Source organism: Heptranchias perlo, chromosome 24, assembly GCF_035084215.1.
Source record: "Heptranchias perlo isolate sHepPer1 chromosome 24, sHepPer1.hap1, whole genome shotgun sequence".
Taxonomy (NCBI): domain Eukaryota; kingdom Metazoa; phylum Chordata; class Chondrichthyes; order Hexanchiformes; family Hexanchidae; genus Heptranchias; species Heptranchias perlo.
The window spans coordinates 949,120-1,177,634 of NC_090348.1; the positions used below are offsets into that span (position 1 = coordinate 949,120).

General features: G+C 47.1%; 3 protein-coding genes across 3 annotated transcripts; 2 read left to right on the top strand and 1 right to left on the bottom strand.

Annotated features, from left to right (window-relative positions):
• The first annotated feature begins 13,225 nt into the window (after positions 1-13,225).
• On the top strand, positions 13,226-45,396 carry LOC137341486 (dihydrolipoyl dehydrogenase, mitochondrial-like). Its single transcript, XM_068004593.1, has 14 exons — positions 13,226-13,323; positions 14,102-14,174; positions 18,063-18,142; positions 20,327-20,395; positions 20,540-20,609; positions 21,314-21,414; positions 22,264-22,407; positions 24,945-25,046; positions 31,755-31,945; positions 32,098-32,268; positions 33,824-34,013; positions 36,639-36,776; positions 36,869-36,958; positions 45,150-45,396. The coding sequence occupies exons 1-14, from the start codon at positions 13,285-13,287 to the stop codon at positions 45,213-45,215; spliced, it is 1,524 nt and encodes a 507-aa protein (XP_067860694.1). The 5' UTR covers positions 13,226-13,284; the 3' UTR covers positions 45,216-45,396.
• Positions 45,397-49,450: 4,054 nt separating this feature from the next.
• LOC137341488 (NOP protein chaperone 1-like) lies at positions 49,451-54,924 on the top strand. The gene is made up of 4 exons (XM_068004595.1): positions 49,451-49,707; positions 51,340-51,423; positions 52,636-52,769; positions 53,788-54,924. Exons 1-4 carry the CDS (start codon positions 49,620-49,622, stop codon positions 53,974-53,976), a joined length of 495 nt encoding a protein of 164 aa, XP_067860696.1. The 5' UTR covers positions 49,451-49,619; the 3' UTR covers positions 53,977-54,924.
• A 3,272-nt stretch (positions 54,925-58,196) lies between these two features.
• Positions 58,197-203,855, bottom strand: LOC137341487 (mitochondrial 10-formyltetrahydrofolate dehydrogenase-like). Its single transcript, XM_068004594.1, has 23 exons — positions 203,715-203,855; positions 202,338-202,482; positions 185,672-185,906; positions 165,276-165,441; positions 162,881-162,982; positions 155,038-155,127; positions 142,741-142,875; positions 141,854-141,979; positions 132,302-132,393; positions 131,052-131,199; positions 130,575-130,694; positions 130,231-130,358; positions 127,349-127,499; positions 126,762-126,832; positions 125,061-125,166; positions 118,677-118,764; positions 117,857-117,950; positions 116,848-116,947; positions 116,610-116,708; positions 116,325-116,490; positions 115,454-115,559; positions 72,175-72,374; positions 58,197-60,296 (listed from the first exon to the last, which is right to left on the bottom strand). The coding sequence occupies exons 1-23, from the start codon at positions 203,760-203,762 to the stop codon at positions 60,241-60,243; spliced, it is 2,772 nt and encodes a 923-aa protein (XP_067860695.1). The 5' UTR covers positions 203,763-203,855; the 3' UTR covers positions 58,197-60,240.
• Positions 203,856-228,515: the final 24,660 nt, after the last annotated feature.

Consider the following 228,515-nt stretch of genomic DNA (forward strand, 5'->3'; position numbering starts at 1 on the left):
ATGTGAGGTTATTCACTTTGGTAGGAAGAATAAAAAGCAGAATATTTTTTAAATGGTGAGAAACTGTTAAATGTTGATGTTCAGAGGGATTTGGGTGCCCTTGTACATGAAACACAGAGAGTAAACATACAGGAACAGCAGGCAATTAGAAAGGCAAATGGCATATTAGCCATTTTTGCAAGGGGGTTGGAGTACAAGACTAAGGAAGTCTTACTACAGTTGTACAGGGCTTTGGTGAGACCTCACCTGGAGTACTGTGTACAGTTTTGGTCTCCTTATCTAAGGAAGGATATACTTGCCTTAGAGGTGGTGCAACCAGATTGATTCCTGGGATGAGAGGGTTGTCCTATGAGGAGAGATTGAGTAGAATGGGCCGATACTCTCTGGAGTTTAGAAGAATGAGAGGTGATCTCATTGAAACATATAAGATTCTGAGGGGACTTGACAGGGTAGATGCTGAGAGGCTGTTTCCCCGGCTGGAGAGTCTAGAACTAGAGGACATAGTCTCAGGATAAGGGGTCGGCCATTTAGGAACGAGATGAGGAGGAATTTCTTCACTCAGAAGGTTGTGAATCTTTGGAATTCTTTACCCCAGAGGGCTGTGGATGTTCAGTCAGTGAATATATTCAAGACTGAGATCGATAGATTTTTGGACTCTAAAGGAATCAGGGATATGGGGATCGGGCGGGAAAGTGGAGTTGAGGTCGAAGATCAGCCATGATTTTATTGAATGGAGGAGCAGGCTCAAGGGGCCTACTCTTGCTCCTATTTCTTATGTTCTTATGGTGTGGTCGACCATCTCAAACACTTGGCAGAAATGGAGAAGGACGATGAGGAATAAGGCCACGGAGGATGTTATTTATATAAAACAAAATACTCCAAATGTTAGAAATCTGAAACATGCATGGAAAAATACAAGAGGTCAGTCAGCACCTGTGAGGAGAAGAGATGGTCAGTGTGTCAGGGCTTTATCCTTCATCAGAGGTGAAAAATAAAAGATGGACAGACATAATAATAGAATCATAAGAAGGGGAGGGGAGAGGATGAGAGTGGAGGGGAGGGGAGGGAAGGGGAGGAGATGGGAATTATAAACACAGAGGAGGTATGAGTGGGATGATGTAGCGGGGCCTCCCATTACCCCCACTATTCACAGGTCGTGTTTCTTTAATGTCTTTTATTTCTTTAAAGCTTCTGGACGCTAAATTGGGCCGTGGACCCCCCTTGTTTTGGCGCTACACGGCCCCTCCGACATCCAAGATGGCGTCTTGCACGCGCACGCACATTTCCTGCGTGACGTGCGCCAGACGCCATCTTGGTATAGGAGTTTGCTCAGGCGCAGATAACGAACGCTGGAATCATGTAAAGTAGGAAGAAAATGGCTTCAATCAGTGAGCAACACTGATTTAAAGTGATAGACACCATTTTGGGACTTAACGCTCAACTCAACACACAGTCTTAAGCCCGACCATCTGAACGTGACTCAGAGTGCCTGGAGGACCCCCCACCGGTGCTATTTAAAGGGACCACGCACCGAACACCCGCAAAGGCTGGCTCCTCGGGGACAAGGGATACCCCCTGCACACGTGGCTCATGACACCTCAGAGGAACCCCACACCGAGCAACAGCATCAATACAACGACAGCCACATCGCCACCAGGTCTACAATTGAGCAGGCTATAGGGCTGCTCAAGATGCGCTTCAGGTGCCTTGATCGTTCTGGGGGAGCTCTTCAATACGCGCCACACAGAGTGGGACGCATTATAGTCATCTGCTGTGCCCTGCACAACGTGGCACAACAGAGAGGGGTGCCGCTGGAGGAGGCCCCATCCACATCTGCCACCCATATTGAGGAGGAGGAGGAAGAGGACGAGGAGGCAGAGGAGGAGCAGCCCATGGGCAGAACAGCGGCTCACCTGGCTGCTCGTGAGGCTAGGGAATCACTGATATGTGAACGGTTCTCCTAACATCAGGCAGTGTGAAGAGTCCAGTCCTCAGCACCTGGACAGAGGAGCGCCCACACCAGCCCCCTCCCCCGCCCACCCACTGTAGAGTGACTCAATGGGTGGCATCAAGTGTGCGTGTTCATGGTGAACCTCATGAAAGGGACTTATTGCACAAGCCAGTCAAGAATGGCCAAGACGTGGCAGTAGTGGTGACAATAATAATATTTAATGTGCCATTAACAAAAATCAAATATAAATAAAAAACATGACAAACCGTCAAACACCCTTGTGCATCCCCTTTGTGCTCACAAAACCTTCGCCTTATGATTACGACTACTCCTACATGGTGCTTCCCCTGTGGCTGCAACAGAGGTAGTGGCAGGTTGTTCATGCCCTGACCGATTAGATACTTTGGGCCTACGCCCCCTACGCCCGTGAGGGCCCCTCCAAAGACTGTTCCACCTGCTCCTGTGCAGGGGCAGACTCAGCCACCTGGAGAGGAGGCAGCATTGCAGGTACTGGTTGAGAGGGGGGCAACGAGTGAGACGTGGGAGACTCTTTGAGTGGTGTCCCCACTTCCATGTCCCCTTTCACCATCATCCCTCTCCTGGGCCAGGCCCACATCACTCCTACCACCCTCTGGATGACAGTTTGGAGGACATGTGTGAAGCCTGGTAAGACCAGTGCCTGTTTAAGGTGGCAGAAAGTTGCACACCCTGAGTCCAAAGGGCCATTGTTAGGGCCTCAATGGACTCATTGTTGAGCCATGCTTGAAGCTCGATGGAGGCTAGCCTGCAGACATTCCCGCACTTACCCGCGACACTATCTCAGAGATGCCCTCACGTCCCTGTGACAGTATCTCGGAGATCCCCTCCTTTACCTGTGCCACCATTCCACTCATGCAGGAGTTGGACTCCTCCATCCTCTGCGTGATTGTAGAGAGTGCGCCTGGCACCTGTTCCAGCATCTCGCAAATGTGCTGCTGCCCCTCGATCATTCTCCTTTTAAAGGATGGCCCCCAGGGTTCAGGATCTGTGTCCAGCTGAGCAGAGCCTGGAGAAGAGTGCTCCCACCGACACGGACTCTCCACAGCTGCCCCTGCCACCAGTGTCTGCTCGTGCTCACGTGTGTGTGGTGACTCACCATGTGCAACTAACTGGGGACGGGGACCCACCGAGGTGTGTGTATCTGCGCTGGTGAATGGCTCGCTCAGATGTGACGGTGCCCCCTCAGAAGCCGGCAGGCCCTCCGAGGAATCGCCCTCCGCTGAAGGCCCTGTAACAGAACAAAAGGCAATATTAAGCATGATGACAGATATTGAGGTGCTGAAGATTTGCTAAGGTGAGTGCTGAATGTTAACGATCTGTCGGGTGTTTCCGATCGTGTGAGGGTCATCCAGCCTTGCTGGTCACAACCAAACTCACTTATTTACGGTCGAAGGTTTGAGCTTATCCTCAGGAATCACACTGAAGGATGATGGGTAATGCAATCGAGACAGGTTTCAGATTTTGAACAGTAAAAGTATGTTTAATATTTACAGCAAATCTCAATATGGTCAAACCGATGCTAACGTTTCGAGAGGACGAGGAACAAACAGATTACTTCCCATTGGACTTGTTAAACTAAGCCCCTCGTGTTCCCTCACTCATGGCTGTTAACTCCCAACACCACACTGCTGAGGTTTGGTCGGGACATGCAGAGGGAACTCTCCACACAGCTGTGAGTTGAGTATTCTACAGGCTGCGGTTGATATTCTCATCCTGCTGACTTTGGCTGCCGGGTCGTGTCTTTTACGATCGAAGTCCTTGGGGCCGTACCCGTTCCTTGGGGCATGTGACTTCCTGCGGTCCTGGTTGCAGAGAGAGCGGCCTGCTCTGATCTTCTGATACTGTAGAGGTGTGTGGCTGGTGTCCCTTTGACATCCGCTGTTCGACCCCCTCCTTCCTGAGCCTGCAACAGTTATATTGTTTTCTGGCTGATCTAGTCAGACGGTGCAAAATGCTACGATTGGTCCCTGGAGAGAAAGCTTTGTTTGAATGTGTATTATTTTCCCGCCTCTCATCTAGCTGGTTTTGGGGGACGATGGGAACTGCTGACCTTGCGCACTACATGAGGTGTGAACTGTTTCCAGATAGTTTCTGTTGTCCCGACCGATAGAATTGAGTCAATCAACTGGTGGATTTCATTGTCTCCTTAGCCAACTTGGAGCCGGTGATGATGTACGGCAATGTCTCTGTTGGATGGGGTGGGTTTAGCTTGTCCTTTCTGGTCTGGGAATTGTGTTTTAAACAGGGTCCTTTTCACAGCCATTTTCCCAAAACTGGGGTTTTCCCCGGCGAATAAAATCTTGGATTAAAAATGATAATCCTTCATTCTGTCACCAGCCGTTTGTCGGGTGGCAGTCTCGACGTCCCCGATGGACAGGCACTCGAGGATTTGACTCACTTCAAGAGCCTCCTGCTCCGCGTCTGTGAGGACGACCTGATGTTGCGGCCCCCTCCGGTCTGCACCCTCTCCCGTGCATTCTGGGCTCTCTTCTCCTATAAGGGGAGAAAGTAGAGAGGCGTGAGTGAGGGATGGTGACATAAGAACATAAGAACATAAGAACATAAGAAATTGGAGCAGGAGTAGGCCAATCGGCCCCTCGAGCCTGCTCCGCCATTCAATAAGATCATGGCTGATCTGATCCCAACCACAAATCTAAAGAACACAAGAAGTCGGAGCAGGACCCGGCCACATAGCCCCTGGGCCCTCTCCGCCACCCACAGGGCATTGACCGATCCGAACTCAGCTTCATGTCCAATTTCCTGCCCGCTCCCCATAACCCCTAATTCCCTTTACTTCTAGGAAACTGTCTATTTCTGTTTTAAATTTATCTAATGATGTAGCTTCCACAGCTTCCTGGGGCAGCAAATTCCACAGACCTACCACCCTCTGAGTGAAGAAGTTTCTCCTCATCTCAGTTTTGAAAGAGCAGCCCCTTATTCTAAGATTATGCCCCCTAGTTCTAGTTTCACCCATCTTTGGGAACATCCTTACTGCATCCACCCGATCAAGACCCTTCACAATCTTATATGTTTCAATAAGATCGCCTCTCATTCTTCTGAACTCCAATGAGTAGAGTCCCAATCTACTCAACCTCTCCTCATATGTCCGCCCCCTCATCCCCGGGATTAACCGAGTGAACCTTCTTTGTACTGCCTCGAGAGCAAGTATGTCTTTTCTTAAGTATGGAGACCAAAACTGTATGCAGTATTCCAGGTGCGGTCTCACCAATACCTTATATAACTGCAGCAATACCTCCTTGTTTTTATATTCTATCCCCCTAGCAATAAAAGCCAACATTCCGTTGGCTTTCTTGATCACCTGCTGCACCTGCATACCAACTTTTTGATTTTCTTGCACTAGGACCCCCAGATCCCTTTGTACTGCAGTACTTTCCAGTCTCTCGCCATTAAGAAAATAACTTGCTCTCTGATTTTTCCTGCCAAAGTGCATAACCTCACATTTTCCAATATTATATTGCATCTGCCAAATCTCCGCCCACTCACCCAGCCTGTCTATATCCCCTTGCAGGTTTTTTATGTCCTCCTCACTCTCTACTTTCCCTCCCATCTTTGTATCATCTGCAAATTTTGATATGTTGCACTCGGTCCCCTCCTCCAAATCGTTAATATAGATTGTAAAGAGTTGGGGACCCAGCACCGACCCCTGTGGAACACCACTGGTTACTGGTTGCCAGTCCGAAAATGAACCATTTATCCCAACTCTCTGCTTCCTGTTCGATAACCAATCCTCCACCCATGCCAGAATATTACCCCCAATCCCGTGATTTTTTATCTTAAGTAATAATCTTTTATGTGGCACCTTGTCGAATGCCTTCTGGAAGTCTAAATACACTACGTCCACTGGTTCCCCTTTATCCACCCTATACGTTATATCCTCGAAGAACTCAAGCAAATTTGTCAGACATGACTTCCCCTTCATAAAGCCATGCTGACTTTGTCCTATTAAATTATGCTTATCTAAATGTTCCGTTACTGTCTCCTTAATAATAGACTCCAAAATTTTACCCACCACAGATGTTAAGCTAACTGGCCTATAATTTCCAGCCTTCTGCCTACTACCCTTTTTAAATAACGGTGTTACATTAGCAGTTTTCCAATCTGCCGGGACCTCTCCTGAGTCCAGGGAATTTTGGAAAACTATCACCAAAGCATCCACAATCCCTACTGCCACTTCCCTCAAGACCCTAGGATGGAAGCCATCAGGTCCAGGGGATTTATCCGCCTTGAGTCCCATTATTTTACTGAGTACCATCTCCTGAGTGATTTTAATCGTATTTAGCTCCTCCCCCCCGAGAGTCCCCTGTTTGTCCAGTGTTGGGATATTCTTAGTGTCCTCTACTGTAAAGACTGAAACAAAATATTTGTTCAGCATTTTTGCCATCTCCATGTTTCCCACCATTAATTTCCCGGTCTCATCCTCTAAGGGACCTATGTTTGCCTTAGCCACCCTTTTTCTTTTTATATAACTATAGAAACTCTTGCTATCTGTTTTTATATTTTTTGCTAATTTCTTTTCATAATCTAACTTCCCTTTCTTAATCAATCCTTTAGTTACTTTTTGCTGTCTTTTGAAGAATTCCCAATCTTCTATCCTCCCACTAAGTTTGGCTACCTTATATGTCCTTGTTTTTAGTCGGATACTATCCTTGATTTCTTTACTTAGCCACGGATGGCTGTCATTTCTTTTACACCTTTTTTTCCTCAGTGGAATATATTTATTTTGAAAGTTGTAAAATAACTCCCTAAATGAACACCACTGCTCATGTACCGTCTTACCCTTTAATCTATTTTCCCAGTCCACTTTAATCAATTCCGCTCTCATACCATCATAGTCTCCTTTATTCAAGCTCAGTACGCTTGTTTGAGAATCAACCTTCTCACCCTCTAATTGGATATGGAATTCAACCATGTTGTGGTCGCTCGTTCCAAGGGGATCCTTAACTAGGACATTATTAATTAATCCTGACTCATTACACAGGACCAGGTCCAAGGTTGCCTGCCCCCTTGTAGGGGGCAGCCACTGAATGCATTGGTTTGGGTGAGGCTGACCGTCAAAGAGATGCATCAGAGGGTGAGTATGAGACAGAGCCATGACATTGTATGAGGATTGGGTTGAGTGGTAGTGGTGGGATGAGTACTGGGGTGGTGAGGAAGTGCAGGTAAGTTGAGGATGAGGTTTGAGTGGGTGTGAGGAGTGATGTGATAGAGTAGTGTTGGCAGTGCAGAAGGAGTTGTGGGGTGGGGGCGGTGATGTGGAAGATGGAATGTAGGAGAATGAGTAAGTGTACTCACTTTGACTGACCTGGTTAGGTCACTGAAGTGCTTCCTGCACTGGATCCATGTACGGGAGATGTTGCTGCTGCTGGTGACCTCCTCTCCCACCTATAGCCAGGCCTTCTTGTTGGCAGAAACAGGCCACTTCCTCCCTGCCGCCGAGTAGAAAATCTCCCTCCTCCTCCTCACCCCATCCAGTCGGACCTGGAGTGAGGCATCAGTAAATCTGGGGGCAGCCTTTCCCCTGGTCTGCTCCATGCTGTAATTTTGGTTGTTTGCTGCAGGAGCAACATTGGAGGACTGCCCCTTTAAATAGGGCACCTCCAGCTGACAGCCTGTGATGGGGGTGTGCAGTCCGCCCGCTGCGCAGGTTGACGCCGGGAAACCCGGAAGCCACGGTGAGTGGTTTCAATTTACCCGCGATCGCGTGGGGAACGGACGGATTTCACTGGACAGGTTACCCACACACCCAGTCACCCACGCACCCAGTCGCCCCCCCCCACCCCGCTGCCATCCCGCCTCCCTGGTAATATCGGGGCCAACGTATAATTTACCGTTTGATTTACCGTTTGATTTTACTGTTAGATTTTCCTGTGTGATTTTCCTGATTGATTTTCCTGTATGATTTTCCTGATTGATTTTCCTGATTGATTTTCCTGATTGATTTTCCTGATTGATTTTCCTGTTTGATTTTCCTGATTGATTTTCCTGATTGATTTTCCTGATTGATTTTCCTGTATGATTTTCCTGTTTGATTTTCCTGTATGATTTTCCTGATTGATTTTCCTGTATGATTTTCCTGTTTGATTTTCCTGATTGATTTTCCTGTTTGATTTTCCTGTATGATTTTCCTGATTGATTTTCCTGTATGATTTTCCTGTTTGATTTTCCTGTATGATTTTCCTGTTTGATTTTCCTGTTTGATTTTCCTGTATGATTTTCCTGATTGATTTTCCTGTTTGATTTTCCTGTATGATTTTCCTGATTGATTTTCCTGTATGATTTTCCTGTTTGATTTTCCTGTTTGATTTTCCTGTATGATTTTCCTGATTGATTTTCCTGTTTGATTTTCCTGCATGATTTTCCTGTTTGATTTTCCTGTATGATTTTCCTGTTTGATTTTCCTGATTGATTTTCCTGTATGATTTTCCTGTTTGATTTTCCTGTATGATTTTCCTGTTTGATTTTCCTGTTTGATTTTCCTGTATGATTTTCCTGATTGATTTTCCTGTTTGATTTTCCTGCATGATTTTCCTGATTGATTTTCCTGTTTGATTTTCCTGTATGATTTTCCTGATTGATTTTCCTGTATGATTTTCCTGTATGATTTTCCTGTTTGATTTTCCTGATTGATTTTCCTGATTGATTTTCCTGTATGATTTTCCTGTATGATTTTCCTGATTGATTTTCCTGTTTGATTTTCCTGTATGATTTTCCTGATTGATTTTCCTGTATGATTTTCCTGTTTGATTTTCCTGATTGATTTTCCTGATTGATTTTCCTGTTTGATTTTCCTGTATGATTTTCCTGTTTGATTTTCCTGTATGATTTTCCTGTTTGATTTTCCTGTTCAATTATTTGTTTGATTTTGCTGTTTGATTTACTGTTTGATTTACCGTTGGATTTTGCTGTTTAGTTTTCCTCTTTGATTTTCCTGTTTGATTCGCTGCTTAATTTTGCTGTTTGATTTTGCTGATGAATTTGCTGTCAAATGAGAGACAGTGGAGGGGTCGAGGGAGGCGGTGGTGAGGTAGAGCTGGACGTCGTCAGTGTACATGTGGAGCCTGATGTTGTGTTTTCAGATGATGTCACCAAGGGGGAGCATGTAGATGAGAAATAGGAGGGGCCAAGGATAGATCCTTGGGGGACTCCAGAGGTAACTGTGCATTAGCAGGAAGAGAAGCCATTGTAGGTGTTTCTCTGGATAGTATCGGTGTGAGTATCAGTGTGACCATCAGTGTGAGGATCAGTGAGTAATAGTGTGAGGATCAGTATTATTACAAAGATCAGTGATGCATTAGTGTGAGGATCATGAGTATTAGTGTGAGAATTAGTGAGTAATAGTGTGAGTATTAGTGTATCAGTGAGTATCAGTATGAGTATCATGAGTATTAGTGTGCGTGAGTATAAGTGTGTGTATTAGTGTGAGTGTTAATGTGTATTGGTGTGAGTATCAGTGAGTATCAGTGTATAAGTGTGGGTATTAGTGTGAGTATTAATATGTATTAGTGTGAGTATCGTTTTGAGCATTAGTATATAAGTGTGAGTATCAGTTTGAGTATTAATGTGTATTAGTGTGAGTATCAGTTTGAGTAATCTGTATTAGTTTGAGTATTAATGTGTATGAGTGTGAGCATCAGTTTGAATATTAATGAGTATTAGTGTATCATTTTGAGTATTAATGAGTATTAGTGTGAGTTTCAGTTTGAGTATTAATGAGTATTAGTGTATCATTTTGAGAATTAATGAGTATTAGTGTGAGTATCAGTTTGAGTATTAAGGTATATTAGTGTATCAATTTGAGTATTAATGAGTGTTAGTGTGAGTGTCGGTTTGAGTATTAATGAGTGTTAGTGTGAGTGTCGGTTTGAGTATTAATGAGTATTAGTGTATCAATTTCAGTATTAATGAGTATTAGTGTATCAGTTTCAGTATTAATGAGTATTAGTGTATCAGTTTCAGTATTAATGAGTATTAGTGTATCAGTTTCAGTATTAATGAGTATCAGTTTGAGTATTAATGAGTATTAGTGTGAGTATCAGTTTGAGTATTAATGAGTATTAGTGTGAGTGTCGGTTTGAGTATTAATGAGTATTAGTGTATCAGTTTGAGTATTAATGAGTATCAGTTTCAGTATTAATGAGTATTAGTGTGAGTATCAGTTTGAGTATTAATGAGTATCAGTTTGAGTATTAATGAGTATTAGTGTGAGTATCAGTTTGAGTATTTATGAGTATTAGTGTGAGTATCAGTTTGAGTATTTATGAGTATTAGTGTGAGTATCAGTTTGAGTATTAATGAGTATTAGTGTATCAGTTTGAGTATTAATGAGTATTAGTGTGAGTATCAGTTTGAGTATTAATGGGTATTAGTGTGAGTATTGGTTTGAGTATTAATGACTATTAGTGTGAGTATCGGTTTGAGTATTAATGAGTGTTAGTGTATCAGTTTGAGTATTAATGTGTATTAATGAGTATCAGTTTGAGTATTTATGAGTATTAGTGTGAGTATCAGTTTGAGTATTAATGGGTATTAGTGTGAATATCAGTTTGAGTATTAATGAGTATTTATGTGAGTATCGGTTTGAGTATTAATGATTATTAGTGTGATTATCGGTTTGAGTATTAATGAGTATCAGTTTGAGTATTAATGAGTATTAGTGTATCAGTTTCAGTATTAATGAGTATTAGTGTGAGTATCAGTTTGAGTATTAATGAGTATTAGTGTGAGTATCAGTTTGAGTATTAATGAGTATCAGTTTGAGTATTAATGAGTATTAGTGAATCAGTTTCAGTATTAATGAGTATTAGTGTATCAGTTTCAGTATTAATGAGTATTAGTGTATCAGTTTCAGTATTAATGAGTATCAATTTGAGTATTAATGAGTATTAGTGTATCAGTTTGAGTATTAATGAGTATCAGTTTGAGTATTAATGAGTATTAGTGTATCAGTTTCAGTATTAATGAGTATTAGTGTGAGTATCAGTTTGAGTATTAATGAGTATTAGTGTGAGTATCAGTTTGAGTATTATTGAGTATCAGTTTGAGTATTAATGAGTATTAGTGTATCAGTTTCAGTATTAATGAGTATTAGTGTATCAGTTTCAGTATTAATGAGTACCAGTTTCAGTATTAATGAGTATTAGTGTATCAGTTTGAGTATTAATGAGTATCAGTTTGAGTATTAATGAGTATTAGTGTATCATTTTCAGTATTAATGAGTATTAGTGTATCAGTTTGAGTATTAATGAGTATCAGTTTGAGTATTAATGAGTATTAGTGTATCAGTTTGAGTATTAATGAGTATCAGTTTGAGTATTAATGAGTATTAGTGTATCAGTTTGAGTATTAATGAGTATTAGTGTATCAGTTTGAGTATTAATGAGTATCAGTTTGAGTATTAATGATTATTAGTGTATCAGTTTGAGTATTAATGAGTATTAGTGTATCAGTTTCAGTATTAATGAGTACCAGTTTCAGTATTAATGAGTATTAGTGTATCAGTTTGAGTATTAATGAGTATCAGTTTGAGTATTAATGAGTATTAGTGTATCATTTTCAGTATTAATGAGTATTAGTGTATCAGTTTGAGTATTAATGAGTATCAGTTTGAGTATTAATGAGTATTAGTGTATCAGTTTGAGTATTAATGAGTATCAGTTTGAGTATTAATGAGTATTAGTGTATCAGTTTGAGTATTAATGAGTATTAGTGTATCAGTTTGAGTATTAATGAGTATCAGTTTGAGTATTAATGATTATTAGTGTATCAGTTTGAGTATTAATGAGTATTAGTGTATCAGTTTGAGTATTAATGAGTATCAGTTTGAGTATTAATGAGTATCAGTTTCAGTATTAATGAGTATTAGTGTATCAGTTTCAGTATTAATGAGTATTAGTGTATCAGTTTCAGTATTAATGAGTATTAGTGTATCCATTTGAGTATTAATGAGTATTAGTGTATCAGTTTGAGTATTAATGAGTATCAGTTTCAGTATTAATGAGTATCAGTTTGAGTATTAATGAGTATCAGTTTGAGTATTAATGAGTATTAGTGTATCAGTTTGAGTATTAATGAGTATCAGTTTCAGTATTAATGAGTATCAGTTTGAGTATTAATGAGTATTAGTGTATCAGTTTGAGTATTAATGAGTATTAGTGTATCAGTTTGAGTATTAATGAGTATTAGTGTATCAGTTTGAGTATTAATGAGTATTAGTGTGAGTATCAGTTTGAGTATTAATGAGTATTAGTGTATCAGTTTGAGTATTAATGAGTATTAGTGTATCAGTTTGAGTATTAATGAGTATTAGTGTATCAGTTTGAGTATTAATGAGTATCAGTTTGAGTATTAATGAGTATCAGTTTGAGTATTAATGAGTATTAGTGTATCAGTTTGAGTATTAATGAGTATTAGTGTATCAGTTTGAGTATTAATGAGTATCAGTTTCAGTATTAATGAGTATTAGTGTGAGTATCAGTTTGAGTATTAATGAGTATTAGTGTATCAGTTTGAGTATTAATGAGTATTAGTGTATCAGTTTGAGTATTAATGAGTATCAGTTTGAGTATTAATGAGTATTAGTGTATCAGTTTGAGTATTAATGAGTATTAGTGTATCAGTTTGAGTATTAATGAGTATTAGTGTATCAGTTTGAGTATTAATGAGTATTAGTGTATCCGTTTGAGTATTAATGAGTATTAGTGTATCAGTTTGAGTATTAATGAGTATTAGTGTATCAGTTTGAGTATTAATGAGTATCAGTTTGAGTATTAATGAGTATCAGTTTGAGTATTAATGAGTATTAGTGTATCAGTTTGAGTATTAATGAGTATTAGTGTATCAGTTTGAGTGTTAATGAGTATTAGTGTATCAGTTTGAGTGTTAATGAGTATTAGTGTATCAGTTTGAGTGTTAATGAGTATTAGTGTATCAGTTTGAGTGTTAATGAGTATTAGTGTATCAGTTTGAGTGTTAATGAGTATTAGTGTATCAGTTTGAGTGTTAATGAGTATTAGTGTATCAGTTTGAGTGTTAATGAGTATTAGTGTATCAGTTTGAGTGTTAATGAGTATTAGTGTATCAGTTTGAGTGTTAATGAGTATTAGTGTATCAGTTTGAGTATTAATGAGTATTAGTGTATCAGTTTGAGTATTAACGTTGACTCCATACACCTATCATTACGTCACTGGACCTGGCCCAATCGCAGTCGCTGTGGGTAGAGGTCACGGCGCAGGCGCGGTGCCGAGTGTTTGCGGTGCGGTGAGGGAGCGGGAACGATGCGGAGCTGGAGCTCGGTGTACCGGCAGCTGGTGAAGGTCAGGCGGGCCGGGGGGGCCGGGAGCAGCGGCCCGCGGGAGGGGCGGCCCTCACTCCGGGCCCTGTAACCTTGGGAAGGCCGCGGCTCCGCCTGGGCCCGACCGCTGTGGACGCCGAGCCGCCGGGCCGAGGTTGCAGGAGGCGGCGGGGTGCGGCTCAGCGCCCAGTCCCCCCGGGGGTCGGGCCTGTGTCCCACTGACTCTCACTGTTGGTGGTGCAGTGATTTACCGCTTTACTCGCTCACTGTCGGGCAGTTGTAAAAGTTTGAAAACACTAAGGATTATTATATTTCATGATTTCGTTAGCTGAATAATTTTTGAATTTATAAAGTTAAATATTTGAAAAAAATGTGTATAATAAAACAAACAGTGCTCAAATAAAATGTCAAATATTTTAATGAATATCCTAAAATCTTCAGGTCACAGACCCAGTGTGAATTTGCAGAAATATGTACAGTTTTAAATTATACAATTGGTTTTGTTGATTTTTTGTAGTTATATATAAACATACAGATTTAATCAATCCCACCTCTGACAGGTGCAGCATCTGAACTCAGAGATTGGACAGTGGGAATAACTGGGACACGAGCCAGAGTCTGCTCTGATCCTGCCTGGTGCAGTTGTTGACCGAGGTTATCTTGGTGGATTTTATATAAGAGGGAGTCTAGAACCTAGAAGATGGTGTATGGGATGATGGCAGAACTCTGAACATATACTGACTTATTCACCTTGTTTCTAATTTTACTGATATGGTGAGAAATTGTTTTTCCTAATGCAGAATGGACACGCTCGTCACAGGCTCCGAGGGCTTTCAGCAGTCACGCTGCGGACCTATGGTGATGTTACACCAGGTATGGTATGTGCTGTTAAACCCTGTTGGGTGCAAATTTCTCGCCCTCCATGTATTCAGAGGTGCTGACTCTCCTGTCATTTTTCAACCTTTGTAACTTCAAGCTGTGATAGTTCACCAAATGACTTTTACTAGGGACCTCGTGACCCTGATTGGAAAATGATTAGGTTTGCAAAGGAGACAGAAAAATAATGTGGACATGTAAAGAGTGTGTGTGTTGGGGGGGTTGTGTACTGGGAATTAAGTGTTGACTGGTAGAAGTAAAGATGTAAGCACAGTTCCATTAGTGCTATTCTTTTTTTAAAAAAACAAAATAGTTTGCAAGAACATTTCTCAGTTTTTTTTTATTCGTTCATGGGATGTGGGCGTCGCTGGCGAGGCCGGCATTTATTGCCCATCCCTAATTGCCCTTGAGAAGGTGGTGGTGAGCCGCCTTCTTGAACCGCTGCAGTCCGTGTGGTGACGGTTCTCCCACAGTGCTGTTAGGAAGGGAGTGCCAGGATTTTGACCCAGCGACAATGAAGGAACGGCGATATATTTCCAAGTCGGGATGGTGTGTGACTTGGAGGGGAACGTGCAGGTGGTGTTGTTCCCATGCGCCTGCTGCCCTTGTCCTTCTAGGTGGTAGAGGTCGCGGGTTTGGGAGGTGCTGTCGAAGAAGCCTTGGCGAGTTGCTGCAGTGCATCCTGTGGATGGTGCACACTGCAGCCACAGTGCGCCGGTGGTGAAGGGAGTGAATGTTTAGGGTGGTGGATGGGGTGCCAATCAAGCGGGCTGCTTTATCTTGGATGGTGTCGAGCTTCTTGAGTGTTGTTGGAGCTGCACTCATCCAGGCAAGTGGAGAGTATTCCATCACACTTCTGACTTGTGCCTTGTAGATGGTGGAAAGGCTTTGGGGAGTCAGGAGGTGAGTCACTCGCCGCAGAATACCCAGCCTCTGACCTGCTCTCGTAGCCACAGTATTTATATGGCTGGTCCAGTTAAGTTTCTGGTCAATGGTGACCCCCAGGATGTTGATGGTGGGGGATTCGGCGATGGTAATGCCATTGAATGTCAAGGGGAGGTGGTTAGACTCTCTCTTGTTGGAGATGGCCATTGCCTGGCACTTGTCTGGCGCGAATGTTACTTGCCACTTATGAGCCCAAGCCTGGATGTTGTCCAGGTCTTGCTGCATGCAGGCTCGGACTGCTTCATTATCTGAGGGGTTGCGAATGGAACTGAACACTGTGCAGTCATCAGCGAACATCCCCATTTCTGACCTTATGATGGAGGGAAGGTCATTGATGAAGCAGCTGAAGATGGTTGGGCCAAGGACACTGCCCTGAGGAACTCCTGCAGCAATGCCCTGGGGCTGAGATGATTGGCCTCCAACAACCACTACCTTTGTGCTAGGTATGACTCCAGCCACTGGAGAGTTTTCCCCCTGATTCCCATTGACTTCAATTTTACTAGGGCTCCTTGGTGCCACACTCGGTCAAATGCTGCCTTGATGTCAAGGGCAGTCACTCTCACCTCACCTCTGGAATTCAGCTCTTTTGTCCATGTTTGGACCAAGGCTGTAATGAGGTCTGGAGCCGAGTGGTCCTGGCGGAACCCAAACTGAGCATCGGTGAGCAGGTTATTGGTGAGTAAGTGCCGCTTGATAGCACTGTCGACGACACCTTCCATCACTTTGCTGATGATTGAGAGTAGACTGATGGGGCATTAATTGGCCGGATTGGATTTGTCCTGCTTTTTGTGGACAGGACATACCTGGGCAATTTTCCACATTGTCGGGTGGATGCCAGTGTTGTAGCTGTACTGGAACAGCTTGGCTAGAGGCGCAGCTAGTTCTGGAGCACAAGTCTTCAGCACTACAGCTGGGATGTTGTCGGGGCCCATAGCCTTTGCTGTATCCAGTGCACTCAGCCGTTTCTTGATATCACGTGGAGTGAATCGAATTGGCCGAAGACTGGCTTCCGTGATGGTGGGGATATCGGGAGGAGGCTGAGATGGATTATCCACTCGGCACTTCTGGCTGAAGATGGTTGCAGGCTAGAAAGCAGAGAGCAGTTTAGGAAGGATGTGAAGGCCTTAGAGAGGGTGCAGAAAAGATTTACTAGAATGATTCCAGGGACGAGGGACTTCAGTTACATGGATAGACTGGAGAAGCTGGGTGGTTGTTCTTAGAGCAGAGAAGGTTGAGAGGAGATTTGATTGAAGTGTTTAAAATCATGAAGGGTTTAGATAAAGTAAATAAAGAGAAACTGTTCCCATTGACGGAAGAGTCGCGAACCAGAGGACACAGATTTAAGGTGATTGGTGAAAGAGCCAAAGGTGACATGAGGAAGAGCTTTTTTATGCAGCGAGAGGTTCTGATCTGGAATGCTCTGCCTGACAGGGTGGTGGAAATAGATTTAATCGTGGCTTTCAAAAAGGAATTTGATAAATACTTGAAGGGAAAAAATTTTCAGGGCTACGGGGAAAGAGCGGGGAAGCGGGGCTAACTGGACTGCTCTTACAAAGAGCTGGCACGGGCTTAATGGGCCGAATGGCCTTTTGTGTTGTAACCAATCTATGATTCTATCCTGTGAATCTGCTGCCAGCTTACTTTGCAATCCCTGTAAGAGAATAAATTGCTTGGAATCAGGCAACATTTGAAGTCCGAGGTAAAGTGTCAGGCCCCAAGTTATCCAACAAAGTTATTTATTTGAACCGAGTTTAATTTATTGGCTGACTACACTTGTTCCTCCTGTATCAGAGGGTCTTTAGTTGTGAGAATCCGTTAGGGCTCCAGTGGTTAATATGACCCTTCTACCCTCCCTCATTCTCCGATCTAGGGGTAAACCTAGAGTGTGGAATTGATGCTAATCCAGGTGTGACTTCGGGGATACCCAGTGATGGGGGGGGGGGGGGGTCATGGGGTCACTGGCTGGGGAGGTCACAGGTTACAGTTTTGGGGGGTGAGTCACGGGGAGGGGGGGGTCGAGATATGCAGGGCCCCTTTTATTATTGGCACAGTACCGGCACATTCCCTGATTGCTCCACCCAGTAATATTTCGAGAGCATAGGGCTAACAAACACCCTTGTCATTATCCTAAAGTGTGGTTTATACATTGAGGTGATGGCTCAGTTCTGCCCCATTTGTGTAAACGTACTTGTCTAGCATGAAATACTTGTTATCTTCCTAGTTAACTGTAGTGGTGACACCTGAGCACGCACTGACTGCAGCATTGACCTATTCCCCTGAGCTGCTTCATGCTTAGCAACAGAGGGCATTTCAAAATTATAAAATATGTGAAACTGCAGGCACTGATTTAGACAAGTTACTTCCATCAAAAATTTTATCACTTAGCAGGTACTTCAAAGTAAGTTATTCCTCAGAAGGAATCTTCAAAGAAGCATAATAACAATAAGTAAATAATTTTAATTATTCAGCGATAACTTGATATGCGTATGTCAGGAGTCATAAATGTGATTTGTTTTGGAGAATGGGGAAACATGATTTCTATCTTACTGAATTTCAGTTTACATTTTACAGCAGAGGAGGTTTAAGATCGGTTGACCCTGATTACCTCTAGATTTAGTTTACCTATAGATTATTACACAGATCCTTATTGTACTTAACTCTAACCCACAGAAGTGTGTGCTGTTAAATAGCGTTCTGTTCATTTTGCCGTGCTTTAAAGTTCTTGTCCTGTTCCTGCTTCCTGTGGACTAGATCCCACCCTCCCTCATGATGCACTCCACGGCCGTGCTTTTGATGCTGCCATTATGTCCAAGATTGTGTCTGATGCACAAAGCTTTGTGTGCTCTGTCGAAGAGTGTTTGAGTAATGTTGGTTTGTTGTATCTGTTTAAAACGGCAGTGATGAAAGCTTCTGTTGAAAGGATTGTGTTTTTCATTCCAGTTGATGCAGATGTCACGGTTGTCGGCTCGGGCCCAGGAGGATATGTTGCTGCCATTAAGGCTGCACAGTTGGGCTTTAAGGTAAGTAAACGAATGGCTAGCTGAATATGAATTGGCATCATCTTTAATAGGAATTAAATGTGCAGTGTCTTGGAAAAACAACCAAATATGTATTTACGTTAATATCTAATATCTGACCTCTTCCAACTGCACTGTGGTACATTAAAGTCCTGTGAATATATAACCAGGAAGTTCCTCCTGGCTAGTTTAGCACCTGGAGTGCAGACTAAACATGATGGTGCTGTGGTGAATAGGGAGCCTTGGTCACATTTATAATAGTCTGTATGTTTTAAAATCTTGGTACAGGAGACCTGCAGCTCCTTGAAATGTTAGTTTTGAGGACACTAGTCGTGCCCTCGGGCTGCAGAGAATGCATGTTACAGTCTCCAAGTGAAAGGCCATTTCAGAGAGACATACACGAATCTTTACTGCTACCATCATTCCAAGATAACAGAACATGTTTCATTCAAAGTGTTTCTGGATCAGAAAAGGCAGAAGTACTACTGATATGGCCTTCAATGCTAGACAATTTCAAGAATAGAGTCGAGAACAAAACTTGGACCTTTCCCCTGTCTCTGGTGTTCCTCCTGGCTCGATTTGCACCTGGAGTGGAGATTAAACGTGAGTGGAAAATTGTACATTCTCTGCAGTCCAAACCTCAGACTTCTGGCGACCTTGATTGGGATCTCTTGTTTGCTGATGACTGTTCCCTTATTGCCCACAAAGGAGAGGACCATCAGGTTATCATGGACCATTTCTTGGATGCCTGTAAGAAATTTGGCCTCAATAGTAGCCTGAAGAAGACGGATGTTATATATCAGCCTGCTGCTGGAAAAACTTGTATCCCATTCATTATTACTGTGGAAGGCCACAGGCTGCCTGCAGTGGATGCCTACCTAGGATGGACCATGTCATGTGATGAGGTGACCCACAGATTGATTAAAGCCAGTGGTGCTTTTGGAAGGCTCTGTGTGAGGTTATGAGATAACGGGAGCATTAAACTGGCAACAAAACTTAATGTCTACGAGGCAATAGTTCTAACATCCTTACTGTATGTGTGCAGTAGCTGGACCACTTAGTGTCTACATCAGAAAACTCAATCACTTCCACAGGCTGCCTCAAAGATCATGAAAATTCGATGGTAGCACAAGGTTCAGGACACAGGTCCCCAGAAGAGTAAATGATAATAAAGGGGCAGCTAAGGTGAAAGAAAGAAAGACCTGCATTTCTATAGCACTTTTCACCACCTCAGGACATCCCAAAGCGCTTTACAGCCACTGAAGTATTTTTTGAAGTGTAGTCACGCTTGTAATATAGGACGGTGAGGTGGTCACTTAGTACGAATGCCTGATACAAGACGACTTGAGAAGGTGTTCTCCGGTGGGCTGAAGCTTGGGAAATGCTCTCATGGTGGTCAGTTCAAAAGATATACGGATTGCCTAAAGACTATTCTAATAAAATGAGGCGTCTCAACTGACACATGAGAGCATGATGCTTGTGGGAGGAAAAAGTGTCAAAAGATCATTCACGATGGCACAACAAAGATTGAAGCAAGTCGTATCCAGCTGGCCTACCATCGCTGGATGGAGCGTTCAGCCATCTTTGCCCCACCCTCAAACACTCTCCCAACACCCCCCCCCTTACAATATCTTTCCTCACCTTCAAAAGCCTCTTTAAAACCTGTGACTTTGGCCAGCTCCCTCTAATTTCCCACCTACTCCAGCTCTGACCCCAACAGTGAGGCACTTTGGGATGTGTCCCTACATTAAAGGCCCTGTATAAATAGAAATTATTGTCCCCCTGAATGTTTCAGTTACATTCATAGTGGTAATTGAAATATTTTAATGATGTGAAGGAGATGTTGGTCAAATCTGGCAGGGTCATAGAGACTTGATGCAATAGCTGAAGGTCACTACTTCCCAAGCAGGCCGAGGGAATGAGAGCAAATTAATCTGTCTACATTTTTAAATTATAAAATATTTTGGAAAATTGAATAAAACAGTCTTAAAAGACTATTCACTTCCACAGGTACTGGTATCATGCTCATAATTACAACCAGATCCTAAAAGTGATTGACAGAAACAGCTTAACAAAGGGGAATGGTTGTCATAACATTGTGTAGTTACAGGCTAAGGGCTGATGTTACTCCAACTCACATTTTTAAAATACTTTCAATATGTTAACATTTATTTTTAAACCTTTTAGACTGTCTGCGTGGAGAAGAACGATACATTGGGTGGAACGTGTTTGAATGTGGGGTGTATCCCCTCCAAAGTAAGTCCTCGCTCAATGTGTGACATACTGCGCATTTTTAATTAATGCTGTATTGACGGGCCGCCGTGCGGGGCCGTGCGTTGGTACTTTATATATTGCCTGTAAGTTTAGCTGCTTAATGAAAGTTGTGGTTATTGTTCTAAGGCTTTATTGAATAACTCCCATCTCTATCACTTGGCCCATGGGAAAGACTTCGCCAGCAGAGGAATTGAAAGTAAGTAGATTTCTCATTCATTGCCCTCTGTCTTCCCTTCCCCTACCTTCTCCTGGAAAGTTAATAACTATTAGTTTTAGTACAATATTGAGATAGTAATTGAAAGTGAGTAGATGGAGTAAGTTGGGCTCAGTCCCAGCTCATCCTGTCCCTCACCCACTAATGGTTCCTCTTTATCATTGCTCTGTTTTATGTCAAATTTGGAGAACAACTTATTTTTTTCTTTAAGTGTTTCTTGCTATGTTACCCTGTCTCCCTGATTCTAAAACATAAATGAAAAGATTGAAGCCAGACATCTCATGGGTTACTTCATCACCATTGTTGTTAACTGGGAATGAGTGATGTGAGGGAGCTGATTTTGAACAGTGGAGGATGTCGAGGCAGGGACTGAGTTTTATTCGCATCCAGTTTGTTCAATTGAGGCAGATGTAGTTTGACAATATTGCTGACATCATGCAAGTATTTGCCATGGGAAATGCACCCCCAAACATCCCCTCCCTTGCAAGTTATGGTCTGGAAGTGTCAGTGGGAGGGGGATATTTTCAAACGTAACAGTTAAGCAGTGCAGAGTAGTTATTTATTTCATTCCTTACAATCTGTTTCATATTCACGTGCATTTGATAAAATATAGCTTAATGCACAATATTGAAGGTGTGTGAGAAGTGTTATTTTGATCTTTTAAATTACTTCATTTTGTTCTAAAGTCACCGGAATGAATCTTAATCTGGAGAAGATGATGGAACAAAAGAGCAGTGCGGTGAAGTCATTGACTGGTGGTATTGCTCATTTATTTAAACAAAATAAGGTTAGTTTCTGATAGCTGGCCTATAGATTCTCCAACTGTGGATTTTGTTTGTATAATTAGGCCCTCTACAGACAGTGTTTGGGGCGAGTCCCTGATCGGCCTGCTCCCCCGCCCCGTATTTCACCAACGAGTCGTGTAATAGAGAAGGCCACCCACTGTCGACCAGGGAGTTGTGACACAACATGTCTGAGTTTGATTAACTGCAACTTTTATATTTTCAATACCTCTGGTCTTTGTGTCCCTTGAGCACAGAACAAAATTATGCCTTTTAAAGATCAGAATTCAAGTTTTGTTTTTTACATTTTGGAATATATTTTAAAAATTCTTATTTCTAATTGGAGGAAATTCTGGCTGTTAAATTTTGCAATATTTGCAAATTTTAAATTTACCATAAAAGTTTTGGGCATGAGTGCAGAGAAACTCAGGTTTGTACATTTATTTGTACTAATATTCCCAGATCTGTACTGTATGATGCTTCATTGCAGTGGGGCAGTCTGAAATCTCGAGCATGCTGTCTGCCTTATTTTCATTCACTGCACCTCATCCACACACAGACCATTCTTGCTGCAATTTTAGTGAGTATGATTGGCCAACTAGGAGAAGGAAAAGCACATCCGAATGATTGCTTCCAATGCTTCACTGTCCCAGACCAAACACAAACCTTTTAACTTGGATTATCAAATATGCTTTCTTTCTTTGTCACTAGGCAGCCATTAATAAATTGATCCTCCCACTCCCTACAAGGGGATGACGTTTTAAGCTTTGCTTATTTGAAAAGTTTTGACTCGCGTTTGGATAGAAGAATGAAGTGTCTTGATATTTGTCTGCGTCTTTCCATTTCTCCACAAGGTGACACATGTACAAGGGCACGGTAAGATTACCGGGAAAAACCAGGTCACAGCTCACTGCAACGATGGCAGCACACAAATCATCAACTCCAAGAATATCCTCATCGCCACGGGCTCGGAGGTTACACCATTCCCTGGGATCCAGGTACGTCTATCAGCTCTTCAACTAAAGGGAAAGAAAAACCTTTTCTTGAGTTGGTTTGAAAAGTTATAGAATCATAGAAGGTTACAGCACGGAATGAGGCCATTCGGCCCATCGAGTCCGCGCCGGCTCTATGCAAGAGCAATCCAGCTAGTCCCACTGCCCCACCCTATTCCCATAGCCCTGCACGTTTTTTTGTTTCAAGTACTTATCCAGTTCCATTTTGAAGGCCATGATTGAATCTGCCTCCACCACCCCCTCGGGCAGTGCATCCAGATCATAAACACTCACTGTGTGTAAAAAAAAACAGTTTTTCCTCATATCACCTTTGGTTCTTTTGCCAATCACCTTAAATCTATGTCCTCTGGTTCTTGATCCTTCCACCAATGGGAACAGTTTCTCTCTATCTACTCTGTCTGGACCCTTCATGATTTTGAACACCTCGATCAAATCTCCTCTCAACCTTCTCTGTTCCAAGGAGAACAACCCCAGCTTCTCCAGTCTATCCACGTAACTGAAGTCCCTCATCCCTGGAATCATTCTAGTAAATCTCCTCTGCACCCTCTCTAAGGCCTTCACATCCTTCCTAAAGTGCGGTGCCCAGAATTGGACACAATACTCCAGCTGTGGTCGAACCAGTGTTTTATAAAGCTTCATCATGACTTCCTTGCTTTTGTACTCTATGCCTCTGTTTATAAAGCCCAGGATTCTGTATGCTTTTTTAACCACTTTTTCAACCTGCCCTGCCACCTTCAACAATTTATACACATATACCCCCAGATCTCTCTGTTCCTCCACCCCTTTTAGAGTTGTGCCCTCTAGTTTATATTGCCTCTCCTCATTTTTCCTACCGCAATGCATCACCTTGCATTTTTCTGTGTTAAATTTCATCTGCCACGTGTCCGCCCATGTCACCAGCCTGTCTATATCCTCTTGAAGTCTATCACTATCCTCCTCACTGTTCACTACCCTTCCAAGTTTTGTGTCATCCACAAATTTTGAAATTGTGCCCTGTACACCCAAGTCCAAGTCATTAATATATATCAAGAAAAGCAGTGGTCACCGACCCCTGGGGCACACCACTGTACACCTCCCTCCAGTCTGAAAAACAACTGCTCACCACTACTCTGTTTCCTGTCACTTAGCCAATTTTGTATCCATGTTGCTATTGCCCCGTTTATTCCATGGGCCGCAATCTTGATGATAAGCCTACCGTGCGGCACTTTATCAAACGCTTTTTGGAAGTCCATATATACCACATCAACTGCATTACCCTCATCGACCCTCTCTGTTACCTCATCAAAAAACTCCATTAAGTTGGTTAAACACGATTTGCCTTTAACAAATCCGTGCTGACTTTCCCCAATCAATCCACACTTGTCCAAGTGACTTAATTCTGTCCCGGATTATCGTTTCCAAAAGTATCCCCACCACCGAGGTTAAACTGACTGGCCTATAGTTGCTGGGTTTATCCTTACACCCTTTTTTGAACAAGGGTGTAACATTTGCAATTCTCCAGTCCTCTGGCACCACCCCCATATCTAAGGATGTTTGGAAGATTTATGGCCAATACCTCCGCAATTTCCCTCCTTACTTCCCTCAGCAACCTAGGATGCATCCCATCCAGACTGGGTGACTTATCTACTTTAAGTACAGCCAGCCTTTCTAGTACCTCCTCTTTCTCGATTTTTAGCCCATCCAGTATCTTAACTATATCTTCCTTTACTGAGACTCTGGCAGCATCATCTTCCTTGGTAAAGACAGATGCAAAGTACTCATTTAGTACCTCGGCCATCCCCTCTGCCTCCATGAGTAGATCTCCTTTATGGTCCCTAATCGGCCCCACCCCTCCTCTTACTACCCGTTTACTGTTAACATGTCTGTAGAAGACTTTTGGATTCCCTTTTATGTTGGCCGCCACTTTATTCTCATACTGTCTTTGCCCCTCTTACTTTCTTTTTCACTTCCCCTCTGAACTTTCTATATTCAGCCTGGTTCTCAATTGTGTTATCAACCTGACATCTGTCATATACCCCCTTTTTTCTGCTTCATCTTACTCTCTGTTTCCTTTGTCATCCAGGGAGCTCTGGCTTTAGTTGCCCTACCTTTCTCCCCCATTGGAATGAACCTTGTCTGTACCCGAATCATCTCCTTAAAGGCCGCCCACTGTTCACTTACAGTTTTGCCTGCCAATCTTTGATTCCAATTTACCCGGGCCAGATCTGTTCTCAAACCACTGAAATTGACCCTCCTCCAATTGAGTATTTTTACAAGTTTTTCTTGTTTTGACAGTTGATACTAAGTGCAGCATGCTGATCTGATAAAAAGCCCAGAAGGTGGCCATTCAGCCCATTGTGCTGGTACTGGCTGGAGTTGGCACTATCTACACTAACCCCGTTTCTCTGCCCATTCCCCAAGTTTAAGCCATCCTGTCCACTTTGAAGACTTGTGCTTGTATGTGTGGAGCCTGTTCATGTTCTTTACCTGAAAGTAAATTTCTTAAGAGTCTAAATTAACGATATAATATGTCGTACCCACAGATTGATGAAGAAACTATTGTGTCTTCGACGGGAGCCTTATCGTTGAAGCAGGTTCCTGAGAAGATGGTGGTTATTGGCGCTGGTGTTATTGGTGTGGAGTTGGTAAGAAACTGAAAACGGAATAGATGAAATGTATTCTTTAAATGATGTCAGTGCACATGGAAACTGCAGAAATGAGGGCCCTCTGTTTAAGAATGTTTAACCATAGAATCATACAGCACAGGTGGAGGCCATTCGGCCTATCGTGCCTATGCTGGCTCTTCGAAAGAGCTGTCCAATTAGTCCCAATCCTAGCCCTGAGCTTTCCAATTATTCCCACTCCCATAGCTCTGCAATTTTTTCCCCTTCAACTATTTATCCAATTCCCTTTTGAAAGTTATTATTGAATCTGATTTCACCGTCCTTTCAGGCAACACATTCCAGATCATCATAACTCGCTGCGTAAAAAAATTTCTTCCAATCTCCCCTCTGGTTCTTTTGCCAATTACTTTAAACCTGTGTCGTCTGGTTACCGAGCCTCCTGCCAGTGGAAAAAGTTTCTCCCTATTTATTCTATCAAATCCCCTAATAATTTTGAACACTTCTATTAAACTGCCCATTAACCACCTTTCCTCTAAGGAGAACAACCCCAGCTTCTCCAGTCTCTCCACATAACTGAAGTCCCTCATCCCTGGAATCATTCCAGTAAATCTCTCTGCACCCTCTCCAAGGCCTCGACATCCTTCCTAAAGTGTGGTGTCCAGAATTGGTCACAATACTCCAGCTGAGGCCTAACCAGTGATTTATAAAGGTTTAGCATAACTCCCTTGCTTTTGTACTCTATGCCATTTATTAATGGAAGTAGAGTGTGGCAAAACGGTGTTTTGACCAAGACACTAATGTTAAAAATGCTGGTTGTCTGTCAGTAACCCCCTTTAATAATGGTTCATGTCAGCATAGTGTGATTCCCAGCCCCTGTGGGACAATGTTAATCTGCAAATCAAAACCACTCCTGGTCTCATGGATACTGGTATTCTGAAAATCCCAGTCTGGAATCTTTGAAACAGATATCCAGGCAAACAGTCATTGGTGTCATGGGTTTTGTCGGCAAGCTCCCACATTTAATAAAGGTGTGAATAATACGGAAAGTAAATCAGTAAATTGATGAAAACCTATTTAATGATTTAAAATAATGTATCAGGAGATCAATTTTTTAAAAAAAAATCTGTGCCCCTAAACACCAGGAGACAACATGTAAACTTTCACTTGTAAATTGAATGCTTTTAGAATCATCGAAAGGTTACAGCACGGAAGGAGGCCATTTGGCCCATCAAGTCCGTACCGGCTCTGTGCGAGAGCAATCCAGCCACTCCCCCGCCCCATCCCCGTAGCCCTGCAAATTTTTTCTTTCAAGTACTTATCCAGTTCCCTTTCGAAAGCCATGATTGAATCTGCCTCCACCACCCCCTCGGGCAGTGCATTCCAGATCACAACCACTCGCTGTGTAAATAAGTTTTTCCTCGTGTCACCTTTGGTTCTTTTGCCAATCACCTTAAATCTACGTCCTCTGGTTCTTGACCCTTCCACCAATGGGAACAGTTTCTCTCTATCTACCCTGTCTAAGACCCTTCATGATTTTGAATACCTCTATCAAATCTCCTCGCAACCTTCTCTGTTCCACGGAGAACAACCCCAGCTTCTCCAGTCTATACAGGTAACTAAAGTCCCTCATCCCTGGAATCATTTTAGTAAATCTCTTTTGCACCCTCTCTAAGGCCTTCACATCTTTCCTAAAGTGCGGTGCCCAGAACTGGACACAATACTCCAGTTGTGGCCGAACTAGTATTTTGTAAAGGTTCATCATGACTTCCTTGCTTTTGTACTCTATGCCTCAATTTATAAAGCCCGGAATCCCGTATGCTTTTTTAACCGCTTTCTCAACCTGCCCTGCCACCTTCAACGATTTGTGTCCATATACCCCCAGATCTCTCTGTTCCTGTACCCCTTTTAGAGTTGTGCCCTCTAGTTTATATTGCCTCTCCTTGTTCTTCCTACCGAAATGTATCACCTCACATTTCTCTGTGTTAAATTTCATCTGCCATGTGTCCGCCCATTCCACCAGCCTGTCTATATCCTCTTGAAGTCTATCACTATCCTCCTCACTGTTCACTACACTTTCAAGTTTTGTGTCATCTGCAAATTTTGAAATTGTGCCCTGTACACCCAAGTCCAAGTCATTAATATATATCAAGAAAAGCAGTGGTCCCAGCACCGACCCCTGGGGAACACCACTGTACACCTCCCTCCAGTCCGAAAAACAACTTCACCACTTCTCTCTGTTTCCTGTCCCTTAGCCAATTCTGTATCCATGCTGCCACTGCCCCCTTTATTTCACGGGCTTCAGTCTTGATGACAAGCCTATTATGCGGCACTTCAGCAAACGCCTTTTGAAAGTCCATATTCACCACATCAACTGCATTGCCCTCATCGATCCTCTCTGTTACCTCATCAAAAAACTCAATCAGGTTAGTTAAACACGATTTGCCTTTAACAAAACCGTGCTGACTTTCCCCATTCAATCCACACTTGTCCAAGTGACTGTTAATTCTGTCCCGGATTATCATTTGTAAAAGATTCCCCACCACTGAGGTTAAACTGACTGGCCTGTAGTTGCTGGGTTTATCCTTACACCCTTTTTTGAACAAGGGTGTAACATTTGCAATTCTCCAGTCCTCTGGCACCACCCCCGTATCTAAGGATGTTTGGAAGATTATGGCCAGTACCTCCGCAATTTCCATCCTTACCTCCCTCAGCAACCTAGGATGCATCCCAACCGGACCGGGTGACTTATCTACTTTAAGTACAGCTAGCCTTTCAAGTACCTCTTCTTCATCAATTTTTAGCCCATCCAGTATCTCAACTATGTCTTCCTTTACTGAGACTCTGGCAGCATCTTCTTCCTTGGTGAAGACAGATGCAAAGTACTCATTTAGTACCTCGGCAGTCCCCTCTGCCTCCATGTGTAGGTCTCCTTTATATTCCCGAATCGGCCCAACCCCTCCTCTTACTACCCGTTTACTGTTTACATGCCCATAGAAGACTTTTGGATTCCCTTTTATGTTGGCCGCCAGTCTATTCTCATACTCTCCCTTTGCCCCTCTTATTTCCTTTTTCACTGAACTTTCTATATTCAGCCTTGTTCTCACTTGTGTTATCAATTTGACATCTGTCATACACCCCTTTTTCTGCTTCATCTTACCCACTATCTCTTTTGTCATCCAGGGAGCTCTGGCTTTAGTTGTTCTACCTTTCTGCCTCATGGGAATGTACCTGGACTGTACCTGAACCATCTCCTCTTTAAAGGCCGCCCACTGTTCAATTACAGTTTTGCCTGCCAATTTTTGATTCCAATTTACCCGGGCCAGATCCATTCTCATCCCATTGAAATTGGTCCTCCTCCAATTGAGTTTTTACTTTAGAGTGGTCTGCGTCCTTTTCCATAGCTATTCTAAACCTTATGATACTATGATCGCTGCTCCCTAAATGTTCCCCCACTGACACTTGCTCCACTTGGCCCATCTCATTCCCTAAAACCAAGTCCAGCAATGCCTCCTTCATCACTGGGCCGGAAACGTACTGGTCGAGAAAGTTATCCTGAACACAGTTCAAAAATTCCTCTCCCTCTGTGCCCCTTATTATTACTATTGCAGTCTGTGTTAGGATAATTGAAATCCCCCGTTATCACTACCCTGACTTCTGCACCTCTTTGTAATTTCCCTGCAAATTTGCTCCTCGATATCCTTCCCACTAGTTAGTGGCCTATAGAATACACCCAGTAGTGTAATGGCACCTCTATTGTTTCTTAACTCTAACCAAATAGATTCTGTCCTTGACCCCTCCAGGACATCCTCTCTCTCCGGCACTGCAATATTTTCCTTAATCGATACTGCCACTCCCCCTCCTTTCTTTCCTTCCCTTTCTTTCCTGAACACCTTGTATCCAGGAATATTTAGTACCCAATCCTGCCCTTTTTTGAGCCAGGTCTCCGTTATCACCATGACATCATATTCCTATGTAATTTTTTGCGCCTGCAGCTCACTATCCTTGTTCACGTTTTGTGCGTTTACACACATGCACCGCAAACCTAGACTTTCTTGTACTCTCTTAATCTGATCCCACCTAATACTGTACTATTTTTTACTCTAGTGCTATCTGTCTCTCCTGATCCTTTGTGCCCCTTGTTTCTCCTTTCCAGAGCTACATCCTGGTGCCCATCCCCTGCTAAATTAGTTTAACCCCCCCCCCCCACAGCACCAGCGAACCTCCCCACGAGGCTTCGTTGTGATGCAACCCGTCCGGCCTGTACAGGTCCCACCTCCCCCAGAACCTGTCCCAATGCCCCAGGAATCTAAAGCCCTCCCTCCTGTACCATCTCTCCAGCCACGCATTCATCTGCTCTATCCTCCTACTTCTATACTCACTAGCATGTGGCACCAGGAGTAATCCGGAGAGGTCCTGCTTATTAATCTCTTTCCTAACTCCTTAAGATCTTCCTGCAGGATCTCATCCCTCTATCTATGTCATTGGTACCGATATGGACCATGACCTCTGGCTGTTCACCCTCCCCCCTCCAGAATGTTCTGCAGTCGTTTGGTAACATCCTTGACCCTGGCACCAGGGAGGCAACATACCATCCTGGAATCACGTCTGCGGCTGCAGAAAAGCCTGTCTAATCCCCTAACTATAGAATCCCCTATCAGAATCGCTCTCCTGACCTTTCACCTTTCTCCTCTCTCCCCCCCCCCCCCCCCCCCCCCCCACCAACGTACAGCTGAGCCACCCATGGTGCTGTGGTCTTGGCTGTGGCTGCACTCCCCAGAGGAACCCTCTCCCTCACCAATATTCAGAGCTAATTACCAGTTAGAGGGTGAGATACCCTCGGGGGACTCCTGCACTACCTGCCTGGTCCTACTTGTCTGTCTGGGGTCACCTAGTCCCTCTCTGCCTGCACTCTCTTAAACTGCGGGGTGACCACCTCCTGAAACATGCTTTCCACGAAACTCTCAGCCTCGCAGATGTACTGCAGTGACGCCAGCTACTGCTCAAGCTCCGAGACCCGGAGCTCGAGCTCCTCCAGCTGACGACACTTCCTGCACCTGTGGTTGTCCAGGACACGGGGAGCGTCCTGGAGTTCCCACATGGCACAGGCCATGTATTCGACGGGTCTGAGGTGCCCTGCCATGCCTCGATTTATTAGATTATTAACTAAACTTAACAAAAATAAACTAAAGACTTAAAAAAAAAAATCACTCACCAGAATAAAAACCACTCAGCTCCTTCCCTTGTGCTGATGTCACTTTAGGTGTTTTTTCACCTCTCTCTCTCTCTCTCATTGCCGATCCTGTGCTCGCTCTCGCTCTCGCTCGCTCTCTCTCTCTCTCTCTCCTCCTTTAATCGCCGCTCCCGTGCTCCGCTCTCTCTCTCTCTCGCTCCTCTTTATTCTCTTCAATGATTGTCTGTGTATCGCTTTGTGTTTTTTCACTTGCTCATTCCAAATTGTACCACAAATCACCTTTGCTGAGCAAAATATCACGTGTCCTCAACAAAAACATGTTCAGAAACTCGGTGCATGTCAAAAAGTGGCAAATGCTCAGATCAGCTGTTGAATGAAGAGTCTAACAGGCCAAGCCTGGTGATGCAGGTTAATGCTCGCAAATTTATAAATAATATTCCAACTGATGGATGTGCGACTGACATCACTTACCCTGCAGGTACTCCTGTAAAGATTTCAGGTTTGCAAACAAAATGATTCCTGGACCTAGGAACTTAGGAACAGGAGTAGGCCATTCAGCCCCTCGTGCTGCTCCGCCATTTGATAAGATCATGGCTGTTCTGTGATCCAGCTCCGTATACCTGCTGTAGTAATTTATAGGCAGGTTTACTCGCAGTAGTTTTCCAACACACTAGTTAAACCTTCTGAAAAAAACACACTCCATACTGTGTTTGAAAGTTGTTTTCTGAAAGCTCGACCATTTGAGCAAGAGAAAATCTGCTGTATTTAAATTTCCCACCTGCCCACAGACCTCGAGACACACTTGTAAAGATTGTATTCTCCCCACCTGTTCCGGCACTGACCTGTGCCTGCTTCAGTCCGATGGGGCTAGCAGCCCTCTGGTACATTGCCCTCTGGCCCAAACAGTGAGTGTCAGCAGACTGTCAGAGCCAGCCCTGGTCTGGTCCCCAATAAACAAGCACACTGATGCCCTTTCCAGCAGGGCTGACTGCATGTCTATCAGGAGCAGGAACCTGGCTGTTGTTCTTTCTCCCACACAGCTGCCCAGCTGAGACCAGCTAACTCAGTGCAGACTGGAACTCACAGGGTGCCTTCTAACCCGTGTGGTTTAACTGTTGGCCGTGTTGAGGTGCTGGAACATTTGAAGAAATATCCGGATCTCGGAGTGATCCCAAGCATTGCTCCTAAAGTTGGCCCAACACTTGACTGGTCTCTCAGCTTCCAGACACTTGGGCCTAGGATTCTTTAGACCCCTCTTGTTTGCACTGACTGTTCTGACAGAATGGTGTCCCTGTCCTGTGAGGCAGCCCCACAAAAGAGTCAAACATTCTGCAGCATCTGCCTCCCACCCTCGCAATAAGATTCCACCAGTGTACAAAATGTCAGCTACCATCCATCACTGGCAGGGCGCCTTCACCGGAAAGGGGGAATGAAGCCTTGCTCTTGCTGCAGTGTCTGTTACAGTATTGAATGCGAGTCTGTGTGTATCTGGCAGTAGTGGGTGTTTGGTGGAAGCTGTAATGTTTCACTGTCTTCAGGGTTCTGTGTGGCAGCGCCTTGGTTCTGAGGTGACAGCTGTTGAATTCCTGGGACATGTCGGAGGGATAGGGATTGACATGGAGATCGCAAAGAATTTTCAGCGCATTCTTCAGAAACAGGGTCTGAAGTTCAAACTGAACACGAAAGTTACTGCGGCAACTAAGAGGCCCGATGGAAAGATTGATGTATCGTGAGTATGAAATGAGAATGTGTCTGGATTGGATTGATTTGGAATGTGTTGGAAGGAGGAGTCACTGTAAAACCTGTTTATATTTCTATGTACAGAAAAGTGCATTGAGCTCACGTCAGACACACTTTGAAGTGTTTCATCTATTTCTCCAGTATTGAGGCTGCGGCTGGTGGGAAGTCGGATCTGATCACTTGTGACGTGCTCCTGGTGAGTATCGGGCGCCGTCCCTTCACTGGCAATCTGGGACTGCAGGAGATGGGAATTGAACTGGATAAGAAAGGTCGGATACCAGTCAACAATCGGTTCCAGACAAAAATTCCAACGTAAGTGGTCCTTGTGAATAGCTGTGGAAGTGTTACTGAATTCTCTGCACTACAGCAAACTTATCCCAGTAATTGTATCATCGTTGTGCACAGTTCAGTGTGTGTGAGAGTGTGTTACCGAGCTGTGCACAGTTCAGTGTGTGTGAGAGTGTGTTACCGAGCTGTGCACAGTTCAGTGTGTGTGTGTTACCGAGCTGTGCACAGTTCAGTGTGTGTGTGTTACCGAGCTGTGCACAGTTCAGTGTGAGTGTGTTACCGAGCTGTGCACAGTTCAGTGTGTGTGTGTTACCGAGCTGTGCACAGTTCAGTGTGAGTGTGTTACCGAGCTGTGCACAGTTCACTGAGTGTGTTACCGAGCTGTGCACAGTTCACTGAGTGTGTTACCGAGCTGCTTTTGAATTGAAGTCTCTGCATTAACTTCACATTCATGCCACTACACCATTTTCATAATTAAAGTAAGGTTCTGATTTATCCAGAGAACAAGGGCTGTTTTTTCTTATGTCACGTGGTCGGCCCTTCGTCCTTTGCCCATCTGATCTTTGCTTGTGGCCTTATTCGCTGCTCACAGAGTGTCGGAAGCCTGAGACAACTGAGAAATGGGGCTTGTGGCTTCAGGATCCAGTAGACGTTTGGCGGGAGCAGATTAGAGCAAGGGAGAAGGGGGCAATAGTTCTGTGCATTGGGGGCGTGGAGATTAAATATTTTCCCCAAATTAATTATTTTTGCCTTACTTTTATTCTGTTCTCTTTGGGACATGCACACCTGCAGATGAGTGAGCTGCTCTTGAACTGGCTGATAGAAGAGCAGTCCATTCCCTACGTTCTCTCCCTCACTGCCGCCCCTGATCCTAGCTGGGCTGTCTCTGGGGGACAGGTCATGATAAAGAGAATGAGTGCACGTGTCTGCCTTATTGTCGTAAATCTGTTGAGGGGTTTTATAGAATGGATTTTTAGTATGATTGACAAATAGTTCTAAAGGGCGCATTACAAGGGATCTGTGCTTAACAATTCCCATTAAACCATCCAACTTTACAGTCAAATTAATTTTAATATATGCTCTTTTTGAAAGACTTGTGTTTCATACGTTCACTTGTATGAAAGTTTTAAACTGATCTTTCTCTATGGTTAACATCACCCGAGTATTCCCACTCTGAGATTGGTACAGTTTACAATGTTGCTAAGCTTGTACTAATTTAGAGTAAATATCCATGCACCATGTTAATAGACTGAAGAGACTGTGAAAGGTGATGGAACTGTTTTTCCGTTCCCAGGATGTATTAGACCACTGTTGTACAGAGCAAAGATACGGCTGATCCCTCGGAGGGAGGCGACAAGGAATTTAAATCTAAATGGGGTCGGAACATTTATAAAATAGAGGGGTACCTGAAATAACAACTTTATTATAGTTAGAAGTTTTACAAAATATATTATCGGATACTTTTAATAGCATATATTAATATACAATATAGTATATATGTAGCATATGAATTGTGCTTCAGTACATGAAACCTCACTCTTGGACAATCACATCGAAAGTTGTCTCTTCCTTTCCACAGAATCTTTGCCATTGGGGATGTTATCGCCGGCCCCATGCTGGCCCACAAGGCTGAAGATGAGGGGATAATCTGTGTGGAAGGAATGGCTGGAGGAGCTGTTCACATCGACTATAACTGCGTCCCATCTGTTGTATACACTCACCCTGAGGTTGCTTGGGTTGGCAAATCTGAAGAGCAGTTGAAAGAGGAGGTAGATTCCCACTAGTTCTAAATCTTTGCACTATTGGCTCGCATCAGTGCATTCGACCCCAGCTCAGCTCCTGTCACCAAAAATGGATGTATTAAATCTGTACATTTATTCATTTCCCTAAAAACACTAAAGTGGTTGCTGATTAGTTTTTAAGCAAATTCAAGTAAATCCTGAACCCACCAGAATCATGAAGGAAGATTTGATCGTGGTGTTTGTCGAGTTGGGTAATCTCAGCGAGGGGGAGCAGACCACGGTCTGGGTCATCGAGGGGGGGCTGACTGAGGGGCGACTGACGGTGGTCCGGATCGTCGAGGGGGACTGACGGTGGTCCGGATCGTCGAGGGGGGACTGACGGTGGTCCGGATCGTCGAGGGGGGACTGACGGTGGTCCGGATCGTCGAGGGGCGACTGACGGTGGTCCGGATCGTCGAGGGGAGACTGACGGTGGTCCGGATCGTCGAGGGGGGACTGACGGTGGTCCGGATCGTCGAGGGGGGACTGACGGTGGTCCGGATCGTCGAGGGGGGACTGACGGTGGTCCGGATCGTCGAGGGGCGACTGACGGTGGTCCGGATCGTCGAGGGGGGACTGACGGTGGTCCGGATCGTCGAGGGGGGACTGACGGTGGTCCGGATCGTCGAGGGGGGACTGACGGTGGTCCGGATCGTCGAGGGGGGACTGACGGTGGTCCGGATCGTCGAGGGGGGACTGACGGTGGTCCGGATCGTCGAGGGGCGACTGACTGTGGTCCGGATCGTCGAGGGGGGACTGACGGTGGTCCGGATCGTCGAGGGGGACTGACGGTGGTCCGGATCGTCGAGGGGGGACTGACGGTGGTCCGGATCGTCGAGGGGGGACTGACGGTGGTCCGGATCGTCGAGGGGGGACTGACGGTGGTCCGGATCGTCGAGGGGGGACTGACGGTGGTCCGGATCGTCGAGGGGGGACTGACGGTGGTCCGGATCGTCGAGGGGGGACTGACGGTGGTCCGGATCGTCGAGGGGGGACTGACGGTGGTCCGGATCGTCGAGGGGGGACTGACGGTGGTCCGGATCGTCGAGGGGGGACTGACCACGGGTTCCATGCTTGACTGCTGTCTAGCTGGAAGTTTACATGTGAGGACATTGGGTGAGAACAGCACTGGGCTGAGTTGTGATTTTCCTCCATCCCCCTTGGAAGAACCACCAGCCAGTGCTGGCAAATCAAGGCTCACCCTTGAGCAATGACTGGTGCCTGTGGGACTCTGCCCTCATATAAGGAGAGAAATGGCCACGGAGGGGGTGGGGCGTGCACGGAGGGGGTGGGGCGTGCACGGAGGGGGTGGGGCGTGCACGGAGGGGGAGGGAGGGTGGACTGCAGATCTGGAAGGATGTAGCCTACACATCGGGAAGGCTGTAGGGTGCGGACTGTGGATCGGGAGGGCTGTGGGGTGCAGGGACTGTGGATCGGGAGGGCTGTGGGGTGCAGGGACTGTGGATCGGGAGGGCTGTGGGGTGCAGGGACTGTGGATCGGGAGGGCTGTGGGGTGCAGGGACTGTGGATCGGGAGGGCTGTGGGGTGCAGGGACTGTGGATCGGGAGGGCTGTGGGGTGCAGGGACTGTGGATCGGGAGGGCTGTGGGGTGCAGGGACTGTGGATCGGGAGGGCTGTGGGGTGCAGGGACTGTGGATCGGGAGGGCTGTGGGGTGCAGGGACTGTGGATCGGGAGGGCTGTGGGGTGCAGGGACTGTGGATCGGGAGGGCTGTGGGGTGCAGGGACTGTGGATCAGGAGGGCTGTGGGGTGTGGTTTGGAGAGACTCCTCCTTAAACAGCTCCTGTGTGTGAACCAGGAAGCCTCTGCATGTGGTTTGTGTCCACTCCACTGATATCGGAATAAATGGAGGAATCAGTAATGGAAATGCCGGAAACGAACAGTGGGTCAGTCAGCCTCTGCCCCTTTCTTCGTTAAATGATGAAAGGGTCCGTACCGCTGGGTCCGTTTGTCTCTGCCGAGACTGACTGGATGTTTCCAATATTTTGGGTCTTTATTTCACTGCTATATAAAACTGGTGATTGAACATTGAAAATGTAAGTTTAAATAATTAAGATGTGTTGTTTTGTGTTTGGCATTTAAAGTAAAGATAAACAAGGCCTGTGACTTAGAACCAGATATTATTGGCTTGAGGTTTCATTTCTGTTTCAGGTCAAAAGCTGAATTTGGTCCCTCTGGTTATAACTGACTGTCGTTTAGCCCCAGGTTCGGGAACTTTGTCTATTTATTTTCCCCATGGTGTAGGTCACTTGGTACTGGGGGCAGGTTAGGGCCCCAGACATCTCCCCAGCTGGGAGTTACCTGTGAAGCTGGGAGAGCCTCTCCCTGAAGCTGGTCTCCCCTCTCGGTCTTAGTCGCCTTGGCCAATACCAACAGATTGTAGCCAGCTGATGCCCACCAATCAGTGATTGCTTACTGTACAGAGTAACCCAAGAACTGCCACATTCAGAGCCAAGTGCACAAATGCTTGTGATACATTTATCAGGCTGCTGTATTGTTCAGTTCCTTCAATCATATGTCTGCCTTACATGTGAAGGGTTAATCCGAAGTGTGTTGCACTGTGTAGTTCACTTTATTCACTTCCCCCTCATAGGGGATTCCCTACAAGATCGGCAAATTTCCATTTGCTGCCAACAGCAGAGCGAAGACCAACAATGATACTGACGGTCTAGTGAAGATCCTTAGTCATAAAGAAACAGACAGAATGCTGGGAGCGCACATTCTTGGCTCAGTAAGTAGCGAAACCTGCTGTGTATCGAAGAATATATCCTGTGGATGCTGATTTTATCCTGTAGTTATACATGTGGCTTTCTTTATTTCAAGGGCGCTGGTGAAATGATCAATGAAGCAACCCTCGCTATGGAGTATGGAGCATCATGTGAAGATGTTGCCCGAGTGTGTCACGCCCATCCAGTAAGTGACACTGGGAAAGTAGGGAGTGGCAGGCGGGTATCGCGGGGCGACAGGGGCGGGCGGGTATCGCGGGGCGACAGGGGCGGGCGGGTATCGCGGGGCGACACGGGCGGGCATCGCGGGGCGACACGGGCGGGCGGGTATCGCGGGGCGACACGGGCGGGCGGGTATCGCGGGGCAGGCGGGTATCGCGGGGCGACACGGGCGGGCGGGTATCGTGGGGCGGGCGGGTATCGCGGGGCGACAGGGGCGGGCGGGTATCGCGGGGCGACAGGGGCGGGCGTTAGAAAGTGATCTTGCCCAGGTGGATTGGAATCAAGAATTGGTGGGCAAAACAGTAAATGAACAATGGGAGGCCTTCAAGGAGGAGATGGTTCGGGTACAGAGTAGATACAGTCCCACGAGGGGGAAAGGAAGTACATGCAAAGCTAGAGCTCCCTGGATGACTAAAGGTATAGAGATTAAAATGAAACAGAAAAAGGAGGCTTATGATAAATGTAAAGTTCATAATAAAGTAGAGAACCAGGCTGAATATAGAAAGTACAGAGGAGATCTAAAAAAGGGAATAAGAGGGGCAAAGAGACAGTATGAGAATAGATTAGCCAGTAACACAAAAGGGAAAGTCTTTTATAAACATATAAGTAATAAAAGGATTGTCAAAGGAAGGGTGGGACCGATAGGGACAAAAAAATCTTCTTGTGGAGGCATAGGGAATGGCTGAGACACTAAATGAATACCTCACATCGGTCTTCACTAGGGAAGAGGATGCTGCCACTGTAACAGTAAAGGAGGGGGTAATAGTGATATTGGAGAGGATAAAAATAGATAAAGAGGGGGTATTTAAAAGATTGGCAGTACTCAAAGTCGAAAAGTCACCTGGTCCAGATGAGATGCATCTTCGGTTACTGAGGGAAGTGAGGGTGGAAATTGCGGAGTCTCTGGCCACAATCTTCCAAACCTCCTTAGATATGGGGACGGTGCCGGAGGACTGAAGGATTACAAATATTACACCCCTGTTCAAAAAAGGGGAGAGGGATAAACCCAGCAATTACAGGCCAGTCAGTCTAATGTCAGTGGTGGGGAAACTTTTAGAGACAATAATCCGAGACAAAATTAATTGGCACTTGGAAAAGTCTGGGCTAATAAATGAAAGTCAGCATGGATTTGTTAAAGGAAAATCGTGTTTGCCTAACTTGATTGAGTTCTTTGATGAAGTAATGGAGAGGGCTGATGAGGGTAGTGCAGTAGATGTTGTGTATATGGACTTTCAAAATGCATTTGATAAAGTATCACATAATAGACGTGTTAGCAAAATTAAAGCCCACAGGATTAAAGGGACAGTGGCAGCGTGGATACAAAATTAGCTAGGGGACAGAAAACAGACTGTAGTGGTAAATGGTTGTTTTTCAGACTGGAGGGAAGTATACAGTTTTGTTCCCCAGGGGTCAGTATTAGGACCACTGCTCTTTTTGATATATATATATTAATGACCTGGACTTGGGTATAGAGGGTATAATTTCAAAGTTTGCAGATGATACAAAACTCGGAAATGTAGTAAACAATGTGGAGGATAGTAACAGACTTCAGGAGGACACGGACTGATGAAATGGGCAGACACATGGCAGATGAAATTTAACACAGAGAAGTGTGTAGTGATATTTTTTGATAGGAAGAATGAGGAGAGGCAATCTAAATGAAATGGTACAATTCTGAAAGGGGGTGCAGAGAGATCTGGGGATGTACGTACACAAATCTTTGAAGGTGGCAGACAAGTTGAAAAGGCTGTTAAAGCATACGGGATCCTGGGCTTTATTAATAGAGGCATAGAGTACAAAAGCAAGGAAGTTATGCTGAACCTTTATAAAACACTGGTTAGGCCTCAGCTGGAGTATTGTGTTCAATTCTGGGCACCGCACTTTAGGAAGGATGTGAAGGCCTTAGAGAGGGTGCAGAGGAGATTTACTAGAATGGTTCCAGGGATGAGGGACTTCAGTTCTGTGGAGAGACTGGGAAGCTGGGGTTGCTCTCCATAGAGTAGAGAAGGTTAAGGTGAGATTTATTGAATCATAGAAAGGTTACAGCACGGAAGGAGACCATTCAGCCCATCGAGTCCATGCCGGCTCTATGCAAGAGCAATCCAGCTAGTGCCACTCCCCCGCCCTATCCCCGTAGCCCTGCAAATTATTTCCTTGTATGTATCCCAGGATGTTAAAAGAAGCAAGGGAGGAAATAGCGGAGACTTTGACCATCATTTTCCAGTCCTCCCTGGATACAGTGTGGTGCCAGAGGATTGGAGGACTGTTAACGTTGTACCGTTGTTTAAAAAGAGAGCGAGGGGTAGACAGAGTAATTACAGGCCAGTCAGTCTAACCTCGGTAGTGGGAAAATTATTGGAATCAATTCTGTGGCACAGGATAAACCGTCACTTGGAAAGGCACGGAGTAATCAAGGACAGTCAGTATGGATTGAATTTTTTGAAGAGGTAACAAGAAGTGTTGATGAAGATAGTGCATTTGATGTAGTGTAGATGGACTTTAGCAAGGCTTTTGACAAGATCCCACATGGCAGACTGGTCGAAAAAGTAAAAGCCCATGGGATCCAAGGGAATGTGGCAAATTGGATACAAAATTGACTCCGTGGCAGGAAGCAAAGGGTAATGGTTGATGGGTGTTTTTGTGACTGGAAGGCTGTTTCCAGTGGGGTCCCGCAGGGCTCAGTACTAGGTCCTTTGCTTTTTTGATATATATTAATGATTTGGTCTTAAGTGTAGAGGGCACGATTAAGAAGTTTGCAGATGATACAAAAATTGGCCATGTGATTGATAGTGAGGAGGAAAGCTGTAGACTGCAGGAAGATATCAATGGACTGGTCAGGTGGGCAGAAAAGTGGCAAATGGAATTCAATCCGGAGAAGTGTGAGGTAATGCATTTGGGGAGAGCAAACAAGGCAAGGGAATACACAATAAATGGGAGGATACTGAGAGGAGTAGAGGAAGTGAGGGACCTTGGAGTGCATGTCCACAGATCCCTGAAGGTAGCAGGACAGGTCGATAAGGTGGTTAAAAAGGCACATGGGATACTTTCGTTTATTAGCCGAGGCACAGAATATAAGAGCAGGGAGGTTATGCCCGAACTGTATAAAACACTGGTTAGGCCACAGCTTGAGTACTGCGTACAGTTCTGGTCACCACATTACAGGAAGGATATAATTGCACTAGAGAGGGTGCAGAGGAGATTTCCGAGGATGTTGCCAGGACTGGAGAATTTTAGCTGAGGAAAGATTGGATAGGCTGGGGTTGTTCCCTTTGGAACAGAGGAGGCTGAGGGGAGATTTAATTGTGGCATATAAAATTATGATGGGACTAGATGGAGTGGATAGGGAGGACCTATTTCCCTTCGCAGACAGGTCAATAACTAGGGGGCATAGATTTAAAGTGATTGGTAGAAGGATTAGAGGGGAGCTGAGGAGAATTTTTTTCACCCAGAGGGTGGTGGGGGTCTGGAACTCACTGTCTGAAAGGGTGGGAGAGGCAGAAACCCTCAACTCATTTAAAAAGTAGCTGGATGTGCATCTGAAGTGCTGTAACCTACAGGGCTACGGACCAAGTGTTGGAAAGTGGGATTAGGCTGGGTGGCTCATTTTCGGCCAGCAAGGACACGGTGGGCCGAATGGCCTCCCATTATTCTATATCACAGGGCGATAGTGATGGGCGGGTGTCACGGAGCGGTGGCGGTGGGCGGGTGTCACGGGGCGACGTTCGCAGGTTTTGTGGAACGGGGCGGTGGGCGGGTGTCACGGGGCGGTGGGCGGGTGTCACGGGGCGGTGGGCGGGTGTCACGGGGCGGTGGGCGGGTGTCACGGGGCGGTGGGCGGGTGTCACGGGGCGGTGGGCGGGTGTCACGGGGCGGTGGGCGGGTGTCACGGGGCGGTGGGCGGGTGTCACGGGGCGGTGGGCGGGTGTCACGGGGCGGTGGGCGGGTGTCACGGGGCGGTGGGCGGGTGTCACGGGGCGGTGGGCGGGTGTCACGGGGCGGTGGGCGGGTGTCACGGGGCGGTGGGCGGGTGTCACGGGGCGGTGGGCGGGTGTCACGGGGCGGTGGGCGGGTGTCACGGGGCGGTGGGCGGGTGTCACGGGGCGGTGGGCGGGTGTCACGGGGCGGTGGGCGGGTGTCACGGGGCGGTGGGCGGGTGTCACGGGGCGGTGGGCGGGTGTCACGGGGCGACATTCGCAGGTTTTGTGTCACGGGGCGGTGGGCGGGTGTCACGGGGCGGTGGGCGGGTATCACGGGGCGACGGCGGTGGGCGGGTGTCACGGGGCGGTGGGCGGGTATCACGGGGCGACGGCGGTGGGCGGGTGTCACAGAGTGGTGTTCGCAGGTTGTGTGGAACGGGGCCCAGTTGTGTTCATGTTTAATTGCTAACTTACCTGTCCATTGAAGCCCTGCTGTTAGAGGTGGGAAGTCCAAGTCATTGTGACTGGTTATAAACTGCTGCAGTGATTCACGGGCAATTGCTTGTAACCTTCATGTTCCAGGTAAATGACTGGCATTCTCTTTGGTTAATGGTAGAGACAAGGCATCTGGTAGAGACAAGGCATTTTTAATCTATTCTCCTGTGGCAGTGCTGACAGTAAGTCAGGTGATGTGCCCGTTTTATAAGGGCCATGTTAAACTGTGCAGTGTATTATTCTGCTGCTGCTGATGTCTAATTGCTTTTACACAAACACAGGGTGAGGTGTGAGTTATTTGCTGCTGTCATGACCCTAGCTTCCTTTATTTAACATATTCGGTCAGATCAGTCCGAGGTTACAGGAATTCTGGTTCCTGTCACATGACTGCCTTTGTTTCTTTAAAGTGTGACACATTGGAGTGCAATACTTGGTGTGTGACGTACTGTGTACCAGACATACCATTTTTAACAGGTTTCCACAGACAGGGCAGATCATATTACCTTCGGGCGGGGCGGTGACCGTGCGGGGCCGTCCGGGGGCGGTGACCGTGCGGGGCCGTCCGGGGGCGGTGACCGTGCGGGGCCGTCCGGGGGCGGTGACCGTGCGGGGCCGTCCGGGGGCGGTGACCGTGCGGGGCCGTCCGGGGGCGGTGACCGTGCGGGGCCGTCCGGGGGCGGTGACCGTGCGGGGCCGTCCGGGGGCGGTGACCGTGCGGGGCCGTCCGGGGGCGGTGACCGTGCGGGGCCGTCCGGGGGCGGTGACCGTGCGGGGCCGTCCGGGGGCGGTGACCGTGCGGGGCCGTCCGGGGGCGGTGACCGTGCGGGGCCGTCCGGGGGCGGTGACCGTGCGGGGCCGTCCGGGGGCGGTGACCGTGCGGGGCCGTCCGGGGGCGGTGACCGTGCGGGGCCGTCCGGGGGCGGTGACCGTGCGGGGCCGTCCGGGGGCGGTGACCGTGCGGGGCCGTCCGGGGGCGGTGACCGTGCGGGGCCGTCCGGGGGCGGTGACCGTGCGGGGCCGTCCGGGGGCGGTGACCGTGCGGGGCCGTCCGGGGGCGGTGACCGTGCGGGGCCGTCCGGGGGCGGTGACCGTGCGGGGCCGTCCGGGGGCGGTGACCGTGCGGGGCCGTCCGGGGGCGGTGACCGTGCGGGGCCGTCCGGGGGCGGTGACCGTGCGGGGCCGTCCGGGGGCGGTGACCGTGCGGGGCCGTCCGGGGGCGGTGACCGTGCGGGGCCGTCCGGGGGCGGTGACCGTGCGGGGCCGTCCGGGGGCGGTGACCGTGCGGGGCCGTCCGGGGGCGGTGACCGTGCGGGGCCGTCCGGGGGCGGTGACCGTGCGGGGCCGTCCGGGGGCGGTGACCGTGCGGGGCCGTCCGGGGGCGGTGACCGTGCGGGGCCGTCCGGGGGCGGTGACCGTGCGGGGCCGTCCGGGGGCGGTGACCGTGCGGGGCCGTCCGGGGGCGGTGACCGTGCGGGGCTGTGCGGGGCCGTCCACTGATGGGAGCTGCAGGGATGACGGTCCCAGGCCGTGCAGCACACAGAGCATGTTTAACATCATCTAGACGTATGTTGGCAGATCTCGCGTGGTGCTGCTCATGGTCGCCTGGAGAATAGACTATTTGCCCAGGACTGGAGTATGATATTATACATCATACTGTTAGGTCAGGAGGTGTGATGCTGTGATCAATTGGAGCCTGATTGCTCTGATCAGATACTTGGCCAATTGGAGGTCAGACTGGCTATTTTTAAGCAGCTTTTTTAAACGTCCCGGAAGTATAATGTGGGGAAATGTGAGGTTATTCACTTTGGTAGGAAGAATAGAAAAACAGAATATTTTTTAAATGGTGAGAAAATATTCAATGTTGGTGTTCAGAGATTTGGGTGTCCTCGTACACGAAACACAGAAAGTTAGTATGAAGGTACAGTAAGCAATTAGGAAGGCAAATGGCATGTTGGCCTTTATTGCAAGGGGGTTGGAGTACAAGACTAAGGAAGTCTTGCTACAGTTGTACAGGGCATAGTGAGACCTCACCTGGAGTACTGAGTACAGTTTTGGTCTCCTTATCTAAGGAGGGATATACTCGCCTTAGACGGGGTGCAACGAAGGTTCACTGGATTGATTCCTGGGATGAGAGGGTTGTCCTATGAGGAGAGAGTGAGTAGAATGGGCCGATACTCTCTGGAGTTTAGAAGAATGAGAGGTGATCTCATTGTAACATATCAGATTCTGAGGGGGCTTGAACAGGGTAGATGCTGAGAGGTTGTTTCCCCGGCTGGAGAGCCTAGGACTGGGGGCACAGTCTCAGGATAAGGGGTCGGACATTTAGGACTGAGATGAGGAGAAATTTCTTCACTGAGGGTTGTGAATCTTTGGAATTCCCTACCCCAGAGGGCTGTGGATGCTGAGTCGTTGAATATATTCAAGGCTGAGAGCAATAGATTTTTGGACTCTAGGGGAATCAAGGGATACGGGGATTGGGCAGGAAAGTGGAGTTGAGGTTGAAGATCAGCCATGATCTTACTGAATGGCGGAGCAGGCTCGAGGGACCGTATGGCCTACTCCTGCTCCTATTTCTTATGTTCTTAAATCAGAGCTGAACATGTAGGGAATTTTTAATTAGCAATTAGTAACTAGGATTGAAAACCAATGATCGTGCAGTTTAAAAAAGCCACAAATCAAAAATGGGCAATCGACAAAAAATTGCTCAAAATTCTTTGAAAATCCTTTCAGCTGACATCTTGGATTCTCACCAAGCTGTTTGGATAGTTTTGCTGTTTTAGGAATATGATATTTGAACCAAACAGGTATTTTAATCCACAATTTTATTACCCTACGTGAATTGGTGGCACTGCTTCCTACATTTCAGAAGTATTTCATTGGCTGTTAAGTGCTTTGTGGTGTCCTGAGCTTGTGAAAGTCTTTGTGTTTAAAAAAAAAATGTCCCTGACATCCCTTCTCACTCCTAACTTTCAAATTCTGCCTCCTGTTATTTATATCCTTTGCTGTAATGATCAATTTGTCCCAATCAGTGTCTCTCTCTTTAAAAACAAGTCCAAATTACTTAACCTTTCCTCATCACTGAATATTCCTGATCCGAGGAACCACCTTGATTACAAGACTAACGTTTCAAAGGCCGTAATAACCTTTCAATGATTAGATCACAAGGGCAACAGTAAACTGCCCACAGCGTTCAGTGGAGGTGCTTGTGAGCTCTACTCTCCCCATTTATAGGGCATCCCTTCACTAATGCTGACCATTACCTTATTTGCCATTTTTATTGCTGTTTGAAGTGTTTCCAATTTCACAGACTAATCCTCAAAAACCCTGGATTGTTCTTGCTGTGGCACTGTTCCATTTAATACACACTCCCTTTTGGTTCTTTACTTTCATTTTGCATTTTATATACATCTGAATCTTCCCTTCTGCCCAGATTCCCCGCCCTCCCTCCCTCCCTCCCGCCCGCCCTCCCATTTCGACACTTGCAATGACTGTTCCCTCAGTCACTGAGCCATGTTGATGAAAACAATCTTTTTAAACAGTCTCATGTCTGCATTATTTCCACGATATTCCTCCGTTCCTTTTCTGGGCTTTCCTTTCTTTGCTAGTTTGTTTAGTCTGGGAAAGGATGACAAACGATATACTGATGTCATTGTAAATCCAGCTCCAGGTGTTCACCAAGTCTGTGCTCTAACTGTCGGAGAGACCTGATCAAGTCCGATTCATTGTTTTTCTTTTCTCTTGCAGACGGTCTCGGAAGCTTTCAGGGAGGCAAACTTGGCAGCTTCATTTGGCAAAGCCATTAACTTCTAACGAGATTCAGGATTTGTACATAGATTGTAACTGGGCATTTGGACTGTTGGAACTTGACATTGTGACAAAGAATGATGTTAACTGTTGTCTTTAAGCGGAAGTGTATAAACAGTTTGTTTGTGTAATGATGGCACATCACTTGTATTTTAACAGTAATAAAACTGAGGGAATGATGCACAGATTTCAGTTTTAATAATTGCCAATTTTTGATCCAAAAGCGACAGTACCCCATTGCCCAGGTGTTCAAACTGATTAGCTCCGTGCACTGAGCGTATTGTGGATTTAATTTAACCTTTGCCAAACTTACTGAGTGGGGCCCTCAGCAGATGGAGCTCTGAGCTGGAGGCAGGGCTCCAAGCTAATTTTTAGAACTGCAATTTGTACAGAAGAATCTCCTTGGTCCCCTGGGGACTTTAAGATGCAAACCCTCAGCTCTGGCCAACTTGATGTACAGTCTGTCACCCTTTTCGAGAGAGGCAGACTTCCTTTCAAACAAGGATGACTTACTGCAAGATTCTGATGTAACCCTCGAGATGGACTGGAGTTAACAGGAGAAGGGCGGGGATGCAGATTATAAGTGGAACCTTGTATATACAGTGTGGATTGGGAGATTGTGCTGGGAATGGTTATTTCCAGCGAGCAGGTCCCTCAGATTGGATAACGGCTTTTTTATTGGTACAAGGAGAATAACTGAGGGAAGGTAAAACAAATGGGAAATCAGGTCAGCTTATTGCTATGTTCATAGAATCATCGAATAATTACTGCACAGAAGAGGCCATTTGGCCCATCATACCTGTGCCGGCTCTTTGAAAGAGCTATCCAATTAGTCTCATTTCCCCCGCTCTTTCCCCATAGCTCTGCAGATTTTTCCACTTCAAGTATTTATCCAATTCCCTTTTGAAAGCTACTATTGAATCTGCTTCCACCTCCACCAGGCAGTGCATGGGACTCAGTACTCTTATTACCCATTCTGATCAATTTTCACATTGTACCAGGGTTTCCTGGCCCTGTAAAATCTGTTAATAATTATAACGCTGCCTCATTAAATACATGCCACTCTAAAATCTCAATACATTTTGATACCATTGGTGGGACTAACTTTCAGGCACTGATCTGTTGGTTGTTTCAGTGATATTATCTTCATCGAGTCTACACTGGATTGATGAAGTGCATCAACTCAGCTTTCTGGTAGAAATAAGCATCCTTGAAAGTTCTCTCATTGACATCTCGCTATCACTGAGGAAAGACTGATTTGTGTTGCTGAGTAAAAAGCTCTTAACGTCTGCAGGTGGAGCTGTTTGCTTTGAGCATCCTGTCCCTCTCGTAATTTCAGGCCAGTATTTTTCTCTCCTGATGTAACGAGGTCAGACTGGAGATGTTTGGCAGCGAGTGTTGCCCCTTTGTTCTCGTACATGGCTCACTCTGTTCTGGCCATTCCCACACATTCCTACTCTGGTTTAGGATGGCAGTGGGTGTGTATGAACCGCATACAGTGCAACCAGCCCATAGTAGGCAGATTCTCGGTGATCAGGGGATCGATAGCCCTTATCACTACTTCCTGTTGTAGCAGAGTCCTTGGGTCCAGTTCAAGGCTGTCTGTAACACTTGGGCCTCGGACTCCCAGATCAGTGAGTTTGGTTTGTGCACCTCACAGATTGGGAACCTGTGCTGAACGAGACATTCCACTTCTGAATTGAGCATCCAACAGAAATAGTCATATCTATCAAACAAGTAGGAACGTTGTTTACACATTTATTATTATATAACGGGAAAAATGCTCATTGTGTTGCACATAGACTAAGGTCTCTATTTTCTGTTTCTGGTGTCTTCCTGTTTTACTCTTTACTCTCCCCAGATTGTAATAATACACCCCACCCCAAGGAGTTGCTGTCCGCCCTCTGACCCCACCCTGGTCCAATTTGACCCCGCCCTTTGACCCCGTTTCACCTGAAGACGACATTTGGTTGTGACACCAATTGAAACTCAGCTACAGAAATATTCACCCACTGGATTAACATTCTCTAAATATGCCTGAACTGGTGCACCTTGAACACAGCAACTGAACAGAGAGCTTACGATTTGCACGTCAGACGGTATCTCAGTATCTATAGAGAGAAGAGATAAGTTAATGATTCGGGCCCTAAGGACTGAAAAAAGTGAAAGATGAACATTACTCTCTCACCCTGGTTATTCCCCCTGGTACCCGCCCCCATCTCTGCTCCCTTAAAACCAAGGAACCCGGATTTAAATGTTTATGGCGGACAACTGGTTTAGCTATTCATTGTCAGATCTGGCTGGACCACATAAAACACTATCGGGTCCTGCTCTCCTCTGCCAAAACTGCTCACTATTCCAGGATCATCCTGAAATGCAAAAATAACCCCCGGCTTCTCCACTACAAACCATCTTCTTACCCCTCTCCCCGCCTCACCTCCAACAAGTGCGAGGAGCTCATGGACTTTTTTTGTCACTAAGATTGAGACCATCCATTCAGCTGCCTCTGCCACACCCCTCCCTTCACTTAAGGTTCCCCTCTGCCCTAGCCCTGAACTTGCATCTTTCTCTAGTTTCTCTCCTATCTCCCCTCACGCCCTCTCCAAGCTCATCTTGACCATGAGACTCATCTTGACCATGAGACCCATCTCCTGCTCCCTTGACCCTATTCCCATCACACTACTGACCACCCAATTTCCCTTCCATGTGAGCTGATAGTTAACTGTTCCTTCTCCTCAGGTACTGTCCCCCTCCCCTTCAAATCTGCCTTCATCAACCACGCTCAAAAATCCCACCCTTGACCCCCTCTCTCCTTGCAAACTACCACCCTGTCTCCAACCTCCCTTTCCTCTCCAGCCTCCCTTTCCTCTCCAGCCCTACAACCCTCCGAGATCTCTGCACTCCTCCTATTCTGGCCTCTTTCGCATCCCTGATTTTCGCTTCACCATTGGCGGCCGTGCCTTCAGCTGCTTAGGCCCTAAGCTCTGGCATTCCCTCCCTAAACCTCTCCGCCTCTCTCTCCTCCTTTAAGACGCTCCTTAAAACCTACCTCTTTGACCATGCTTTTGGTCACCTGTCCTAATATCTCCATATGCAGCTTGGTGTCAAATTTTGTTTGATAATCGCTCCTGTGAAGCACCTTGGGCCGTTTTACTAGTTAAAGGTGCTTTATAAATGCAAGTTGCTGTTGCTGAACAAGCATTTAAGTACACATGGAACAAAGTGGAGGGAAACAACACATGGGCATCGCTGGCAAGGCCACATTTATTGCCCATTCATAGTTTCCCGGAGAAGTTGGTGATGGGCCGTCTTCTTGAACCACAGCAGTCCATGTGGAGATGATGCTCCCACAGTAGGAATTCCAGGATACCGAACCAGTGATGATGAAGTAACTGTAATTATGTCCATGTCAGGATGAATGGTGACGCAGAGGTGACAGTGTTCCTGTGAAATTGCTGCTCTCAATGCTAGAGGTCGTTGGTGAGGGAGGTGCTGTCCAGGTAATACTGTAGATTGCACATACTGCAGCCACAGTGAACTGATAAAGAATGGGGTGGGTATTGGGTCCAATGGCTTAAATGAAGTGAATGGCTCTGTCCTGGATGGCATTGATTTTCTTGCAGCTGCAATCATCCCGATGAGTGGTGAGAATTCCATCAATGGTGGAGTGGAGGGTCAGGTGATGAGCTACTTGTCACAGAGTAACCCGCCTCTGCCCTGCTCCTGTATCCACAAGTGTTGATGTGGCTCGTCCAGCTCAGCTTCTGCTCAATGGGCAAGGAGATGGTGGTCGGGCTTTTTCTTGTTGGAGATGTGGTGGGAACGTTACCGGTCACTGCCGGCCCGGCCGGGGTGGGGTCCGGCCCCGGTGTCCGGCCCGGCCGGGTGGGGTGGGGGTGGGGTCCGGCCCCGGTGTCCGGCCCGGCCGGGGTGGGGTGGGGTCCGGCCCCGGTGTCCGGCCCGGCCGGGGTGGGGTGGGGTCCGGCCCCGGTGTGAGCTGCTTCATTACCGTCAGATTGTGAATGGAGCTGAACCCTGGGGAATTGTCAATGAGCTGAGGATGGAGGAAGGTCATTGATGGGCGGGTGGAGGAGACCGGGGAAAGGAGTCCTCTGACCAGAATCCACCCCCCCCCCATCGAGACCCCCTGACCCTGTGACCCCCCTGACCCTGTGACCCCCCCTGACCCTGTGACCCCCTGACCCTGACCCTGAGACCCCCCCCCTGACCCTGTGACCCCCTGACCCCTCCCCCTGACCCTGGCCGGGTTTCCAGGGGTCTCCGGGTTGGGCTCCCGGCGGGGGGAGAGTCCCGGGGCCCGGGCCCGGTGTGGCGGCTCCTCCGGCCGGGAGGGGGCGGCCTGTCGCTCACACACCGCGGGTGGGAGGCCTCGGCCTCGGCCTCACACGGATGGCGGCCAGCGGCAGCGGCGCGGCTCCGGCCGGGAGACGGGAGGCGAGGCGGTCGGCGGAGCTGCTGAGGGCGGGAAGCGGGCCCGGTGAGTGCGGGGAGGCCTCGGGCTCGGGCCCGGTGAGTGCGGGGAGGCCTCGGGCTCGGGCCCGGTGAGTGCGGGGAGGCCTCGGGCTCGGGCCCGGTGAGTGCGGGGAGGCCTCGGGCTCGGGCCCGGTGAGTGCGGGGAGGCCTCGGGCTCTCCCTGACGGCCGCCGGATTCCGCTACCCGGCGCCGCTCTCCCGTCCTCGGGTTTGCTGCTGAGGAGCCGCCTCGTGGGTCCGTGTCTGAGGGAAACTCGGCGGCTCCTCCCGCCCGCGGCCCGGCCCCCGGCCCCCCCCCTCACCGGGGCCCCCCCCCCTCACCGGGGCCCCCCCCCATGTTGATGTCCCCCCCCCCCATGTTGATGTCCCCCCCCCCCCATGTTGATGTCCCCCCCCCCCCCATGTTGATGTCCCCCCCCCATGTTGATGTCCCCCCCCCCCCCCATGTTGATGTCCCCCCCCCCCCCATGTTGATGTCCCCCCCCCCCCCCATGTTGATGTCCCCCCCCCCCCCATGTTGATGTCCCCCCCCCCCATGTTGATGTCCCCCCCCCCCCCATGTTGATGTCCCCCCCCCATGTTGATGTCCCCCCCCCCCCCATGTTGATGTCCCCCCCCCCCCCCATGTTGATGTCCCCCCCCCCCCCCCATGTTGATGTCCCCCCCCCCCCCCCATGTTGATGTCCCCCCCCCCCCCCATGTTGATGTCCCCCCCCCCCCATGTTGATGTCCCCCCCCCCCCATGTTGATGTCCCCCCCCCCCATGTTGATGTCCCCCCCCCCCCATGTTGATGGTCCCCCCCCCCTCATGTTGATGTCCCCCCCCCCCCCATGTTGATGGTCCCCCCCCCCATGTTGATGGTCCCCCCCCCATGTTGATGGTCCCCCCCCCCATGTTGATGTCCCCCCCCATGTTGATGTCCCCCCCCATGTTGATGTCCCCCCCCCATGTTGATGTCCCCCCCCCATGTTGATGTCCCCCCCCCATGTTGATGTCCCCCCCCCCATGTTGATGTCCCCCCCCCCCCCCATGTTGATGTCCCCCCCCCATGTTGATGTCCCCCCCCCCATGTTGATGTCCCCCCCCCCCATGTTGATGTCCCCCCCCCATCTTGATGTCCCCCCCCCCCATGTTGATGTCCCCCCCCCCATGTTGATGTCGTCCCCCCCCCCCCCATGTTGATGTCCCCCCCCCCCCCCATGTTGATGTCCCCCCCCCCCCCATGTTGATGTCCCCCCCCCCATGTTGATGTCCCCCCCCCATGTTGATGTCCCCCCCCCCCATGTTGATGTCCCCCCCCCCCCCCCCCATGTTGATGTCCCCCCCCCCCATGTTGATGTCCCCCCCCCCATGTTGATGTCCCCCCCCCCCATGTTGATGTCCCCCCCCCCCCATGTTGATGTCCCCCCCCCCATGTTGATGTCCCCCCCCCATGTTGATGTCCCCCCCCCCCATGTTGATGTCCCCCCCCCATGTTGATGTCCCCCCCCCCCCCATGTTGATGGTCCCCCCCCCATGTTGATGTCCCCCCCCCATGTTGATGTCCCCGATGCCCTTTGTCCTGATGGACAGACCGTGTACTTTGTGTCCTTCGGTGAGATGTCACATTTAAACTCTGCTCTTTTCTGTCCCCAGGTTTTAACCAGAAGCTTCTGATCAATGCAGGAAGTCCCAGCACCTCTGCCCCTCCCCGGATGGTGAGGGTGCCCCGGAGTGGGGGTGAGTCTATCAGCTGCAGCTCCTGCCTCTATACTGGGACTGAGTCAAACTCCACAGCACGAGGAGTGACTGACGTTAAAGTTCTTGCTACAATCACATACTTTCCTGACACATCCTGTGTTTTATTAACAGATTATTTCACCTTAAACTGTATTGGTAGAGTTAGTGTTCGAGTGGGTTTAGACATGAACAAAATGATCACTGTGGGAATTACTGAACTGAATTATTAACTCTTCAGTCACTGAGAAGCTGGAACTTGGGGACTGAGGGATATAAACCAGAAGGTGGGGAGACCACAGGCCCTACAGTATCGAGGGGTTCAGGAACCGGACCAGCAGCCCAGAGGCTGAGAGTGTGAATCCCACCGTGTCAAAGTGTGAGCTTGGTGGGACTGGCACCAGGAAATCACAACTGGCCCCCGCCCCCAGGTCTGACCCCCGCCCCCAAGTCTCGCCCCCGCCCCCAGGTCTGGCCCCCGCCCCCAGGTCTGGCCCCCGCCCCCGCCCCCAGGTCTGGCCCCCGCCCCCGCCCCCAGGTCTGGTCCCCGCCCCCGCCCCCAGGTCTGGTCCCCGCCCCCGCCCCCAGGTCTGGTCCCCGCCCCCAGGTCTGACCCCCGCCCCCGCCCCCAGGTCTGGTCCCCGCCCCCGCCCCCAGGTCTGGTCCTGCTCCCGCCCCCAGGTCTGGCCCCCGCCCCCGCCCCCAGGTCTGGCCCCCGCCCCCGCCCCCAGGTCTGGCCCCCGCCCCCGCCCCCAGGTCTGGTCCCCGCCCCCGCCCCCAGGTCTGGCCCCCGCCCCCAGGTCTGGTCCTGCTCCTGCCCCCAGGTCTGGCCCCCGCCCCCACCCCCAGGTCTGGTCCCCGCCCCCCGCCTCCGCCCCCAGGTCTGGTCCCCGCCCCCAGGTCTGGTCCCCGCCCCCAGGTCTGACCCCCGCCCCCAGGTCTGGTCCCCGCCCCCGCCCCCGCCCCCGCCCCCGCCCCCAGGTCTGGTCCTGCTCCCGCCCCCAGGTCTGGCCCCCGCCCCCAGGTCTGGTCCTGCTCCACACCATGTGCTCAGCTGCTCAGTTCAGGTGACCCACCAACAAGCAATGGGAAATAACTGCAGCTTTACCACTGTCTGCCACAAATAAAAACAAATCCACAAGTTAAATCATTCCGCGATCTCTGGACAGACTCCGTGTGTTAAAATCTCGTGTGGCTGTGCTGCTTTGCTTCTAGTGTTGGACAAACTGCAGAGTTTCCTGCCACAGATGGCCAAAGCCAACGAGGAGCTCAGGAAACAAATGGAGACAACAGATGCTCGTCAGTTTGATATTGAGAACATCGAGAACTGTCCAAAGATCATTGAAATGGTGAGTGAGGAGCTCGGTCAGATCACACAGCGAGGTGCTGCTCATACTCCCTCATGGATTCCCTGTGAATTGCTGGTAGTCATAGTCCCACTGCCCCCCCACCCCGCTCGCTCGCCCCCCCGTCCCTCTCGCCCTCGCCCACCCCCCCCGGCCCTCTCTTCCCCCCCCCCCAGGCCCTCTCTCCCCCCCCCCCCCCCCAGGCCCTCTCTCCCCCCCCCCCCCCCCAGGCCCTCTCTCCCCCCCCCCCCCCCCCCCAGGCCCTCTCTCCCCCCCCCCCCCCCCCAGGCCCTCTCTCCCCCCCCCCCCCAGGCCCTCTCTCCCCCCCCCCCCCCCCCCAGGCCCTCTCTCCCCTCCCCAGGCCCTCTCTTCTCCCCCCCCCCCCCCCAGGCCCTCTCTTCCCCCCCCCCAGGCCCTCTCTCCCCCCCCCCCCCCCCAGGCCCTCTCTCCCCCCCCCCCCCCCCAGGCCCTCTCTCCCCCCCCCCCCCCCCCCCCAGGCCCTCTCTCCCCCCCCCCCCCCCCAGGCCCTCTCTCCCCCCCCCCCCCCCCAGGCCCTCTCTCCCCCCCCCCCCCCCCAGGCCCTCTCTCCCCCCCCCCCCCCCCCCCAGGCCCTCTCTCCCCCCCCCCCCCCCCCCCCCCAGGCCCTCTCTTCCCCCCCCCCCCCCCCCCAGGCCCTCTCTCCCCCCCCCCCCCCCCCCCCAGGCCCTCTCTTCCCCCCCCCCCCCCCCCCAGGCCCTCTCTCCCCCCCCCCCCCCCCCCAGGCCCTCTCTCCCCCCCCCCCCCCCCCAGGCCCTCTCTCCCCCCCCCCCCCCCCCCCCCAGGCCCTCTCTCCCCCCCCCCCCCCCCCCAGGCCCTCTCTCCCCCCCCCCCCCAGGCCCTCTCTCCCCCCCCCCCCCAGGCCCTCCCCTCATGACTTCCTCTCTCTCCATTCTCCCATTAACCCCCCCAAAGATCTATCGAATGGCAAGTTGTTGCTGTAGAAGTTCTCTCTGACCCTTTCCATATCCATTGCCCCTTTCAGAACGTGTCTCTATTTGAAATGAGCGGCTCTGATGAAGGTGGAGCGGACGAGGTGATGTCTGAGTGTGAGAGTGTTCACTCCGACAGTGAGCAGTTTGGGGAAGTGACAGAAGTGAATCTCAAACTACCCAGAACCCAGGGACAGCGGAGAAGTAAAATCGAAGTTGTGTCAGGCGATGACACTGAGTAACTGCCTGAGGGGCAGGACTTGGGACATTTATTTACTGCTGTATAAAGGGGGTGGGAGGACACGGATGTGATATCAGCTGAATTATGTCCGAGAATAGAATTGTATTGTTCAGTCCACAGTTTCACAGGTAAGGATCACATTGGATTCAGCAGCAAACAAATACCATCCCTGAATGGATCAATGCTGATCACTAACACCAGCAGGGCAATCCCAGGAGATGAAGGTACTGGTTTCTAACCAATCATCTTGCAAAAGGATGGAAATTAATAAGCAGCTGTCGGGCAAAGCAGCTCATCCCAGATGTTATTTTATGTCTTATATCAGCCTCTGCACTTTCAACAACTGAGCAGAGCAGATTGCCACTGGAAGCGGAGCGGGGCGTTCCCGGGCGGAGCGGGGCGTTCCCGGGCGGAGCAGGGCGTTCCCGCTTTTCTCTCTTTTGCTAATCATATTCGAATTGGATCGGCGACAGGGCCTCCCTTTAATCCGATGAAGCTTGGATTCAGAGTTAAACTCAGCAATGACCAGGAAATAGGTGGGTTCCACTTCAGTAATTGCTGCCCATTTAAGGGAGTCTGATGGTTCTTTCTGGCTGGAATTAGAAAGTGTTGTAAACAGATCGACAATAAGTGTCCTTATTAGATGAAAACTGAATCAATGAAAAGAGTTGAAACTTTAGAAAAAAGTGACATTAAAGTGATAACCAACAGCACATCACAGCTCACACTGCTGGAGGGAGTGTTGCAGCAAATGAACCCACTGTTCTTCAGAGACAATGATCTGTGAAATCTCACCTTGCTAAGCAGTCTGAGGCATCCCGTAATGTTACGAGCTGGTAGATAATTTAATTCATTCCTACAGGTCGTGGATGCAAATTCCTGTAAGTTCTCAAAAAATGTACTAGCTGTATTTAATACATTGTGCAAACTGATTTAACATTCACAATAATGTGTCCTGTAATTATTCCAAACCATCGTACTGCTCAGTGTGGCCTGAAGTGTGGGACCAAAGGCCAATTACCCGGCACTCTGGATAGTGCAGCGTTATTGCAGCGTACACAGCCAGTGAGTAAACGGGATTCCAGCACAGGCAATCCTACCCCATTTCATTTCTTAACTTCCAAGGATTAAGTGGCCTTATTCCACCTACCACACTCGCCGTATTGAATTTCATTTGCCATTTATCTGCCCACTCTATAAGCCTGTTTGTGTTTTCCTGTATTTTTGTGCATTCTCCACATTATTTGATATTTCCCCAATTTAGTATCATCAGCAAATTACTACACCATACCTTCAATTCCTGAGTCCAAATCATTTATGTATATGGCGCACAGCAGTGGTCCTATCCCAGGACTCGAAGACTCTGAGATACCTGTTTAATGGTGGTCTTTGTGTCACGTGTCCTGGAGCTGGATAACAAGGTGGGGACAGGATTTACTTCTCCCCTGTACCCTCCACATCGTCACCTCCTCCTCCTCCTCCTGCTGCTGTGTTGAAGGTTCTTTTGGCCCTTTGAACAGCTGTCACAGGTTTCAGGTTTTGTGCTGGATGTTCTCTCGTGTTCTGTAGGCAGACCTCAAGTTCTCTGTGATCCAGAGTGTGCCTTTTACTGCCTACCATCTGTTTACATGATAGCATAACCCAGGAATTGTAAAATACATGAAGGGGGTGAATTTCCTCAGGGCGTCTCTGATTCCTTATCCAGAACTTTTCTCATGGTTTAATTAACCCAGAATAGCCACCTATCAACAATGAATGAATCGAAACATTCTTTGTTGCTAGCAACGGATCTTTAAAATCAGTTTTTACCAGACTGTCAGGCCGTGCATTCCAGATCATAGAATGATTACAGCAGGAGGCCATTCGGCCCATTGAGCCTTTGTAAGAGCTATCTAGTTAGCATAGCTCTGCAATATTTTTCCCTTCAAGTATTTATCTAATTCCGTTTTGAAAGCCATGATTGAATCTGCCTCCACCACCCCCTCAGGCAGTGCATTCCAGATCCTAACCACTCGCTGTGTAAGAAAGCTTTTCTTCACATCACCTTTGGTTCTTTCTGCCAATCACCTTAAATCTGTGTCCTCTGGTTCTTGACCCTTCCGCCGATGGGAATAGTTTCTTTTTATTTACTTAATCTAAACCAGTCATGATTTTGAACACTTCTATCAAATCTCCTCTCAACCTTCTCTGTTCAAAGGAGAACAAACCCAGCTTCTTCAGTCTATCCACGTAACTGAAGTCCCTCATCTCTGGAATCATTCTAGTAAATCTCTTCTGCACCCTCTCTTAGGCCTTCACATCCTTCCTAAAGTGCGGTGCCCAGAATTGGACACAATACTGCAGTTGTGGCAGAACCAATGTTTTATAAAGGTTCATCATAACGTCCTTGCTTTTGTACTCTATGCCTTTATTTATAAAGCCCGGGATAACGTATGATTTTTTTCACCACTTTCTTAACCTGCCCTGTCACTTTCAATGATTTGTGTACATATACCCCCAGATCTCTCTGTTCCTGTACCCCTTTTAAAATTGTACCATTTAGTTTATATTGCCTCTCCTCGTTCTTCCTGCCAAAATGTATCACTTTGCACTTCTCTGCATTAAATTTCATCTGCCACGTGTCCGCCCATTCCACCAGCCTGTCTATATCCTCTTGAAGTCTATCACTATCCTCCTCACTGTTCACTGTCCTTCCAAGTTTTGTGTCATCTGCAAATTTTGAAATTGTGCCCTGTACACCCAAGTCCAAGTCATTAATATATATCAAAAAAAGCAGTGGTCCCAGCACTGACCCCTGGGGAACATCACTGTACACCTCCCTCCAGTCCAAAAAACAACCGGTCACCACTACTCTCTGTTTCCTGTCACTTAGCCAATGTCTTGCTGTGTGTAAAAAAAATTCTCATTTCTTTTGCCAATTATCTTTAATCTGTGTCCTCTGGTGACTGACCTTTTTGCCAGGAAACAGTTTCTCTTTATTTATTCTATTAAACCCCCTCCTAACCTTCTCTGCTCGAAGGAGAACAATCTTTGCTTCTCTACTCCCGCCACATAACTGAAGGCCCTCATCCATCAGTTTCCATGATGGCTGTTTGAAAGTTTTTTTCTTTGTTCTGAGGTTGTGGGTGTCGCTGGCAATGCCCCATTTATTGCCCATCCCTCAATGCTCAGGTGGTGGTGTTTGGTGGGGAAGGGCAGAGTGAAGCTGTCTGCTCCTACGCGTCAGGAGTTTGATACCGTTTCCCCGGTGTGCGATGACAAGTCACTGAGCTTGTACTCTGCAGGTGAATTTCAACACCTCTGGGAACGTGAACTTGGAAAACTATTCCTGATAAAGCAACCGCCGGTTCTGTTTAAAACTGATATGAGCAGGAGGCAGAGTCACTCATTGTAACGTTAGGAAAGGCAAAGCTGAGAAAGCATTACTGGGAGATTTATTTATTGAGTCAAAATAAGCTGACAGGACAGTGACCCTTCTCAGTGCCGGCAGTGTGACTGGGAGTTTGGTGCTCCCTGAATTTACACTATAGTCTCAGCATTCCGTAACCAACAATCCTGATACAAGAGCTGAGATATATACTGGTATTTCACTATATTCCCTGCTTCCTTTGTGGAATTATAAATAAATTAAAATGTGCAAACAAGCCATTTGGCCCAATCAGTGCGAGCTGGTGTTTATTCTTCACACGAGCAGTATCCTAATCCCCGGGCCGAGAATACATCAGCTGGGAGGGGAGCCGAGCACAGTCCTTCCAGTGCCCCAGTGCCTCCTCTCCTCACCCTCTCTCCGCAGCACTGAGATGCCAAGCGGCGGTGAGCCTGCCCACCCAGAATCGAGACGCGGAGAACGGGGCTCTCCAAATGACAACCCGCCTCACACAGGCAGTGGAAACCTTTTATTAAACTATAGAGCCGCAATGTAACCGTTTACTTTCCCAATCACTTACCGGCCCCGATGGAGTCAATGATCCACAATTCACTTTAAACTGAAAAGGAAATTACAAACTTCATAGTTTGTAAGGGAAAAATTCGTGCAAAGAATTTAAGTATTATTCAGCTTTAAAATGAATGGGAGGAGAACCACGGTCTGTCCGTCTCCCACAATCACCCCTTATAACTAGTGGGCTTACTCGTGTGGTCAAACAGCCAATGCCGACTGGTGCAAACCATAAGCAGCAACTACCCTGCATTAAAAGCAGTGGAAAGGTGACAGAAAACAGGTTTGACCTCAGTCAGAATGCACAACAAAGCTTTACTCTCACTCAATAAAATCACACAATGCATGTTCAGACTGGGACTGGGAATTTTTACATACATGATGAATAAATTCTTACAAGAGAAATGTGAATACATACATTAAAGGATCTTTAAACTGTGTAAGAGTAGAACAGACTGGATGTTGGGCGGTTCTTCTTTTCCCAGAGAATAGTGAGCCTCTGGAATACACTGCCGGCTGGTGTGGGTGCTGACTCTGCCTTCAAAAGGGAGTTTACACGGCAGTGAGAGGGAGGGAAGACGTTAAAGGATCTGGTCACAATGCTCCGGCCATCTTGAGTGTGGGGCAGGCTTGATGGACCAGCTGGTTTCTCCTGCCCGTCAATTTTGTATGTCCGTTTGTATCTTTTTTATTCATTCATGGGATGTGGGCGTCGCTGGTGAGGCCGGCATTTATTGCCCATCCCTAATTGCCCTTGAGAAGGTGGTGGTGAGCCGCCTTCTTGAACCGCTGCAGTCCGTGTGGTGAAGGTTCTCCCACAGTGCTGTTAGGAAGGGAGTTCCAGGATTTTGACCCAGCGACGATGAAGGAACGGCGATATATTTCCAAGTCGGGATGGTGTGTGACTTGGAGGGGAACGTGCAGGTGGTGTTGTTCCCATGTACCTGCTGCTCTTGTCCTTCTAGGTGGTAGAGGTCATGGGTTTGGGAGGTGCTGTTGAAGAAGCCTTGGCGACAATACCAATAGATTTTACCTTCTCGGGGTTTCCAATCCAAAAACAATTTATTGTCGCACTATAAATCCAAGAACCCCCATCCCAATTTCAAACATTCTGTATTTAGGTTAGTTTTTCTCAATTAATAAAAGTCTGCGATTTTTCGACAGGAAACATAAAAGAGCATTTCGAGATCCTTTCGATGGATCCTTCAGACTGACAGGAAATGGTTATGAGCAAAGCAAATCTATTGCTGGTTTAGGATTTCATGCAAAAGCAAACCTAGTTCATGCATAAAAGAACCAAGTGTTCTTGAATAGACCGTTTGAACAGTATATGTAACATACTTTAGAAACACATGGGAATACTGGATTAACCAAATTGCAGAGCACAATCTTCATACATATGCCTCACTGAGTGGACATACAGCATTCCCCGAGAGCAGGTGTTCGAATTTAGAGGTACAAAATGTTGAAATTATTCTGATTTAAAGCTTATGTGCATAGTTCAAATGCTATGATGGTGACTTCTATCCTCACTGTAAAAAGATCCAAATTAAGGGCACTTCATTGTTATCATCTACAAATAAATCTACAGTGAAACTTGGCGCAGCATTTGGACAAAATAAAGCAACATATGAAAATGTATTTTTGTTACAATTAATGAAATAAAATGCTTATGATTTGATGTCACCACTTCTCAGAGCTATTTAATCCATACCAGATTTTGGTGAACATTGAGAAATTATGTTTTAACTTCATTAAATTTACATAATTATTAAAAATCTTATACTTTTGACAACTTTTAACACTAAGAAGTGATATTTGAGATCCATTTGATAAGACATCGAGGCACATGGAGATGTTAAAGCATCAGCAATGTAACTGTGGACATGTTTTTTGTTTCTCTTTGGGGTGCCATGACTAAGAGGCAGATAAGTTACAGTTGCACTCTAGTGCTGAATCTACGGTTCAGCTGTACCCTAGTGTCCAATCTGTAAGGTTCAGTTGTACCCTAGTGCTGAATCTGTAAGGTTCAGTTGTACCCTAGTGCTGAATCTGTAAGGTTCTGTTGTACCCTAGTGCTGAATCTGTAAGGTTCTGTTGTACCCTAGTGCTGAATCTGTAAGGTTCAGTTGTACCCTAGTGCTGAATCTGTAAGGTTCTGTTGTACCCTAGTGCTGAATCTGTAAGGTTCTGTTGTACCCTAGTGCTGAATCTGTAAGGTTCTGTTGTACCCTAGTGCTGAATCTGTAAGGTTCTGTTGTACCCTAGTGCTGAATACTGGATGAAGCATGGTTGGTGAGAAAGGGATATCATTCTTGTAATGAGGATCTAATACTCCACAGTCACAGCTTTTGTTCGGAGATATTCATGAAGAGCTTCCTCGCCTAAAAACAGAAGAATAGGAAACTTACAAAAATTATTCAGATAAAGGGAATGCAGGTAAACTGGAGGGATGCAGAGTGAATTCACAAACTGCCTATACTTCCCTGGACTAGTTCATTGTACAATTATGGAAAATCTGTAGTTAAAAACAACACCATATCAATATCTCATAGCTACCAGTGCCTCTCCCCTTCCACGAAGCTCATGTCACATTCTTGTTGCACTTTTGTGTGAACTTTTTCCCATTATCAATTCCTATGTTCAGATTTATAATGGGAACTGCCTATGTAAACTTGCACTCTCCTGCCAGTGCTGGCATTGCAGTTTTGCATCTTCCAGCTCCTCAGCCTGTATTGCAGAGAAACTCCTTCCCTCCAACCAACTCTACTCCCCTGCTTCCCAAATTGCCATAACTTTTGCTATTTAACTATAAGCAATAATACAAAGACAAGACAGTATATAAAAATACGGTTAGAACAACCTTGAAGTGTGGACTGGTCCAATTATTTCCCATCATCTTATCCTACTTCACCTGAAGACAATGCTCAGTCCCCCAGGGTCAGTGAGACAATGCTCAGTCCCCCAGGGTCAGTGAGACAATGCTCAGTCCCCCAGGGTCAGTGAGACAATGCTCAGTCCCCCAGGGTCAGTCGGACAATGCTCAGTCCCCCAGGGTCAGTCGGACAATGCTCAGTCCCCCAGGGTCAGTCGGACAATGCTCAGTCCCCCAGGGTCAGTCGGACAATGCTCAGTCCCCCAGGGTCAGTCGGACAATGCTCAGTCCCCCAGGGTCAGTCAGACAATGCTCAGTCCCCCAGGGTCAGTCAGACAATGCTCAGTCCCCCAGGGTCAGTGAGACAATGCTCAGTCCCCCAGGGTCAGTGAGACAATGCTCAGTCCCCCAGGGTCAGTGAGACAATGCTCAGTCCCCCAGGGTCAGTGAGACAATGCTCAGTCCCCCAGGGTCAGTGAGACAATGCTCAGTCCCCCAGGGTCAGTCAGACAATGCTCAGTCCCCCAGGGTCAGTCAGACAATGCTCAGTCCCCCAGGGTCAGTCGGACAATGCTCAGTCCCCCAGGGTCAGTCGGACAATGCTCAGTCCCCCAGGGTCAGTGAGACAATGCTCAGTCCCCCAGGGTCAGTGAGACAATGCTCAGTCCCCCAGGGTCAGTCGGACAATGCTCAGTCCCCCAGGGTCAGTGAGACAATGCTCAGTCCCCCAGGGTCAGTCAGACAATGCTCAGTCCCCCAGGGTCAGTCAGACAATGCTCAGTCCCCCAGGGTCAGTGAGACAATGCTCAGTCCCCCAGGGTCAGTGAGACAATGCTCAGTCCCCCAGGGTCAGTGAGACAATGCTCAGTCCCCCAGGGTCAGTGAGACAATGCTCAGTCCCCCAGGGTCAGTGAGACAATGCTCAGTCCCCCGGGTCAGTCAGACAATGCTCAGTCCCCCAGGGTCAGTCAGACAATGCTCAGTCCCCCAGGGTCAGTCAGACAATGCTCAGTCCCCCAGGGTCAGTCAGACAATGCTCAGTCCCCCAGGGTCAGTGAGACAATGCTCAGTCCCCCAGGGTCAGTGAGACAATGCTCAGTCCCCCAGGGTCAGTGAGACAATGCTCAGTCCCCCAGGGTCAGTGAGACAATGCTCAGTCCCCCAGGGTCAGTGAGACAATGCTCAGTCCCCCAGGGTCAGTGAGACAATGCTCAGTCCCCCAGGGTCAGTGAGACAATGCTCAGTCCCCCAGGGTCAGTCGGACAATACTCAGTCCCCCAGGGTCAGTCAGACAATACTCAGTCCCCCAGGGTCAGTCAGACAATGCTCAGTCTCCCAGGGTCAGTCAGACAATGCTCAGTCTCCCAGGGTCAGTCAGACAATGCTCAGTCTCCCAGGGTCAGTCAGACAATGCTCAGTCTCCCAGGGTCAGTGAGACAATGCTCAGTCCCCCAGGGTCAGTGAGACAATGCTCAGTCCCCCAGGGTCAGTGAGACAATGCTCAGTCCCCCAGGGTCAGTGAGACAATGCTCAGTCCCCCAGGGTCAGTCAGACAATGCTCAGTCCCCCAGGGTCAGTCAGACAATGCTCAGTCCCCCAGGGTCAGTCAGACAATGCTAAGTCCCCCAGGGTCAGTCAGACAATGCTCAGTCCCCCAGGGTCAGTGAGACAATGCTCAGTCCCCCAGGGTCAGTCAGACAATGCTCAGTCCCCCAGGGTCAGTGAGACAATGCTCAGTCCCCCAGGGTCAGTGAGACAATGCTCAGTCCCCCAGGGTCAGTCAGACAATGCTCAGTCCCCCAGGGTCAGTGAGACAATGCTCAGTCCCCCAGGGTCAGTCAGACAATGCTCAGTCCCCCAGGGTCAGTCAGACAATGCTCAGTCCCCCAGGGTCAGTCAGACAATGCTCAGTCCCCCAGGGTCAGTCAGACAATGCTCAGTCCCCCAGGGTCAGTCAGACAATGCTCAGTCCCCCAGGGTCAGTCAGACAATGCTCAGTCCCCCAGGGTCAGTGAGACAATGCTCAGTCCCCCAGGGTCAGTGAGACAATGCTCAGTCCCCCAGGGTCAGTCAGACAATGCTCAGTCCCCCAGGGTCAGTCAGACAATGCTCAGTCCCCCAGGGTCAGTCAGACAATGCTCAGTCCCCCAGGGTCAGTCAGACAATGCTCAGTCCCCCAGGGTCAGTCAGACAATGCTCAGTCCCCCAGGGTCAGTGAGACAATGCTCAGTCCCCCAGGGTCAGTGAGACAATGCTCAGTCCCCCAGGGTCAGTCAGACAATGCTCAGTCCCCCAGGGTCAGTGAGACAATGCTCAGTCCCCCAGGGTCAGTGAGACAATGCTCAGTCCCCCAGGGTCAGTGAGACAATGCTCAGTCCCCCAGGGTCAGTCAGACAATGCTCAGTCCCCCAGGGTCAGTGAGACAATGCTCAGTCCCCCAGGGTCAGTGAGACAATGCTCAGTCCCCCAGGGTCAGTCAGACAATGCTCAGTCCCCCAGGGTCAGTGAGACAATGCTCAGTCCCCCAGGGTCAGTCGGACAATGCTCAGTCCCCCAGGGTCAGTCGGACAATGCTCAGTCCCCCAGGGTCAGTCAGACAATGCTCAGTCCCCCAGGGTCAGTCAGACAATGCTCAGTCCCCCAGGGTCAGTCAGACAATGCTCAGTCCCCCAGGGTCAGTCAGACAATGCTCAGTCCCCCAGGGTCAGTGAGACAATGCTCAGTCCCCCAGGGTCAGTGAGACAATGCTCAGTCCCCCAGGGTCAGTGAGACAATGCTCAGTCCCCCAGGGTCAGTCGGACAATGCTCAGTCCCCCAGGGTCAGTGAGACAATGCTCAGTCCCCCAGGGTCAGTGAGACAATGCTCAGTCCCCCAGGGTCAGTCAGACAATGCTCAGTCCCCCAGGGTCAGTGAGACAATGCTCAGTCCCCCAGGGTCAGTGAGACAATGCTCAGTCCCCCAGGGTCAGTGAGACAATGTTCAGTCCCCCAGGGTCAGTGAGACAATGCTCAGTCCCCCAGGGTCAGTCAGACAATGCTCAGTCCCCCAGGGTCAGTGAGACAATGCTCAGTCCCCCAGGGTCAGTGAGACAATGCTCAGTCCCCCGGGTCAGTCAGACAATGCTCAGTCCCCCAGGGTCAGTCAGACAATGCTCAGTCCCCCAGGGTCAGTCAGACAATGCTCAGTCCCCCAGGGTCAGTCAGACAATGCTCAGTCCCCCAGGGTCAGTGAGACAATGCTCAGTCCCCCAGGGTCAGTGAGACAATGCTCAGTCCCCCAGGGTCAGTGAGACAATGCTCAGTCCCCCAGGGTCAGTCAGACAATGCTCAGTCCCCCAGGGTCAGTGAGACAATGCTCAGTCCCCCAGGGTCAGTGAGACAATGCTCAGTCCCCCAGGGTCAGTGAGTACTCAGTCCCCCAGGGTCAGTCAGACAATACTCAGTCCCCCAGGGTCAGTCAGACAATGCTCAGTCTCCCAGGGTCAGTCAGACAATGCTCAGTCTCCCAGGGTCAGTCAGACAATGCTCAGTCTCCCAGGGTCAGTCAGACAATGCTCAGTGAGACAATGCTCAGTCCCCCAGGGTCAGTGAGACAATGCTCAGTCCCCCAGGGTCAGTGAGACAATGCTCAGTCCCCCAGGGTCAGTCAGACAATGCTCAGTCCCCCAGGGTCAGTCAGACAATGCTCAGTCCCCCAGGGTCAGTCAGACAATGCTCAGTCCCCCAGGGTCAGTCAGACAATGCTCAGTCCCCCAGGGTCAGTGAGACAATGCTCAGTCCCCCAGGGTCAGTGAGACAATGCTCAGTCCCCCAGGGTCAGTGAGACAATGCTCAGTCCCCCAGGGTCAGTGAGACAATGCTCAGTCCCCCAGGGTCAGTGAGACAATGCTCAGTCCCCCAGGGTCAGTGAGACAATGCTCAGTCCCCCAGGGTCAGTGAGACAATGCTCAGTCCCCCAGGGTCAGTGAGACAATGCTCAGTCCCCCAGGGTCAGTGAGACAATGCTCAGTCCCCCAGGGTCAGTCAGACAATGCTCAGTCCCCCAGGGTCAGTCAGACAATGCTCAGTCCCCCAGGGTCAGTCAGACAATGCTCAGTCCCCCAGGGTCAGTGAGACAATGCTCAGTCCCCCAGGGTCAGTGAGACAATGCTCAGTCCCCCAGGGTCAGTGAGACAATGCTCAGTCCCCCAGGGTCAGTCAGACAATGCTCAGTCCCCCAGGGTCAGTGAGACAATGCTCAGTCCCCCAGGGTCAGTGAGACAATGCTCAGTCCCCCAGGGTCAGTGAGACAATGCTCAGTCCCCCAGGGTCAGTCGGACAATACTCAGTCCCCCAGGGTCAGTCAGACAATACTCAGTCCCCCAGGGTCAGTCAGACAATGCTCAGTCTCCCAGGGTCAGTCAGACAATGCTCAGTCTCCCAGGGTCAGTCAGACAATGCTCAGTCTCCCAGGGTCAGTCAGACAATGCTCAGTCTCCCAGGGTCAGTGAGACAATGCTCAGTCCCCCAGGGTCAGTGAGACAATGCTCAGTCCCCCAGGGTCAGTGAGACAATGCTCAGTCCCCCAGGGTCAGTGAGACAATGCTCAGTCCCCCAGGGTCAGTCAGACAATGCTCAGTCCCCCAGGGTCAGTCAGACAATGCTCAGTCCCCCAGGGTCAGTCAGACAATGCTCAGTCCCCCAGGGTCAGTGAGACAATGCTCAGTCCCCCAGGGTCAGTCAGACAATGCTCAGTCCCCCAGGGTCAGTGAGACAATGCTCAGTCCCCCAGGGTCAGTGAGACAATGCTCAGTCCCCCAGGGTCAGTCAGACAATGCTCAGTCCCCCAGGGTCAGTGAGACAATGCTCAATCCCCCAGGGTCAGTCAGACAATGCTCAGTCCCCCAGGGTCAGTCAGACAATGCTCAGTCCCCCAGGGTCAGTCAGACAATGCTCAGTCCCCCAGGGTCAGTGAGACAATGCTCAGTCCCCCAGGGTCAGTGAGACAATGCTCAGTCCCCCAGGGTCAGTGAGACAATGCTCAGTCCCCCAGGGTCAGTGAGACAATGCTCAGTCCCCCAGGGTCAGTGAGACAATGCTCAGTCCCCCAGGGTCAGTCAGACAATGCTCAGTCCCCCAGGGTCAGTCAGACAATGCTCAGTCCCCCAGGGTCAGTGAGACAATGCTCAGTCCCCCAGGATCAGTGAGACAATGCTCAGTCCCCCAGGGTCAGTGAGACAATGCTCAGTCCCCCAGGGTCAGTCAGACAATGCTCAGTCCCCCAGGGTCAGTCAGACAATGCTCAGTCCCCCAGGGTCAGTGAGACAATGCTCAGTCCCCCAGGGTCAGTGAGACAATGCTCAGTCCCCCAGGGTCAGTCGGACAATGCTCAGTCCCCCAGGGTCAGTCGGACAATGCTCAGTCCCCCAGGGTCAGTCGGACAATGCTCAGTCCCCCAGGGTCAGTCGGACAATGCTCAGTCCCCCAGGGTCAGTCAGACAATGCTCAGTCCCCCAGGGTCAGTGAGACAATGCTCAGTCCCCCAGGGTCAGTGAGACAATGCTCAGTCCCCCAGGGTCAGTGAGACAATGCTCAGTCCCCCAGGGTCAGTGAGACAATGCTCAGTCCCCCAGGGTCAGTGAGACAATGCTCAGTCCCCCAGGGTCAGTGAGACAATGCTCAGTCCCCCAGGGTCAGTCGGACAATGCTCAGTCCCCCAGGGTCAGTGAGACAATGCTCAGTCCCCCAGGGTCAGTCAGACAATGCTCAGTCCCCCAGGGTCAGTCAGACAATGCTCAGTCCCCCAGGGTCAGTGAGACAATGCTCAGTCCCCCAGGGTCAGTGAGACAATGCTCAGTCCCCCAGGGTCAGTGAGACAATGTTCAGTCCCCCAGGGTCAGTGAGACAATGCTCAGTCCCCCAGGGTCAGTCAGACAATGCTCAGTCCCCCAGGGTCAGTGAGACAATGCTCAGTCCCCCAGGGTCAGTGAGACAATGCTCAGTCCCCCGGGTCAGTCAGACAATGCTCAGTCCCCCAGGGTCAGTCAGACAATGCTCAGTCCCCCAGGGTCAGTCAGACAATGCTCAGTCCCCCAGGGTCAGTCAGACAATGCTCAGTCCCCCAGGGTCAGTGAGACAATGCTCAGTCCCCCAGGGTCAGTGAGACAATGCTCAGTCCCCCAGGGTCAGTGAGACAATGCTCAGTCCCCCAGGGTCAGTCAGACAATGCTCAGTCCCCCAGGGTCAGTGAGACAATGCTCAGTCCCCCAGGGTCAGTGAGACAATGCTCAGTCCCCCAGGGTCAGTGAGACAATGCTCAGTCCCCCAGGGTCAGTCGGACAATACTCAGTCCCCCAGGGTCAGTCAGACAATACTCAGTCCCCCAGGGTCAGTCAGACAATGCTCAGTCTCCCAGGGTCAGTCAGACAATGCTCAGTCTCCCAGGGTCAGTCAGACAATGCTCAGTCTCCCAGGGTCAGTCAGACAGTGCTCAGTCTCCCAGGGTCAGTGAGACAATGCTCAGTCCCCCAGGGTCAGTGAGACAATGCTCAGTCCCCCAGGGTCAGTGAGACAATGCTCAGTCCCCCAGGGTCAGTGAGACAATGCTCAGTCCCCCAGGGTCAGTCAGACAATGCTCAGTCCCCCAGGGTCAGTCAGACAATGCTCAGTCCCCCAGGGTCAGTCAGACAATGCTCAGTCCCCCAGGGTCAGTCAGACAATGCTCAGTCCCCCAGGGTCAGTCGGACAATGCTCAGTCCCCCAGGGTCAGTGAGACAATGCTCAGTCCCCCAGGGTCAGTGAGACAATGCTCAGTCCCCCAGGGTCAGTCGGACAATGCTCAGTCCCCCAGGGTCAGTGAGACAATGCTCAGTCCCCCAGGGTCAGTCAGACAATGCTCAGTCCCCCAGGGTCAGTCAGACAATGCTCAGTCCCCCAGGGTCAGTGAGACAATGCTCAGTCCCCCAGGGTCAGTGAGACAATGCTCAGTCCCCCAGGGTCAGTGAGACAATGCTCAGTCCCCCAGGGTCAGTGAGACAATGCTCAGTCCCCCAGGGTCAGTGAGACAATGCTCAGTCCCCCAGGGTCAGTGAGACAATGCTCAGTCCCCCAGGGTCAGTGAGACAATGCTCAGTCCCCCAGGGTCAGTCAGACAATGCTCAGTCCCCCAGGGTCAGTCAGACAATGCTCAGTCCCCCAGGGTCAGTGAGACAATGCTCAGTCCCCCAGGGTCAGTGAGACAATGCTCAGTCCCCCAGGGTCAGTGAGACAATGCTCAGTCCCCCAGGGTCAGTGAGACAATGCTCAGTCCCCCAGGGTCAGTCAGACAATGCTCAGTCCCCCAGGGTCAGTGAGACAATGCTCAGTCCCCCAGGGTCAGTGAGACAATGCTCAGTCCCCCAGGGTCAGTGAGACAATGCTCAGTCCCCCAGGGTCAGTCGGACAATACTCAGTCCCCCAGGGTCAGTCAGACAATACTCAGTCCCCCAGGGTCAGTCAGACAATGCTCAGTCTCCCAGGGTCAGTCAGACAATGCTCAGTCTCCCAGGGTCAGTCAGACAATGCTCAGTCTCCCAGGGTCAGTCAGACAATGCTCAGTCTCCCAGGGTCAGTGAGACAATGCTCAGTCCCCCAGGGTCAGTGAGACAATGCTCAGTCCCCCAGGGTCAGTGAGACAATGCTCAGTCCCCCAGGGTCAGTGAGACAATGCTCAGTCCCCCAGGGTCAGTGAGACAATGCTCAGTCCCCCAGGGTCAGTCAGACAATGCTCAGTCCCCCAGGGTCAGTCAGACAATGCTCAGTCCCCCAGGGTCAGTGAGACAATGCTCAGTCCCCCAGGGTCAGTCAGACAATGCTCAGTCCCCCAGGGTCAGTGAGACAATGCTCAGTCCCCCAGGGTCAGTGAGACAATGCTCAGTCCCCCAGGGTCAGTCAGACAATGCTCAATCCCCCAGGGTCAGTGAGACAATGCTCAATCCCCCAGGGTCAGTCAGACAATGCTCAGTCCCCCAGGGTCAGTCAGACAATGCTCAGTCCCCCAGGGTCAGTCAGACAATGCTCAGTCCCCCAGGGTCAGTGAGACAATGCTCAGTCCCCCAGGGTCAGTGAGACAATGCTCAGTCCCCCAGGGTCAGTGAGACAATGCTCAGTCCCCCAGGGTCAGTGAGACAATGCTCAGTCCCCCAGGGTCAGTGAGACAATGCTCAGTCCCCCAGGGTCAGTGAGACAATGCTCAGTCCCCCAGGGTCAGTGAGACAATGCTCAGTCCCCCAGGGTCAGTCAGACAATGCTCAGTCCCCCAGGGTCAGTCGGACAATGCTCAGTCCCCCAGGGTCAGTCGGACAATGCTCAGTCCCCCAGGGTCAGTCGGACAATGCTCAGTCCCCCAGGGTCAGTCGGACAATGCTCAGTCCCCCAGGGTCAGTCGGACAATGCTCAGTCCCCCAGGGTCAGTCAGACAATGCTCAGTCCCCCAGGGTCAGTCAGACAATGCTCAGTCCCCCAGGGTCAGTGAGACAATGCTCAGTCCCCCAGGGTCAGTGAGACAATGCTCAGTCCCCCAGGGTCAGTGAGACAATGCTCAGTCCCCCAGGGTCAGTGAGACAATGCTCAGTCCCCCAGGGTCAGTGAGACAATGCTCAGTCCCCCAGGGTCAGTCAGACAATGCTCAGTCCCCCAGGGTCAGTCAGACAATGCTCAGTCCCCCAGGGTCAGTCAGACAATGCTCAGTCCCCCAGGGTCAGTCAGACAATGCTCAGTCCCCCAGGGTCAGTCAGACAATGCTCAGTCCCCCAGGGTCAGTCAGACAATGCTCAGTCCCCCAGGGTCAGTCAGACAATGCTCAGTCCCCCAGGGTCAGTCGGACAATGCTCAGTCCCCCAGGGTCAGTGAGACAATGCTCAGTCCCCCAGGGTCAGTGAGACAATGCTCAGTCCCCCAGGGTCAGTGAGACAATGCTCAGTCCCCCAGGGTCAGTCGGACAATGCTCAGTCCCCCAGGGTCAGTGAGACAATGCTCAGTCCCCCAGGGTCAGTCAGACAATGCTCAGTCCCCCAGGGTCAGTCAGACAATGCTCAGTCCCCCAGGGTCAGTGAGACAATGCTCAGTCCCCCAGGGTCAGTGAGACAATGCTCAGTCCCCCAGGGTCAGTGAGACAATGCTCAGTCCCCCAGGGTCAGTGAGACAATGCTCAGTCCCCCAGGGTCAGTGAGACAATGCTCAGTCCCCCAGGGTCAGTGAGACAATGCTCAGTCCCCCAGGGTCAGTGAGACAATGCTCAGTCCCCCGGGTCAGTCAGACAATGCTCAGTCCCCCAGGGTCAGTCAGACAATGCTCAGTCCCCCAGGGTCAGTCAGACAATGCTCAGTCCCCCAGGGTCAGTCAGACAATGCTCAGTCCCCCAGGGTCAGTGAGACAATGCTCAGTCCCCCAGGGTCAGTGAGACAATGCTCAGTCCCCCAGGGTCAGTGAGACAATGCTCAGTCCCCCAGGGTCAGTCAGACAATGCTCAGTCCCCCAGGGTCAGTGAGACAATGCTCAGTCCCCCAGGGTCAGTGAGACAATGCTCAGTCCCCCAGGGTCAGTGAGACAATGCTCAGTCCCCCAGGGTCAGTGAGACAATGCTCAGTCCCCCAGGGTCAGTCAGACAATACTCAGTCCCCCAGGGTCAGTCAGACAATGCTCAGTCTCCCAGGGTCAGTCAGACAATGCTCAGTCTCCCAGGGTCAGTCAGACAATGCTCAGTCTCCCAGGGTCAGTCAGACAATGCTCAGTCTCCCAGGGTCAGTGAGACAATGCTCAGTCCCCCAGGGTCAGTGAGACAATGCTCAGTCCCCCAGGGTCAGTGAGACAATGCTCAGTCCCCCAGGGTCAGTCAGACAATGCTCAGTCCCCCAGGGTCAGTCAGACAATGCTCAGTCCCCCAGGGTCAGTCAGACAATGCTCAGTCCCCCAGGGTCAGTCAGACAATGCTCAGTCCCCCAGGGTCAGTGAGACAATGCTCAGTCCCCCAGGGTCAGTCAGACAATGCTCAGTCCCCCAGGGTCAGTGAGACAATGCTCAGTCCCCCAGGGTCAGTCAGACAATGCTCAGTCCCCCAGGGTCAGTCAGACAATGCTCAGTCCCCCAGGGTCAGTCAGACAATGCTCAGTCCCCCAGGGTCAGTCAGACAATGCTCAGTCCCCCAGGGTCAGTCAGACAATGCTCAGTCCCCCAGGGTCAGTCAGACAATGCTCAGTCCCCCAGGGTCAGTCAGACAATGCTCAGTCCCCCAGGGTCAGTGAGACAATGCTCAGTCCCCCGGGGTCAGTGAGACAATGCTCAGTCCCCCAGGGTCAGTGAGACAATGCTCAGTCCCCCAGGGTCAGTCAGACAATGCTCAGTCCCCCAGGGTCAGTCAGACAATGCTCAGTCCCCCAGGGTCAGTGAGACAATGCTCAGTCCCCCAGGGTCAGTCAGACAATGCTCAGTCCCCCAGGGTCAGTGAGACAATGCTCAGTCCCCCAGGGTCAGTCAGACAATGCTCAGTCCCCCAGGGTCAGTGAGACAATGCTCAGTCCCCCAGGGTCAGTGAGACAATGCTCAGTCCCCCAGGGTCAGTCAGACAATGCTCAGTCCCCCAGGGTCAGTCAGACAATGCTCAGTCCCCCAGGGTCAGTGAGACCGTACCCAGTCCCCAGGGTCAGTGAGACCGTACCCAGTCCCCAGGGTCAGTGAGACAATGCTCAGTCCCCCAGGGTCAGTGAGACCGTACCCAGTCCCCAGGGTCAGTGAGACCGTACCCAGTCCCCAGGGTCAGTGAGACCGTACCCAGTCCCCAGGGTCAGTGAGACCGTACCCAGTCCCCAGGGTCAGTGAGACCGTACCCAGTCCCCAGGGTCAGTGAGACCGTACCCAGTCCCCAGGGTCAGTGAGACCGTACCCAGTCCCCAGGGTCAGTGAGACCGTACCCAGTCCCCAGGGTCAGTGAGACCGTACCCAGTCCCCAGGGTCAGTGAGACCGTACCCAGTCCCCAGGGTCAGTGAGACCGTACCCAGTCCCCAGGGTCAGTGAGACCGTACCCAGTCCCCAGGGTCAGTGAGACCGTACCCAGTCCCCAGGGTCAGTGAGACCGTACCCAGTCCCCAGGGTCAGTGAGACCGTACCCAGTCCCCAGGGTCAGTGAGACCGTACCCAGTCCCCAGGGTCAGTGAGACCGTACCCAGTCCCCAGGGTGAGCTATCTCATGCTGAACCCTGCCTGTCGATCAGAGGCAGAGTGAATCTCTAATCTGAAGGCACCAGTGATGTCCAACAAAAAGGGTGAAATCCACCCCATAACCCAGCAACTCCCGCCTGCCAATAAAGGTCTCACACTCGGCACGAGCTGGGATTCTGGATAATGAGGGTACAGGTATGAAGTGTAAACTTACCCAGATCTTTCCCGAATCCGGACTGTTTGAAGCCCCCAAAGGGAGCTGCCACATCGGTTTTATTGTAGGTGTTGATAAACACGGTTCCAGCAGCAAGTCCATCGCTCATATACATTGCTTTCCCAATGTCTCTTGTGAAAACTCCGGACGCTAAACCAAACTCTGTATCGTTTGCCCGATGAAGCACTCCATCAACATCTCTGCAACCAAGTGAACATAAGATTAAAACCAGCACTTCACGCTGGAATATACCTTTCATCCCATATTTACTGAAATATGTTCTTAGCAAACAGATTACAGTACTCTTAAAATTCTACTCTCATTTTATTTGATATGATATGACAAGGGAGATTCTCAGAGAACTACCCAGAGAAATCTTAGACAAAGTTTCCCCATAGACAGAGAAATCTTAAACAAAGTGGGGATTAAATTGGCACGTAACATTCGTGCTGCCTGCTGATTTAAATTTGAGGCAGTAACAAGGAGAGTCGATGAGGGTAGTGCCTTTGATGTAGTCTACATGGATTTTAGCAAGGCTTTTGACAAGGTCTCACATGGCAGACTGATCAAAAGAGTACAAGCCCATGGGATCCAAGGGAGAGTGGCAAGTTAGATACAAAATTGGCTCAGTGGCAGGAAGCAAAGGGTAATGGTTGACGAGTGTTTTTGCGACTGGAAGGCTGTTTCCAGTGGGGTTCCGCAGGGCTCAGTACTCGGTCCCTTGCTTTTTGTGGTATTAATGATTTGGACTTGAATGTGGGCAGCTTGATCAAGAAGTTTGCAGATGATACAAAAATTGGCCGTGTGGTTGATAGTGAGGAGGAAAGCTGTAGACTGCAGGAAGATATCAATGGACTGGTCAGGTGGGCAGAAAAGTGGCAAATGGAGTTCAATCCAGAGAAGTGTGAGGTAATGCATTTGAGGAGGGAAAACAAGGCAAAGGAATACACAATAAATGGGAGGATACTGAGAGGAGTAGAGGAAGTGAGGGACCTTGGAGTGCATGTCCACAGATCCCTGAAGGTAGCAGGACAGGAAGATAAGGTGGTTAAAAAGACATGCGGGATACTTACCTTTAATAGCTGAGGCATAGAATATAAGAGCCGGGAGGTTATGCTGGAACTGTATAAAACACTGGTTAGGCCACAGCTTGAGTACTGTGTACAGTTCTGGTCACCACATTACAGGAAGGATGTAATTGCACTAGAGAGGGTACAGAGGAGATTTATGAGGATGTTGCCAGGGCTGGAGAATTTTAGCTATGAGGAAAGATTGGATAGGCTGGGGTTGTTCTCTTTGGAACAGAGGAGGCTGAGGGGAGATTTAATTGTGGCATATAAAATTATGATGGGACTAGATAGAGTGGATAGGGAGGACCTATTTCCCTTAGCAGAGGGGTCAGTGACCAGGGGGCATAGATTTAAAGTGATTGGTAGAAGGATTAGAGGGGAGCTGAGCAGAATTTTTTTTCACTCAGAGGGTGGTGGGGGTCTGGAACTCACTGCCTGAGAGGGTGGTTCAACTCATTTAAAAAGTACCTGGATGTGCACTTGAAGTGCCGTAACCCACAGGGCTACGGACCAAGTGCTGGAAAGTGGGATTAAGCTGGATAGCTCTTTTTCAGCAGGCGCGGACACGATGGGCCGAATGATCTCCTCCTGTGCCGTAACTCTCTGTGATTCTATGCTAGCTGAGTGCAGCCAGTGCTACCTGCGCTGTTGATTGGCTGCACACACCAGCAGGGGGCCCCAATATCGCGAGTGGTTCACTCTACTTAAAGGCTGCTTGCACCTCTTAAAGGGGAGGTTCACTGTGGCTGCAGGTTGTGGTGGGAGTCATGTGACAAGTGACTGCTTGGACGAATGGCTGCGCCTGCGAGAGAGGGTGCACCAAGTTTGTCTGATGATACAGAGGCCTTGGTGCAAGAGGTGGACAGAAGGAGGGGCATCCTGTATCCGCAGGGGAGCAAGAGGCCGTCCACACATATACTTCCGAGGCAGTGGGAGGAAGTAGTGGACGAGGTCAATGCCAGGAGCATAGCGCCAAGAACATGGATGCAGTACAGGAAGAAGTTCAATGATTTGACAAGAGTGGTTCAAGTGAATAAGATCAAGTTTCAAGTGGTGTCTCCAACCAACTGCACCACTGGCCGCATCCACTGCTCCACACACTACAACCCCCATCACCCACATACCAACAAACTCTTTACATCAGTACTTAATTCTTCAAATCAGATGCTTCATCTCACTCTCACACATTACCACTGTTGCAAGCCGCCCACCCACAACTCACAGACCACGCACAATGGCAGCTACTCAACCATGAGAGCCATATCACTCAAACATTTTACAGGGTACTCACTGACACACTTTCCTCTTTCTTGCAGGAGGAAGTGGCACATACCACACAGCAGCAATAAAGAACTGGAGGAGGACAGACATATCTACAAATTTTAACCCCCATGGAGGAGACAGTGCTGGCCATCATTGGATGGGCTGAGGCCGTGGCCACTGGTGGTGCTGCAGGGATCGATGATGAGGGTCTCTGCATACCTAATCCTCCTTCTCTCTTCCCACTTCTCCCTTATCCCACAATCTTTCCTGACTCGCGTGCTGCAGATGCTGTAAGCACTTCTTACTTTCTCCTCTCCCCTCACCACAACTCAACCCGTATCCTTTTGTCATTTCAGATACCCAAGGACTGGAATCTGCCCAGTCAGAGGAGGCAGAGGAAGATGACAATGATGATGCAGACATACCGTCACTCGATCTGACACTCGCAGCTACCAGCTCAGAGACTGACACTGCGCATCCTTTAAAGGCTAGGTTAGAGGAGGGATCTGCACATGGTGAGACACTGAGCACGACTGCGCAGGAGCCGGGGCGGGGGGAAAGGATACCGCAGGTGCCAGCTTGCTAGAAGGCGAGGTTGCACACTAGTTCTGCTGCAGAGGAGTCAGATGATGACTTCAATGGGCCAGGCTACAGATGGTGGCTGATGGGCGTACACCAACAAATGCTTGGGGCACTGGAAAGCCTGCGCACAATGTCAAGGAGCATGGAGGAGTCCAGCTCCAACATGGCACAGGGCTTTGCGCAGAGCTTGGAGCCCATCCTTTGCCACATGGAACGGGTGGTCACCTCCATCAGCGCACCTGTGGAACCCACCATGATGCAGCGTCTGATGACTGACATCACAGCGTCCATTGCAGCACAAACAGCTGCCACCCAAGGTCTGACTGCTGCATTGGGAGCTCAGGATAGCACGTTTCAGGATGTGGTCACCCAACAGCTTAGGAAAGTGCAAGCAGACAGGGACTGGGTGACTGCCAGACAGACAAGGAGAACCAGGCAGGTAGTGCAGGAGTCCTCTGAGGGCATCTCGCCTTCTAACCGGTATTCAGTTCTGAATACTGGTGAGGGAGAGGGTTCCTCTGGGGAGTGTAGCCAGAGCCAAGACCACAGCACCATGAATAGATCAGCTGTACTGCGGGGGGGGGGGGGGGGGGGGGGGGAAGAGGAGAAATGTTAGGAGAGCAATAGTGATAGGGGATTCTATAGTTAGGGGAACAGACAGGCTTTTCTGTGGCTGCAGACGTGATTCCAGGATGGTATGTTGCCTCCCTGGTGCCAAGGTCAAGGATGTCACTGAACGGCTGTAGAACATTCTGGATGGGGGAGGGTGAACAGCCAGAGGTCGTGGTCCATATCGGTACCAATGACATAGATAGAGGGATGAGATCCTGCAGGAAGATTTTAAGGAGTTAGGAAAGAGATTAATAAGCAGGACCTCAAAGGTAGTAATCTCCGGATTGTTCCCGGTGCCACGCACTAGTGAGAATAGAAATAGGAGGATAGAGCAGATGAATGCGTGGCTGGAGAGATGGTGCAGGAGGGAGGGCTTTAGATTCCTGGGGCATTGGGACCAGTTCTGGGGGAGGTGGGACCTGCACAGGCCGGTTGGGTTGCACCTCAACAGAGGTGGGACCAATGTCCTCGCGGGGAGGTCCGCTAGTGCAGTGTGGAGGGGTTTTAAACTAATTTGGTGGGGATGGGCACCAGGATGTAGCTCTGGAAAGGAGAAACAAGGTGCACAAAGGATTGGGAGAGACAGATAGCACGAGAGTAAAAAATAGTACAGTATTAGGTGGGGTCAGACTGAGAGAGTACAAGCCTAGGACTGGTTTGCGGTGCATGTGTGTAAATACACAAAGTGTGGTAAACAAGGTTGGTGAGCTGCAGGCGCAAATAGCCACATGGGAATATGATAACGGAGACCTGGCTCAAAAAAGGGCAGGATATTCCTGGATACAAGGTGTTCCGGAAAGGTAGGGAAGGAAAGGAAGGAGGGGGGGGGGGGGGTGGGGGGGTGGCAGTATTGATTAAGGAGAATATTGCAGTGCTGGAGAGAGAGGATGTCCTGGTGGGGTCAAAGACAGAATCTCTTTGGTTAGAGTTAGGGAACAATAGAGGTGCCATTACACTACTGGGTGTATTCTATAGGCCACCAACTAGTGGGAAGGATATCGAGGAGTGAATTTGCAAGGAAATTACAGAGAGGTGCAAAAGCCATAGAGTAGTGATAACTGGGGGATTTTAACTATCCTAATATAGACGGGGATAACAATAATAATATAAGGGGCACAGAGGAAGAGGAATTTTTGAAATATTTTCAGGAGAACTTTCTCGACCAGTACGTTTCCGGCCCAGTGATGAAGGAGGCATTGCTGGATCTTGGTTTTGGGGAATGAGATGGGCCAAGTAGAGCAAGTGTCAGTGGGGGAGCATTTAGGGAGCAGCGATCATAGTATCATAAGGTTTAGAATAGCTACCGAAAAGGACACGGACCACTCTAAAGTAAAAATACTCAATTGGAGGAGGGTCAATTTCAGTGGGATGAGAACAGATCTGGCCCGGGTAAATTGGAATCAAAGATTGGCAGGTAAAACTGTAATTGAACAGTGGGTGGCATTTAAAGAGGAGATGGTTCAGGTACAGTCTAGGTACATTCCCACCAAGGGGAAAGGTAGGGCAACTAAAGTCAGAGCTCCCTGGATGACAAAAACACGAATAAGATGAAACGGAAAAAAGGGGCGTATGACAGATGTCAGGTTGATAACAGAAGTGAGAACAAGGCTGAATATAGAAAGTACAGAGGGGAAGTGAAAAAGGAAATAAGAGGGGCAAAGAGAGAGTATGAGAATAGACTGGCGACCAACATAAAAGAGAATCCAAAAGGCTTCTATAGGCATGTAAACATTAAACGGGTAGTAAGAGGAGGGGTGGGACTGATTAGGGACCAAATAGGAGATCTACTCATGGAGGCAGAGGGCATGGTCGAAGTACTAAATGAGTACTTTGCATCTGTCTTTACCAAGGAAGAAGATGCTGCCAGAGTCTCAGTAAAGGAAGATATAGTTGAGATACTGGATGGGCTAAAAGTTGACAATTGTAAACAATTTTACAACACCAAGTTATAGTCCAACAATTTTATTTGAAATTCACAAGCTTTCGGAGGCTTCCTCCTTCCTCAGGTGAATGTTGTGGAAATGAAATCCTCGAACCCTTCGCATTTATAAATCACAGAACAATGCCTGGTGCTTACAGATAGCTATAATTACAGATAGAACACCTCGCTATGGCCATCCCCACACCTCCACTACTCGCCTTTAAACAGCCCCCCAACCTCAAACAGACCATCGTTCGCAGCAAATTACCCAGCTTTCAGGAGAACAGCGTCCACGACACCACACAACCCTGCCACGGTAACCTCTGCAAGACATGCCAGAACATCGACACAGATACCACCATCACACGAGAGGACACCACCCACCAGGTGCATGGTTCATACTCCTGTGACTCGGCCAACGTTGTCCACCTCATACGTTGCAGGAAAGGATGCCCCAGAGCATGGTACATTGGCGAGACCATGCAGACGCTGCGACAACGGATGAACGGACACCGCGCAACAATCGCCAGACAGGAGGGTTCCCTCCCAGTCGGGGAACACTTCAGCAGTCAAGGACATTCAGCCACCGACCTTCGGGTAAGCGTACTCCAAGGCGGCCTTCGAGACACACGACAACGCAAAATCGTCGAGCAGAAATTGATAGCCAAGTTCCGCACCCATGAGGACGGCCTCAACCGGGATCTTGGGTTCATGTCATGCTACACGTAACCCCACCAGCGAACATATGTTATCTGTTTTTAATATAACGGGTCATTTGCTGTCTTTTCTATGTTTCTGCCTCTCTCTCTCTGTTTTTTTTTTGGTGGTTTGTATATTCGGTGGCCTTTTAGGTAACACCTCTCTGTCTGCACACTGTGATTGCCGTGGCAGCGGGCAGTTGGAAAGACTATCTGTAATCACCAGGCATTGTTCTGTGATTTATAAATGCGAAGGGTTCGAGGATTTCATTTCCACAACATTCACCTGAGGAAGGAGGAAGCCTCCGAAAGCTTGTGAATTTCAAATAAAATTGTTGGACTATAACTTGTGTTGTAAAATTGTTTACAATTGTCAACCCCAGTCCATCACCGGCATCTCCACATCAGGGCTAAAAGTTGATAGAGGAGGTACTGGAAAGGCTGGCTGTACTTAAAGTAGATAAATCACCCGGTCCGGATGGGATGCATCCTAGGTTGCTGAGGGAAGGGTGGAAATTGCTAGGTACTGGCCATAATCTTCCAAACATCCTTAGATACGGGGGTGGTGCCAGAGGACTGAAGAACTGCAAATGTTACACCCTTGTTCAAAAAAGGGTGTAAGGATAAACCAGAAACTACAGGCCAGTCAGTTCAACCTCGGTGGTGGGGAAACTTTTAGAAACAATAATCCGGGACAGAATTAACAGTCACTTGGACAAGTGTGGATTGATTAGGGAAAGCCAGCACAGATTTGTTAAAGGCAAATCGTGTTTAACCAACTTGATTGAGTTTTTTGATGAGGTGACAGAGAGGGTCGATGAGGGCAACGTGGTTGATGTGGTGTATATGGACTTTCAAAAGGCATTTGATAAAGTGCTGCATAATAGGCTTGTCAGCAAGATTGAAGCCCATGGAATAAAGGGGGCAGTGGCAGCATGGATACAGAATTGGCTAAGTGACAGAAAACAGAGAGTAGTGGTGAACGGTTGTTTTTCAGACTGGAGGGAGGTGTACAGTGGTGTTCCCCAGGGGTCAGTGCTGGGACCACTGCTTTTCTTGATATATATTAATGACTTGGACTTGGGTGTACAGGGCACAATTTCCAAATGACACACAACTTGGAAGTGTAGTGAGCAGAGAGGAGGATAGTGATAGACTTCAAGAGGATAGAGACAGGCTGGTAGAATGGGGCAGATGAAATTTAATGCAGAAAAATACGAGGTGATACATTTCGGTGGGAAGAACGAGGAGAGGCAATATAATCTAAAGGGCACAATTGTAAAAGGGGTACAGGAACAGGGAGATCTGGGGGTATATGTGCACAAATCGTTGAGGGTGGCAGGGCAGGTTGAGAAAGCAGTTAAAAAAGCATACGGGATCCTGGGCTTTATAAATAGAGGCATAGAGTACAAAAGCAAGGAAGTTATGATGAACCTTTATAAAACACTTGTTCGGCCACAACTGCAGTATTGTGTCCAATTCTGAGCACCGCACTTTAGGAAAGATATGAAGGCCTTAGAGAGGGTGCAGAAGAGATTTACTAAAATGATTCCAGGGATGAGGGACTTTAGTTACGTGGATAGACTGGAGAAGCTGGGGTTGTTCTCCTTGGAACAGAGAAGGTTGAGAGGAGATTTGATCGAGGTGTTCAAAATCATGAAGGGTCTCGACAGAGTAGATAGAGAGAAACTGTTCCCATTGGTGGAAGGGTCAAGAACCAGAGGACATAGATTTAAGGTGATTGGCAAAAGAACCAAAGGTGACATGAGGAAAAACTTTTTTTTTACACACAGTGAGCGGTTAGGATCTGGAATGCACTGCCCGAGGGGGTGGTGGAGGCAGATTCAATCATGGCCTTCAAAAGGGAACTGGATAAGTAATTGAAAGGAAAAAATTTGCAGGGTTATGGGGATAAGGCGGGGGAGTGGGACGAGCTGGATTGCTCTTACATAGAGCTGGTGCGGATTCGATGGGCTGAATGGCCTCCTCCCGTGCTGTAACTTTTCTATGATTCTATAATTCTATGACTGCTGCTATCGTGACTCTGGGAAGGGGCTTCCAGGGCGTCACAGCAGTGCAGCAATCCGTTCTCCAACAGATCTCCAGGATTGCTGAGGCGCTGCCCCGGGAGAGTTGCAGTGGTGCCATGGAACAGGAACCTGCTGTCCTCTCTCTGGACGACAGCATTCCTGCTCCCACCCCTGCCACTCCGCCAGTGCGCTCGCTGTTGCCTGTCAGCCAGCCAGGCCGAGATGGTGCAGTCTGAAGCCGGGCCCTCCCGGCCCAGAGCTGCTCGAGGTCCTCCTCCAAGGCCATCTGCACACTCCTCCATTGAAAGCCAGCAGCCTCCCACCACCCATGCTCCAGCCACTGGGAATGCACCTCGTGGGAGCACTTGGAAAGGTAAAGGCACACGAACAAAAGGCACTGAGGGGATGTACAAGGGTGAATAGTCTCATTCTGTTTGAATTATTACATGAGTTAATTTATAAATGTGTCTTTGAATTTGTATTTGGTGGTGGTTTTTATTTCTATGATGAGCTGAGGGAGGAAGCAATGTGTAATCATAAGGAGGATGTGTTCATGTGGGAGCAGAAAGGTAAGGACTGATGGTGAATGGGGAGGTGTCGTTGAGGTTACTGGTATCGCTCATTAATCATCTGATCACGCAGAGCCTGTCTACGTTGCAGCCTCCCTGCCTCTTCCTCCACTTTCTGCAGCATTTCCTCCTCCACCTCTTCCACTTCCGCCTCTGGCTCTGGCTCAGGTTCTCGCCTGACAGGCGGTGGCAAGGGCTGTTCCCTCACAATGGCGAGGTTGTGCAGCATGCAGTGGAAAATGACAAATCTCGATACCCGCTCAGCTGAGTACTGCAGGGCTCCTTCAGAGAGGTGCAGGCAGCGGAAGTGTTGCTTGAGGATGCCTGGGATGTGCTTGATAATATTCCTTATGGCAGCATGGCTCTCGTTGTAGGCCTGCTATGCATGTGTGTGTGGGTTCCTGACCGGAGTCATGAGCCATTTCATGAGGGGTTAACTCTTGTCGCCCAGTAGCCAGCCTTTGACTTGCTGTGTTGGTTTAAATATAAGTGAAACAGAGGACTGCCTCAGGATGAAGGAATCATGACTGCTGCAAGGATAGCGGGCACTGACCTGCATGATGCACTGCGTGTGGTCGCACACCAGCTGCACATTGAGGGAGTGGAATTCCTTTATTGATTAATATGGCAGAGTTCAGATATGGATCACGCATGGCAATATGTGTGCAGTCAACGACACCCTGCACCATGGGGAAGCCTGCAATGCGAGCTAACCCTCGTGCTCACTCATGCAGCTTGTTTCTAGCAAGTGGGAATGAGATGAACCTGTTTGAGTGTGTACAGAGCCTCAGTGACCTCCCTTATATCGCAGTGCACTGCAAACTGCGATATGTTGCTTATATCTCCAGCAGCAGCCTGAAAGAAGCCAGAGCCGTAAAAATTAAGAGCCACAGTTACCTTGACAGCCACAGGCAATGCTGTTCTTGCCCCGCTTTGAGGCTGCAGTTGTGGCTGCAGCAGTTGACAAATCTCAATCACGACCTCTGCTGCACTGGTTGTCGCTGAAGTTGAGGTAGGAGAATTGGTCCCTGAAGACCCTCCTTGGATATGGCCTCCTGCTGAGTGGCTGCTCCTCCTCCTCCTCCTCCTGCCCCCTCTTCTAGCAATTTGCCCTGCTGTGCATGGCCGCTCTTCATTCTCCCAGTCATGTTCAATTCCCAGAGGAAGCCCTGCCAGGCCACCCATGTCTGGAAGCAACTTTTTTGAGCACAATATTTTAAATGCCACTAAATTACTGCAAGACCAGCCAGACCACTCTCTGTTGAAAATTCACCTGACGAAGGAGGAAGCCTCCGAAAGCTTGTGATTTTCAAATAAAATTGTTGGACTATAACCTGGTGTTGTAAGATTCTTTACATTTGTTGAAAATTTGGCCAAGTAGAGGAAACTTTCAAAAACACCTACAATTGCACCAGCAGCCAGAATAAATAATCTAGCAACTAATCTGTAAGTACTTCATGATCCCTTTAAATAGCACTGGTGGGGGTTCCTCGATGCTGTTTAGGTCCTGTTCAGCTGTGTGAGGTAAAGGCAGTACCATTGGCAGGAGCGGGGAGTTCCAAAATTTCACTGGCTGCTTCCAGTCAGTGTTGTACACTGATTCGTGTCATAATCTCTCTACTCTACAAGCTGTTGGCGGTTGTTAGGCGCACACGCACAAATCCCTTTACCAAAATAGCGTCCTGTGCCAGAAATGTGCATGCACATCTCGGGACTTAGGTGCCCACGAGGCACCTGCAAAATGGGTGCGAAACGGCCCAATTTTGTCCCCAGTATCTCTACAGACAGGGAAATCTTAAATAAAGTCTCTCCACAGACAGGGAAATCTTAAATAAAGTCTCTCCACAGACAGGGAAATCTTAAATAAAGTCTCTCCAGAGACAGGGAAATCTTAAATAAAGTCTCTCCATAGACAGGGAAATCTTAAATAAAGTCTCTCCATAGACAGGGAAATCTTAAATAAAGTCTCTCTTTCTATTGACAATTTCCCTATCCAGAGAGAGAGACTTTATTTACAATTTCCCTGTCTAGAGAGAGACTTTATTTACAATTTCCCTGTAGAGGGAGAGACTTTATTTACAATTTCCCTGTAGAGAGAGAGAATTTATTTACAATTTCCCTGTCCAGAGAGAGAGACTTGAATTACAATTTCCCTGTCGAGAGAGAGAGACTTTATTTACAATTTCCCTGTCCAGAGAGAGAGACTTTATTTACAATTTCCCTGTCCAGAGAGAGAGACTTTATTTACAATTTCCCTGTCCAAAGTCTCTCTCTCCAGACAGGGAAATTGTAAATAAAGTCTCTCTCTCTAGACAGGGAAATTGTAAATAAAGTCTCTCTCGAGACAGGGAAATTGTAAATAAAGTCTCTCTCCAGACAGGGAAATTGTAAATAAAGTCTCTCTCTCTAGACAGGGAAATTGTAAATAAAGTCTCTCTCTAGACAGGGAAATTGTAAATAAAGTCAAGACAGGGAAATTGTAAATAAAGTCTCTCTCTAGACAGGGAAATTGTAAATAAAGTCTCTCTCTCTAGACAGGGAAATTGTAAATAAAGTCTCTCTCCAGAAAGGGAAATTGTAAATCAAGTCTCTCTCTCCAGACAGGGAAATTGTAAATAAAGTCTCTCTCTCTAGACAGGGAAATTGTAAATAAAGTCTCTCTCTCGAGACAGGGAAATTGTAAATAAAGTCTCTCTCCAGACAGGGAAATTGTAAATAAAGTCTCTCTCTCCAGACAGGGAAATTGGAAATAAAGTCTCTCTCTGTAGACAGGGAAATTGTAAATAAAGTCTCTCTCTCTAGACAGGGAAATTGTAAATCAAGTCTCTCTCCAGACAGGGAAATTGTAAATAAAGTCTAGACAGGGAAATTGTAAATAAAGTCTCTCTCTCTAGACAGGGAAATTGTAAATAAAGTCTCTCTCTCTGGACAGGGAAATTGTAAATAAAGTCTCTCTCTGGACAGGGAAATTGTAAATAAAGTCTCTCTCTAGACAGGGAAATTGTAAATAAAGTCTCTCTCTCGACAGGGAAATTGTAAATAAAGTCTCTCTCTCTAGACAGGGAAATTGTAAATAAAGTCTCTCTCTCTAGACAGGGAAATTGTAAATAAAGTCTCTCTCTGGACAGGGAAATTGTAAATAAAGTCTCTCTCTGGACAGGGAAATTGTAAATAAAGTATCTCTCTGGACAGGGAAATTGTAAATAAAGTCTAGACAGGGAAATTGTAAATAAAGTCTCTCTCTCTAGACAGGGAAATTGTAAATAAAGTCTCTCTCTAGACAGGGAAATTGTAAATAAAGTCTCGACAGGGAAATTGTAAATAAAGTCTCTCTCTCTAGACAGGGAAATTGTAAATAAAGTCTCTCTCTCTCGACAGGGAAATTGTAAATAAAGTCTCTCTCTAGACAGGGAAATTGTAAATAAAGTCTCTCTCTCTCGACAGGGAAATTGTAAATAAAGTCTCTCTCTCTAGACAGGGAAATTGTAAATAAAGTCTCTCTCTAGACAGGGAAATTGTAAATAAAGTCTCTCTCTCGACAGGGAAATTGTAAATAAAGTCTCTCTCCAGAAAGGGAAATTGTAAATAAAGTCTCTCTCTCCAGACAGGGAAATTGTAAATAAAGTCTCTCTCCAGACAGGGAAATTGTAAATAAAGTCTCTCTCCAGAAAGGGAAATTGTAAATAAAGTCTCTCTCTCCAGACAGGGAAATTGTAAATAAAGTCTCTCTCCAGAAAGGGAAATTGTAAATAAAGTCTCTCTCTCCAGACAGGGAAATTGTAAATAAAGTCTCTCTCCAGACAGGGAAATTGTAAATAAAGTCTCTCTCTAGACAGGGAAATTGTAAATAAAGTCTCTCTCTCTAGACAGGGAAATTGTAAATAAAGTCTCTCTCTCTCGACAGGGAAATTGTAAATAAAGTCGAGACAGGGAAATTGTAAATAAAGTCTCTCTCTCTAGACAGGGAAATTGTAAATAAAGTCTCTCTCTCCAGACAGGGAAATTGTAAATAAAGTCTCTCTCTCCAGACAGGGAAATTGTAAATAAAGTCTCTCTCTCTAGACAGGGAAATTGTAAATAAAGTCTCTCTCTCTAGACAGGGAAATTGTAAATAAAGTCTCTCTCTCTGGACAGGGAAATTGTAAATAAAGTCTCTCTCTCTCGACAGGGAAATTGTAAATAAAGTCTAGACAGGGAAATTGTAAATCAAGTCTCTCTCTCCAGACAGGGAAATTGTAAATAAAGTCTGGACAGGGAAATTGTAAATAAAGTCTCTCTCTCTTGACAGGGAAATTGTAAATAAAGTCTCTCTCTCTAGACAGGGAAATTGTAAATAAAGTCTCTCTCTAGACAGGGAAATTGTAAATAAAGTCTCTCTCTCTCCACAGGGAAATTGTAAATAAAGTCTCTCTCTCCAGACAGGGAAATTGTAAATAAAGTCTCTCTCTGGACAGGGAAATTGTAAATAAAGTCTAGACAGGGAAATTGTAAATAAAGTCTCTCTCCATTGACAGGGAAATTGTAAATAAAGTCTCTCTCTAGACAGGGAAATTGTAAATAAAGTCGAGACAGGGAAATTGTAAATAAAGACTCTCTCTCTCGACAGGGAAATTGTAAATAAAGTCTCTCTCTCCAGACAGGGAAATTGTAAATAAAGTCTCTCTCTCCAGACAGGGAAATTGTAAATAAAGTCTCTCTCTCTAGACAGGGAAATTGTAAATAAAGTCTCTCTCTCTAGACAGGGAAATTGTAAATAAAGTCTCTCTCTCCAGACAGGGAAATTGTAAATAAAGTCTCTCTCTCTGGACAGGGAAATTGTAAATAAAGTCTCTCTCTCCAGACAGGGAAATTGTAAATAAAGTCTCTCTCCAGACAGGTAAATTGTAAATAAAGTCTCTCTCTCTAGACAGGGAAATTGTAAATAAAGTCTCTCTCGAGACAGGGAAATTGTAAATAAAGTCTCTCTCCAGACAGGGAAATTGTAAATAAAGTCTCTCTCTCTAGACAGGGAAATTGTAAATCAAGTCAAGACAGGGAAATTGTAAATAAAGTCTCTCTCTAGACAGGGAAATTGTAAATAAAGTCTCTCTCTACACAGGGAAATTGTAAATAAAGTCTCTCTCCAGACAGGGAAATTGTAAATAAAGTCTCTCTCTCTAGACAGGGAAATTGTAAATAAAGTCTCTCTCTAGACAGGGAAATTGTGAATAAAGTCTCTCTCTCTAGACAGGGAAATTGTAAATAAAGTCTCTCTCTCCAGACAGGGAAATTGTAAATAAAGACCAGACAGGGAAATTGTAAATAAAGTGTCTCTCTCTCGACAGGGAAATTGTAAATAAAGTCTCTCTCTCTCGACAGGGAAATTGTAAATAAAGTCAAGACAGGGAAATTGTAAATAAAGTCTCTCTCTCCAGACAGGGAAATTGTAAATAAAGTCTCTCTCTCGAGACAGGGAAATTGTAAATAAAGTCTCTCTCCAGACAGGGAAATTGTAAATAAAGTCTCTCTCTCCAGACAGGGAAATTGTAAATAAAGTCTCTCTCTGTAGACAGGGAAATTGTAAATAAAGTCTCTCTCTGGACAGGGAAATTGCAAATAAAGTCCAGACAGGGAAATTGTAAATAAAGTCTCTCTCTCTCGACAGGGAAATTGTAAATAAAGTCTAGACAGGGAAATTGTAAATAAAGTCTCTCTCTCTAGACAGGGAAATTGTAAATAAAGTCTCTCTCTCGAGACAGGGAAATTGTAAATAAAGTCTCTCTCCAGACAGGGAAATTGTAAATAAAGTCTCTCTCTCCAGACAGGGAAATTGTAAATAAAGTCTCTCTCTAGACAGGGAAATTGTAAATAAAGTCTCTCTCTCTGGACAGGGAAATTGTAAATAAAGTCAAGACAGGGAAATTGTAAATAAAGTCTCTCTCTAGACAGGGAAATTGTAAATAAAGTCTCTCTCTCTAGACAGGGAAATTGTAAATAAAGTCTCTCTCCAGACAGGGAAATTGTAAATAAAGTCTCTCTCTCCAGACAGGGAAATTGTAAATAAAGTCTCTCTCTCTAGACAGGGAAATTGTAAATCAAGTCTCTCTCTCCAGACAGGGAAATTGTAAATAAAGTCCAGACAGGCAAATTGTAAATAAAGTCTCTCTCTCTCGACAGGGAAATTGTAAATAAAGTCTAGACAGGGAAATTGTAAATAAAGTCTCTCTCTCTAGACAGGGAAATTGTAAATAAAGTCTCTCTCTCGAGACAGGGAAATTGTAAATAAAGTCTCTCTCCAGACAGGGAAATTGTAAATAAAGTCTCTCTCTCCAGACAGGGAAATTGTAAATAAAGTCTCTCTCTGCAGACAGGGAAATTGTAAATAAAGTCTCTCTCTCCAGACAGGGAAATTGTAAATCAAGTCTCTCTCCAGACAGGGAAATTGTAAATAAAGTCTAGACAGGGAAATTGTAAATAAAGTCTCTCTCTCGACAGGGAAATTGTAAATAAAGTCTCTCTCTCTAGACAGGGAAATTGTAAATAAAGTCTCTCTCTCTAGACAGGGAAATTGTAAATAAAGTCTCTCTCTGGACAGGGAAATTGTAAATAAAGTCTCTCTCTGGACAGGGAAATTGTAAATAAAGTCTCTCTCTGGACAGGGAAATTGTAAATAAAGTCTAGACAGGGAAATTGTAAATAAAGTCTCTCTCTCTAGACAGGGAAATTGTAAATAAAGTCTCTCTCTGGACAGGGAAATTGTAAATAAAGTCTCTCTCTCTCGACAGGGAAATTGTAAATAAAGTCTCTCTCTCTAGACAGGGAAATTGTAAATAAAGTCTCTCTCTAGACAGGGAAATTGTAAATAAAGTCTCTCTCTCGACAGGGAAATTGTAAATAAAGTCTCTCTCCAGAAAGGGAAATTGTAAATAAAGTCTCTCTCTCCAGACAGGGAAATTGTAAATAAAGTCTCTCTCCAGACAGGGAAATTGTAAATAAAGTCTCTCTCTGGACAGGGAAATTGTAAATAAAGTCTCTCTCTCTAGACAGGGAAATTGTAAATAAAGTCTCTCTCTAGACAGGGAAATTGTAAATAAAGTCTCTCTCTCTCGACAGGGAAATTGTAAATAAAGTCTCTCTCTAGACAGGGAAATTGTAAATAAAGTCTAGACAGGGAAATTGTAAATAAAGTCTCTCTCCATTGACAGGGAAATTGTAAATAAAGTCTCTCTCTCTAGACAGGGAAATTGTAAATAAAGTCTCTCTCTGGACAGGGAAATTGTAAATAAAGTCTAGACAGGGAGATTGTAAATAAAGTCTCTCTCCATTGACAGGGAAATTGTAAATAAAGTCTCTCTCTAGACAGGGAAATTGTAAATAAAGTCTCTCTCTCTAGACAGGGAAATTGTAAATAAAGTCTCTCTCCAGAAAGGGAAATTGTAAATAAAGTCTCTCTCTCCAGACAGGGAAATTGTAAATAAAGTCTCTCTCTCTAGACAGGGAAATTGTAAATAAAGTCTCTCTCTCGAGACAGGGAAATTGTAAATAAAGTCTCTCTCCAGACAGGGAAATTGTAAATAAAGTCTCTCTCTCCAGACAGGGAAATTGGAAATAAAGTCTCTCTCTGTAGACAGGGAAATTGTAAATAAAGTCTCTCTCTCTAGACAGGGAAATTGTAAATAAAGTCTCTCTCTCTCGACAGGGAAATTGTAAATAAAGTCTCTCTCTCTCGACAGGGAAATTGTAAATAAAGTCTCTCTCTCTCGACAGGGAAATTGTAAATAAAGTCTCTCTCTAGACAGGGAAATTGTAAATAAAGTCTCTCTCTCTCGACAGGGAAATTGTAAATAAAGTCTCTCTCTCTAGACAGGGAAATTGTAAATAAAGTCTCTCTCCAGAAAGGGAAATTGTAAATAAAGTCTCTCTCTCCAGACAGGGAAATTGTAAATAAAGTCTCTCTCCAGAAAGGGAAATTGTAAATAAAGTCTCTCTCTCTCCAGACAGGGAAATTGTAAATAAAGTCTCTCTCCAGACAGGGAAATTGTAAATAAAGTCTCTCTCTAGACAGGGAAATTGTAAATAAAGTCTCTCTCTCTAGACAGGGAAATTGTAAATAAAGTCTCTCTCTCTCGACAGGGAAATTGTAAATAAAGTCGAGACAGGGAAATTGTAAATAAAGTCTCTCTCTCTAGACAGGGAAATTGTAAATAAAGTCTCTCTCTCCAGACAGGGAAATTGTAAATAAAGTCTCTCTCTCCAGACAGGGAAATTGTAAATAAAGTCTCTCTCTCTAGACAGGGAAATTGTAAATAAAGTCTCTCTCTCTAGACAGGGAAATTGTAAATAAAGTCTCTCTCTCTGGACAGGGAAATTGTAAATAAAGTCTCTCTCTCTCGACAGGGAAATTGTAAATAAAGTCTAGACAGGGAAATTGTAAATCAAGTCTCTCTCTCCAGACAGGGAAATTGTAAATAAAGTCTGGACAGGGAAATTGTAAATAAAGTCTCTCTCTCTTGACAGGGAAATTGTAAATAAAGTCTCTCTCTCTAGACAGGGAAATTGTAAATAAAGTCTCTCTCTAGACAGGGAAATTGTAAATAAAGTCTCTCTCTCTCGACAGGGAAATTGTAAATAAAGTCTCTCTCTCTAGACAGGGAAATTGTAAATAAAGTCTCTCTCTGGACAGGGAAATTGTAAATAAAGTCTAGACAGGGAAATTGTAAATAAAGTCTCTCTCCATTGACAGGGAAATTGTAAATAAAGTCTCTCTCTCTCGACAGGGAAATTGTAAATAAAGTCTCTCTCTAGACAGGGAAATTGTAAATAAAGTCGAGACAGGGAAATTGTAAATAAAGTCTCTCTCTCTAGACAGGGAAATTGTAAATAAAGTCTCTCTCTCCAGACAGGGAAATTGTAAATAAAGTCTCTCTCTCCAGACAGGGAAATTGTAAATAAAGTCTCTCTCTCTAGACAGGGAAATTGTAAATAAAGTCTCTCTCTCTAGACAGGGAAATTGTAAATAAAGTCTCTCTCTCCAGACAGGGAAATTGTAAATAAAGTCTCTCTCTCTGGACAGGGAAATTGTAAATAAAGTCTCTCTCTCTCGACAGGGAAATTTTAAATAAAGTCTAGACAGGGAAATTGTAAATAAAGTCACTCTCTCTTGACAGGGAAATTGTAAATAAAGTCTCTCTCTCCAGACAGGGAAATTGTAAATAAAGTCTCTCTCCAGACAGGTAAATTGTAAATAAAGTCTCTCTCTCTAGACAGGGAAATTGTAAATAAAGTCTCTCTCGAGACAGGGAAATTGTAAATAAAGTCTCTCTCCAGACAGGGAAATTGTAAATAAAGTCTCTCTCTCTAGACAGGGAAATTGTAAATAAAGTCTCTCTCTAGACAGGGAAATTGCAAATAAAGTCTCTCTCTCTAGACAGGGAAATTGTAAATAAAGTCTCTCTCGAGACAGGGAAATTGTAAATAAAGTCTCTCTCTCTAGACAGGGAAATTGTAAATAAAGTCTCTGTCTCTAGACAGGGAAATTGTAAATAAAGTCTCTCTCTAGACAGGGAAATTGTAAATCAAGTCAAGACAGGGAAATTGTAAATAAAGTCTCTCTCTAGACAGGGAAATTGTAAATAAAGTCTCTCTCCACACAGGGAAATTGTAAATAAAGTCTCTCTCCAGACAGGGAAATTGTAAATAAAGTCTCTCTCTCTAGACAGGGAAATTGTAAATAAAGTCTCTCTCTAGACAGGGAAATTGTGAATAAAGTCTCTCTCTCTAGACAGGGAAATTGTAAATAAAGTCTCTCTCTCTAGACAGGGAAATTGTAAATCAAGTCTCTCTCTCCAGACAGGGAAATTGTAAATAAAGTCCAGACAGGGAAATTGTAAATAAAGTCTCTCTCTCTCGACAGGGAAATTGTAAATAAAGTCTCTCTCTCTCGACAGGGAAATTGTAAATAAAGTCAAGACAGGGAAATTGTAAATAAAGTCTCTCTCTCTAGACAGGGAAATTGTAAATAAAGTCTCTCTCTCGAGACAGGGAAATTGTAAATAAAGTCTCTCTCCAGACAGGGAAATTGTAAATAAAGTCTCTCTCTCCAGACAGGGAAATTGTAAATAAAGTCTCTCTCTGTAGACAGGGAAATTGTAAATAAAGTCTCTCTCTCTGGACAGGGAAATTGCAAATAAAGTCCAGACAGGGAAATTGTAAATAAAGTCTCTCTCTCTCGACAGGGAAATTGTAAATAAAGTCTAGACAGGGAAATTGTAAATAAAGTCTCTCTCTCTAGACAGGGAAATTGTAAATAAAGTCTCTCTCTCCAGACAGGGAAATTGTAAATAAAGTCTCTCTCTCCAGACAGGGAAATTGTAAATAAAGTCTCTCTCTCTAGACAGGGAAATTGTAAATAAAGTCTCTCTCTAGACAGGGAAATTGTAAATAAAGTCTCTCTCTCCAGACAGGGAAATTGTAAATAAAGTCTCTCTCTAGACAGGGAAATTGTAAATAAAGTCTCTCTCTCTAGACAGGGAAATTGTAAATAAAGTCTCTCTCTGGACAGGGAAATTGTAAATAAAGTCTAGACAGGGAGATTGTAAATAAAGTCTCTCTCCATTGACAGGGAAATTGTAAATAAAGTCTCTCTCTCTAGACAGGGAAATTGTAAATAAAGTCTCTCTCTAGACAGGGAAATTGTAAATAAAGTCGAGACAGGGAAATTGTAAATAAAGTCTCTCTCTCTAGACAGGGAAATTGTAAATAAAGTCTCTCTCTCCAGACAGGGAAATTGTAAATAAAGTCTCTCTCTCTGGACAGGGAAATTGTAAATAAAGTCTCTCTCTCTCGACAGGGAAATTGTAAATAAAGTCTCGACAGGGAAATTGTAAATCAAGTCTCTCTCTCCAGACAGGGAAATTGTAAATAAAGTCTCTCTCTCTTGACAGGGAAATTGTAAATAAAGTCTCTCTCTCTAGACAGGGAAATTGTAAATAAAGTCTCTCTCTCCAGACAGGGAAATTGTAAATAAATTCTCTCTCTCTAGACAGGGAAATTGTAAATAAAGTCTCTCTCTCTAGACAGGGAAATTGTAAATAAAGTCTCTCTCCAGACAGGGAAATTGTAAATAAAGTCTCTCTCTCGACAGGGAAATTGTAAATAAAGTCTCTCTCTAGACAGGGAAATTGTAAATAAAGTCTCTCTCTCCGGACAGGGAAATTGTAAATAAAGTCTCTCTCTCTAGACAGGGAAATTGTAAATAAAGTCTCTCTCTAGACAGGGAAATTGTAAATAACGTCTCTCTCTAGACAGGGAAATTGTAAGTAAAGTCTCTCTCTCGAGACAGGGAAATTGTAAATCAAGTCTAGACAGGGAAATTGTAAATAAAGTCTCTCTCTCTTGACAGGGAAATTGTAAATAAAGTCTCTCTCTCTGGACAGGGAAATTGTAAATAAAGTCTCTCTCTCCAGACAGGGAAATTGTAAATAAAGTCTCTCTCCAGACATGGAAATTGTAAATAAAGTCTCTCTCTCTCGACAGGGAAATTGTAAATAAAGTCTCTCTCTCTCGACAGGGAAATTGTAAATAAAGTCTCTCTCTCGAGACAGGGAAATTGTAAATAAAGTCTCTCTCCAGACAGGGAAATTGTAAATAAAGTCTAGACAGGGAAATTGTAAATAAAGTCTCTCTCTCAAGACAGGGAAATTGTAAATAAAGTCTCTCTCCAGACAGGGAAATTGTAAATAAAGTCTAGACAGGGAAATTGTAAATAAAGTCTCTCTCTCAAGACAGGGAAATTGTAAATAAAGTCTCTCTCCAGACAGGGAAATTGTAAATAAAGTCTCTCTCTCTGGACAGGGAAATTGTAAATAAAGTCGAGACAGGGAAATTGTAAATAAAGTCTCTCTCTCGAGACAGGGAAATTGTAAATAAAGTCTCTCTCTGGACAGGGAAATTGTAAATAAAGTCTCTCTCGAGACAGGGAAATTGTAAATAAAGTCCAGACAGGGAAATTGTAAATAAAGTCTAGACAGGGAAATTGTAAATAAAGTCTCTCTCTCTCGACAGGGAAATTGTAAATAAAGTCTCTCTCCAGACAGGGAAATTGTAAATAAAGTCTTGACAGGAAAATTGTAAATCAAGTCTCTCTCTCCAGACAGGGAAATTGTAAATAAAGTCTAGACAGGGAAATTGTAAATAAAGTCTCTCTCTAGACAGGGAAATTGTAAATAAAGTCTCTCTCTCCAGACAGGGAAATTGTAAATCAAGTCTCTCTCTCTGGACAGGGAAATTGTAAATAAAGTCTAGACAGGGAAATTGTAAATAACGTCTCGACAGGGAAATTGTAAATAAAGTCTCTCTCTCCAGACAGGGAAATTGTAAATAAAGTCTCGACAGGGAAATTGTAAATAAAGTCTCTCTCTCTTGACAGGGAAATTGTAAATAAAGTCTCTCTCTCCAGACAGGGAAATTGTAAATAAAGTCTCTCTCCAGACAGGGAAATTGTAAATAAAGTCTCTCTCTCTCCAGACAGGGAAATTGTAAATAAAGTCTCTCTCCAGACAGGGAAATTGTAAATAAAGTCTCTCTCTCTCGACAGGGAAATTGTAAATAAAGTCTCTCTCTCTGGACAGGGAAATTGTAAATAAAGTCTCTCTCTCTAGACAGGGAAATTGTAAATAAAGTCTCTCTCTCCAGGGAAATTGTAAATAAAGTCTCTCTCTAGACAGGGAAATTGTAAATAAAGTCTCTCTCTTGACAGGGAAATTGGAAATAAAGTCTAGACAGGGAAATTGTAAATAAAGTCTCTCTCTCCAGACAGGGAAATTGTAAATAAAGTCTCTCTCTCTCGACAGGGAAATTGTAAATAAAGTCTCTCTCTGGACAGGGAAATTGTAAATAAAGTCTCTCTCTCGACAGGGAAATTGTAAATAAAGTCTCTCTCTAGAAAGGGAAATTGTAAATAAAGTCTCTCTCTAGAAAGGGAAATTGTAAATAAAGTCTCTCTCTGGACAGGGAAATTGTAAATAAAGTCTCTCTCTGGACAGGGAAATTGTAAATAAAGTCTCTCTCTCCAGACAGGGAAATTGTAAATAAAGTCTCTCTCTCCAGACAGGGAAATTGTAAATAAAGTCTCTTTCTCTAGACAGGGAAATTGTAAATAAAGTCTCTCTCTCTAGACAGGGAAATTGTAAATAAAGTCTCTCTCTAGACAGGGAAATTGTAAATAAAGTCTAGACAGGGAAATTGTAAATAAAGTCTCTCTCCATTGACAGGGAAATTGTAAATAAAGTCTCTCTCTCTCGAGACAGGGAAATTGTAAATAAAGTCTCTCTCTAGACAGGGAAATTGTAAATAAAGTCTCTCTCTCTGGACAGGGAAATTGTAAATAAAGTCTCTCTCTCGAGACAGGGAAATTGTAAATAAAGTCTCTCTCTCCAGACAGGGAAATTGTAAATAAAGTCTCTCTCTCCAGACAGGGAAATTGTAAATAAAGTCTCTTTCTCTAGACAGGGAAATTGTAAATAAAGTCTCTCTCTCTAGACAGGGAAATTGTAAATAAAGTCTCTCTCTCGACAGGGAAATTGTAAATAAAGTCTAGACAGGGAAATTGTAAATAAAGTCTCTCTCCATTGACAGGGAAATTGTAAATAAAGTCTCTCTCTCTCGAGACAGGGAAATTGTAAATAAAGTCTCTCTCTCTAGACAGGGAAATTGTAAATAAAGTCTCTCTCTAGACAGGGAAATTGTAAATAAAGTCTCTCTCTCTAGACAGGGAAATTGTAAATAAAGTCTCTCTCTCTAGACAGGGAAATTGTAAATAAAGTCTCTCTCTCTAGACAGGGAAATTGTAAATAAAGTCTCTCTCTCTAGACAGGGAAATTGTAAATAAAGTCTCTCTCTCTAGACAGGGAAATTGTAAATAAAGTCTCTCTCCAGACAGGGAAATTGTAAGTAAAGTCTCTCTCTCTAGACAGGGAAATTGTAAATAAAGTCTCTCTCTCTTGACAGGGAAATTGTAAATAAAGTCTAGACAGGGAAATTGTAAATAAAGTCTCTCTCTCTTGACAGGGAAATTGTAAATAAAGTCTCTCTCCAGACAGGGAAATTGGAAATAAAGTCTCTCTCTCGACAGGGAAATTGTAAATAAAGTCTCTCTCTCGACAGGGAAATTGTAAATAAAGTCTCGACAGGGAAATTGTAAATAAAGTCTCTCTCTAGACAGGGAAATTGTAAATACAGTCTCTCTCTCTAGACAGGGAAATTGTAAATAAAGTCTCTCTCTCTAGACAGGGAAATTGTAAATAAAGTCTCTCTCTCCAGACAGGGAAATTGTAAATAACGTCTCTCTCTAGACAGGGAAATTGTAAATAAAGTCTCTCTCTAGACAGGGAAATTGTAAATAAAGTCTAGACAGGGAAATTGTAAATAAAGTCTAGACAGGGAAATTGTAAATAAAGTCTCTCTCTCGAGACAGGGAAATTGTAAATAAAGTCTAGACAGGGAAATTGTAAATAAAGTATCTCTCTCTGGACAGGGAAATTGTAAATAAAGTCTCTCTCTCCAGACAGGGAAATTGTAAATAAAGTCTCTCTCTCTAGACAGGGAAATTGTAAATAAAGTCTCTCTCTAGACAGGGAAATTGTAAATAAAGTCTCTCTCTCCAGACAGGGAAATTGTAAATAAAGTCTCTCTCTCCAGGGAAATTGTAAATAAAGTCTCTCTCCAGACAGGGAAATTGTAAATAAAGTCTCTCTCTCTAGACAGGGAAATTGTAAATAAAGTCTCTCTCTAGACAGGGAAATTGTAAATAAAGTCTCTCTCTCGAGACAGGGAAATTGTAAATAAAGTCTCGACAGGGAAATTGTAAATAAAGTCTCTCTCTCTCGACAGGGAAATTGTAAATAAAGTCTCTCTCTGGACAGGGAAATTGTAAATAAAGTCTCTCTCTCGAGACAGGGAAATTGTAAATAAAGTCTCTCTCTCTGGACAGGGAAATTGTAAATAAAGTCTCTCTCGAGACAGGGAAATTGTAAATAAAGTCTCTCTCGAGACAGGGAAATTGTAAATAAAGTCTCTCTCTCGACAGGGAAATTGTAAATAAAGTCTCTCTCTCGAAAGGGAAATTGGAAATAAAGTCTCTCTCTCTAGACAGGGAAATTGTAAATAAAGTCTCTCTCCAGACAGGGAAATTGTAAATAAAGTCTCTCTCTAGACAGGGAAATTGCAAATAAAGTCTCTCTCCATTGACAGGGAAATTGTAAATAAAGTCTCTCTCTCGACAGGGAAATTGTAAATAAAGTCTCTCTCTCTGGACAGGGAAATTGTAAATAAAGTCTCTCTCTCTAGACAAGGAAATTGTAAATAAAGTCGAGACAGGGAAATTGTAAATAAAGTCGAGACAGGGAAATTGTAAATAAAGTCTCTCTCTCTAGACAGGGAAATTGTAAATAAAGTCTCTCTCTCTGGACAGGGAAATTGTAAATAAAGTCTCTCTCTCTAGACAGGGAAATTGTAAATAAAGTCTCTCTCTAGACAGGGAAATTGTAAATAAAGTCTGTCTCTAGACAGGGAAATTGTAAGTAAAGTCTCTCTCTCTCGACAGGGAAATTGTAAATAAAGTCTAGACAGGGAAATTGTAAATAAAGTCTCTCTCTCTTGACAGGGAAATTGTAAATAAAGTCTCTCTCTCTAGACAGGGAAATTGCAAATCAAGTCTAGACAGGGAAATTGTAAATAAAGTCTCTCTCCAGACAGGGAAATTGTAAATAAAGTCTCTCTCTAGACAGGGAAATTGTAAATAAAGTCTCTCTCTCTAGACAGGGAAATTGTAAATAGAGTCTAGACAGGGAAATTGTAAATAAAGTCTCTCTCTCTCGACAGGGAAATTGTAAATAAAGTCTCTCTCTCTGGACAGGGAAATTGTCAATAAAGTCTCTCTCTCTAGACAGGGAAATTGTAAATAAAGTCTCTCTCTCTAGACTGGGAAATTGTAAATAAAGTCTAGACAGGGAAATTGTAAATAAAGTCTCTCTCTCTAGACAGGGAAATGGTAAATAAAGTCTCTCTCTAGACGGGAAATTGTAAATAAAGTCTCTCTCCAGACAGGGAAATTGTAAATAAAGTCTCTCTCTCCAGACAGGGAAATTGTAAATAAAGTCTCTCTCTCTAGACAGGGAAATTGTAAATCAAGTCTAGACAGGGAAATTGTAAATAAAGTCTCTCTCTCTAGACAGGGAAATTGTAAATAAAGTCTCTCTCTCCAGGGAAATTGTAAATAAAGTCTCTCTCCAGACAGGGAAATTTTAAATAAAGTCTCTCTCTCTCGACAGGGAAATTGTAAATAAAGTCCAGACAGGGAAATTGTAAATAAAGTCTCTCTCTCCAGACAGGGAAACTGTAAATAAAGTCTCTCTCTCTAGACAGGGAAATTGTAAATAAAGTCTCTCTCCAGACAGGGAAATTGTAAATAAAGTCTAGACAGGGAAATTGTAAATAAAGTCTCTCTCTAGACAGGGAAATTGTAAATCAAGTCTCTCTCTCTGGACAGGGAAATTGTAAATAAAGTCTAGACAGGGAAATTGTAAATAAAGTCTCTCTCTCCAGACAGGGAAATTGTAAATAAAGTCTAGACAGGGAAATTGTAAATAAAGTCTCTCTCTCTAGACAGGGAAATTGTAAATAAAGTCTCTCTCTAGACAGGGAAATTGTAAATAAAGTCTCGACAGGGAAATTGTAAATAAAGTCTCTCTCTCTCGACAGGTAATTGTAAATAAAGTCTCTCTCTAGACAGGGAAATTGTAAATAAAGTCTCTCTCTCTAGACAGGGAAATTGTAAATAAAGTCTCTCTCTGGACAGGGAAATTGTAAATAAAGTCTCTCTCTGGACAGGGAAATTGTAAATAAAGTCTCTCTCCAGAAAGGGAAATTGTAAATAAAGTCTCTCGCTCTAGACAGGGAAATTGTAAATAAAGGCTCTCTCTCTAGACAGGGAAATTGTAAATAAAGGCTCTCTCTCTCGACAGGGAAATTGTAAATAAAGTCTCTCTCCAGAGAGGTAAATTGTCAATAAAGTCTCTCTCTCTAGACAGGGAAATTGTAAATAAAGTCTCTCTCTCTCGACAGGGAAATTGTAAATAAAGTGTCTCTCTCTAGACAGGGAAATTGTAAATAAAGTCTCTCTCTCTCGACAGGGAAATTGTAAATAAAGTGTCTCTCTCTAGACAGGGAAATTGTAAATAAAGTCTCTCTCTAGACAGGGAAATTGTAAATAAAGTCTCTCTCTAGACAGGGAAATTGTAAGTAAAGTCTCTCTCTCTCGACAGGGAAATTGTAAATAAAGTCTAGACAGGGAAATTGTAAATAAAGTCTCTCTCTCTTGACAGGGAAATTGTAAATAAAGTCTCTCTCTCTAGACAGGGAAATTGCAAATAAAGTCCAGACAGGGAAATTGTAAATAAAGTCTCTCTCTCCAGACAGGGAAATTGTAAATAAAGTCTCTCTCTAGACAGGGAAATTGTAAATAAAGTCTCTCTCTAGACAGGGAAATTGTAAATAAAGTCTCTCTCTCTAGACAGGGAAATTGTAAATAAAGTCCAGACAGGGAAATTGTAAATAAAGTCTCTCTCTAGACGGGGAAATTGTAAATAAAGTCTCTCTCTCGAGACAGGGAAATTGTAAATAAAGTCTCTCTCCAGACAGGGAAATTGTAAATAAAGTCTGGACAGGGAAATTGTAAATAAAGTCTAGACAGGGAAATTGTAAATAAAGTCTCTCTCTCTTGACAGGGAAATTGTAAATAAAGTCTCTCTCTCCAGACAGGGAAATTGTAAATAAAGTCTCTCTCTCTAGACAGGGTAATTGTAAATAAAGTCTGGACAGGGTCGACTGGGCTTGGTGTTTTGCCGTTGTCGTGTCCGGTGCCTAGTGGTCCGATGCCGGGTGATCCGTCCGGTTTTATTCTTATTATGACTTTTCGTAGCGAGATTTTACAACTGAGTGGCTTGCTAGGCCATTTCAGAGGGCAATTAAGAATCAACCACATTGCTGTGGGTCTGGAGTCACATATCGGCCAGACCGGGTAAGGGCGGCAGGTTTCCTTCCCTAAAGGACATTAGTGAACCAGATGGGTTTTTACGACAATCCGGTAGTTTCATGGCCATCATTACTGATACTAGTATTTTAATTCCAGATTTTTATTTAATTAATTGAATTTAATTAATTGAATTTAAATTCGCCAGCTGCCGTGGCGGGATTTGAACTCATGACTCTGGATTTTAGTCCAGGCCTCTGGATTACTAGCCCAGTAACATAACCACTATGCTACCTTCCCCCTCTACACCTAATTGCCATTCTCAACAAATTCTCAAGTTCCCACTCAGTTCACGAACCACTCTCGTTGCCATCTGCTTTGTGATTTCGCCCTCTTAATCATAAACAAAGTCTCTCTCTACCCAGAGAAACCTTAATCAAAGTCTCTCAATAAACAGAGAAATCTTAAACACAGTCTCTCTACAGATAGGGAAATCTTAAACACAGTCTCTCTACAGATAGGGAAATCTTAAACACAGTCTCTCTACAGATAGGGAAATCTTAAACACAGTCTCTCTACAGATAGAGAAATCTTAAACACAGTCTCTCTACAGATAGAGAAATCTTAAACACAGTCTCTCTACAGATAGGGACATCTTAAACACAGTCTCTCAATAAACAGAAATTTTAAACGAAGTCACTTTACATAGGATCATAGAAACAGGAGGCCATTCAGCCCCTCGAGCCTGTTCTGCCATTCGATGAGATCATGGCTGATCTGTGACCTAAGTCTGAGTTCCATATCCATTAATACCTTTGGTTAATAAAAATCTATCAATATCAGATTTAAAATTAACAATTGAGCTAGCATCAACGACCGTTTGCAGAAGAGAATTCCAAACTTCTACCACCCTTTGTGTGTAGAAGTGTTTCCGAACTTCACTCCTGGCTCGAATATTTAGACTATGTCCCCTCGTCCTAGATTCAACAACCAGCAGAAATAGTTTCTCTCTATCTACCCTATCAGTTCCTCTTAATATCTTGAAAACTTCAATCAAATCATCCCTTAACCTTCTAAATTCCAGGGAATACAACCCTAGTTTGTGTAATCTCACCGAGTAATTTAACCCTTGGAGTCCAGGTATCATTCTAGTAAACCTGCACTGCACTCCCTCCAAGGCCAATATGTCCTTCCAAAGGTGCGGTGCCCAGAACTGAACCCAGTACTCCAGGTGTGGTCTAACCAGAGCTTTGTAAAGCTGCAGCATAACTTCTACCCCCTTGTATTCTACTCCTCTAGATATAAAGGCCAGCGTTCCATAAGCCTTTTTTTTTCTGTACCTGTCCATGACATTTTAATGATCTATATACATGGACCCCTAAGTCTCTTTGGACCTCCACTGTTTTGAGCTTTTCACCATTTAGAAAGTACTCTGGTCTATCCTTTTTAGATTATCTCACATTTGCCTACATTGAAATCCATTTGCCACAGTTTTGCCCATTCACTTAATCTATTAATATCTCTCTGTAATTTTATGCTTCCATCTACACTGCTTACAATGCTGCCTATCATTATGTCATCAGCAAACTTGGATATGTGGCTCTCTATCCTGTCATCTAAGTAATTAATAAATACAGTGAATAGTTGAGGCCCCAACACAGATCCCTGTGGACACCACTAGTCACATCCTGCCAATTTGAGTACCTGCCCATTATCCCTACTCACTAGGCTTCGTTTTAGCACCAGCTATCAGGTGCGTTCCTGGCGGGGGGCAGGGGGGGGGGGCTCCGAAAATCGGGGAACCCCGGATCGGGTCCAGAGCCCGGCTCCAACCCGCCCACTTCCGGGTTCCCCACAGACGCGCCGACGTGCATGCGCAGCCCACACATGTGGGACTCCCGCAGGTAATTAAAGCCAGCGGGATGCCACTTAACAGTATTTACTGAGCTATTTCAGGTCATTGACTGACCTGATTAAGGGAATATGTGAGGAGGAGTGGGATTTTAGAGACTACTGGGACTGTTTCCCATACTGGGGGAAACACTCCCAGTTGAAATGGACGTAGCTGTGGTAGCTGCAAAGGTCCATTTGATAGGTGGGGGGGGGGTGGGGGAGAGACCCTCACTCATTGCAGGAGGCCACTCTGTCACTTGGGACAAAGTTTGGCCTCCACCACCCTCCTCCTGACAACAAAAGTCACCAACTTGCACACTTACCCCGGGGTCCAGAGACATGTACCTACCTTGCGGACTCCCTCAGATGTACATCTTCCAGATGGGGGCCACCGTAGCTGCAGTCATGACCTCCTCGGAGGGCGAACAGCCTCACCAGCCTCGCCATCCACGCCTTCCACCTCTGACACGTGGAGCTCCACAACACAGTGCTGTGACACATCCATCCGTACAGCAGGAGGGAGGGCAACCGCAGAGAGAGATGCGTCGCAGAGGGCACTACCCTCGCCACAGGGTCCACAGACCGAGGCTCAGCTTCCTGGACCTCTCTGAGCAGCAGTGCACACGGAGGCTCAGAGTCACTCAACATGTAGTCGTGGACATCAGCAGCCTCTTTCATGCCGAGCTGCTCCCGGCTGGCCCGAGCACCATCTTCTTAGCTGTCACTGTCAAAGTCACCACTGCCCTCAACAACTTCTCCTCCGCATCCTTCCAGGGTGCCACCGGGGACATCGCCGACGTCTCTCAGTGGTCTGCACAAAAGAGCCTTGCAAATACACCTACACCCACTCTGCAGTGACACAATGGGTGGCATCAGTGGTGAGTCTTCATTGTGATCCTCAGGAAAAGGCATTATTGCACAAACCAGACAAGATTCGCAAAGACGTGGCAGTAGTGGTGCCAATATAATATGTGATGTGAGTTGGTCAGAAATTCAATATAAGTAAAAACCATGACAAACCCTCAAACACCCTTGTGCATCCCCTTCAAGCTCATGACACGTTTGCCTTACGCTGCCTACTGCACATATGTGATGCATGCCCTGTGGCTGCTGCACAGGTAGTGGCAGGTTAAGTGAGGCTGGCCGTGAGAGAGATGCACAAGAGGGTGAGTATGAGATAGAGCCATGAGATTGTATGAGGATTGGGTTGAGTGGTAGTGGTGGGATGAGTACTGGCGAGGTGAGTAGGTGCAGGTAAGATGAGGATGAGCTTTGAGTGGGTATGAGGGGTGATGTGACAGAGTAGTGTTGGCGGTGCAGAAGGAGATGTGGGGTGGGGACGGTGGTGTGGCAGAAGGAGTGTAGGGGAAAGACTACGTGTACTCACTGTGGCTGACCTATTGAGGTCATAGGACCGCCTCCTGCACTGTGTGCAGGTGGGCGATATGTTGGTGGTGCAGGTGACCTCCTCTGCCACCTCGAGCCAGGCCTTCTTGGTGGCAGAGGTAGGCCGCTTCCTCCCGCCCGCCGGGGAGGGGGGGGGGGGGGGGGGGGAGATCTCTGTCCTCCCCCTCCTCCTCACCCCATCTAATGATACCTGGGGTGAGGCATCATTAAACTGGGAGCAGCCTTCCCCCTGGGCTGCTCCATACTGTAATTTTTGTTATTTGTTGCAGCATCTGTCAGTGGAGGACTGCCCCTTTAAATAGAGCTCGTCCAGCTGACAGATCTTACTGCGCATGCGCAGCCCGCCCGACGCGCAGATCAGCAGTGGGGAACCCGGAAGACCAGGTAAGTGGATCCAATTAGGCTGCGATCGCGCGGGGGGCAGACTGATTTCGCCGGGCGCGTTACCCATGCGCCACAATAGCGCCCCCCGCCGCGAACCCGCAGCCCTGGTAACATCGAGCCCACTGTCTCCTGCCACTCAGCCAATTTCCTAACCAGGTCAATAATTTGCCCTCAATTCCATGAGCTTCAACTTTAGCTAACAGACTCTTAAGAGGGACTTTCTTGAATGCCTTCTGGAAGTCCATATAAACAACATCCATCGACATTCCCCTGTCCACTACTTTAGTCACCTCTTCAAAAAATTCAATCAGGTTCATCAGGCATGACCTACTAATTAATCCATGCTGGCTCTCTCTGTTCAGCTGAACATTTTCACGGCTCTATACCCAGAGAAATCTTGAACAAAGTCTCTCAATCCTCACAGAAATCTTAAATAAACTCTCTCTATAGACAGATAGATCTTAAGTAAAGTCTCTCTACATCCAGAGAAATCTTTAACAAAGTCTCTCGAGAGGCAGAGAAATCTTAAACAAAATTTCTCTATATTCACAGAAATCTTAAACAAGGTCTCTCTGCAGATAGACCTTAAACAAAGTCTCCATAATTGTAAACAATTTTAAAACACCAAGTTATAGTCCAACAAATTTATTTTAAATTCCACAAGCTTTCGGAGGCTTCCTCCTTCCTCAGGTGACTGGTGTGGAAGGAGGAAGCCTCCGAAAGCTTGTGGAATTTAAAATAAATTTGTTGGACTATAACTTGGTGTTGTAAAATTGTTTACAATAGTCAACCCCAGTCCATCAACGGCATCTCCACATCAAAGTCTCCATAGACAGAGAAATCTTAAATAAAGAAATCTAAAACAAGGGCATAAATTTTAACCCCATGACTGGGTGGGTTGGGGGCGGTGGGAAAGTAAAAATTGTAAAATCGTAAAACCCGCCTTCACTCCGATTTTAATGAAGGCAAGTTGAGAGGCGGGTGACCAACTCACTCTCAGGAAACGGGTCAGTCAGTGAAATCTTTTAAGGAGGCCATGGGTCTCCATTTTGACAGGTTTTTTATTTTTAACTCCTGGGGGCCGGGATTCCCGGGCTCTCTGTTTCACACCACGTGAGAGGAGGAGAGAAGGCCCAGATCAGCAGGTAAGTGCCTTTATTGCACAGCTTGTGGGCCCGGAGGAGCAGCAATGTTTCCCCAGGCCCAACAAGCCTACTTGCCACAATCCCACACATGCGATCGGCCAACCTCCCCCCACCACGATCTCTGACCCCCTCCCCACGATCTCCAACCCGACCCCCTCCCCACGATCTCCGACCCGACCCCCTCCCCACGACAGGCGTTTCTGCGGCCGCAACCGAGACTCCAGGATGGTGTGTTGCCTCCCTGGTGCAAGGATCAAGGATGTCTCGGAGCGGCTACAGAACATTTTGGAGGGGGAGGGCGAACAGCCAGCTGTCGTGGTGCACATAGGCACCAACGATATAGGTAAAAAAGGGGATGAGGTCCTAAAAGCAGAATATAGGGAGTTAGGAGGTAAATTAAAAAATAGGACCTCAAAGGTAGTAATCTCAGGATTGCTGCCAGTGCCACGTGCTAGTCAGAGTAGAAATAGGAGGATATTTCAAATGAATACGTGGCTAGAGGAATGGTGCAAGGGGGAGGGATTCAAATTCCTGGGACACTGGAAACGGTTCTGGGGGAGGTGGGACCAGTACAAACCGGATGGTCTGCACCTGGGCAGGGCCGGGACTACTGTCCTAGGAGGAGTGTTTGCTAGTGCTGTTGGGGAGGGTTTAAACTAAAGTGGCAGGGGGTTGGGAACCTGAGGAGGGAGAGAGAGGAAAGCGTAACAGGAAGGGACAGAAGGTATGGAGTAATAGGTAAAGTGTTAAAAAAGGAAAAAGCAGGAACTAAGCGTCACAAAACAGATTTGAAAGTTATTTATCTGAATGCACGTAGCATTCGTAATAAAATGGACGAGTTAACGGCACAAATAACTACGTATGGGTATGATCTTGTGGCCATTACAGAAACATGGCTGCAGGGTGACAACGACTGGGAATTAAATATGCCAGGGTATTTAACAATCAGGAAGGACAGGCAGGAAGGAAGGGGAGGTGGGGTGGCTATGTTAATAAAGGAAGGAATCACTGTAATACAGAGAAATGATATTGGGACAAAGCATCAAGATAATGAAACAGTTTGGGTCGAGATAAGGAATAATAAGGGAAAAAAAACATTAGTGGGCGTAGTATATAGGCCTCCTAATAGTTGCAACTCTGCTGGAAGAAGTATTAATCAGGAGATAGTCGGGGCATGTAATAAGGGAACAGCCATAATTATGGGGGATTTTAATTATCATATTAACTGGACAAATCAAATTGGGCAGAGCAGCCTTGAGGACGAGTTCATTGAGTGCATCAGGGATGGATTTCTTGAGCAGTATGTAACTGATCCTACAAGGGGGCAGGCAACCTTGGACCTGGTCCTGTGTAATGAGTCAGGATTAATTAATAATGTCCTAGTTAAGGATCCCCTTGGAACGAGCGACCACAACATGGTTGAATTCCATATCCAATTAGAGGGTGAGAAGGTTGATTCTCAAACAAGCGTACTGAGCTTGAATAAAGGAGACTATGATGGTATGAGAGCGGAATTGATTAAAGTGGACTGGGAAAATAGATTAAAGGGTAAGACGGTACATGAGCAGTGGTGTTCATTTAGGGAGTTATTTTACAACTTTCAAAATAAATATATTCCACTGAGGAAAAAAGGGTGTAAAAGAAATGACAGCCATCCGTGGCTAAGTAAAGAAATCAAGGATAGTATCCGACTAAAAACAAGGACATATAAGGTAGCCAAACTTAGTGGGAGGATAGAAGATTGGGAATTCTTCAAAAGACAGCAAAAAGTAACTAAAGGATTGATTAAGAAAGGGAAGTTAGATTATGAAAAGAAATTAGCAAAAAATATAAAAACAGATAGCAAGAGTTTCTATAGTTATATAAAAAGAAAAAGGGTGGCTAAGGCAAACATAGGTCCCTTAGAGGATGAGACCGGGAAATTAATGGTGGGAAACATGGAGATGGCAAAAATGCTGAACAAATATTTTGTTTCAGTCTTTACAGTAGAGGACACTAAGAATATCCCAACACTGGACAAACAGGGGACTCTCGGGGGGGAGGAGCTAAATACGATTAAAATCACTCAGGAGATGGTACTCAGTAAAATAATGGGACTCAAGGCGGATAAATCCCCTGGACCTGATGGCTTCCATCCTAGGGTCTTGAGGGAAGTGGCAGTAGGGATTGTGGATGCTTTGGTGATAGTTTTCCAAAATTCCCTGGACTCAGGAGAGGTCCCGGCAGATTGGAAAACTGCTAATGTAACACCGTTATTTAAAAAGGGTAGTAGGCAGAAGGCTGGAAATTATAGGCCAGTTAGCTTAACATCTGTGGTGGGTAAAATTTTGGAGTCTATTATTAAGGAGACAGTAACGGAACATTTAGATAAGCATAATTTAATAGGACAAAGTCAGCATGGCTTTATGAAGGGGAAGTCATGTCTGACAAATTTGCTCGAGTTCTTCGAGGATATAACGTATAGGGTGGATAAAGGGGAACCAGTGGACGTAGTGTATTTAGACTTCCAGAAGGCATTCGACAAGGTGCCACATAAAAGATTATTACTTAAGATAAAAAATCACGGGATTGGGGGTAATATTCTGGCATGGGTGGAGGATTGGTTATTGAACAGGAAGCAGAGAGTTGGGATAAATGGTTCATTTTCGGACTGGCAACCAGTAACCAGTGGTGTTCCACAGGGGTCGGTGCTGGGTCCCCAACTCTTTACAATCTATATTAACGATTTGGAGGAGGGGACCGAGTGCAACATATCAAAATTTGCAGATGATACAAAGATGGGAGGGAAAGTAGAGAGTGAGGAGGACATAAAAAACCTGCAAGGGGATATAGACAGGCTGGGTGAGTGGGCGGAGATTTGGCAGATGCAATATAATAATGGAAAATGTGAGGTTATGCACTTTGGCAGGAAAAATCAGAGAGCAAGTTATTTTCTTAATGGCGAGAGACTGGAAAGTACTGCAGTACAAAGGGATCTGGGGGTCCTAGTGCAAGAAAATCAAAAAGTTGGTATGCAGGTGCAGCAGGTGATCAAGAAAGCCAACGGAATGTTGGCTTTTATTGCTAGGGGGATAGAATATAAAAACAAGGAGGTATTGCTGCAGTTATATAAGGTATTGGTGAGACCGCACCTGGAATACTGCATACAGTTTTGGTCTCCATACTTAAGAAAAGACATACTTGCTCTCGAGGCAGTACAAAGAAGGTTCACTCGGTTAATCCCGGGGATGAGGGGGCGGACATATGAGGAGAGGTTGAGTAGATTGGGACTCTACTCATTGGAGTTCAGAAGAATGAGAGGCGATCTTATTGAAACATATAAGATTGTGAAGGGTCTTGATCGGGTGGATGCAGTAAGGATGTTCCCAAAGATGGGTGAAACTAGAACTAGGGGGCATAATCTTAGAATAAGGGGCTGCTCTTTCAAAACTGAGATGAGGAGAAACTTCTTCACTCAGAGGGTAGTCGGTCTGTGGAATTTGCTGCCCCAGGAAGCTGTGGAAGCTACATCATTAGATAAATTTAAAACAGAAATAGACAGTTTCCTAGAAGTAAAGGGAATTAGGGGTTACGGGGAGCGGGCAGGAAATTGGACATGAAGCTGAGTTCGGATCGATCAATGCCCTGTGGGTGGCGGAGAGGGCCCAGGGGCTATGTGGCCGGGTCCTGCTCCGACTTCTTGTGTTCTTTAGATTTGTGGTTGGGATCAGATCAGCCATGATCTTATTGAATGGCGGAGCAGGCTCGAGGGGCCGATTGGCCTACTCCTGCTCCAATTTCTTATGTTCTTATGTTCTCCCCACGATCTCCGGCCCGACCCCCTCCCCACGATCTCCGGCCCGACCCCCTCCCCACGATCTCCGGCCCGGCCCCCTCCCCACGATCCCCGGCCCCCTCCCCACGATCCCCGGCCCCCTCCCCACGATCCCCGGCCCCCTCCCCACGATCCCCGGCCCCCTCCCCACGATCCCCGGCCCCCTCCCCACGATCCCCGGCCCCCTCCCCACGATCCCCGGCCCCCTCCCCACGATCCCCGGCCCCCTCCCCACGATCCCCGGCCCCTCCCCCTCCCCACGATCCCCGGCCCCCTCCCCACGATCCCCGGCCCCCTCCCCACGATCCCCGGCCCCCTCCCCACGATCCCCGGCCCCTCCCCCTCCCCACGATCTCCGGCCCCTCCCCCTCCCCACGATCTCCGGCCCCTCCCCCTCCCCACGATCTCCGGCCCCTCCCCCTCCCCACGATCTCCGGCCCCTCCCCCTCCCCACGATCTCCGGCCCCTCCCCCTCCCCACGATCTCCGGCCCCTCCCCCTCCCCACGATCTCCGGCCCCTCCCCCTCCCCACGATCTCCGGCCCCTCCCCCTCCCCACGATCTCCGGCCCCTCCCCCTCCCCACGATCTCCGGCCCCTCCCCCTCCCCACGATCTCCGGCCCCTCCCCCTCCCCACGATCTCCGGCCCCTCCCCCTCCCCACGATCTCCGGCCCCTCCCCCTCCCCACGATCTCCGGCCCCTCCCCCTCCCCACGATCTCCGGCCCCTCCCCCTCCCCACGATCTCCGGCCCCTCCCCCTCCCCACGATCTCCGGCCCCTCCCCCTCCCCACGATCTCCGGCCCCTCCCCCTCCCCACGATCTACGGCCCCTCCCCCTCCCCACGATCTACGGCCCCTCCCCCTCCCCACGATCTACGGCCCCTCCCCCTCCCCACGATCTCCGAGACCGCTCCCCCTCCCCACGATCTCCGGCCCCTCCCCCTCCCCACGATCTCCGGCCCCTCCCCCTCCCCACGATCTCCGGCCCCTCCCCCTCCCCACGATCTCCGGCCCCTCCCCCTCCCCACGATCTCCGGCCCCTCCCCCTCCCCACGATCTCCGGCCCCTCCCCCTCCCCACGATCTCCGGCCCCTCCCCCTCCCCACGATCTCCGGCCCCTCCCCACGCCACGATCTCCGACCCCTCCCCCCGCCACGATCTCCGACCCCTCCCCCGCCACGATCTCCGACCCCTCCCCCGCCACGATCTCCGAGACCCCTCCCCCCGCCACGATCTCCGAGACCCCTCCCCCCGCCACGATCTCCGACCCCTCCGCCCACCACGATCTCCGACCCCTCCCCCCACCACGATCTCCGACCCCTCCCCCCGCTACGATCTCCGACCCCTCCCCCACCACGATCTCCGACCCCTCCCCCCGCTACGATCTCCGACCCCTCCCCCACCACGATCTCCGACCCCTCCCCCCGCCACGATCTCCGAGACCCCTCCCCCCGCCACGATCTCCGACCCCTCCCCCACCACGATCTCCGACCCCTCCCCCACCACGATCTCCGACCCCTCCCCCACCACGATCTCCGACCCCTCCCCACACCACGATCTCCGACCCCTCCCCCCACCACGATCTCCGACCCCTCCGCCCACCACGATCTCCGACCCCTCCCCCACCACGATCTCCGACCCCTCCCCCACCACGATCTCCGACCCCTCCCCCACCACGATCTCCGACCCCTCCCCCCGCTACGATCTCCGACCCCTCCCCCCACCACGATCTCCGAGACCGCTCCCCCCACCACGATCTCCGACCCCTCCCCACACCACGATCTCCGACCCCTCCCCCCACCACGATCTCCGACCCCTCCCCCACCACGATCTCCGACCCCTCCCCCACCACGATCTCCGACCCCTCCCCCACCACGATCTCCGACCCCTCGCCCCACGATCGCCGACCCCTATAGACAGAGAAATTAATGAAGTGTTGCTATACCCACAGAAATTTTCAACAAAGTCTCTATACCGAGAAAAATGAACTAAGTCTCTCTATAGACAGAGAAATGTTAAGCAAAGTCTCTCTATACTCTCAGAAAAATTAAACAAAATCTCTGTATAGACAAAGAAATCTGAAACAAAGTTTCTCTGTAGACAGAGAAATCTTAAATTATTTCAGCCCCTGTTTCTGATTATGCTACTCAGCGAGCAGCGAGCTCTCATGGAATCATACAAAATTTACCGCACAGAAGGAGGCCATTCGGCCCATCGTGTCCACGCTGGCCGAAAATAATCCACTTTCCAGCACTTGGTCAGGGAGGTTCGCTAGTGCTGTTTGGTGGGGGGGGGTCGTTTAAACTAGCTTGGTAGGGGGATGGGAACCTGAGCGTAGATTCAGATGGGACAGAATCAGAACTGGGAATGGAAGGCAGAAAATTAGTAAGTGATTTAGGAAGGCAGAAGAAACAAAGGTTAGAAAATAAACAGCAAGGGAGTTTGGCAGTGTTTAATGGTATATACCTCAATGCAAGGAGTGCAGTGAAGAAGGCGGATGAGCTGAGGGCACAGATAGACATGTGGCAGTACGATATCGTAGTTATTACAGAAACATGGCTTAAAGAGGGGCAGGAATGGCAGCTCAACGTTCCTGGTTACAGGGTTTTCAGATGAGATAGAGAGGGGGATAAAAAAGGATGGGGAGTGGCAATTTTGGTTAAAGGAACAATTACAGCCATGAGGAGGGATGATATGTTAGAAGGATCATCAAATGAGGCCATCTGGGTTGAACTAAAGAACAAAAAAGGGCAGTCACACTGCTGGGAGTGTACTATAGACCCCCAAACAGTCAGAGGGAGATAGAGGAGCAAATATGTCGGCAAATTTCTGAGAAGTACAAAAACAATAGGGCAGTAATAGTAGGGGATTTCAACTACCCTAATATTAACTGGGATAGAATCAGTGTGAAGGATATAGAGGGTGCAAAATTCTTGAACTGCATTCAGGAGAACTTTTTTAGCCAGTACGTAGCAAGCCCAACAAGAAATGGGGCAGTTCTGGATTTAGTTTTAGGAAATGAGGCTGGGCAGGTGGAAGGAGTATCAGTAGGAGAGCATTTTGGTGGTGGTGATCATAATTCAGTTAGTTTTAGCATAGTTATGGAAAAGGACAAAGACAGAGCAAGAGTTAAAGTTCTCAATTGGGGAAAGGCCAATTTTACTAGGCTAAGAAGTGATTTAGCAAAAGTGGACTGAAAACAGCTACTTGAAGGTAAATCAGTGTCAGAGCAGTGGGAGGCATTCAAGGGGAAGATTCAAGGGGTGCAGAATAAATATGTTCCCACAAAGAAAAAGGGAGGGGCTCCAAATCTAGAGCCCTCTGGATGTCAAGGAGCATACAGTGTGAGATAAGGCAAAAAAGGAAAGCTTATGCAGACACTGAGAACTCAATACTACAGAAAGCCTAGAGGAGTATAGAAAGTTCAGGGGTGAAATTAAAAAGGAGATGAGGAAAGCAAAGAGAGGGCATGAAAAAATATTGGCAACTAAAATCAAGGAAAACCCAAAGACGTTTTATAAATATATTAAGAGTAAGAGGATAACTAGAGAAAGAGTAGGGCCTATTAGAGACCAAAAAGGTGGAGGCGGAAGATACTTTGCGTCTGTCTTTACAAAAGAGAGGGACAATGCAGACATTGTAGTTAAGGAGAAGGAGTGTGAAATATTGGATAGGATAAACTTAGTGAGAGAGGAAGTATTAAGGAGATTAGCATCCTTGAAAGTAGATAAATCACCAGGGCTGGATGGAATGTATCCCAGGCTGATAAAAGAAGCCAGGGAGGAAATAGCGGAGGCTCTGACCAACATTTTCCAATCCTCACTGGACACAGTGTGGTGCCGGACGATTGGAGGACTGCTAACGTTGTACCATTGTTTAAGAAGGGAGCGAGGAATAGACCAGGTAAGCATAAGCCAGTCAGTCCAACCTCGGTGGTGGGCAAATTATTGGAAACAATTCTGAGGGACAGGATAAGCAGTCACTTAGAAAGGCACGGAGTAATCAAGGACAGTCAGCACGGATTTGTTAAGGGAAGGTACCAATGACATAGGTAGAAAGAGGGATGAGGTCCTGCAGGCAGAGTTTAAGGAGTTAGGAAAGAGATTAACAAGCAGGACCTGAAGGGTAATAATCTCCGGATTACTCCCAGTGCCACGCGCTAGTGAGTATAGAAGTAGGAGGATAGAGCAGATGAATGCGTGGCTGGAGAGATGGTGCAAGAGGGAGGGCTTTAGATTCCTGGGGCATTGGGGCCGGTTCTGGGGGAGGTGGGACCTGTACAGGCCGGGGGAGGTGGGACCCAACAGGGTCGGGAGCAATATCCTTGTGGGTAGGTTTGCTAGTGCTCCCGGGGGAGGGTTTAAACTAACTTGGCAGGGGGATGGGAACCTAAGAGGAGATTCAGACAGGAGAGTAACAAAACTGGAAATGGAAGACAGAAAAGTAGTAAGTGAAATTGGAAGGCAGCGGAAACAAAGGCCAGCAGCAAATAAGGTCAAAATAGGAAAAAATGTTAAAAAGGCAAAATTAAAGGCACTTTATCTGAATGCACACAGCATTCACAACAAGGTAGATGAATTGACGGCACAAATAGAAATAAATGGGTCTGATCTAATTGCCATTACAGAGATGTGGCTGCAGGGTGACCAAAGCTGAGAACTGAATATTCAAGGATATTCGACATTTAGGAAGGACAGGCAAAAAGGAAAAGGAGGTGGAGTGGTGCTGTTAATAAAGGATGAAATTAGTACAATGGTGAGAAAGGATCGTGGCTCAGAAAATCAAGATGTAGAATCAGTTTGGGTGGAGCTAAGAAACAGCAAGGAGCAGAAAACATTGGTGGGAGTTGTTTATAGGCCAAACAGTAGTGGTAATGTAGTGCACGGTATAAAGCAGGAAAATAGAAGTGCATGTAACAAGGATAATGCAGTAATCATGGGGGACTTTAATCTACATACAGATTGGGCAAACCAAATTAGCACTAATACTGTGGAGGACAAATTCCTGGAATGTAGACGAGATGGTTTTCTAGATCAGTATGTTGAGGAACCAACTAGGGAACAGGCTATTTTAGATTCAGTATTGTGCAATGAGAAAGGGTTAATTAATGATCTTGTTATAAAGGAGTCATTAGAGAAGAGTGACCATAATATGATAGAATTCTTCATTCAGTTTGAAAGTGATGTAGTTCAATCCGAAACTAGGGCCTTAAATCTAAACAAAGGAAACTACGAAGGTATGAGGCTCAAGTCGGCTGTGGTTGATTGGGGAACTACATTAAAAGGTATGATGGTAGACAGGCAATGGCTAGCATTTAAAGAATTAATACATAATTTACAACAAATATATATTCCTTTAAGGCACAAAAACCCAACAGGAAAAGTGGTCCAACCGTGGCTAACAAAAGAAATTAAAGATAGGATTAAATCAAAGGAAGAGGCATATAAAGTTGCCAGAAAAAGCAGTAAGCCCGAGGATTGGGAGCATTTTAGAATTCAGCAAAGGAGGACCAAGAAATTGATAAAGAAAGGGAAAATAGACAGAGAGTAAACTAGCAAGAAACATAAAAACAGACCATAAAAGCTTCTATACGTGTGTAAAAAGGAAAAGACTGGGGAAGACAAATGTGGGTCCCTTACAGACAGACGGGAGAATTTATAATGGGGAATAAGGAAATGGCAGAGAAATTAAACAAATACTTTGTATCTGTCGTCACGGAAGAAAACACAAAAAACCTCCCAGAAATAATGGAGAACCAAGGGTCTGGCGAGAATAAGGAACTGAAAGAAATTAGTATTAGCAAAAAAAATAGTACTAGAGAAATTAATGGGACTGAAAGTCGATAAATCCCAAGGATCTGATGATCTACATGGATTTATGAAAGGGAAATCATGTTTGACAAACCTATTGGAGTTCTTTGAGGATGTAACTAGTAGAATAGATAAGGGGGAACCAGTGGATGTGGTGTATTTGGATTTTCAGAAGGCTTTCGATAAGGTCCCACACAGGAGGTTGGTGAACAAAGTTAGAGCACATGGAATTGGGGGTAATATACTGGCATGGATTGAGAATTGGTTATCAGACAGAAAATAGAGAGTAGGAATAAACGGGTCTTTTTCAGGTTGGCAGACTGTGACTAGTGGGTACCGCAGGGATCAGTGCTTGGGCCTCAGCTATTCACAATCTATATCAATGATTTGGATGAGGGAACCAAATGTAATATTTCCAAGTTTGCTGATGACACAAAACTAGGTGGGAATGTGAGTTGTGAGGAGGATGCAAAGAGGCTTCAAGGGGATATAGACAGGCTAAGTGAGTGGGCAAGAACAAGGCAAATGGAATATAATGTGGAAAAATGTGAAGTTATCCACTTTGGTAGGAAAATCAGAAATGCAGAGTATTTTTTAAATGGTGAGAGATTGGGAAATGTTGATGTTCAAAGGGACCTGGGTGTCCTTGTACATGAATCACTGAAAACTAACATGCAGGTGCAGCAAGCAATTAGGAAGGCAAATGGTATGTTGGCCTCTATTACAAGAGGATTTGAGTACAGGAGTAAAGATGTCTTACTGCAACTACACAGGGCCTTGGTGAGACCGCACCTGGAGTATTGTGTACAATTTTGGTCTCCTTACCTAAGAAAGGATATACTTGCCATTGAGGGAGTGCAACGAAGGTTCACCAGACTGATTCCTGGGATGGCGGGATTGTCATATGAGGAGAGATTGAGTGGACTAGGCCTGTATTCTCTGGAGTTTAGAAGAATGAGAGGTGATCTCATTGAAACACAAAATTCTTACAGGGCTCAACAGGGTAGATGCAGGGAGGGTGTTTCCCCTGGCTGGGGAGTCTAGAACCAGGGGTCACAGTCTCAGAAAAAGGGGTAGTCCATTTAGAACTTTCTTCAGTCAGGGAGTGGTGAATCTTCGGAATTCTCTACCCCAGAATGCTGTGGAGGCTCAGTCATTGAATACATTCAAAACAGAGATTTCTAGATATTAAAGGCATCGAGGGATATGGGGATGGTGCAGGAAAATGGCATTGAGGTAGAAGATCAGCCATGATCTTGAATGGCGGAGCAGGCTCAAGGGGCCGGATGGCCTACTCCTGCTCCTATTTCTTATGTGTCTGACTAACTTGATTGAATTTTTTGAGGAGGTAACAAGGAGGGTCGATGAGGATAGTGGATTTGATGTAGGGTAGATGGATTTTAGCAAGGCTTTTGATGAGGTGCCACATGGCAGACTGGTCAAAAAAGTACAAGCCCTGCAGTCTACAGCTTTCCTCCTCACTATCAACCACACAGCCAATTTTTGTATCATCTGCAAACTTCTTAATCATGCCCTCTACATTTAAGTTCAAATCATTAATATATATCACAAAAAGCCAGGGGCTTAGTACTGAGCCCTGCGGAACCCCACTGGAAACATCCTTCTAGTCACAAAAACACCCGTCGACCTTTGCTCCCTGCCACTGAGCCAATTTTGGATCCAACTTGCCACTCTCCCTTGGATTTCATGGGCTTGTACTTTTTTGACCAGTCTGCCATGTGGGACCTTGTTAAAAGCCTTGCTAAAATCCATCTACACTACATCAAATGCACTACAGTCATCGAACCTCCTTGTTATCTTTTCAAAAAATTGATTCCAATAATTTGCCCACCAAGGTTAGACTGACTGGCCTCTCCCCACATTCTGCCCTTCCCAATCATTCACTGCATGGCCCATGATAAAAAACAGAGGGATATCAGAAGGTATAGAGTGCACTGTGGGTTGTACCTGTAACATTATATTAAAAAGCCCCTCGATGTATAGTACAGTACTGGCCATAACCTCTTCCTGCTCACTCAGCATGTCAGTAGGTACAATTTAACATCTAACTCACCCGTCTTTGAATTTAGAAATGACCATCACTGGTCCAAATGATTCCTCTTTGGCAATGAACATGTCATCCTCCACATCAGTGAATACTGTTGGCTCCATGAAGAAACCTAGAGCAATAATAAATATGAGAGGTGAGAGTCACTACCACTGAGCCAAGGCTGACATCTGAGAGGAGACTTTCATCCATGGCCTTACAATATAGATTGTACCTGAACTCATGTCCTGTCCTCAGGTGAAAGGACTCAATGCCTCACACAGCCTCCTCCTCCCATCTACTGAACTAATGGATTTTGGGTTAAGATAATGTGACAGTTGTTACTGTGGATTTTTATACCCAGCAGTCAATCTACTATCTGCACATTAACGACTTTTGGCAAAATTTGGATTTTAATTTCAGAAAATGGAGAAAGTAAAATGTAGATTCATCAAAATATCCATTTTGCACAAGAGTAAACCATTTGTTCGTTTCTATAGGTTTTGTTTTTGTATCACGCGTCCTTTGTGTATCTTGATTAGCCATTACTAACTCAAATAAACTGCCCACATAATAGTTAGACCACTCAGTCCATTTCACACAAAGCCTAGTTGCAAACTGCTCTCTCATTAGCACTGAAAAGCCCCCCCAATATGGTTTAACTGTTGTCCTGCTGGCAGTACACACACTTTGCTCTGTATTGCATTTTATCTCCTAATAGTCATCCAGACTTTTGTTTTTCCATATCAGACACTGCTCCTGCCTTCGATTTAATTTGAAAGGTGAGTGTGAAAATGAGAGCACTAAACACTGTTCAACTGAATCATAAGAAAATTAAACAGGAAACATTTTGAGCTTGCTCTTTGAATCCATTTCTATAAAGTAAAGGCCTTCATACCAGGCCTTGGAACGGATTTCCCGCCATAAACCAGGGTCGCCCCCTCTTTCACTCCGATTTCACAATATTCAAGCAGCTTTTCTAGATGAGCTTTATGGTTTTGTGGTCCATGATCTGTTGACCTGTTCAAAGGATCACCAATTTTCATCTTCTTAATCTCCTCAACCTGTATAATAACAGGATGGGACGTATAACATAGGACTGCTACAAACAAACATTGTGCATTAATAGATCTTACACCTTTCTGTTGTGCTGTAGAACACTAAGAATTTCATGGTGACTTACCACTCGCCGAACAAATTCATCATGGACAGACTCTTCAACAAACAACCGGCCAGCTGCAATGCAGTTCTCTCCCTTATTGAAATATACTGCTCCCATACCCTGCAGGGAAGGAAAGGTTAGAATTACATTAAGAGAATTGCTATATTCGGTGAGCAAGAATTGGGATCAGTTCTTGTTCTCCGAAATGCTGAGAACACAGCAGAGTTGGAGTGACTGGGATGCGTTAGACAGCACTCACCATTCTCACAGCCTTGTCAAGGTCACAGTCACTGAAGATGATGAGAGGAGATTTCCCACCCAGTTCCAGAGAGACCTTTTTCAGATTACTCAAAGCACAGCTGTTAAACGGATGTTAAAGATCAGTTATTATCGCTTGTTCAAGACTAGTGTAACATTCTTCTCCAATAACCATCTATTTTTGCAGGAACTGATTCTATCAGAAAGAAGATTTCTGTTTCAATCTGACCCACACTACTGAGGAGAGGCTCCATAATTGTATAATTGTAGTAAAAACAGAAAACGCTGGAAATACACAGCAGAGCTGTCAGATCTGAAAAAAGAAAAGACAGGTTAATGCTTTGGGTATAGATCCTTTATCTATTACCCAGTCTTTGTACTTCCAACATTTTCTGTTTTTATTCCAGATGTCAAGCACTTGGATGTTTTTCTTTATATTTCTGCATGGAGGTAGTTTCACACAGGAGCATAGTACACCAGTGTACATCTTTGTGAGCCAATTGTATACCAGTGTATATCTTTGTGAGCCAATTGTATACCAGTGTATATCTTTGTGAGCCAATAGTACACCAGTGTATATCTTTGTGAGCCAATAGTACACCAGTGTATATCTTTGTGAGCCAATTGTATACCAGTGTATATCTTTGTGAGCCAATAGTACACCAGTGCTGCAAATGCAGGAGACAAGTTGTAACCGGCAGCTAATTCAGAAATGATCCAAATCATCGACAGACGGTTCTGAAAAACACGCATATTTGTTGTATGTTTCATGAATGCTAGAAAGTTGCAGAACCCCAAAATGTCCAGTATTTAAAGCGCTAAATCCATTGGGATTGGGCTAAAAATTCGTTAGGAAAGTAGATCGGACACCTGGTACAGATTGTCAAACAAATAATCTATAGAACTGGAGTCAATCTAAACGATTCACAATCTGTTCCATCGGGACCTATAGGTTTTAAACAGAAAATGTGTTTTATATGATTCCACCAGAGAACAACTGTTAAATGTACCTTTTCATAATCTGTTTTCCAATTGGGGTGGATCCTGTGAATCCAAGTTTGCGTATGTCTGGGTGTTCAGACAGCCGCTGTCCTACAAGGCCGCCTAGGGTTAAATGTGAAAAGTTAGAAAATGCTTGTGATGCTCAGACTATAAACGTAGTTTGACAGCTGTTAAATGTCATTAATAACGAATTTGTGTAGTTTCATTCTGATTTGTAGCAGTTTGAACTGCAGGATAAACCTGCCATTAATTAGCTGCACAGATTGCTATGGAGATGGTTAATTTAGCAATAGAATGGCTGCACTGATCGAGGGGGTTGGTGGTGCCGTATGTGAACGGACTTCCAGACCATCATGTCCCACAAAGGCTTCAGCACGCTCCCCATTGAGGGGTGAGAGATGCTCGAAAGGAAAATCATTGCTAAGGTACCATAACAGTGAGCAGCACTGACAGTGGCCTCAAACAACTCCCCTTATGGGGTAGAAGGGAACTCCTTCTCTCCATGGCAAGCTTTATTCTAACTTTACTTTTTAAATGTTCAGTCATTGTCCTGCTCCCTCCTCACTCCATACAATTCCACGGCTAGTCTCTGTTTGCCACGTTTCCATTCACTGGGGGTTTCATCTGATTTCCCTTCCCTGAGGAAGTACATCAATTCCACTTGGTCTCTCCTCCTGCAGGTCTTAGTATGGGGGGTATGTAAAGAATAAAGCCCCTCACTGTGTGTACTGCATGGGGCTACGCCAACATTCACTTACAAGCCTCCCCGCACCCAAAATATATTTTACAGCTTATTGATTTCATTGAGGGAGGAGTTTGGCAGCTCACCTGATCCAGGAAGAATATTGACGACTCCTTTCGGGAAGCCAGCTTGTGCTGCTAGCTCGGCAAACTTCAACGCAGTCAGTGGAGTCACCTGGGATGGAATAAAACCCAGACAGACAGTCATCACAGGGAAACCTGGGGTAATTGTAACCTAACTCGCCCAGGGGGAACCTGGGGGGAATTGTAACCTAACTCGCCCGGGGGGAACCTGGGGGGTAATTGTAACCTAACTCGCCCGGGGGGAACCTGGGGGGTAATTGTAACCTAACTCGCCCGGGGGGAAACTGGGGGGTAATTGTAACCTAACTCGCCCGGGGGGAACCTGGGGGGTAATTGTAACCTAACTCGCCCGGGGGGAAACTGGGGGGTAATTGTAACCTAACTCGCCCGGGGAGAACCTGGGGGTAATTGTAACCTAACTCGCCCGGGGGGAACCTGGGGGTAATTGTAACCTAAATAAGAGTGTGGTATGCATAAATATTAAATAAAGAAATAGTGATTGGAGTTAAAGGGGTACTAAGATAAAACATATAAATAACATGATATATATTTTAATATAAGTAGACTCTAAATAGAATGATGGGACAGCTGGGACCTGCTGCCTACAGTTCCTGCGCCATGTGGGAACTCCAGGACTCTCCAGGTGACCATGGGTGACCATGTGTACAGGAAGTACCTCCGGCTGCTCGAGCTCAAGGTTTCTGAGCTTGAGAAGTGTCTGGAATCACTGCAGGGCATATAGGAGGCTGAAAATCTCCTGGATCGTACATTCCAGGGGGTAATCACCCGACAGCTACAGAGAGCTCAGGACAGTAAGTGGGTGGCCATCCGGCAGGGTAGGAAGAGGCAGGCAGAGCAACGAGGAAGGAAGCAGTGCTGGATCTAGTTTTGGGGAATGAAGTGGGGCAAGTGGAGCATGTTTCAGTGGGGGAGCATTTGGGGAACAGTGATCATAATATCATTAGGTTTAGAATAGTTATGGAAAAGGACAAGGAACAATCAATGTGAAAATACTTAAATGGAGGAGGGCTAATTTCAGTGAGTTAAAAAGGGATCTTGCCCAGGTGGAGTGGAATTGAAAATTGGTCGGCAAAACAGTAATTGAACAATGGAGGATTTTCAGCAGGAGATGGTTCAGGTACAGAGTAGACAAATTCTCACCGGGGGCAAAGGAAAGGCATTCAAAGCTAGAGCTCCCTGGATGACCAAAGATATAGAGATTAAAATGAAACAAAGGAGGCTTATGACAAATGTAAAGTTTATAATACAGTAGGAAACCAAGCTGAATACAGAAAGTACAGAAGAGGTCTAAAAAGGGGAATGAGGGGCAAAGAGAGAGTATGAGAATAGATTAGCAACTAACATAAATGGGAACCAACTTTAAAGGGGGTGCAGGAACAGAGACACCTGGGGGTGTATGTGCACAAATCTTTGAAAATGGCAGGACAAGTTGAGAAGGCTGTTAAAAAAGCATATGGGATCCTGGACTTTAGTAATGGAGTAATAGGGCGCTAAATTGGGCTGTGTAGTGCCTGTTGTTTCGGCGCTACACGGGCTCTCTGACATCCAAGATGGCGTCGATACGCACGTACGTTTCCAGCGTGATGTGCGCCGGACGCCATCTTGCTACAGGAGTTAGCACACGCGCAAATACCGAATGCTGGCAGCATGTAAAGTAGGGAGAAAGTGCGTGCAATCAGTGTGCAACGCTGATTTAAAGTGATAGACACCATTTTGGACCTTAACGCTCAACTCAACGCACAGTCTTAACCCCAACCATCTTTCAGTGCCTGGAGGACCCCCCACCAGCGCTATTTAAAGGGACCATGCGGGTGTTGCAGGTTAGTTGCTGGATTATTGCTTCTGGCTGCTGGTGGAGTAGGAAGTGTTTTTTGAAGCTCCCTATTCTTATTCAGAGTTCCTAGAGTACATTGAGAGTGGTTTGGCAGGTACTGCCTTACAGTTTGGAAAGATACAACCGTGTTGAACAACATTCCTGCCAACCATGGGCAGTCTGCTAGGGCTCCCACTGGGCATTGAGCATGACTGGGAGCATGCAGAGAGGCCACGCCTAGCGGGTCAAGCTGTGAGGAGCTGGAGGACGAGGAGGCGCAGGGCACTGAGAAGGAGGCCCTACCCAATGACGGCCTTCTGGGATCAATTCTCTTACCTCAACATGACCGAGGAGGATTGTATCCGATGCCTGAGGTTCACCAAGGAAGCCGTGACCGAGATCTGTCAACTGGTGCGGCCACAACTGCAGCCTCAGAGCAGGGTGAGGACAACATTGCCTGTGGCTGTGAAGGTCACCGTGGCACTGAATTTCTACGGCTCAGGATCATTTCAGGCCTCTGCTGGTGACATGTGCAACATCTCGCAGTATGCAGTGCACTGCTGCATAAGGGAGGTCACAGACGCACTGTACCACGTGAGGAACAGGTTCATCACCTTCCCTCTCCACAGAGACAATCAGAATGAGCGAGCACGGGGGTTCGCTCACCCATGGTGCAGGGTGCCACTGACTGCACGCATATTACCCTGCGTGCCCCACACATCAACTCAGCTGCCTTCATCAACTGAAAGGGCTGCCACTCCCTCAATGTGCAGCTGGTGTGCGACCACACGCATCGAATCACGGAGGTCGATGCCCGCTACCCTGGGAGCAGTCACAACGCCTTCACCATATGGCAGTCCAACGTGCCAGCAATCTATCACCCGACTCGGCAAGTCAAAGGCTGGATACTGGGCGACAAGGGCTAGCCCCTCATGACGTGGCTCATGACTCCGGTCAGGTGCACAGCAGGCCTATAATGAGATGCATGTTGCCACACGCAACATCGTGGAGCACACCATAGGCCTCCTCAAACAACGCTTCCGCTGCCTGGACTGGTCTGGAGGAGCCCTGCAGTACCTCACTGAGCAGGTGGGCAGATTCATGGTGGTCTGCTGCATGCTGCACAATCTCACCATCATCAGGGACCAGCCTTTGCCACCAATGATCGGAGAAGACCCTGAGCCAGAAGTGGAGGAGGAGGAGGAGGAGGTGGAGGAGAGGCGGAGGAGTAGGAGGAGGGGGTGGAGCCGGAAGAGGAAGTGGAGCAGATGCAAGGGTGCAACAGGAACCACACGCCTTGTCTGTAAGGGCTCTGCGTGCTCGCCTGATCCATGCCCGCTATCAATAATGTCAACTACATCCCCCAACTCACCAACAGTCCTACACTCCCCACCTTTCCCCTCCCACAAGACAATCAAATCGCCCTCCATCTGTTTACACATTGGTTTCCCCCTCAGCTCATCGCACAAATAAAAACCACCACCAAATGTAAATTCAAAGTCTCATTTATCAATGAATAAACTATGGAAACATAACAGAACTATTCACCCTTGTGTATTCCCTTAGTGCCTGTTGTCCGTGTGCTTTTACCTATCCCAGTGCTCCTACGAGGTGCTTCCCCAGTGGCTGGAGCATGGGTGGTGGGAGGCTGCTGGCCTTCAATTGAGGAGCATCCAGATGGCCTTGGAAGACGACCTCGAGCAGCTCTGGGCCAGGAGGGCCCGGCTTCAGACTGCACCATCTCAGCATGGGCTGCAGCAGTCTGGCCTGGCTGGCCGATAGGCAACAACAGGGGCACTGGCGGAGTGGTAGAGGTGGGAGCAAGAATGCTGTCCTGAGAGAGGACAGCAGGTCCGACTGCCATGGCTCCACGGCCACTCTCCCAGGGCGGTGCCTCAGCAATCCTGGCGATCAGCTGGAGAACGGATTGCTGGAGTGCTGTGACGCCCTGGAAGCCCCGTTCCACATTGGTCCCCAGACCCACGAAGCAGCAGTCTGAGCTGCATATGCAGTAGTCAGACCTTAGATGGCAGATGTTTGTGCTGCAATGGAAGCTGTGACATCAGTCATCAGACGTTGCATCATGGTGGGTTCCACAGGTGCGCTGATGGAGGTGACCACCCGTTCCATGTGGGAAAGGATGGGCACCAAGCTCTGCACATAGCCCTGTGCCAAGTTGGAGCTGGACTCCTCCATGCCCCTTCTCATTGTGCGCAGGCTTTCCAGTGCCCCAAGCATTTGTTGGTGTACACCCATCAGCCGTCTTCTGTAGCCTGGCCCATCGAAGTCCTCATCTGACTCCTCTGCAGCAGAACTAGTGAGCGACCTCGCCCTCCGGCGAGCTGGCACCTGTGGTATCCGTTCCCCCCGCCCCGGCTCCTGTACACTTGTGCTCGGTGTCTCACCATGTGCCGATCCCTCCTCTAACCTAACCTCTAAAGGACGCACAGTGTCAGTCTCTGAGCTGGTGGAAACAAGTGTCAAATTGAGTGACGGTGTGGCTTCAGTGTCCCCTCCTCCTCCTCCTCCTCCTCGGCTGGCGCCATGTGTTCTTGGGTCTGCAATGACAAAGGGAAACAGGTTGAGTTAAGGAGTGGGGAGAGGAGCAAGTAAGACGTGCGTGCTGACAGCATCTGCAGCACGTGAGTTAGAAAAGATTATGGGAGGAGGGAGATGTGGGAAACACGAAGGAGCATTAGATATGCAGAGACCCCCTTCACCGGGACTTCCATGGCATGTTGTGACGGCTGCAGCGATGACCCGCCCAATGATCCAAAGCACAGTCTCCTCTAGGGGGGTGAGGACATGTAGACGTGCCCGTCCAGCCTCAGGTCCCTCTTGCTGCCGGCTGTTTTACGCCACCTTCTCCTGCAAGACAGAGGACAGTGTGTCAGTGAGTGTCCTGCAAGGTGGGTAGGTGATGTGCCTGTCATGGTTGAATAGCTGTCAGTTTGTGTAACATGAGAGTGGTGGTTGTGTGGCCTGCAAGTGTGGTACTATGTGCGGGTGAGATGCAGCATGCCGAGTGCAGCGTTGCGTATGGATGGACAGTGTTTGTTGGTGGGTGGGTGACAGGGAGTGTGATGCGTGGAGCAGTGGTGCAGTTGGTAGGATGTGCCACTTGACACTGGCATTCACTCACCTCGACCACTCGTGTCAAATCATTGAACTTCTTTCGGCACTGCACCCACGTGCGTGGCGCAACGCTCCTGACGTTGACTTCCTGGGCCACAGCCTGCCAATGCCTGCGGAGCTGCAGTCTGGAGGGTCTCCGGCCACCCTGCGGGTACATGTTGGCCCTCCTTTCGTCCACCCCTTCCATCAGGGCCTCGAGTGCATCATCAGAGAAGCGTGGAGCCTTCTCTCGTGCCAGTCCCGCTATCCTCGTGGCCATCTTTCCCTCCTCCTTGTAAACTGTGTACCTGCCATTTGAAATGTGCACCTGCAGCTTTAAGAGGTGCAGGCTGCCGATGACGTGCGCAGTGCACGCCCCATTTCCAACTTCCTCATTCTCCGTGCAGCGTGGGTTGCGCTGGCTGCACAGAGATTTCACGGTCAGTAGCAGGCAGCACGAAGTTCACATGCTGCCTGCGTAGGGGCCATCGGGCGTGGGGTGGTAGTGCATCACGCTACCCCTGCCCGAAAACGGCCCTTATCGAATTTTTCCCTCCATAAGAGTACAAAAGCAAGGAAGTTATGCTAAACCTTTATAAAACACAGCTTAGGCCTCAGCTAGAGTATTGTTCTGGGCACCACACTTTAGGAAAGAAGTCAAGTCCTTGGAGAGGGTGCAGAGGAGATTTACTAGAATGGTACCAGGGATGAGGGACTTCAGTTATGTGGAGAGATTGGAGAAGCTGGGGTTGTTCTCCTTAGAACAGAGAAAGTGAAGGGGAGATTTAATAGAGGTGATCAAAATCATGAAGGGTTTTGATAGAGTAGATTGGGAGAAATTGTTTCCAGTGGCAGGAGGCTCAGTAACCAGAGGACACAGATTTAAGGTGATCGGCAAATGAACCAGAGGGAGATGAGGAGACATTTTTTTACGCAGCGAGTTGTGATGATCTGGAATGCACTGCCTGAAAGGGCGGTGGAAACAGATTCAATAATAACTTTCAAAAGAGAATTGGATAAATATTCGAAGGGAAAAAATGACAGGGCTATGGGGAAGAAGCAGGGTAATGGGACTAATTGGATAGCTCTTTCAAAGAGCCGGCACAGGCACGATGGGCCAAATGGCCTCTTTCTGTGCTGTATGACTCTATGATTCTATGTTTTAAAACTTGAATTAACCGAGACAGTTGAAGTATTCTTGCTGGTTCCTGCAGTCCCCGCATGGTGAGTTCTGGGTTTGCCGGGACATTAGTGAAGGTAAAATTTGGCCCCTCCTCCATATGGAGATCAATCATGTCAAGCTGTTCTTGTGTAGATCTTTGGGGCTGGTTAGACAGCATCATAAGCAAAGTACTGACAGTAAACTACTAACCTGCCCTGTCTGCTGACAAATTAACCCAAAAAGGAGATAATATTAAATTAAATTGGTGCTGAGTTACCTGCGCTGGCTTCAATACTAATGTGTTGCCAGCGGCCAGGCACGCTGCACTCTTCCACGCCAGCATCATGAGCGGGTAATTCCAGGGAATAATAATCGCACAGACACTGGAAAACACCAATAATTAGCAGTCACATTAAACCTAATCACTGCTCAGATGAAACATTCTTCCTTGAAAGGAATTTTACATTACAGGGATATTTACCAAATAGAGTCGCAGAATCATAGAAAATTTACGGCACAGAAGGAGGCCATTCGGCCCATCGTGTCCCCGCCGGCCAAAAATGAGCCACCCAGCCTAATCCCACTTTCCAGCACTTGGTCCGTATCCCTGTAGGTTACGGCACTTCAGATGCACATCCATGTACTTTTTAAATGAGTTGAGGGTTTCAGCCTCTCCCACCCTCTCAGGCAGTGAGTTCCAGACCCCCACCGCCCTCTGGGTGAAAAAAATCTTTCCTCAGCTCCCCTCTAATCCTTCTACCAATCACTTTAAATCTATGCCCCCTGGTTATTGACCTCTCTGCTAAGGGAAATAGGTCCTTCCTATCCACTCTATCTAGTCCAGTCTTAATTTTATACACCTCAATTAAATTACTCCTCAGCCTTCTGTTCCAAAGAGAACAACCCCAGCCTATCCAATCTTTCCTCAGAGTTAAAATTCTCCAGCCCTGGCAACATCCTCGTAAATCTCCTCTGTACCCTCTCTAGTGCAATTACATCCTTCCTGTAATGTGGTGACCAGAATTGTACACACTGTGGCCTAACCAGTGTTTTATACAGTTCCAGCATAACCTCCCTGCTCTTATATTTTATGCCTCGGCTAATAAAGGAAAGTATTCCTTGTGCCTTCTTAACCACCTTATCTATCTGTCCTGCTACCTTCAGGGATCTGTGGACATACACTCCAAGGTCCCTCACTTCCTCTACACCTCTCAGTATCCTCCCATTTATTGTGTATTCCTTTGCCTTGTTTGCTCTCCCCAAATGCATTACCTCACACTTCTCTGGATTGAATTCCATTTGCCACTTTTCTGCCCACCTGACCAGTCCATTGATATCTTCCTGCAGTCTACAGCTTTCCTCCTCACTATCAACCACACAGCCAATTTTTGTATCATCTGCAAACTTTTTAATCATGCCCTCTACGTTTAAGTCCAAATCATTAATATATACCACAAAAAGCCAGGGACCCAGTACTGAGCCCTGAGGAACCTCACTGGAAACAGCCTTCCAGTCACAAAAACACCCGTCGACCATTACCCTTTGCTTCCTGCCACTGAGCCAATTTTGGATCCAACTTGCCACTTTCCCTTGGATCCCATGGGCTTTTACTTTTTTGACCAGTTTGCCATGTGGGACCTTGTCAAAAGCCTTGCTAAAATCCATGTAGACTACATCAATTGTGCTAACTTCATCGATCCTCCTTGTCACCTCCTCAAAAAATTCAATCAAGTTAGTCAGACACGACCTTCCCTTAACAAATCCTTGCTGACTGTCCTTGATTAATCCGTGCCTTTCTAAGTGACAGTTTATCCTGTCGCTCAGAATTGATTTCAATAATTTGCCCATCACTGAGGTTCGACTGACTGGCCTGTAATTAGTCAGTTTGTCCCTCGCTCCCTTTTTAAACAACGGTACAACGTTAGCAGTCCTCCAATCCTCCAAACAAAACGATTGACAAATGAATTCGCCATCTTACCCCAGTGGTTCCTTCTTTGTAAATGTTAAATTTCGATTGGGACGTGCTTGGTTAATGGGGATTGTAGAACCCTAAAAGACATCAAAAATTACTCAGGTTAAATTTTAGTTTGGAAACAATTTTTTAATAAAATAACCAAGTCAGATTTCAAGTTCCTTCATTAAGTGAAACATTATCACAATAAGGAGTGGTAATCCATGTGTGATCAGGGGAGTTGAACTAGTTGGGACAGTGGCATATATGAAGAGAGAAGCAACATAAATGTTTGTTCTGGAATCTCTCTTTGCTCATGGAATTTACCACACACAGCAGCACCTTCGAATAGTGGAAACAAGCCTTCAGCTCTCCTGAGCAAAAATGGATCCGATTTAGGAGAAACAAACTGAATTTTTTTTTAAAAGAAACAATTTCAAAATGTGCAGAACATTATTCTGCGTTTTACTGCAGACTGAGAAAGAAAAATGCATTAGAATCAAGCTGTAGAACTACTGCAGTTAAACAAAGAGGTACCATTCAGTGTTTCCATTCTTTATAATAAAGAATATATCTTTATAATGGAAGGTCCAACGGACGTGTTAGTTTTGTACCTGAATCTTGTCGCACCAGCCTGCAAAGTATCTGAATGTTTGAATGGACATTCCAACGTGTGTCTTCAGTGCGAGTGTGTACACAGCCCCTGAATCAATGGCCTCAATGGTGGCAAGTTCTTCCTGGTGCTCCTCCATCAGATCTGCAAGTCTACAGTTGAAACAAAATAAGCATAGGAGCATTGGAACATGAGTAGACGATTCAGTTCCTCAAGCCTGTTCCACTATTCAATTAGATCATATGCCTGATCTGCACCTTAACTCCATTTACCCACCGCAGGGATCCCAGCATTGGGCCCATAAAAGGGGTGGCTCTGTGATCCAGGGCTCCCAGAGGGGAGTGGCAGGGAGCACATCTCAGGAGACTGCTGGTGTACAGCTTGTGATTCCCCACGGTTTTATGGGATGCTCTCTCAGCAAGCGAGGAATCACCCCTTTCCAATATTAAAATATTGAAGGCTGCAATCAGGAAATTACACCCATTCAGCTGATATCAACTTACAGCCAAATTTCCTGCCAATCTCATTAACATGAACTGGAATGTAAAAATGGACGTAAACAATCAGAGCCCAAGGAAAGGGTGAACTCACAGCACAAAGTCCTTCTTTAAGCGGGGCACGAAGCACAGAGAGAGAGAGAGAGAGAGAGAGAATTGCTAACAGAGTGAATTGCAAAAAAAAGTGAGGACTTTCAAACGGGCGTTTGGTGAGAGTGGGAATTAGGTGCTAAGTAATTTAAACCAAGGGACAACAGTAAATAAGTAAATATATAAATAAATAATCAGAGCAATTAATTAAATCTTGGGGGATAAAATTAAATAAGTAGAGGATAAATCAAAGGATCTGAATTGCATTAAATAAAAATCTGGTATACATAAATAATAAATAGGAGTTAAGGGGATACTAAACTAAAGCATATATACATATATAGGTATATATAGATAACATAAGTAGACCGACTTTTAAGTAAATGATGGGACAGCTAAGACCCATTGCCTGCAATTCCTGCGCCATGTGGGAACTCCAGGACTCTCCAGGCACCCTGGTGTGTGCAGAAAGTGACTCCAGTTACTCGAGCTCGAGCGCAGGGTTTCTGAGCTTGAGAAGCGTCTGGAGTCACTGGAGGGCCCATGGGACCTGCTTTCCAGAGGCAGGCCTGTCATTTCATAGAATCATAGAATGGTTACCGCACGGAAGGAGGACATTCGGCCCATCGAGTCCGCGTCCGCTCTATGTAAGAGCTAGTCCCACTCGCCCACCCTATCCCCGTAGCCCTGCACATTTTTTCATTTCAAGTACTTATCCAGTTCCCTTTTGAAGGCCAAGATTGAATCTGCCTCCACCACCCCCTCAGGCAGTGCATTCCAGATCCTAACCACTCGCTGTGTAAAAAAGTTTTTCCTCATGTCACTTTTGGTTCTTTTGCCAATCACCTTAAATCTATGCCCTCTGGTTCTTGACCCTTCCGGGGTCATATATTTTCATGAAGCTGCGTGCCTCAAATTTTAGGACAGTTTTAAATTTAATGGCTGAGGGCTGAGACAAATTGAGAAGGTTGTTAAAAAAGCATATGGGATCCTGGGCTTTATTAATAGAGGCATTGAGTATAAAAACAAGGAAGTTGTGCTAAACCTTTATAAATCACTGGTTAAGTATTATGTCCAATTCTGGGAACTATACTTTAAGAAGGATGTGAAGGCCTTAGAGAGGGTACAGAGGAGATTTACTAGAATGATTCCAGGGATGAGGGACTTCAGTTACGTGGAGAGACTGGAGAAGCTGGGATTGTTCTCCTTAGAACAGAGAAAGTTAAGGGGAGATTTAAACAGTAGCAGAAGGGTTGGTAACCAGAGGACAGAGATTTAAGGGAATGGCCAAAAGAGCCGGAGGGGAGATGAGGAAACATTTTTTTACGCAGTGAGTTGTAATGATCTGCAATGCACTGCCTGAACAGGCGGTGAAAGCAGATTCAATAATAACTTTCAAAGTTATTATTGGATAAATACTTGGGGGGAGAAAAATTTGCAAGGCTGTGGGGACAGAGCAGGGAAATGGGACTAATTGGATAGCTCTTTCAAAGAGCCGGCACAGGGACGATGGGCCCAATGGCCTCCTTCTGTGCTGCATCATTCTATGATTCTATGAAGTATGCCAATAAAATTTCAAGCCATCTAACTATCATTCATATACAATCGGCACAGCATGTTTAAGAAAATGCAGTTGTGGAAGCCATGAAAATGCATTCTAAGAAATGGAAAATACAGTGAGGAGAAATTAAAAACAATTGTTCAAAAAAAAATCGCTATAAAACACCAGCTGAGAATCTGGCTCTAACTTTACACCCGTTTTGAACCAGCATAGTTGCAGGAAATTTGCATATACAGCTCATTAACCTGGGGGCTGGAGCCATTATAATGAGGCGGGATGTGTTCAGGGGCAGGGATCAATAAATGGGCATAAAAGAGTGAAGAAATTGAAGCATAGTGTAATTATGTACATAACACTTGTGGTGGAGTCTCCTCGATCTTCTACGCTGGGTATTTGCTTTACACCCTGATTGTGCAATTGTTGGTACAAACACACAGGAAGTTGTACCCCTGTCTTCATAACAAATGCTTTTTTGTGGAGATGAATGCAAAATGAATTTTCAAATTGGCACCTGCTAATGTCGAACAGACACTGCACCAGACATGGTAACATATGGCTTTCATTAACCAATGACTGAATCCCGTTTGCTAGTGTTTTGCACACCAACACTCAGCTGTTTTTGAAGTGAGGAGTGACAACTGCCTGAAATAGTCATCGAATCGAACAACTTGCATAATTACACTACATATTCTCACAGATTACTTGTATTTAATGGGAATATCAGAAAGCACTTACTGGTACAACAATCTCCCTCTATCTCTTGCATTCATCTTTCCCCACTGCCCATTTTCAAACGCATCTTTGGCTGCTGCCACAGCTTTATCAACATCTGCATCCGATGAATACGACACCTCACAGATCACCTGCCGGAACAATCCCATGAATTTATTAACCCACTAGCCTGGTATCACTCTACATTTACAGGCCGTTACAAATCGCAAGTATCACCATTTTCGTTAGTTATATGGTTGTCACCATCAGTTATTTATAGGACAAAGATTACAATAATATTGTCCTACCTAAAGATTCTAGTTTATTTTGTCGTATGAATGAGCTTCACTGAAAGATCTGCTACTCACGGATCCGTCGGTGGGATTGATGGTGTTGTATGTCTTTCCATTCTCCGAATTTATAAACCTGCCATCGATGAAGCATTGGTGTGGCATTTTCACAGTCATGTCATTTATATCCATCGTAACCTTAAAATTAGAACCAAATTATCATAAAGATCTTTACTCAGAACCGTCTGGAAAGGTGGTTTTGGAAATTCTTTCGGAATTTCTGAAGTACAATCGCAAACGATTAACAAAGTAAACAGCGGTTTAGAAATTCAAAGATGGTGGAGAGGTCAGAGGCTTCTCAAATGATGCATGAAAGCTGCAACTTTAATAAGGTTCAAAAATGTCTTCATTCTAAGAGCTGCAGACAGACCAATCACACTACTGACTGGAATGGGGCTAGTCAGGTGCGATCGTAATGATAGGTCTCCCTCTGTATATCAGAGACTGGGACACTAACCAGTCTACTGATCAATAAACAGATATCGTAGTACTTACATAATCCACCTCCAGCTCCTCCTCTTTATCTTCTCCTCTCAGTTTTCTCACAACCATCTGAATGAAATCCTCGAACTTTGTTGCCATGTAAACATCTTCATTCTGCAGCTGCAGGTCACTGCATTTCTGTTTGATTTCTTCAACCAGCCTAAGCATACACCAATGTTTTTAATTATGCTGAGCTCATTTTATAAAGTACTTCAGAAAGAAAAGTGTTCTCATAAGAACTCGTTCTTAACCATTAAAGGTCCTCCAACAGTGATTAAGATGCATCTAGTCCTTGTCAGCACATTTCTAGTGAGAATCAATACATTCCTGATTCACAGGGACAAGCCACCATCATTTCATCATCTGTACACAACAATATGCAGGATAGTTACAGATGTTAAAATTGTAATGTTCCTGATCATTTCATTATGTGGAGAGATGAATGATCACCAGGGGTCACATGTTCAACACATTTAGATAAGTTGTGATAATTCACTGCAGCTCACAGATACTGGATCCATTTACCTGTGGGCTAAAGCTGACAGATATTGGATCCATTCACCTGTGGGCTAAAGCTGACAGATATTGGATCCATTTACCTGTGGGCTAAAGCTGACAGATATTGGATCCATTTACCTGTGGGCTAAAGCTGACAGATACTGGATCCATTTACCTGTGGGCTAAAGCTGACAGATATTGGATCCATTTACCTGTGGGCTAAAGCTGACAGATATTGGATCCATTCACCTGTGGGCTAAAGCTGACAGATATTGGATCCATTCACCTGTGGGCTAAAGCTGACAGATATTGGATCCATTTACCTGTGGGCTAAAGCTGACAGATATTGGATCCATTTACCTGTGGGCTAAAGCTGACAAGTGCCAATATTACATTAAAATGAAAATCAGCTATTTGCTGAAATTTAATGTTGATGCAGATTTCATATAAACAAAATAATGTGGGTTATAGGATCACTACTGGTTGCAGGTAGGATATCAGGGCATTAGTCAATATGTAACTGGTAGTATAGGTCTATCAGTGAGTTATTGTATTACTGTTGATTATGAAAGGAATCTGACTGTTACCATTATTAGTTATCAATATTTTGTGCAGAATCGGCAAAAAGTGGTCAATACACTTTATAAATGGAATTGGGTTTTCATGTGTTAGTGCTATCAGTGAGATGCTGAAGTGCTTACTGTGTCCTGCACATAGCTCCACACAAATGGCCAAAGTAAGTTTAAAAAGAGTATGAAAATTACCTGACCACATCCATCGAAGCTGCTCCAGATTTGAAGAAATCTGTGGAATCCTCAATGGCACCAACGTTGCTGAGAATTCCTTTCCAGATGGCCTGGAACACAGTAAAAATAAACAAATTAAGGTGTGTGCATAAAAGAACAACCTCTATTCTAGACGGATGCTGCAGTGAGCCGAGGGTCCCCAGCTCTCCCGGAATGACCGGGAATTTCCCGGAATTGGGGATTCCTCCCCCGAGTACTGCCTCCAGCGGCCCAGGGAGCAGAGTGATTAAACCTTCCCAACACCCCCCAGGGGGAGAAGAGTGATTAAACCTTCCCAACACACCCCCCCGCCCCCCCGGGGGAAGAGTGATTAAACCTTCCCAACACACCCCCCCGCCCCCCCGGGGGAAGAGTGATTAAACCTTCCCAACACACCCCCCCGCCCCCCCCGGGGGAAGAGTGATTAAACCTTCCCAACACACCCCCCCCGCCCCCCCCGGGGGAAGAGTGATTAAACCTTCCCAACACACCCCCCCCGCCCCCCCCGGGGGAAGAGTGATTAAACCTTCCCAACACACCCACCCCGCCCCCCCCGGGGGAAGAGTGATTAAACCTTCCCAACACCCCCCAGGGGGAGCAGAGTGATTAAACCTTCCCAACACCCCCCAGGGGGAGAAGAGTGATTAAACCTTCCCAACCCACCCCCCCGCGGGAAGAGTGATTAAACCTTCCCAACCCACCCCCCCGCCCCCCCGGGGGAAGAGTGATTAAACCTTCCCAACACACTCCCCCGCCCCCCCGGGGGAAGAGTGATTAAACCTTCCCAACCCCCCCCCCCCCACACCGGGGGAAGAGTGATTAAACCTTCCCAACCCCCCCCCCCCCACACCGGGGGAAGAGTGATTAAACCTTCCCAACACACCCCCCCGCCCCCCCCGGGGGAAGAGTGATTAAACCTTCCCAACACACCCCCCCGCCCCCCCCGGGGGAAGAGTGATTAAACCTTCCCAACACACACCCCCGCCCCCCCGGGGGAAGAGTGATTAAACCTTCCCAATCCCCCCCCCCCACACCGGGGGAAGAGTGATTAAACCTTCCCAACACCCCCCCACACCGGGGGAAGAGTGATTAAACCTTCCCAACACCCCCCCACACCGGGGGAAGAGTGATTAAACCTTCCCAACACCCCCCCCCAGGGGGAAGAGTGATTCAACCTTCCCAACACCCCGCCCCCCCGGGGGAAGAGTGATTAAACCTCTTGCCCCCACCCCCGCCTCACCACCCTGCTCATGGGAGGGCTCCTGGTTCTTGGAGCTTCTCACACGACAGCTGCTGGCGCGAAACCACAGCAAAAGTACCCGGGGTAGAGTTTATGTTTTCGGTGCAATCGGGAAATTGCGCCCAAATTGCACTGATTCGGTTACAGATCAAGTTTCCAATAAAAATCATTTGAATAATCACAAGCATAAAATCTTCCATGAAGCAGTGCAATCGGGCAGTGGAACAGAACGTGATTATTTTTTATTTTTTTCTTTCCATTAAGAAGTATCCCTCGATGTATTTAAGAGTAGTGACCTGGTGCAGTTTTATTGATACAACTGGTTTATCACAAAAAATAAGCATTTTTATTAAGGGTGTCATCCTCCACCTGTGAATAACCTGATTTAAAATCAGTAAAAATGACTTAAAAAAACTATACTGAACCATTTACTCATTGGTCAAGTCAATTTCTTAGTAAATTAAATATTTTTTTATATGAAAAATCTTTTAAAACGAGCCTCTAGTGCCTGTGCACCTAAGAAAATGAGCCCAATTTGAAGAACCTTCCCGAACCGAACCAACAGAGTTGGTAACCTTAAGTGAGCCTACGATATAACAGTTTGGCATTCCACTTACCCACAGGTTGACTTTTTTTAAACTCCTCACCTATACTACTAATTCCAGTAGGACAGCTGGCCCATTCCAAAATATAACTGACACTCTCTGTAATGAGTTCCTTCAGCTCCTGATAAACAGAACTTACTGTCCATACAATCTGGTTCTCCTCAGACTTACACTGGCAGATGTTACTCAAAGATTAAAGATTTTATTTGAAAAATCAAAAAATCACAGAAGGAGGCCATTTGGCCCATTGTACCAGAAGGCATTTGATAAAGTCCCACATAAGAGACTGTTAGCTAAGATAGTAGCCCATGGAATCGAGGGAAAAGTACGGACTTGGTTAGGAAGTCAACAGAGAGTAGGGATAATGGGTAGGTACTCACATTGGCAGGATGTGACTAGTGGAGTCCCGCAGGGATCTGTCTTGGGGGTCTCAATTATTCACAATATTTGTTAACGACTTAGATGAAGGCATAGAAAGTCTCATACCTAAGTTTGCCGATCACACAAAGATTGGTGGCAAACATAAAATTATAAAGGGATATTGATAGATTAGGTGAATGGGCAAAACTGTGGCAAATGGAATTCAATGTAGGAAAATGTGAGGTCATCCACTTTGGATCAAAAAAGGATAGAACAGGGTACTTTCTAAATGGTAAAAAGTTAAAAACAGTGGATGTCCAAAGGGACTTAGGGGTTCAGGTACATAGATCATTGAAGTGTCATGAACAGGTGCAGAAAATAATCAATAAGGCTAATGGAATGCTGGCCTTTATATCTAGAGGACGAGAGTACAAGGGGGCAGAAGCTATGCTGCAGCTATACAAAACCCTGGTTAGACCGCACCTGGAGTACTGTGAGCAGTTCTGGGCACCGCACCTTCGGAAGGACATATTGGCCTTGGAGGGAGTGCAGCGTAGGTTTACTAGAATGATACCCGGACTTCAAGGGTTAAGTTACGAGGAGAGATTACACAAATTGGGGTTGTATTCTCTCGAGTTTACAAGGTTAAGGGGTGATCTGATCGAAGTTTATACGATAGTAAGGGGAACAGATAGGGTGGATAGAGAGAAACTATTTCTGCTGGTTGGGGATTTTAGGAGTAGGGGGCACAGTCTAAAAATTAGAGCCAGACCTTTCAGGAGTGAGATTAGAAAACATTTCTACACACAAAGGGTGGTAGAAGTTTGGAACTCTTTTCCGCAAACGGCAATTGATACTAGCTCAATTGCTAAATTTAAATCTGAGATAGATAGCTTTTTGGCAACCAAAGGTATTAAGGGATATGGGCCAAAGGCAGGTATATGGAGTTAGATCACAGATCAGCCATGATCTTATCAAATGGCAGAGCAGGCACGAGGGGCTGAATGGCCTACTCCTGTTCCTATGTTCCTATGTGCTAGTGTTGGCTCTTTGAAAGAGCTCTCCAATTAGTCCCACTTCTCTGTTTTTTCCCCATAGCCCTGTAAATTTCTCTTTTTCTAGTATTTATCCAATTCTGTTTGAAAGTTACTAGTCAATCTGTTTCCACCACCCTTTCAGGCAGTGTGTTCCAGATCATAACAACTCGCTGGGTAAAAATATTTTTCATCGACATAGGTAGAACTAGGAATGAGGTTCTGCTAAGACAATTTGAGGAGCTAGGGTCTAAATTAATAAGCAGAATATCAAAGGGAATAATCTCTGGTTACTACCTGAGCCACGTGCAAATTGGCATAGGGACAAACAAATCAGAGAGTTAAATCATAGAATCATAGAAGTTACAACATGGAAACAGGCCCTTCGGCCCAACATGTCCATGTCGCCCAGTTTATACCACTAAGCTAGTCCCAATTGCCTGCACTTGGCCCATATCCCTCTATACCCATCTTACCCATGTAACTGTCCAAATGCTTTTTAAAAGACAAAATTGTACCCGCCTCTACTACTGCCTCTGGCAGCTCGTTCCAGACACTCACCACCCTTTGAGTGAAAAAATTGCCCCTCTGGACCCTTTTCTATCTCTCCCCTCTCACCTTAAATCTATGCCCCCTCGTTATAGACTCCCCTACCTTTGGGAAAAGATTTTGACTATCTACCTTATCTATGCCCCTCATTATTTTATAGACTTCTATAAGATCACCCCTTAACCTCCTACTCTCCAGGGAAAAAAGTCTCAGTCTATCCAACCTCTCCCTATAAGTCAAACCATCAAGTCCCAGCAGCATCCTCGTAAATCTTTTCTGCACTCTTTCTAGTTTAATAATATCCTTTCTATAATAGGGTGACCAGAACTGTACACAGTATTCCAAGTGTGGCCTAACTAATGTCTTGTACAACTTCAACAAGACATCCCAACTCCTGTATTCAATGTTCTGACCAATGAAACCAAGCATGCCAAATGCCTTCTTCACCACCCTATCCACCTGTGACTCCACTTTCAAGGAGCTATGAACCTGTACTCCTAGATCTCTTTGTTCTATAACTCTCCCCAATGCCCTACCATTAACGGAGTAGGTCCTGGCCCGATTCGATCTACCAAAATGCATCACCTCACATTTATCTAAATTAAACTCCATCTGCCATTCATTGGCCCACTGGCCCAATTTATCAAGATCCCGTTGCAATCCTAGATAACCTTCTTCACTGTCCACAATGCCACCAATCTTGGTGTCATCTGCAAACTTACTAACCATGCCTCCTAAATTCTCATCCAAATCATTAATATAAATAACAAATAACAGCGGACCCAGCACCGATCCCTGAGGCACACTGCTGGTCACAGGCCTCCAGTTTGAAAAACAACCGTCTACAACCACCCTCTGTCTTCTGTCGTCAAGCCAATTTTGTATCCAATTGGCTACCTCACCTTGGATCCCGTGAGATTTAATGCGTGGCTCAAAGAGTGGTGTGAGGGACAGGGGTTTCAATTCATGGGGCACTGGCACCAGTACTGGGGAAAGAGGGAGCTGGTCTGATGGGACGGGCTCCACTTAAACCAGGCTGGGACCAGCGTCTTGGAGAATCAAATAATTAGGGCTGTGGACAGGGCTTTAAACTAAATAGGGGGAGGGGAGGAGTCAGGTGAGGGGAAATTTAGAAATCTAATGAGAAAAGTTAAGGCAGTGAGAACAGTGTAGTGATTTGGGTAAAGATAAGCAGAGTGTGGCAGGAAGGGACAGAGAGTTTACCAATAATAGTGCAACAACAAGTAAGGTCAAAGCAGGGAAAAATGGTAAAAAGTCAAAATTAAAGACTCTTTATCTGAATGCACGGAGCATTCGTAACAAGATAGATGAATTAGTTGCATAAATAGAGATAAATGGGTTTGATCTAATAGCCATTACATAGATGTGGTTGTAAAGTGACCAAGGTTGGGAACTAAATATTCTAGGGTACATGATATTTGGAAAAGACAGGCAGAATGGAAAGGGAGGGGGTGCAGCCCTAATAATAAAGGATGAGATAAGGACCATGGTGACAAAGGACCTTGGCTCAGAGGATCAGGAAGTAGAATCAGTACGGGTGGAAATAAGAACTAACAAGGGGCAGAAAACACTGGTGGGAGTAGTTTATAGGCCCCCTAATAGAAGCTATACCATTGGACAGAGTATGAATCATGAAATAATAGGAGTTTGTAACAAAGGCAATGCAGTAATTATGGGGGACTTTAATCTGCATATAGACTGGGCAAATCAAATTGGCAAAGGTAGTTTGAAGGACGAGTTCCTGGAATGTATTCGAGACTGTTTCCTAGAGCAATACATCATGAAACCAACCAGGGGACAGGCTATTTTAGATCTTGTATTGTGTAATGAGATAGGGTTAATTAGTAATCTTACAGTAAAAGAACCTCTGGGAAAGAGTGATCATAATATGATAGAATTTCACATTGAGTCTGAAAGTAACGTACTTAAGTCAGAAACTAGAGTCTTAAACTTAAATAAAGCCAATTACATCGGTATGAGGGGCGAGTTGTCAAACGTAGATTGGGAAATTAAATTAAACAGTTTGACAGTTGAAAAGCAATGGCAAACATTTAAAGAAATATTTCAATATTCTCAACAAATATACATTTCATTGAGAAATAAAAACTCCATGGGAAAAGTGATCCATCCGTGGCTAACTAAAGAAGTTAAGGAGAGTATTAGATTAAAAGAAGAGGCCTATAATGTTGCCATGAAGAATAATAAGCCTGGGGATTGGGAGAGTTTTAGAAACTAGCAAAGGACAACCAAAAAATTGATAAAAAGAGAGAAAATAGAATATGAAAGTAAACTAGCAAGAAATATAAAAACAGATTGTAAGAGCTTCTACAAGTATGTAAAAAGGAAGAGAGTAGCAAAAGTAAATGTTGGTCCCTTAGAGGCTGAGACAGGAGAAATTATAATGGGGAATCAGGAAATGGCAGATGCGGAAAACAAGTATTTTGTATATAACAAATATTTTTGTGTCTTCACAGTAAAAGAAACAAAAACTATACCAAAAATAATGGGGAACCAAGGGGCAAATGAGAGTGAGGAACTTAAAACAATTAATATCACTAGAGAAAAAGTACTGGACAAACTAATGGGACTAAAAGCCGTCAAATCCCCTGAACCTGATGGCCGACATCCTGGGGTTTTAAAAGAGGTGGCTGCAGAGATAGTGGATGCATTGGTTATGAACTTCCAAAATTCTCTTGATTCTAGAATGGTCCCAGTGGATTGGAAGGTAGCAAATGTCACCCCGCTATTCAAGAAAGGAGAGGAAGAGAAAACAGGGAACTACAGGCCAGTTAGCCTGACGTCGGTCGTCGTGAAAATGCTGTAATCCATAAATAAGGAAGTGATAACAGGGCACTTAGAAAATCATATGATAGTCAGAGTGAACATGGTTTTATGAAAGGGAAATCATGTTTGACAAATTTATTAGAGTTCTTTTGAGGATGTGACGAGCAGGGTAGATAAAGGGGAACCAGTGGATGTAGTATATTTGGATTTTCAAAAGGCATTCGATAAGATGCCACATAAAAGATTAGGAATCTTACAACACCAGGTTATAGTCCATAATCTCCGAAAGCTTGTGATTTTAAAATAAATTTGTTGGACTATAACCTGGTGTTGTAAGATTCCTTACATTTGTCCACCCCAGTCCATCACCGGCATCTCCACAACATAAAAGATTGTTACACAAGGTAAGGGCTCATGGGGTTCGGGGTAATATATTAGCATGGATAGGGGATTGGTTAACGGACAGAAAACAGAGAGTAGGGATAAATTCTCAGGTTGTCAGGCTGTAACTAGTGGGGTGCCACAAGGATCGGTGCTTGGGCCTCAGCTATTTACAATCTATATTAATGACTTGGATGAAGGGACCGAGTGTAATGTATCCAAGTTTGCTGACGATACAAAGCTCCCACCGAAAGTAAGCTGTGAGGAGGACACAAAGAATCTGCAAAGGGATATAGACAGGTTAAGTGAGTGGGCAAGAAGGTGGCAGATAGAGTATAATGTGAGGAAATATGAGGTTATTCACTTTGGTAGGAAGAATAGAGAAACAGAATATTTTTTAAATGGTAAGAAACTATTCAATGTTGGTGTTCGGAGAGACTTCAGTGTCCTCGCACAAGAAACACAAAAAGTTAGTATGCAGGTACAGCCAGCAATTAGGAAGGCAAATGGCATGTTGGCCTTTATTGCAAGGGGGTTGGAGTACAAGAATAAGGAAGTCTTACTACAGTTGTACAGGGCTTTGGTGAGACCTCACCTGGAGAACTGCATAGAGTTTTGGTCTCCTTATCTAAGGAAGGATATACCTGCCTGAGAGGCAGTGCAATGAAGGTTCACTAGATTAATTCCTGGGATGAGAGGGTTGTCCTATGAAGAGATAATGAATAGAATGGGCCTATACTCTCTGGAGTTTAGAAGAATGAGAGGTGATCTCATTGAAACATATAAGATTCTGAGGCGGCTTGAACAGGGTAGATGCTGAGAGGTTGTTTCCCCTGGCTGAAGAGACTAGAACAGGGGCATAATCGCAGGATAAGGGGTCGGCCATTCGACTGAGATGAGGAGGAATTTCTTCACTCAATGGGTTGTGAATCTTTGGAATTCTCTACCACAGAGGGCTGTGGATGTTGAGTCATTGAATATATTCAAGGCTGAGATGGATAGATTTTTGGACTCATGGGGAATCAGGGATATGGGGATCGGGCGGGAAAGTGGAGTTGAGGTCGAAGATCAGCCATGATCTTATTCAAAGCAGGCTCGAGGGGCTGTATGGCCTACTCCTACGCCTATTTCTTATGTTCTTATCTCCCCTCTGGTTCTTTTGCCAATTACCTTAAATCTGTGTCCTCTGGTTACCGACCCTGGAAATAGTTTCTCCTTATTTATCCTATTAAAACCCTTCATAATTTTGAACACATCTATTAAATCTCACCTTAACATTCTCTGCTCTAAGGAGAACAATCCCAGCTTCTCCAGTCTCTCCACATAACTGAAGTCCCTCATCCCTGGTGCCATTCTAGTAAATCTCTTCTGCGCCCTGACATCCTTCCTAAAGTGTGGTGCCCAGAATTGGACGCAATACTCTAACTGAGACCTAACCAGTGTTTTATAAAAGGTTTTTCATGGCAACAACAACTTGCATTTATATAGTGCCTTTAATGTAGTAAAACGTTCCAAGGCGCTTCACAGTAGCGTTATCAAATTTGACACCGAGTCACATAAAGTGATATTAAGACAGGTGACCAAAAGCTTAGTCAAAGAGGTAGGTTTTAAGGAGGGTCTTATAGGAGGAGAGAGAGGTAGACAGGCGGAGAGGTTTAGGGAGGGAATTCCAGAGCTTAGGGCCCAGGCAGCTGAAGGCATAGCCATCAATGGTGGAGTGATTAAAATCGGGGATGTGCAACAGGCCAGAATTGGAGGAGCGCAGAGATCTGGAGGGGGTTACAGAGATAGGGAGGGGCGAGGCCATGGAGGGATTTGAAAACAAGGATGAGAATTTTAAAATCAGGGAGTTGCCAGACCAGGAGCCAATGTAGGTCAGCAAGCACAAGCACGATCACAGAATTATACTGAAATTTGTTACAGCTAGAAACATTCAAAAGTCTCCCCTACGGTGTGCATTTTCATAGTAAAGGAAGTAAGTTAGAATTGGGAGCAATTAGTAAATGAAAATAAACATTTGAATAAAAAAAAATCGAAGGTCATCTCTCGAGTATATCAACTCAGTCACTATGGTATCTAATTGTATTTCGAATAACCCGAATACCTTTACCCTAATTAACTACATTAATGAATTATTCCAAACATTTATCAAAACGTACAATGAACTACTGGTTTAATGGCAGTGACTGTTCTTTAGGCAATTACTGCAGCCATCTTGTAAAGTCCCATAAACAGCAACGAGACCAATGATCAGTTGGTTGAGGGGTGAATGTCGGATAGGACACCAGGAGAACACCCTGCTAACTTGACTTTTGTTCTAAATTTACTTTGCACTAATTCACCACACTTGACACAACTGTGTTTAACCCTCCTCCACTCTACCCCTCCACCGTGCCAACCAACAACTATTTGGATTTTTCTGCATGTCGTGCAGAACATCCTTATGATAATGTGTCACAAACAGTTCCAGTGGATGCACTAGACTGTCAGATAGAGGGGGTCAGGTAACAAACACCTACAATGAGAAACACATTTTGGAAAAGTAAATACACTGTACCTTTATATCCTCAGCAATCTTCTTTTCTTCTTCTGTCAGTTCCACAGCGACAGTGTCACCAGAAGAGAAATATCTGGAGGCGGGAATCATTTTCCCGTCTTCAAACTGAAGGTTTCGAACCACCAGCTGCAAAAATCAATGGTCATCACTGATCTAATATTGCAAATACAGATGTTCCACCAAAAGCACAGAATGACTTTGCTGCCTTCTACATGCACTGCCACTCATAGTAAACCAAAAGCTCCGATCCCTGGCCTCTGCTGTGTAAGAGGCCAACTCAGCTAGGCCAGTGTTGAGACACTTTACAATCAATTTCAGAGACTTAGAGCTGGGAAGCTGGCTCTCCAAATCCCACCCCTCCTGTTGGAAGGTGCTTGTGTGGACAGTACCCAGCAGTGATCTGAGAGTCTCCGTAAGTCCACTGACACTATCTGAGTTCAATCGTGCAGAATGGGCAGTGGGTGCAGCATAGAGGGAGTTGTACCATTGAACTAGCACTTTAAGAGGAGGGGGGAAAACTGAAAAAATAAAATTCTTTGAGAAAAAGTACAAAGATATTTGGATATGGAGCAGCTTCATTTAGTGAATAAGAACTCCATTAATATCCAGATGCTCATTTCTATCCTTACACGCCTACAAACCGGCTTTAAAAAAAGCTTTCAGAAACAAATACTTTGGCCTGTTACTATCGTTAGTTCTCAACCAATTACATTTCATGACCAAACTTTCTTTACTTTTTCATAAAGCTTGGTTGTGATTACTTTTAATGTAAGAGTTGATTTGGAGAAAGCAATTACATCTCCACAGGGCTCAGCAGAATTTCAGAAGTCTTAGATTAAGAAACACCCATCTCATGATTACAATAGGTCAGTGTAACAGAGTCTTACCATATTTCCATCATTGCCGAAGAGCAGCAGTCCATCGTTGGTTACCAGGCCAGGCTTGCTGGCACCACTCACCTCCAATGGCTGGCCTGATGGTATCGCACCTTTATACATGGATGAACCATACAAAGTGACTGCCTGAAATGGGCAAGAAACAGTGCACAACGCTTACTGGTATACTGTAGAAACCAACGAATCCCTCGACTATGCAAAAAATTAACACTTACCATTCTTTAGATTAGAAAACTCAACAGCAATCAGACACTGCCCTTTGTAATATATTGTATAATGTATTCTCAGCAATTGTGATCACCTGACTCAGGTTTCCTGATTTGATCTCGGTTTGATCTGCCACCTGGTGGCAAACTAACAGTGTACGGTCAACAATTGACATAACATTCTACAAACGCGTGTGGCCTGAGGACATCCTGACATGTCCTGCTGGTGTTCCAGCCTCTGACAATCCTGACGGAGCCATGGATCATCACTGATGGAGCAGGTAGTGAACACACCTGTATCCAATTCCTGCTACAATCCCTTTCAATATTCCAGGACCTCCAACCAACACTATACACCAGATACATCGACGACATTTTCTTTCTATGGACCCACGGCGAAGAATCACTAAAGAGACTACACGATAACGTTAACAAGTTCCATCCCACCATCAAGCTCACCATGGACTACTCCTCAGAATCAGTTTCTTTCTTGGACACACGAATCTCCATCAAAGATGGGCACCTCAGCACCTCACTCTACCGCAAGCCCACAGACAACCTCACGATGCTCCACTTTTCCAGCTTCCACCCAAACCACGTCAAAGAGGCCATCCCCTATGGACAGGCCCTGCGAATACACAGGGTCTGCTCAGACGAGGAGGAACGCGATGGACACCTACAGATGCTGAAAGACGCCCTAGTAAGAACGGGATATGACGCTCGACTCATCGATCGACAGTTCCGACGGGCCACAGCGAAAAATCGCATAGACCTCCTCAGAAGACTAACACGGGACGCAACCAACAGAGTATCCTTCGTCCTCCAGTACTTCCCCGGAGCGGAGAAACTACGCCATGTTCTCCGCAGCCTTCAACATGTCATCAATGAGGACAAACACCTCGCTATGGCCATCCCCACACCTCCACTACTCGCCTTTAAACAGCCACCCAACCTCAAACAGACCATCGTTCGCAGCAAATTACCCAGCTTTCAGGAGAACAGCGTCCACGACACCACACAACCCTGCCACGGTAACCTCTGCAAGACATGCCAGATCATCGACACAGATACCACCATCACATGAGAGGACACCACCCACCAGGTGCATGGTTCATACTCCTGTGACTCGGCCAACGTTGTCTACCTCATACGTTGCAGGAAAGGATGCCCCAGAGCATGGTACATTGGCAAACGCAAACGCTGCGACAATGGATGAACGGACACCGCGCAACAATCACCAGACAGGAGGGTTCCCTCCCAGTCAGGGAACACTTCAGCAGTCAAGGACATTCAGCCACCGACCTTCGGGTAAGCGTACTCCAAGGCGGCCTTCGAGACACTCGACAACGCAAAATCGTCGATCAGAAATTGATAGCCAAGTTCCGCACCCATGAGGACGGCCTCAACCGGGATCTTGGGTTCATGTCACGCTACACGTTACCCCACCAGCGAACAAATGTTATCTGTTTTTAATATAACGGGTCAATTGCTGTCTTTTCCTTCCGGATGTTTCTATGTTTCTGCCTCTCTCGCTCTGTTTTTTTTAATTGGCATCTCCACATCATCTGTTTTTTTTAGTTCTGGCCGTTTGTATATCCGGTGGCCCTGTAGGTAACACCTATCTGTCTGAACACTTTGGTTGCCTTGAAAAGACTATCTGTAATCACCAGGCATTGTTCTGTGATTTATAAATGTGATAGGTTCGAGGATTTAATTTCCACATTCACCTGAGGAAGGAGGAAGCCTCCGAAAGCTTGTGGATTTTAAAATAAAATTGTTGGACTATAACTTGGTGTTGTAAAATTGTTTACAATATTCCACAGCAGAGATGCTAGTGGAGTTCTCCAATATTCCAAGCATGGATTGGCAATGTTCCACAGGTAGGACTGGGAATCAAATATCATGAAGTGCTTTGGACACACATAATTCTCAAGGAGATGAAGGTTTCCATGTTGATCATTTCATGTTCATCTACTTCTCAAGTACCAGACACAATTGAGCATCTTACTAGATGCACCATTCTCTTAATTCAATACTTTAAAATGCACAGGAGCATTTGCAATCTCCTTCACAATTTGTAGTGACCAGGGTATATGGTTTTTGGTGATGGTCAAATTCCATTTTTATTAAATAGGTTTCTGGGAATTTTACCAGTGTCCTGGGATCAAATTCCACAATTTAGTTCATTTTTCCATGAAAACCATTAATTAGTGCTCATCCAGCAGTGATTTCTGTACACTTGGGTACGGCAGCATAGTGGTTATATTACTGGACTATTAATCTAGAGGCCTGGACTAACAATCCGGAGACGTGCGTTCAAATCCGGCCATGGCAGCTGGGGAATTTAAATTCAGTTAATTAAATTAAATCTGGAATAAAAAAGCTAGTATCAGTATCATGGTGAGCATGAAACTACTGCAGTGTTGTGAAAACCCATCTGGTTCGCTAATGTCCCTTTAGGGAAAGAAACCTGCCGTCCTTACCTGGCCTATATGTAACCCCAGACCCACAGCAATGTGGTTGATTCTTAACTGCCCTCTGAAATGGCTTAGCAAGCCACTCAATTCAAGAAGGCAGCTCACTACCACCTTCTCAAGGGCAATTAGGGATGAACAATAATGAATGAATAAAAAAAAACATGGACCCAAAATCTCTCTGTTCCACCACAGTTCCTAGTTTCTCACTATTAAGAAAATAATCTGATTAATTAGGTTCATTAGACATGACTTACTGTTTACAAATCCATTCTGACTCTCTCTCTGATCAGTTCATGTTGGTCCAAGTGTTCAGTCACTCTGTCCCTAATGACAGATTCTAGAAACTTCCCCACAACAGAGATTACACTCATAGGTCTATAATTTCCTGGTTTATCTCTCCCACCCATCTTAAATAGTGGTATGACATTGGCAGTTTTCCAATCCAAGGGGACAATTCCTGAATCGGGAGAGTTTTGGACGATCATGACCGGAGTATCTACAATTTCCTCACCTATTTCTTTAAATACTCTGGGGTGGACACCATCGGGTCCTGGAGATTTGTCGATCTTCAGTCTCACTATTTTCTCCATTACCATTTTTTTAAACTTATATTGAATCTAATAAGTTCCTCCCCTTGATTTATTTGTATTTTTCGTCGTATCTCTGGTATTTTATCCTCTTCCTCTACTGTGAAGACCAATACAAAGTAATTATTTAGTAAGTCTGACATTTCCTGATTTCCAATTACAATATCACCTGTGTCTGTCATTAAGGGCCCACATTACCCTGGGCCCCCCTCTTTCTCTTAATATAGAGTGAAACCTGTGAATTACGAAACCTAAGTGATTGGTATCAGCTGTCCATTTGTTGCAATATTTTCCAAATGGTTATTGTACTGTATGTAGTTTTAGCCAAGTTGTACGTAGACAGCCATCAGTTGATGACTTTTACTCGGTAAATACTCATATATTCCTGCAAACAAATCTCTTATTAAAATGGTGCTTCTATTTTCATAATATCAGCAATTAATAAGCACAATCAATTACCCATTCATACAAATGAAAGACATTCATTCATCATTCATGAATGATGGAGATGGAGTGATGGGTGCAGAATGATTCCAGCCACTCATTGGAGACCTTGAACACGATGATACCTGGGGGCTGAGTGTGCCGGACGGGGGGCTTTGTGTTGAAGGAGTGCAGTGGAGATGGGGATGGATTGTGGCCGAGCACGTTGGAACCACTCCCACACCGTGGAATTCACTGTGGACAGGTCAGATCTGTAACAGAGACGCTTTCTGGCAGGACAGCAGTAGGATCCACAGCATCAAGAAGCTCATGTTCACGCTTCAGGATGCTGGAAACTCGAGTTTTACCACACCAGAGAGTTTTTGCCAACTCACGGAGGCTTTGGCTGTCACGCTCCTGCTGATTAATGAGCTTGATTTTTTGGTCCAGTGTTAACTCATTACACTTGGATTTAGCAGCCATAGTATCATAGTCGGTGCAGCACAGGAGGAGGCCATTTGGCCCATCATGCCTGTGCTGGCTCTTTGAAAGAGCTATCCAATTAGTTACATTCCCCTGCTCTTTCCCCATAGTCCTACAAATTAATTCCCCCACAAGTATTTATCCAATTCCCTTTTGAAAGTTACCATTGAATTTGTTTCCACCAGAGGGTAGCCTTTCAGGCAGCGCATTCCAGATCATAACAACTTGCTACCTAAGAAAATGTTTCCTCATGTCACCGCTGGTTCTTTTGTCAATCACCAAATCTGTGTCCTCTGGTTACCGACCATTCTACCCTCATCAACCCTCTCCATTACTTCATCAAATAACTCAATCAAGTTAGTCAAACATGATTTTCCTTTAACAAATCTGTGCTGACTTTCATTTATTCGGCCAGACTTTTCCAAGTGCCAATTAATTTTGTCCCAGATTATTGTCTCTAAAACTTTCTCCACCACCGACGTTAGACTGGCTGGCCTGTAGTTGCCCTCCTTCTATTTGAACAGGGGTGTAATATTTGTAATCCTCCAGTCCTCTGGCACCACTCCCATATCTAAGGAGGATTGGAAGATTGTGGCCAGAGTCTCCACAATTTCCACCCTCACTTCCCTCAGTAACCGAGGATGCATCCCATCCGGACCAGGTGACTTTTCCATTTTGAGTACTGCCAATCTTTTAAGTACCTCCTTTATCTATTTTTATCCTATCCAATATTGCTATTCTCTCCTCCTTTACTGTTTCATTGGCAGCATCCTCTTCTCTAGTGAAGACCGATGCAAAGTATTCATTTAGTACCTCAGCCAACCCTCTGCCTCCACAAGATGATCTCCTTTTTGACCTTAATTGGTCCCACCATTCCTTTGACTACTCTTTTACTATTTATATGTTGAAAAAAGACTTTTGGGTTCCCTTTTATGTTAGCCGCTAATCTATTCTCATACTCTCTCTTTGCCCCTCTTATTCCCTTTTTTAGATCTCCCCTGTACGTTCTGTATTTAGTCTGGTTCCCTACTTTATGATGAACTTTACATTTATCATAAGCCTCCTTTTTCTGTTTCATTTTAATTTCTGTATCTTCAGTCATCCAGGGAGCTCTAGCTTTGGATGCCCTTCCTTTCCCCCTCGTGGGAATGTGTCTACTCTGTACCCGAACCATCTCCCCCTTGAACGCCTCCCATTGTTCAATTACTGTTTTGCCCACCAATTTTCAATTCCACTCCACCTGGGCAAGATCACTTTTTAACTCACTGAAATTTGCCCTCCTCCAGTTAAGTATTTTCATATTTGATTGTTCCTTGTCCTTTTCCATAACTATTCTAAACCTAATGATATTATGATCACTGTTCCCCAAATGCTCCCCCACTGAAACATGCTCCACGTGCTCCATTTCATTCCCCAGAACTAGATCCAGCATCACTTCCTTCCTCGTGGGCTGGAAACACACTATTCAAAAAAGTTCTCCTGTACACATTTCAGGAATTCCTCCCCCTCTTTGCCCTTTACACTGTTACTGTCCCAGTCTGTATTGGGATAATTGAAGTTCCCCATTATCACTACTCTATAGTTCTTGCATCTTTCTGTAATTTGCCTGCAAATTTGCTCCTCTATCTCCTTCCCACTATTTGGTGGCCTGTAGTATACACCCAGTAGTGTAATAGCTCCTCTATTGTTCCTTAATTCTAACCAAATAGATTCTGTCTTTGACCCCTCAACTACATCATCCCTTTCCAATGCTATAATAGTTTCTTTGATCAATACTGCCCCCCCTCCTTTCTTTCCTTCCTTATCTTTCCTGAATACCCTGTAGCCAGGAATATTAAGTATCCAATCCTCCCCTTTTTTGAGCCAGGTCTCTGTTATTGCCATTATATTATAGTCCCATGTGGCGACTTGAACCTGCAGTTCACCAGCCTTATTCACCATGCTCCGTATATTTACACACATGCACTCCAATCTCATCTTAGATTGCCTCACATTTGCCCCGTGTCTGATCTCTCCTATTTCTGAACTATTCTTTACTCTGGTGATATTTGTCCCTCCCAGTCCTCTGTGCACCTTGTTTCTCCTCTCTAATGTTTCATGCTAGTACCCATCCCCCTGCCAAATTAGTTTAAATCCTCCCCAACAGCACTAGTGAACCTCCCCGTGAGGACATTGGTCCCAACTCTATTGAGCTGCAACCCGTCCATCTTGAACAGATCCCTCCTGCCCCAGGACTGGTTCCAATGCCCCAGGAATCTGAAGCCCTCCCTCTGCACCATTGCTCCAGCCGCACATTTACCTGTCTTATCCTACTATTCCTATACTTACTCGCACGTGGCACTGGGAGTAATCCAGTGATTATTACCTTTGAGGTCCTGCTTTTTAACTTCCTCCCTTGCTCCTGAAACTCTGACTGCAGGACCTCGACCCTTTTCCTTTCTATGTCACTGGTTCCCACATGGACCACGACTTCTGGCTGTTCCCCTTCCCTCCTCAAAATATTCTGCACCGTGATGTCTTTTACCCTGGCACCAGGGAGGCAACGCACCATGTGGGACTCATGTTGGTGGTTGTAGAAACGCCCGTCGAGCCCCCCAACTATCGAATCCCCCATTACAACTGCATTTCTTTTACCCCCCCCGTGCAGCTGAATCCTCCATGGTGCCGTGGATTTGCTCCTGACTGCACTCCCCCGAGGTGTCAACACTGAATACGGTTAGGGGACTCCTGCACTGCCTGCCTGTTCCTCCTCGTCTGTCTGGTGGCACTCCCTGTCCGCCTAAGCTCTCGTAGCTGCGGGGTGACCACCTCCTGAAAGGTACGACCCACTAAACTCTCAGCTTCCCGTATGCACCGTAGCGACGCCAGCCGTCCGTCAAGCTCAGAAACTCGGAGCTCGAGCTCGAGCAGTTGGCGGCACTTCCTGCACACGTGGTTTTCCAGGATACACAAAGTGTTCTGGAGCATGGGTCGGGCCCTAGCTGTCCTGCCATGTTAGATAATAGTTATTTAAACTGTTCTTTTTTAGCTTTAAGGCACTTTACTGTTTAGCTAACACTAAATCACTAAATCATAGAATCATAGAAAATTTACAGCACAGAAGGAGGCCATTCGGCCCATCGTGTCCGTGCCGGCTGAAAATGAGCCACCCAGCCTAATCCCACTTTCCAGCACTTGGTCTGTAGCCCTGCAGGTTATGGCACTTCAGGTGCACATCCAGGTACTTTTTAAATGAGTTGAGGGTTTCTGCCTCTACCACCCTTCAGGCAGTGAGTTCCAGACCCCCACCACCCCCTGGATGAAAACATTTTTCCTCAACTCCCCTCTAATCCTTCTACCAATCACGTTAAATTAATGCCCCCTGGTTATTGACCTCTCTGCTAAGGGAAATAGGTCCTTCCTATCCACTCTATCTGGGCCCCTCATAATTTTATACACCTCAATTAAATCACCCCTCAGCCTCCTCTGTTCCAAAGAGAACAACCCCAGCCGATCCAATCTTTCCTCAGAGCTAAAATTCTCCAGTCCTGGCAACATCCTCGTAAATCTCCTCTGTACCCTCTCTAGTGCAATTACATCCTTCCTGTAATGTGGTGACCAGAACTGTACAGAGTACTCAAGCTGTGGCCTAACCAGTGTTTTATACAGTTCCAGCATAACCTCCCTGCTCTTATATTCTATGCCTCAACTAATAAAGGAAAGTATTCCATATGCCTTCTTAACCACCTTACCTACCTGTCCTGTTACCTTCAGGGATCTGTGGACATGCACTGCAAGGTCCCTCACTTCCTCTACAGCTCTCAGTATCCTCCCATTTATTGTGTATTCCCTCACCTTGTTTGCTCTCCCCAAATGCATTACCTCACACTTCTCCAGATTGAATTCCATTTGCCACTTTTCTGCCCACCTGACCAGTCCATTGATATCTTCCTGCAGTCTACAGCTTTCCTCCTCACTATCAACCACACGGCCAATTTTTGTATCATCTGCAAAATTCTTAATCATGCCCCCTACATTTAAGTCCAAATCATTAATATATACCACAAAAAGCAAGGGACCTGGTACTGAGCCCTGCGGGACCCCACTGGAAACAGCCTTCCAGTCACAAAAACGTCGACCATTACCCTTTGCTTCCTGCCACTGAACTAATTTTGGATCTAACGTGCCACTTTCCCTTGGATCCCAAGGGCTTTTACTTTTTTGACCAGTCTGCCATGTGGGACCTTGTCAAAAGCCTTGTACACTTACATCAAACGCACTACCCTCATCGACCCTCCTTGTTGCCGCCTCAAAAAATTCAATCCAGTTAGTCAGACACGACCTTCCCTTAACAAATCGACTTTCCTGGATCACTCTGTGCCTTTCTATTGATCCGATCCCTCAGAATTGATTCCAATAATTTGTCCACCATCGAGGTTAGACTGACTGGCCAGTAATTACTCAGTATATCCCTCACTCCCTTTTTAAAGGCACTAACCACCAATAAGAATAACCACTAACAACATTAATCAATAAACTAAATTGTGATTGACTTACCATCGGTGCTACTCCTTGCACTGTGACCTCACTTTTTGACAACTTCTTGATTTTTTCATTCAGCTCTTCCGCCCCTCCCTCAGTTTCACAGCTCTCTCTACACTCCCCGGGTCTCCCTCTCCGTCCCCTCTCTCAGTTTCACAGCTCTCTCTACACTCCCCGGGTCTCCCTCTCCGTCCCCTCCCTCAGTTTCACAGCTCTCTCGACACTCCCCCCCCCTCAGTTTCACAGCTCTCTCTACACTCCCCCCCTCAGTTTCACAGCTCTCTCTACACTCCCCTGGTCTCCCTCTCCATCCCCTCCCTCAGTTTCACAGCTCTCTCTACACTCCCCTGGTCTCCCTCTCCGTCCCCTCCCTCAGTTTCACAGCTCTCTCTACACTCCCCGGGTCTCCCTCTCCGTCCCCTCCCTCAGTTTCACAGCTCTCTCTACACTCCCCGGGTCTCCCTCTCCATCCCCTCCCTCAGTTTCACAGCTCTCTACACTCCCCGGGTCTCCCTCTCCGTCCCCTCCCTCAGTTTCACAGCTCTCTCTACACTCCCCGGGTCTCCCTCTCCGTCCCCTCCCTCTGTTTCACAGCTTTCTCTACACTCCCCGGGTCTCCCTCTCCGTCCCCTCCCTCTGTTTCACAGCTCTCTCTACACTCCCCTGGTCTCCCTCTCCGTCCCCTCCCTCAGTTTCACAGCTCTCTCTGCACTCCCCGGGTCTCCCTCTCCGTCCCCTCCCTCAGTTTCACAGCTCTCTCTACACTCCCCGGGTCTCCCTCTCCATCCCCTCCCTCAGTTTCACAGCTCTCTCTACACTCCCCGGGTCTCCCTCTCCATCCCCTCCCTCAGTTTCACAGCTCTCTACACTCCCCGGGTCTCCCTCTCCGTCCCCTCCCTCAGTTTCACAGCTCTCTACACTCCCCTGGTCTCCCTCTCCATCCCCTCCCTCAGTTTCACAGCTCTCTACACTCCCCGGGTCTCCCTCTCCGTCCCCTCCCTCAGTTTTACAGCTCTCTCTACACTCCCCGGGTCTCCCTCTCCGTCCCCTCCCTCTGTTTCACAGCTTTCTCTACACTCCCCTGGTCTCCCTCTCCGTCCCCTCCCTCTGTTTCACAGCTCTCTCTACACTCCCCGGGTCTCCCTCTCCGTCCCCTCCCTCTGTTTCACAGCTCTCTCTACACTCCCCGGGTCTCCCTCTCCGTCCCCTCCCTCTGTTTCACAGCTCTCTCTACACTCCTCTGGTCTCCCTCTCCGTCCCCTCCCTCTGTTTCACAGCTCTCTCTACACTCCCCGGGTCTCCCTCTCCGTTCCCTCCCTCAGTTTCACAGCTCTCTCTACACTCCCCGGGTCTCCCTCTCCGTCCCCTCCCTCAGTTTCACAGCTCTCTCTACACTCCCCGGGTCTCCCTCTCCGTCCCCTCCCTCAGTTTCACAGCTCTCTCTACACTCCCCTGGTCTCCCTCTCCGTCCCCTCCCTCTGTTTCACAGTTCTCTCTATACTCCCCTGGTCTCCCTCTCCGTCCCCTCCCTCAGTTTCGCAGTTCTCTCTATACTCCCCTGGTCTCCCTCTCCGTCCCCTCCCTCTGTTTCACAGCTCTCTCTATACTCATGATTTTCTCAAATCTTTCCTGAAATTGTCTTAAAACATACGCCTTACATTTCATGGTCATTAGACACGGGAAAATATAATTGCAATCAGCCCGTTGTAATTAGGCACTGGTGACATCCTCCGTGAAAAACTTTACAGGGGCCGGTGTCCCATGTGTTAAGGTGTAAAATACACTAAGTAAATAGGGCCTGGTGCATTGAAGGCTGTCCACTGTCTGTAATTTGCCAGTGTTCATGGTTTCAGAGTGCCTCTTGTATCTTTTCTAATGTGAAACAATGGTTGTTGGAGGCCAATCATCTCAGCCCCAGGACATTGCTGCAGGAGTTCCTCAGGGCAGTGTCCTCGGCCCAACCATCTTCAGCTGCTTCATCAATGACCTTCCCTCCATCATAAGGTCAGAAATGGGGATGTTCGCTGATGATTGCACAGTTCCAGTTCAGTTCCATTCTCAACCCCTCAAATAATGAAGCAATCCGTGCCAGCATGCAGCAAGACCAGAACAACATCCAGGCTTGGGCTCATAAGTGGCAAGTAACATTCGCGCCAGACAAGTGCCAGGCAATGACCATCTCCAACAAGAGAGAGTCTAACCACCTCCCATTGACATTCAACGGCATTACCATCGCCAAATCCCCCACCATCAACATCCTGGGGGTCACCATTGACCAGAAACTTAACTGGACCAGCCACAAAAATACTGTGCTACAAGAGCAGGTCAGAGGCTGGGTATTCTGGGGCGAGTGATTCATTTTCTGACTCCCCAAAGCCTTTCCACCATCTACAAGGCACAAGTCAGGAGTGTGATGGAATACTCTCCACTTGCCTGGATGAGTGCAGCTCCAACAATACTCGAGAAGCTCGACACCATCCAGGACAAAGCAGCCCGCTTGATTGGCACCCCATCCACCACCCTAAACATTCACTCCCTTCACCACCGGCGCACAGTGGCTGCAGTGTGCACCATCCACAGGACACACCTCCCAAACCCGCGACCTCTACCACCTAGAAGGACAAGGGCAGCAGGCACATGGGAACAACACCACCTGCACGTTCCCCTCCAAGTCACACATTCCTAACATCAGGCCCAACACCACTATCCCTCCCTCTCAAGGGTGATGGGATTACACATTGCACAAGAGTGTATCAAAGTTAGGCCCCAAATCCACAGACCGCTATAGCCAATTCCATCGTGCTTATGGAGGATGAGAAGCTGTTGCACCAACTGGTCACTAATTTTGTGTGAGATCAAATCAGTTGAACGGTGTGATTTATTTAACAGTAATATAAAAATAATTGAAAAAGGGTACCCCAGTTTATTATAGATGATAAAATGCATTCATCCAATCCCATCAGAGGGCATTCATTCATCCAATCACATCAGAGGGCATTCATTCATCCAATCCCATCAGAGGGCATTCAGTCATCCAATCCCATCAGAGGGCATTCATTCATCCAATCACATCAGAGGGCATTCATTCATCCAATCCCATCAGAGGGCATTCATTCATCCAATCACATCAGAGGGCATTCATTCATCCAATCCCATCAGAGGGCATTCAGTCATCCAATCCCATCAGAGGGCATTCAGTCATCCAATCCCATCAGAGGGCATTCATTCATCCAATCCCATCAGAGGGCATTCAGTCATCCAATCCCATCAGAGGGCATTCATTCATCCAATCCCATCAGAGGGCATTCATTCATCCAATCCCATCAGAGGGCATTCATTCATCCAATCCCATCAGAGGGCAGTCAACCAATCCCGTCAGAGGGCATTCATTCAACCACTCAAAAGAGTCTATTTCAGTGACAGGCCTGGTATCTGTCTACAATATACTGTAGCCCAGATTCGAGCCATATTACTGCAGAATTGCTTTTACTGCACTCTAACAAGCTGTAAAAAAAAACCACACGGTTACTCTGTGCTGCACATCACAGGCTTTAAGCTAAAAACACTTATAAAGATGAATGTTCCAAGTACCTGTCCATCAATGATTGTCCAGGCTCCAGGTACCTTATCATGGCCACGGATCCAGTTATGTATGGCTTCTGCTGACTGGTCCCAGGAAATCTGAAGAAAGAATATTAGCGCAGGAACTGAATCGAGTTTTTTAATGTCCTCAATAAATGTTGACCTTGCAGGAAACAAACAGGCTTCTCATCAACACCTCCAGGTGTCCAAATAGAATCATAGAATGATACAGCACAGAAGGAGGTCATTTGGCCCATCGTGCCTGTGCTGGCTCTTTGAAAAAGCTATCCAATTAATCCCATTCCTCTGCTCTTTCCCCATAGCCCTGCAAATTCTTCCTTTTCAAGTATTTATCCAAATCCCTTTTGAAAGTTACAATTGAATCAGCTTCCACCGCCCTTTCAGGCAGCGCATTCCAGATCATCATAACTCAGAGTAAAAACATTTCTCCTCATTTCCCCACTGACTTTTTTGCCAGTTATTAGACTTGCACTAGAAAATCAATTTGCAGACTTGGTACCATTTTCCCCTTTGGACCTGTTCAGATGGAACAGGGGGATTAATGTTTCTAATGATCCTGATCTTGTTACATTAACAAAAAAATCTCACTCTTCTTATGTTGCCTGGGCCATAAGTGCTGGAATTCTCTCCCTACACCTCTCCACCTCTCTCTCCTCCTTTAAGACCCTCCTTAAAACCCTCCTTAAAACCAACCTCTTTGTCCAAGCTTTTGGTCACTTGTCCTAGTATCTCCTTATGTGGCTCGGTGTCAAATTTTGGTCCATAATTGCTCCTGTGAAGCGCCTTGGGGTGTTTTATTACATTAAAGGAGATATATAAATGCAAGTTGTTGTTGTTTAGTAACCTTAGCCAAAAGATCCACATGAGTAGAGTGGAGGAACATCAGGAGAAAAACAATTTTTCTGCATTTAGCACTTTGAGCATTCCCACCATCCAAAACAAAAGGTGAACATAAAGTGAGGAGAAATGGTCAAAATAAGTTAAAGGTGAAACACTCGTGCAGTATTCCAGTTAAAGAATCACAATGAGAGGTGTACTTTCCTCCAGGCCAGAACTGGAGTGACAGAGTTTTGCAATGGGATTTGATACATCACCACAGCAGTGAGAGAAATGCTCAGGGGAGCTTTCTGTGAGAGAGATAGGCAGAGCAACCAATAATGTTGTAGTATTATACGGAGATATCTTTCCCCATAGTCTGCAGTGAAAACACTGCATTTAAAAACAGCAACATTCTGGATTCCATTTCCCTCAGTCAAACCTTGTGTTTACACAGTGTAATGGAACCTGCTCCCTCCAGCTCGTTACTAGCAGTTCAACAACAAATGGATGGGTCAGTGACCCAGATTCAGTGCAGGTTGTTTTGAAATTAACTGATTATGAAACATGGGTTTAAAATTGTAGCTTGTGTCAGAATGAACATTATATTCATTAAAGTTTTATCATTTGTATCAGTTTGACTAACTCACACTCAATTAAATTAGTCGTTAAAAGATATCCAAAGTACCTTTTCTCACTGGTATTGAAAGTAATTGGTGCAGAGCTGCTTATCACTCTCCAGTTTAGAATATGCTGAAGTGACATTTAAAGTGAGACTGAGAACTGGCTGTAATTTAAGCACAACATTAGAAGCCACTACAGTTCTGGGAAGAAGATATTGACTGCCAGCTGTTGTCCTCAATCACAGTCTGTGCCACTGTTAATAAAAAGCGGCTATCAAGCAATGTAAGCACCCATGTTTCATAATCAGTTAATTTCAAAACAACCAACCCTGAATCTGGGTCACTGACCCATCCATTTGTTGTTGAACTGCTAGTAACGAGCTGGAGGGAGCAGGTTCCATTACACTGTGTAAACACAAGGTTTGACTGAGGGAAATGGAATCCAGAATGTTGCTGGTTGCATAAGCCCAACAACAGCAGATAAGACCATTCGATAAACACTGTGAAAGTTATGATCTACTTACATGTCACCAACATCTTCTAAGGATTGCAATGGAAATGATTACAAAGTGAATATGAATTTTGTTATTAATGTTGGTGGTTGCCCATTTTTGGTTCATGTTTATTTACGCTGAAGGGTCAACCTAGATTATCCCTAAATCCTAAATCCTTGGAATGGGGCTTGAACCCACAACCTTCTGACTAAAGAGGTGAATGTTACCACTGAGCTGATCAATATCGATCTAACAGAAGCCGATAGGGAAAGTATTATTTATTTATTTTCCAGGAATCAAGCAAAAAAATACTTCTCTGGGAGATTTCATACAAACATCTTTCCAAATTCTTGCACTGGATAGAAAGAACTTGCATTTATTTTCATGACCTCAGGACGTCCCAAAGTGCTTCACAGCCAATGACATACTTTTGAAGTGTAGTCATTGTCGTGATGTAGGGAAACATGGCAGCCAACTTTTGCACAGCGAGATCCCACAAACAGCAATGTGATAATGACCAGATAATCTGTTTTAGTGATGTTAGTTAAGGGATAAATATTAGCCAGGACACCGTGGAGAACTCCCCTGCTCTTTTTTGGATAGTGCCATGGGATCTTTTACATCCACCTGAGAGCGCAGATGGGGCCTCGGTTGAACGTCTCATCCGAAAGACAGCACCTCCATGAAATATCAGCTTGGATTATGTGTTCATGTCTCTGCAACCTGAACCCTGCCCTCACCACAGCTCTCTCCCTTGCATCAGCATAGCTTCTGCCTCAATTCATACAGCTCCATGCAGCACGACAATGCATCAGATGTTTTAATTTAAAATCTGATGCAAAACAAGTTTTTACTCCAAGACAATGCAGAGTATCTGGGAAAATTATGTCCAGGTATCATGTATACACACCTGTCTCTACAATAAAGTCATTTTTAGTTGTTCTTTCCAAAGTTATTTGTAAAATATAATCTAGTTTGGATACTAAACCAGTCAGGAGTTGTTTAATTAAGGGAACATTAAAGTAATTAATACCAATAAACATTAATACACAAACCTCAACTCTTAAGCCAGGTTGAGTAAAGTAGCGAGGTCATCAACTCACACTTCCTGCTTTTTATATCGAATCTACAGCACACAAACTGGCCATTCGGCCCAACTATTCTGTGTTGGTGTTTATACTCCACACGAGCCTCTTCCCACCCTGCCGTCCAATCCCTTTTCCCTCATGTATGCATCAAGCCTCCCCTTAAATGCATCAATGCTCTCTGCTTCAACCACTCCATGAAGCAGCGCGATCCACATTCTCACCACCTTCTGTGTAAAGAAATTCCTGCTAAATTCTTTACTGAATCTGTCAGCGACGACCTTTTTTTTTATTCGTTCATGGAATGTGGGCATCACTGGCAAGGTCATCATTTATTGCCCATCCCTAATTGCCCTTGAGAAGGTGGTGGTGAGCCGCCTTCTTGAACCGCTGCAGTCTGTGTGGTGAAGGTTCTCCCACAGTGCTGTTAGGAAGGGAGTTCCAGGATTTTGACCCAGCGACGATGAAGGAATGGCGATATATTTCCAAGTCGGGATGGTGTGTAACTTGGAGGGGAATGTGCAGGTAGTGTTGTTCCCATGTGGTGGAGGTCGTGGGTTTGGGAGGTGCTGTCGAAGAAGCCTTGGCGAGTTGCTGCAGTGCATCCTGTGGATGGTACACACTGCAGCCACTGTGCGCCGGTGGTGAAGGGAGTGAATGTTTAGGGTGGTGGATGGGGTGCCAATCAAGCGAGCTGCTTTGTCCTGGATGGTGTCGAGCTTCTTGAGTGTTGTTGGAGCTGCACTCATCCAGGCTAGTGGAGGTAACTCCATCACACTCCTGACTTGTGCCTTGTAGATGATGGAAAGGCTTTGGGGAGTCAGGAGGTGAGTCACTCGCCGCAGAATAACCAGCCTCTGACCTACTCTTGTAGTCACAGTATTTATGTGGCTGGTCCAGTTAAGTTTCTGGTCAATGATGACCCCCAGGATGTTGATGGTGGGGGATTCGGCGATGGTAATGCCGTTGAATATCAAGGGGAGGTGGTTAGACTCTCTCTTGTTGGAGATGGTCATTGCCTGGCACTTGTCCAGCGCGAATGTCACTTGCCACTTATCAGCCTAAGCCTGGATGTTGTCCAGGTCTTGCTGCATGCGGGCATGGACTGCTTCATTATTTGAGGGGTTGTGAATGGAACTGGACACTGTGCAATCATCAGCGAACATCCCCATTTCTGACTTTATGATAGAGGGAAGGTCATTGATGAAGCAGCTGAAGATGGTTGGGCCTAGGACACTGCCCTGAGGAACTCCTGCAGCAATGTCCTGGGCCTGAGATGATTGGCCTCCAACAACCACTACCATCTTCCTTTGTGCTAGGTATGACTCCAGCCACTGGAAAGTTTTCCCCCTGATTCCCATTGACTTCAATTTTACTAGGGCTCCTTGGTGCCACACTCGGTCAAATGCTGCCTTGATGTCAAAGGCAGTCACTCTCACCTCACCTCTGGAATTCAGCTCTTTTGTCCATGTTTGGACCAAGGCTGTAATGAGGTCTGGAGCCGAGCGGTCCTGGCGGAACCCAAACTGAGCATCGGTGAGCAGGTTATTGGTGAGTAAGTGCCGCTTGATAGCACTGTCGACGACACCTTCCATCACTTTGCTGATGATTGAGAGTAGACTGATGGGGCGGTAATTGGCCGGATTGGATTTGTCCTGCTTTTTGTGGACAGGACATACCTGGGCAATTTTCCACATTGTCGGGTGGATGCCAGTGTTGTAGCTGTACTGGAACAGCTTGGCTAGAGGCGCAGCTAGTTCTGGAGCACAAGTCTTCAGCACTACAGCTGGGATGTTGTCGGGGCCCATAGCCTTTGCTGTATCCAGTGCACTCAGCCGCTTCTTGATATCACGTGGAGTGAATCGAATTGGCCGAAGACTGGCTTCCGTGATGGTGGGGATATCGGGAGGAGGCTGAGATGGATTATCCACTCGGCACTTCTGGCTGAAGATGGTTGCAAACGCTTCAGCCTTGTCTTTTGCACTCACGTGCTGGTCTCCGCCATCATTGAGAATGGGGATGTTTGCAGAGCCTCCTCCTCCTGTTAGTTGTTTAATTGTCCACCACCATTCACGACTGGATGTGGCAGGACTGCAGAGCTTTGATCTGATCCGTTGGTTGTGGAATCGCTTAGCTCTGTCTATAGCATGTTGCTTCCGCTGTTTAGCATGCATGTCGTCCTGATTTGTAGCTTCACCAGGTTGGCACCTCATTTTTAGGTACGCCTGGTGCTGCTCCTGGCATGCTCTTCTGCACTCCTCATTGAACCAGCGATGATCCCCTGGCTTGTTGGTAATGGTAGAGTGAGGAACATGCCAGGCCATGAGGTCACAGATTGTGCTGGAATACAATTCTGCTACTGCTGATGGCCCACAGCGCCTCATGGATGCCCAGTTTTGAGCTGCTAGATCTGTTCTGAATCTATCTCATTTAGCACGGTGATAGTGCCACACAACACGTTGGATGGTGTCCTCAGTGCGAAGACGGGACATCGTCTCCACGAGGACTGTGCGGTGGCCACTCCTACCAATACTGTCATGGACAGATGCACCTGCAACAGGTAGATTGGTGAGGATGAGGTCAAGTCGGTTTTTCTCTCATGTTGGTTCGCTCACCACCTGCCGCAGGCCCAGTCTAGCAGCTATGTCCTTCAGGACTTGGCCAGCTCGGTCAGTAGTGGTGCTACCGAGCCACTCTTGGTGATCGACATTGAAGTCCCCCACCCAGAGTACATTCTGTGCCCTTGCTACCCTCAGTGCTTCCTCAAAGTGGTGCTCAACATGGAGGAGGACTGATTCATCAGCTGAGGGAGGACGGTAGGTGGTAATCAGCAGGAGGTTTCCTTGCCCATGTTTGACCTGATGCCATGAGATTTCATGGGGTCCAGAGTCAATGTTGAGGACTCCCAGGGTCACTCCCTCCCGACTGTATATCACTGTACCTCTGGTGGGTCTGTCCTGCCGGTATGTCACACACCCAGAGACGATGATGGGAGAATTTGGGATGTTGGCTGAAAAGGTATGATTCTGTGAGTATGGCTATGTCAGACTGTTGCTTGACTAGTCTGTGGGACAGCTCTCCCAATTTTGGCACAAGTCCCCAGATGTTAGTGAGGAGAACTTTGCAGAGTTGACTGGGCTTGGTTTGCTTTTGTCGTGTCCGGTGCCTCGTGGTCCGATGTCGGGTGGTCCATCCAGTTTTATTCTGATTTTGACCTTTTTTTTTTTAAAAGTGAGATTGTACAACTGAGTGGCTTGCTAGGCCATTTCAGAGGGCAATTAAGAATCAACCACATTGTATTTATGGCCCCTTGTTCTGGATTCACCCTCAAGTGGAAACAGTTTCTCCACATCCACCTTACTGAACCCCCTCGCAGGTCTCCTCTTACCCAGAGATAAGAACCCCAGCCTATTCTCCACATCAATCTTTCCTGATCACTGTACCCTCTCAGTTCTCGTGACATCCATGGGACTTAAAAAATGCATCAGGAAAGGAACATCCTGCCTGAAAACAAATCTCCACGTTCTGATGGCAGATCCTAAGGGCCTGAACATCATTCTTGTTGTGTACGCTGTCACCTGAGTCCCTAAAATAGATTCTTGCCCTGTAACTATTTCTAACTATCCAATCTTCATTTTTTACCACTCAGATACTGAAAACATAATTTGCATTAATTTAAAGTAGATTTGTTTTGTCATTATATTTTACATAGAATTACATAGATTGAATAGCACAGAAACAGGCCATTCTGCCCAACTGGTCTGTGCCGGTGTTAATGCTCCACACAAGCCTCCTCCCTCCCTATTTCATCTCACCCTGTCACCATATCCTTCTTTTCCTTTCTCCCTCATGTTTATCTAGCTTCCCCTTAAATGTATCTATGTTATTCGCCTCAACTACTCCTTGTGGGAGCGAGTTCCACATTCTCACCACTCTCTGGATGAAGATGTTTCTCCTGAATTCCCTATTGGATTTATTAGTGATTATCTTATATTGATGGCCTCTAGTTTTGGACTCTCCCACAAGTGGAAACATTTCTCGACTTCTATTCTATCGAACCCTTTCATAATCTTAAAGACCTCTATCAGGTCACCCCTCAGTCTTCTCTTTTCTGGAGAAAGGAGCCCCAGCCTGTTCAATCTTTCCTGATATTCTATCCTTCTAGAAATTAACCCCAATTGTTGGTTTGCTTTTTTAAAAATGGTCTTATTAAGCTGTGTCACTATTTTTAGTGATTTGTGTATCTGTACCCTCAGATCCCTCTGCTGCTCTACCCCATTTAGACTCTTATTATCCATGGAATATGTGGCCTCCTTATTCTTCCTACCAAAATGCACCACCTCACACTTGTCTATATTGAAATTCATTTGCCAATTACATGCTCATTTTAAAGTATTTTAACTACAATCAAAGGAGAAAGAGAAAGAAAAGAAAGACTTTGCATTTATATAGCGGCTTTCATAGCCTCAGACTGTCCTCAATGCCAATGAATCAGTGCCAGACTGATCTCCTGGATTAGTTTCAATCGCCTAAGAGAGTCAGACAGGAAATTTCCAGATTTTTTCCCCCTAACTGGCCTTGGTTTTTATCTGTTTTTTCGCCTCTCAAAGGAGATAAAATGGTTTTGGGTGAGGTGGGGAGTGTCTGTATTGTGATACATAAAGTATCATAATTGTGTGGGACAGGCTGGATGGACCAGAGGGTCTTTTCCTGTCTGTCATTGAACGCATGATCGTATGAATTACACTGGAAACACAGTCACTGTTCTGGAGGAAAGTTATATTTAACCGCAAACTATAGACCAGTACACTACCTTAGAATTCTCTTTCCTCTGGATTCCTTCATACGTTGCACCTTCCTCAGCCTGAGTTACTCGAGGTGCCTTCTCATCAGCAATTAGCTGCACAGCCTCCACCTGAAATAAACAGGGTGAATCGAGGTCACATTCATTGCTCAAGTAAGCGTTTTCACAGTAAACAAATGCAAATCTGATTCTCCAGAACCAATCAGAAATCAAATTTCACTGGAATCCTGGGTTATATTATAATAGGATGTTGGCCAAACAAGATTGCACAAGAGGTCGTCACTTGTTACACCAAACTCTGTTCTACTCCAACACCCAATGGGACATAAGAAGGGTACAGACTCAAACCCACAGGAGTGCTTAGTACGGGAAGGTGAAAATGGCATGGAAATTGTTTTTCAGAGTTTGGGGGTGGGGGTGGGGGTGGGGGTGGGGGGGTCACGGAGTTCAATGGGAACTTTGTCTGCATCTGCCATGCAAACCTGACTGGAGGTGCTGTATGGTGACTCTCGATATGAAAAATATGTGTCTATTTCGTATCGCAAATGTCTCCCAGCTGATACAAAAATCAATTCATGAGATCAAAGTGAACATTGTAAAACTGGATTGGACTTATTTGTTTGGAAGGCCGACCATTAGCCAATTCCCAACGAGCGCTCTTGCGTTTTCGATTCTTCCCTATGATGGAGGTAACTGCACCTGGTTTATACATCAAAGGGCAACAAATCCTAATCGAAACATAGGCCATATTTTCTGATGCTGCAGCATTCATGGAACCTCCTGACATCTCCTCCCTGAGGGAATGCAAAATCTTCCCACATCCCAACATGAGCAGAGTCTTTCAACAAAGACCCTCAAGGTATAAACATGCTGCTCAAAGTCATGTCCTATAGAGCAACTGACTGTCACGTTGTCTCCCCGGGCCCCTCCCCCGCAGCAAGCAGTTGGACTCCAGACTTTGACACCGGCTGATGGAGCAAAGAAATTCCATCCTGGTTACACAATATTGGCACAACTCGGAGGGAATCTATCACCAAACTTGCTCTTCTTCGTGATGTTTTCCACGGGGTGCATTACTCAGGTAATTATGGATGCCTCTGATCGATGCCAAGAAGAAAAAGCTATTTTTAAATTTTCTTATGCTACAATAGTGAAAGGAGGCAGGAACAGGTGTAAGGGAATGTCGGCTAATGCACACCAAACTCCAACTTACCTTCCAAATCCATGTCACTGTCGCCATATAATCTTAATGCACCAGCTCTGGTTATCTGAAAACCTCCATTGTAACAGCTTAAAAATAAATGTGGCATAGAAAATATCTACACATGACATGATTCATATTTAACTCTGTTAGAAATAATGATTAAAGTTCTGCTGTTCCTGTTTGTGGCACTGAAACTGGAGTGGGGCTCCTCGATCTCACCTAGCAGGAACTGGCCTATCAACATATACCATGGACAGTTTCACACTTCTTAGGGAGCTCCAAACCTGGTTAACAAGTAGAAAGTGTGAGAAAATGACGTTATTCACAACCTGTTGTAGATCTTGGTTTGTTCCTAGATTCCCCTCCAGGTACGTGTGAGCGAGCGGCTTTAACTCTGTCCCACTCAACACGACAACCCTGGGAGAAACTCCCGCTTTGGGACACGCACTGAATCCCCCAACGATGCATTTCAGTGTGGGTTGACAACTCGACCCTCTTCATATGTGAGAATCATCAATAGATCCTGGTCTCTGAAGTTGACAGTTGTTAAAAAAGTTAATCTCCAATCTAGGAATGACTGGCTGATCCATGAAGTGGTAGTGGAGAAATGAGTCATTCTTAAATGGAGTGGATGAACATTAATGTAGGCTAAGTTCAGAATTATATGAGGCAGATTCTGACGAGGAATTAAGGTACAGCCAACTTCATTTCATTGGGCACGTGTGATCTGGTATTGGGCGAGGGCTTTTGCAGAGGGCGGCCTAGCAGTGTAGTGGTAGCAGGGCTGAGATGGGACCTGTTGGCTGCAATCAGTTGGAGGTGATCAGCAAAAGGGATGTGCTGGAAACTGCCACAATGCTGGGCCCTGCACTCACAAACTAACAGCACATCCATTGAGAATGTCACACTCTCCATTGACAAAAGTACCAACTGCTTTCACGCAAAAAGCTTCAGCAATATGTTCCTGACATTAACCGTCAATCAACAAGCTTTTTTCTGACTCCGTTCTTATTTGAATCTGGGCACACAGGAGAAAATTACATTTGGGGAATAAAAATGAAATCACACAGGTCTTTTATGGAAGTGGTCAGATCTCTTCAGCAGTTTAAGCACTGCACCTTTTGTGAAAAGAGTTTATATCAAAAGGAGAATACGGACTATACTGGTGCTACGTACGCTGCTATTATATCGAGTCCTTACCATTGCTGTAATCCCTTCAGGGTACAGGAAGCGGTTGTACAGCGTATCTACAGTATCTTTCGGGTCTACGTCACATTCTCTTTGCAGAAGAATGGGACCAGTATCCAGTCCATCATCAGCCCAGAAGATGGAGAAACCTCCTTTTTTATCTCCATGAATAAGAGTCCTACACACAAAGAATCGGCGGTTAGGAGTTTCTCTGTACAGACTCTAACTAAAGGTCAAAAACTAAAGCTTCAATGTTTTTGTTTAACTGATGATTACACTCCAGTTAGTGTCCCAAAATATGTACTCACACACGATTCCTCACATGGAAAGAGGCTGAATTTGGCCTTATCAGATGCCAATTAGAAAACTCCTCCCCCATTCTGGTTTTAATTTCGACAATAGGTTTCATAACAACAGGAGGAGGCCAGCCAGCTCCTCAAGCCTGTTCTGCCATTCAGTTAGATCATGGCTGATCTGTATCTTAACTCCATTTACCCGCCTTGGTTCCGTAACCCTTAATATCCTTAACCCAACAAAAATCTATCAATCTCAGTTTTCAATTTTCAATTGACCCCCAGCCTCAACAGCTTTTCAGGGAGAGAGTTCCAGATTTCCACTCCCCTTTGTGTGAAGAAGTGCTTCCTGACATCACCCCTGAACGCCCTGGCTCTAATTTTAAGGTTATGCCCCCTTGTTCTGGACTCCCCAACCAGAGGAAATAGTTTCTCTCTATCTCTCCTATCAAATCCTTTAATCATCTTAAACACCTCAGTTGGATCACCCCTTAATCTTCTATACTCGAGGGAATACAAGTCTAGTCTATGCAACCAGTCCTCACTATTTAACCCTTTTAGCCCTGGTATCATTCTGCGCTGTACCCCCTCCAAAGCCAATATATCCTTCCTGAGGTGCAGGGCCCCGAACTGAACGCAGTCTCCAGATGGGGTCGAACCAGAGCTCTGTACAACTGTAACATCACTTCCACCCCTTTGTATTCCAGTCCCCTCGAGATAAAGGCCAACATTCCATTTTTATTAAAATTTTAACTATTTTTTGTACCTGTCCACTAGCTTTTAGTGATTTCTGTACTTGGACCCCTAAATCCCCCTGCTCCTCCACAGTTCTGACCTTCTCACCATTTAGGAAATACTCTGATCTATCTTTCTTAAGTCCATAGTGGATGACCTCACACTTTCCCACATTGAACTCCATCTGCCACAGATTTGCCCACTCACTTAATCGATCAATGTCCCTTTGCAACTTTCTGCTCCCATCTACACTATTTACTGTGCCACCTGACTTAGTGCCATCAGCAAACTTAGATATACGGCTCTCTATTCCTTCATCCACTGATTTGATAGAAGTGTTTAAAATCATGACGAGTTTCGATAAAGAAACTGTTCCCATTGGAGGAAGGGTTGAGAACCAGAGAACACAGATTTAAGGTGATTGGTAAAAGAATCAAAGGAGGTGAACCAAAGTGAGGAAAAATATTTTTTATGCAGCGAGTAATTATGATCTGGAATGCGCTGCCTGATAGGGTGGTGGAAGTAGATTCAATCGTGGCTTTCAAAAAGGAATTGGATAAATATTTGGAGAGAAAAAATTTGCAGGGCTATGGGGAAACAGCGGGGGAATGGGACTAACTAGATTGCTCTTACAGCACAGGCTCGATGGGCCGAGTGGCTTCCTTCTGTGCTGTAACGATTCTATGATTCTATTCTATCCAAGTAATTTATAAATATAGTGAAAAGCTGCAGCCCCAATACAGATGCCTGGAGGACACCACCAGTCATATCCTGCCAGTCGGACTACATTATCCCTACTCTCTGTCTCCTACCTTCTAACAAATTTCCTATCCACGCCTCCAATTCCATGCACTCTCATGTTTGTTAACAGTCTCTTATATTTCAATTACAGAAGCATCTGCTATATAATTTTGAAATGTACTAAAATGAAAAGTCAAATTACAGTAATATCCAAACACTCTAAACATAATCGATAAAGAACAAGATTCAACTATCTCCATTACTAAAAATTTGGGGAGGGGGAGGGGAGGAGCTGGGGGAAGAAGGGTGTTGCACCCAATCTGAAGTCAGCACGTCACTATCTCTGTACCTGTGTTACATCCCTGGTAAAGACGTGTAGTCGTCTCCCAAATCCGTGCCCATCTTTCCAGCAACTCCATGCTTGAACACCTCCAATCAGGTTTCCACCCCTGCTGCAGCAGTGAAATGGCCCTAATCAAAGTCACAAATGAACTATGTGACCGTAGTAAACTATCCCTCCTCATCCTTGTCGACCTGTCTGCAGCCTTTGACATAGAATAGTTCAGAAACAGGACAGATCAGACAGGGTGCAAATGCGAGGCAATCGAAGATGAGTTTAGAGTGCACATGCGTAAATGCACACAGCGCAGTAAATACGATAGGTGAGCTGCAGGTTCAAGTCGTCACATTGCCACATATAGTGGCAATATCAGAGAGCTGGCTCAAAGAAGGAGAGGATTGGGTACTTAATATTCCTGACAAGGTATTCAGGAAAGATAGGGAAGGAAAGAAAGGAGGGGGGAAGGAGATGGCAGTATTGAGCAATAGTACTGGAAAGGGATGATGTAGTTGAGGGGTCAAAGACAGAATCTATTTGGTTAGAATTAAGGAACAATAGAGGAGCTATTACACTGCTGGGTGTATACCATAGGCCACCAAATAGTGGGAAGGAGATAGAGGAGCAAATTTGCAGGCAAATTACAGAAAGATGCAAGAACTATAGAACAGTGATAATGGGGGACTTCAATTATCCCAATATAGACTGGGACAGTAACAGTGTAAAGGGCAAAGAGGGGGAGGAATTCCTGAAATGTACAAAAGAACTTTCTTGAACAGTGTGTTTCCAGCCCAACGAGGAAGGAAGCAGTGCTGGATCTAGTTCTGGGGAATGAAGTGGGGCAGGTGGAGCATGTTTCAGTGGGAGGAGCATTTGGGGAACAGTGATCATAATATCATTTGATTTACAATAGTTACGGAAAAGGACATGGAACAGTCAAATGTGAAAATATTTAACTGGAGGAGGGATAATTTCAGTGAGTTAAAAAGGGATCTTGCCCAGATGGATTGGAATCAAAAACTGGTGGGCAACACAGTAATTGAACAATGGGAGGCCTTCAAGAGATGGTTCGGGTGCGGAGTAGACACATTCCCACGAGGGGGAAAGGAAGGGCATCCAACGCTAGAGCCCCCTGGATGACTAAAGATATAGAAATTAAAATAAAACAGAAATGTAAAGTTCATAATACAATAAAAAACCAGGCTGAATACAGAGGAGATCTAAAAAAGGGAATAAGATGGGGAAAGACAGTATGAGAATAGATTAGCGGCTAAAATAAAAAGGAACCCAAAAGTCTTTTACAAACATATAAATAGTAAAAGGATAGTCAAAGGAAGGATGGGGCCGATTAGGGACAAAAAATATATTCTTGTGGAGGCAGAGGGCATAGCTGAGGTACTAAATGAATACCTCACATCGGTCTTCACTGGAGAAGAGGATGCTGCCATGGTAGCAGTAAAGGAGGGGGTAATAGCAATATTGGAAAGGATAAAAATAAAGAGGCAGTACTTAAAAAGTTGGCAGTACTCAAAGTAGAAAAGTCACCCGGTCCAGATGGGATGCATCCTAGGTTATTGAGGGAAGCAAGGGTGGAAATTGTGGAGACTCTTGCCACAATCTTCCAATCCTCCTTAGATATGGGCATGAGGGGACTGGAGGATTGCAAATGTTATACCCCTGTTCAAAAAAGGGTAGAGGGATAAACCTGGTAATTACAGGCCAGTCAGCCTAACGTTGGTAGTGAGGAAACCTTTAGAGGCAATAATCTGGGACAATAATAATTGGCACTTGGAAAAGTCTGGGCTAATAAATGAAAGTCAGCACGGATTTGTTAAAGGAAAATCCTGTTTGACTAACTTGATTTGAGTTCTTTGATGAAGTAACGGAGAGTGTTGATGAGGGGAGTGCGGTTGATGTATATGGATTTTCAAAAGGCATTTGATAAAGTACCAAATAATAGACTTGTTAGCAAAATTACAGCCCATGGGATTAAAGGGACAGTGGCAGCAGGGATACAAAATTGGCTAAGGGACAGAAAGCAGAGAGTAGTTGTAAACATTTTTTTTTAGACTGGAGGGAAGTATACAGTGGTGTTCCTCAGGGGTCAGTATTAGGACCACTGCACTTTTTGATATATATTAATGACCTGGACTTGGGCACAGAGGGTATAATTTCAAAGTTTGCAGATGATATGAAACTCAGAAATGTAGTAAACAATGTGGAGGATAGTGACAGACCTCAGGAGGACGTAGACAGACTGGTGAATTGGGCAGGCACATGGCAGATAAAATTTAACCCGGAGAAGTGTGATGTGTTACATTTTGGTAGGAAGAATGAGGAGAGGCAATATAAACTAAATGGTACAATTTTAAAGGGCGTTCAGGAACAGAGACACCTGGGGGTGTATGTGCACAAATCTTTGAAGATGGCAGGACAAGTTGAGACAGATGTTAAAAAAGCATATGGGGTCCTGGGCTTTATTAATGAAGGCATAGAGTACATAAGCAAGGAAGTTATTTAACACTGGTTAGGCCACAGCTGGAGAATTGTGTTCTGGGCAGCACACTTTAGGAAAGATGTCAAGGCCTTAGAGAGGGTCAGAAGAGATTTACTGGAGATTGGAGAAGCTGGGGTTGTTCTCCTTAAAGCAGAGAAGGTTAAGGGGAGATTTGATAGAGGTGTTCAAAATCATGAAGGGTTTTGATAGAGTAAATAAGGAGAAACTGTTTCCAGTAGCAGAAGGGTCGGTAACCAGAGGGCACAGATTTAAGGTGATTGGCAAAAGAGCCAGAGGCGACATGAGGAAACATTTTTTTTTACACAGCAAGTTGTTATGATCTGGAATGCAGTCCCTGAAAGGGTGGTGAAACAGATTCAATAATAACTTTCAGAGGGAATTGGATAAAAACTTTAAAGGGAAAATATTTACAGAGCTATGGGGAAAGAGCAGGGCAATGGGTTCTGATGTTGCCATTTACAGCTCCTCTAGACCCATCTTTTGTTTCTTTACTTGTCCCATTAACATCCTCCTTGCCTTGCACCATCATCCCCTTTTGTCATTTGATCACTCCTGCCCTCCACCCTATCACATACCTTCCCTTTTGTTCTTGCCTCCCCCTCCTTCCTCCCCCATTTTCCCAAGTTCTGTACTTGCTTAAAAACTGTTTAATCTTCAACTTCTTCCAGTTCTGATGAAGGGTCATCGACCTGAAACGTTAACTCTGTTTCTTTCTCCACGGATGCTGCCTCACTTGCTGAGTACTTCCAGCATTTTCTGTTTTTATTTTAGATTTCCAGCATCCGCAGTACTTTGCTTTTGATTTAGGGGAGTGGAACTAATTGGATAGCTCTTTCAAAAAACCAGCACAGGCAAGATGGGCCGAATGGCCTCCTCCTGTGTTGTACCAACTATAATACTACGACACGGTTGGCCACACCATCCTCCTCCAATGCCTCTCCTCCATTGTCCAGCTGGGTGGGGCTGACCTTACCTGGTTCCATTCTTATCTCTCCAGTCGTAGCGCACCATTACCTCTGGAGTTCCCCAAGGATTTATCCTTGGCCCCCTCCTATTCCTCATCTACATGCTGCCCCTCGGCGATATCATCCGAAAACATGACGTCAGGTTTCACATGTACGCTGACAACACCCAGCTCTACCTCACCACCACCTCCCTTGACCTCTCCACTGTCTCTCACTTGTCACACTGCTTGTCCAACATCCAGTACTGGATGAGCAAAAATTTCTTCAAACTAAATATTGGGAAGACTGAAGCCATTACCTTTGGTCCCCGTCACAAACTCTGTTCCCTAGCCATTGACTCCATTCCTCTCCCTGGCCACTGTCTGAGGCTGAATCAGACTGTTCGCAACCTTGGTGTCCTATTTGACCCCGAGATGAGCTTTTGACCCCATAATCCTCTCCATCACCAAGACCGCCTACTTCCACCTCCATAATATTGTCCATCTCCGCCCCTGCCTCAGCTCATCTGCTGCTTAAGCCCTCATATCCATGCATTTGTTACCTCTAGACTCGACTATTCCAATGCTCTCTTGGCTGGACTCCCATCTTCCACCCTCTATAAACTTGAGCTCATCCAAAACTCTGCTGCCCGTATCCTAACTCATGGCAAGTCCCGTTCACCCATCACTCCTGTGCTTGCTGAACTACATTGGCTTCCGATTCACCTGCGCCTCAGATTTATCTCATTCTCATGTTCAAATCCCTCCATGGCCTCCCCCCTCCCTATCTCTGTAGCCTCCTCCAGTTCTACAATTCTTCCTCCAACACTGGCCTCTTACACATCCCCCACTCCCTTCACCCCACCATTGGGGGCCGTGCCTTCAGCCGCCTTGGCCCTAAGTTCTGGAATTCCCTCCCTAAACTTCACCGCCTCTTCCCTTCTCTCTCTTCCTTTAAGACCATCCTTAAAATCTATCTCTGACCAAGCTTTCAGTCATCGCTCCAAATGTTTCCTTCTTTGGCTCAGTGTCAATTTCTGTCTGATTATGCAGCTGTGATGTGCCTTGGCACATTTCCTACATTAAAGGCACAATATTGTTGTTGTAGTAAATGATAAAAATGTTAAAATAATCTGCAGAAACAAATATTTTCAATCTCAATAGTACACACACTAGCGAAGCACTGCGTGACTACTAAGGAGATAGGGAAGATTTGGTGAAACAAATGTCCTGGGGAGGGTGGAGAGAATGGTAAGGAAGTTTTAACTGTATCCTAGTCGATCTCCTGTAGTGGCCATGGGGAGTTAACACAAAGTGCAGGTGAAAGATGGGGGAGGGCAGGGGACAATTGAAGCAGGGTGCAGTGGGCATAATTCAACCCCCATTTTAACATCATATGTTCTATTTTAATTTTTATATGATACTTTGACAAAACTTACAGCAATTTAGGACGCTAAGTAGTAGAGTTGTTTGGAACATAGAGATATATCTGCAGTATAGGCTGTGGAGCTGGGAAATGCAAACCTGAGGGACTAACCATCTGTGGCAGGAGTGTGACAAGTTTACATCAGCAGTGTCATTATAAATTAGACTAACAATTCATCAAAAATTAAGATTTTGGATTCTCCAACAATTTGGCAGTAATTGCGGAGCAGGATCTAACAGTCTTGTCAGAAACTCTGGATCCAACTGCCATTGGCCCCTTTTGAACCATCAGGCCTCGACCCCACACTGTGTCAGCCTCCTCCCCCAAGCCGTTCTCAGCCTCTCTTGTACCCTCAGATAAAATTAACACTTTCCCCATTGTCAGCCAGTTCAAAGCCAATCTCAACTCTCAGCCTTAACTTAAACAACTCCCAATACTGAGAGATTGCCAGAATCATTAGCAGCCAGTCCAAGGGGTGTCTAACCACTGGGGACTGCTTTCCATCTCCCATTCACATTTTAAGGAGTTAAATAATAAGAATAAAAATATCTGCAGCAAATCATGGTGGCTGCAGTGTCAATTTATTTGGAATATGCTCAATCTGCCTCAGTGTCAGTTTGGCTCAGTCGGTAGCACTCTCTTCTCAGAGGGTTCAGGGTTCAATCCCTACTCCATGACTTGCACACACAATACAGGCTGCCACTCCAGTGCAGCACAGCTCAATTGTCAGAGATGTGCTTTGGATGGAGTGATAAACCCCCACCCCGATCAGGGGGATAAAGAAACCCCATCCCCGATCGGGGGGGTGATAATCCCTAGCCAATTGGGGGGGGGGGGGGGGGGGTGTGGAGTGATAAACCCTAGTCCCGATCGAGGAGGACCCATCCCCCACCTCCTCATCCCTCACTTCCTCGTGCTTCACCCTCACCTCCTGGTCCCTTCCCTCCTCCCACTCCTCGACCCTCTCGCCCCCCCCCTCCCCCCAACCCCACATTGCATCTCGTCGGTCCTCCTGGTAGAGGGTTGTGAGTCAGGCTTTCGACCTGCCCATGTAAAAAGGGACTGCGTTATGGAAACAACCCAGGTCAGCAAGTAGTCATTGCTGACTGACCAAGAAACAAGAGTAAAATTACTGTTCGGAATAAAGGTGTAAACGCAAATATAACCAAAGGTTTAAACAGAGAGAAGGCAGCATTAATGGAAAAGTTTTTACACTACTGCAAGGACTATCAAAATTAAGTGAACATCCACATCTTTGCTGGGATTACACTATTGAGTCGATCTCAGCAGGAGTCAGTTACCAGGACAGTCTGGTGAGAATTCAGGGAGTTCGGGGTGGGGGGAAGAGACGGCGATAGTGATCAGGAACCAAGCCCCATGTCCTGTACTGAGAAGCAACAAAAAGAGTAAAACCCACGGCCATTCAATTGCTCAGGCTGAGAGGCAGGCCCTGGGCGTTGAGACAGGCAGAGGCCGATCAAAAACAAAGATAAATTCAAAACTTGCAACTCATGCCCACCATTCAGAATAGCGTAGTGCAGTTTGATGTTTTCTAAGTCACGTGAAGCATTATGGAAGTAATTAAGAAAGTTGGGAAATTCTATCCTGTTCAGTATGTGTGATACCAAAATAAAGAAGCTCCTTGATTTACAATGACCTCGTCTCCCCCGTACGTTTAACAGTTTTGCCGACCAGAAGATTGGAAAAGTGCACGTGTGAAAGGGATGAAATCCAGGTCATAGGACAAGAGGGATACATTGCCACATGTCCTGGGTTATGCTATTCTATAGGTCGATATTGAGCAGTGGGAGTTAACGCCAAAGAGCCAGAGACAAGGGGGTAGATTTTGATAGCTGCGGGACTATACACACACAAGGTCCAGCTTTGGTTCATGAGAAGGATCTGGTTCCAGAAGCCTACATGTGCAGTGAGCACGCGTGGACCTATTGTGTCATGGCCTGAATTGTAACAGTGACGTTGAAATTAAACAAGATAGGCCTCTCTCCTGAAAGGGGATGGATGGGTGGCATTTTGCATTCAAAATCTTTTGGACTTCCTTTTGGAGATTTTTCTCAAGTGTTTTTTTTATTCGTTCATGGGATGTGGGCGTCGCTGGCAAGGCCGGCATTTATTGCCCATCCCTAATTGCCCTTGAGAAGGTGGTGGTGAGCCGCCATCTTGAACCGTTGCAGTCTGTGTGGTGAAGGTTCTCCCACAGTGCTGTTGGGAAGGGAGTTCCAGGAGTTTGACCCAGTGATGATGAAGGAACGGCGATAGATTTCCAAGTGGGAATGGTGTGTGACTTGGAGGGGAATGTGCAGGTGGTGTTGTTCCCATGTGCCTGCTGCCCTTGTCCTTCTAGGTGGTAGAGGTCACGGGTTTGGGAGGTGCTGTCGAAGAAGCCTTGGCGAGTTGCTGCAGTGCATCCTGTGGATGGTACACACTGCAGCCACAGTGCGCCGGTGGTGAAGGGAGTGAATGTTTAGGGTGGTGGATGGGGTGCCAATCAAGCGGGCTGCTTTGTCCTGGATGGTGTCGAGCTTGAGTGTTGTTGGAGCTGCACTCATCCAAGCAAGTGGAGAGTATTCCATCACACTCCTGACTTGTGCCTTGTAGATGGTCCAGTCCAATTAGGTATCCAGCATTAACAGACCCATCAGTACCTTTTTTTAAAAATACATTATCTTATCACTTCTAAGATAAAATGACATCTTCTAACATTGCACTTAATCTCAAATAATCAACAAGCCTATTTATACAAGACTGCACATCAGAGAAGGAGGCCATTCAGCCCATCATGTCTGTGCTGGCTCTTCGAGCAATTGAAAACTAATCCCACTGCCCCATTCTCTCCCCACAGCCCTGTATCAAACCCACACTAATCGTGCATCCCGCTCTCCCCCATAGCCCTCTATCAATCCAAAACTGATCCCACTGCCCCGCCCTGTCCCCATGGCCCTGCATCAATCCCAAACTAACCCCACTGTGCTGGCCTCTCCACATAGCCCTGTCATTTGCTTTGTTTCAAATATTTATCCGATTTTCCCATAAAAGATGTAATGAAATATAACGACACTCTGTAAAAATAATCCTCACTGTCCTAACGAAGAACAAGAAATGGAGGTAAAATAACATTTTCTTTCATAGATGCAGTGTTAGGAACATAGGAACAGGAGGAGGTCATTTAGCCCCTCGAGCCCTGTTCTGCCATTCAATGAGATCATGGCTGATCTGTGACCTAACTGCATCTACCAGCCATAGCCCCATATCCATTAATACCTTTGGTTAACAAAAATCTATCAATATCAGATTTAAAATTAACAATTGAGCTAGCATCAACTGCCGTTTGCAGAACACCCTTTGTGTGTAGAAGTGTTTCCTAACTTCACTCCTGAAAGTCCTGGCTCGAATATTTAGGCTCTGTCCCCTAGCCCTAGACTCCCCAACCAGCGGAAATAGTTTCTCTCTATTTACCCTATCAGTTCCTCTTAATATCTTGAAAACTTCAATCAAATCATCCCTTAACCTTCTAAATTCCAGGGAATACAACCCTAGTTTGTGTAATCTCACCGAGTAATTTAACCCTTGGAGTCCAGGTATCATTCTAGTAAACCTGCACTGCTATCCCTCCAAGGCCAATATGTCCTTCCTAAGGTGCGGTGCCCAGAACTGAACCCAGTACTCCAGGTGTGGTCTAACCAGAGCTTTGTAAAGCTGTAGTATAACTTCTACCCCCTTGTATTCTACTCCTCTAGATATAAAGGCCAGCGTTCCATAAGCCTTTTTGATTATTTTCTGTACCTGTCCATGGCATTTTAATGATCTATGTATGGGGGGGACCCCGAAGTCTCTTTGGACCTCCACTGTTTTGAGTTTTTCACCATTTAGAAAGTACTCTGATCTGTCCTTTTATAGGTCCAAAGTGGATGACCTCACCCTTGCCTATATTGAAATCCATTTGCCAGAATTTTGCCCATTCACAATCTATTAATATCTCTGTAATTTTATGCTTCCATCTACACTGCTTACAATGCTGCCTATCATTATGTCATCAGCAAACTTGGCTATGTGGCTCTCTATCCCTTCATCTAAAGTTGTTAATAGTTGAGGCCCCAACACAGATCCCTGTGGACACCACTCGTCACATCCTGCCAATTTGAGTACCTGCCCATTATCCCTACTCTCTGTCTCCTGCCGCTCAGCCAATTTCATAATCAGGTCAATAATTTGCCCTCAATTCCATGAGCTTCAACTTTAGCTAACAGTCTCACATGAGGGATTTTATTGAATGCCTTCTGGAAGTCCAAATAAACAACACCCATAGACATTCCCCTGTCCACTACTTTAGTCATCTCTTCAAAAAAAATTCAATCAGGTTCTGGCAAAATTTAAAATTATAGTTTATCTGGAGAAAATAATCTTTATATTACAACTGTCTCAAGCCCCCTTCTGTGTGAATATATTAATAAAAGTAGCTAAAATACACGAAACAAAATGTGGAAACTAAAAGCTGCATCAAGAAGGGCGAACAGACGACATGGTGTAAGTTTCAAATTTGTATGAAATAGGAATGGAACAAGCAGGGACAAGAAAAAGACAAGACGCTGAATCATTGAGAGCTGTATAAAATTCTAAAACGGTAAATATCTTTTTTGTATTTTGAAACAAAGTGCCATTAAATTCACTACAGTACCTTTAAAACAATCTGCAACAGTCAAAAGAAAATAGCTTTCTCCCTAAAACTATGCACTCCTTTTATATTTGCAGAATTTACGAGCTTGATGTTTGGGAGGACCCATTATTTAAAAGACCCTCCACACAGTGATTTCAGACACTAGATACTGGTTTCTCAGGCACCATAGAAAGGCTTTCACAAAACTGCAGAACTCGCCAGGGCAACATTCCCAGCTGGGAGGGAGGCGTTTACTGATTTTTGTCCAATGTGGTAAGCAGATTAACCGATAAGTCAAGCTGCTTCACCCACTATTCCTTAGCCAAGTTAAATAGTTATGCAATTGTTGTGCACTGTGCACCTGAAAGCAACACACACAGTGTACTAGACAATGTACTCCTCCAGTTTACTATGTGGGGCTAGGATGATAAAGGGCCAGGACATGCTCCCTGCAGCTGATGTGCCACCTTCATACCACAGGTACAAAGCCCCAGCATCGTTTGACAACACAGCTTAACATCTGGTCACAGACCCCTTGTTTTTGGGGGTGTGATATTCATCCTCCACCTCAGGTAATCTTGGAACAACACTGAGGAAATTAAAGTGAAAGGATCACCTGTGGAGACATGAAAGAATACTGTACAATTATATAAAGCAAGACATTAGGTATAAAGTTAGCAAGAGTGATAATTAGCATTGGCGAACCTTTTATAGACAATTTTTTATAGACAGTTTTTTAAAAAATTCACAGTACGCAACACTTACCAGAATCAGAACACTTGGAGGATGTGCAGGTTCCCACACTCGAGGAGTACAACAATTGTTTCTCAGGACAGGCGGTTCTTCCTCTATTGCAGATCCCCCTACCCAGATGTTCCTGTCCCTCCCTCCAGACTATGAATCATTGTGAGGTGGGGTTCTACACAGCAAAACCTCACCTAAATGGCTATTCTACGTACCAGCCTCAACAGTGGGTGGTGAGGGGCTATTTGACTCTGGAAGACATCACTGAGCATAGTCCTGTTCTCACGCAATATGTGCACAGACACATTCCAACAAGCATCAGCCACTGGAGAACTGGTTAATTTTCCCCTTCCATAGCCGGGACCTCAGACTATTTGGCGAGATCAGTCAACTCAGCACAGAGCAGGGAGTGAAGCCCAGGCCTTTAAGGTCAGTATGTCTCAGTTACTCATTATGAAGCACAATTACCCACAGAGGCATCAGGAACTACTCATTTATTTTATTTTAAAAAAAATTGTGCAGTTTAAATTCAAACACACATTTTAAATCAACATACTCATAAATCCTCTGCATTTAGACATATTGGGCCTGATTTTAACAGTGGAAAACGGGTGGGTTGGGGGCAGGGGGCATTCAAAATTGCAACCATTTCAGACCCACCCCCAACTTGCCCATTTCTGGTTTTCACCAGGGCGGTCGACCAACCCGCTCCCTGGAGGTGAGGAAGCTTCGGGCCTCCATTTTTCCTACAGTTTCTGATTTCAACCCTGGGGGGGGTGCCAGGGCTCCTGGACCGTCTCTTTCACGCCCTGTGAAAGAAGGCAAGAAGGCCCGAGACAAACAGGTAAGTGCCTCTCTGGCACAGCTTGTGAGCCCGGAGGAGGAGGAGTGCTTCCCCCAGGTCCAACAAGCCTACCTGCAGTGACTCCCCAACGATCACGAACCCTCGATCACAACCACCTCCCCCCCCACCCCCCAATCAAGGACCCCTGCCCCCGATCCTCCCTCTCGACGATCGCAGACCCCCGCAATGACCTCCGATCCCAACACCCCTCCCGTGACTGACCCCTGATCTCTCCCCACATGACTAACGACCCCCGTGCCAACCCATGATCCTCGTGCCAACCCATGATCCTCGTGCCATCCATACATTCAAAGACTTACCTGAACATGCCCTCTCCCTGGCTGCTCTCCCGTCCAACTGAGGCCAGCCTGTCAATCAGGCCAGTCAGTCGGACAGCAAACCGACAAAAAAACAAAAAAACCCGTACTTCCGGGTTTCCCATCCATTATTTGAACCCCCTGCCCGGCTCGGGGTCAAAATCATGCCCATTCACTTTAACGACTGTGCAAGGGTTTGGTGGCCTTCTGTCACTGAGAATCAGGGTCTGTTTCCAAGGAAAGGGACATTTGAATTTGACAGGTTGCTTCACAGATCAGCCCTAGTTGAACATAGGATCTTATGTACCTTCACTTTAGTTGTCATTTTCTGCCCTTGAATGGCGCTGTGCTATAAATAACATTAATTTCCCCAGCAGTAAATACCTTCATTCTGCTGGTTAGAGTAAGTGTGAATAATTTCAACAACTGGTAATTGGCGAAAGAACCACAGAGGAGATGAGGAGAATTTTTTTTTAGTGCAGCAAGTTATGATGATCTGGAATGCAAGGGCGGTGGAAGCAGATTCACTAACAACTTTCAGAGGGGAATTGGATAAATACTTGAAGGTGAAAAAATTTGCAGGACCATGGGGAAAGAACAGGGGAGTGGGACTAATTGGATAGCTCTTTCAAAGAGCCAGCACAGGCACAATGGGCCGAATGGCCTCCTTCAGTACTGCACGATTCTATGAACAACCTATTGGGTGTCTTAAAGTTACCACCAGCAGCAAGTTTAGCAGCTTTGCTGTAAATGTATCCTATCAATAGCACTCCGCTCTCTGAAGCATCTTTTCTCCCAGCACTCAGAATACTTGCTCTGAATGTGAGACGATACATTTTGGGAAGAAGAATAAGGAGGGAATACATACTTAAATAGTAAAATTTTAAACGAAGTAGTGGAGCAGACAATTCGGGATTCAGATACACAAATCCTTAAAAGTGAGAAGGACTAGTTTTTAAAGCTGTAAAAATAAACATATGGAATCCTAAATTTCATAAATAGGGGTATGGAGTACAAAAGCAAAGAGAAAATGCTAAACCTAAACAAATCATTGGTTAGGGCACAGTTAGAACATCGTGCCCAGTTTTGGGCGGCTTAAAGAACGCGCCCGTATATCGCGCCTTTCACAACCTCAGGACGTCCCAAAGAGCTTCACAGCCAATGAAGTACTTTTGAAGCGTCGTCACTGTTGTAATGCAGGAAACACGACAGCCAATTTGTGCACAGCAAGATCCCACATACAGCAATGAGATGATGACCAGATAATTTGTTTTAGTGATGTTGGTTGAGGAATATTCTATAAAGCATTTGGACAGTTACATGGGTAAGATGGGTATAGAGGGATATGGGCCAAGTGCAGGCAATTGGGACTAGCTTAGTGGTATAAACTGGGCGACATGGACATGTTGGGCCGAAGGGCCTGTTTCCATGTTGTAACTTCTATGATTCTATGAATATTGGCCAGGACACCGGGGAGAACTCCCCTGCTCTTCTTTGAATAGTGCCATGGGATCTTTTATATCCACTTGAAAGGGTAGATGTGGCCTCGGTTTAATATCTCATCCAAAAGACAGCACAGTGCAGCGCTCCCTCAGTACTTCACTGGAGTTTCAGCCTGGATTATGTACACAAGCCTCTGAAGTGAGTCTTGCACCCACAACATCTGACTCAAGAGGAGAGAGTGCTACCACTGAGCCACGGCTGACACCTTTAAAAATAAGTGGATTAAATCTATTAAGCATCTATCTGTTCAATTTAAAAAAGGTATGGGGAATGGGACTGAGTAGATAGTTTTTTTTTAAAAAAAGAGCAGGCACATGTGCAACAGGCCAAATGGCCTCCTTTGGTGTGGTCAAATTCTAGAATTCTGAATATGTACATGACACCTGAACCAAAGTACGATACACTCAGGTAAGGAAATAGGAGAGGCTCTAGCCAACATCTTCAGCAGCTTCACAAACACAGGCATGGCACATAGGATTGGAAATGGCCAGTGTTACCCGATAGTCAAAAAGAGCGAGACAAACCAATGCATCTAATACTGGCAGTGGAAAAATAGCTGAAGATTTTTTTTAAAAAGAGGATACCAGCAATTTTTAAAGAGCACGAGGAGCAGTCAGCATGTTTTTAGAGCACTGGAACTCGCTGAACAGGCAATGTGATCATTAGGTGGGATTTACTTGGATTTTCAGAAAGCAGCGGATAAATTTCCATGTGATGCATTTAAGATTAAGGTTAATTAAATTATTTGCAAATTAGCCAGATGGATTAAAATTAGCTTGTAAACAGTAAGCTTGAAGCTGGGTGGGGAGAAAGCTACCTGAAGACTGTGGTAAGCAGAGGAGGATCTAGTCTAAACTCACTACTGCTCACAACACAAAGGCAGTTGCTGTAAAAACAAACTGTATACCCAAACTGTGTTGGAGAATGTAAGTGACATGGCGAGCTTTCAAAAGGGGTCTCAATACATTAAGCAGTTATGGTAAGGAACCCATGATTAATTTTAATTTGGGCAAACATTGATATGAGCATAAATAGGCATATAATTAATTCAACTACAAACTGTAATAGTCATTTTAACCATAACATTTAACATTTTATGTGGAATGCTGGGTATGTAACCTTCAATAAGGGGATTAATGTGTAGGGGACAGTTCATAGAAGAGCAATTAAGAGGATTCTGGATTTAGGGCTCCAGGTTATGAAGAGACTGACAGAACTGAGCTCATTTTCACAGGAGAAAAAAATTGAGGGGCAAAACAATTGAGGTCTTTAAAATAGAGAGATGTGAATAATGTACATTAATAGGTCTAACTTAGACTGAGAGCACAGCGCTACAAGAGTACAAAATTAATGGCATCATATGTAGAAGATTCCCAGAAATAATCGGTTTATGCAACGCCAATTAACTTATTGAAAATAGGAAGGGAGATGAATATCCACTTAAGAACGTGAATTAAAGTCATTACAATAGACACAGCTTTTCAAACAAACACTCAATACAGTTACTGTGCATTCACAATTTTTTTTAATATATAACCTTTGCCCTTCTACAGTTTTTAATCTCACTACCTCATAGCTTCTCTCTTTCCCTTTCCCTGATAATATTTTCCTTATTTATTTCAACAAAAGCCTTCTGCTTCTATTACTACAGCTATACTAATCCTGCTCTCCCTCTTTGGAGTCCCCACCCTTTTATATTAATTCTCGAAATGTGGGCAAGGCCGGCATTTATTGCCCATCCTAGTTGCCCTGAGAAGATAGTGATGAGCCTTCTTCTCTGTAGTGAGTTTGATACAACTGAGTGACTTGTTAGGCCACTTCAGAGGGCAGTTAAGAGTTAACCATGTTGCTGTGGGTCTGGAGTCACATATAGGCCAGACCGGGTAAGGACGGCAGGTTTCCTTCCCTAAAGAACATTAGGGAACCAGTTGGGGTTTTACGACAATCCAACACCTGGGAGTGTAGTTTCCCTCCGCGGATGGTCAACCGTTTCTCTTCTTCTACATTATTCGTGTCCTGATCTCTCTAGCACTGCCTCATTCAGGAGAATACGATTCAGAAGCTCCTCTTCCTCTCTGATTCTGCAGTGTGCGGCCACTTGCTACTTGAGCACAGAGATCCTCTGTGTCAGAGGATTAATTTTCCGACACTTGTGTGTTGCCCGAGTAGACTGAGGATTCACGGTGTCCCACATATCGCACACATCACGAGGACTCAATGTACTGCCCTCACGCTGTGTCTAACTTAAAAACATAGTGTTAAACTGAATATCACCGAAACTCTCAAGAATCAAATACCACTTACTTCACACAAGAATAAGACAGAAAAATCTCACTCATCAATCTTCATTCTGCAGCTTCAGGCCAAAGGTTCCTTCACTGCCAATTTCTGAATTGAGCAAAACTTTTTTCCTTATATTCACTCACTTTTGTCTTTCATCAAAAATAAAAAGCAGGTAGCTCCCTCCTAAATTGTTGGGTGGGGGAAAGAATCCAGAAATTGATCAAAGAAACTATTATAGCACTGGAAAGGGATGATGTAGTTGAGGGGTCAAAGACAGAATCTATTTGATTAGAATTAAGGAACAATAGAGGAGCTATTACACTACTGGGTGTATACTATAGGCCACCAAATAGCGGGAAGGAGATAGAGGAGCAAATTTGCAGGCAAATTACAGAAAGATGCAAGAACTATAGAGTAGTGATAATGGGGGACTTCAATTATCCCAATATAGACTGGGATAGTAACAGTGTAAAGGGCAAAGAGGGGGAGGGATTCCTGAAATGCACACAGGAGAACTTTCCTGAACAGTGTGTTTCCAGTCTAACGAGGAAGGAAGCACTGTTGGATCTAGTTCTGGGGAATGAAGTAGGGCCAGTGGAGCATGCATTTGGGGAACAGTGATCATAATAACATTAGAATAGTTATGGAAGAGGATAAGGAACAATCAAATGTGAAAATACTTAACTGGAGGAGGGCTAATTTCAGTGAGTTAAAAAGGGATCTTGCCCAGGTGGATTGAAATCAAAAATTGGTAATTAGCAAAACAGTAATTGAATAATAAGAGGCCTTCAAGGAGGAGATGGTTCGGGTACAGAGTAGATACAGTCCCACGAGGGGGAAAGGAAGGAAATTCAAAGCTAGAGCTCCCTGGATGACTAAAGGTATAGAGATTAAAATGAAACAGAAAAAGGAGGCTTATGATAAATGTAAAGTTCATAATACAGTAGAGAACCAGGCTGAATATAGAAAGTACAGAGGAGATCTAAAAAAGGGAATAAGAGGGGCAAAGAGACAGTATGAGAATAGATTAGCGGCTAACATAAAAGGGAAACCAACAGTCTTTTATAAACATATAAGTAGTTAAAGGATAGTTAGAGGAAGGGTGGGACCAATTACGGACAAAAAGGAGATCTTCTTGTGGAGGCATAGGGAATGGCTGAGATACTAAATGAATACTTCACATCGATCTTCACTAGGGAAGAGGATGCTGCCAATTTAACAGTCAAGGAGGGGGTAGTAGTGATATTGGAGAGGATAAAAATAGATAAAGAGGAGGTACTTAAAAGATTGGCAGTACTCAAAGTAGAAAAATCACCGGGTCCAGATGGGATGCATCCTCAGTTACTGAGGGAAGGGTGGAAATTGCAGAGTCTCTGGCCACAATCTTCCAAACCTCCTTAGGTATGGGGACGGTGCCGGAGGACTGGAGGATTGCAAATATTACACCCCTGTTCAAAAAAGGGGAGAGGGATAAACCCGGCAATTACAGGCCAGTCAGCCTAATATCAGCGGTGGAGAAACTTTTAGAGACAATGATCCAGAACAAAATTTATTGGCATTTGGAAAAGTATGGGCTAATAAATGAAAGTCAGAATGGATTTGTTAAAGGAAAATTGTGTTTGACTAACTTGATTGCGTTCTTTGATGAAGTTACGGAAATAATTGATAAGGGTAGTGCAATTGATGTTGTATATGCAGACTTTCAAAAGGCATTTGATAAAGTACCACATAATTGTTAGCAAAATTAAAGCCCATGGGATTAAAGAGCAGTGGCAGCAGGGATACCAAATAGTCTAAGGGTCAAAAAGCAGAAAGTAGTGGTTGTTTTTCAGGCTGGAGGGAAGTATACAGTGGTACTCCCCAGGGGTCAGTATTAGGGCCACTGCTCTTTTTGCTACATATTAATGACCTGGACTTGGGAATAGAGCGTATAATTTCCAAGTTTGCCGATGACACGAAGCTCAGAAGTGTAGTAAACAATGTGAGGACAGTAACAGACATAGACAGACTGGTGAAATGGGCAGATGAAATTTATCGCAGTGAAGCTTGAATTGATACATTTTGGTAGGAAAAATGAGTAGAGGCAATATAAACTAAATGGAACAATTTTAGAGGGAGTCCGGAGACAGAGAGACCTGGGGTGCATATACACAAGGTGGCAGGACAAGTTGAGAAGGCTGTTAAAAAAGCATATGGGATCCTTGGCTTTATTAATAGAGGCATAGAGTACAAAAGCAAGGAAGTTATACTAAACCTTTATAAAACACTGGTTAGGCTTCAGTTGGAGTATTGTGTTCAATTTAGGAAAGATGTGAAGGCCTTGGAGAGGGTGCAGAAGAGATTTACTAGAATGGTGCCAGGGATGAGGGACTTCAGTTTAGTGGAGAGATTGGAGAAGCTGGGGTTGTTCTCCTTAGAACAGAGAAGGTTAAGGGGGAGATTTGATGGAGGTGTTCAAATCATGAAAGGTTTTGATAGTTTCTCCTTATTTACTCTGTTTCCAGTGGCAGAAGGGTCGGTAACCAGTGGACACAGATTAAGATGATTGGCAAAAGAGCCAGAGGCGACATGAGGAAACATTTTTTTTAACGCAGTGAGGTGTTATGATCGGGAATGCGCTGCCTGAAAGGGTGGTGGAAGCAGGTTCAATAGTAACTTTCAAAAGGCAATTGGATAAATACTTGAAGGGAAAAAAATTACAGGGCTATGGGGAAAGAGCAGGGGTTAGGGACTAATTGGATAGTTCTTTCAAAGAACAGCACAGGCACAATGAGCTGAATGGCCTCCTCCTGTGCTATACCTACTGAGCTAATGGATTGTTAGGATTTTACTTATGAATCAATGAAGATTAAGTAGTTTTAAACATAAACCTGAAATTAGAAAGATCACAAGAGGCTTTTCAATGTCTAGAGCAAGGCAAAATAATGCTTAAAGCTCATTGTTTCTTCCTCATAATAAGCTTCATACAGATCTTTCAGATCTTCACTATACACTCAATTGAAACTGCTCCAAGGAAGTTAAATACCAATGTCTTGCGGATCACTATTCTCACCAGTTTATAGCAGAAGCGCCCCTGTGGCGAGGAAGCAGCGATGGATGGTAGATTATCGATCCATTCCTCGGATGGTTAATAACGTCCATAGGAATAAACTGGCTGCAGAACGGGAGCACGTTTAGTTCTGCTCCTACCGATTTATAGGCCTCAACAACATCAGCAATAGGTTTTCCCTTCAGCCTCCACTTGGGAAACTTAAATACTGGTGTTCCGTCCTTCTCCGCTGCAACAGCTGTGGAGAAAATAAAATTACAAGAACCACAAACTTCTGTAATATTTGCATTTATGTTTGTTTTTTCCCCCAACCCAAACATTCCATTTGCCTTTCATTAGATAGGTTACTATTTATTAATTAAAAGATATTGAAATGCTATCTGGCGTGACTGGACGGAGATTAATCAATGGACGGTACCAATACCTGTAACGTAACATCACTTAGGACCAGTATCTTCTGACTGCAGAGAAAAATACAAAGGCTAGATTTGCAGATATAGTTCACAATGATCCTACTGACAGATCAATGATTTTAAACAATGGGCCGGATCTTGCTGGAGCAGGGCATCTTGCAGCGTGCGCCATTAGTTAGACTTTTTTCTGCACCCTTTTGCACTGTAAGTTGCTGGAAGTGCGAGCTGATAACGGCACGGTGAGGGCAACGGGGCATCGGGGACCTTAGTGAACAACGGGACAAACTGCATATCATCTTAACCAATGAGATTTAAGGATTGAGCAATAAACACAGGATGGACTGAGAAGGAGGGTGAATTAGAGTGGGTGAATTCAATGTCAAATCAGGCACAGAAAGAGAAAGAAAGAAAGGGAAAGAAAGATTAGATTAAGAGAGAAAAAATAGACAAATGAAAAGTAAGAAAAAAATTGAAAAATTTAAATTTTGACTTTTTAAAGAAAATAGCTAACAACAATTTACTACATGCAGGAATGAGACTGAACAGTTCCAACTGTTCCCTTTCTGGGTCAGAGAGGTTGACTGGCATTGCATTAACAATTACCATGTCGTTAGAGGTACTTACACTGTTAAGATCCAGCCCTATCTTTCTGCGCCAAGTTTAATGGGCAATTAATGTGCAAATCCAGCAAGTTAAAGTACTGCAGTACAAAGGGATCTGGGGGTCCTAGTGCAAGAAAATCAAAAAGTTAGTGTGCAGCAGGTGATCAAGAAGGCCAACGGAATGTTGGCTTTTATTGCTAGGGGGATAGAATATAAAAACAGGGAGGTATTGCTGCAGTTATATAAGGTATTGGTGAGACCGCACCTGGAATACTGCATACAGTTTTGGTCTCCATACTTAAGAAAAGACATACTTGCTCTCGAGGCAGTACAAAGAAGGTTCACTCGGTTAATCCCAGGGATGAAGGGGCAGACATATGAGGAGAGGTTGAGGAGATTGGGACTCTACTCATTGGAGTTCAGAAGAATGAGAGGCGATCTTATTGAAACATATAAGATTGTGAAGGGGCTTGATCGGGTGGATGCGGTAAGGATGTTCCCAAGGATGGGTGAAACTAGAACTAGGGGGCATAATCTTAGAATAAGGGGCTGCTCTTTCAAAACTGAGATGAGGAGAAACTTCTTCACTCAGAGGGTGGTAGGTCTGTGGAATTTGCTGCCCCAGGAAGCTGTGGAAGCTACATCATTAAATAAATTTAAAACAGAAATAGACAGTTTCCGAGAAGTAAAGGGAATTAGGGGTTACGGGGAGCGGGCAGGAAATTGGACATGAATTTAGATTTGAGGTTAGGAATTTTTTTTTTTTTTTATTCGTTCACGGGATGTGGGCGTCGCTGGCAAGGCCGGCATTTATTGCCCATCCCTAATTGCCCTCGAGAAGGTGGTGGTGAGCCGCCTTCTTGAACCGCTGCAGTCCGTGTGGTGACGGTTCTCCCACTGTGCTGTTAGGAAGGGAGTTCCAGGATTTTGACCCAGCGACAATGAAGGAACGGCGATATATTTCCAAGTCGGGATGGTGTGTGACTTGGAGGGGAACGTGCAGGTGGTGTTGTTCCCATGCGCCTGCTGCCCTTGTCCTTCTAGGTGGTAGAGGTCGCGGGTTTGGGAGGTGCTGTCGAAGAAGCCTTGGCGAGTTGCTGCAGTGCATCCTGTGGATGGTGCACACTGCAGTCACAGTGCGCCGGTGGTGAAGGGAGTGAATGTTAAGGGTGGTGGATGGGGTGCCAATCAAGCGGGCTGCTTTATCTTGGATGGTGTCGAGCTTCTTGAGTGTTGTTGGAGCTGCACTCATCCAGGCAAGTGGAGAGTATTCCATCACACTCCTGACTTGTGCCTTGTAGATGGTGGAAAGGCTTTGGGGAGTCAGGAGGTGAGTCACTCGCCGCAGAATACCCAGCCTCTGACCTGCTCTCGTAGCCACAGTATTTATATGGCTGGTCCAGTTAAGTTTCTGGTCAATGGTGACCCCCAGGATGTTGATGGTGGGGGATTCGGCGATGGTAATGCCGTTGAATGTCAAGGGGAGGTGGTTAGACTCTCTCTTGTTGGAGATGGTCATTGCCTGGCACTTATCTGGCGCAAATGTTACTTGCCACTTCTGAGCCCAAGCCTGGATGTTGTCCAGGTCTTGCTGCATGCAGGCTCAGACTGCTTCATTATCTGAGGGGTTGCGAATGGAACTGAACACTGTGCAGTCATCAGCGAACATCCCCATTTCTGACCTTATGATGGAGGGAAGGTCATTGATGAAGCAGCTGAAGATGGTTGGGCCGAGGACACTGCCCTGAGGAACTCCTGCAGCAATGCCCTGGGGCTGAGATGATTGGCCTCCAACAACCACTACCATCTTCCTTTGTGCTAGGTATGACTCCAGCACTGGAGAGTTTTCCCCCTGATTCCCATTGACTTCAATTTTACTAGGGCTCCTTGGTGCCACACTCGGTCAAATGCTGCCTTGATGTCAAGGGCAGTCACTCTCACCTCACCTCTGGAATTCAGCTCTTTTGTCCATGTTTGGACCAAGGCTATAATGAGGTCTGGAGCCGAGTGGTCCTGGCGGAACCCAAACTGAGCATCGGTGAGCAGGTTATTGGTGAGTAAGTGCCGCTTGATAGCACTGTCGACGACACCTTCCATCACTTTGCTGATGATTGAGAGTAGACTGATGGGGCGGTAATTGGCCGGATTGGATTTGTCCTGCTTTTTGTGGACAGGACATACCTGGGCAATTTTCCACATTGTCGGGTGGATGCCAGTGTTGTAGCTGTCCTGGAACAGTTGGCTGGAGGAGCAGCTAGTTCTGGAGCACAAGTCTTCAGCACTACAGCTGGGATGTTGTCGGGGCCCATAGCCTTTGCTGTATCCAGTGCACTCAGCCGTTTCTTGATATCACGTGGAGTGAATCGAATTGGCCGAAGACTGGCTTCCGTGATGGTGGGGATATCGGGAGGAGGCTGAGATGGATTATCCACTCGGCACTTCTGGCTGAAGATGGTTGCAAATGCTTCAGCCTTGTCTTTTGCACTCACGTGCTGGACTCCGCCATCATTGAGAATGGGGATGTTTGCAGAGCCTCCTCCTCCCGTTAGTTGTTTAATTGTCCACCACCATTCACGACTGGATGTGGCAGGACTGCAGAGCTTTGATCTGATCCGTTGGTTGTGGAATCGCTTAGCTCTGTCTATAACATGTTGCTTCTGCTGTTTAGCATGCATGTAGTCCTGAGTTGTAGCTTCACCAGGTTGGCACCTCATTTTTCGGTACGCCTGGTGCTGCTCCTGGCATGCTCTTCTACACCCCTCATTGAACCAGGGTTGATCCCCTGGCTTGTTGGTAATGGTAGAGTGAGGAATATGCCGGGCCATGAGGTTACAGATTGTGCTGGAATACAATTCTGCTGCTGCTGATGGCCCACAGCACCTCATGGATGCCCAGTTTTGAGCTGCTAGATCTGTTCTGAATCGATCCCATTTAGCACGGTGGTAGTGCCACACAACACGTTGGATGGTGTCCTCAGTGCGAAGACGGGATTTCATCTCCACAAGGACTGTGCGGTGGTCACTCCTACCAATACTGTCATGGACAGATGCATTTGCGACAGGTAGATTGGTGAGGACGAGGTCAAGTAAGTTTTTCCCTCGTGTTGGTTCGCTCACCACCTGCCACAGGCCCAGTCTAGCAGCTATGTCCTTCAGGACTCGGCCAGCTCGGTCAGTAGTGGTGCTACCGAGCCACTCTTGGTGATGGACATTGAAGTCCCCCACCCAGAGTCCATTTTGTGCCCTTGCTACCCTCAGTGCTTCCTCCAAGTGGTGTTCAACATGGAGGAGGACTGATTCATCAGCTGAGGGAGGACGGTAGGTGGTAATCAGCAGGAGGTTTCCTTGCCCATGTTTGACCTGATGCCATGAGATTTCATGGGGTCCAGAGTCAATGTTGAGGACTCCCAGGGCCACTCCCTCCTGACTGTATATCACTGTACAGCCACCTCTGGTGGGTCTGTCCTGCCGGTGGGACAGGACATACCCAGGGATGGTGATGGAAGAGTCTGGGACGTTGGCTGAAAGGTATGATTCTGTGAGTATGGCTATGTCAGGCTGTTGCTTGACTAGTCTGTGGGACAGCTCTCCCAATTTTGGCACAAGTCCCCAGATGTTAGTGAGGAGGACTTTGCAGGGTCGACTGGGCTTGGTTTGCCGTTGTCGTGTCCGGTGCCTAGTGGTCCGGTTTTATTCTTATTATGACTTTTCGTAGCGAGATTTTACAACTGAGTGGCTTGCTAGGCCATTTCAGAGGGCAATTAAGAATGAACCACATTGCTGCAGGTCTGGAGTCACATATAGGCCAGACCGGGTAAGGGCGGCAGGTTTCCTTCCCTAAAGGACATTAGTGAACCAGATGGGTTTTTACGACAATCCGGTAGTTTCATGGCCACCATTACTGATACTAGTATTTTAATAGGATCAGATCAGCCATGATCTTGTTGAATGGCGGAGCAGGCTCGAGGGGCCGATTGGCCTGCTCCTGCTCCTATTTCTTATGTTCTTATGTTCTAAGTTCTTAAAAAGGTTGAGGGTGAGATGCAGTTTGCGTGAAGCAAACGGTGCAGCGATGTAAATCGACCAGCAAGTTCTGGAGATTTGCGACTCACAGCGTATCTCTTATGCGTCGTTAACATGCGGTTATCTTTCCAGCAAGATTCAGCCCAATGTATTTTCTTCCCTCTCCAATGATGGAACAAGATGAAAATTGTTGCTTGTTTATTTAGAATTTCTTTCTTCCTCCAATGACAATTCACTTCACTGATTTAATGAATCATTTGGAAATTGTAATGAATTTTTAAAAATCTAAATAGAGAAGATTAATTTTCCACCTCAGTGGCCCCGTGTCCGATAACCCTTTGCTACAAACACTTCAGTCAGCAGATTCTCACCATCTGTTCTTTCCATGATAAACCATGAGGTCCCACCTCATGGCTACAAACAGTTCACATTTTATACTGCAGCTTCAAGAGGAAAGCGAGCAGCTCTGAGGGGCTCATCATCGGCCAAAGACACAACTAATAACCAGTAGCAACATCGATTCAGATCTACCAATAAATGTGGAGAATTTTCTGCAAAGTGGGGCTGCTAAGCACGTCTTTACATTGTGGTAAAAGAGATCCTGCAAATACTGACTGGAATTCTTGCCTGTATCAAAGCGGGGTGAATCATTTCTGGTACCAAAGGCCCGCACATTCCAATCCACCCCCAACCCTTTGGGTCATCGGCTTCATTATAAACAAACCTCAAAGTCTCTGAGCCCTTACTCCACTCGCAGAGCAGGTGGTGAGAGACGTGATCAGGCCCTATGGACTAGCCCTTCAAAGGCTGTGAAATACGAGTCAATAGTTCCCAAAGCACAAAACTCCAACTTGTTGCATCATTCTGTCCAAACAGGTACACAAAACAAACCAATACACAAGGCACAGCAGGAAATATGGTCCCAGGCACAGGACTTCGAGCCTCAGCTTCGCCTCCTCACTGGAACCCCCATGAGCTGTGAACCAATTACAATGGCTTAGAGCCACGACCCTCAGGCTTTCAACCAATAGCATTCACTAAAAATCTGATCATTACTGTGAGCAAGTAAAAGCTTCCTCTCCGGAGGTGCTGCCTCTCACTGGGGCAGGGTCCACGGGCAGCTGTACTCGGGTACCTCAACAAATTGCCCTTGGTCATAGGTGAGCCTAAATTGCTAAATGGATGGGCACCAGTCCAACCCCATCCTCCCCTCACTAGGGGCACCAGTCCAACCCCATCCTTCCCTCACTGGGGGCACCAGTCCAACCCCATCCTCCCCTCACTGGGGGCACCAGTCCAACCCCATCCTCCCCTCACTGGGGGCATGAGTCAAACCCCATCCTCCCCTCACTGGGGGCACCAGTCCAACCCCATCCTCCCCTCACTGGGGGCATGAGTCAAACCCCATCCTCCCCTCACTGGGGGCACCAGTCCAACCCCATCCTCCCGTCACTGGGGGCACCAGTCCAACCCCATCCTCCCGTCACTGGGGGCACCAGTCCAACCCCATCCTCCCGTCACTGGGGGCACCAGTCCAACCCCATCCTCCCGTCACTGGGGGCACCAGTCCAACCCCATCCTCCCCTCACTGGGGGCACCAGTCCAACCCCATCCTCCCCTCACTGGGGGCATGAGTCCAACCCCATCATATCCCAAGAATGGGATGTGATGCTCGACTCATTGATCGACAGTTCCGACGGGCCACAGCGAAAAATCACGTAGACCTCCTCAGAAGACTAACACGGGACGCAACCAACAGAGTACCCTTCGTCCTCCAGTACTTCCCCGGAGCGGAGAAACTACGCCATGTTCTCCGCAGCCTTCAACATGTCATCAATGACGACGAACACCTCGCTATGGCCATCCCCACACCTCCACTACTCGCCTTTAAACAGCCACCCAACCTCAAACAAACCATCGTTCGCAGCAAATTACCCAGCTTTCAGGAGAACAGCGTCCACGACGCCACACAACCCTGCCACGGTAACCTCTGCAAGACATGCCAGATCATCGACACAGATACCACCATCACACGAGAGGACACCACCCACCAGGTGCACGGTTCATACTCCTGTGACTCGGCCAACGTTGTCCACCTCATACGTTGCAGGAAAGGATGCCCCAGAGCATGGTACATTGGCGAGACCATGCAGACGCTGCGACAACGGATAAACAGACACCGCGCAACAATCGCCAGACAGGAGGGTTCTCTCCCTGTTGGGGAACACTTCAGCAGTCATGGACATTCATCCACCGACCTTCGGGTAAGCATACTCCAAGGCGGCCTTCGAGACACGCGACAATGCAAAATCATCGAGCAGAAATTGATAGCCAAGTTCCGCACCCATGAGGACGGCCTCAACCGGGATCTTGGGTTCATGTCACACTACACGTAACCCCACCAGCGAACAAATGTTATCTGTTTTTAATATAACGGGTCATTGACTGTCTTCCTTCTCTCTTTTTTTGGGGGGTTTGTATATTCGGTGGCCTTTTAGGTGACACCTTTCTGTCTGCTCACTGTGATTGCCTTGGCAACGGGCAGTAATCACCAGTCATTGTTCTGTGATTTTCAAATGCGAAGGATTCGAAAATTTCATTTCCACACCATTCACCTGAGGAAGGAGGAAGCCTCCGAAAGCTTGTGGAATTTAAAATAAATTTGTTGGACTATAACTTGGTGTTGTAAAATTGTTTACTATTTTCACAACGTCACCTTGCTGCAGGAGTTCCTTTTGCCTTTAACAAACAGAACATTTTCAAAACAGTCTTTTCTAACATAGCAAGAAAATCTCCACAAAACTGCTAATCAACATTTAATCTATCTTCAAAACCAACACCTCACGTCACGTTCCATTGGCAACTAGGCTGATTAGTTGTTGGAAGTAAACCAATTTATAGCAGCACGACACTTTGCCTTAACTCCCCTTTATGAGTAGAAAGTGTCGGGAAACGATAAAATCAATACATTAGATATCCTTGCCTCCACTGACAAAGTATTTTTTCCTCACAGCCCAAAATGTGACAGATCCTTTAAGAAATTAAGCTGTCCTCAATATAACAGTCTGACAGGTGGTGAGTATGAGCCTATATAAAGCATAGTGTAGACAGTCTGGGAAGTAAGAGGTGTTGGGGATCAGGTTTAAATAACGATGGATCTGAACTAGCTGTTGTACAATAAATCTGTTTAAGATCCAAGCTGACCACAGATTTTCTTTCTGCAAAAGCAGCCTGTAGTAATTCATAAAATTATTTATTGCAGCTAGGAGTCACAAGCCCAATGGATAAATTTGCAGATGATACAAAGCTAATGAAGGTGGTAGACTCCAAGGGTGAACAGGATAAGCTGCAGGAGGATTTGAACATACATAGGAATTGGCCAGACAAGTATCACAGTATTTTACATCGCAGAAGGAGGCCATTCAGCCCATCGTGCCCATGTCGGCTCTTTGAAAGAGCCAGCCTATTAGTCCCACTCCCCTGCTCTTTCCCCATAGCCCTGTAAATTTTCTCCCCTCAAGTATTTATCCAATTCTCATTTGAAAGTTACGATTGAATCTGCTTCCACCACCTTTTAAGGCAGTGTATTTCAGATCATAGCAACTCTCGGCATAAAAAAATGTTTCCTCATGTTGCCTCTGGTACTTTTGCCAATCACCTTAAAACTGTGTCCTCTGGTTACATAAGAGATCGGAGCAGGAGTAGGCCATTTGGCCCTTCGAGCCTGCTCCACCATCCAATGAGATCATGGCTGATCTGATTCTGGTCTCAACTCCACTTTCCCGCCCTTTCCCCATATCCTTTGACTCCCTTGCTGATCAAAAATTTGTCGAATTCAGCCTTGAATATTTTCAATGACTCATCCTCCGCTGCTCTTTGAGGCAAAGAATTCTAAAGGTTCACAACCCTCAGAAGAAATTTCTCCTCATCTCCGTCGTAAATGGGCGACCCCTTATTCTGAGACGATGCCCCCTAGTTCTAGATTCCCCTATGAGGGGAAACATCTTACCGACCCTTCTGCCACTGGAAACAGTTTCTCCTTATTTGCTCTATCAAAACAGTTCATGATTTTGAACACCTCTATCAAATCTCCCCATAACCTTCTCTGCTCTCCGGAGAACAATCCCAGTTTCTCCAGTCTCTCCACATAACTGAAGTTCCTCACCCCTGGTACCATTCCAGTAAGTCTCTTCTGCATCCTCTCTAAGAATACTGTGTACAGTTCTGATTACTGCAGTACAAAAGTATATTGAAAGGATACAGAACAGAACAACCAGAAAGATTGAGAGGATGGAGGGATTGGATTATGAGTGATTATGTAAATTGGGCATGTTCTCACTGGAAAAGAGAAGGTTGAGCGATGATATGAAAGCTGTTTTTAGGATTCTAAAAGGACTAGATAATATCGATCATGACAAGTTGTTTCACCTTGTCCAGAGCAGTAGAGCCAGAGGACACGGCCTGTGCTTGAAGGGGAGTATGTACAAAACTAATCCACGGAAACAATATTTCAGTGAACGAGTGGTCAATCTATGGAACAGGCTCCCTGGGGAGACGGTGAAACAGATAGTATTGATTCATTCAAATGCAAATTAGAAAGATTTCTTTCAGAAAATAATATTTTGGGTTACGGTATATGAGTAATTTAAGACATGACGTGTGTTGAGTGTAACAGGCTCGGGAGAAACAGGTGACTTTGGACCTATGGATCCCAAAGCTCTCCATCACTGGGGGTTTTCCTCACCTCATGTCTGGGTCTGTTGGAGACTCACTGATAGAGATTGATCGCTCTGATTCGTCAACAACTCCATTATCATTGGATCATGTGATTACAGAGACAGAATCTATTTGGTTAGAATTAAGGAACAATAGAGGAGCTATTACACTACAGGGTGTATACTATAGGCCACCAAATAGTGGGAAGGAGATAGAGGAGTAAATTTGCAGGCAAATTACAGAAAGATGCAAGAACTATAGAGTAGCGATAATGGGGGGACTTCAATTATCCCACTATAGACTGGGACAGTAACAAGAGAACTTTCTGGAACTGTGTGTTTCCAGCCCAACGAGGAAGGAAGCAGTGCTGGATCTAGTTCTGGGGAATGAAGTGGGGCAGGTGGAGCACGTTTCAGTGAGGGAGCATTTGGGGAACAGTGATCATAATATTAGGTTTACAATAGTTATGAAAAAGAACAAGGAACAATCAAATGTGAAAATACTTAACTGGAGAAGGGCTAATTTCAATGAGTTAAAAAGGGATCTTGCCCATCTTGGAATCAAGCAAATCAAAAGCAAAATACTGCAGATGCTGGAAATCTGAAATAAAAACAGAAAATGCTGGAAATACTCAGCAAGTCAGGCAGCATCTGTGGAGAAAGAAAAAGAGTTAACGTTTCAGGTCAGATCTTCAACTTAGATCTTCAACTTCTTCCAGTTCTGACGAAAGGTCATTGACCTGAAACTTTAACTGTGTTTCTTCCTCACAGATGCTGCCTGACTGGATTGGAATCAAGAATTGTTAGGGAAAACAGTAATTGAACAAAGGGAGGCCTTCAAGGAGATGGTTCAGGTGCAGAGTAGACACATTCCCACGAGGGGGAAAAAGAAGGGCATCCAAAGCGAGAGCTCCCTGAATGACGAAAGATATAGTGATTAAAATGAAACAGAAAAAGGAGGCTTAAAACAAATGTATGGTTTGTAATACAGCAGAGAACCAGACTGAATACAGAAAGTACAGAGGAGATCTAAAAAAGGGAATAAGGGGCAAAGAGAGAGTACGAGAATAGATTAGTGTCTAACATTAAGGGGAACCCAAAAGTCTTTTATAAACATATAAATAGTAAAAGGGTAGTCAAAGGAAGGGTGGGACCGATTAGGGACAAAAAAGATCTTGTGGAGGCAGAGGGAATGAGAGACACTAAATGAATACCTCACATCGGTCTTCACTAGAGAAGAGGATGCTGCCACTGTAGCAGTAAAGGAGGGGGTAGTAGTGATATTGGATAGGATAAAAATAGATAAAGAGGGGGTACTTAAAAGATTGGCAGTACTCAAAGTAGACAAGTCACCTGGTCCGGATGGGATGCATCTTCGGTTACTGAGGGAAGTAAGGGTGGAAATTGCGGAGTCTCTGGCCACAATCTTCCAATCCTCGTTAGATATGGGAACAGTGCCGGAGGACTGGAGGATTGCAAATGTCATACCCCTGTTCAAAAAAGGGGAGAGGGATAAACCCGGCAATTACAGGCCAGTCAGCCTAATGTTGGTGGTGGGGAAACTTTGAGACACAATAATCCGGGACAAAATTAATTGGCACTTGGAAAAGTCTGGGCTAATAAATGAAAGTCAGCACAGAATTTCTAACGCAAAATCACATTTGACTAACTTGATTGAGAGGGTTGATGAGGGTAGTGCGATTAATGTTGTGCATATGGACTTTCAAAAGGATTTGGAAAAGTATTACATGTTAGCAAAATTAAAGGCCACAGGATTAAAGGGACAGTGGCAGCGTGGATACAAAACTGGCGAAGGGACAGAAAACAGAGTGGTGAACGGTTGATTTTCAGGTAGCATAGTGGTTATGTTACTGGACTAGTAATCCAGAGGCCTGGACTAAAATCCGAAGTCATGAATTCAAATCCTGCCACGGCAGCTGGTGAATTTAAATTCAATTAATTAATTAATTAAATAAAAATTTGGAATTAAAATACTAGTATCAGTAATGGTGGCAACGAAACGACCGGATTGTCGTAAAAACCCATCTGGTTCACTAATGTCCTTTAGGGTAGGAAACCTGCCGTCCTTACCCGGTCTGGCCTATATGTGACTCCAGACCCACAGCAATGTGGTTGATTCTTAATTGCCCTCTGAAATGGCCCAGCAAGCCACTCAGTTGTAAAATCTCGCTACGAAAAGTCATAAGAAGAATAAAACCGGACGGACCACCCGGCATCGGACATGACAACGGCAAACCAAGCCCAGTCGACCCTGCAAGGTCCTCCTTACAAACATCTGGGGACTTGTGCCAAAATTGGGAGAGCTGTCCCACAGACTAGTCAAGCAACAGCCTGACACAGCCATGCTCACAGAATCATACCTTTCAGCCAACGTCCCAGACTCTTCCATCACCATCCCTGGGTATGTCCTGTCCCACCAGCAGGACAGACCCACCAGAGGTGGCGGTACAGTGATATACAGTCAGGAGGGAGTGGCCCTGGGAGTCCTCAACATTGACTCTGGACCCCATGAAATCTCATGGCATCAGGTCAAACATGGGCAAGGAAACCTCCTGCTGATTACCACCTACCGTCCTCCCTCAGCTGATGAATCAGTCCTCCTCCATGTTGAACACCACTTGGAGGAAGCACTGAGGGTAGCAAGGGCACAAAACGTACTCTGGGTGAGGGACTTCAATGTCCATCACCAAGAGTGGCTCGGTAGCACCACTACTGACCGAGCTGGCCGAGTCCTGAAGGACGTAACCGCCAGACTGGGCCTGCAGCAGATGGTGAGCGAACCAACACGAGGGAAAAACTTACTTGACCTCGTTCTCACCAATCTACCTGTCGCAAATGCATCTGTCCATGACAGTATTGGTAGGAGTGACCACCTCGTGGAGATGAAGTCCTGTCTTTGCACTGAGGGCACCATCCAACGTGTTGTGTGGCACTACCACCGTGCTAAATGGGATCGATTCAGAACAGATCCAGCAGCTCAAAACTGGGCATCCATGAGGCGCTGTGGGCCATCAGCAGCAGCAGAATTGTATTCCAGCACAATCTGTAACCTCATGACCCGGCATATTCCTCACTATCATTACCAACAAGCCAGGAGATCAACCCTGGTTCAATGAGGAGTGTAGAAGAGCATGCCAGGAGCAGCACCAGGCGCACCTAAAAATGAGGTGCCAACCTGGTGAAGCTACAACTCAGGACTACATGCATGCTAAACAGCAGAAGCAACATGCTATAGACAGAGCTAAGCGATTCCACAACCAACGGATCAGATCAAAGCTCTGCAGTCCTGCCACATCCAGTTGTGAATGGTGGTGGACAATTAAACAACTAACGGGAGGAGGAGGCGGCTCTGCAAACATCCCCATCCTCAATGATGGTGGAGTCCAGCACGTGAGTGCAAAAGACAAGGCTGAAATGTTTGCAACCATCTTCAGCCAGAAGTGCCGAGTGGATGATCCATCTCGGCCTCCACCCGATATCCCCACCATCACAGAAGCCAGTCTTCAGCCAATTCGATTCACTCCACGTGATATCAAGAAACGGCTGAGTGCACTGGATACAGCAAAGGCTATGGGCCCCGACAACATCCCAGCTGTTGTGTTCCAGTACAGCTACAACATTGGCAGCTACCCGACAATGTGGAAAATTGCCCAGGTATGTCCTGTCCACAAAAAGCACGACAAATCCAATCCGGCCAATTACCGCCCCATCAGTCTACTCTCAATCATCAGCAAAGTGATGGAAGGTGTCGTCGACAGTGCTATCAAGCAGCACTTACTCACCAATAACCTGCTCACCGATGCTCAGTTTGGGTTCCGCCAGGACCACTCGGCTCCAGACCTCATTACAGCCTTGATCCAAACATGGACAAAAGAGCTGAGTTCCAGAGGTGAGGTGAGAGTGACTGCCCTTGACATCAAGGCAGCATTTGACCGAGTGTGGCACCAAGGAGCCCTAGTAAAATTGAAGTCAATGGGAATCAGGGGGAAAACTCTCCAGTGGCTGGAGTCATACCTAGCGCAAAGGAAGATGCTAGTGCTTGTTGGAGGCCAATCATCTCAGGCCCAGGACATTGCTGCAGGAGTCCCTCAAGGCAGTGTCCTAGGCCCAACCATCTTCAGCTGCTTCATCAATGACCTTCCCTCCATCATAAGGTCAGAAATGGGGATGTTCGCTGATGATTGCACAGTGTTGAGTTCCATTCGCAACCCCTCAAATAATGAAGCAGTCCGAGCCCGCATGCAGCAAGACCTGGACACCATCCAGGCTTGGGCTCATAAGTGGCAAGTAACATTCACGACAGATAAGTGCTGGGCAATGACCATCTCCAACAAGAGAGAGTCTAACCACCTCCCCTTGACATTCAACGGCATTACCATCGCCGAATCCCCCACCATCAACATCCTGGGGGTCACCATTGACCAGAACCTTAACTGGACCAGCTACGAGAGCAGGTCAGAGGCTGGGTATTCTGCGGCGAGTGGCTCACCTCCTGACTCCCCGAAGCCTTTCCACCATCTACAAGGCATAAGTCAGGAGTGTGATGGAATACTCTCCACTTGCCTGGATGAGTGCAGCTCCAACAACACTCAAGAAGTTCGACACCATCCAAGATAAAGCAGCCCACTTGATTGGCACCCCATCCACCACCCTAAACATTCATTCCCTTCACCACCGGCGCACTGTGGCTGCAGTGTGTACCATCCACAGGATGCACTGCAGCAACGTGCCAAGGCTTCTTCGACAGCACCTCCCAAACCCGCGACCTCTACCACCTAGAAGGACAAGAGCATCAGACACATGGGAACATGCACGTTCCCCTCCAAGTCACACACCATCCCAACTTGGAAATATATCGCCGTTCCTTCATCGTCGCTGGGTCAAAATCCTGGAACTCCCTTCCCAACAGCACTGTGGGAGAACCGTCACCACACGGACTGCAGCGGTTCAAGAAGGCGGCTCACCACCACCTTCTCAAGGGCAATTAGGGATGGGCAATAAATGCCGGCCTTGCCAGCGACGCCCACATCCCATGAACGAATAAAAAAAAAATCATTGGATCTTGCGATTACCAGGATGGCAGAAGGTGAACTAGATGGACCTTGGTCCTTTATCGTCCAGCAATTCCTAAGTTCCTATGCACAATGTTGTAACATATGAAGATGCCATTTCACAGAGTAAAGTATTTCAAAAGAAACAAAAGCCAGATTTAATTTTGTGCACGAAATTATAAAACCGTACAGGTTTAAGACAAGGAACAAGGCATGGGTGATAGAGGTTATATCAATAAGTCTCGGAGCATTTGGGGTTTCTAAAATATGCTTTTCCCACTGCACAGCTTTTAAAAATTAAGAAAAAAGAATTCAAATAAATGTGAAATTATATATTTGATGGTGGAATCCGCACTTTATTTCACAAATGAGAAAGATTAGTTTATTAAACTTCTGAAAGTGCTCACAATAGAGGGTAAGAGGAGCTGCACTTTAGATTAAATGTTGACTTGCACCAGCTACACAAATAGGTTTGTGGAGGCATAATTCAGGCAATACTGCAGTTTCGTACTGCAGGTCAAGCTCTGTAAAAACACACATTCAATGTATCACAACTAAATCCTCTGACATCAGTACGACCAACACACTGATTAGAGTACGGTACAGAGTGATTGACCCTTCTCACGAGCACAAATGTGATGCTGGGAAGTTGTTTAGCGATATAGTTTTTGTCCATTTATTTCAATCCCATTTTTGTGATCATCTCCAAGTCTCTCCCCCCAATAATTATGCCCTGAAGGAAGGTTGCCAGGGGGCTTCTCCTCCTGAGCTACGTGCTGCAGTAGTTGGGCGAGTGACGTGCTAAGGACACGAGTGGTTTGGGGACTTATTCCTGTTGTCTACATACAAGGATAAAAAGAGCACCAAAAATAAAACTATGCAAACCTGCATTGGTATGTTTTATACCAACTTAATTTTGATTATTCAGTAGTGAGGAAGCACAATGTAAAAATTACAACCTATTTTCTTAAGGGTTATTTAAAATTCAATGTAAAAATATTGGGCCGGATTTTACTGGAGTGGGGCATCTCGGGGTGTACGCTGTTAGTTGGACTCCTTCCTGCACCCTTCAGCTCGAAGTGTTTTGTGCTGTAACTTGCTGGAAGTGGAGCTGATAAGGGAGCGGTGAGGGCAATGGGACATCAGTGGGACCTTAGTGAATGGCAGGACCAACAGTCTATCTCCTTAACCAATGAGATTTAAGGATTGAGAAATATACAGAGGACAGACGGAGAAGGAGGGTGAATTAGAGTCAAATCAGGGAAAGAAAGAGAAATAGAGGGAGGGAAAGAAAGATTAGATTAAGATAGAAAAAAAAGGGACAGAAAGACAAGGTAAGAAAATAAAATTTTAAACTTTTTAAATCTCTAAGAATAATTCATTACCTGAAGGAATGAGACTCCATAGTTTAAATTATTCCCTTTCTGGGCCAGAGAGGTTATCGGCATTACTTTAGCCGTGAAAGAGGTACTTACACTGTTGAGTTCCAGCCCTAACTTTCTGAGTTTAATGGGCAATTAATGTTCAAATCCAGCAAGTTCTTATAAATAACGGGGAGGTTGAGGGTGAGATGCAGATTGTGAGAAGCAATCGGTGGAGTGACCGAAATCGACCAGCAACTTCTGGAAATTCACAACTCACGGCGGTTCTCTTCATCCCTGAACCTGCTGGCCGATTTGCACATTAATAATGGCGTGCGTCATTAACACACCGTTAGTTTTCCAGCAAAATCCAACTCATTAGTTGTTAAAAAAACCCATAAAATCCACCAATCGTAAGATTGCTAAGAAGAAAAGACGCCACAATTATTACAGCAGATTAATGGTCAGCGGTGTCTGCACTCACCTAAAGGATCAGCCTTCCCATCCCGGTCAGGGACCGTGAAGACTCCCACCACCTTGTGCCCTTCTTTCCGCAGGTTACTGTAAACCTCCTGACCGAACAAACTCTGGCCGATTAAAGCTACTTTCAGTTTGTTCTGGTAACGTACCTGTTAAAACATCAGAAGAAACATTAACTGAATTAAAGCACGGAGCAGAGACCCAGACACATGGGGGGTGGAGGTACAGAGGGAGGGGGACGGGAGGGTGTGAGGGGGACAGGGTGGAAGGAGGGAGAGGGTAGGGGAGGGAGGGAGAGGGGAGGGAGGGTGTGGGGGGACGGGATGGAGGGGGGGGACGGGGAGACAGGGTGTGGGGAGACGGGGTGTGGGTGGACGGGATGGAGGGGGGGACGGGGAGACAGGGTGTGGGGGAGACAGGGTGTGGGTGGACGGGATGGAGGGGGGGACGGGGAGACAGGGTGTGGGGAGACGGGGTGTGGGTGGACGGGATGGAGGGGGGGACGGGGAGACAGGGTGTGGGGGAGACAGGGTGTGGGTGGACGGGATGGAGGGGGGGACGGGGAGACAGGGTGTGGGGGAGACAGGGTGTGGGTGGACGGGATGGAGGGGGGGACGGGGAGACAGGGTGTGGGGAGACGGGGTGTGGGTGGACGGGATGGAGGGGGGGACGGGGAGACAGGGTGTGGGGGAGACAGGGTGTGGGTGGACGGGATGGAGGGGGGGACGGGGAGACAGGGTGTGGGGAGACGGGGTGTGGGGGAGACAGGGTGTGGGTGGACGGGATGGAGGGGGGGACGGGGAGACAGGGGACGGGGGAGTGGAGATGGGGTTAAGCTCAGCCCTCAGCACCGGGGTCTGTTGCCGAATGTGAGCCGCAGTCTGAAAGCGCTCCCGCGGATCCGTCGCGAGTGCCGCTGCTGTCAGGGGGGTCGGGCCGCTGATGCAACGTGTACACTCGGAAGCGGCTGGTGCAACTCGGAGGGAGGGAGGGAGAGCCCCGGGGTCGGAGGGAGGGAGAGCCCGGGGTCGGAGGGAGGGAGAGCCCGGGGTCGGAGGGAGGGAGAGCCCCGGGGTCGGAGGGAGGGAGAGCCCGGGGTCGGAGGGAGGGAGAGCCCGGGGTCGGAGGGAGGGAGAGCCCGGGGTCGGAGGGAGGGAGAGCCCGGGGTCGGAGGGAGGGAGAGCCCGGGGTCGGAGGGAGGGAGAGCCCGGGGTCGGAGGGAGGGAGAGCCCGGGGTCGGAGGGGAGACAGCCCCGGGGAGGGGGAGAGGAGAGGAGTCCCCCCGGGGGGCAGAGGACGGACCCCAGGGGAGAGAGCGAGCCCGTCCCCGGGGCCAGCTGTGGCCGGGCGGCCCGGTCCCCGGTCCCTGACCCGTCCTCACCGCGGAGGTGTGGAGTCTCCTGACGGCCCGGCCGGCGGCCCACAGCATGGTGCTCGGTGCTCGGTGCTCGGCGATCGGGAGCGGGAGCGGGAGCGGCACCAACACAGCTCCAACCGGCCGCGCGTGCCCGAGACTGGCGGCGCGCGAGGCCCGGACAGCCCATCACCGGGGGCGGGGCGGGGCCTGTCGCTATGGAGACTGGCCCCGCCCCCAGGTCCCTTTAAACCTGAGCACCCCGGGACACGTCACCCCACCCCCACCCCCGGGACACGTCACCCCCACCCCCACCCCCACCCCCGGGACACGTCACCCCACCCCCACCCCCACCCCCACCCCCGGGACACGTCACCCCACCCCCACCCCCCACCCCCACCCCCGGGACACGTCACCCCACCCCCACCCCCACCCCCGGGACACGTCACCCCACCCCCACCCCCACCCCCGGGACACGTCACCCCACCCCCACCCCCACCCCCGGGACACGTCACCCCCACCCCCACCCCCGGGACACGTCACCCCCACCCCCACCCCCGGGACACGTCACCCCCACCCCCGGGACACGTCACCCTCACCCCCACCGCCACCCTCACCCCCATCCACGGGACACGGCGCCTCACCCTCACCCCCGGGACACGTCACCCTCACCCCCACCCCCGGGACACGTCACCCCCACCCCCACCCCCGGGACACGTCACCCCCACCCCCACCCCCGGGACACATCACCTTCACCCTCACCCCCACCCCCGGGACATGTCACCCTCACCCCACCCCCGGGGCACGGCGCCTCACCCTCACCCCCGGGGCACGTCACCCTCACCCCCACCCCCGGGACACGTCACTCTCACCCCCACCCCCGGGACACGTCACTCTCACCCCCACCCCTGGGACACGTCACCTTCACCCTCACCCCCACCCCCGGGGCACGGCACCTCACCCTCACCCCCACCCCCGGGACACGTCACCCTCACCCTCACCCCCGGGACACGTCACCCTCACCCCCACCCCCGGGACACGTCACCCTCACCCCCACCCCTGGGACACGTCAGCTTCAACCTCACCCCCACCCCCGGGACACGTCACCCTCACCCTCACCCCCAGGACACGTCACCCTCACCCCCACCCCCGGGACACGTCACCCTCACCCCCACCCCCGGGACACGTCACCTTCACCCTCACCCCCACCCCCGGGACACGTCACTCTCTCCCCCACCTCTGGGACACGTCACCTTCACCCTCACCCCCACCCCCAGGGCACGGCGCCTCACACTCACCCTCACCCTCACCCTCACCCCCGGGACACGGCGCCTCACCCTCACCCTCACCCCCGGGGCACGGCGCCTCACACTCACCCTCACCCTCACCCTCACCCCCGGGACACGGCGCCTCACCCTCACCCTCACCCCCGGGGCACGGCGCCTCACACTCACCCTCACCCTCACCCTCACCCCCAGGGCACGGCGCCTCACACTCACCCTCACCCTCACCCCCGGGGCACGGCGCCTCACACTCACCCTCACCCTCACCCTCACCCCCGGGGCACGGCGCCTCGCATTCACCCTCACCCCCAGGGCACGGCGCCTCACCCTCACCCTCACCCCCGGGGCACGGCGCCTCACACTCACCCTCACCCTCACCCTCACCCCCGGGGCACGGCGCCTCACACTCACCCTCACCCTCACCCCCAGGGCACGGCGCCTCACACTCACCCTCACCCCCAGGGCACGGCGCCTCACACTCACACTCACCACCGGGGCACGGCGCCTCACCCTCACCCCCGAGGCACGGCGCCTCACACTCACCCTCACCCTCACCCCCAGGGCACGGCGCCTCACACTCACCCTCACCCTCACCCTCACCCCCGAGGCACGGTGCCTCACACTCACCCTCACCCTCACCCCCGGGGCACGGCGCCTCACACTCACCCTCACCCTCACCCCCGGGACACGGCGCCTCACCCTCACCCTCACCCCCAGGGCACGGTGCCTCACACTCACACTCACCCTCACCACCGGGGCACGGCGCCTCACACTCACCCTCACCACTAGGGCACAGCGCCTCAAACTCACCCTCACCCTCACCACCGGGGCACGGCGCCTCACACTCACCCTCACCCTCACCACCGGGGCACGGCGCCTCACACTCACCCTCACCCTCACCCTCACCACCGGGGCACGGTGCCTCACACTCACCACCGGGGCATGGCGCCTCACCGTCAACGTCACCCTCACCCTCACCACCGGGGCACGGCGCCTCACACTCACCCTCACCACCGGGGCACGGCGCCTCACACTCACCCTCACCACCGGGGCACGGCGCCTCACACTCACCCTCACCACCGGGGCACGGCGCCTCACACTCACCCTCACCACCGGGGCACGGCGCCTCATACTCACACTCACCCTCACCACCGGGGCACGGCGCCTCACACTCACACTCACCACCGGGGCACAGCGCCTCACACTCACCCTCACCCTCACCACTGGGGCACGGCGCCTCACACTCACCCTCACCACCGGGGCATGCTGCCTCACACTCACCCTCACCACCGGGGCACGGCGCCTCACACTCACCCTCACCCTCACCATCGGGGCATGGCGCCTCACACTCACACTCACCACCGGGGCACGGCGCCTCACACTCACCCTCACCCTCACCACCGGGGCACGGCGCCTCACACTCACCCTCACCCTCACCACCAGGGCATGGCGCCTCACACTCACCCTCACCCTCACCACCGGGGCATGGCGCCTCACACTCACCCTCACCACCGGGGCACGGCGCCTCACACTCACCCTCACCACCGGGGCACGGCGCCTCACACTCACCCTCACCACCGGGGCACGGCGCCTCACACTCACCCTCACCCCCGGGGCACGGCGCCTCACACTCACCCTCACCCTCACCACCAGGGCATGGCGCCTCACACTCACCCTCACCACCGGGGCATGGCGCCTCACACTCACCCTCACCACCGGGGCACGGCGCCTCACACTCACCACCGGGGCACGGCGCCTCACACTCACACTCACCACCGGGGCATGGCGACTCACACTCACCACCGGGGCACTGCGCCTCACACTCGCATTCACCACCGGGGCACCGCACCTCACACTCACCACCGGGGCGTGGGCATCACACTCACACTCCCCACCGGGGCACGGCGCCTCACACTCACAACCGGGGCATGGCGCCTCACACTCGCATTCACCACCGGGGCACGGCGCCTCACACTCGCACTCACCACCGGGGCATGGCGCCTCACACTCACCACCGGGGCACGACGCCTCACACTCACACTCACCACCGGGGCATGGCGCCTCACACTCACACTCACCACCGGGGCACGGCGACTCACACTCGCACTCACCACCGGGGCACGGCGCCTCACACTCACCCTCACCCTCACCCCCAGGGCACGGCGCCTCACACTCACCCTCACCCTCACCCCCGAGGCACGGTGCCTCACACTCACCCTCACCCTCACCCCCGGGGCACGGCGCCTCACACTCACCCTCACCCTCGGGACACGGCGCCTCACCCTCACCCTCACCCCCAGGGCACGGCGCCTCACACTCACACTCACCCTCACCACCGGGGCACGGCGCCTCACACTCACCCTCACCACTAGGGCACAGCGCCTCACCCTCACCCTCACCCCCAGGGCACGGCGCCTCACACTCACACTCACCCTCACCACCGGGGCACGGCGCCTCACACTCACCCTCACCCTCACCCCCGGGACACGGCGCCTCACCCTCACCCTCACCCCCAGGGCACGGCGCCTCACACTCACACTCACCCTCACCACCGGGGCACGGCGCCTCACACTCACCCTCACCACTAGGGCACAGCGCCTCACCCTCACCCCCAGGGCACGGCGCCTCACACTCACACTCACCCTCACCACCGGGGCACGGCGCCTCACACTCACCCTCACCCTCACCCTCACCACCGGGGCACGGTGCCTCACACTCACCACCGGGGCATGGCGCCTCACCGTCAACGTCACCCTCACCCTCACCACCGGGGCACGGCGCCTCACACTCACCCTCACCACCGGGGCACGGTGCCTCACACTCACCCTCACCACCGGGGCACGGCGCCTCACACTCACACTCACCACCGGGGCACAGCGCCTCACACTCACCCTCACCCTCACCACTGGGGCACGGCGCCTCACACTCACCCTCACCACCGGGGCACGCTGCCTCACACTCACCCTCACCACCGGGGCACGGCGCCTCACACTCACCCTCACCCTCACCATCGGGGCATGGCGCCTCACACTCACACTCACCACCGGGGCACGGCGCCTCACACTCACCCTCACCCTCACCACCGGGGCACGGCGCCTCACACTCACCCTCACCCTCACCACCAGGGCATGGCGCCTCACACTCACCCTCACCACCGGGGCATGGCGCCTCACACTCACCCTCACCACCGGGGCACGGCGCCTCACACTCACCCTCACCACCGGGGCACGGCGCCTCACACTCACCCTCACCACCGGGGCACGGCGCCTCACACTCACCCTCACCCCCGGGGCACGGCGCCTCACACTCACCCTTACCCTCACCACCGGGGCACGGCGGCACACACTCACCCTCACCCTCACCACCGGGGCACGGCGCCTCACACTCACCACCGGGGCACGGCGCCTCACACTCACACTCACCACCGGGGCATGGCGACTCACACTCACCACCGGGGCACTGCGCCTCACACTCGCATTCACCACCGGGGCACCGCACCTCACACTCACCACCGGGGCGTGGGCATCACACTCACACTCCCCACCGGGGCACGGCGCCTCACACTCACAACCGGGGCATGGCGCCTCACACTCGCATTCACCACCGGGGCACGGTGCCTCACACTCGCACTCACCACCGGGGCATGGCGCCTCACACTCACCACCGGGGCACGACGCCTCACACTCACACTCACCACCGGGGCATGGCGCCTCACACTCACACTCACCACCGGGGCACGGCGACTCACACTCGCACTCACCACCGGGGCACGGCGCCTCACACTCGCACTCACCACCGGGGCACGGCGCCTCACACTCACTCTCACCACCAGGGCACGAAGCCTCACACTCACACTCACCACCGGGGCACGAAGCCTCACACTCACCACTGGGGCACGGCGCCTCACACTCGCACTCACCACCGGGGCACAGCACCTCACACTCACCCCCGGGGCACGACACCTCATGCTCACACTCACCACCGGGGCACGGCGCTTCACACTCACCACCGGGGCACAGCGCCACACACTCGCACTCACCACCGGGGCATGGTGCCTCACACTCACACTCACCAACGGGACACGGCGCCTCACACTCACACTCACCATTGGGGCACGGCGCCTCACACTCGCACTCACCACCGGGACACGGCGCCTCACACCTTGCACTCACCACCGGGGCACGGCGCCTCACACTCACCACTGGGGCATGGCGCCTCACACTAACTCTCACCACCGGGGCGCTGCGCCTCACACTCACACTCACCTCCGGGGCGTGGGCCTCACACTCACACTCACCTCCATGGCGTGGGCCTCACACTCACACTCACCACCGGGGCATGGCGCCTCACATTCGCCCACATCACCAGGGCACGCGCCTCACACTCACACTCACCACCAGGGCGTGGGCCTCACACTCACACTCACCACCGGGGCACGGCGCCTCACACTCACACTCACCACCGGGGCACGTCGCCTCACACACCAACTCACTACCGGGGCACGGCGCCTCACACTCACCATCAGGACACGGTGCCTCACACTCATACTCACCACCAGGGCACGGCGCCTCACACTCGCACTCACCACCGGTGCACGGCGCCTCACACTCACACTCACCACCGGGGCACGGTGCCTCACACTCACACTAACCACCGGGGCACGGTGCCTCACACTCACACTCACCACCAGGGCACGGCGCCTCACACTCGCACTCACCACCGGTGCACGGCGCCTCACACTCACACTCACCACCGGGGCACGGCGCCTCACATCACACTCACCACCGGGGAACGGCGCCTCACACTCACCACCCGGGCACAGCGCCTCACACTCACACTCACCACTGGGGCACAGCGCCTCACATCACACTCACCACCGGGGAACGGCGCCTCACACTCACCACCCGGGCACAGCGCCTCACACTCACATTCACACTCACCACTGGGGCACAGTGCCTCACACTCACACTCACCACTGGGGCACAGCGCCTCACACGCCCACTCACCACCGGGGCACGGTGCCTCACACGCCCACTCACCACTGGGGCACAGCGCCTCACAATCGCACGCCACCATGGCACGGCGCCTCACACTCACTCTCACCACTGGGGCGTGGGCCTCACACTCACACTCACCTCCGGGGCATGGCGCCTCACACTCACACTCACCACCGGGGCACGCGCCTCACACTCACACTCACCACCGGGACACGGCGCCTCACACTTGCACTCACCACCAGGGCACAGCGCCTCACACTCACCACCGGGGCACAGCGCCTCACACTCGCACTCAGCACCAGGGCACGGCGCCTCACACACCCACTCACCACCGGTGCACGGCGCCTCACACTCACACTGACACTCACCATCGGGGCACGGCGCCTCACACTCACACTCACCACCTGGGCACGGCGCCTCACATCACACTCACCACCGGGGAACGGCGCCTCACACTCACATTCACCACCGGGGCACAGCGCCTCACACGCCCACTCACCACTGGGGCACAGCGTCTCACACACCCACTCACCACTGGGGCACAGCGTCTCACAATCGCACGCCACCATGGCACGGCGCCTCACACTCGCACAGCCCCTCACACTCGCACGCCACCGGGGCATGGCGCCTCACATTCGCACGCCACCAGGGCACGGCACCTCACACTCGCACTCACCACGGGGGCACGGCTCCTCACACTCACCACTGGGGCACAGCGCCTCACACTCACCATCGAGCATGGCACCTCACACTCACCACCGGGGCACGGCTCCTCACACTCACCACTGGGGCACAGCGCCTCACACTCACCATCGAGCATGGCACCTCACACTCACCACCGACTCACGGCGCCTCACGCTCACCACTGGGTACTGCACCTCACACACCCACCACCGGGGCATGGCACCTCACACTCGCACACACCACCGGGGCACAGCGCCTCACATTCGCCTACATCACCAGGGCACGCGCCTCACACTCGCACACACCACCGGGGCACGACGCCTGACACTCGCACACACCAGTGGGCACGGCGCCTCACACTCACACACACCACTGCGCACATCGCCTCACACTCACACACACCACCGGGACACGACATACTCACAAGTGCCACCGGGGCACAGCACCTCACACTCGCACGCCACCGGGGCACGGCGCCTCACACTCGCACGCCACCGGGGCATGGCGCCTCACACTTGCATGCCAACGGGGCACCACCTCACACTCGCAAGCCACCGATGCACGGCGCCTCACACTCGCACGCCACCATGGCACGGCGCCTCACACTCGCACACCACCGGGGCACGGCGCCTCACACTCGCACGCCACCATGGCACGGCGCCTCACACTCGCACACCACCGGGGCACGGCGCCTCACACTCGCACGCCACCATGGCACGGCGCCTCACACTCGCACACCACCGGGGCACGGCGCCTCATACTCGCACGCCACCATGGCACGGCGCCTCACACTCACACACCACCGGGGCACGGTGCCTCACACTCGCATGCCACCATGGCACGGTGCCTCACACTCACACGCCACCGGGGCATGGCGCCTCACACTCGCACGCCACCGGGGCACGGCGCCTCACACTCGCACGCCGCCGGGGCATGGCGCCTCACACTCGCACACCAACGAGGCACCGCCTCACACTCGCGCGCCACCGGGGCACGACGCCTCTCACACTCCGCTACCGGTGCATGGCGCCTCACACTTGCATGCCAACGGGGCACGGTGCCTCACACTCGCACGCCACCATGGCACGGTGCCTCACACTCACACGCCACCGGGGCACGGCGCCTCACACTCGCACGCCACCATGGCACGGCGCCTCACACTCGCACGCCACCATGGCACGGTGCCTCACACTCACACGCCACCGGGGCACGGTGCCTCACACTCGCACGCCACCGGGGCACGGTGCCTCACACTCGCACGCCGCCGGGGCATGGCGCCTCACACTCGCACACCAACGAGGCACCGCCTCACACTCGCGCGCCACCAGGGCACGACGCCTCTCACACTCCGCTACCGGTGCACTGCGCCTCACACTCACACTCAACCGGTCAGTGCTCTGCGCCTCATACACACCCAACTGGTGGTCTACGCATCGCACTCGCCCTCTACAGGCGCTCTGCTCGAGCCAGATGGAAAAAGGTGTTTATTTTAAATCTTAGCCAGTGTTGCCTTTTAATAAGTCCCCAAATATAATTGTCTAGTGGAAATATCAAAGTTTGTCTTCTCATATTGCCTTTTGTAGAGCGATTGTGTGCTGGCGAGATACTCAGGCCCTATTCAGGGTGAAAGTCCCACAGTGTCATAATATTGTTTTTGTCTCTTTTTAAATACAAAATTTATACATTGGTTTGCATTTTAAGCACAGGACACTGCAGTGGCCAAAAGAATCATCGAAGTGTAGTTGGCATTGAGGCCCGCTGCTAACTTTATCACTATGGGCAATCCCTCTTCCGTAAAACAAGATTTTGACAGGAGTCAAGATGGCTGTTCACATCTTGCGCTTAATGTTGTGACTTTTCTCCTTTGGCGTGTAGTCTAATATAGAAATCAACCTCTTCAAAGCTAAGAGGTGTTAACGTTTATTAAAAAATGTCTAAAACAAGAGTTTCCCTTTGTGACCCATTTCTCATATGCACAACTATAAAACTTGAGATAAAACTAGTGCCACATACATTTACACATGAAACAAGATGCGTTGTGAAAGGAAGAGTTGTAATTATGGAGAACCTTATCACTTCTCTCACAGACATTTCAGAGCACTTCATATACAATGGATTGCGTGACAGGCGAACATAGCAATCATGTTACACATGAGCAATAAGATGAATGGCCAACTCATCTATTTTTGGTGGTGTTGGTTGAGGGAGGAATGCTGACCAGAGAATTCCTTGTTCTTCTTCTCAAGTGGAATCTTTAAATTGTACCAGACCCACTGAAGGAGGCAGATAGGACCTCGGATTATCTTCTCATCCGAGGCTAGATGCAGCCCAGGGGGGCAATCGCTCTGACTGTCTGCCTCTCCTCTGCGGCATCCCCAGCGCCCAGATGGCCCTGGAGAAGGAGCACATGGTGTTTGCCGGTACACTTAAGGCTTTCCGGGACCAGTGAGCACCGCAGGGACTGGAGTGCATCATCGGCACTGATAATAAAATGATGATTTAATTTGGTTTCCTTTGATTAATTATTGATCAGTCAAGATGACATGGGTTGAAGCCCAGTGTCATTGGCGGAGGGGCATGTTTGTGCCTAAACCCCCACCCCACTTTTTAAGGGGTTTAAAAAAATACAAAAAGAAGAATATTCTCATCCGAAGGGCGGCTCCTTCGATAATAAAGCACTCCCTCAGTACTGCACTGGAATGCCAGCCTGGATTATGTGTTCAAATTCCGGAGCTTGAACCCATGACCTCAGAGGTGAGAGTGCTACCAGTGGACTAAACTGATACTATGCACCAGCTGGAGAACCCGAGGCTAAAACATACATACAGGGGCCTTGACTTGTAGATACAATGGGACAAGCATAGAACCCAAGCCCTTAAGACGTGTATGAGTATTAGTCTGTAAATTTAATTTGAAAGATTTCTCATCTTGCCCTGGTGGTTGTCTGATTTCTAATTTGATTTACCACATTCATCCTGTTCAGTGGCTCCTTTCAAAGTTCTTTACTGTGTCTATAAAACAAATTCCTTATTTTTAGTATTGAGGCTCAGTGTGTATAATTTCTCCTTATTTACGTGAGACGGATCGTACATGTTCTCAGTACAGCTGGACTTCACAGGCATGATGGGCCAAATGGCCTCCTTCTGTACTGTATTAATCTCTGTTCCATTCCAGACCTGGCCTGTGGGTCATCAGACATTCTAATGGGTACAGCATATGCTGGGCTTTATAACCATTTCCTGGATCAAAGAATCACTCATTAATGCTGCCCTGTGCACCTAACCTTTTAGTAACTGAAAGGGAATAGTCCTACAGTATGACACACCAACTCTGTTAACTTCAAAATATGTGGATTTTAAAAATCCTTGTTAAATGAAGATTTTGCATCTATTTTTACAATGGAGGAAGATGACAAAATATTAGCGGTACAATGGAACCTAAAAATAAGTCAAGGGCAGGAACTTATTGGATTTAATATAAGTAAGAAAATGGTAATGGAGAAAATAATGGGACTTAAGATAAACCAATCTCCAGAACCTGATGGTTTCCACCCCAGTGTATTAAAAGAAACAAGTGAGGAAATTGCAGATGTGTTAGTCAGAATTTTCTAAAGCTCTCTTGATTCAGGAATTATGTCTTGAATTGGAAAATTGCAAATGTCACTCTGTTATTTAAGAAAGGAGGGAGGGAGAAAACTGGTAACTACAGACCTGTCAGTTTAACATCAATTGTGGGGAAATTACTGGAATCTATCATCAGGGATAGAGTGACTGAGCACTTGGACAAGTTTGAGCTGATTAAAGAGAGTCAGCGTGGATTTGTAAAGGGTTGGCCTTGTCTGACTAATTTAGTTGAATTTTTTGAGGAGGTCACTAGCATGGTGGATGGGGGAGTGCCTGTGGATGTTGTCTGTATGGACTTCCAGAAGGCATTTGAAAGGTCAATGCCCTGTGGGTGGCGGAGAGGGCCCAGGGGCTATGTGGCCGGGTCCTGCTCCGACTTCTTGTGTTCTTTAGATTTGTGGTTGGGATCAGATCAGCCATGATCTTATTGAATGGCGGAGCAGGCTCGAGGGGCCGATTGGCCTACTCCTGCTCCAATTTCTTATGTTCTTATGTTCTTATGTTCCGCACAAGAGATTATTAGCAAAAATAAAAGCACACAGAATTGGAGGTAGCCTTGTGACATGGGTTGGTAATTGGTTGGGAGGTAGTACACAGGGAGTACGGATAAAGGGTTTGTTCTCTGACTGGTGGGATGTGACAAGCTCTTCAAGGATCTGCACTGGGGCCTCAGCTTTTCATCATGTATATCTCCCAACCCTGTGATCTCTATCTCCTAGAAGGACAAGGGCAGGAGGCGCATGGGAACACCATTACCTCTAAGTTCCCCTCCAAGTCACACACCATCCTGACTTGGGTATATATCGCTGTTCCTTCATCATTGCTGTGTCAAATTCCTGGAACTCCTTATATAACAGCACTGTGGGAGTACCTTCACCACACGGACTGCAGCAGTTCTAGAAGGTAGCTCACCACTACTTTCTCCAGGGCAACTAGGGATGGGCAATAAATAAATTTGCTAGCAAAGCCCACATTCCAAGAATGAAAAAAATCAATATCAATGATTTGGATGAAGGAATAGAGAGAGAGTTGTATATCTAAATTTACAGATGACACTAGGCTAGGAGGCACAGTAAATTGTGTAGATGGGAGCAGGAAGTTACAAAGGAAATAGACAGATTAAGGAAGTGGGCAAAACTGTGGCAGATGGAAACCAATGTGGGGAAGTATGGGCTCATCCACTTTGGATTCAAGAAAGACAAGTTGGAATTTTTTTTAATGGCGAGAGTCTAGAAACTGTGGAGGAGGAAAGAGATTTGGGTATCCAAGAACATAAATCACTAAAATCTAGTGCACAGGTACAAAAAGTAATCATCTTTATGCCATCTGTATTGTACTGATTTTCTCTCTAGCTTTTAATGGTTTCTGCTCAGTTGTTTTTCAGAATTATTTGAAGAAAAGCGAGAAAAATGTTTTCAAAAGCTTCATTCAGGTAAAGTGGGAAAGTGAGTGTACGAATGGAAAACCCTGGCCAGACTATATTTATCATTGGAATTCTAGTTAATTTTTAAAAAGAACATAAGTTGAATTTTGAAGCCAACAGAAAGCCTCTCGTTATCTCACATCTGTTTTGTTGAAAGTTAGAAAATGAAAAAGTTCTAATTGCTAACACTTGTGAGACAGGTAGTGTCTTTCCTCACTCTAATTTGATTTATTCTTTTTAAAAACAAGTACATCAAATTTTGCAAGCAACCTCTATGGGGAAATGGATAGGAGAGGATGGGAAACAGTTTAAAGGTGAGTGGGCCACTGGCTTCTTGTCATCTGCTCTTGGAGTAATTAATTGGGAATCAGAGGGAGTGGATGGAGGATTAAGAATGAGGTGAGTGACAGTGGACCAAGAGGGAGAGGAGGATAAAGGGATTGAGCTGACACTTCAAAGGGGAAGAGGTAGTGATAGTGATGGGGGGGAGGGGTGATAGTGTAAGGAATGGGTTAATTAAATTGTCTTGCAGTCTCTTGTAGTAATATTAACTTTTCGCTTTTGTTTGTTAAGTGAGTTCCTGTTAGAAGAACGAAAGTGTAGTGATAAGCCGGCCTGCTTTATTTTATTAATATAAAATGCAATGAAAAGCAATGGTCAGTTTGGACACTAAACCTAATTAAAAGACATTTCAGTAATTAGTGGATAACAAATTCTGCAGGAGAATATATCTGCGAATACACCATCCTTACCAGATGAGAAAGAAGTAATTAAAATTAAAGTTATTGCAAAGTTGTACCAGGCAGAGACATTTAGTTGATAAGGGAGTCAGCAACTGGCTTCCTTTGTTCTTCCAGCCACATACATCTCTCAGCTGTGCAGGGAAACGTGAGATAGGTGACATCTTTATGGCAGTTAAATGTCCTCCCAGGATACATGTTTTGACCATCAATTCAAGAAATTATAATTTCAATAGCTAGGGATATTAACTCCTCCAAGGCCACATCTGCATAAGGAATATGGTGAAGTGCTATCATTGCCTGTAGGGAGCCCTTGTTCATTAATTTCTCTGTAACTGTCCCCAGTTGAATGATTTGATTGACATTTTAGTCAAGGTAAAGCAAGAACACAGTTTCGGGAGTTATTCATGTTAAAACTGCACTTATTGATAAGGGAGAACAGCTAATTGAATGAGGTAATGCTATGGAACATGTGAATACTTATAGAATCATAGAATCTTACAGCACAGGAGGAGGCCACTTGGCCCAGCTTGCCTGTGCTTGCTCTTTGAGCTGTCCTATTTAGTCCCACACCCAATTTTTCCCCATAACCCTGCAAATTAGTCCTCTTCAAGTACTTGTCCAATTGCTTTTTTGAAAGTTCCTGTGGAATCTGATTCCACCACCCTTTCAAGTAGTGCGTTCCAGATTTTAACAACCCTCTATGTGAAAAAATTTCTCCTCATTTCCCCTCTAGTTCATTTGCGAATTATATGAAATCTATGACCTTTGGTTACCGACCCACTTGCCAGTGGAGACAGTTTCTCTCTACCTGCTCTATCAAAACCCCTCATTATTTTGATCACCTCTATTAGGTCTGCCCTCAACCTTCTCTGTTCTAAGGAGAACAATCCCAGCTTCTCCAATCTCTCCACATAATTGAAGTCCCTCAGCCATGGTATCATCCTGGTAAACCTCCTCTGCAACCTCTCCAAGGCCTTGACATCCTTCCTAAAGTGTGGTGCCCTGTATACAGTTGAGACTTAACTAATGATTTGTAAAGGTTTAGCATGACTTCCTTGTTTTTATATTCACTGCCCCTATTTACAAAGCCTAGTATCCCATATGCTTTCTTAACCTGCCCTGCCACCTTGAAAGATTTGTGAATATGTACCCCCAGGTCCCTCTGCTCTTGTGTCCCGTTCAAATTAGCACCATTTAGATTATACTGCCTCTCCATGTTGTTCCTGCCACAGTGTATCACTTCACACTTATTCACATTAAATTGCATATGCTATGTGTCTGCCCGTTTCACCAGTCTGTTTACGTCCTCCTGAAGTCTGCTACTATCCTCCTCACTATTTACTACGTTGCCAAGTTTTGTATTATCTATAAACTTCAAAATTATACTCCCTATACCCAAGTCCAAGTCTTTTATATATAACAAGAAAAGCAATGGTCCGAATACTGATCCTTGGGGGACCCCACTGCATACTTCTCTCCACTCAGAATCACATCCGTTCACCACTCTCTGCTTCCCATCACTTAGCCAATTACGCACCCGGTCCATTTAATACCATGTGCTTCTATTTTCCGAATAAGTCTATTATGTGGCACTTTATCAAATGCCTTTTGAAAGTCCATATATACAACATCTACTGCACTCCCCTCATCAACCCTCTCTGTCATTTAATCAAAGAACTTATGTAGCAGGATTGGGAAAAAGATCTAAAAAAGGGGGTGTTAGGAGAGATACCTCAGAATTCAATGAGGCCTGATCAGCCTTGCAAAGTCCTCGAGCTCGAAAACTGTAACGTGTTTGAATTCACCGGCGAACTAGCCGTAAGTGTGCTGCTAAGTGTATGTGTAATTATATTCAATAATAGTTATCACTGTATGCTTAATTTCTATGATTTCAATTAATGGTTTTGAGCCCCATTATTTTGAGGACTAACTTATCAACTTATAAGTAAGAACACCGATCCTCTAACAGGAAGAAGAGGAGGGAATACTGGTAAGGTGAAGGGGTAGGGGATGTGATGGTAGAGGGGGGATGGGAAGGGTGATGGTGAAGACCACAATTTCTCTGCAATCCCCATCAGACTGTTGGCATCAGTGTCTGCGTTCCCCTCCACACTGGGTCACCCAAATGGAAAGAAAAAGATAGAAATAGAAGTAGAATAAGACAGAGTACCAAAAAGAAGAGTCAGTGAGAGAAGTAGCAGAGAGAGAGAGAAAGACAGAAGAAAAAGAGAGGCAGAGAGAACCAGCAACACAGTCAAGAGGGAAAGCATATTCTGTAATTTACCGCATGCACTGCCATGGGAGATTTATTTGTACCTTGCATAGGGCAAGATTGAAACCTGTGATTTAACATTTCCAATATGAATTCCAATGTTAAAATACCTACATTTACCTAATTATTACTTGCCTCTAATTGATATTCCTTGGTTAAATGACAACACTGACCTGTCACTATTATCTGTCACACCATTGATCACTCAAAATGATCAGCACTTTTTCTCAGTACCTAAATATTCTAATGTTCAAAATAAGGTTTTGAACAAAATTTTAAAAATCAGCAAATTATATATTTCACAATAACATGATTACATTTACCCAGTGAGTTGTTTTTTATGTCTTTTGATACATTAATTAAAAGTTTTACTTCAAGGCATCAATCTGTCTCAAAAGCCTAGCTTCCATTGAATATCACATCTGCATTTTGAGAATGTGCAGTTTGCAGAATTTCCTAAAACGCAATCTGTACATCAACAGGAGTTGAAGGGTAATAGAATGTATCCCTTCATTCTGTGAGGATTGGAGAGTTTCTTTGCTTTTACCAAAAGACTTTGAAAGAAATTGGAGATTGAATTCTCAAAATTTTCGATTTCAAGTGCGTGAATGACAACAACAATAACAACTTGCATTTATATAGTGCATTTAACGTAGTAAAACATCCCAAGGCACTTCACAGGAGCGTAATCAGACAAAAATTTGACACCGAGCCACATAAGGAGATATTAGGACAGATGACCATAAGCTTAGTTAAAGAGGTAAGTTTTAAGGAACATCTTAAAGGAGGAGAGAGAGTTGGAGAGACGGAGAGGATTAGGGAGGGAATTCCAGAGCTTAGGGCCCAGGCAGCTGAAGGCAATGGTGGAGCGATTAAAATTGGGGATGTGTAAGAGGCAAGAATTGGAGGAGCGCAGAGATCTCGGAGATGTAGGACTGGAGGAGGTTACAGAGATAGGGAGGGGCGAGGCCACGGAGGGATTTGAAAATAAGGATGAGAATTTTAAAATTCAGGCACTCCCAGACCAGGAGCCAATGTAGGTCAGCGTGCACAGGGGTGATGGGAGGACAGGACTTGGTGCGAGTTAGGATATGGGCAGCAGAGTTTTGGATGAGCTCAAGTTTGTGGAGGGTGCAAGATGGGAAGCCAGCCAGGAGAGCATTGGAATAGTCGAGTCTGGAGATAACAAAGGCATGGATGAGGGTTTCAGCAGCAGATGAGCTGAGGCAGGGGCAAAGATGGGCGATGTTACAGAGGTGGAAGTAGGCGGTCTTAGTGATGGAGCAGACATGTGGTCGGAAGCTCATCTCAGGGTCAAATAGGACACCAAGGTTGTGAACGGTCTGGTTCAGCCTCAGACAGTGGCCAGGGAGAGGGATGGAGTCGGTGGCGAGGGAACGGAGTTTGTGGCGGGGACCAAAGACAATGGGTTCAGTCTTCCCAATATTTAGTTGGAGGACATTTTTGCTCATCTGGATGTCAGACAAGCATTGTGACAAATGACAGACAGTGGAGGGGTCGAGGGAGCTGGTGATGAGGTAGAGCTAGATGTCGTCAGCGTACTCGTGGAATCTGATGTTGTGTTTTCGGATGATGTCGAAAACATTTATGATGTTTATATAAATGTATTAACAGTTATGCTTTTCTGTTATCAGCTTTTCACAAACAACACTTGTGAATAATGTGATCACCTGTTATTGTGCTTTCTTTGTTGTCTCTTAAAAAAGTAAACAGATTGATTATAGGGAACTGATTGCTGTTTATTGCTGTTGAAAATTCAGTAAATAATCTCTCTTCTGAACCATTTTGAGGCTTAAGGAATCTTTTATATATATACACCGAGGAGGACTGTGACAAGATACAGGAAGACATTAATAAACTTGCAGCATGGGCGTGTAATTGGCAAATGAATTTCAATATAGATAAGTGTGAGGTGGTGCATTTTGGTAGGAAGATTAAGGGGACCACATACTACTTGGATAACAAGAGACTAAATGGGGGAGAGGAGCAGAGGGATCTGGGGGTACAGATACACAAATCACTAAAAGTAGCGACACAGGTTAATGAGGCCATAAAAAAAGCAAACCAAGCACTGGGGTTCATTTCTAGAGGGATCGAATTGAAAAGCAGAGAAGTTATGTTAAACATGTATAGAACCTTGGTTAGACCATACTTGGGAGTACTGTGAACAGTTCTGGTCTCCATATTATAAAAAGGATATTGAGGCACAGGAGAAAGTGCAAAAAAGATTTACTAGGATGATACCAATACTGAGAGGTTATACCTATCAGGAAAGATTGAGCAGGCTGGAGCTCTTTTCTCGAGAAAAGAGAAGACTGAGGGGTGACCCGATAGAGGTCTTTAAGATTATGAAAGGGTTTGATAGGATAGATATGGAGAAGATGTTCCCACTTGCGTGGGAGACCAGAACTAGAGGTCATAAATATAAGATAGTCAGTAATAGATCCAAAAGGGAATTCAGGAGAAACTTCTTTACGCAGAGTGGTTAGAATGTGGAACTCGCTACCACAAGGAGTAGTTGAGGCGAATAGTATAGATGCATTTAAGGGGAAGTTAGATAAACACATGAGGGAGAAAGGAATAGAAGGATAGGGTTAGGTGAAATTGGGGAGGGAGGAGGCTTGTGTGGAGCATAATCACCGACATGGACCTGTTGGGCCGAATGGCCTGATTCTGTGCTGTACGTTTTATGTAATTCCACATAATAAACTTGGAAACTGCATAAACACATTTTTGAGGCTTCTACTAGGTAATTTTAGACTGCATAAGTCATCAAACTCAATAACAGTGCACTAAATTTTCCACTTCTGTTCTCCTGGCTTACATTGGGAGTAAATATCAGGAAATTACATATCCCCATCCAGTGAGTTTCTGTCCATTCATTTTTAAGAAGCAGAAGAATTAAGTTTAACTGCTTTAAGGCAGAACATAATGACAGGAAGTGTCTGGTGATGGAGAAAGTGGTGGTGGGGTACTCAAGGGTGCAAAAGGGGCTATGAATGGGTCAGAAGTAAGTGAGGAAATTGTAGTTAGTTGTGATCTTCCCAAACTCTCTCAATTCAGGAATTGTCCCCATGGATTGGAAAACTGCCAATGTCACTCCATTATTTAAGAAGGGTGGGAGAGATTAGTCTAAAGTCAGTTGTGGGGAAGTTACTAGAATCTGTTATTAGGGACAGAGTGACTGAGCATTTGGACAAATATGAACAGATCAGAGAGAGTCAGCATGGATTTTGTAAAGGGTAAGTCATGTCTAACTAATCTAGTTGAATTTTTTGAGGTCACTAACGTGGTAGATAAGGGCGTCTATATGGATGGTATTTATATGGACTTCCAGGAACATTCGATAAGGTTTCACATAAGAGACTGTTAACAAAAATGGAAGCGCATGGAATTAGAGGCAACCTATTGACACGGATAGGGAATTGGTTAGGAGGTAGGAGACAGAGAGTGGGGATAAAGGGTATGTACTCCAATTGGCAGGATGTGACTAGTGGCGTCCCCCAGGGATCTGTACTGGGGCCTCAGCTTCTCACTATATTTATAAATGACTTGGATGAAGGAATAGAGAGCCGTATATCTAAGTCTACTGATGACACTAAGTTAGGTGGCACAGTAAATAGTGTAGATGGGAACAGAAAGTTTCAAAGGGACATTGATCGATTCAGCGAGAGGGCAAAACTGTGGCAGATGGAGTTCAATGTGGGGAAGTGTGAGGTCATCCACTTTGGACCTAAGAAAAATAGATCAGAGTATTTTCTAAATGGTGAGAAGGTCGGAACTGTGGGGGAGCAGAGAGATTTAGGGGTCCAAGTACAGAAATCACTAAAAACTAGTGGACAGGTATAAAAAATAATTAAAAAGGCTAATGGAATGTTGGCCTTTATCTTAAGAAGGCTGGAATACAAAGGGGTGGAAGTGATGTTACAGTTGTACAGAGCTCTGGTTGGACCCCATCTGGGGACTGCCTTCAGTTCTGGGCACCTTGGGGGGTGCAGCGCGGATTCACCAGAATGATACCGGGCTAAAAGGGTTAAATTATGAGGACAGGTTACATAGACTAGGCTTGTATTCCCTCGAGTATAGAAGATTAAGGGGTGATCTAATTGAGGTGTTTAAGATGATTAAAGGATTTGATAGGGTAGATAGAGAGAAACTATTTCCTCTGGTGGGGGGAGTCCAGAACAAGGGGGCGTAACCTTAAAATTAGAGCCAGGCTGTCGAGGGGTGATGTCAGGAAGCATTTCTTCACACAAAGGGGAGTGGAAATCTGGAACTCTCTCCCACAAAAAGCTGTTGAGGCTGGGGGTCATTTGAAAATTTCAAAACTGAGATTGATAGATTTATGTTAGGCAAAGGTATTAAGGGTTACGGAATTAAGGCGCATAGATGGCGTTAAGATACAGATCAGCCAGGATCTAATTGAATAGCAGAATAGGCTCGAGGGGCTGAATGGTCTACTCCTGTTCCTATGAATAATTTTTTGTTAATTCAAGTGAATAATTATTTGTTAATTCAATAGTGAATATCTATTTGTTAATTCAATAGTATCATAGTACCACAGTAGGTACAGCACAGGAGAGGCCATTTGGCCTGTCGTACTTGTGCCAGCTCTTTGAAAGAGCTATCCAATTAGTCCCATTGCCCTGCTCTTTCCCCATTGCCCCGTAAATTTTTTCTCTTCAAGTATTTATCTAATTCTCTTTAGAAAGTTACTATTGAATCTTCTGTAACACCCTTTCAGGTAGTGCATTCCAGCTCGATGCGTAAAAAAATGTTTCCTTGTGTCGCCTCTGGCTCTTTTGCCGATCACCTTAAATCTGCGTCCTCCGTTTACCAATAACAGTTTCTGCTTATTTATTCGATCAAAACTGTTCATGATGGTGTTCACTTGGACAAGTGTGGATAAATTAAGGAAAGCCAGCACAGATTTGTTAGAGGCATATCGTGTTTAACAAACCTGATTGAGTCTTTTGATGAGAGAACAGAGAGGGTTGATGAGGACAATGCGGTTGATGTGGTGTATATGGACTTCCAAAAGGCTTTTGATAAAGTGCTGCATAATAGGCTTGTCAGCAAAGTTGAAGCTCATGGAATAAAGAGGGCGATGGCAGCATGGATACGAAATTGGCTAAGTGACAGGAAACAGAGAGTAGTGGTGAACAGTTGTTTTTCGGAATGGAGAAAGGTGCACAGTGGTGTTCCCAGGGGGTCAGATTTAGGACCACTGCTTTTCTTGATACATACTGACTTGGACTTGGGTGTACAGGGCACAATTTCAAAGTTTGCAGATGACACAAAACTTGGAAGTGTAGTGAACAGTGTGGAGGATACTGATACACTTCAAGGGGATATAGACAGGCTGGTGGCATGGGTGGACACGTGGCAGGTGGGTGGACACGTGAGTACGGTAGCATAGTGGTTATGTTACGAGACTAATAATCCAGAGGTCTGGACTAATAATCCGGAGTCATGAGTTCAAATCCCACCACTGGGGAATTTAAATTCAATTAATTAAATAAAATCTGGAATTAAAATACTAGTATCAGTAATGGTGGCCATGAAACTACCGGATTGTCATAAAAACCCATCTGGTTCACTAATGTCCTTTAGGGAAGGAAACCTGCCGTCCTTACCCGGTCTGGCCAATATGTGACTCCAGACCTGCAGCAATGTGGTTCATTCTTAATTGCCCTCTGAAATGGCCTAGCAAGCCACTCAGTTGTAAAATCTCGCTACGAAAAGTCATAATAAGAATAAAACCGGACCACTAGGCACCGGACACGACAACGGCAAACCAAGCCCAGTCGACCCTGCAAAGTCCTCCTCACTAACATCTGGGGACTTGTGCCAAAATTGGGAGAGCTGTCCCACAGACTAGTCAAGCAACAGCCTGACATAGCCATACTCACAGAATCATACCTTTCAGCCAACGTCCCAGACTCTTCCATCACCATCCCTGGGTATGTCCTGTCCCACCGGCAGGACAGACCCACCAGAGGTGGCGGTACAGTGATATACAGTCAGGAGGGAGTGGTCCTGGGAGTCCTCAACATTGACTCTGGACCCCATGAAATCTCATGGCATCAGGTCAAACATGGGCAAGGAAACCTACTGCCCTCTTTCAGCTGATGAATCAGTCCTCCTCCATGTTGAACACCACTTGGAGGAAGCACTGAGGGTAGCAAGGGCACAGAATGTACTCTGGGTGGGGGATATCAATGTCCATCACCAAGAGTGGCTCGGTAGCACCACTACTGACCGAGCTGGCCGAGTCTTGAAGGACATAGCTGCTAGACTGGGCCTGCGGCAGGTGGTGAGCGAACCAACACGAGGGAAAAACTTACTTGACCTCGTCCTCACCAATCTACCTGTTGCAAATGCATCTGTCCATGACAGTATTGGTAGGAGTGACCATCGCACAGTCCGCGTGGAGACAAAGTCCCGTCTTCGCACTGAGGACACCATCCAACGTGTTGTGTGGCACTACCACCGTGCTAAATGAGATAGATTCAGAACAGATCTAGCAGCTCAAAACTGGGCATCCATGAGGCGCTGTGGGCCATCAGCAGCAGCAGAATTGTATTCCAGCACAATCTGTAACCTCATGGCCCGGCATATTCCTCACTCTACCATCACCAACAAGCCAGGGGATCAATGCTGGTTCAATGAGGAGTGTAGAAGAGCATGCCAGGAGCAGCACCAGATGTACCTAAAAATGAGGTGCCAACCTGGTGAAGCTACAACTCAGGACTACATGCATGCTAAACAGCGGAAGCAACATGCTACAGACAGAGCTAAGCGATTCCACAACCAACGGATCAGATAAAAGCTCTGCAGTCCTGCCACATTCAGTCATGAATGGTGGTGGACAATTAAACAACTAACGGGAGGAGAAGGCTCTGTAAACATCCCCATGCTCAATGATGGCAGAGGCCAGCACATGAGTGCAAAAGACAAGGCTGAAGTGTTTGCAATCATCTTCAGCCAGAAGTGCCGAGTGGATGATCCATCTCAGCCTCCTCCCGATATCCCCACCATCACGGAAGCCATTCTTCAGCCAATTCGATTCACTCCACGTGATATCAAGAAACGGCTGAGTGCACTGGATACAGCAAAGGCTATGGGCCCCGACAACATCCCGGCTGTAGTACTGAAGACTTGTGCTCCAGAACTAGCTGCGCCTCGAACCAAGCTGTTCCAGTACAGCTGCAACACTGGCATCGACCCGACAATGTGGAAAATTGCCCAGGTATGTCCTGTCCACAAAAAGCAGGACAAATCCAATCCGGCCAATTACCGCCCCAGCAGCCTACTCTCGATCATCAGCAAAGTGATGGAAGGTGTCGTCGACAGTGCTATCAAGCGGCACTTACTCACCAATAACCTGCTCACCGATGCTCAGTTTGGGTTCCGCCAGGACCACTCGGCTCCAGACCTCATTACAGCCTTGGTCCAAACATGGACAAAAGAGCTGAATTCCAGAGGTGAGGTGAGAGTGACTGCCCTTGGCATCAAGGCAGCATTTGACCGAATGTGGCACCAAGGAGCCCTAGTAAAATTGAAGTCAATGGGAATCAGGGGGAAAACTCTCCAGTGGCTGGAGTCATACCTAGCACAAAGGAAGATGGTAGTGGTTGTCGGTGGCCAATCATCTCAGTCCCAGGACATTGCTGCAGGAGTTCCTCAAGGCAGTATCCTAGGCCCAACCATCTTCAGATGCTTCATCAATGACCTTCCCTCTATCATAAGGTCAGAAATGGGGATGTTCGCTGATGATTGCACAGTGTTCAGTTCCATTCGCAACCCCTCAGATAATGAAGCAGTCTGAGCCCGCATGCAGCAAGACCTGGACAACATCCAGGCTTGGGCTAATAAGTGGCAAGTAACATTTGCGCCAGACAAGTGCCAGGCAATGACCATCTCCAACAAGAGAGAATCTAACCACCTCCCCTTGATATTCAACGGCATTACCATCGCCGAATCCCCCACCATCAACATCCTGGGGGTCACCATTGACCAGAAACTTAACTGGACCAGCCATATAAATACTGTGGCTACAAGAGCAGGTCAGAGGCTGGGTATTTTGCGACGAGTCACTCACCTCCTGACTCCCCAAAACCTTTCCACCATCTACAAGGCACAAGTCAGGAGTGTGATGGAATACTCTCCACTTGCCTGAATGAGTGCAGCTCCAACAACACTCAAGAAGCTCGACACCATCCAGGACAAAGCAGCCCGCTTTATTGGCACCCCATCCACCACCCTAAACATTCACTCCCTTCACCACCGGCGCACTGTGGCTGCAGTGTGTACCATCCACAGGATGCACTGCAGCAACTCGCCAAGGCTTCTTTGACAGCACCTCCCAAACCCGCGACCTCTACCACCTCGAAGGACAAGGGCAGCAGGTACATGGGAACAACACCACCTGCACGTTCCCCTCCAAGTCACACACCATCCCGACTTGGAAATATATCGCCATTCCTTCATCGTCGCTGGGTTAAAATCTTGGAACTCCCTTCCTAACAGCACTGTGGGAGAACCTTCACCACACGGACTGTAGCGGTTCAAGAAGGCGGCTCACCACCACCTTCTCAAGTGCAATTAGGGATGGGCAATAAATGCCGGCCTTGCCAGCGACGCCCACATCCCATGAACGAATAAAAAAAAGATGAAATTTAATACAGAGAAATGCGACGTGATACATTTTGGTTGGAAGAGCAAGGAGAAGTAATATAAACTAAAGGGTACAATTCTAAAGGGGGTGCAGGAACTGAAAGAACTCGGGGTATATGTGCACAAATCACTGAAAGTGGCAGGGCAGGTTGAGAAAGTGGTTAAAAAAGCCTACGGGATCCTGGGCTTAATGAATAGGGGCATAGAGTACAAAAGTAAGGAAGTTATGATGAACCTTTATAAAACACTGGTTCAGCCAAAACTGGAGTATTGTGTCCAATTCTGGGCACTGCACTTTCGGAAGGATGTGAAGGCCTTAGAGAGGATGCAGAAAAGATTTACTAGAATGCTGCCAGGGATGAGGGACTTCAGTTACGTGGATAGACTGGAGAAGCTGGGGTTGTTCTAATTACAGCAGAGAAGGTTGAGAGGAGATTTGATGGAGGTGTTCAAAATCATCAAGGGTTTAGATAAAGTAAATGAAGAGAAACTGTTCCTATTGGTGGAACGGTCAAGAATCAGAGGACACAGATTTAAGGTAATTGGTGAAAGAACCAAAGTTGACATGAGGAAAAACTTTTTTACACAGTGAGTGGTTATGGTCTGGAATGCACTGCCTGAGGGGGTGGTGGAGGCAGATTCAATCGTGGCTTTCAAAAGGGAATTGGATAAGTACTTGAAGGAAAAAAAATTGCAGGGCTACAGGGAAAGAATGGGTGAGTGGGAATAGCTGGATTGCTCTTGCAGGGAGCCAGAATGGACTCGACAGGCCGAATGGCCTTCTTCTGTGCTATAACCATTCTATGATTCTATGATCTTGATCACCTCTATCAAATCTCCCTTTTACCTTCTCTGCTGTAAGGAGAACAACCCCAGCTTCTCCACATAACTGAACTCCCTCATCCCTGGTATCATTCTCGTAAATCTCCTCTGCGCCCTCTATAAGGCCTTGACATCTTTCCTAAAGTGTGGTGCCCAGAATTGAACACAATAGCTGAGGCCTAACCAGTGATTTTTTTTAAAGATTTAGCATAACTTCCTTGCTTTTGTACTCTATGCCTCTATTAATAAAGCCCAGGCTCCCATATGCTTTTTTTAAGCAG

Excerpts from the sequence above, each read along its gene's own strand:
- LOC137341486 (XM_068004593.1), top strand. The coding sequence starts at position 13,285 with ATGCGGAGCTGGAGCTCGGTGTACCGGCAGCTGGTGAAG. Across the intron at positions 14,175-18,062 it reads CTATGGTGATGTTACACCAG|TTGATGCAGATGTCACGGTT; the intron begins GTATGGTATGTG and ends TTTTCATTCCAG. Across the intron at positions 18,143-20,326 it reads CTGCACAGTTGGGCTTTAAG|ACTGTCTGCGTGGAGAAGAA; the intron begins GTAAGTAAACGA and ends TAAACCTTTTAG.
- LOC137341487 (XM_068004594.1), bottom strand. The coding sequence starts at position 203,762 with ATGCTGTGGGCCGCCGGCCGGGCCGTCAGGAGACTCCACACCTCCGCG. Across the intron at positions 155,128-162,880 it reads AGAGGAAAGAGAATTCTAAG|ATTTCCTGGGACCAGTCAGC; the intron begins GTAGTGTACTGG and ends TTCTTTCTTCAG. Across the intron at positions 118,765-125,060 it reads TAGTATTGAAGCCAGCGCAG|GTGACTCCACTGACTGCGTT; the intron begins GTAACTCAGCAC and ends ATTCCATCCCAG.
- LOC137341488 (XM_068004595.1), top strand. The coding sequence starts at position 49,620 with ATGGCGGCCAGCGGCAGCGGCGCGGCTCCGGCCGGGAGACGGGAGGCG. Across the intron at positions 51,424-52,635 it reads GAGGGTGCCCCGGAGTGGGG|TGTTGGACAAACTGCAGAGT; the intron begins GTGAGTCTATCA and ends CTTTGCTTCTAG. Across the intron at positions 52,770-53,787 it reads GTCCAAAGATCATTGAAATG|AACGTGTCTCTATTTGAAAT; the intron begins GTGAGTGAGGAG and ends TGCCCCTTTCAG.